At 45.8% G+C, this 288,358-nt stretch overlaps 1 protein-coding gene, 1 long non-coding RNA gene and 1 pseudogene across 3 annotated transcripts; 1 reads left to right on the forward strand and 2 right to left on the reverse strand.

Annotated features, from left to right (window-relative positions):
- The first annotated feature begins 11,565 nt into the window (after positions 1 to 11,565).
- On the forward strand, positions 11,566 to 73,195 carry LOC140214088 (uncharacterized). 2 transcript variants are annotated; one of them, XR_011891009.1, is made up of 3 exons: positions 11,566 to 12,087; positions 72,959 to 73,045; positions 73,150 to 73,195. It is a non-coding gene; the product is annotated as an uncharacterized lncRNA (long non-coding RNA). The 2 variants fall into 2 exon arrangements; XR_011891008.1 differs by lacking the exon at positions 73,150 to 73,195 and having other exon boundaries at positions 72,959 to 73,046.
- Positions 73,196 to 83,302: 10,107 nt separating this feature from the next.
- Positions 83,303 to 187,423, reverse strand: LOC126518048 (QRFP-like peptide receptor). The gene is made up of 6 exons (XM_050167904.3): positions 186,979 to 187,423; positions 97,997 to 98,501; positions 94,606 to 94,729; positions 90,886 to 91,088; positions 89,139 to 89,250; positions 83,303 to 87,648 (listed from the first exon to the last, which is right to left on the reverse strand). Exons 2-6 carry the CDS (start codon positions 98,404 to 98,406, stop codon positions 87,310 to 87,312), a joined length of 1,188 nt encoding a protein of 395 aa, XP_050023861.1. The 5' UTR covers positions 98,407 to 98,501; positions 186,979 to 187,423; the 3' UTR covers positions 83,303 to 87,309.
- On the reverse strand, positions 153,737 to 153,915 carry LOC126518437 (U2 spliceosomal RNA; annotated as a pseudogene).
- Positions 187,424 to 288,358: the final 100,935 nt, after the last annotated feature.

Below are 288,358 nucleotides of genomic sequence, written 5' to 3' on the forward strand. Positions count from 1 at the left end.
AGAAATGAATTAGTAAATGTTCAGGTAATTAGTTGAATGTTTATTTCACTTCCTCTTGCTAGTAACGTCCGCCTGTTCTATTAATAGAGATCAACGACAAGAATTATGCGATCTGCCGTAGGTATTTATTAAATATTCCGCAAAACTTAAAAAAATGTTCACTCCGTACATTGAGAGATGTTATAGGATATGCTAGAATACGAGTCGTAGTGCGGAGTGGCTCATATTTAGGTCGAAAAGACAGTCACGTGTCGTACCTGTAGCAGTGGAGTGATGCAGTGAAGAATTCCTTGCGTCTTTCGGAGAGGCCTGCTACACACAAATACTCCCCCTCTTTGAGCTCCAGCTCGCTTCAAAAGCTCTCTGTCTTTTAAAAAAGAATTGACGTGGCTCGCCAGGCAGGCCGTATCTTTGCAGGCAGAAAGCGACAATTTCCGAGGCTTCGACGCCGAAGTGGTTGAGGCCGGTCAAAATAATCTTTTCACCAACAAGGACCGTATCGGCTTGGACGAAACGCACCGATTTGACGCCGAAAACAAGCAACTTGAGCCGTCGTTACCCTGGATGTCGTAGCCATCTTTTTTTTTTTTTTTTGGACAGCGTTGCCAGCACAAGTAACGGATTAATAAAGGGCGGTTGCCGGCCGAAACGACGAAAGAAACTTCAATTCTTTTTCAACCACACACACACACACTCATGTACACACGCACACACACACACACACACACACACACACACACACACACACACACACACACACACATATATATATATATATATATATATATATATATATATATATATATATATATATATATATATATATATATATATACTTATGGATCATGGATTGCGCAATCACTAATAGCATGTATGTAGCAATGTGTATTGGATGCGTGCACGGCATGAAACTGTGCATCTAGGAATTATTTCTCAAGTTTCATCTTTTTTTGATAAAGGGGACTCTTTAAATGCAAACAAACAGAAATTCTGTTCAATCGCTCACTAACGCCACGTGGAACCCTGCATGTCTTCTTTTGTTGTAGCAGTGCGGTACCAACTAAAAAAAAGCGTGGCCGCTCAGAATTGGTAACTCGTTTCTATCTACTCCCTTATTTTCTGTACAGGTGCACGTTATATCGGGGTATGGCTGTACTTATAGGAATGCCAGCCCATGAACACGTGTGGAGGGGCACAAATAAACAATTTCAGCAACATAATATTGGAAAAGTCAGTTGCGGTGCCTGGTCTAGCATACGCACCATTGCGATTACATGAAAAACCAAGCATCTGAACACTTGGGCCTGCCAGTGCTCTGATTATTCAACAGTAATACAAACATTCGCGTATTTTTAGTTAATTTCGCGTTCGAATCACAGGCTACAGTAAACTATTTCGTCGCGTCCCAATGCTGGTGTTCCATTGCTCAGAAAATTTCTACAAATCCTTGGAAAGCGTGTATAGAAAAGACAAGGTTCAAATTCTCTGACAGCCATGTTAAATTTTCTTTTGGAGCGCAATTACGTTTTGTCGAGCATCTTAAATAACAATAAAGACCGGGAAGAGTTCGTTCCGTAATCTGCGACGTCGCTATAAACATTCGTGGCGTCTAACGTTGCAGCAGTGTCATTCAACTTCTTATGTGTCGTGGTCTGCTGCGACAGACCTCTCCTGTTACTGAAAGTGACGTCAGCTGTCACATCTATGTAATCTGTTATTCCGCCTCCACCTCCACTGTACGCTTCCTCTTATTGTAAATTGAGAATAATGATCAGGTCGTTAGATATTTCTCCCGCCGTTTCATTGCCGGTAATGTGACTTGTATACTCTACCGATCGCTTGCAGGAGGCTAGAAAGCGCAGAGGCCTACCATTCTGGTTCTTGCTTAGACTCCTAAATAAGCATGTGAAGTTATTGCTCGCCTTCTCTCTCTCTTTTTTTTGTAACACGGAGAACCACAACGTTGTGCGCAGAGAGACCACGCTGTGGCAAGTGTACGTTCTTTTGAGCCCTCAAATTATGCTAAAGATACTTCTTACAGCGCAGACTGTTTCGCAATAGGTTGTCATAATGTGTTTGCGAACAGCTTCGAAGAAGCTAAAGTCCGTACGCTTTCTAAATGTCATAGAGGGTGAGACAAAGAAGTTGATCACCCCATCATAAACGTGGGGATGTTGAACCAGTTATGTAGTACACAATCATCGCATATTCAACGGGGTTGATCGTAATGTTTCGACTTATCTACGTGTGCGTGCCTTTGTAGAAATAAGCATAGGACGATCAGGCTTGGACCCCCACCTCTAATGTGCAGCAATATGTTTCAGTGTATTAACTTTTTTGACGAGTTCTAGACATCTTGCGCCAATAGATGCGGATTTTTTCTTTCCCCGTAGATGACAGTTTAGACAACCTCGGCTATGCAATTTCCTGTCACGGCCCTGTAGAACAGTTATAGGGATGTATCCTAATTCACAACCTGCAACCCACGTTGCGTCAAAAGGGATTTTTTTTCCATTATATTCAAGTTCAGCAGCAAAACCGCTGTTGACAACGTTTATGATCTGTGGTTTCTTTCTTAAACGCGCAGTAAGGTGAAGGCATGCCAAATCTTGATTAGTGCTTCTGTAATCGTGCGAACAGGTTGACAGGTTATGTTTAAGTGTTTCTTTAAGCTCACTTCCCTTTGATGGATTCGCGATGGCGAGTGCTTTCTCGAGGGAAACATTTAGCCTACATTGGAAAGACCGATAAAACAATTGCTAAGAAAATGATGGGACTTTTGCACTTACAAAAAAAATAAAATAAAAAACAAAGAAAGAGCACAAGCCCCTGTTTCTGGCGTTGTATTGTTCCGAGTAAGAAGCATTTGCCTCGAATCACCAGATGTCCCTAGAACTGCATGCAACTCGTGAAATAGAACCCGATGTTGGCGTTGGCTAGCTCATTAGCGCGAGGAAAAACGCCCGCTCGCGGAACGCACAAAGGCGTGCTAACTCGCGTAACTGGTGTTCTAGCTACGATGGGCGGCGTTGCTGTTCGCCTTCGGGTAAGGCCTTCCGCGAGTGCTTCTAACCATCAGAAAGCTCCCGCCTTGTAAAGCTCCCGCCCTAGCACAGGTGCGAAACCAACGTCTATTGTGCATAACCCCGCACGCGTCATCACCATAGCCCGGCATGCAAATGGCGTGGTGTCCTCCTGACACTGTGGTTATTTCGAAATGTAAAGCTTCAGGGAGGCGCGAGATCATTAGCTCCCTTCAGCAGCTATCTCCCGCTGTTTCAGAGCGTCTTTGATTGTTTTTTTTTTTTTTGTTCTGATGAGAATTGCTTCCTTCTGACGCACTTGATCATTTACTCGGTACTTTATCAGCTCCTTGTCCTTAAGGTTTTGTGGGCGATGGCTTCCGAAGTTTCTAAAATAGTGCTGCGTAAGCCTCGGTAACGGAATTGATCTTGATTGCTTGTGGATGCAGCTCCTGCTTGCGTCTCACTCTATGAGCAAATCATTGAATCCTTTGAAACGGATGCCCAACGTATTGCATTTTGTTCAGAGTTCGTTCTTCATCCCTTTGTCGCTCCGCTCTGCCTTAGACTACGAACTTCAGCAACGCCAAATTTTGCTTGATGAGCACGTTCAGATGTAGAAAAGATGTTAAACATTTTTTTGCACATCTAGCTGTCTCCGTGCTGCTGGGCGTAGGAAGGAGAAAAGATAGAATAAAGGCCCTCAGAGAGATGGCACAAATAAATACTTGAGAAATAACACACGAAGAAAAAGAAAATTACTACTTCAGGTCTCTGAGAACATTTAGATGGGCGCAAAGAACACCGTCCGCTTACAGCGCACACTTAAAGCTCTGCAAGGAGTTACCGAATGCTATACTTGAGCTTGCGCTGGAACCTTCTAGGAAGATTGCTCAAGTTCGGAGAACTTTATACAAATACGGTAAAAATACTTCGAGAAGGTTGTCTGGCGTCTGTAACGGGGCATATCCCATTTATCAAGATTCATTTCAACGTCAAGCGTCATTTCGAGAACAGAAGATGCGCATCGCCGTACCACCTTCACACATTCTATGTAGGCGCAGAACACAGCTCGCTGTTTTTTTTTTTTTCGTACAGCTGGGCTGCGCGACCGTCTAAATCAATTGAGCGTGGTACTGTTTCTTTTCTTTTTATACACCGCGTGTGTAGCTCCTCACTAGTGGTTATACGCACAGTGGTGTCGTGGATTTTTTTTTTTTTTCATCTTCCTCTTTTACTCTTGCCCTACCAGAATGCACGGTAGCGGGCCGGCTAAATTCCTTTCCGGACCGTTTTTTCTACTTTTTCTCTCTCTCGCTCGCGTGGGAATTTAAAACTTTGGCGCACGCATTCTACGGGCCTCAGCGGTATGCAAATGAGATGCACTCGGGTGCTGCAATCTTTCGCCTCGACGTATACTGTGCCTGTGGCTCGATCGTTTGACTATCGCGTGCACGCTCCACGTCCACGAGCCGTGGATAAGCTCCTATCTGCCGACGCGCCCGCACGCACGCGCCAGCAAAAGAGTTTGAGCGTGGAGCGTGCATCTCAGCTTGCACCTAAATTGCTGCAATATTATTAACAGCCAAGGCTTGAGCTTTCAAGAAAGCCCTTCGCGCTGTACTGCTATCTACATAATATTTAGATTTACTTATAACACACTATGGGGTGTTACGTGCCAAAACCACTTTCTGATTATGTAGCACGCCGTAGTGGAGGACTCCGGAAATTTAGACCCCCTGGGGTTCTTTGACGTGCACCTAAATCTAAGCGCAGGGGTGTGTTCGCATTTCGCCCCCATCGAAATGCGGCCGCCGTGGCTGGGATTCGATTCCGCGACCTCGTGCTTGGATTTACTTAGGTATAATTTTTATTACTATATATTTGTAGAGGTATCTAGAGATACAACTTTGCTGAGTACACTTCCATTCCGCAACTGATCGGAATTTTCCGATCGAGCGCGTTTAAGAATCTTGCGGTCGAGGCTCTTGTAGGCCCCTCTTTTTTTTTAGCAACTAAACATTTTCGTGACGAACAAATGATCTCTCTGGCACTAACACGTTGTCACGGAGACGAAGATGACAAAAACGCTTTTGTGGCTTCCCACGATGAGCAAGTGGCACAAGTTGGCGGCGACTACGATACCGTCTTGGTTGATATCTTACCGCTATGGTCGCTTATGACTTGTGAGTAGCGGTACATAGACGTTTTTTTTTCGCAACGATATTCGAGTCAACGTGGTGCCCTCAAAAGAAGAAAACAAAGTGAAAACTACACCTCGGCTACTTTTAACAAGCATGAAAGAAAAAAGTGACCGTTCAACATGAGCCACTTCAAGACGATATAGCTTGCACCTTTGAAGCTGCGATTGCGACGTAGATATTTTCAGATTTACAGGGAAAGCCAGCACGTGATGTCGCATCTGTGCGTCTTAGACGAGTTTGACCATTCATCAAGGTGAGTATGCGAGAGAAAAAAAAAACGTCTTTGCTTTACTCACGCTCCATGCCTTCGAATTTCCTTGGCCGTGGAATTCTTCAACGAAGCCAACTATAGCTTTGTGAACGCCCCGTTTGCTTCGGCCAGCAGATCGAGTAGTGTGCACGTTAATCATATTTAATGTATTCACAAATATTCCTAAAAGCTCTTCCTCGCTATCATTCTGCTCCTTTCTTCTTTCTCCTTTTCTTACTTTATACGCTATTCTCAAAACGGATGAATTAACGTGGAGTAACTGAGCGCTTTCAGGGGACGAACAAAGCCACGGGACTCATTAAATCTCAAGATCTGGCTTCCTTTGTGCAGAATTAATGCCACAACACGTGAAGGAAAGTCGCAAGAACAACCTGTAGCCACTCTTCGCGCAAAGAAACTCGGCGGTATTATACAAAGTGGCTCACACTGTAGTGAAAATAATTACGCGCGTTGTCTTAATTCGTCGATGTTTCTGCGTCTCTCATTGCCCAACGCAGACTGCCTAAAAAGACGAGAGACAAAGGCCATCTTCCCGGAGTTTCCTGCAAAGGCATGAAACGTTCCTTGGGGGAAATATAGAAAGCAAAGACGATACAGTAGCGAAAACGAGCTTAGCGCTTTGTGAAGCCTGGCGCCTGTCTTTTAGGAGGAACGCAGTGATGCCGTTGAAAGACATTGTTTCTTTGTTGGCAAAACTAAGAGCACGAAAAATACTGAAAATGCAAAGCTGAGCAGCAAAGTGGTGTTCGTGTTTTTCACGCTCTTTTCTTGTAGCGATTCACTGTAGAAAAGGCCGCAGTGCCCGCGCTCATTTGCGTAGTTTCTTCATTTCATTTACTTAGCTCGCTGTTAGGCTGGATCGCAACTTCAGCATTCGTCGTCTGAAGCTTATTCACAGTTTGTGGTGACACAGATCACGTACTTTGCCACTGTCCTCGATGCAGCGCGCCCCGGCTGTCGCTAGCGGCCGCGTTGAACTGTCACGCAACAAAAGTCGGTCAAGGCTTTGTTTACCTTTCACCGTGGCAGCGGCCTATTAGAAACACGATAACGGACCCGTCCTTTTTTTCCCTTTCTTTTAGTCCCCGCTCTTCCTTCTGTCTCTACTTCCCCTTTCCCTTCTCCTAGTGCAAGGTAGCGAACCGGAAGTTTAACTCTGGTTAACCTCCCTGCCTTTCTCTCATTTGGATCTCTCTCTGTCACTGCAGCGAGGTGAGGATTACGACGAGCAACTTGGCGCATGTGCCAAACTATCATGTACACATTTATTCCGGAAGGAGGCTCAGCATTTGCACGACGCACTGCAAGTTTGTCAGCATGGCAACAAAGCCAACAGGTCGGCAGAACGTAGTTGCGGTAAGTTTTAGAGGAAATTGAAATAAGAAAAATAGATATCGAAAAAAGGACAACTGGAGGGGAAAAAGAGAAATAAATGAACGGCAGAGAGGTTAACCTAACTGAGCCCGATTGTTTACCCTGTACTCAGCATGTGTGAAAGGTGACCTAGCGATGGGAAAAAAAAGACAAAGAAAAAAGAAAATGCCTACCCAACAAAACCAGTGATATACACTACTAAGCTAAAAATTATGTCATGCTTTTGGAGAGTACTTGAGACTTGAGCGACACATTCTGGGCCTGGCTTTTGCATGTGATACGCTTGACTTATATTGCGTATCATTTGATCCGGAAATTGGGAACAAAATAGTTTCCCTCCGCCACGCTCAGATGGCAGAGAAAAATGAGAGTGTCTATAGCTACCGAAGTTTGTATTCAAGGTTAAAGTTCTTTTGACGTTACGAACGTTATATTTGTTAACCCAAGCCCTTCGTCCCAAGCCTTTCGATTTCATCCCTGTATCCGCTGCAGCCATTACAGGGTAGCAAACCGGATGGGCAACTAGTAACCTCCCTTTTTCAGCTATCTTCTGTTTCTCTCTCTCTCTCTCTCACTCTCTCTCTCGTTTTCCTACAAGCATTCCTCACTGGCTAGTTCGAAGGCAATATAGTGTGATTTGTCTGCGGTTATACGGTGTGCAATTCATGGCAGGATATTATTTAACTGTGTAATCGTGGAAATGACGTAATCGCTGACGAACTGGTGAGCAGCAGGACCCGCAGCAGGACCCTTTTCTGTTAACGAAGTGCGCGCCGTGCTACTCGGGGCACCGCACAGCATGACATTTTCGCACGGTGTGACCACACGGGACGAAGGAGTGCTATATTCAAGTATTCAATGAGTTACTAGTCCACATTACGGCCACGCTGAAGAAGATGTGCAAGACTTCCTGCTCAAGTGCGCACGACAGGACACCGCGAGGCGACGACTTCAGGTTGATTTTATCTGCATATACCACCGACCCTTACCAGTTAAAAAAAAAACATACTTGGCCTAGGGCCAACAATGCGGCTACAGAAAAAAACAACACTTATGACGTTACCAACCTTTTTGGGAAATGCAAAGCCTTTATGCTCACGCTAAATGTTCGTGCTTGAACCTAATAATACTATTCGTTATATACAACAGATAGTATATGTGTTGCGAACGTTTGAATTTCATATACGTAGTTATTTGTTACGTTAGATATATATGTGTATAGATAAGTCAAAGATCTCGCATGCAGAACTCAACATATGGTCGTGTTTTTTTGGACTCTTTAGTGTGTTTTAGCTGCCACTTGTTTATGGAACTGATTGTCTCTTAGTGCCATTTTACTCTCTTCTGTGCCATCCTTCACGCGTGCGCGGAACTTCCCAAATGTTCGTCATGTTTGGCTGTCGTGTGTTTGTTTCACTGATTTCCGCGGTTTTGCCTTTGCCCTGCAAAGAGAAGCAGCCGGCGTTACTGCACCATCTTGCTCTCCGGTCGGGCGCGAACAACCGCTCGAAGGAGCCTTGCTAATTGTCATTTCTTGTGCATGACAGTGAAGCAATATTCCTCATAATTATCACAAGTTGGTCGGCTCCCTTGAGAAGGCTTCGCAAACATCTCAACGCGATCTGCGAACAATCTCCCGAAAGACACGGATAATAAAGGAATTTAATGTTGCCATGCCTATGGCATTAATAAATTAACGCATATCTCCCGCACACTTAACGTCAGCAGTTGCCTTATCAAGATCAGTGTTGTCGGTATGCAGCAATATTATTGAAGGGCGAGCAGAGCAAAGAAAGTTGTGCCAAAAGGCCAAAGAAACGAACGACGACACGAGGGGGTAGGAAGGGGGAAGGCGGCAAGGTTGAGCAGAGGGAAAGAGTGTCAGTTTAATTAGGAAGCAGACGAAATGTTGCGACACAAAGTTGGGATCAAAGATGAACAGAGCTCTCACTTTCTTTATCTCGCTATACTCAGCTAGCGCGGCTATGCGAAAAATGCTTGCAGAGTTTTTTAAGCTCCGGCATCTCTTCCAAAAGCAGCTGCGTGCTTTGCCTTGTTGCTGCGTTTGAAGCTTACGCCGCATAACCGTGTTCCCGTGGAAGCCTCAAACCTCATTTATCGCGGCCCTCGAGCAGATGTGCGCCAGTTCTTGGGTGTGCAGTCGTCTGCAAGAACACCAAGCGTCGTTCAATAGGACGCGTCTTTTATGTATAGCAAGGAGAACAGCAGAAGGCAGGAAATTTTGCCTGCCCGTTCGTGGTACTCCATCATGAAGCATTCTCGCTTCGTGCAGGTAGAGGCGAGAAGAAAAAAAAAAGCTACAGCAGATATAGAGGGACGGAATTGAGAGGGCGGTGTTGCCCCTTCACTGCTACAACTCGCGACGTGGAGAAGTTCAACATGCCGAACGCGTCTTGCATTTCAAGTTCAGTGCTCGGTGTTTTCAAAGCGTTTCCCTCGCTCGGCAAACTCACTTTAATCCACTGAGTCGGCGCAACGATCGCGCCACAAGGATCGCCGCTTCAGTGTCAAAAAGTCGAAGCTAATCCTAAAGCAGGAAGACGCGAGGAGCTGGAGAGTGGAGGTCGGAATGCGAGAGGCACACTTTAACGCGGTATCCTTAAGGGCCCCGTGTCACGGAAAATTCGGTGTCGGCGTCGTAACCAGCGTAAGCGTACCGTGAGCAAAAAATTGCCGTATATATTTATATGCATATGCCACGCCTCGTATGACATGCGGTATATGCGGGTTATATTGCCACACCATTCTATCAATAAAGTTGCTAATACCTTGTCGTAGATTCTTGACAAAGTTATTCCTCGGAATTTTGACAACGACAGCGCGCAAACAAATGTCTTGAAACAAAATACCGACAGCGCATGCATTTTATGTTAAATCTTCTGAGGCTGAAATATTGAAATGCGAATCGAACACAGAAACCTGGAAATGAACTAAATTTTTTGAAGCGGCTGTGCAAGTTCAAGGTCATTTATTTACCACATTCATGGAGTTTCACATAAGTGGTTGGAACGAGGGAAAAAAAGCTGCATTAAAAACAGCTTGACTGGCCCCACGTCCCCAGTTCACTAAGGCAACTAATTAGATCCGGGAATACCTCCGGGCAAGAGGCCGCGTTTCTACCAGAAAGCTGGCCTTCGAGCATAGCGTTCGCCGCCAGCGTTTACCGGTAGACATCACGGTTACATAACCTGCAATTTCCGGGAAGCGTGAGAAGCAGTCAGGGATCTTTGAATGCTGTCTCGTTCCACCCTTAAAGGCCAAGCTTAAGCTTCTTCCAATTTTTTTTTTCCATGACGGCAGACTTTTAAACACAAACTAAAAACGTAGTCGGGGGAAAAGCACAAGCGCAAACTTTGTCAAATCTCCTGTCTACGTATCGAGCTTGCACACAATAGCCTGCTGTCACAGACTGCTTCCAACTCGCCCAAACCAGTATACCGAATACACTTTTCTTCGTTACGAAGAAGTGTAGCACTTGTAGTTTGGCTGTTTTCGGGTTCGTTGCACGAAGTGAACCAGATGGTCAGGGGTTATTGTGTTCGTGGCCAATGTCGTAAACCACATTAATTCGCTTTAGTTGGTCTAACAAATGCACTTCACTAACTGTGATATCTGTTTTTTGATACAGAGTTAAGCATTTGTAAACACCGTGCTTCAGTTCCTTTATATGTCTTTTTTGTATTGCCGATTTTCCACAGTATTTAAAAGTTTGAGGACCCAATTCAGGATTACGTAAGGTAGAATATAGGTGGCTCTCCTAAACGATACAACATTTTATTCGGGTTGGTCGAGCATTTTGATTACTTCCTACATTTCAGCGTTTTACGTGTATTTTCAATACAGTTAAACTCAGGTTTATTCAACATCTTCCAGATGTTTGGAGCATGGACAAAAAGCCTGAAAAGGCTTGACTTGGTCCGTGCATCATAGCATGGCATACAGTGGCATCAATTCCATACAAAAAAGACAGGAGAAAATCAATTGTAGCAAATACAAAAATTACAGAAAAAAAAAACAATATACAATGCAAGCAACAGGCAAATATGTGCGTAAAGAAAATCTATGAATATACAGAAACATCGTGTGAAATTCACTGGATCAGAAACGAAAAGAAAAAGAAGTACAGAAAATACAATTAGTGTTTCGACAAAAAATAGAACAATGGAGAGTTATACATATACGTTGCGTAGCTGATTCAAAGAGATCAATTCTATATCCGTGCCATTTTTGGCCAACTCATTTAACAAGGTCGGTAATGCGTACTTGAACATTCGCTTGCCGTAGGTCGTGCGGCACCTATCAACTTTCCATGTTTCGGGATAGCGTGTGTTTTATGCCGGGGAATTTTTTTCAACCTCGCCATTGATTTAAGAACGTAAATTTTCTTGTTTGTTTCCAGTTTATGTTGTCGAAGTAGTCTGAAATCGTACAGAGATTGTATGTTTACAAGCTTAAGCTTGTTAAACATATCCTGTGTGTGACTTAGGTAAGGAGCTTTAAAAACAAGGCGTATTGCACGCTTCTGAAGTGAAAGAAGTTTCTGTATATTTTCTTTAGTTGTTCCCCAAACTAGCGCACCATAGTTTAGCGTAAAAGCAAGCATTGTACAAAATATTGTTAATAGAAAGAGGGAACGTAAAGCAATGTCGACGCATGAGACCAATTACTTTGGACAGTTTTTTCGTCAAGTAATTAATGTGAGCATCCCAGGACAAATTATTGGAGAAAGTCACGCCAAGCGTTTTAAAAAGGGGATCAGAGTTGGCGCCGAACTAAAGCTTTCAAAGAAAAACCCAGGTCACCGTATCTTTCCAACTATAGTAATCTATTCGATGTACAGCGTCCTATTCATCCTGCCTGAATTTACCTTCGCTCTTCCATGATGTGTTATCGCCGCAAGTATCACAATGACGCAGCGTCTTCTGTCCGTACGAAAGATTCACGGCAGGCCACGTGCCGCAACCATGACGCGGCATGTTTTTTTTTTTTTTTTTTTCATGGATACGGAGTCGAGACGGGAGTGATAAAGGCAACAGTGGCCAGCAGGTTTTACCGCAGAAAGCATTCCACCTTTCCACGCTTTCTGGTGTGTCAGACATGTCGGGAGTGTTCAAGGTGTGCGCAACCGTCGACAGCGCTCCATCTACTATCTCGAATGGCGCCGCCGGGCAGAGCTACCGCATGACGAAGAAAGGTACGATATTTTCAGCGGTACTCTTGTTTCTAGGAACGCGAGTCCCCAACAGCGCTGATTCGTCTTTGCAGTAACAGTGAAAGTATGCAACTCACATAGCGAGGCGCAAGATAGACTAGTAACCTTCGTTTTTTTTTCAAAATGTTCTTATTAACGCCGCAGTTAACAAGCCAGCCACAGATGAAAATGTGCTCCGATATTTTCTCTCCCGTATAAATAATGCGCGTGGTTAGCTTGTTCGTGTGTTTGTGGTGTGCATAAACTGAAGTTGCCCCTAAGTATTCTTACTTGAACTTGCCTTACGGGCTTTAGTACGTACTACGTAGTCGGGGTTATATTAGGGTAACAAACTGCCACTTCGCGGACTCCGAGGCGCAGCCACCGCGCAAGGCCCAGCCTTTATGCGTAGGCGGCACAGTAATAATTGTTACTCTCTTGCATTCAATTAACCGGCGGCGTGCTTACGGCGAGTAACTCGAAGCAGAAGCCTTAGTCTTTATTTTGTCATTACGACGTAATTACAGTTATGAAATGCTTACGCCTACTGGTTTAGTGCACTCGTCTAGCTCGCTTTTAAGCAGCTGTCAAGAAAGCACTACCACGTGTACTTGTTTCTTACCCTGTGGCCGTCTTTCACCGGCAAACAAATGTTCAATGTTATCGCCCGGCTCAAGACGCACCTTTTTGGATCGAAATCTCTCGAATATTACCGCTGGCTCTATCAGTTTTATGTTGTCGCCGAGCCTTGTGCAAGAAGTTTGTGTGCGTGACGTGAATAGTGGTGTACCATCTTGATATTATTCAGCCCGAGGAAGTTCGACCATGTATCTCATTCCAAGCAGTGGTTAATCGCAGTCGGCAGCTATTTTCTAGTTGTGCCTGAAATATTCGGTCGAGCGTGAACTATACGTGTAGTGAAAGTGCTAGGCCACTTCCTCCACGCACCTTGTTTCCCTCTCTTTGTTAATTGCCGTAGATATATGACTGTGGGAAAAAATGTCAGCGAAAATAATACTTCATGGTATTTAGCCAATACACTGAAGCTGAGGAATGCGCCGTTTGATCTTGCAGCTGCGTAGTGTCACTCATGAGCTAGCTGTGACCCTCAGTGAAAGAATTACGATGAGCCCGCGGAAAATAAAGGTATAAGGGGTAATTAGCGATTAATTACTATTTATCGCCCGTCACCTCATGGTCACTGGCACTGACGGCATGTCTCCGAAGGAACCCTAATTTTATTTCAAAACGAATATTTTTAAATATCGCTTAAGATATTCGCAGAAACATCCGGTACAGTGCCGTCTAGATAAGTTTGGACACTTGTGTTTATTCGCCCTAGTGAAAAGCTTGCGTTCGGTGTTCCACGACAAAAGAAAAGTAGATACACTCAACCAACTCACTGAAGCAAATACGTATGCATTTTAGGCCGTAACACCGCTTTCAACGTTCGACAAAACAATGCAGCAGTTCCCGGTAGCGTCTTTTGGAACGCTGTAGTGAGGCAGTAGACAGAAAGATGAAGCAAAAACAAAATCGTTTTCTTTTTTTCTCGGCTGACGAAGATCGCGGACAGCATCATGATTTTGTTTTTAATTTGTTCTTTACCTATCTAAGAGTTGTTAGAAAGAACATTTTACCTACCTCTGTAGAGCTCATCCCTTCGCATTGCTTCAACCGGTGTAGCCCGTAACAGTTTATGGCGGTGGCCGGCTTTCTTCCTTCGGGAAGCAGAACGCCAGTAGCTGCGGCTCGTTGGGCTACTTCGTGCGGCCCCCTTGCACACGACAGTTAACGGGCACTGTACTCGCTTCCCTCACATTTAACGAAGCCAGTTGTAGCACTACCACACAGAGACCGCGACATCGAGTTCGCGCAACATGAGCACAGGTACAGCCCAGGCACGACCTGCCACGATAAAAAAGCGTGTTCGTTAAGCCGGCGGCTCATCGTCTCCTCTGGGCAGACGACACGAAAAATGATGCACGTGACGTCACGGGGAAAGCAAGCAAGCAAGCGGGCACTCAGTTGCATGCACTGCATGCGCCGCAGAAGGCATGTACCGCGGGATGATGGTGCAGATTTAGCGCGCCACCGGAGCACCGCAGGATGCCAAATTTCAAAGAAAAACGAATCGGACAGACGTCAATGTGCGTAATTTTGAGAGGCAGTCAGCATCCTCACTGCGAAGCTATTGCTGGCATGCCTTGCAAGACTAGGACCGCCGGCAGTCGACATCGTGCTCCTCCTCTCCCTTTTCTTTCTCGATATTGTAGCCGTATAAACGACATGCTGTAGTGGCCACTGGACTTATTGCAACAAGGCGCCTTCGGCCTACGGAGTGTTCATCCTGAATTTCCGCCAGTCATTTGCGGCTCAACGTGGGTTATGCTTGAATAGCTTTGCGCCGAACCTTCATGATGAAGGTGCATTCTCGGAAAAGAATGACGGAGCGAATTCGCAGCGAATGCTCGTTTCACGATGTCATGTGTGTGAACTTCGAACGCGCAGGGGTTCATGGCGTGAAGTCCAACCGTTTCTATACTTCTTTGTGTTCATGTCATCGGCTAAGAAAGTTTTCGTCTGCCCATATAATTGCGGCTATTTCAGATTCCCATTACATATTAATTTACAGCATAAGGACGTGTATTGGAGCATATGTGAAAAACAGTCTTCGTGAGACAGTGAGTATAGGCTTTAATGTACTTGTCTCGCAAACGCGAAAAAAGAATTTTTTTTTTGTGACTTCATTTATATCGCGAAGCAACGATATTTGGTTTACCCTTACCATAACGGAGTCACGTTGCTGGGGATTAAACTCGCGGTGTTGTTTTAACTTGGGATTCTATGTGCTCGCTCTACTGCCACGATTGTTGAAAAATATGAGAAACCTCTATCACAGGCGAGACACGTACGTACGACACCAGAGTCAACAAAACGCACCACTGCATTCAGCCACTTATAGTAGAAAAAACACCCGAGACAGAAATGTCCGCGAAAATGCTGCGCGTTATTTAACAGGCGCTCATGAATTATTCCAAGGTCTGTCTTTTTTTTCTTGATTGGTATCTTTTCTATGCCATCCTAATTTAAGTATGTCCAGGCGTTGTGCCCCTTTCTAGTGGCAGCAGGCACTTTTCGTCCTGCTTTCTCTCTATTTATATGTATTTTTAAACGTAATATTACCAGTAATAATCATAATTATCTGATGAAAGGTGGTTATAATGTCGCTACGTTACGTTTCGTCGGTGCTCATTTGAATCGGCATTCTATGCAGTTCAGATTCTGACCGGTCGCATCAAATGTCGAGAGGTCGTGGGAATCCATTGTTACTACATTGCGTGCCAAAACTGTGGCGCAAATCTCGGTATATTGTATCTGCTAAGACAAATTCGGTGAGGACACAGCCTTAAGCAGACGACGCAAGGCCGAACCAGACATGCAAATCATTGCACAAGGACATCGACAGCAGTTTGAAAGGACGCACCGAGTGTCTACCGTATAGAGAGACCGGGTCTTCGGTAACGAGAGAATTCGGGTGCCGGCAGGGGCAAGAGAGCGATTATTCGAGCTTCCAGGTTGATGCTTTTCTGTTCACATATTGAGTAACGAGGGATGCTCGGTAAGGTTAATGCTGGCAAAATATGCAAAACGAAAAAAACAAAAACAAGAGAGACAGAAAGAGAGAGGGAGGCCGCATTGGTTTTCGAGCAGGCGTATTCACGTGAGTAAGCGACAATGCCTTGTCTTTGTATTGAATCCAGCTGAGTTTTGCCATTTTGCTTGACTGCAATAAGTTCGATAGAGCAATTCCTTGACCACCGCTTACAAGTGTGGCTGTGTTTATCTTGTCGAGCAGCTTGGAGAGTGCAGCCTCTCGTGTTCGTCGGAAACGTGAGACTCGAGCAGCTGCGGGCAGTCTTGAGAAACAGCCCGCTCGCGCGGGAAACGTGTACCGTAGGAGCCCAGCAGGAAAGCCAACTCCACGCGCCTCCCCAGTGTCCTCGCTGCTATACACTAAGCGCTGGCGCGGGAAAAAGCTGCGATGTGCTATTCAAGTTTGTCGGGTAAGTAAACATTGCACCCTCGGAGGACGCAACCGATGTAGTGCATAATAAAGCTGCCCCAACATCAAGGTTGGTTGTGTTAACGGAAGGTTTCGTCTGTCGTCTTACGTCAGTCAAATTTGCCGTGACCTCGCGCTCGCTGATGGGCAAGGTTATATGGGAAATACAGGAAGCACTGTCGCAGATGATATCGTTTTCGGTGCTCATTAATCGGTCGTCACTTGTAAAATATGTTGGTGCGAAAGCGTCAGACGGCTCGTTGAGCCATCTGAAACGACGCCTAGATTTTCATTGGCTGCGACGCCTCGTCACGATCGCGCATCGACGAAGCAGAGTGGGCGAAAGGGAACACCTGCTGCTTCAGGAGCGCGCCAGGTGTTGCGTGAGGGGAGAGGGCACATAGTTTCTCACTATAACACCTAGAGGAAAATCTGGCGCCACCGTCTATGGGAGTTTCTTAAGGGGCGCCGTGCCGTCATGGCAATGACGGTATATGTGTCTGCGAGGCCTGCGTTGGCGGGTGTTGTAAGAGGCTTCGTCTAGAACGTGGATATGGCTACATAAATAACGCGTTCTTAAAGTAAACTATTCGTAAAATGTTTTCATTCACGCATATTACATCTTTACTCGCCTACAATGCCTGAGCAAGCGAAGAAAAGCAAGAACAGACGACAAACTGTTTCAAAGCGAGCGCGACTCTTGTCGTCTGCCGTCCAACTTTAGCGGCCCGCTGATACTTTTTACGTTTCATCGAACTGTGCATGCAATAATAAGTTCTCATAATTAAACAAAACATGTTTTTGTGCCATAATAAAACTAAAACAGCTGTTTACGTGCTGTTTTAGTAGAAAATGAATCATTGTGACAGACGGAACGGTGCTTGCCAGGCGCGTCTTCAAGGTGTCCTGGCTCTCCGGGAACGAGGCCAACCCGAAGTCACAATATACCGGCATTCCCATGCATACCACAGCGCAGCAGCGCCAGATTTCCCTCTAGGTAATATAGTGAGAAACTCTAAGAGAGGGCATCACCGCGAAGCGAAGCCACCCTCGATCTCGGAAGCCTGCTTCACCCGCACTTTGCTTGTCCTCGGAATCTCTCGCCTGCGCCCTAACTGCGCCTCGGTAAGGAAGGAAGGAAATCAACTTTATTCAAGGTCCTGCAGGCCACGAGAGCTTTGGGGGCTCTCATGGAGTGGGCGCCTCCCACGACGAAGCCGGGAGGTTGAGTTTCCTGGCGGCGTCGTGGACCTGCTGGAAGGCCCAGAGTTGGGGAGCGAGTGCTTCGGTAAACCCAAATCATAACGCGCCAAGTATCTCAACGCGCCCGCTTACCCGCGAGGAGATAACTTGGAAGACCTCTCAGCGGCGTTCAATTGGACATAATGCTTTCGCATTCACAACTCGTTAAGAAGTGCGCACGTGTCCACGGACATTCTCCCGTCGGCACATTTCCAAAGGCAGCGGCATGCGAGCGTAACGCAATGCTGCAGTTCACGTGATCGCTTTGTTTCCTCTCGCTCTCAAGCAGAGCTTTATAAAAAAACTGGATTTTCGTGCAGCACAGAAACAAGAAAAACCCTGTATGGCTCAGCCTCTACATATTTTGACGTCGGAGTCACTTGGCCTCGTTGCCAGGTGCATCATAGAAATTAGAACGAAGCTGAAGCTACTAGCCAAAGCCCTAAGCCGAAAACTAAAACTACGCTCCAGCTATCATTACCATATATTGGCTTGAGTGTAATATTACCAACTCTGCTAGCCCTGGCGTCAGATCTCTTCGTGCTGCTCGCTGTGTGGGGAGGCTATAAGCAGTATTATTGCGTGTATTTAGGTACACTAAGTTCGCTGGAGTGGCATTGCGATTCTTTGATGCCGGACTGTAATGCTTGGTGTTTAGGTGTGCGTCTGCTGGCTTTTTCAGATTTCATTTTGCCATAGTTGGATGTGACGAGCGGATCCGACGTCACATAGCGTGCGGGAAACGCTGTGTGATAATGGCGCCAGTGTGTCGACACGGTGAATTAGGTTTAAATAATGCAAACGAAAATTTCCATGGAGATTTGCCAACTACGGCTGGCAAGTAACCGAGCTGGAGGATCTGTACGATATCTAAAGGGGCAATGTCTTGTTATTAAGGATCTGAGCTGACTGCCTGAGGACAAAAACATACATTCGCAACGACATCAGGCATGTTCCGAAGGTGACTTGTCATGGTGTAATGTAGCGGAAAGGTATTCAACTTGCAAAAAAGACTCGTAGAAACGTCCACTTTCCCGAAGTGCTGGGATTCATAGCGGATGGAAGCACTCACTGGTGAGTGATTGAGATAAGCAAGCGACGTTTAGACTATTGGCGAAAAATACAACAACAGAGAGGAAATTGAGAGATTTTTTGTCTTTACATGCACAGATACATGTACAATATAGAATGAGAGGTTTTCCTGAATAGAGAAGAGATAAAGGAGAGATAGGGAAAATGATATACTGCATAGATGTATAGTCGGTAACAACCTAATTACAAACAAGCTTAACCCACATAAACGCTATGCACCTGTCCTTCACCTATGAAAGAGAGACGAGCAAGCCCGAGTCCATTCATAGCTTGGTGACTTCGCTCTTCTAATGTAAATGCTGGGATAATTAGCATATAAAAGCTATTTGCATCAAGCTAAAATAATAATTTTGGCTCATATCAGGATCACCCATAAAGTTTGCTCTTGACATTGAAATTTTATCCTAAAACCAGTGACACGACAGATCTGTACGAACAAAAACAGCTGTTTTTACGCAAGCAATATTACTTGATGTCAGGCAATTAAGAGGAAGCTTTAGCTCAGCGGCGCCTATCTAAATGCATGGGAAAGTAAAAATCGTTTTTCCAGGCAACCACTGCACCAACTTTGGTGAGGTTTGTTAAACAGAAAGAAGTTAACATCTACTGACTGTTGAAAATCAATAGTTCTTTTATCTAGGCTGTCTATTTTTAATACAAATTGTCAAATATATCAAGTTTACAGAAAGCGAAAATGTGAAGTTTACAACTCTGTAATATGAACCCGATGCCTATAGAGCCGCGGCCGCTCGCTACGCCACGGTCCCGCGCGCAGGGTTCTTTCGCGCGAACTGCGATTGAGAGCGCTGCGTTACGATAACGCATGACCGCAGTCACGTGGCTTTATTTCATATTTCGCAGGTTTTCTTTAAACGCCGGAAAAAAAATCGCCACGCAGCATGTACGTTGCCACAAAAAAAAATTGGATCGGTCGTTTCTGAATCCCCTCTACAACACAGCGGAACGCCCTTGTCCCTAAAGTATATATTAAAGATTTTGCATAATTCATCTTAGTTAATTAACTAATTAAGCGGAATATAAAGAAACACTCTAAAGAGCGCCACTTAATGGCAAACCATATGCCGTTGGTCTCATTTACCTGCCGCTAACCACGTCTTTTAAATCCTTGGTTCAAGTTACGCGAAACACCCTGTATATCGAATTTGTACGCTTTGGGTCATCTAATGGAGGCAGTTTAGAGAACGCCGATATCTGTTTTTCATGCAGAGGGACAAAGTTGTAAACCTAGGGTTTCAGTTTTTCAAACTAATGGTTTTTCAAAAATATTTTCGTAATAACTTTCAAGCTCTAAATAAAGATTTTGCTTCCTACAGTCAATAGAACTCAACTTTCTCCCTAAACTGCATTAAATTTCGTTAAAATTGGCCCAAGGGTTATATCAGAAAAGCGTTTCTGCAATTTACGTGTATTCGAATAGGCGGCATAGGTGTTTGGCCCGAGCTTAAGCTTCCTCCTAAGCGAATTGGTTGTGTGCAAGCACCTTTTTTTTTTTTTTTTAAATAAAGAGACACTTTAGTACCCATACGTGCACTGAATGGGAAAGCAGTATGAGTCTTCCATGCGATACTTTTCACTTGTTCATGGGCTTGCATTGATCAAAGTCAATTTTGAGAGTGGGCCACCCAAATTTTGGGGGCAGCGGGCGAAGTCAATTCTCGGAGAAGGCCATATCGGTTTTCAACGTTCAACTCTGTTTCGAAGGTGCAACTGAGTTTTCGAATTGGGCAAAGCCAACTCTGGGAGTGGGCCAACTCAATTTTGGCAGTGGGCCAGGTCAGTTTCGATGGTGGGCCAAACCCAATTTTCGAATTGGGCAGAGTCAATTTGCTCTAAAAATGTAACAACGTCTCAAGTGGATGCCTTGCGCGCCCGCCATGGTGCTTTAGTGGGCATGTACAAGAAACCGAGCGCGGGAAGCATCCTGAAAGAAATCTAATCTGTGGAGTTACCGTTGGTGTACGTGTTAGCCCTATAAATTAACTCGTCATGTAGGCAGCGCGGCGGCAGTAGTCGGATAGCAGCAATGAAGGCCACCAGCGTGGCCTCCGTGATCTAGGTGCCTCCGTGATCAGTGTTCATGCGTACGAGTTTGCTGTTTAGTTCTTTACTTAAAGAACAGGGCAAACCCGCGAAACTGACCCAATGAATAACAAAAGGGCGTCACAATCTTTTACTATGCTGTGCCGCTCCAGATATACCCGTTACAAAAAAGCACGACTTTGTTGTCATTTTTGTACGCGTGTGTTCAGGCTGGTTCAGGCTTCCTGTGATCGTTCGCGTGCGCAGTCAGCCTACAACATTTCGTAAAAGCTATGTAGAGCACCACGACGGTTACCCAGCGACGATGGCGGCCGATGTGGCTGAAGTTTTTGGCGGTGCGTCGGAGGACGATGTCTTCGATGGCTTTGAGTGAAGTGGAATGAATGTTGGTTTACTGCGCTAAGAGGAGTTTCCGTTGAATGTGTTTTTCTACTCGAATTTGTGGTTCATTATAATTTTGCCTATGAACATTTAGTGCACCCAGATCGGGAAGCTCGACATTTCGTGACGAGTCTCCGCGCGTGCATCGCTTCATTACGTCGACCGAAATAAAACAGCTGCGTAATATACGCTAGTGTGACTTGTATACGCTATTTTTCTTTGAAACTCGCGAACAGTGGCGGACGCGACTTCGGGTTGACAATAAAAACGACTGATTAATCGATTAAACGTATCCCGCAACATAATTAATCTTCATCGATGTGCCCCTTCCATTTAATCGACCTAATCGATTAGACCTGTTCGATTGATCGTTTTCGAGAGTTTCACAGGAGTGGCGCGAAAAGTTTGACATCGAACTGGAATGGCGGTGCACGAACAGTGACTGTGCGGCTGTGGTAGAGTGACTGTCGACTGTTCTTTTTTTTTCTAGTGAGGCCGAGCCGATCGCTTACCCTCTCCTCCTCCGCTCCGCACTCGCCACCACGCCGCCCGAAGCCGAGGTTCGATATGCCCTCGCAATTCATGGCACACTAAAAGCAACCCAGTCGTTGATCGTCGCGTTGCTCCTAGTCCACTGAAGGCGTGGCACAGCTTGCGCGCTGGTTTGGAGCACGCATCTGACGGGGGTTCCTTGCGCAACCGGGCAAAACGTGTGGTGGCGAACCTGTCTCGGAGGAATGCGTCATTCTAGGTCGTGGTCGTAATCAGCTCGCAAGAGAAATCATCGAAGCAAAGGCTATATCATTGGTCTGGGCCGTGCATGTGTAAGCTCACCTTCGTTATCATTATCAAGCAATGAATCGGCGTATCTCCGACTGCAGCCACAGGCTGTCTGAATATGTTGTCACTTGGTTACTATCGGTTTTGTTGCTTGGTTTCTTTGTAATCTATTGATGTCACATGGTTTGCCGAGTGTATAAGTAGTCGTGTCACGAAATAAACCATCAGTTGGAAGCTAGCGCTCACTCTGTTTTCCGTTCCCTTTGATTACCCTACCTCCTTCCTTTTTCGCTCTTTCTGAGCTGCGCTACAAGCCTAAAAATGTCATGACATACCAACTCGCCCAAACTGCTACGCTTTTGATCTGACGTAGCGTTCGAGTTTGCGTCGATTCCAGCGGATCTATAGTTTCCGAGCGTCTATTTTCTCGCATGCTCGTTGTGCACAGGCCATTCAAAGAAGGTGTCGACCCAAGCATCCCAGGTAATGGACATTATTTCGTTCTGTAGAAAAGAACCTGCGGCCTAAAATTCTGAAGCGGTAACTTTCCTCCTCTTCCACTGTGTATATTGCAATTTCTTGCATATTTTAGTTGGACTTCACCTTTCGCTTTCTTTTTCATTTTTCTTATTCTTCTTTAACTGCACTGGATCGGACAACCATGTCCGATCCATCGTTGGACGGCCAACATCGCTGGACGGCCAGCATGGCCGCCCAGCGAGCCCACGATGCGGCCAGGGAGTTAACACTCCCGGTCCCAACGTGGGAGCAGCCCGCTCTCTGGGGCCTTGCACCCCGTAGCTTGCAGGACCTTTCAGTAAAGTTATTCCATCCATCTATCCATGTGTCTTATTTAATTCTGAACTAAGTGTCATTTCATAACGTATATTGTTTATCTTTTCAAAAGTCACCAGCGCCAACTATATTTAGTCTTTACCAAAATTCATGATTATACTTTGTCACACGTCTATATGTTTCAAACTTGCTTCCAGCTCTCGAACATTAAAATAGGATTCTACAAAAGTAGATAACTTTGTTTCAACCTTCTTGATAGTGCCCGTCAAAAATTTCGAATTATCAATTAATCGATGAAAAACCCTGCGTCGCAAGCGATTGATCTATTAAAGGCTAAAATGATGAAAAATTAATCGTCCATATAGCAGGACTTATTATGAGGTGCGACATATAATCCGGAAAATACGGTAGTTTTCCAGAAGCAGTGTTTGGTACAATACCCAGTCGGAGAAAGAATGGATCCGTATTTATTCTTGTACTCTTGCTGAACTCTCCACATGGATATCTGTTCGGATTAGAACTATTGCTTGCTGCCGTAGGGCAGCCACATATCTTACTACAGACCTGAAAAGGAGCTTATGACAATATTGCTCTGCCGACCGACGACTTGCCTTCTGAAGCTTGTCCTCTTTTAAGCCCCTTCTAAAATCTCTATTCAACAACGAATGGCAAAAAAGTAGAGCAAGCTTGCTTGCATTCCTTCCATATGTAATCGCATACATAGCTTCAAAATTCTATTTACTCCCATAAAAAAGAGGCAAATTAAATATAACAAAGAATTAACAAGACGAGGAAGAGAAATAAAATGGCGTGAGTAAAATCAGTCGCGAGTCCGTGAACACGACGCTGTTATGTTTCACCCGGTGCCACTTTCCTAATGCACCGCACATTTGCAATATTGCTCCAGGCGGCAAAACATACCACGGTGAAGCTTATATTTCAGCTTCGAACGCGGTGTTTGTGTTATTGGGCCTACGTGCGGCATGTATTTTCATTTGTTGCATTTACAATTTTATTCATTTATGTGTTCCTTCCTTAGTGGCTCTATGGTGTTGGGCTGCTAAGCACGAGGTTGGGGGATTGAATCGCGGCCACGGCGGCCGCATTTCCATGGGGGTGAAATGTGAAAGCGCCCGTCTACTTAGATTTAGGTTCACGTTAAAGAACCCCAGGTTGTCCAAATTGACGGAGTCCGTCACTACGGCGTGCCTCATAATCAGGTCGTATTTTTGGCACGTAAAACACCAAATTTTAATTTTTGTTCGCTCCTTCAAGCGAAAAAGAAAAGGAGACGCTAATATCAGAACGATATGCTTTGCGGCAAAATAAATAGTTTTGCATGGGAAAGTAACGTTTTCCCTCAGGGTGCGTTTGTGCGTGCGTGCGCGTGTGTGTGTGTTTCTTCCTCAAGGCTTCGATTCCACCTCCACTCGTAAAGAAGCTTACTGCGACTCAATCGCCTGAAGCGTTACCCTTTCAGTATTCAGTCTCGGCCATCGTTCTTTATGCAGCTGTTCTTGTGCTAAAAGAAAACTGAAAACAAAAAGCACGTACGCCCTCTCCCCTTCTAACACTCCTGCCTTTCTTGCCACTTTTCAAGGCTCCACTCTGGGAACCAAAAGGAGCAGAAGTTGCTGGAAATTAAATGCAGTGACGGCGGCGAAAGCACAAAATGTGGCGCCATTCCTTTTTTTTTATGTAGCATCCTCGCACGCCATAGTTTGATGGCGCGATGAACACTATTCGTGCGCACCCGCACCCCTCATTCTTCATTTCGTTCTGTCCTTTCCTTTTTCCTTCTGTTCCCCCTCCTCCAGTGTAGGGTAACCAACCAGATGCAACCTGGTTAATCTCCCTGCCTTTCCGTTTCTTTTTTGTTCCCTCTCTCTCTCTCTCTCTCTCTCTCTCTCGTACGGTATCTGTCTTTCGGCGCGTGCCAATCATTTGTTTCCTTTGCTCATAAGAAAAGCCATGGTTATTAGGAAAGTTAGTTATGCGAGTAACTTCTCCTGTGCTGTCCCGCGGGCATCGGGTTTTCGTATCGGCGTCGTTATCGCGCCATCTTTTCGTTTATTTAAGGGTGTGTTCGTAACCCGTTCCTTGCCTGCATTTGCATGTACGTCTTTCTATTCGGCACACAGTTAGTTTGCTCTCGCGGACTTACCGCTGTTACTGTCATTATCACCGAAGCGAGGGAAAGAAAAGCGAGAAAGAAAGAAACAAAAGATCACCTCGAGAGGAACTTGGTAAGTAGAGGCACTGCTACTATGGTTTCCAGGTTTTTCGAAGGTCGAGAAAGGAAAATCATTCCCTACTTGCATTTCGGAGCATTGTGGTGGCACTGCGGTTTTCTTAGATTTAACAACGGCTCTGTATTTGAGTAGCTTGATCACCTGCAGCGCAGAAGCAACGTCGCACCACCAGAAATTTCGAGCTTGCTCAGAGGTTGTTCTCCCAAGCGCTGGTAGATCTCTGAAAGCCTGGAACACCATGCGACTTGATGAGTTGGCTCAGGAAAATGCTACAGGAGTCGGATTCGGGTGGAAGACTTGTTCTAACCCTAGCCGCGCTCGTAATCTTCTTCTTAGGTTCCGGTCAGAAGATGAAAAAAAAAATTCTCCCAAACATTCTGCAGTTACTTAAATGTTATACGACAAATAGTGCAATTGTTTTGAGCACCTTTTGTTATTCCTTGATTCGTGAGAAACAAGGAAAGTGTCTTGTTTGAATTCCAGTGTTGTTGTACGGCAGTTTCTTTGTTTTCTATATTTGTTTTCTTCTTTATCATTTTTTCCCTGTTTTTTCCATACTCATGCGTATTCTTACAATCCACATCCTGTTTGGGCCTGTGCAAAGGCCTATAGTATTGTTAAATAAAAAAAATAATAAAAAAATAAAATAAAAAACCATTACACATAAAATCACAAAGTAAACGGAACGGCGTTTAGTATGTTTCAACGCTTTACTGTATAAATTCGACAAACGATGAATATGTACAACAATGTTCCAGTGGTGTAGATACGGTTATCCGGAACAACACACTTGTATCTATTGTTCGGAATAGGATTCCACACACCTATAACTGGGACCACTGTTAGATATAGGTGAGGAGAGCGCTCCACATAATAAGTACCTGAGGTAAGTAAGATACGTAATACGTAAGGTATGTAACAGGTAAGAGGAAATTATGGTTTTAGCTGGTTCGTATACGGGTACACTCTTCCCGAACATACTGGGTTACGGTAAACGTGGACTGCAGCAACAGCAGTGGTAGGAACATATTGTGACGCTTTTGTGCAATGACGCGTGAACCGTTTTCGCGCTTCATGACTGTTCTCTTCGAAGCAATATAATATGAATGGAACTACATGCAGGATGCGTCTGCGCCGATTCTTTGCACCGATAGATAAGTGGAATGTGAATAGTTACTGCAATCACTTGTATATCATATTTGATTAAGCTCTTCGCTTCAAGACGGGGCGCAGCCAACCGACCGCTCACACTTACGTCACCAGTAACCCAGCATTCCAAGAACAGTAAGTAATTCTGTTGCGGAGAAGCTAAAACTAGAGACTTTTGGTATGTTCGCTATTCCGGCAAACCGGGGCGGTTTGGGCGGATTACCGGATGGTCGGGGGCGTAGACGTGAGCGGCCAGATTGGTGGCGCCAGCTGGTGGTGCAAAGCTCAACCACCTAAACACAGAGCCAATTACTATATTCTGCTTAGCTGGGGTGTAAGTTTTCGACAGCGGCGTAATTGTGAACACAATTTGCACCAGCAGCCAAGCAGAATAAAGTGGGTTACTGCAATTTTAGCTCTGTGTTTGTCTGATTGAGCTCTACAACACCAAGCGGCTGCACCGCTCCGGCCGCTCACGCCCCCGACCATCCGGTAATCCGCCCAAACCACCCCGGTTTGCCGGAATAGCGGACACGCTAAAAGTCTCTACTATCAAATTACGGTTTCTCCGGTAGCGCGAAACAGCGAAGGGATTAGCAGTGCGGGCGCGTGGTCCGAAAGCGTCATCTTCTGCAGAGATTAGATTAGGCTTTTGGGTTTCACGTCCCAAAATCCAAACATCAATATGAGGAACGCTGTGGCGGGGGACTCTAGATTAACGTTAACCACCTGGGATTCTTTAACGGGCACGCATGCTGCACACTGCTGCACGTGACACTATCTGAGATTTCATGACAACATTTGTCGGCCGAAATAAAAACATAAGTGTAACCTTATGCATGAAGTGCTACAAAGCGGCAGCACAGCTGCGCCATGCGCGTACTAACAACGAACATTGAAGTGTGGTGCGCTCTGAGTTCTTTTACACGTCAGTTGTAAGATCAAGCACATAAAAGAGCGAATTTCAGACACCAGAGAATGGAGATGAGATCTCCTCCACCCCACTTCCCAACCCCCTTCTTTCTTCAATATCACGTGCACCTAATGTGATAAATGTATTTATTTAGATTTGCCACGCTTCTATCGCAACCTCGTTTTCGCGCCGCGAAGAAAGGCAACTAAAACTGCCAAAAACTATCCACTAGCAGTGCTGTGAATAAAGTTGGTTAACTTTCGCTGCATAAATTACAAAACCACAGGAGAACGGCGGGATCTCCGCGCCTTATTTCCGCCCGTTTACCCGGAAGAGCTTTTCACGAGTTGCCCATCAAAGTCACTCTGCCAGTCCCCAGGAAAAGCCAGCCCCGAAACTATTCAAGAGTACGACACAACTATTTGAGCCACTCCCTCAGCTGAGCCAGTGTACCGGCGAAGCAAGTATTTCAGCGGATCTAACCGCCTCGAACAGTGGACCGATCAATCACTCCGCCCTCCTTTTGACCTTTAACGCATGCCGTCCACTCGACCAGAGGACGGCGAAAGATGCATACTAGATTAGAGTGCCTCAAAGCAACAAACACATGGGGCGAAGCACGCTTTGCCTCTGTCTCGCGTCATTTTGTTTTATTTGTTCATGGCTCGGCACTCCTATATTTTTACTTCCCGCGCGAAAGCACGCGTAAAAGGCACTGACGGTGGCATCAAGCGTTATCTTCCTCTGCGGTTGCTTTTGTTGGCGTATGCACCAACACAACGTACCGCCTAACGTTGTGAAGTGACGAGGCGTATAGGCATGCGGCGAAGATTCGACAGAAGCGGTAAGGCATTTCTTGCCCCGTCCAGAGATACAGCTGTGGCACGTTGCGAGGATTCACTACCTGCCCGAGCGATGTTCTGTACTTCAGTTACACGTAGCATGTCCACTTTAACGTAAATGCAGGTGTCATCAGCTGTTTTCCTTTATCCACAAGCCTGAATAAGGACGTTGAAGTACCTAATAGGCGCGTACCTTTTAGACTAATGTGGATGCTTGTAGAATTGAAATGTAGAAGCTTAATCTTGATGGTTGTGTAAGCAGGGTAGGGCCTGTTTTCGGATGGAGTGGGTAGCGCGGCGAGCCGCTGGCATGGCGGCTCTAACTCAATGCACCCTGGTGAACTGTTTCGCGGTAGAAAAGCCATCAGAACGTCGGCGCTACCCTGTGTTCCCTTATTTTTCTCTCCCGAAGACCGATACAAGCCAATAGCTTCTCTGGTTCGGTGGTGTGACGAGAACCGCTGTATTCACTTTAAGATGCATTACATTCTTGCAAGCGCTATTAGCTTGAGGTCTTCCAGCGAGATCTTTTTTTAATTTTTCATTCCGAGTGAATGCTGCTCCTTTCGGCATTTTTCATTCTAGTGAGCACGTTATTTTTGCAACATATTGGGCATGAAATAATGGGTTTTGTGCATCGTAAGTACAGCTCTGACAGAATAAACGATTCATGCCACAAACGTCAACGAAGAAAAGAAAAGCCCGGGAACTTCCAGGAATATTCAGCTGGTACATGCGAACTTTAGTAGGCGTAGACTAGAAGACAGCGTCAGTTGTTATACAGCCCGCTCCAAACATTGCGCAATCTACTTCAATCGCCCGTAGCCACGGCACTCTTAAGCAAACTCCAGTTACTCTATCAAAGATGACTTCTAAAAGCGACTGCGGCGCATTTTGTATACCTTAAGGAGGAGGAGGAGGAGGAGGAGGGGAGGGGAAGGAAAGGTAGCGAAGTCAACCAGACGCACGTCGGGTTTCCTATCAATACTGCAAAAATTTGCCAGAGGTTCCCGATGAGCTCCCGCCTAGTCGCTAAAATTCTGGACAAGTTTCCGCCAAATCTAATTGAAGCCTTCCCCAATGTAGGATAGCAAACTGGATATCTATCTTACATTTAACATTCACCTTTTCTCGTATGGTGATTTGTTGCAACGAACTGTGCCCACACCTGTCCTGTGTTGCCTCAGCCCTTGGTGTAAAAAAATAGTTATTTCTAAAGTATTACGTGCCAAATCTGCGGCGCGAAAAAAAGGGACGCCGTAGTTGGGGACTCTGAATCAATTTTGAAAACCAGGTTTTTATTTTTTTAACGTGTGCCCGATACGCTGTACACGAACGTTTTTGAAGCCCGCCTCCATCGTAATGCGGCTGTGACTGCCAGGTTTTTTTAACCCGCGACCTCGTGCTCAGCGGCACAACGCCACGATGACAGCACCACCACATTGGCAGCCACGGCGGATAACTATATAGCGCTATCTCGGCTAACTAGCGCTAACTACTGTCAAAAGTTCCTGCGACAACGATTACAAGCTCCGACGCAGGGTATGGCCTGTTCGTTCCCCCACACTACGTCGCTCTGCGGCTTGCGTCGTTGGGCGGTAATCTGTGAAATGACTAATTTCGGCGCCAGTGTGATCTGAACTCCTTTCTCATCGCGTAATGGCTAGCAGCCACTCTGCGACTACTGTTAAGTGCGGCGAAACAAGCGCACACTTTCCATGTGAGTGCCTTCGTTTCAAACAGGAGTGCACTCCCCCACGTTAGACGAGCTGGGTGAATCGCTCACTCACAGAAGGCACCGTTTCTTGGAAACGATCCCACGCGGACTACCACGTGAGTGGCTATAACGGCGCTGCGGCGCTATATCGAAGATGCAGTTACGCGCGACAAATTCTGACTCAGTGACACGGCGCACTATGGCATGTATGTTTGTGCATGTGACACTGAAACTGTGCACGATCATATTGCCGACTTGACGACAGACTGTGCGATGGTGCTCCCACCAAGTAGTCGTGTGTTCTTCATTCTTGCCTTTTTTCTTCCTGTTTTCTTTCTTTTTCACTCGTCTCTCGTAACACCCCGTTTCTCCTTCCCTTCGGTGAAAGGCTGCAAACCAGGGACATCCTGGGATTAACCTTCCAGCATTACCTTTGCAGTTAACTTTGTCTCTTTCTCCCTATACGCATACATTTACTGAAGCAGCGGGCGAGAGCTCAAAACAGGGCTTGATCCGTTCGTTTATTCTGGTTCCCAGGAGCAATCGTGGTAGTGTTGCCATGGTAGTGTTGCCATGGTAGTGTTGCCATGGTAGTGTTGCCGTGGTAGTGCAGCCGTTAGCGATCTTGTGGTCATCATCGAATTCGTGCCACCGTCATGGTCATTTCTCACGTGGTCATCATTGTATATGTACTTTCGGGCGCCAAATAATCCTGCACGCTGAAAATTTTATTTTTGCTCCATTTCTCGCATCTGCAAAATTGTGGAATGCGTACAGCTGCGGTAGAACGGATTAGGAGTTTTCAATTCTTCAGTGAGTTTTGTCAAGTTTTGCAGAATGTCGGCTGCGGCCATGGGAGAATTATATTCAGGAATACATCAAGTCACAGGCACGAGAACGCGAACTTTTCCGTGTCTAGCGAAATGGGAAAACAACCATGCAGCTACTCGAAAAGTATGCTGCTGCAAGACAGTGTGAAAAAACAATGAAACAAGTGAACGCGTTACATCATCACACCGCGGGAGCACGTACCACCACTGACACCGCGAGCAAACCCATAGTCTCCTACCTTCCACCTCGCTTATACTAAAGCAATTTGCAGATCTTTATCAATCTTGCAGCATACAGGTGCGATTGGAGGTGTTTGAAAGCGCATACGTGACACAAGGTTCGTTCCTCTTACGTTCACAAGGCTCAGAAAATCCCGATGTTCCTGTCTGGAAGCACACACCAAGCTGCGCAAGCCTGCAATGCCTTATGCGCAAATGATTGAACCGTCTTCGCCGCTTGCAAAGGCCAGGCGCGCTCCTGGCAAACACATGGTACACATCAGTACGGGCGCTTGATCGCGTATGCAGTGCACCCGTGCGCCAGCCATGAGCACACGCCCTACACAGACCAGACGCCACACGTCACCCAAGGAATACAACACAGCCATTGCGCTGCACACTTTGCCGCCCCACGCATCGCGTAGGTGTTCCGGGCCAGCGCACTCCCTCGATATAACAAATACCAAGGAATGCTGTGCGGCCCGGTGAATATGGCCGCGGCTTCTACGTGTCTCGCGGAAGGCGGAGTAAGTAATCGAAGCTCAACGATCGAGTTGTAAGCCCGTGTAGGTACGTAAAAGAAACGAAAGAGTGGGCGTTCGTGCATTTGTATGAAGTTTCAGTCGAAGTGGTGGCGCGGTTGCGGGCAATTTTCTTTTTCGCCCTGTGGCGCGATGATGAAGCTCGGGGCGATGCCGCGTCCTGAAGACGACGAAACAGTTTAAATGACGACAACGGCCGTTGTCAATGCAAGAAGCCGCCTCGAGGAGCCAGTACACAATAATAAATGGCGTTATAGCCCTGAAATCAAGTAAAATAAGTACAGAGTGCCATAGGGATCCGTTTCAGGACTTCCTTTATTTTTACTGTACATTATTAATGTTGTAAGCATTGAAGGCTGTTATAATATTATATTACTCGGGGATAATACTAACATTCTCGATTTACATACTGCTGCCTAGTTTGGCCGACGACTACACAATGTAGCTTAAGGTATCTTCAAACACTTCAAAATCGTGCACTGCGCGCAGTAGGAAACTTGGAATGTTCTGATTCTGCCTAAACCACGTTTTGAGCAAAACAAGAGCAAGGTGAAAGCCGGAGCCAACGTTTCGACAAGTGGACTTGTCTCTTTCAAGGCGACGTACGTCGCCCTGAAAAAGACAGGTCAACTTGTTGAGACGTTGGCTCCCGCTTTTACCTTGTTCTCGTTTTGCTCGTCGTCTTGAATTTCCCTCGCTCGCCTTCCCCGTGTTTTTCCTAAACCATACTGTACCAAATATAAAATAATTACAGTACCAAGACCTCACACTCATATATTATTCATAGAAGTCACGTGGCGATTTTGGGCATATACATCTTCCTTCCAAAATATTGGCAAAACTATTAACTACGACTTGAGAAAAAGTGTGATAGTTCACCCATGTTGCTGAACAAAGTGGTTTTGATACGGATATCAAAACTTGTCAGCACAACTTGCTGTGTCTTTGAATAAATACCCTATAGTACTGGTTCACTAGGTTTGAGGACTGGTCGAGTTGGTATTGCATTCTAGAACTGGTACAGCGCAACATACAAAGGAAGAAACAAGCCGAGGCGGCTAGATAAAGAGTTGGAAATCAGCGCTCTGTTCCTTTATCTGGCCGGCTCGGCGTGTTTCTCCCTTTGTATGGTGTGCTGTACCAGTTCTAGAAGTTGCTCAGTGGCTATGGTGTTTGGCTGCTGAGCATGACGTCGCGGGATCGAATCCCGGCCACGGCGGCCACATTTCGATGGGGGCGAAATGCGAAAACACCTGTGTACTTAGATTTAGGTGCACGTTAAAGAACCCCAGGAGGTCGAAATTTCCAGAATCCTGCACTACGGCGTGCCTCATAATCAGAAAGCGGTTTTGGCACGTAAAACCCCCTAATTTAATTTAACCAGTTCTAGAAGACGATAGTGTACTGGACCTCCTAAATTATGGAATTTCAAGACAAAAGTTTAAGACTAGCAGAATCGTTAACATCGGTAGGCTTATACAAATGTCAAGCTATAGGGGTATGAAAGTTTTACTGTGTTTTTGTTTTGTTTTTGTGTTTGGGTGCGTGTGTGTTACGAGACCTTATCAAGCTATGTAAGGCAAGATTATTTAGTGTTATTTTGTTTCGTAAACTATAAAATGAACTGTTTAGAAACCTGCATACTATGTCTCAAACTATGAAATGAACTGTTTAGAAGCCTGCATACTATGTCTGCATACTAGGATCTGTAGCGTGTCTTTCTGCCATTTTTCCATACGCCTGCTACTGCAGGGGTGGCACCGCTCAGTGTGGCAAATGTTTGCCTTCAGCTGTCCCCTAGGACAATTTGGAATATTTTGTGATGGAAAGAAAGAAAGAAAGCAAGGAAGAAAGAAAGAAAGAGAGTGAAAGAGAGAGAGAGAGTGATAGAAAGAGTGAAAGAAAGAGAGAGAGTGAAAGAAAGAAAGAGTGAAAGAGAGAGAGTGAAAGAGAGAGTGAAAGAAAGAAAGAGAGTGCAAGAGAGAGATTGAAAGAGAGAGAGTGAGAGATAGAGAGTCAAAGAAAGAGAGTGAAAGTAAGAAAGAGTGTGAAATAGGGACAGTGAAAGAGAGTGAAAGAAAGAGAGAGAGTGAAAGAAGAGAGTGATAGAGTGAAAGAGAGAGAGTTAAAGAGTGAAAGAGAGAACGAGAGTGAGAGAGAGAGAGTGAAAGAGTGAAAGAAAGGAAGAGAGAGTGAAAGAAAGAAAGAGAGTGAAAGAGAGAGAGAAAGAGTGAAAGAAAGAGAGAGGGAGTGAAAGAAAGAAAGAGAGTGAAAGAAAGAAAGAGAGTGAAAGAAAGAGTGAAAGAGAGTGAAAGAGAGAGTGAAAGAGGGACAGTGAAAGAGAGTGAAAGAAAGAGAGAGTGAAAGAAAGAGAGAGTGAAAGAAAGAGAGTGACAGAAACAGAGAGAGAAAGAGAGAGAGTGAAAGAGTGAAAGAAAGAAAGAGAGAGTGTGAAAGGAGAGAGTGAAAGAGTGAAAGAGAGAGAGTGATAGAAAGAAAGAGAGTGAAAGAGGGACAGTGAAAGAGAGTGAAAGAAAGATAGAGAGTGAAAGAAAGAGAGTGACAGAAAGAGACAGAGCAAGAGAGAGAGTGAAAGAGTGAAAGAGAGAGAAAGAGAGTGACAGAAAGAGACAGAGCAAGAGAGAGAGAGTGAAAGAGAGAGAAAGAGAGAGAGAGACAGTGAAAGAAAGAAAGAGAGAGAGTGAAAGAGTTCAACAAAGAGAGAGAGTGAAAGAGAGAGAGTGAAAGAAAGAGAATGAAAGAAAGAGAGAGAAAGAGAGAGAGTGAAAGAGTGAAAGAAAGAAAGAGAGAGAGTGAAAGAAGAGAGTGAAAGAGTGATAGAAAGAAAGAGAGAGAGTGAAAGAGAGAGAGGTAAAGAGTGAAAGAAAGAGAGAGAGTAAAAGAAAGAAAGAGAGTGAAAGAGTGAAAGAAAGAGAGTGAAAGAGAGAGAGAGAGAGTGAAAGAAAGAGAGGGAGTGAAAGAAAGAGGGATAGAGTGAAAGAAAGAGAGAGTGAAAGAAAGAGAGAGAGTGAAAGAGAGAGAGTGAAAGAAAGAGAGTGAAAGAAAGAGAGTGAAATAGAGAGAGTGAAAGAAAGACAGAGAGTGAAAGAAGAGAGTGAAAGAAGAGAGTGGGAGAGTAAAAGAGAGAGATTGAGAGAAAGAGAGTGAAAGAAGAGAGTGGGAGAGTAAAAGAGAGAGAGTGAAATATTGAAAGAGAGAGAGTGAAAGAGAGAGAGAGTGAAAGAGTGAAAGAAAGAAAGAGAGTGAAAGGGAGAGTGAAAGAAGGAAAGAGAGAGAGAGAGAGAGAGTGAAAGAGAGTGAAAGAGAGTGAAAGAAAGAAAGAGAGTGAACGAGGGAGAGTGAGAGGGAGAGTGAAAGAAAGAGTGAGACAGAGTGAAAGAGAGTGAAAGAGAGAAAGAGAGAGAGAAAGAGAGAGAGTGAAAGAGAGAGTGTGAAAGAGTGAAAGAAAGAAAGAGAGAGCGAAAGAGAGAGTGAAAGAACGAGAGTGAAAGAAAGAGAGAGAAAGAGAGAGTGAAAGAGTGAGAGTGAAAGAAGAGAGGGAAAGAGTGAAAGAGAGAGAGTGAAAGAGTGAAAGAAAGAGAGAGAGTGAAAGAGAGAGTGAAAGAAAGAAATAGAATGAAAGAGAGAGAGTGAAAGAGAGCGAAAGAGAGAGAGTGAAAGAGAGAGTGAAAGAAAGAAATAGAATGAAAGAGAGAGAGTGAAAGAGAGAGAGTGAAAGAGTGAAAGAGAGAAAGAGAGTGAAAGAGAGAGAGTGAAAGAAGAGAGTGAAAGAAAGAAAGAGAGAGTGAAAGAGTGAGACAGAGTGGAAGAGAGGGCAAGAGAGAAAGAGAGGGATAAAGAGAGAGTGAAAGAGTGAAAGAAAGAGTGAAAGAGAGAGAATGAGAGAGTGAAAGAAAGAGAGAGAGTGAAATAGAGAGAGTGAAAGAAAGAGAGTTAAAGAAAGAGAGTGATAGAAAGAGAGTGATAGAAAGAGAGAGAAAGAGAGAGAGTGAAAGAGTGAAAGAAAGAGAGAGTGGCAGAGAGTGAAAGACCGAAAGAGAGACAGTGAGAGAGTGAAAGAGAGAACGAGTGAAAGAGAGAGAGAGTGAAAGAGTGAAAGAAAGAAAGAGAGAGAGTGAAAGAAAGAAAGAAAGAGAGAAAAAGAGTGAAAGAGAGAGATAGTGAAAGAAAGAGAGAGGGAGTGATAGAAAGAAAGAGAATGAAAGAAAGAGTGAAAGAAAGAGTGAAAGAGAGAGTGAAAGAGAGTGACAGAAAGAGAAAGAGAAAGAGAGAGAGTGAGAGAGTGAAAGAAAGAACGAGAGAGAGTGAAAGGAGAGAGTGAAAGAGTGAAAGAAAGAGTGAAACAAAGAGAGTGAAAGAAATAAAGAGAGTGAAAGAGGGACAGTGAAAGAGAGTGAAAGAAAGAGAGAGAGCGAAAGAAAGAGAGTGACAGAAAGAGAGAGAGAAAGAGAGAGAGTGAAAGAGAGAGAGAGAAAGAGAGAGTGAAAGAAATAAAGAGAGAGTGTGAAAGAGAGTGATAGAGTGAAAGAAAGAAAGAGAGTGAAAGAGTGAGAGAAAGAAAGAGAGAGAGTGAAAGAGTTAGACAAAGAGAGAGAGAGAGAGAGTGAAAGAGAGAGAGTGAAAGAGAGAGAGTGAAAGAAAGCGAGTGAAAGAAAGAGAGTGAAAGATAGAGAGAGAGAGAGAGTGAAAGAGTGAAAGAAAGAGAGAGTGACAGAGAGTGAAAGAGTGAAAGAGAGAGAGTGAGAGAGTGAAAGAGAGAACGAGTGAAAGAGAGAGAGAGAGTGAAAGAGTGAAAGAAAGAAAGAAAGAGAGTGAAAGAGGGATAGTGAAAGAAAGAGAGAGGGAGTGATAGAAAGAAAGAGAATGAAAGAAAGAGTGAAAGAAAGAGTGAAAGAGAGAGTGAAAGAGAGTGACAGAAAGAGAAAGAGAAAGAGAGAGTGAAAGAGTGAGAGAAAGAAAGAGAGAGAGTGAAATGAGAGAGTGAAAGAGTGAAAGAGAGAGTGAAAGAAAGAGAGTGAAAGAGAGAGAGTGAAAGAAATAAAGAGAGTGAAAGAGGGACAGTGAAAGAGTGAAAGAAAGAGAGAGAGTGAAAGAGAGAGAGTGAAAGAAAGAGAGTGACAGAAAGAGACAGAGAAAGAGAGAGAGTGAAAGAGTGAAAGAGAGATAAAGAGAGAGTGAGAGAAAGAAAGAGAGAGTGAGAGAGAGAGAGTGATAGAGTGAAAGAAAGAAAGAGAGTGAAAGAGTGAGAGAAAGAGAGACAGTGAAAGAGAGGGAGAGTGAAAGAAAGAGAGAGTGAAAGAGAGAGAGTGAAAGAAAGAAAGAGAGTGAAAGAAAGAGTGAAAGAGAGAGAGTGAAAGAAAGAGAGTGAAAGAAAGAAAGAGAGAGAGTGAAAGAGTGAAAGAAAGAAAGACAGAGAGTGAAAGAAGAGAGTGAAAGAAGAGAGTGGGAGAGCAAAAGAGAGAGAGTGAAAGATTGAAAGAGAGAAAGAGAGTGAAAGAGAGAGAGTGAAAGAGTGAAAGAAAGAACGAGAGTGAAAGAGAGAGAGAGAGTGAAAGACTGAAAGAGAGAAAGAGAGTGAAAGAGAGAGAGTTAAAGAGTGAAAGAAAGAACGAGAGTGAAAGAGAGAGAGAGTGAAAGAGGGAGAGTGAAAGAAAGAGTGAAAGACAGAGTGAAAGAGAGTGAAAGAGAGAGAAAGAGAGAGAGAAAGAGAGAGAGTGAAAGAGTGAAGGAGAGAAAGAGAGTGAAAGAAGAGAGTGGAAGAAAGAAAGAGAGAGAGTGAAAGAGTGAAAGACAGAGTGAAAGAGAGTGAAAGAGAGAGAAAGAGAGGGATAAAGAGAGAGTGAAAGAGTGAAAGAAAGAGTGAAAGAGAGAGAGTGAAAGAGTGAAAGAAAGAAAGAGAGAGAGTGAAAGAGAGAGAGTGAAAGAAAGAGAGTGATAGAAAGAGAGAGAAAGAGAGAGAGTGAAAGAAAGAGAGAGAGTGACAGAGAGTGAAAGAGTGACAGAGAGAGAGAGTGAAAGAGTGAAAGAGAGAACGAGAGTGAAAGAGAGAGAGTGAAAGAGTGAAAGAAAGAGAGAGAGTGAAAGAAAGAAAGAAAGAGAGTGATAGAGAGAGATAGTGAAAGAAAGAGAGAGGGAGTGATAGAAAGAAAGAGAATGAAAGAAAGAGTGAAAGAAAGAGAGAGGGAGTGATAGAAAGAAAGAATGAAAGAAAGAGTGAAAGAGAGAGTGAAAGAGAGTGACAGAAAGAGAAAGAGAAAGAGAGAGAGTGAAAGAAAGAAAGAGAGAGAGTGAAAGGAGAGAGTGAAAGAGTGAAAGAGAGAGTGAAAGAAAGAAAGAGTGATAGAGAGAGAGTGAAAGAAATAAAGAGAGTGAAAGAGAGAGAGTGAAAGAGAGTGACAGAAAGAGACAGAGAAAGAGAGAGAGTGAAAGAGTGAAATAGAGAGAAAGAGAGAGAGTGAAAGAGAGAGAGTGATATAGTGAAAGAAAGAGAGTGAAAGAGTGAGAGAAAGAAAGAGAGAGAGTGAAAGAGTTAAACAATGAGAGAGAGAGAGTGAAAGAGAGAGAGAGTGAAAGAAAGAGAATGAAAGAAAGAGAAAGAAGAGAGGGAGAGAGTGAAAGAAAGAGAGAGAGTGAAAGAGAGAGAGTGAAAGAAAGAAAGAGAGAGTGAAAGAGTGAAAGAAAGAAAGACAGAGAGTGAAAGAAGAGAGTGAAAGAAGAGAGTGGGAGAGCAAAAGAGAGAGAGTGAAAGATTGAAAGAGAGAAAGAGAGTGAAAGAGAGAGTGAAAGAGTGAAAGAAAGAACGCGAGTGAAAGAGAGAGGGAGTGAAATAGTGAAAGAAAGAAAGAGAGTGAAAGAGAGAGTGAAAGAAGGAAAGAGAGTGAAAGAGAGTTGTTTACCACTTCATAGGGTGATTATTTATTTGCACAACACACCACAAACTTGTTATAGTTGGACTTGAAGCGCCTGGCCCTTAGCGTCTTGGTGCAACGTGTAGCGCATCGTCACATTATAGACGAGAAAAGTAAGGGAGTTCGAGGAGCTCAATGATTTGTTAGTTATAAACATGTGAAGAAAGAAGACAATGAAGCCAAGGAAAGCACAAAGAAAATTATTATATTTACATGATAAGTACGAATAATATTGAAAGTGGAAAATAAATTGGGCGATATGACAACTGATCGCAGATGGAAGTGGTAGCCACATCTTTCGCATTACGCGGGCGGTGCTCTATTCGCCACAGAATACCTCGACTGCCATTCTCCCGCCCACTTCCTTGGGTATTTTTGTACGCGTGCAATATTAGCTTTGCTAGTTTTACCCAGATCGTGTAAAAACACACTTCTGATCTCGTTTCACATAGGTTCGAATAAGTGGAATATTTCTGCAAAAATGTTTCACTTAATAACCGGAACCCCGTGTCGAACACACCTCCTCGAACGTCGGCTTTTGCTTCGTTGGAGCTTTAACCTTGCCGCTGTTAGTGCTACATCACTCTTAATATCGTTGCATACGAATTTTATTAAGTCGAACAGCTTATTTCGTGCCTATAGGTTCCATCAAATATGTGGAACACATTCGCCAAGTAGGGGTACCTGCGCAGTGAAACTTACCTGGAACGAGATTTTAGTGCATAAGCGGCGATAGGCCAACATTGATATACAGCTAAATTTAGCCAGAGTTTTAGTATACGCAAATGCCACACAGGTAGAGAAAACAAAGGTAACGTTGCTTGCCGTCGCTTGGAGATACCCAAACTATGTTTTTTTCATTCTGCTTAGTTTGATAATCAGTCCTAATGAATCATTCAGCTTCTCAAATATTACAATGGGATGAAAAGTGTGAAGGAGAAAATTGTAGAGCGACATGAAAAGCCTCCGATACAGCTTTGTGTTGCTCAATACGTGCTACATAAAAGTTTTACCGAGCGTTAAAGAAGCCCGCAAATGCGCGCAAAATCACCGCGGGACTGGCCGCTCGAGGCACTTTGAGCGTATTCGCGGGCTTCTTTCGCGCTCGGAAGTACACTTTTATGTAGCACGTATTGAGCAACGCCAAGCTGTATCGGGCGTTTTTCATGTCGCTCTACAATTTCCTCATCGACACTTTTCATCCGATTATAATATCTGAGAAGTTTATTAAAAAATTAAGACTAACGTAATTAGGCAGAATGAAAAAAATAATCGGAGTATCTCCAAGCGACGGCAAAAAACATTACCTTGGTACTTGTCCAGCTACTTAGCATTTGCATATTTATACACTCTGGCAAAAGCTAGTTGGGACACCCTGTATAGTTGCTTCCCACCTGCAGACACCTAGACAATATTTTAACACCTACAGGCAGGCTAGATGGTGTACAGCAGATAGACGGAAAATGAGCGCACAGGGAGACACTCACCAACCGCCGGGAAAGACAATGGACAGGGGCCTGTCCTACGTCTTTCTCGGCTGATCGTGAGAGTCATCTTGTGCGCTCGTTTTCCGTCGATGCAGACCATATTTGCGGCCCTCAAACGATGAGAGGGGCATGCTTCTTTATCTTTATAGCAATGCGTTATGCCCGACGTCATAGTCGGCGTTGCAGGACCAGCCTAACCAGTAGTTAACTATGCCAACATGGACACCAAAAGGGTACGTTCAGGGGCCAATAATAAAAAAAAAAAACATACTAACACAGGCATTAGGCCTCGGGCGAAGCGATGCGCCAGCGGGAGGGGCCAGGACGCGAGTGACAGGTCAGAAATATCAGAACAAGGTTTATTCGGATGTGCTGCCGGGGGCTCCGACGTCAGGCGCTAGACCAGGCACAAGTCCCAGTCAGGAGAATGTGCTTGCCGGAAAATGGAGGATGAAAAAGTTGCACCCGCTGATGCTCGAACTGTAGCAAAGAAAGTAATAAATAACAAACAAAAAATACAAGCGAAGGTGTACGCATACCAGAGCTAAATGCACGCGCAATAAACAGCGGTGAAAGATTTTTTGAAAGTTAAGAGAGCCCGCCGTGGCGGCGTACTGATTATCGCGTTGCACCGATAAGCCCGAGAGTGCGAGATCAGGGCTGCCTATAAACGTAAAGCTATTCCAAACTTTTCTATATCAATTCTGCAATGAACCCTCCACATTCATTCATTCATTCATTCATTCATTCATTCATTCATTCATTCATTCAGTCATACATTCAAATAACTTTATTCAGTGCCCTGCGATTTGGTGGGGTGGGCCTGGACCCCGCCTATGTTTCGGCCAAGGCTAGTTGGCCCTTGGCGGCTTCCTCGGCTAGGTTTAAGATTTTTTCGTGTCACCACCCACTGCGGCTCTGTCATACGGCGTCACGAAAACCGCAAAAACACCCCACCTGATACGATATGTGGAAACTGATTATGCATGTTTAGACCCAATGAAAGAAAAATAATAGTTTCTGATTTGGCGCCTTTATTAGCCATTAGCGAAAAAGGCGTCGTTTGACCAATTTCTATTGGTCAAACGTTTTTGGGCTCAGCCCGCTTTACCTGTCTGTCACGCGACGTCGCAAAACAACGAAAACTCACCACGTCAAAGTGACGTGTACGCGTTAAACACGCATTAATATGCCGAACAACGCTGAACGTTTTTCTATATAGCCGGGTGCTGCCCCGTTCCAAAAGGAATAGAAGACGGCAGCCGCCGATCGCTGTGGCACTCGCTACTCGGAGCTGCCGGGGAGCGTGTATTTATTTGCGTATAAGATTTTGCGTGGCAGCATAACGTTATCGAAGCCTTTCGGCACGTATACGACGTCGCTCTGCCACCTCTGCTGAGGATCCGTTTTAATGGCATTTTTAACCTTCCATTGCACGCCGCCAGGATTTTCGACCAACCCACACGAGCTAGGCAAGGAGAAGCGTACCAATCGCAAACGCCGGCTCCACCCTCCTCATCCGGCTATCGACTTTCACTGCGCTGTGACTCGGCTCCATCGAAACTCTCTCCATCTGAGCGGGCTCCTCGCTTCTCCTCAGCCAATTAGATAAGAAAAACTGCTCAATGTAGTCAATGCCATTTGCTTTCAAAGCAAAAGAAAGTGACATCCTATAAACGAAAAGCGCATTTAATTGGGCTTTTCAAGCTACGCTGCGTGTTACCGCCTGATGCTTGCGCCAGTGATTGCGTAAATTTAACGTCAGGTGATTGGAATAAAAACATACTGGAATAGTTTTACGTTATAGGGCCCCAGAACTCGCACACGTTCTGTTCTGGCAGGATCAAATGTCGCATCGTCGCACGCCGCAATGTTTTTCTTGTTTGGCTATTGGCATTCGTCTTGGCCGGCATTGACTTGCAACATACTTATAACAAAAAAATCTTTTCGTTTTTTGTTGACAATAAATATATTAAGTTTCTTTTTATTTATAATACAACGTAAAACAATCGCTTTTTAGAGGTTGTTTTCTTTTGAATGTACATCTTGAAAAACGCGCTCTTAGTCTGTTGTTTTGTTTTTTATTGCGAGTGTGGTCAATTTTTCCGTTTAGCACCGCGTGTTATGATTATATTGCTAAAAGCTGTTGAACAACTAAAATGAGCGTCTGTGTCTTTATGTATTACATTTCATCCAATTGAAACCGCTGGCGGCAAGGCTATGCACTCGGTCAGCAAAGTACGTTCCGCGAACGCGCTACGACCGGAGTGCACAGGTTTGGGAAAGTGCACTTTAACGGAGTGACACTCTCCACAAGTGTACGTAACTTGCCCGCTCGATGAGGGTATTACCCACAGTCACACACACCTTTGCCGCCCGTCACCCGAGGTCACTTAGCGAAACGTAACTGTAAATTTTGTCATTTCCTTGTTCATTGATAAATTGCGGCAACCCAGTAAGTAAGGGGGGGGGGCTAACGCCCGTAAACAAAGATAACAACGCACCGGGTCGCCAATGGAGCCAAATGTACTACGGACGGCTAACATGCTCTGTCTTGCAAAGCATCCGCGCTTGCTCTGGCTGTTCCGGCGAATTTTGTCCAAATATTTAATTACCATTAAGAGGAGCCATAAAATAAACGCTCCTCTTTAAGATTCTTCATACTTCCTTTAGATCCTTTAAACCATTATCACCAAAAGAAAGGCAAGTATATGCGTAAAGCTGTTCTCTTCAAGGGTTTGTTGTCAATCGATTCATAAAAAGTTGTAGCTATTTGATTTTTGAACAGCAGGAGCTGAGTTTCGTGAGCGACTCGGAACAATCGCAAGGAATGCACAGCTGTGGAATCACAATGGAAGTATTATTTCGCATATTCAGGGAGCGGTGGCCTTGTTTGTGTTTCTTACGCTCAAGCGTACATGCCCCGTATGTTCGTCGCCGAGAGGGAAGCGAGCGCCAGAGGAGGAAGGTGCCCGACGGTGGAAACGAGAATCGTGCGCCGAACCAAGCGTCTCACCTTCGAAATCAGTGTAGCCTTCGCGACCTAAAACTCCTTAAACTTCGTAAAGTAGCGACACTCTCCTCCTCCACCTTCCCTCCTCCTCGTTTCTTCTCTCTTTCACGCTCCCTCCTCGACTGTGGCGCCGCCTACGCTGCTCGAGCGTAGCAAGGGCGCCAACATGCGCTCCTCGCCACACCGTAGATGCTTCTCGAGCAAAAATGGCGCTGATGCACAGCGCAAGGGCCCACGTGATGCTATTAGGCCAATAGCGATGCGGCGTCGGCCTCGGCCAGAGCGCGCGAGGAGGAGGCGGCATTCTTCAAAGCGTGGTACTACCTTACGAAGTTTAAGGGGCTTTATCGCGACCGCGTTCGCACCCTCTCCTTTTGTGCTTCGACGCCGCGGTGCTCTCTATGCGTGTTCGCAGCGTCGTTGTGTTGCAATATGCGTTCGGCAACGCAACTCCACTTAGTGGAAAGGCTAGGTGGCGTTGAGTAAAACGGGGAAGGAGAAAGGGCAGGCGGAGGAGCAGGACAGCAGCACTAAGTAACCGTTATAGCTGGTATATATTCGTCTAGATCCCCCTTAAGCGTATTGGTATCTCCGGCTAACATCACCTGACCCGATTTCCAGAGCCTATCATTTATTTGTTTATTTAGCATCATTTTAGACGCAGTGAAGGTCCTGCATGGCAAAGCTAAATGACGAGAATAGTGGGCGCAACGTAAGCCCTGTCACCCGTACATTGCTCGGCAGTGAGTGGCATATATGCAATAAATATGAAAGGTAAAAATTGTCATCCACCCGATTGTAGCACGAAGCTACAAAGAAAACCCATAGGGTTTTTATGTAGATGCAGTTACGCGCGACAAATTCTGACTCAGTGACACGGCGCACTATGGCATTGTTGGAATCGCACCGCTGGCACGAGTTGTTGGGGTCTCGGTGCTGACGCCCGTTATTGCCAATGGGTCGCAAGCCCCAAGGGTAGCGTTGGCCTGGCGGCCTGGGGCACTGGAAGCATCCGAAGGTCCCGGCAAAGCAAGAGAAGACTGGTAACAGAACAACTTGTTTATTCTAACATAGCAAAAGAGCGGCCGGTCAGGTCGACCGAAGTGGAGAGACGGGAGTGCACGTAACTCAACAGTACAAATCGGAGCCTCTCTCCTGGCGTCCGGGGGCAGCTGCTCTTATACCCTCGGCGTCGCGGTCCAAAAGAGAAGGTCACGGGATGAAGGTCACGGGATGAAGGTCACGGGACGGCGGAGCATGACCCCACGACGGCGCGAACTGTCGGGCCGAGAGACCTGCTGAACCGAGTGTAGTGACGCATCGCCAACCCTCACCCACACGACGGCGCGAACAGTTGAGCCGAGAGACGTCCAGGCTCCTCATTCGGGGAACTCCGCTCCCCGGCTGCCGCGCTTTGACAAGCGAGGGCACACACACACACACGCACACACGAAGACACGTGGCACTGAAACACGCCTGGACACGCTTGGCGGGTAGGCGTTGCGGCGGCGTCGAACAGGCCAAAATGTCCGCCGTTTTGAACAAAGCCCCGGCGTCCGTTGCATCCGCGCCGGCATTACCGCGCGTTGTAGGCGAAACGTAACAGACCGCCCCGCCGGGGGAAGGAGATCCCGAAGGTCAGGGGACTGCATCCGCTGTCCGGAGGGATGTCGCTCGATGATGCTCATAACCGAAGTTGGGCGTCCTTGGGCGTTTCTTGAGCGCAGCGCACAGAGAAGGCCTCGTTCTCACGTTCAGGTGCACACAGGACACTGCAAAGTGACTTCGGGAGCGTTGACATTTTTGTTCTCGTTTCCGGCAAGCGTTAGAACCACGCCAAAAGTCAACCGCTCAGTCAGCAAGCACGGCACAACCCTCACTAAGCCCTGCCAGGCTCTTTCCCCTTTTATACTGCTGCCTAGTTCCTTACAGTAGTTTAGCAGCACTCAGAACGCGTCCACAAATCGGAAAAATTGCACTAGAAAGCACATCATCACTTTGAAACACTACACAAAAGCAATAAGTTAAAAAAAATCCTGCCTCAGGAAGAAAAACATCAGTAACAAGCAATTTTGAGGCTGATTCCCACGTTAGGGGCTTCGACTTAAGCCATCGGCGTTACCGTTGAGACTCCCCTTTTTGTAACGCACCTCAAAGGAATATTGTTGCAAAGCGAGGCTCCAGCGCAGGAGGCGGCCATTTTTGGGAGAGATGGTCTGCAGCCATTGGAGAGGGCAGTGATCCGTTTCAATGATAAACCTCGAGCCGGCTAGGTAACATGACAATTTCTGAACGGCCCACACGATACACGCACACTCTTTCTCGGTGGCGCTATACGCCTGCTCACGACTGGTCAGCTTACGACTAGCATACAGGACGGGGTGTTCTACTTCTCCATTTTCCCGTTGGCACAGTATAACGCCCATGCCTCGCTCACTAGCATCACACTGAACAACGAACCCTTTTGTGTAGTCGGGCGATCGTAGCACAGGCTGGCTTGTTAGGGCGCTCTTTAGGGCGCTAAAAGCTCTTTCCTTCGTCTCATCCCAGACGACTGTTTGCGGCTCTGTCTTTCTTAGAGCATCCGTCAAGGGAGCCGCGATATCAGAGTACCTGGGGATGTACCTCTGATAGTAGCCGGCGACACCTAAGAACGACCGAATATCGGTCTTCGTGCGCGGTTGCGGGAAGTCTCGCACAGCGGCCACCTTTATTTCAGAGGGGCGGCGTCGACCCCGACCAATCACGTGTCCGAGGTAGACAACCTCGGCCTGTGCTAACTGGCACTTGGGAGCCTTGACTGTCAAGCCCGCATCGCGCAGGCGGGTTAGCACTGCCCGCAAGTGCGCCATATGTTCCGGCCAGGATGCGGAGAATATCGCTACGTCGTCTAGATACGGTAAAGCGAATTCTTGCTGTCCCCGCAACACTTTATCCATGAGGCTTGAAAAGCAGTATGGCGCGTTCTTCAAACCAAAACTCAAAACTTTAGGACGGAATGTCCCCATTGGTGAAATGAACGCCGCATACCTACTAGCCTCTTCTGTAAGTGGAACCTGCCAATAACCCCTGACAAGATCTAGGGTGGAAATAAACTGAGCGCTACTCACTCTCTCAAGGCGCTCCTCGATGTTAGGGATCGGATAAATTTGATCCTTAGTGATGGAATTAAGCCTGCGGTAGTCGACGCAAGGACGAGGTTCCTTGCCCGGTACCTCAACTAAAATCAAAGGGGAGGTATAATCACTCTCACCCGCTTCAATAACACCGAGCTGTAGCATTTTCTTTACCTCAGCCTCCATAATATCGCTCTGGCGGGGTGACACCCGGTACGCCTTGGATCGTACTGGCTCTGGGGAGGTAAGTTCTATGTCATGAGTAAGGACAGAAGTCCTACCAGGCCTCTCAGAGAACAGACCTTGAAACTCTTGTAAGAGCTGGTGTAGTTCTGTTTTCTGCTCAGGCGACAGCGATGCTTTACTTATTAAGTCACTAATGACTTGATCGGTGTCTTTCCTGTTTGTCACTGAGCCTAGTCCCGGAAGCTCGACCGGAAGCTCTTCTAACTTTCCGGCATCGGGAATTTCCTCTCCAGTATCTGGTGCTTTTAACGCTACAGGCTCAATTTTATCCCGTTCGGGCGTGCCCTGAATACCAGCTTGCTGCGCCTCTGACCCTTTCTCATCGTTCAACAACGTCGGCCCCGCAACTACCGCCTTTGCAGCGAGCTCCCGAACCTTCGATCTGGTTAAGGCCTGAACGCTAGCCCCACCAAACAAAAGCCCCTTCTCGCGCAGGAGGTGATCGGACCTGTTTGAAAATAAGTACGGGTACTGGGGGGGCAGCATAGATGACACTGCGGCCTCCGTCTCAAGTGCTCCGAAAGGTCCTTCAATAAGCACTTTTGCTACCGGCAGACACACGCTATGAGCTTCCACTGCTTGCTTGATCCATGCGCACTCGCCCGTGAACATATCGGGTTCTACGTAAGAGGGGTGAACGACATCCATCGTAGCTGCGGTATCGCGAAGCACTCGGCACTCTTTCCCGTTCACGAGGAGGTCTCGCATGTAAGGCTCGAGAAGCTTCATGTTCTCGTCAGTGCTGCCTAATGAAAAAAACACGACTTTTGGTTTTGTTTCTGGGCACTGCGCCGAAAAGTGTCCCGGCTTCTGGCACGTATAACACAGGCGCGCTTGCCTCGCCTCGAACCGCTTTCTGCGTTCGGCTTCGGCTGCCGCCGTCTCCTTACGTTCGGTCGGACACTGCGCCGAAAAGTGACCCGGCTTCTGGCACGTATAACAAACGCGCGCTTGCCTCATCTCGAACCGCTTTCTGCGTTCGGCTTCGGTTGCCGCCGTCTCCGTACGTTCGGTCGGACTGCTTTCACTCGCAGCCGCACTACGTGTGTCCCCCTTTGCTCTCATGGGCGTGAACTTTGGCCTCTCAAACTTGGAGCCAAATTCACCCTTTTGACCGTCCTTAGCTCCACGAGCCCGACGCGTCACAAACTCCTCGGCTAACTCAGCGGCTCTAGCCACCGTACTAACGTCTGGCCTATCCAAGACCCAGTACCGCACGTTCTCAGGTAACCGACTATAAAACTGTTCTAGCCCGAAACACTGCAGAACTTTCTCGTGGTCACCAAACGCTTTCTCTTCTTTGAGCCACTCCTGCATGTTTGACATAAGCCTGTACGCAAACTCTGTATATGACTCACTTCTGCCTTTCTCATTTTCCCGAAACTTCCGACGGAACGCCTCCGCTGACAGCCGGTACTTTTTTAGCAGACTCGATTTCACTTTGTCGAAATCCTCTGCCTCTTCTCTCTCCAAGCGAGCGACTACGTCGGCCGCCTCGCCGGGTAGCAAAGTGAGCAAGCGCTGTGGCCACGTTTCCCGAGAGAACCCCTGCTTCTCGCACGTTCGCTCAAAGTTAACCAGGAACAAACCAATGTCCTCTCCAAGCTTAAACGGCCGCATCAGGTCAGTCATTTTGAACAATACTCGTTCTCCTGCACCGTGTGCCTGACTTCCATTACGAGCGCGTTCTATCTCTAACTCGAGACGCTTCATTTCCAAAGCGTGTTGACGGTCGCGCTCTTCTTTTTCTTTCTCTTTTTGTTCTTTAAGTTCGCGCTCATCTTTCTCTTTCTGTTCTTTTCGTTCACGCTCATCTTTCTCTTTCTGTTCTTTTCGTTCACGCTCATCTTTCTCTTTCTGTTCTTTAAGTTCACGCTCCTGTCTTTTTGCCGTCTCCCTCTCCTCAATGGTCTCAAGGCATTCCAACAGCTCGTCATCCTCAGCTTCTAACTCAAGAATAGCCCTTAGCAGTTCTGGTTTTCTGAGTTTGTCTGAGACATCCAGACCCAACTCTCTCGCAAGCTCCAGCAATTTCGGTTTGCGCAACGACTTCAAATCCATGGCTGCTCTGAATGCTGCTTTCTCTACTGCCTACTATTGTCTTGCCGCAAACTAACCCGGTAGCAACGACAACCACAATTACCAGCTCTGTTTCTAACACTAACAAAAGCCTGGCAAAACTCAGAAGAAGAAAGTCCCGCACTCACCAAACCTCGCAGCCAAGAATTCAGCGCAGTCGTTCCGCTGCAGGCAACCAGTCATCACACAGGGCTCGTTGCGCTGCTCCCGGATGGTCGTTGTGCTGCTCAGCATACAGTCAACCGCATCTCTTCGCTGCTGGCCTCCGTTGTCGCGATCTCACCGCTGGCAACCAGATGTTGGAATCGCACCGCTGGCACGAGTTGTTGGGGTCTCGGTGCTGACGCCCGTTATTGCCAATGGGTCGCAAGCCCCAAGGGTAGCGTTGGCCTGGCGGCCTGGGGCACTGGAAGCATCCGAAGGTCCCGGCAAAGCAAGAGAAGACTGGTAACAGAACAACTTGTTTATTCTAACATAGCAAAAGAGCGGCCGGTCAGGTCGACCGAAGTGGAGAGACGGGAGAGCACGTAACTCAACAGTACAAATCGGAGCCTCTCTCCTGGCGTCCGGGGGCAGCTGCTCTTATACCCTCGGCGTCGCGGTCCAAAAGAGAAGGTCACGGGATGAAGGTCACGGGATGAAGGTCACGGGACGGCGGAGCATGACCCCACGACGGCGCGAACTGTCGGGCCGAGAGACCTGCTGAACCGAGTGTAGTGACGCATCGCCAACCCTCACCCACACGACGGCGCGAACAGTTGAGCCGAGAGACGTCCAGGCTCCTCATTCGGGGAACTCCGCTCCCCGGCTGCCGCGCTTTGACAAGCGAGGGCACACACACACACACGCACACACGAAGACACGTGGCACTGAAACACGCCTGGACACGCTTGGCGGGTAGGCGTTGCGGCGGCGTCGAACAGGCCAAAATGTCCGCCGTTTTGAACAAAGCCCCGGCGTCCGTTGCATCCGCGCCGGCATTACCGCGCGTTGTAGGCGAAACGTAACAGCATGTATGTTTGTGCATGTGACACTGAAACTGTGCACGATCATATTGCCGACTTGACGACAGACTGTGCGATGGTGCTCCCACCAAGTAGTCGTGTGTTCTTCATTCTTGCCTTTTTTCTTTGTTTTCTTTCTTTTTCACTCGTCTTTCGTAACACCCCGTTTCCCCTTCCCTTCGGTGAAAGGCTGCAAGCCAGGGACGTCCTGGAATTAACCTTCCAGCATTACCTTTGCAGTTAACTTTGTCTCTTTCTCCCTATACGCATACATTTACTGAAACAGTGGGTGAGAGCTCAAAACAGGGACTGATCCGTTCGTTTATTCTGGTTCCCAGGAGCAGTCGTGGTAGTGTCGCCGTGGTAGTGCAGCCGTTGGCGATCTTGTGGTCATCATCGAATTCGTGCCGCCGTCGTGGTCATTTCTCACGTGGTCGTCATTGTATATGTACTTTCGGGCGCCAAATAATCTTGGACGCTGAAAGTTTTATTTTCGCTCCATTTCTCGCATCTACGAAATTGTGGAAAGCGTACAGCTGCAGCATAAAGGATTAGGAGTTTTCAATTCTTCAGTGAGTTTTGTCAAGTTTTGCGGAATGTCGGCTGCGGCCATGGGAGAATTATAGTCAGGAATATATCAAGTTACAGGTACGAGAACGCGAATTTTTCCGTGTCTAGCGAAATGGGAAAACAACCATGCATCTACTCGAAAAATATGCTGCTGCAAGACAGTGTGAAAAAACAATGAAACAAGGGCACGCGTTAAATGATCACACCGCGGGAGCACCACCACTGACACCGCGAGCAAACCCATAGTCTCCTACCTTCCAACTCGCTTTACTAAAACACTTTGCACATCTTTATCAATCTTGCAGTATACAGGTGCGATTGGAGGTGTTTGAAAGCGCATACGTGACACAAGGTTCGTTCCTCTTACGTTCACAAGGCTCAGAAAATCCCGATGTTCCTGTCTGGAAGCACACACCAAGCTGCGCAAGCCTGCAATGCCTTATGCGCAAATGATCGAACCGTCTTCGCCGCTTGCAAAGGCCAGGCGCGCTCCTGGCAAACACATGGTACACATCAGTACGGGCGCTTGATCGCGTATGCAGTGCACCCGTGCGCCAGCCATGAGCACACGCCCTACACAAACCAGACGCCACACGTCACCCAAGCAATACAACACAGCCATTGCGCTGCACACTTTGCCGCCCCACGCATCGCGTAGGTGTTCCGGGCCAGCGCACTCCCTCGATATAACAAATACGAAGGAATGCTGTGCGGCCCGGTGAATATGGCCGCGGCTTCTACGTGTCTCGCGGAAGGCGGAGTAAGTAATCGAAGCTCAACGATCGAGTTGTAAGCCCGTGTAGGTACGTAAAAGAAACGAAAGAGTGGGCGTTCCTGCATTTGTATGAAGTTTCAATCGAAGTGGTGGCGCGGTTGCGGGCAATTTTCTTTTTCGCCCTGTGGCGCGATGATGAAGCTCGGGGCGATGCCGCGTCCTGAAGACGACGAAACAGTTTAAATGACGACAACGGCCGTTGTCAATGCAAGAAGCCGCCTCGAGGAGCCAGTACACAATAATAAATGGCGTTATAGCCCTGAAATCAAGTAAAATAAATAGAGTGCTATAGGGATCCGTTTCAGAACTTCCTTTATTTTTACTGTACATTATTAATGCTGTAAGCATTGAAGGCTGTTATAATATTATATTACTCGGGGATAATACTAACATTCTCGATTTACATACTGCTGCCTAGTTTGGCCGACGACTACACAATGTAGCTTAAGGTATCTTCAAACACTTCAAAATCGTGCACTGCGCGCAGCAGGAAACTTGGAATGTACTGATTCTGCCTAAACCACGTTTTGAGCAAAACAAGAGCAAGGTGAAAGCCGGAGCCAACGTTTCGACAAGTGGACTTGTTTCTTTCAAGGCGACGTACGTCGCCCTGAAAAAGACAGGTCCACTTGTCAAGACGTTGGCTCCCGCTTTTACCTTGTTCTCGTTTTGCTCGTCGTCTTGAATTTCCCTCGCTCGCCTTCCCCGTGTTTTTCCTAAACCATACTGTACCAAATATAAAATAATTACAGTACCAAGACATCACACTCATATATTATTCATAGAAGTCACGTGGCGATTTTGGGCATATACATCTTCCTTCCAAAATATTGGCAAAACTATTAACTACGACTTGAGAAAAAGTGTGATAGTTCACCCATGTTGCAGAACAAAGTGGTTTTGATACGGATATCAAAACTTGTCAGCACAACTTGCTGTGTCTTTGAATAAATACCCTATAGTACTGGTTCACTAGGTTTGAGGACTGGTCGAGTTGGTATTGCATTCTAGAACTGGTACAGCGCAACATACAAAGGAAGAAACAAGCCGAGGCGGCTAGATAAAGAGTTGGAAATCAGCGCTCTGTTCCTTTATCTGGCCGGCTCGGCTTGTTTCTCACTTTGTATGGTGTGCTGTACCAGTTCTAGAAGTTGCTCAGTGGCTATGGTGTTTGGCTGCTGAGCATGACGTCGCGGGATCGAATCCCGGCCACGGCGGCCACATTTCGATGGGGGCGAAATGCGAAAACACCTGTGTACTTAGATTTAGGTGCACGTTAAAGAACCCCAGGAGGTCGAAATTTCCGGAATCCTGCACTACGGCGTGCCTCATAACCAGAAAGCGGTTTTGGCACGTAAAACCCCCTACTCTCTTTCACTCTCTTTCACTCTCTTTCTTTCTTTAACTCTCTTTCTTTCTGTCACTCTCTCTCTTTCACTCTCTCCCTCTCTTTCTTTCACTCTCTCTCTCTTTCTCGCACTCTCTCTCTCTTTCACTCTCTCTCTTTCGCTCTCTCTTTCGTTCTTTCACTCTCTCTCATTCTTTCTTTCACTATTTCACTCTCTCTCTTTCTTTCTCTCACTCTTTCTTTCTTTCCCTCTTTCAATCTCTCTCTTTCACTCTCTCTCTTTCTCTCACTCTGTCACTCTCTCTCTTTCACTCTCTCTCTTTCTTTCACTCTGCCACTCTCTCTTTCACTCCCTCTCTTTCTTTCACTCCCTTTCTTTCACTCTCTCTCTCCTTAACTCTCTTTCTTTCTTTCACTCTCTCTCTTTCTCTCACTCCCTTTCTTTCACTCTCTTTCTTTCACTCTCTCCCTTTCTTTCACTCTCTCTCTTTCACGCTCTCTTTCTTTCATTCACTCTCTCTTTCAGTCTCTTTCTTTCTTTCTTTCAGTCTCTATCTTTCTTTCTTTCAGTCTCTTTCTTTCACTCTCTTTCTTTCTCTCTTTCTTTCACTCTCTCTCTCTTTCTTTCTTTCACTATCTCTTTCACTCTCACTCTCTCTCTCTTTCACTCTCTCTTTCACTTTCACTCTCTCTCCCTATCCTTCACTCTCTCACTCTCTCTCTTTCACTCTCCCTCACTCTCACTCTCTCTCTCTCTTTCACTCTCCTTTCTTTCGTTCGTTCTTTCACTTTTTCACTCTCTCTTTCTTTCACTCTCTCTTTCACTCTCTCTCTCTCTTTCACTCTGTTTCTTTCTTTCTCTCACTCTCTCTCTCTCTTTCGTTCTTTCACTCTCTCTCTCTTTCTTTCGTTTTTCTTTCTTTCACTCTTTCACTCTCTCTCCTTCTTTCTTTCATTCTCTCTCTTTCTCTCTCTCTCTTTCTTTCACTCTCTCTCTCTTTCTTTCACTCTCTCTCTCTCTCTTTCACTCTCTCTTTCACTCTCTCTCTTTCACTCTCCTTTCCTCACTCTTTTTCCTTTCTCTCACTCTCTTTCATTCTTTCACTCTTTCACTCTATCTCCTTCACTCTCTCTCTCACTCTCTCTTTCACACTCTCTCTCTCTTTCACTCTCTCTCTTTCGCTCTCTTTCTTCCTCTCACTCTCTTTCTTTCACTCTCTCCTTCGCTCTCTCCCTCTCTTTCACTCTCTATCTTTCTTTCACTCTCTCTCTCACTCTCTGTCTTTCTTTCTTTCTTTCACTCTCTGTTTCTTTCGTTCTTTCGTTCTTTCACTCTCTGTTTCTTTCGTTCTTTCACTCTTTCACTCTCTCTCTTTCTTTCTTTCACTCTTTCACTCTCTCTTTCACTCTTTCACTCTCTCTTTCTTTCTTTCACTCTTTCACTCTTTCTTTCACTCTCTCCTTCACTCTCTCTCTTTCTCTCCCTTTCACTCTCTCTTTCACTCTCCTTCATTCATTCTTTCACTCTCTTTCTTTCTTTCACTCTATCACCCTCTCTCTTTCACTCTCTTTCCTTCTTTCACTGTCTCTCTTTCATTCACTCTCTCTTTCTTTCACTCTCTCTCTCTATCCTTCACTCTCTCTTTCTTTCTTTCTTTCACTCTGTTTCTTTCGTTCTTTCGTTCTTTCACTCTCTCTCTTTCTTTCGTTCTTTCGTTCTTTCACTCTCTCTCTTTCTGTCGTTCTTTCACTCTCTCTCTTTCTTTCGTTCTTTCGTTCTTTCACTCTCTCTCTTTCTTTCGTTCTTTCACTCTTTCACTCCCTCTCATTCTTTCTTTCACTCTTTCATTCTCTCTTTCTTTCTTTCACTCTTTCACTATCTCTCTCTTTCACTCTCTCTTTCTCTCTCTCCCTTTCACTCTCTCTTTCACTCTCTATCACTCTCTCCTTCTCACTCTCTTTCTTTCTTTCACTCTCTATCTTTCTCTCGCTCTCTTTCACTCTCTCTCACGCTCTCTCTCTTTCTTTCACTCTCTCTCTCTCTTTCTCTCACTCTCTCTCTCTTTCTCTCACTCTCTCTCTCTTTCACTCTCTCCCTCTCTTTCTTTCACTCTCTCCGTCTTATTTCACTTTCTCTCTTTTCTTTCACTCTCTCTCTCTTTCTTTTACTCTCTTTCTTTCTTTCTTTCTTTCTTCCTTTCTTTCTTTCTTTCCCTCACAAAATATTCGAAATTGTCCTAGGGGACAGCTGAAGGCAAACATTTGCCACACTGAGCGGTGCCACCCCTGCAGTAACAGGCGTATGGAAAAATGGCAGAAAGACACGCTACAGATCCTAGTATGCAGACATAGTATGTTCATTTCATAGTTTGAGACATAGTATGCAGGTTTCTAAACAGTTCATTTCATAGTTTACGAAACAAAATAACACTAAATAATCTTGCCTTACATAGCTTGATAAGGTCTGGTAACACACACGCACCCAAACACAAAAACAAAACAAAAACACAGTAAAACTTTCATACCCCTATAGCTTGACATTTGTATAAGCCTACCGATGTTAACGATTCTGCTAGTCTTCTTAAACTTTTGTCTTGAAATTCCATAATTTAGGAGGTCCAGTACACTATCGTCTTCTAGAACTGGTGAGTGAGAGAAAGAAAGAGAGTGAAAGAGAGAGAGTGAAAGAGTGAAAGAACGAAAGAAAGAGAGAGAGTGAAAGAACGAAAGAAAGAGAGAGAGTGAAAGAACGAAAGAACGAAAGAAACAGAGAGTGAAAGAACGAAAGAGAGAGAGGGTGAAAGAAAGAGAGGGTGAGAGTGAAAGAAAGAGAGAGAGTGACAGAAAGAGTGGGAGAGAGAGAAAGAAAGAGAGTGAAAGAGAGAGTGAAAGAGAGTGAGAGAGAGAGAGTGAAAGAGAGAGGGAGCGAAAGAGAGAGAGTGAAAGAGGGAGAGTGAAAGAGTGAAAGAAAGAAAATAAGAGAGTGAAAGAGTGAAAGAAAGAAAATAAGAGAGTGAAAGAAGGAAGGAAAGAGAGTGATAGAGAGAGAGTGATATAGAGAGAGTGAAAGAGAGAGTGTGAAAGAGAGAGAGAGTGAAAGAGGCAGAGTGAAAGAAAGAGAGAGAGTGAAAGATAGAGAGTGAAAGAGTGAAAGAAAGAAAATAAGAGAGTGAAAGAGAGAGAGTGAAAGAGAGAGAGTGATAGATAGAGAGTGATAGAAAGAAAGAGAGAGAGTGAAAGAGTGAGAGAAAGAGAGAGAGAGAGAGTGAGAGAAAGAGAGAGTGAAAGAGAGAGAGCGAAAGAAAGAGAGAGAGTGAAAGAAAGAGTGAAAGAGAGAGTGAAAGAAAGAAGGAGAGTGAAAGAAAGAGTGAGTGAAAGAACGAACGAAAGCAAGAAAGGAAGAGAGTGAAAGAGAGAGAGTGAGAGTGAAAGAGAGAGTGAAAGAGAGAGAGTGAGAGTGAAAAAGAGAGTGATAGAGAGAGAGAGAGAGATAGAGAGAGAGTGAAAGAAAGAGAGAGGGAGTGAGAGTGAAAGAGAGAGTGAAAGAAAGAGAGAGAGTGAGAGTGAAACAGAGAGTGAAAGAAAGAGAGAGAGTGAGAGAGAAAGAGAGAGAGTGAGAGAGAAAGAGAGGGAGTGAGAGAGAAAGAGAGAGAGAAAGAGAGAGAGTGAAAGAAAGAAAGAGAAAGTGAAAGAGAGAGTGAAAGAAAGAAAGAGAGAGAGAGTGAAAGAAACAAAGAAAGAAAGAAAGAGACTGAAAGAAAGAAAGAAAGAGACTGAAAGAGGGAGTGAGAGAGTGAAAGAAAGAAAGAGAGAGAGTGAAAGAGTGAAAGAGTGAAAGAACGAAAGAAAGAGAGAGAGTGAAAGAACGAAAGAAAGAGAGAGAGTGAAAGAACGAAAGAAAGAGAGAGAGTGAAAGAACGAAAGAACGAAAGAAAGAGAGAGAGTGAAAGAACGAAAGAACGATAGAAAGAGAGAGAGTGAAAGAACGAAAGAACGAAAGAAAGAGAGACAGTGAAAGAACGAAAGAAAGAAAGCCCCGTTCATTTCTGCCGTAAAGAGAACATTCAAAATTGGTTACCAGCATGAACGAAACAGCGTGCACAGTGGCACTTGTTTACCACTTCATAGGGTTATTATTTATTTGCACAACACACCACAAACTTGTTATAGTTGGACTTGAAGCGCCTGGCCGTTAGCGTCTTGGTGCAACGTGTAGCGCATCGTCACATTATAGACGAGAAAAGTAAGGGAGTTCGAGGAGCTCAATGATTTGTTAGTTATAAACATGTGAAGAAAGAAGACAATGAAGCCAAGGAAAGCACAAAGAAAACTATTATATTTACATAATATTGAAATAATATTGAAAGTGGAAATTAAATTGGGCGATATGACAACTGATCGCAGATGGAAGTCGTCACATCTTTCGCATTACGCGGGCGGGGCTCTATTCGCCAAAGAATACCTCGACTGCCATTCTCCCGTCCACTTCCTTGGGTATTCTTGTATGCGTGCAATGTTAGCTTTGCCAGTTTTACCCAGATCGTGTAGTAACACACTTCTGATCTCGTTTCACATAGGTTCGAATAAGTGGAATATTTTTGCAAAAATGTTTCACTTAATAACTGGAACCCCGTGTCGAACAAATCTCCTCGAACGTCGGCTTTTGCTTCGTTGGAACTTTAGCGTTGTCACTGTTAGTGCTACATCACTCTTAATATCGTTGCACACAAGTTTTATTAAGTCGAACAACTTATTTTGTGCCCAAAGGTTCCATCAGATATGTGGAACACATTTGCCAAGTAGGGGTACCTGCGCAGTGAATCTTATTTGGAACGAGATTTTAGTGCATATGCGGCGATAGGCCAACATTGATATACAGCTAAATTTAACCAGAGCTTTAATATATGCAAATGCCTCGCAGATAGAGAAAACAAAGGTAACGTTGCTTGCCGTCGCTTGGAGATACCGAAACTATTCTTTTTCATTCCGCTTAGTTTGATAATCAGTCTTAATGAATTATTCAGCTTCTGAAATATTATAATGCGATGAAAAGCGTGAAGGAGAAAATTGTAGAGCGACATGAAAAGCCTCCGATACAGCTTTGTGTTGCTCAATACGTGCTACATAGAAGTTTTACCGAGCGTTAAAGAAGCCCGCAAATGCGCGCAAAATCGCCGTGGGACTGGCCGCTCGAGGCACTTTGAGCGTATTCGCGGGCTTCATTCGCGCTCGGAAGTACACTTTTATGTATCACGTATTGAGCAACGCAAAGCTGTATCGGGCGTTACTCATGTCGCTCTACAATTTCCTCATCGACACTTTTCATCCGATTATAATATCTGAGAAGTTGATTAAAAAATTAAGACTAACGTAATTAGGTAGAATGAAAAAATAATCTGAGTATCTCCAAGCGACGGCAAAAAACATTACCTTGGTACTTGTCCTCCAGCTACTTGGCATTTGCATATTTATACACTCTGGCTAATGCTAGCTGGGACACCCTGTATAGTTGCTTCCCACCTGCAGACGCCTAGACAACATTTTAACACCTGCAGGCGGGCTAGATGGTGTACAGCAGATAGACGGAAAATGAGCGCACAAGAAGACACTCACCAACCGCCGGGAAAAACAATGGACAGGGCCCTGTCCTACGTCTTTCTCGGCTGATCGTGAGAGTCATCTTGTGCGCTCGTTTTCCGTCGATGCAGACTATATTTGCGGCCCTCAAACGATGAGAGGGGCATGCTTCTTTATCTTTATAGCAATGCGTTATGCCCGACGTCATAGTCGGCGTTGCGGGACCAGCCTAACCAGTGGTTAACGGTGCCAACATGGACACCAAAAGAGTAGGTTCAGGGGCCAATAAAAAAAAAAAAAACATACTAACACAGGCATTAGGCCTCGGGCGAAGCGCTGCGCCAGCGGGAGGGGCCAGGACGCGAGTGACAGGTCAGAAATATCAGAACAAGGTTTATTCTGATGTTCTGTCAGCGGCTCCGACGTCGGGCGCTAGACCAGGCACAAGTCCCAGTCAGGAGAATGTGCTTGCCGGAAAATGGAGGATGAAAAAGTTGCACCCACTGATGCTCGAACTGTAGCAAAGAAAATAATAAATAACAAAAAAAAAAATACAAGCGAAGGTGTACGCATACCAGAGCTAAATGCACGCGCAATAAACAGCGGTGAAAGATTTTTTGAAAGTTAAGAGAGCCCGCCGTGGCGGCGTACTGATTATCGCGTTGCGCCGATAAGCCCGAGAGTGCGAGATCAGGGATGCCTATAAACGTAAAGCTATTCCAAACTTTTCTACATCAATTCTGCAATGAACCCTCCACATTCATTCATTCATTCATTCATTCATACATTCAAATAACTTTATTCAGTGCCCTGCGATTTGGTGGGGTCGGCCTGGACCCCGCCTATGTTTCGGCCAAGGCTAGTTGGCCCTTGGCGGCTTCCTGGGCTAGGTTTAAACTTTTTTCGTGCCACCACCCACTGCGGCTCTCTGTCACACGGCGTCACGAAAGCCGCAAAAACACCCCACCTGATACGATATGTGCACACTGATTATGCATGTTCAGACCCAATGAAAGGAAAATAATAGTTTCTGATTTGGCGCCGTTATTCGCCATTAGCGAAAAAGGCGTCGTTTGACCAATTTCTATTGGTCAAACGTTTTTGGGCTCAGCCCGCTTTACCTGTCTGTCACGCGACGTCGCAAAACAACGAAAACTCACCACGTCAAAGTGACGCGTACGCGTTAAAGACGCATTGATATGCCGAACAACACTGAACGTTTTTCTATATAGCCGGGTACTGCTACGTTCCAAAAGGAATAGAAGACGGCAGCCGCCGATCGCTGTGGCACTGGCTACTCGGAGCTGCCGGGGAGCGTGTATTTATTTGCGTATCAGATTTTGCGTGGCAGCATAACGTTATCGAAGCCTTTCGGCACGTATACGACGTCGCTCTGCCAACTCTGCTGAAGATCCGTTTTAATGGCATTTTTAACCTTCCATTGCACGCCGCCAGGATTTTCGACCAGCCCACACGAGCTAGGCAAGGGGAAGCGTACCAATCGCAGACGCCGGCTCCACCCTCCTCATCCGGCTATCGACTTTCACTGCGCTGTGGCTCGGCTCCATCGAAACTCTCTCAATCTGAGCGGGCTCCTCGCTTCTCCTCAGACAATTAGATAAGAAAAACTGCTCAATGTAGTCAATGCCATTTGCTTTCAAAGCAAAAGAAAGTGACATCCTATAAACGAAAAGCGCATTTAATTGGGCTTTTCAAGCTACGCTGCGTGTTACCGCCTGATGCGTGCGCCAGTGATTGCGTAAATTTAACGTCAGGAGGTTGGAATAAAAACGTACTGGAATAGTTTTACGTTATAGGGCCCCAGAACTCGCTCACATTCTGTTCTGGCAGGATCAAATGTCGCATCGTCGCACGCCGAAATGTTTTTCTTGTTTGGCTATTGGCATTCGTCTTGACCGGCGTTGACTTGCAACATACTTATAACAAAAAAATCTTTTCGTTTTTTGTTGACAATAAATATATTAAGTTTCTTTTTATTTATAATACAACGTAAAACAATCGCTTTTTAGAGGTTGTTTTCTTTTGAATGTACATCTTGAAAAACGCGCTCTTAGTCTGTTGTTTTGTTTTTTATTGCGAGTGTGGTCAATTTTTCCGTTCAGCACCGCGTGTTATGATTATATTGCTAAAAGCTGTTGAACAACTAAAATGAGCGTCTGTGTCTTTATGTATTACATTTCACCTAATTGAAACCGCTGGCGGCAAGGCTATGCACTCGGTCAGCAAAGTACGTTCCGCGAACGCGCTACGACCGGAGTGCACAGGTTTGGGAAAGTGCACTTTAACGGAGTGTCCGTGACACTCTCCACAAGTGTACGTAACTTGCCAGCTCGATGAGGGTATTACCCACAGTCACACACACCTTTGCCGCCCGTAACCCGTGTTCACTTAGCGAAACGTCACTGTAAATTTTGTCATTTACTTGTTCATGGATAAATTGCGGTAACCCAGTAAAGGGGGGGGGCTAACGCCCGTAAACCAAACGAACAGCCTTACACGCCGCCAATAGAGCCAAATGTACTACGGACGGCTAACATGCTCTGTCTTGCAAAGCATCCGCGCTTGCTCTGGCTGTTCGGGCGAATTTTGTCCAAATATTTAATTACCATTAGGAGGAGCCGTAAAATAAATGCGCCTCTTTAAGATTCTTCATACTTCCTTTAGATCCTTTAAACCATTATCACCAAAAGAAAGGCAAGTATATGCGTGAAGCTGTTCTCTTCAAGTGTTTGTTGTCAATCGATTCATAAAAAGTTGTAGCTATTTGATTTTTGAACAGTAGAAGCTGAGTTTCGTGAGCGACTCGGGACAATCGCAAGGACCGCACAGCTGTGGAATCACAATCTAAGTATCATTTCGCATATTCAGGGAGCGGTGGCCTTGTTTGTGTTTCTTACGCTCAAGCGTACATGCCCCGCATGTTCGTCGCCGAGAGGGAAGCGAGCGCCAGAGGAGGAAGGTGCCCGACGGTGGAAACGAGAATCGCGCGCCGAACCAAGCGTCTCACCTTCGAAATCAGTGTAGCCTTCGCGACCTAAAACCCCTTAGGGCACATTCACGCCGGCGACTTGAGGAGGTCGCGCGACCATTTGCGACTCGCAATCAAAAAGCGACCGAAGGCGACTGATGCTCACACCGGCAAGCCCGGCTGAGCGCGACCCGCAAGTCGCAATCCCGGAGATTATCGTTCTCAGCGAGAACTCTCGGAATCTACGCGGAATTTGAACGCGACGCCGGAGGAGGCCGGATGTAGACACACGAAAGATCACTTCCGGTGCGCCGCTGATTGGTTTATCAGTTTTGCGACCACGGTCGCGCGACTGAAAAATCGCGCAGAGAGCGACTGGCCCAAAATGGTCGCTTTTCAAGAAAGGCGACCGTTTGCGACCATTTGCGACTGGTCGCTTTGCGACCAACTTGGTCGCGCGACCACTGTCAGTCGCCGGTGTGAATGAGCCCTTAAACTTCGTAAAGTAGCGACACTCTCCTCCTCCACCTTCCCTCCTCCTCGTTTCTCCTCTTTCACTCTCCCTCTTCGACTGTGACGCCGCCTACGCTGCTCGAGCGTAGCAACGGCGCCAACATGCGCTCCTCGCCACTCAGTAGATGCTTCTCGAGCAAAAATGGCGCTGATGCACGGCGCAAGGGCCCACGTGATGCTATTAGGCCAATAGCGACGCGGCGTCGGCCTCGGCCAGAGCGCGCGAGGAGGAGGCGGCATTCTTCAAAGCGTGGTACTACTTTGTGAAGCTTAAGGGGCTTTATCGCGACCGCCTTCCACCCTTCCCTTTTGTGCTTCGACGCCGCGGTGCTCTCTATGCGTGTTCGCCGCGTCGTTGTCTCGCAATATGCGTTCGGCAACGCAACGCCACTTAGTGCAAAGGCTAGGTGGCGTTGAGCGAAACGGGGAAGGAGAAAGGGCAGACGGAGGAGCAGGACAGCAGCACTAAATAAACGTTATAGCTGGTATATATTCGTCTAGAGAGAGAGAGAGAAGTTTAATGATACGAAATGCTGAGAGGTCGGCCTGAGGTATATTCCTCTAGCCAGCTACTCGGCATTGGGGGTAGGGGAAGAGGGAAAGAAAGAGGGAAGAGGTGCATGATGGGTCTAGGTCCCCCTTGAGCTTATTGGTATCTCTGGCTAATATCACCTGACCCGATTTCCAGAGCCTACCATTTATTTGTTTATTTAGCATCATTTTAGACGCAGTGAAGGTCTTGCATGGCAAAGCTATATGACGAGAATAGTGGGCGTAACGTAAGCCCTGTCACCCGTACATTCGTCGGCAGTGAGTGGCATATATGCAATAAATATGAAAGGTAAAAATTGTCATCCATCCGATTGTAGGACGAAGTTACAAAGAAAACCCATAGGGGTTTCTTAGACATAACGTTTCGCAGGTCAGTAAAAATTTGTCCTAATGCGGGATTCGAACCCGAGACGAACGCCTTTCCGGGGCGGTCACTCTACCATCTGAGCTAACCACGAGGCTAGCAGATCGCAGCGCGATGGTCAATTAATCGACAATTCAAAGCACAGGGACACAGAGTACGGCAAATCAGTTCTGAACAATCGGGCAAGGAGGAGGAGGAAGTGTTATGAAAGGGAAAAAATCGGCATCCACAGCTCTGGAAAGATGTTGGTCTCGGGTTGGAATCACAGAACAGGACGAATTTTTCTTCAACTGCGAAGCATTTTTTCTGAAAACCCCGTATGTGCTACCTTTCTAGCTTCGTGCTACATTTGGGCGGAAGACCAACTTTTCTCTTTCATGATACTGCCTCCACCTTGCGGGATTCCGCGGAACTGAATCTCGCGGTGCATTAAATATGTGCGTCGTTATACATTTCTACAGCCAGAACAAGACAGTAAGTCCAAAATCGTAACTTATGAAAGGAATATCCTATCACAACTTCAATGCAGTAAATTATTTCTTTATTTTGATCTGGCTATCACTACCTTCTTATAGGTCAACTACTTCCAGCTGTCTTTTTCTTTTTTCACTCCCATTCGCCACTAATTCATAGCTGCTCCATATATGTCTATATTATAGTTTGCGACTTCGTTCGTCTCCTCGTAAGCATGCGTACGCCTTCGCCTTTACTTGACGCCAGTCATCACGTTGCACTCTTCCCACGCTGTTATCTATAACAGGTGGCATGGGGGGCCATGTTATGGTGAGGCATGGACATGGATGGGCTTTAAGCCTGCCAATGTTAAAAAAAAAAACACGTCATGTGAACAAACTTGTACGTAACAAAATCCATGTAATTGGTTACTTGTAATGAGTTATATATTTTGTGGTAGTTTGGAACATATTGGAATATGTTTGGAAAACATATTGGAATAGGTTTACGTTATAGGGCCCCAGAACTCGCTCATATTCTGTTCTGGCAGGATCAAATGCGGCCTCGTCGCATCCCGCAATGTTGTTCTGGTTTGGCTATTGGCATTCGTCTTGGCCGGCATAATCTTGCAGCACTCTTATAATAAAAGGTCTTTTCGTTTGTTGTTGACAATAAATATGTTGGTTCTTTTGATTTATAGTACAACGTAAAACAATCACTTTTTAGAAGTTCTTTTCTTTTGAATCTACATCTTCAAAAACGCGCTCTGATTCTGTTGCTTTGTTTTTTTATTGCGAGTGCGATCTGTTTTTCCGTTTAGCGCCGCGTGTTCTGATTATGTTGTTCAAAGCTGTTGAACAACTAAAATGAGCTTCCGTGTCCTTTCTTTACCGTTTGCGCCAAGGCTATGCACTCGGTCAGCAAAGTACGTTCCGGGAACGCACTCCGACCAGAGTGCACTCTGCTTGCGACGTTTGGGAACGGGCACTTAAACCGAGTGACACTCTCCGTAAGTGCACGTAACTTGCACGCTCGACGAGGGTATCACACACACACACACACACACACACACACGTTTGCCGGCCGTAACCCGTGTTTACGTAGCGAAGCGTCACTGTGAATTCTTTTGCTTCTTGATTAGTTAATTGCGGTCACTGCTATGGGGGGGGCGAACGACCATAGGCCAGCAGAGCCTATGTTACAATGCACACAGAGCCGAATGTAGTGTGCACGGCTAACGTGCTCTATCTTGCAAAGCATCCACGCTTGCTCTGGCGATTCTGCGAATTTTACGCACACATTTAATTATGATTCGAAGGAACCTTAAAATAAAGGTGTCTTTTTTGAGATTCTTCATACTTTTCTTTGATCTTTTAAGCTAATATCACCGAAGGAGAGCTAAGTATATGCGTGAAGCTGTTCTATCGAAGTGTTTGTTGCCAATGATTCATAAAAAGTTGTAGCTATTTGATTTCGGAACAGCAGAAGCTTAGTTTCGTGAGCGACTCAGGAAAATCGCAAGCACCGCGTGGAGCGCAGCTGTCGCATCACAATCAAAGCATAATTTCGCATGTGTACACCGTTTTGTCATGGGCGCCACCATATTGCTGCGCAGTGGCGCCATCTGTGGGCAGTCGGCATGCTGGCTTGGGCGAGCGCTCCGTTTTGCATGGCAGGTTTTCACGCTCGTGCGGTATATTTAGCATGACGGGCGTCTTTTACGTGGAAAACGGTTCTGTGAGACGTACTGAAGTGGTTACCTGCCGCGGTTGCTCAGTGCATATATGGTGTTGGGCTGCTGAGCACGAGGTCGAGGGATCGAATCCCGGCCACGGCGGCCGCATTTCGATGGGGGCGAAATGCGAGAACACCCGTGTACTTAGATTTAGGTGCACGTTAAAGAACCCCAGGTGGTCAAAGTTTCCGGAGTCCTCCACTACGGCGTGCCTCATAATCAGAAAGTGGTTTTGGCACGTAAAACCCCATAATAAATAAAGGAAAAAAATGGACATCCACCCGTTCGTAGCAATTGCTACAAAGGAAACCCATACGGGTTCCTCCAAAGAAAAGCCTCAAAAAGAAAAGTCCGTTTTTCCCTTTATTCATTACTTCTCTCCACCTTGCGTGTTTCCGCAGAAGTACTACGTAAAACCCCCATAATTATTATTTTTTTTTACTGAAGTGGTTTAAGTCGGCATGGCCGGACTTTCTGCAGGCATCGAGGCGGACGGAGCATGGAGCGCTATGTGTGCGCGCATGTTCGAACCTACAATCAGCCTCGGATATCAATTGTGTACTTGTGAAAACTCAGTTCATTAGTGTTACCGTATATCAGTATTCTTTAGTTCTAACTGCAGTTTAGGAGCAATGAAACATACAGGCCGATCGTAACAGCGTGGGTACCGTTCTGCTATGGTAGAAGTTGAGCTGTTATACTTTGACTAGCGTTCGAACTGTTAACTGTAGATTATATTGAGTGACTACTTGGTACGGTGGATGAGGTTACCACCACTGAATGCAATTGTTTTGGTTAGTAATAACAGCATACCTTACAGTGTGAATTAAGCTTGTCCAGCAAAGCGACCGTTTACGAACTGTTCGAGCGTCCGCTGTGTGGTAGATGCTGGATTACCGATATCTATTCTATATAGCGCATGGTCCGAGCATTTGACATCAACGTTTATAGATCTATAAACGTTGTGCGGCGTGAGTATGCGAGGTCGTATTGCGGCATTAGCCCGTTTTCTCTTTCTTTTTCGAGAAAGAAGATGATAACCAAATGTTTGTTTTGGTTGTGTTAATTCCGTTCTCTTGGACGCAGTCACACGTATTACGGAAATGTTGTCCTGTAAAATAGCTATCGCATTCCTTTTATGCGATCTCTCTCATATTACGGCTTTACAGGGCAAAAAGGCAATGCCGAAGCACGTAGATTATATAGATGTATCATGCTGGCTCGCCAACCGAAGTGATCGCTGTGTTGAGCAGCGCCATCGACCTCATGCAGGAAGGCTAGCGTAGACATATAGTGATTTCAAGTATACGAGACATGAAATGCGTCAGAACGATGCTGGTGTATCACAAATAATTGATAGCACCTGCCGCTTATATGTTTCGTGGTTGCCTTAGGTTTGCCGTACACGAGCATGCGCTCATATGTTTTATGTTTTTAGTCCCTATACGCCAAGCGATCAGATAGTGTGCAGATCTCGCATTTCATGCTGGTAATACAGAGACACTGGTTCTCTTCATTGCATTAAAACCGATATACGCAAAATAGTTAACAACACATACACACACCGCGGCTGGCGATGCGCGTCACATGTTGGCGCCTCCAAGAGAATAATAGTTCGGAGGAAAGTAGCGCAGAAGTAATCGATTCCTGTCGAGCATTTCCCTCACTAACTTTGGCGGGGCAGTGATCGCTAAGTGTAGCGATTACTTTTTCAAGGATGCAATTGTAATGAGTTAGTATGTTTCTTTCAACGTCAACAAGATGGGATCTCAAAATCGGCGACAAGGCATCCCTTATACTTGGTCCGCAGTTTCAGATGGGGCTACGTGATGGCTGATTTTTACCACTAATACGTTCCTGTCAGGTCCCAAAGCAGGAAACGAGGGTGAATGCGTGTGGAAGTGGGAGGTCTGGGCGCTGTCACACTGTTACACAATTGGAGTAACCAGCTGCGGCAGTCTGCGCTCTAAGACGCCTACGCGCACTGTGCCTAACCTATCACAGTCACGTGTCCCGCCGATATCATTTATTCATTCAGATCATGCCCGCTAATGTCAAGCTTCTGATATGACACTCTGAGAGTGCCGCTGTATTCCGCGAGTAATCTATTTAATCGTTGTGTAGCTTAACCTGCACGTCACACATTTGGCGCGGCACACACATCGTTGGCATTGCGATGAAGACGATGAAATAGAATAGATAATTCGCACCGCCCCTCCCCCGTCCTTTTTTTCTTTCTTTCACCTGCTTAACCTCACTTACCTTTTTTTTTCGGAGCTTCAAGGACGCGCGTTGAACTTGATAAAATAATTAACCACCGCTCTCCTTCTAAACATGGCAAAATAGGTATACCCCATAAAAAACGTCGCAGAAAGGCTCCATCATTGGCCGTTTCAAAATCTCTCTCGTAATATTTTTATTTCCCTTTCTTTCTTTCTTTCTTTCTTTCTTTCTTTCTTTCTTTCTTTCTTTCTTTCTTTCTTCTCTTTTCTTTTCCTTTTTTTTGCGTGTGTGAATCTCTGCGAGCACGTAAAGGGATCCCGGCAGCGAGAGGTGGGCACTTGCTTAGAATAACAATTCCCGGTTAACAAAGTAAATGAGATCGGCGCCTGACGCCATATCACTTTGTGCTGCTCTCACCGGCACTGTTGGGATGTAAGCGAGCACAAAAATACAAAGGGTAGCGGTAGTATTTAAACGAAAAAAAAACGAAAAGGACATGTGAGCAGAAAATAACAGCGATCATGTCTCATTGTACTGGCTATCACGTTGAGACTGTAAAGCAGTAAATCGTAGTTCTTTTCCTTCTGAAAAAAGCATGTGATTGTTTTTATCCAATTACAGTTACTAATGCCTGTTATTCAAAGTTCACGCTATCTACTCACGCGCTGCGCCATAATTAATGGGTCGCGCAACGAAAGAGTTTCGTAATTACCTTTTACCTAAGCACCGGCCTGTCGAGATGTTACTCGAGTAATTATAAAAATACGCCTTGAGTAAGTAAAAAAAAAAGCAGGCTCCTCGATTGCCGGTTCGGCCACGCTTTCGTCATTTAACGAAGAGCAACAAAATGCGATGCAAAACGAAAACCGTGGAGACAGCTCGCAGTTTCTCCAAAAGGCGTGGTGATTTGACATGATTACCTACCGTAATGTGAAGTTCAGTGTAACTACCGGAACTCGCATTAAGAGTGAGTGGCTCACGCGTTCCTGTGTGAGTTGGCTTTATTAATGAATGTGTTTAACCTATTTGTGCGAGTTGATCTCAAGTTAGAGCGCGTTTACTATGGTGAATCTTCCATTGGTAGCTGCTGCACTTATTCGTTCCACGTATATATACGTGAAGAACAGTAGTTGGTGCAAATTGAAAGGACCAGCATCTCCCGAACATGATATTGTGGCAGACGACGAGATGCAGACGAAAGCTGCATTTGCATATTTAGAGAGAAAGGCAAGACAACTCGCCTCAAGGGCTACATGTGCCGACGTCTCACAGAGTTGCCGTCGTCATCGATCTGCCGAGCACCTTGTTCAGCTTTGCACGCAATATCTTCGCAACAATACTTATTTTTTAATTTAAATTCTCGCATTACCCACCTCCCGTTTAATGTCGACGTTATCTCTATTTAGGAATGAAGCAATTCAACGACACACCGTATTGCCACCGCTGAATCCATTCACGTATATATGAGCCGCGTACTGCAGCAGGAATCATCCACTCTCAGGCTTCGACGATGATGATGATGATGATGATGATGATGATGATGATGATGTCATGCGTCATGCTGTGGCGCATATGGACAGCGCCTCCTAGATAGCACGTCTGCGCCCTCTGCTTTGACGTCATGCTACTTGGACCGAAATTTCCATTGCCAAGCGCGGCGTGACGAAAACGGTGACGTCGAAATCCCCGCGGCTTACTCGGGAGAGCGTCCCCATTAGATTCTTTGTCAGTCGAGCAAGGCAGCATGACGTCACGTATCGAAGAGCACCGGCCTTGTGCTATCTAGGAGGCGTTGATATACGCCTTTCTTCTTGGGCGAGGAGGAAACGGCGTGCAGCGAGCCTTTCCTCCTATCTGGCGTGTGCGATCCGGCGCGGCGCCTCTTGAATGTGTTGCTGTCGCCTGCTGAGGAACGATTTGGAGATGGCTTAGCTTGAGCTGATTCTTCGTGGGAATTAATGTGATGTCCCTTCCTACAATGTCGTCAGGGAACCCCTCTGTAGACTTTCTGTGCAGCGTTGACTGCGGTATGCGGAAATTTCTCTTGGCTGCACAAACAGGCGAACGTACACCCGTGGGCAAAATATACGGAACATGGATTGCGCGATAAAACTAGTTTCTTTTGCTGTCTATGAATGTAACTTGAAATGAAAGATTACGATCCAAATTTGGCACTGCGAATTTTCTAGTGCAAACGTCAGTTTCCGTTTATGCGAGTTAATTACGAAGAAATCCAGTTTTTCTTGGCGACCCTGTGGTCTGGATACTTTTGCTCACGGGTGTACATGATCACTCGCGGCGTGTTTACGTATTGTGAGCAATTTCGGCTGCATCGATTTTTCACCTGACGAAGAGAACCGCGGTCTGTGAATTGCCAGCGTGAATTGGAAAACATGCCACCCCGACACATCAAAGCACCAATCGTTATAATATGTTTAGGTCAGCAAATGGCGCAGTTTTCTCGCATTTCAAATCTGGTAGACTAGCAATCATTACTCTATGTTACGCTAGCTTCTTGTATGAGGCCGATAGCGGTACTCAACAAAGCGTTCATTGCGACTGGTAACACAGCATGGCACATATAAGCTTTGTGAACTGTTTCAGACCTTAGGACGTATGGCCATTTAGCGGAAAGGGAGAACACAAAGGACGAGGGTACAAGGCGAGTGCTATAATGTTGAAACTCTTCAGTATGAACCGACTAGCACAGCAATACGTACTACTCACACAAGCTTCGCGTTCTGGCATTGCCTTATTGTTCTGTAGATCACTGATATCCGAAGGGGATCGCATAAAAAGAATCCTCCAGCTATTCGTCAGGGCATAATTCGCGTAATACGGACGAGAGCGTCGTACAGAACGGGACAAACGAAAGCGTGTTAGGGCTATGAACACTCGTGTTGGTGCCTTTGGCGGCGGGAAGCCCGTCTTCGCACCTTCAGGCATACGCCGCGAGCAAACCAGACACGCTTTTTTTTTTTCTGGTTAACATGCCTGCCTTTTCCCCGCTTATCTTATCTCTCTTCTGACTTGAGTCTCGGCCACGTGTTAGGGGGACTTTGTCGACCTCATCAGTGACCATTTTAGCTCTGCTACTTTCGATAAGCGGAAGGTACTGTGGAAGGGCGCTATTTTGCTCCAAGTATACTTGAACTGAGGTACCGAACGCGCGGTCAAGCTCTCAGGAAACTGACCAGTACCTCGACCTTGCTGTCTAACGCAGGCACCACTCAGCTGGGATGCGAGCTTTCGTTCCCAACACTCAGCAGCGTATCGCTCCCTGTCGTGTACACTTCTCCCGCGCCATCAAAGCACTCTATGGAGCATAACATGCAGTTCCATTTGCATATGCAAATAACTTCGCGCACCCGAAAGCCTACCTGTCCTTCCTTGCGTCACTTCACTGACGGTGGAACAGCTTGGCTTCCTTCCATCAATTGCGAGTGGTCAGCGCATGGCTCTGGGGTTCACTTTTGCCAACTCAGTTTTTTTTGGTATAATAAACCGAAGCGGTGTCGCAGCTAATGAAGATAGAAGACTTCAAGTGAATGTTGGCTTGACGGCGTTACGAAAAAAGTCACCGACCTTCGCCTATCCCGTGCTGCAACGACATCGGCGCGCTTGACTATGTAGCCGCTACTTTTAATGCTCAAAGAGAGCCTAACTTGGTAATTCGGCGAGGAGTCTTTTCCAGTGCCATTACGCTCCATATTTTTTAGGAATTTAAAACGTCTTTTACTGACGTAAACGCGTTTTCTAATTTATTATGTCAGTTGCGAGTCGAAATCTATATATTCAGAATTTACCATTTCTTCTAGTACTAACTTTGTTGTGCATGAACGTACAGGCATATTATTTTGCAGTATCTTGTTTTGAAATTTTCGTGTCTATTTGTGGCCTGTCGTCCTGATGTTTTCGGGCTCTTCGTTTCCTTTCTCCCTTTCTTCAACTCCCTTTTCTATCCCCTCCTTCATAAAGAATAGGAAGGCGTTGTGCCCCTATCGGTGGCAGTTGCCACTCTGCTCCTTCCCTATTTCTTTCTCTGTCCATTGTATACGTGTGTTTTCTTATTGGATAGTAAGAATAGGAATCGAATGCTTCAAAGATTGTTAAATGCAAGCGCTTTCTCTTTTGCGGATTAGAGATAACCTTTTTCGTCACTGTTTCGTCAAACAGCAACTCCTGTTTTGGCATGTGTGCTCACAGTATAAAACAAAATAACTTTAAATGAAAGATATTGCTCCGTGGTCGCAACCACATAAGCGTAAATGTTGAATGAACAAGGAAAGTCGTCGCTGTTAACGACTCTACGGGCAGGCAAGCAACTTCGCCAAAGTACGGATTTGACAGGCTCGTCAACAAAAGCTCGTTGGGGCGCATCCATTTGGGCTACATCCGAGTCGAAGGATGCATTGATACAGTGCCAACCTGTGGGAAATTCTTGGTCCATGGAGAAACAATGCTTCAGCATTGCGTCCATGCTTTTAATCTCCTTTTTTAAATTAAGTGCTTTTAATATCTTTTTAAACACAAGCCTTAATGAGCGTTTATGAACTTGATCAGTGTTTGCCCATGTCTGTGACAGTATGGACTGTTTGTTCGTTTTTATGTGGTCACATTGCATATCGTATTTTTCATCCAACACATGATGTGGCACGTTAGGTCATCAGCCAGGCAAACGTATCCAGTTTTTCAATAAGAGACAGTATCTCTCTTTATTTATGTATATACTTTGCCGCAATAATCCATATATACAACAACAAAATCTGAATAAAGTAACACATGCAAATCGGGGCGAACACAGCTTTTACATGTGCCAGAAGTCCCGCTAAGTAAACGAACTTCTAGAATTCACACACTAAGTAATGAATTACAGGTTTCCACTAATAGGTAGCGTTATTCTTAAGATTGCCACATCGTAAAGACCATATCATAATTCCCCATGCCACATCTACAGTACCGTGCCATGTCTAATATATGAAAGGTATCATTTTTTAAGAGCATGATATGACTTAGCACAGACAAAGAAAAGGACTAAAAAAGACAGACATATACAGGACTTCCGACGAAGCTTTAGAGTGCCAAGTCACGTGATGCGGCCGTATTGGCTCACCCAGCGTTTTATTGAGCCTCAACCTTCATTCTTGGTCCTCTCCCACTCATACTATGCGCTGATACTACACACAAGGCATACGCGAAGGCTGTCGCTCTAAAGAGCTGCGCATTACGCGCAAATTACGTGGATCATTACCACGACTGCTCTGGCTTGTACATCTGCCATTATGTGTGTTGTCGTATGGGCCTAGAAATTTCGAGGCATCCTTCGTGTATACTGTGCGCTTTATGAATGTATTGAACTAAGACCGGCGCGTAGGGAGACAGTGCAACGTGTAACATTGTCGCCATGCACTTAGCAAACAGTTAATTTTGTCGTCGTAATATCTCTACACAGCTGGGTAATTGCTTTTCCACTTTTTATGCATGTTTTGTCAATGATTATTGCGGTAGCTTTACGCTGAGCGGTAACTACAAGCACCGCGCGCCGTGTTCATTGGCCATGCTTGGTAGAAGATGCCTGGGTCGTGGTTGTGGCCACTTATGCAGAAAAGATCACGACAATGCTGCTAAAGAAACCAATCCAGACTTAGTATACACGGTAATGTGACACGTATACAGAGCTCTGTTTACATGCAACAAATATTGTATTAAAAATTCCTATCAATCTTGATTTACACCTGCAGCATGCAAAGCACGACATCTCTGTCATGCAGCGAACGCGCAAGAAAGGAAAAGCGTTGTGGGTATTAGTGTGGCGAATGGCCGTAGTAGCTCTCGGTATACGCTGCATTAATCCAAGGTAGGATCACTGCGCATCGACACAATGATTAGCGGCACAATGTTCATCGATACTAGGATCATCATACAATGCATCGCACCAATGTTCCCTAGCTTCCTGCCAGCATAGGTGAAGCCTGCCACTTCCCCTACTTCACCTCTGAAATACAGGCTTGTGTAGTGGTGTGCGCTGACAGATAAAGTGTTTTGGCCCGTTCTATGTAAATGTAAGGCTCACTGAAAAAATAAAAGCTATAGGTTCCTGACGAAAGTCTTATCTTCGGCTGAGTAGTGAAGACGTTATCTCCAATAAGATTTGCCAAGACGTTTATTCTTTGTCCTAAAACCAGTAATACCAGTAACGTCGACCAGCATCTCCACTGCAAAATAATCCAGGTTGAACTAATAGAGAGTGTAGGGAAAGTGTTTTTCTTTTACCCTTCACTATATGTTCATGTTTTATCGTGCCCCTCCTAAGATGTCCGCAGTCCAGTTTCACTTCCGGGACATCGTTTTCACTCCAGCGATTTTTCCAAAACCGTCTTGCATGGTGCTATATTGCTTGAGAAAAAGGAGGCCCGAGAAACAGACGCCTGTGTGTTTGTGCGTGCGTCGCAAACGTTCTCGCACAGTGGGCGTAGCAATTCTAGCTTCCTTTTCTTTGGTGTTCCTGGACGACTACGTCTCAGGTGGACTATGTTTACCGAGTGTCTCGTTTCTGAGTGCCGGCGTGTAGCCTGTTTGGCCTGTCAGACGTCCTTAGGCAGTGGACACTCGACATTCGGGTGAAAACGTTATTACCAGAGCGCGAAAGCCCCCCCTGGCATCAACACTGGCGAACGTGAGACGCCAATTTCTCGAGAGCACGAAGACAAACTAATCCTTGCATACGCGTAGAATCCAAGAGCGTTTGCCATCGCTAACCTTCCCTTTGCGGCGGTTGCTAAGCCTCGAGCAATAGTGCTTTCATTTTCGTTCAAGGTGCTTGTGCGGGAATCTCGTTTGTAAATTTTTTTTTTATCCTCACTTTCGTTTCTCGGTGCTTTCCTACGCCTTGCTTCGTTGGGTGGCCAGTATCTACTTTTCTTTTTGCTCGAAGCCTTTAAGCTCGCTCCGGCTCGAGTGAAGGTGTGTCTACGTGAAGGTACGTTTAAGTTTCTCTCTTGTTGTTTTGTTTTCTTTTAGAATGATGACAACAGGACAAGGCTACTGCGAGGACCACAAGAAACTTGCTCCCAATCCTAAACTGTCACCCGGAAGCAGTCTTGCAAAGTGAGTTTCTCAGCGCCAACGACTTTAGTCTGTGAGTTCTAGCTAGCTTGGTTACTTTCTTTTTTTTTTCTTGCATGAAATCCTACCGCGGCGTGCACAAAAAGGAAAGAAAGAGAGAGAGAGAAACAGAGAGAGAGAGAGAGAGTGAGATAGAGAGAGAGAGAGAGAAACAGAAAGAGAGATAGTGAGATAGAGAGAGAGAGAGAGAGAGAGAGAGAGAGAGAGAGAGAGAGAGAGACTGCGGTTAGTAAACAAAGACGCTTGCGACTGTCTGCGGATCCGAGTTTAAATATCACACGCCAGCTCTATCCACGGTGTGCCTTCTAGACCAGTGTGTCCATGCTCACGTGTTTTGTGCGTGTGGGATGTGCGCGTGCTTGCGCATGCGCGCGCGCCCTTTTTTCTTTAGTACTTGTATCTCCTTAATCTCAATGAAAAATTTTGCGCGTACTTCCATCTTTTATTATTGTTACGTGCTACGTCATTCGTGGATCAGTCTACCTGACGTGTTCCCAAGTGACGAAGTATCCCGACGGAGCATATGTACTTCATACTGCTCGGTGACAACGTGCTGATTGCATTTGGCTTTGCCCCGCGAGATACTTACTCTCAAGGACGTTGGGAGCCAAGAATGGCTAGTTGTAATGGATATTACCACGCACCAACGCCAGTTCTTTTGAAGGATGCCGTGTTGAAATCCTCAGAGTGATGTTGACTAGCTCGGGTTATGTGATATCCGCAAATTATCAGCAACGCGGTGCCTTATGTTTTGTTAACTCCTGCATTTCCATGCCCCAGTAGCAGCCCTACATAATCTCATTATGCCCGAAATAATATTTTTTTTAAATAATGCTACATCCGTGGCCCGAAGTAACGTAGGGCCTAAGTGTACAACAATCGGGCAATATATAGAGAAGAATATTGTGTTACTGGGGCTCCACGTAGTATGTTACAGTATACCCGCCGTGGTTGCTCCGTGGCTATGGTGTTGGGCTGCTGAGCACGAGGTCGCGGGATAGAATCCCGGCCATGGCGGCCGCATTTCGATGGGGGCGAAATGCGAAAACACCCGTGCACTTAGATTTTGGTGCACGTTAAAGAACCCCAGGTGGTCGAAATTTCCGGAGTCCTCCACTACGGCGTGCCTCATAATCAGAAAGTGGTTTTGGCACGTAAAACCCCATAATTTAGTATGTTACAGTATGTCTAACGCTACTTGTAGGGCCGGTTAAAGTGTATATTAACTCTGCAACTTGATATTATGTCGATGCTACATTCTACTTGTAATAGAAACAGCAAACGAAGGAACGATTATATGCGATTGCTTAATAAATCATTTACATGTAAAAAGTCAACATTTTCACAGAATCAAAGGTATATAATATTTAAATTCGTAACTTTCATATATTGGAAATACTTAAGAAAGTTCTGAACGTACGTTCTCCAGTGTTGCAATTTATCGGATGGTTATGTCCTGGAGAGTGGATTTCACGCAATGACACTGGACTCCTTTCGAACAGGTATCACTGCGGAAAGCTCCTAGTACAGTAATTTTCACAGCACTGTCCTATCTCTACAGCCTCTTCACAAGAGCAGGCAAAGCTGTTAGTTTGTCGTATGTTTATGAGAAACATTTTGTATATAGCATGTGCCAATGCGAAGTCTGTAAATTATTGCTTCAGTTGAGTCACTGGCTTCGGGGCGCCCTCGCGAGGGCTGCCTTTGAAGTGCGACACGAACGAAGGCCGTCATTTTTATTTCCAGAAAACATTTCCATTTGTTTATCTGCTGAGGAACGCTTGCAGTTTTTTGTGTGTTTGTGCGTGCGCGCGTGTGTGTTGTCAATTCACAGTGAAAAAGTGGCCGTGGTGCAGCCTAGAGGCACCTTGAACACAGAATCGAAAAAAAAAAATCTGCATATGATTAGGGCTCTGGGAGACGGTGCAGCCTATTATTCATAAATGGAGATCACGGCTACGTGACGTAAAATGAGCACACAAGAGCACGGCGCTAACGTTATACGTTTAGATGAACCGGTAGACGCGGACAGCCAAACAGGTGCACGCTGGCCTCTCTGGGCAACTTAACGCAGGCCCTCGCTGGATGGTACGCGTGAGACTACTGGAGAGATGATCACTGACAAGGCGATCAGTGGGGCAAGAATGATTACGTAGTGTACTTAAGTGACTTTTTGCCGAAATGTGGTAACAAAGTAATTATGACATTTCAATGGAACTTGCCCTGTGGAGTAGAAATCTCCTAAGTAATATTAATAGGATTATTAACGCGTAACTTCGCCTTGGTGCAGCCTATGGAAAGCCATAAGAATGCAAATGGTGACCGGCTCGCGACAACAATGCGACATATGGAGAGCGGTGATGAAACGAAACTAACTTACCGGCGAACATAACTGCGTGTCAGTAGAGTTAGCGCTGACCCCTAAAGCACCGCTGCATATTCATGCCGTCACTGAATTGTCTGCGAAGGTGTCAGCCAATCAAAGAACATACGCTTCGTCTGCTCCGTACAGTGACCAGTCCCATCGGCACTTCTCCGAAAGTCCCTTCGGCGAATTCACTTTCTCTAAATTTAATGGTTGCTTTCCGAGCTGTGACGTTCGGCCCGTTTGCCTCACGTATATACTACTAGATGACACTAAATATCGGTCCTAACGTGCGCCTTCTTTGTAAGTCTTGAAATGGTGGCTATTTTCTTTTTACCTGCGTTTATAGATACCGAAATAAACTTTAGCGCGTAGCGCAAGAATACGCTAAAGTGTACTTACGGTTTCTTAGGTGTCGCCTAGGGAATAGCTGCGCCAACAACCTAGTCATTTGTCAGGAGGAAGACGAAGCACAGAGGAGGGCGAAAGCTCAGGGACCTAAGGAATAACGTCGCTCAATAAATAAAAAAAATGTAGTATAAGCTAGAGTATGGAGCAGTTTATTTACCTGCTTAGGATAAAGTACGTTCAGCCATTTTCTGAAGCTTTAGCTGTCCGTTTAACAAAAATAAATTCTCATGATTTGGCGACGTCATGCCTTTTAGTACGTCTCACTGAAGTCGCATAATGCCGCACCTGGTATAGAATGCGTGTTTTTGTTATCTTTCGTATCTCCTTGGCATTTATCTAGAGACGTGCATGCCATACCTGGCAGCAGAGTTTGGGAGGGGGGAGGGGGGCATGTGGAATGCGGTTGAGGGGTTGGGGTGTTGTACACAGTGTTAGTCCATGAACACTGTAAGAAAGCGAGTGGAACCAACATCATCAGCAGCCGGAGTGCACGTTAAGAACGTACCGACTGGGAGCTCTTAGTGCCAGATTGGGCAAGCGATGTTTGCTTGGACGAGTTAAGATTCTGACGCTGCAATAGGGCGTCGTGCTTTTAGAGCATGCATTTCGGCTGCACGTGCTCCTTTCGGCTCGTCGTTCACGCGGTCCGCGAAGCCCGGCATGAAAACGTTGATTGCACTAAGTGCATATACCTTGCTTGCATTCGCCCGTAACAGCCATCTCCGGAACATATCTTGCACTGAGAGACAAACAAACATCCATCTGATGCCACCAGGTAGTAGCCAGGAACGTCCCGGACGCTAGGCTCATGGGATTCAGAGCACTCGCGTTCAACCCACGTCTTTCTGCGTGTCATTCCAGGAATTACGTACACTATATGCATTAGAGCGAAAGGAACCACGTGCCCGATCGCTGGTTAAGCCTAAGGCAAATATGGGCATGCGTGTGGGAGCGCGTGTAGACTCTAATGTCCTGCGAATAAGGGTGGATATAAATTTTGCAGATCCCACGCAGTACTGGAATCGGTGTTATACGAAGCATTCTGCAGGTAGTTAGTTGGCTCTACGGAATCGTTCGAGGTTCTGCGGAGCGCTACTACATGGCTTAACGTGTTTGTGTAAGGCGAGAAATAACGCGTGTGTCGTGGAAAGTTCGTGCGATGACAGCAGTAACATGATGATGACGGCAGCGCACGGAGACGCCTTCTGACTTGCTAGACAAGCAGAACAGAGAGAGATAAAGAGAGGGAGAGAAAAAAGCAAAGGAAAGACAGGGAGGTTAACCAGAGATTATCTCCGGGGTGGCTAACCTGTACTGGGGGAGGGGCAAAGGGTGCTGGCGTGGACACTTCGGCCTGAAGATTGTAATGTTTAAGGCGACGTGTTCCCGTCGCACTTTCCCAGAACCGTTTCCCCTCGTAACACCAGTACAATACGCCTAGTTTGGGATGTCGATCTTTGGCCTCTCCGAAGTATTGGGCAATGTGTCTACGCGTTTTTCCGGAAGCGCTGGATCCCCCGTCCCGCGCGTTAATTGTTATAACTGCCAAAGGGGAGCGCTAGAATTTCCCCGAAGTGCTACAAAGGGCCCTATAGTGGCGGAGTCTGCTATAAGTTCTTAAAGCACCAGCGGGGTCAGTGTTTCTGCTTGCGACTCCTCGCGTCCTGTGAAGCACAGTGCAAGATAACATAACGAAAACTTAGTGCGGGCCAATGCGCAATATGTGCACTGGCTGTCTTCTCCTCGTTCTCGGTCGAAGCTTTATCGTCCTATACATTCTCAAGTATTCATGTCCTTGCAGGCAGGCAGCAAGCAGGCAGCAAGGTGAGAATCTCAGGACTTGTGAGGTCTCGATCCGTCACGTGTGTAGTTTCACTATACAAACTGCGAAGTTTCCAGCTCTGCGCTGTCCAGGGTGCTTTCAGCTGATATTATTGTTGTTGTTATTATTATTATTATTATTAATTATTATTTGTTTTGAACACATATCTACAATTAACAGGAAAGGAAGAGCAACAGGACAAATCTAAAGAATAAAGTAGAACTCAGTACAGATCACACACAGTATAGGGCCAGTCACTGAACGTCATGCTACTGAAAATGTTGAATAAAATAGTTTCGACGCTACAAACGTGAACCTAAGTTAGTTAGCTCTACAAAAGAGAGTAGAGCGATGAGCCTGATCACGTTTAGACGCACAACCACCGGGGTCCAAACATTCGTCGAGTGTCGTACACCGCAGGCGTTTGACACACACACACACACACACCCACACGTACACGCACATACACACGCACTTACACACGCACATACACATACACACGCACTTACACACGCACATACACATACACACGCACATACACACGCACATACACACGCACATACACGCGCACATACACGCGCACATACACGCGCACATACACGCGCACATACACGCGCACATACACGCGCACATACACGCGCACATACACGCGCACATACACACGCACATACACGCGCACATACACGCGCACATACACGCGCACATACACACGCACACACACACGCACATACACACGCACACACACACATACACGCACACACACACGCACACATACACACATGCACACATACACATACACATACACATACACGCACACATACACATACACACACGCACACATACACATACACATACACGCACACATACACATACACACATATACAGACGCATACATATATATATATGTCTGTCTATATATATATATATATATATAAAGCATTCGCGCGTAAACCATCCCGCCTACCACCTACTTTATTACCCTCCCAATTTCTTTTTTTGTTTTTTTGTCGCTGGTTACGCTGAACTCGGCAGCTAACCGAAGATAGAACATCAAGGTATGATCACCCCCACCGCAGTATGAAGACGCATAAAAGTTGTTCCGCACTGATCAGCTGCGGGTATGCGTTTAAGGCACAACAGTTAACTAACTCTTGTGCCGATGCATACATTTCGCGAGCTCAGAACAATGGCTGGAACATTTTCCTTACGTAGCGTGCAGAGGGACGATGTCCCACGGCAATGAATAGGCGTAGTGTGCCGCCCATTGAGTATAGTTTGTGCTGGCGTAGGCAATCCACGAAACCGGAGATTGAATTTAGGCGCGCTGGGCCGATAAATGGAGGCGCTCCGTAGGGGTAGATAGGACTGCGTACTTACGAGGTGCGTGGGGTGGTTTTGGAACGCTGATCGAGATGTAACGGCATGGATATGAAAGGGGTAGTTGATGAATCGCATTCTGTATAGACGAGTGCTAATAAATTCAGCCTGTTGAGGGGCAGTCAGGCTTCAACGTAATTCCGCACAGGCTGCTGCTGCTGCTTCGGCGTGCGGTGAAATTGTAAAATCCGTCTCAACGTCTTCACCACATCTGCGCATTCAACTTATCTTATTTTGTTATAGCGCAAGCTTCACACGGACATCTGACACACACAGATCTTGACACGGATCTGACACACACAGCGCTGTGTGTCAGATGTGCCTTCTGAAACGATAAGTGCCTTCGAAACGATAAGTCGATGAGGATATTCCTCATCGACTTATCGTTTCAAAGCATTCTGGTAATGCTGAAACTCGCGTAAAGACCGCTTTCAAGCTGTACTGTCAGATTCGGTGGTTGTAATAATGCTAATTTGGCTTCATAATCGCTCGTCAGAGTAAAGCTTAATTGTTATCTTACGTTGCCATCTTTAGCTATTAGAGCGCTCGAGCGAGCAGTCAAGTATGCCCATAATGTTTACGTCAACGAATTACTATACGTTGACTATTTGGTTAGGATCAACGATGCACGCATCGGTTCCGCGCAGTATTATTTCGTTCGAGCAAAACGAATTAAAGAGAGTCGTACGTTCCTTCCGTATACGCGTAGACCGGAGCCTCCATTTGTGACTCGACGGTGGCAGTTAAGTTAGGTTCTAGCTTTTAACGCGCGTCACCGCGGTTGCGGTGCTACTCGTAATGCTGGAACCATGCATGAAGCGCCTTCTTTATAACCTCTGCCCGAGGATAATAAAGGCACCCAAGGGGGCTCCATTGTGTGTTAGTCACAACCATACGATGTAGGCAACTAAAAGCAGACCGGTAATAATTTGTGTTATTCAATATGTAGAAATAATAAGGTAACTAGTAATGAAAGTGGACGAAAAGATAACTTGCCGCAGGTGAAAGCTGAACGCTCATTGTGCGCGTTAGGCGTGCAACGCTTTACCAGTTCTGCTACCACGGCGCGGCCACCCTACCGTCCTGTCTTTAATACATTTGCGCAACTGTGTACCTGATTAGCCCTATGCGTGTGAGCCGGCGCCGCTCGCTACCGAGGTGACGGAGGAGGACCTTTCTTTCAACCACAGGTGTCATATGGTTCGGGAGCTTTAGGGAACAGGCAGCTTGCTCCCAAAACTCTTGATTGCTGTGCCGTGGCACCGATACTGCCACATTCCAGGTCCTCGCCATGGTACGAGTGAGAAGAACAAGGTTTAGGATGGTAGACAGTTGGGGTAGTTGGTGTTGGGTAGTTGGTGTGCACCCTGTCTGCTTCTGCCTCGAAGTCTCGACAAAAGAATGGGAATTTCTCAACAGCTCTTCTCAGTTCTTCATTGAAACCAGAGCCTGAGAATTCTTATAGCTGAATATGAATAGCTTGGGGGAGTCTTCAGAGGACTAGGATTCACGGTTCTTAATATACTTGATGCGATTTAGGCGTCCAGCCGGAAGTCACCGAGGAAAGAACGGTTGGATCGAAACTAATGTCGACGTTATTGGTGTTGCTTCTATAGCCACTCCTGCATTATTGTGTGGCTTGAGAAAAAAATAAACTAGCAGGTGTCCCGGGATTTCCACTAGGCTGTCTCCCATAGAGCGTTGTGCATATGTGGCGCATTTACTCAATATTCGAGGTTTTATTTTTTTTAAATTAAAAACAGATATTAGTGCCAGCATTTCCTTCTATAATTACCCGCGAATTACACTTCCATAATTACCCGTACATACATTACATTTGTATTCGAACATTACATCTTCGGGGGTAGTGACAGGTAGTGACGACCAATCCGGATCATGAGAGTGAAATAATCAGAAGAACAAGAATGGGCTGGGGTGCGTTCGGCAGGCATTCTCAGATCATGAACAGCAGGTTGCCATTATACCTCAAGAGAAAAATGTATAACAGATGTGTCTGACCAGTACTCACCTACGGGGCAGAAACCTGGAGGCTTACGAAAAGGGTTCTACTTAAATTGAGGACGACGCAACGAGCTACAGAAAGAAGAATGGTGGGTGTAACGTTAAGGGATACGAATAGAGCAGATTGGATGAGGGAACAAACGCGAGTTAATGACTTCTTATATTTGAAATCAAGAAAAAGGAATGGGCATGGGCAGGGCATGTAATGAGGAGGGAAGATAATCGGTGGTCATTGAGGGTTACGGACTGGATTCCAAGAGAAGGTAAATGTAGCAGGGGGCGGGAGAAAGTTAGGTGGACGGATGAGATCAAGAAGTTTGCAGGGACAACATGGCCACAATTAGCACATGACCGGGGTAGTTGGAGAAGTATATATATATACCCAAATACCCAAGAAACTGGATGGGGAAACAGCGCCGCGGTAGCTCAATTCGTGGAGCATCGCACGCGAAATGCGAAGGTTGTGGGTTCGGTTCCCACCTGCGGCAAGTTGTTTTTTATCCACTTTAATTTCCATTCATCTATCGTTTCTTTATTTCATTTATTAAGCACAAGTAATTTCCCCTATGTTGTCCTTGGTGTCATTGGCTTCTTATGAAGTTCCATATTTGTGACACTAACAGTGTCTGAATAAGAGGGCTCATCCTCGCCTGGTTGGACTAGCGAAGTAGTGTCTGTGGAATGTCCTGCAACTGTGGAAGGCGTCTCTACCTCGTTGCTAGGCATTCGAGGTGTGGCGTTATGTACTGGGGACTGCATTGGTGGCTTAATGGTCTGTATTATTTGCATCATATGACTCGAAATGATTTGCGCTAAGCAATCAGAGACTGGATATCAATTTATCCATAGCTTTAGCCATTACTTTTTCAACAGCAGAGTCAATTGCTTCTGAGAGATTAAGATCCATGCTTGGAGTGTTGCGCACTGTAACACCAGAGTATCCGAAGGCCCTGTCTTTGATAACTGAAATTGCATCTCTTCGGCAGCAGCGACGGTGGTCGATTATTTCAAGATATTGTGTTTCTTGAGCGCGAGCTGAGCACTTCGAATAGTCTGCTGGGTGTGCTCCCCCACAGAGACAGCACTTTCGAGATTGAGTAGAGCATTCACTTGAAGAATGACCATCCCCACAGGTGCGGCAACGCAAGCTAGACTTACATCCTCCTGCGCTGTGCCCGAATCTCCAACAATTCCAACAAGCCTCTTGCAGTGAAACACGTTGTGGGGCTAGTTGGTGCATAGCTTTCAATAGGTGAACCGTCAGTAGTGACGACACACAAGAAGGAATACAGACAGGACAAGAACTCTTTTGTTAAGTGTGAAGAAGGGGTCGTATACCACATACCGCTGAAGTGTGGAAAAGAGTATATCGGCCAAACTGGGCGATGTATTAATGAATACCTGCGGGAACATAAGCTTTCATTTAAAAATGGATATGGTTCGAACTTGCCGCTTCATTGCAAGGCCTGCGGGAATGAGAATAAGCAAGTATGTCAAGCAAGGCTACATGACACAACAATCGTGTTTAAAAGTAAATATTATGTGGCGCGGGAATTGTTGGAGGCCAACGAGATTAAGAAAAGAGGGGACAACTGTGTCAGCACCCCGTCTCTGAATATATACACGAGTGAAAGCATGTTTTTAGACAAGTTTTAGATTTAGATTAAGCGTGATTCCCTTCATATATATCTTCAGTGTTCTCGCACGTGCGCATTCACATATTCATTGTCCCTCTTTATTCGTTCCCCTCTCCTCATGGCTATATAATCAGCCACCTGTGACTTCAATAAACAGTTGCAAGTAGCGCCTTGTCCTGCCTGTATTCCTTCACTATTGGCGCTTCACCTATTGAAACCAACAAGCCTCCTTCGAACTTCGTCGTCGTCGTTCCAAGTGGATACGCCTTGTGTTCTCACCGGCTACAATTCCTAAATTGCAATATTTGCGGTGAAGTGAACAGCGAAGGCTTAGTTATTGGAATTCTGCTGACTGGGTACCTGTTCTATTTAATTGTTTGCACATGTAATGTCCAGCTGTTCGAGTAATTTAGCTCGAGGACCAGAATAGTGTTTGTGGCCGCAGAAGATCTTAAGAACGTCTGTACGATAAAAAATATCCCCGGTGTATTCTAATGCCTGTCAAAGTGGTATTGCTGACACGAATGAATGAATGAATGAATTATTTTACAACACAGCAAAAGCAAACATTTTGATCAGTACGCCAGTTTCAATAATATAGAGAGTTGGACCCTGTGAAAGGTTTTATTCTGCGACTCACGCCGCCGATTCCGCGCGCGTTGTTTCTTTGCCAGTCAGCGTCATTTCCGGGTGGCCAGTGAACATATCGGGTAAACACAAACAACGGAGGTGTCTTTGGGATTGTGGTCAGACACGGTGTTCTGAGACAGTTGAAACAGTTTGTTTTTTCTTTTTTCGAGTAGATTCAAACACGCGATATGACACAAACACATATATCAAGGGTGACAGACACTTTCTTATACCTGTGGTGCTCACAAGAAATACACAAACTTTGTTAGTTTACACATTGGAAAAGCTTCTCCACGAAGCCTGACAGCCTCAACAGGTTTCGTCAGGTTTCTCGCTTTAGGACTCTCCATACGGCTGCACAATGAAGCCATCCAAGGCTGCATATCACGTCGTAGCGGGCGTCACATGAGGACCAATTTGCTCTGCTTACAGAGATATATCAAACGAAATGAAGGCATGGTAGCTGAAATTTCGGGGTAATGTCGATGGAAGGCAGCGGTACGAATGGAAGTACTTCGTTTTGGTGTTGGGGCGTTGGAGAATATGTTACAGTAAAGTCTAAAACATTAGTCTAATGATACACATCAGCCATGCCCTTTATGACAAAGCACACGTTTCGCGTGGCACTTCCTTTTCTTTCGTCGCTGGCTTCATTGTTTCAGCCCCCTTGATACGCACATACTGTTCTTACAGCCTACCGCGCAAACAGTTCCATATTTACCTACATGTTGAGCATGTTTAAAACTCACGCACACATCCCCGCACATCTAATACTGTAGAGGTAGGTGATGCATGCAAACAAGGCGCATTATTTTCAGTAGAGATGAGAACTATCAATCTATTATCATATCATGACATTTCTTTATGATGGATCGGTATTGTGAGAAATATAATGAATAAGCACTAGCACGAAGACATGCGGTACCTTTACGCTTTACACTTGATTTACAAGTGTAATCAAGTACACTTGATCTACAAGTGCACTTGATTACCTTACACTTGATTTTTGAAATGAACTAGCTCGCCGTAAAACTTTATTTGGCTCGATGCTTGAGCAAATATTCCCGAGTGTCTTTGGAGCTTCGTTATGCAGAGATATACGTACAGATGGAATAACAGGATGCACTGTTGTTTCTAGTTCAGAAAAGGCGATGTTAAATGACATATTTCTCGGTGAAAAACATGTTTTCACATGTTATCAATTTGACTAAAAGGGCTATTTCAAGTACCACGCGTATATACGCATAGGATTATAGTTGCAAATAATGCCGTAAAGTATGAGAGGCAATCTTTGCGACAACCGACCGTTCTTGAGTGTAGTCGTCCTGATCTTCTCTGTGATACACTTTATTCATGTAACAGACACGCAGCTTAAAGAATCGGCTTCATATTTAATTCGTTAGTAGGCCTGCTATACAGCTTCCGATTCGTGGCCCGCTAAAAGGATGGTTTAATAGGCGTACTATAAGTTATCGCCGCTTTCAATATAATCTTTTCCAAACCCCCCGCTAAATTTTCTGCACAATAGTCGAATTTGAAGGCACCTTGCGGCGCCCTTTCCAGCGCAATTGATAGTTTATTTTGTTGTCCACTTCTTGTTTTTGTCACCCAGTACTCCCACGATAAAAGCCTGTTGAACTACCTGGCCTTCCGCCCTATCAAGTTCATTCAGAATATCAATAGTTTGAAAACGGTCAGTGCCGTAACTTGTAGTAAACCTTCGTTTCTTTATGACTAGCTGGCTTCAATTTTTCAATTTCAACATCTGGGGCAAAAGAACGCTTCCTTCTGTGAATATTGCTAATAAGCTGCTAATCTGTGCGCATGACGCATTATGTCCACCACAAGATAATACTGCACTGCCACATAAATTGTCCTTTTATCTCTTTCGGTCTCCAACAAAAGGTTATCACGACTAATACGCGTGACCTAAAGAGAAGTTGAATGTGAAAAACCTTTCAGCGAATATCTTTAACTGCATTCAAGCAATGTTTGTCATTGAACATATACCGTTATTCGAGGTGTATGCGCTTGACCATCAACGCGCCAGCAACAACGGGACGGAGTACAGTTCGCGAGGACGTGTAGACGCTCCGGTGGGAGAGTTCACCACGAACCATCATGACTGAGAGCGACAACCAACACAACTCGACATAATACTTTAAGACAGATCTGCGCGCGCCGATTCACATGTTTCCTCTCTGTTCAGTGATGCACAGCCTGCACCACTGTGTGTGTTGTCACGGCCACAGTCTTGTAGGGGCGATGAGAGTAGGGAGGAGGGGGGCACGTTGACTCACGTCAAGTTCATACATACACACTTTACTACAGCTGCGCCGGTCGACACTCGTCAGTTGAGCAACTAATCCTACGTGAAGGACAAGTCTGTTTGAGCACAGAGACATACAGAAGTGAACGAATCGCGCTTGACGGTCGCTTGGTGCCTCAGGCTTCACAAAATAAAAGCCTCGGATGTACCAGTTCACACATGTCCTTCCTGCCCACGCAGAAGTCACACAAGCCCAGCATTTGTAACTTCAGTCAGTCATGCAGCCGCGTCTTTTCTAGGCAACGTCCCATGAGTAGTAGGGCTGGCAACAGTAGACTCACAGGGACACGGGTGGTGTCTTTGGTCGAAAGATAAGATGACGATAAAAACAGGACTCTCTAATCAATGGAGTCGTGTCGATAAGAATAAAAAAAACACCATAAGTAACACCTTATATACACCGATGAGGCTTGTTTCCAGTACGTGCAGGAATGCAGTCTTCCACTCGATGTATATCACTTTCTGACGAACACTGCAACGTTTCCAGAAGCGTGCGAAGTCTTGCAAACCGTGTTTTGCGGATCTTGCTCTACCGAGATTCCAATCTCCATGGCGACAAAGCGCGGAGACTCACACCGGGCCATTTAGTGTAGTCCAGGCAAACTAAACGGGAAAAAAGGGGGAGAGGGGGAGTGGTGGCGGACGGTGGTCGGTGCACCGATGTCACTGTGAAGTTTTCTCTTAAGGTGATGTGAATACACACAGCTATTTCGAAACCTTGCTGCGCAGAAACCGAAGAACAAAACTGGGTTCTGCGACAAACGCTAAACAGGTGTCCTTTGGATGTCGTTCTTGCGTGTCGGATGTTAGCCAATGTGAAAAATTCCGTCGATGCTATTTTTTAGCACTACGAAAAGTTTATTTCACACATCAGTGTTCTTTCTTTCGCGCTTTCCTTACCAGTAGCAAAAAAAAAATAAAATAAAGCACAAATTTGCTCCCGGTCCTCACTACCAGCTAGAGTGGTAAGCTTCTCACACGGTGTGAAGTAGCTTCCTGTATTTTTCCATAAGAAGTCGCTTAATTCAAGGTGAAGGTGTGATTCTTTCTGTAGACGCATTTGTCCAGATTATACAGAAGATCGGGTGCCAACGCCATAAAGACTTGCACAACTCCATGCTCGGAAAGCTCACAACGTCGATTGTCTTTGACGCGAGGGAGCCACAAGTATCCGTTTGTTTTGTTTTTCTCCTCTGATGTGACTGATGCTTCAAAAGGAGTGACTCGAGGCAATTGTGCGCCTCCTCTATGTTCCGAGGCGCTGCCGTTTCTGTCGTTTTGTCTGTGAGTGATCTTGGTAACAGAGACACGACAATGAGTTAATTCGGCAGAATGCTTTCGCGGTCGCTTGAAGGGCGTCTCTTTAGTCGATTCGTGCCCTACGTCGCGGACACGAGCTGGGTTAGTTCATGTGGCACTGTCGAGAAACTAACAGCGCTTTCTCCGCTCTGTTCGTGCTGTTACGTTTCAAGGCACATCGCTCCTCGTGCCTTTCGTTTCCGGTTTGCGCGGAGCGTCGACGGCACTCCTCGATTTCTTCTTTTTCCCCACCGCTCGTTATCCATTCGTGGCGGACAGGGCGATGGTTCCGGGCGCGGCACCGCAGTTGCTCGTCCAGCGGATGCACCGGATGCCCGGCTGCGGGGGCTGGCGTCACGTGACGTAAGTCGCCGAGCGTCCCATGCTCAGGCTGGTGGTCCTCGTTCGGCTCAGGCGCAACGTGGTGCCCCGCTGCGGCGCGCCGCCCTGGCGCAGGCAGCCCAGCAGGGCGTCCCGGAAGGAGACCCGGAAGGAGCGCGACATGAAGCCGTACACGAGCGGGTTCACGCAGCTGTTGAGGTACGACAGCAGGTGGAAGCAGGTGCGCAGCGGCTTCAGGTAGGAGTAGTTGAGCGCCGAGACGCTGCCGAACGCCGTCAGCACGTTCAGGATCAAGATGGGGGCCCAGCAGAGGACGAACAGGGACACCACCAGGATCAGCATCTTGATCACCTGCGGAGGAGGAGCGGCGCGGACACATTGGGTCGCGATGGCTGGTCTTATGGGCGATGAACGAAAGAAAAAGAAAATGACATTCATGAATGTGTCAAGCAATCATACATCGACGCAAGCACAATGACACGGTGTGCGAGAGTTTCTGCCGGAGTAGCGTCACAAAGCGGATGTGTAGAACTATGCCTTGACCGGGTTTTTTTCTCCTTGTTGTCTGCCACCCGGCTTTCTTGCAAGTATAACTGGAGGAAGCGATTGCTCGCTGCTCGTGCTTTGTTGCACTCACAGTGGCAGCAAATGAAGTGCCGAAATCTTTCCTTCGTGCGTGCTATGAATAATAATCGAGTAACTTCTGCGGAGATCCGCAGGGCACATGACATTTTTTTCTTTTTTCGTTCGCTTATTATTTCATGATTAGTCGTGCGCGCAGCTCACGCGCTGCTGCATTCATATGCACGTGGCTTGAACACCGAAACCTCGGTAACGAGGACAATTGGTCGCTATATTTCGATGGACTTACTCAAGGCTACACGTAATATTACCCCCATGCATGCTGCTTTTTAGGATAAGTCTAGCAGGCAGCATCGACACGTTGCATTTTTTTTATTGTATGACCTGTTCTATTTCGTATAAATAACGTTTTTTATGACTATTACACGCTTACTGCTGTAGGCCTCGCGTTTTCTCATTATTTCCTTCGAAGCTATGCATAGTGGCCATAACCTTGTAGGCACTTGTGAACAACCACTGTTAGCCTTCTGTTATGGCGGCCGTTTGACATATCGTGAGGCAGTCGCAAATTCAGGCTTAATATTATGTTTAATCTGCACGAAATTCATCGCTTTGCATGTAGACAGCACGTATATCCTCATGCCTCCCCCTCCCCTCCTCTTCCCTCCCCGTCTTCTCTCTCTTTATTGCTAGCTATATACTCTGAAATTATTACTTTTTTGTCTACACTTCCGTTTCTTGCTTCCATTCGGCCCCAAGTAACAGACGTTTATCTCCATGTTTGTAGAAGGCATTGCCTTTATCTGGTCCGGAGAGATAATAGACATTGTATAAATAATTCGTGAGCCGCTATGCAAAGGAACAAATAAGTCGGTCGCAGGAGCCAGTTGTCCTTCAGAGCTGTAGCAAGACCCCGGTGGCTCTCTATTGATGGTGGTCGAATCCATAGCCCCCCATAACTTGCCGCTTGTGCGTCCCAGTTGTGGCTGGGAGTCACCTTAACAAACGCCTTCACTCGGCATCGGAATGATGTACAGTGCCTTGTGCAACTTTTGTGAATACGACGGGACCATAGTAAATATGTATCCTCAGCTTTTGAGGGCGAGGGGGAGACATTGCTTGCTGCTTCACTGCCGGACGATGGAGCGCTCTCTCAAAAAAATTTCTGCATAAAGAATAAAGTCTAAATGCCCACAGAACCACATCACTACATTCTGGCGAGCCAAATTATAAAGCCTTCACCAGCTTGCGTGCTCTACCTGTTTGACGGTGTCTTCGTCAGCTCTCGACGGCTTGCCCAGAAACCTCTTGTCACCGTTGACGCTGAAGCCCTGCTTGCCCGGAGCCTTCTCCAGCATCTCTGTACAAGCACTGCGGAATGATACAGCAACACACACACTATATGCTAAGAGGCTGCAACCACTGACCGCGTAACGAAGCCACTCGCGAGGCAGGTATACGGCTCAGGCTTTTATATTGCATTAATCGATGATCGCTGAGAGCATTGAATAACCCGAATGTTGCGTGAATATGAGAGCGTGATAGACATGATTCCGCAGAGTAAATAGCTCGCTCGATCGCACTCAGATTTCACCAACACGGAAAGGTTTTGCTGCGCATTCGGTTTAATGCCACGTTTTCGTGCACGGGATGAGAATTTGCCGAAAATAAATCGGAATGGGTGTCGTGGGTAGCGGCGGTAGACAAAACAAGAGACATATCCGCAGGAACGTAAAATGATGGCACCATTTCTCAGGGTAACCTCGGAAGAAGGCATGCGCCTTGTTTCGGTCTATTGGCGATAAGCGGCAAGACCATTCCTGCTGCTGCGAATTCATTTCTTTCTGAATTACTGCCCACGAGACGTAGGTACGACTTACTTCGATGGAACTGGGAAGGTAATGCAGCCGAACCTTCTATTGGACTGGGCACACCGAGAAATGCCACCTATTCGCGAAATTTTAACGCTATGAGGTAAGCGATCTAGCGGAAGAGAACTGTGAGCACGGGCGCTTTCATTTACGGAACCTTCAACAAGTGCTTCCGGAAGTAAGATCTCCTTATCTAATGTGGTATTTTTGGGTATGACACAATTAGTGATTTCCTCTACGATATATAAGGAATAGAAATTCAGCACCGTAGGGTCGCAGTAATGGAATAATTTCGAATTGCCCCTGTCAAGCTCTAGAATATTAGTTTGCTGTTTTAATATGATATGGTGTCTGGTATCCTACACCACACTACACACTACATTACACTGTAGGTGTCCTTACCCTAGTATCATTACACTGGTATCCTTACACGGTAGCTGCAGTAGAAAAGTATTGAGCACCCATTTTTGCCAAGACAGTTTAGTTTGCGAGTAAGTGGACAGCTTTTTTTTCCCTCGATGATCAACTCCCATTAGCTTTGTCTTTATGAACCAGGTACGTCTGTTGCTCTATCTCCTTCAAGGCAGCGCTTGAATGAAAATGTAAATTTGGATTTCCTGAGGTGGATGAAAACAAGGGTGCTGAGACAAGTTTAGAAAAGTAATTTCTGTCTCCTATTTCCGTCCATTTCATAAAAAAAACTCGCTAAAGGTTTCCGTACCATATAAAGGCTATCATTACGATCGCACTGAAACAGTTAAAGTAACCGCGGATAGTGAAGAGCACAGCGCATAGACGCGTAGCATAGAGAGCGCTAAAAGACAATATGACACCTACAGAGAAGCAAAAAAAACGCGCTTTCTTTTCCCTGAACCGGTCCGTTTTGTATCCCCGCCTTTGTTACGACACCCAGCAAAATAGCCGGCCAGTCAGTTCCGGAAACAGATAACGCACCTAGAACATAAAGTGCTCCGCCTCAGACGCTCTATGCGTAGTGTACCTCCTTGAAATCGTGACCTCAAGACACCATTTGCACTTACATCTGAGTACTTTTTTCCACCAAAGCCGAACCTTTACTTCGGTAATCACGAGTTGCACAGCCGTAGTGCTTCTTTTGCAGGCACTGTATACTTACGAGCCAGAGGTGAGATGCGCTCTCTCGCGCACCACCATCCACAGCTGGGCGCAGATCTTGGCGTACGCGTATCCCATGACCAGGGTCGGTATGCAGAGCACCAGGATGAGCATGTAGATCTCGAAGGAACGCCACGCACCGGGGCTGGCCTCGTCCCGCATGCACCAGTAGGCTCGCCGCCGCAGGCCCATCTCCACGTGAACCTATAGGAGGCGGACAAGTCGCAGAGGGCGCCATTAAGAGGCCCTTGCACAGTGACTTTCACGGAGGAACATTTCTTCTTTCCATAGTAAAACATCCAGAAGACTGAGTCTTCTGGATGGAGTGAGACACCTGGGCTGCTCAAGCATTGACGTCGTCAACAGAATGACCAGGTGGAAATCGAACTTCCAATTTATACACCCCCCCTAGCTCTACTTCGCATCGTACCCTGCTTCAGTAATACAATGGTTGCGAGCTGCAGGGGGACCTATAGCTTTGCAACAGCTAGATCCACCTGTCAAATAGCGCCTCTCTGTTAAGTATAGCAGAGACTGAAGCCCGTGAAGAATGCCCGTGAAATCCGCCCTGCGTCAGAAAACGCACGATGCGACAAGAGCTGGGCGCTGAAGGACTTGCAAGAGAGGCCGCCAGAGATGTACCGTGGAAAAGATTTGATCGTGCCTGGAGATTCAAGGTGTTATTTTCTAAGATCTCCTGACTGGCGTAATATTTTCTTTCATTCTTAAAATCGCTTGTTTTGCATAGAGGTGCTCTCCGCTTTCATCTCTGCCAAAGCCTAATGAAACATGTCATAGTCTCCAGTGGGACTGTTTTATATTTCTTTTATTTTGTTCAATACGTGCCAAACATACTACGCTGTGCCCGTCAAGCGTAAAAAACAAACAAACAGAAAACCAATACGGTATTTCGCGTTGGATGACACCCGAGCATTTCCTGTCATTATTGATGCGTTGAAAATTTGAGGAATCGGATCGGCAGGATGAACAGCAAACAGTGGTGTTTGCAGAGTCAATCTAAAAAGCATGCTTCACGAGCACTTCAAGCGACCATAGAGACCATAGGCTATTGAAGCCAGTAGCCATTAAAAGCCGACCCAGAATCTCGGCTGGCTCCACCATGAGCCCATTCAATGCAGGTAATGAAACTTTGAGATAACAAACTCCGTCAGCATGCGACAAAAATTCAAACGCAACAGCTGTATAAGGCACTGTAGAACTTCGTCTTGCAAAAACAAAAAGAAAGCACATTACGAGTTATACGGAAGTTCTAATTAACGCATTTTTTTTCTTTTCCGCAGCACTAGTGCTAGCGACTTGAGCGGGTGTCTTACATCACGGCTTCATACGATTCGCTCATCCATTCGATCGATGCGCGCCGCCTCGTATATTTCTTGTATATTTATTTGTTTCTACCCGCGATTACGCCGCACATTTCGGCGTGGCGTTTCCCCACGTGATTTCACTGCCAGCACCATTACTTGGTAAAAATCTCCGATCAATAGGCACAGCGCTTGCATCACAAAGGCACTGGCGACGTGCTGTGGCGAGATGTCTGAGCGCTCCAAAGGGAAAAGAATCATCGCTTTTGCACGAATTTTCAAGCTTACAGTGATGGCAATAGAGGATTCGCTAAGTCCTACATGACTGCGACATATATCCTTCGCAACGCGTGCATGCACTAAGACATGTTCAGACTGATCATAAGGTGTAGGTTCCTATACTGCGTTTACATTTGTCTTGTTGATTAACCTTCTAGCCGTTCGCATCTCATATGTGTGATCCTTCTCGATATTTTTTCGGTCTGAGTACTGTGTCTTAAAGCAAAAATGTAACAAACGCAACTACGGAAGATGCGCAGAACGTCTCTGTTGAAGCACGCTCCACTCCATTGTTAGGACACGTGCTCACAGGCAGTTTCCACTTTTTTTTTTCGTTTCCAGTGTCGAAAAGACTTGTGAAATTCCTAATATCTTTTTGTTCTTAGTACTAAATAGGAACATTATGAAGAGCACATGACAACGACTAGCAAAGTGCTGAATAGAACAGACTTGGATTTCATCGAGCGAAAGAAGACGATTCTCATTGACAAAATTATCATTAGCTCTAGATTGTTGTCATGAAACTAGGTAAAATAATATGAGTGAGCTGACATGTTAGATAGGGATTAGGCATCTGTTCTTGCTTTCGGAAATCCAGGTATGTTTGGGGGATATGCGAAGAGGGCGAACTCAATCTGTTCCTACGTAACGCAAGTCAATGTTATCCGACTAAACTAACACTCTCCCTCACAAAAAATAAAGATGAAATGCCAGAAGGAGAAATCATTGCCGTATGTCGCCTTCTCAAGGAATTTTTTATAAATTTTCAAAACCAGAACCACATCGGGACGTCAAACAACAAGGGTGTTCTAGAGTATGTGCCTGCCTTATTGAGTTAGAGCTATTGGCAATGCCCTGAAATACACAGATCCTTCCTAGAACGCGACGGATCGCTCCAGTAGCTTTCGTAGGCTCGTTTTAAGCCTAGGCTTGAAACGTTCAAATAAAGAATCCAAGCAGTTTCTTTTGATAACGGCCGTTTACTGAGGCGTTAGCTAGCAAACATACAACGCCGCAACACGAAAGTTCTGTGGTGGAATTTTTCAATTAGGCGTACGCTCTCCTAAGCCCTTTCCGATTATTTAAACATCGCCGAAAGGAATACTTTCTTTTGCACATGTGAATTGTGTGTATGAAAAAGGAACATTAAGGAACTTCGAAACGAACATTTGGGCGTTCCGTTAGCACTACACTGTAAAAGGTAACGAACATGAAAAATGTGAACAAAGATAGACGCCAGAATTGTGATAAGTGCTACTATTGATTACACAGACCTGTAAAGAATAGAGGAAAAAATGAAACATACATGATTAGAAATGTCTCTTGGTCTGGTGAGTGGCAGAGCAGTTTTCATTACTTTTGAAATGAGTATATCCACGAACGGGAATGCGATGTGGCAAGGGTTGGAGTTTGTTGAGAGCTTTCAGTATCGATGTTCTGAGCCGTACGTTTTGCAATCACAGGGAAGCGATGTTTATTGGTACAAAACTATTTCAACACAGACAGGTTACATAAATGATAACATTATTTCATGCTCGTTTCCTCGAATAATTTCCTTGACAGGCTGGTATTCCAAGAAGGTCCTTTACATGATTCGTAAAAATAATAACCTATAGTTACCTCTCAGGCAGAGTGATAATTCGTCAGTAAAGAATACACTTCCCCTCTGCCCCGGAAGTACTGCAGATAAAATAGCTTGAAATTGCGTTGTTCGCAGTTTTGGGCTAATGTCTTTGATGCGACAATCGTCGATGCTCCTCGCATGTTATCAGAATTTCATTTCCATATACGGGATGCCTGACTTACAGTCACCAAGTTTCAAAGCATGGAGAAATCTTGAGTTGAAATCGGACTTATTGTACGCTGCTTGCAGCCAATCGAATAAACCTGCGAAGCTTTGTCTCCTATCGTTAACTAACATTACTGGAGATCCCCTAACATTTAGCAAACGAAAGTCTACAGGAGGTTAGGACAACATATTTGAATGCGTACAATTCATTAGTTTACGGAGCGCGATTTTCAGTGCACAGGAAATGAAGCCACCTAAAGTGCCACCTAAAGTCACATAAAGCCACATAAAATGAAAACCTGCTTAATTTCTTCAATTCTTCAACGCTTACCTGCACGAAGATGATAGGCAGAGCGGTGAGGAACGCCGCCAACCAGATGAAGATGATCACTCGCCTGGCTTGGCTGAAGGTGCAAAGGTAGCGAGAGCGTACAGGGTGGATCACCGCGTAGTACCTGCGTTGACGTTTTCAATTCGCTTAATTCATTTCTGCGGCAGCAATTATGCGGACACTCCGAGCGAAATTTCGTCGTCGGCGTCGCCGTGGGGCCCCGCATATATTTGAGTATATTCATGGCGTCTGCTTATGCAAGCCGTATATGCGGGTTACGTTGCTACGTCATTCAATCACTAAATTTGCTCATACCAGGTCTTAACGGTTTTCACAAAATTATTCCTCAGAATTTTGACGATGGCAGCCCATAAACGATTTCACGAAACATAAAACTCACAGCGCGTGCCTTTCACCTTAAATCTTCTCAGGCTGTTAAATATTAAGCGTGGGAGACAATATCAGTGCTCAAACATGAAAGCGCTTTAATAATACTGGCGCGGCTTATTACGGGCAGCGCAATGGCGCCTGTGCGATGTCATTACAGGTGCTACACGGCGTATTAAAGCGTTTAACGCTGCAAAAAAAAATGTGCATTCGTGTCGGTCGCGTCCGCATTGGTCGGGCACGCGTATGGTTAGAACACCGTCCTAGAACTTCAATCGCTACGCTAAACCCTGCTCTCGCAGTTAGTGCTTCGAACTTCGGGCGAAACTGCCTGTTTTTTTCCATCTTGACTCATCCAATGCCATTAAATTATGGGGTTTTACGTGCCAAAACCACTTTCTGATTATGAGGCACGCCGTGGTGGAGGGCTCCGGAAATTTCGAGCACCTGGGGTTCTTTAACGTGCACCTAAATCTAAGTACCACGGGTGTTTTCGCATTTCGCCTCCATCGAAATGCTGCCGCCGTGGCCGGGATTCGATCCCGCGAACTCGTGCTCAGCAGCCCAACACCATAGCCACTGAGCAACCACGGCGGGTATCCAATGCTATTGCATAACATGCTGGGTGAAGTGAAAGTTGAGGCAATTGCTCACTTGGGATGCTGACAGGCATATATATATATATATAAACTAATATTGGGTACAACTTCATTGACATAGTGCGACAAATAAATTGCTTAGATCACTTCTACTGACGTTGCGTAAAGGAAAACTGAGAAACTTGAACTGATCCTCGGGCTTTAACTTTCTATGACTTGTCGGTATACTTGCTCTATTACTTTAATTGGATTCTTTTGTTGTGTGTGTTTTCAAGTGATGTATCAATCAATGTTATTGAACCGGTCCTGCGATAGTCAATTTGCTGGCCTTTTTTCGGGCGCCTTGTCACGATGTTGCTTTGAACACCTCATGGTTGAAGTAGCCAGTGTCGTCTTCGGCAGCTGTAGAATACCGGTTTGCGCTTCAGCAGCAGTAGCAACTTCTCTGTTTATCTGAAATGTGTATTTCAGTGCGAAGCGTGTTTTAGTAGAATGTTCCAAATAAGAGAATCGCACACTAGATTCGTTTTACCGCGACATAATTTCCCTATTCCCTGCCGCCATATTAACGTTTCCGTATTTCTATCTTTTTGCCATAGTCACACACGTTCGGCTCTGTGAATTTTCACAGAATGCTCAAGGGCTGCCCTCGGCACATCTTGCGCGCAGCGTGATGAACATAACGTTCGGTTTCATCGATTCGGGCAGAAGAACGAATGAACTTTTTCGAAACTTTCAAACAATTACCATCGGCGAAGAATAATTAAACCCTAATGACCAGACTATTCTCGTTAAACGAAATAGTCTAACGACAATAGTCGCTAAGATATTTCCTCAAGCGTATAGTCGTTAAACAATAGTCGTTCAAGCACCTTCCGCAACGTTGTTAGCTGAGCCTGAAACCAACGTGCCTGTCAGCTGCCTTGAGGACAGTCGCTCACTTCGCAGTGGTGCTGAGGTTCGGGGCATCTGCGCCGCTCTTAATACTGCGCGGAGAAGACGACAAGCATCGGATACGTGCGAGTGAAAGGACAAGAGAGTGAGAAGCTGCGCACGTCGTACATGACAGAGGGATCGTGGGTCTCCGCGCACGATCTGTTGTGCAAACAATGGTTGGTAGCGTGCCTGCACTTATACTTGCGTGCCGCCGACGACTGCGAGCCTGTGTTGACAGGCATCCTGTTTACGACAGCGGCTGCAGGAGGCATCGGCTGCGCTCCGTCTGTGAAATTTCTAGCCTGGGCGTAGTACCGTGCAAGACTGCAGTTTGTGCGAATCTGTACGAGCAGTGTCTTTAGGCGTAGTATCACGTATACTTTGACACTAAAACTGGCTCTGCTAATTTTCTCTTACGACGCCAGACATGCTGAATTCCGAGCAGACCGAGAACGCCGGAAGACGAGAAAAAAAAAATAGCGGGGCAAACGAGACAGGAAAGAGGGGCCGCGTAACCTAAAACTATTCCAATATGTTTTTATTCCAATCTGCTGACGTCAATTTTGCGTAACCGCCGACGCAAGCATCGGGCGGTCACCCGCAGGGTTGTCTGAACCGCCCAATCAAATGCTCCCCTCGTTCATAGGAGGTCACTTTTGTTTGCTTGAAAAACGAATAACATTGCCTGCACTGAGCGGCTTGTCTTATCTAATCGGCTCACAAGAGGCGAGGAGCATGCTCAAGGGGAGAGGGATTCGATGGGGCCGCGCCACTGCTCTGAATATCGATAACCGGATGAAGAGGGTGGTGCCGGCGTCTGCGATTGGTCCGCTTTCTTTTACTTAGCTTGCGGTGGCTCATCGACAATCACGGCGGCATGCAACGGAAGCTTAAGAATGACGCTAAAACGGATCCTCAGCAAAAAATAGTTGGCAGAACGAGGTTGTAAACATGCCGAAAGTGCTCGAAAACGTTACGCAGCCAAGCAACAAGCCTTATTCTTGATAGATACTCAACAGTCGACACATTGTCACGAGGAAGTGAGTATTATATCGGGTGAAGAGCTTGTACAAGAAACGAGGCGCGAATACTGACGGATGTGCAGACGCCCTGGCGAAAAATTTACGCAAGTATACTGCATCTATTGCTTCCAGGTGTCTACAGGATCGAATGCTCAACATGGCTCTCCCAATTCTCGCAAACTTCGACGGGTTAGAATGTCAGCCGAAAGTACGCGACCTGCGTTATGCCGGCGAGAGAGAAGGACTGCGCACGAGAACGCAAGCGCGCAGTCTTTCGCTGGCGTTACTTCAAGCGTATTGTGATGGTGCTTATCTATTATATCAGGTAGGATTCGAACCACCGACGAAACCTCGTACCTACAATAGAGCGCAGCGCCACTGTCGATTCGCACACCCGTCCGAGGTAACGCGGAACGAAAAGGGTGACCGACTCAACCTTTTCCTTACCTCTCGATGCTGAGGAAAGTGAGGTTGAGCACAGAGCAGATCATGGACACGTGCTGCACGTACAGGAGCAGCTTGCACCCCAGCTCGCCCAGCGTCCAGGTGTACGAGAACAGCTGGCCGAACTTCACGGGCACGCACAGCAGCACGATCAGCAGGTCCGCCGACGCGAGCGACGCGAGAAACAGGTTCGAAATGGAGCGCATGCGCGGGAACCGCGCCACCGTGTACACTATGAGCAGGTTGCCCACTAGGCCTAACAGGAGCGTGGCGCCGTACACGACGGCCGTCGGGATCAGGTCGGCGAGGTCGAAGCGCCACGCCGACTCCTCGTAGTCGTAGTCCTCGGGGAGGTCGTCTTCGTCGATGATCTGCGGGAGGCCTGCCGACGCGTTGCTTCCATCGGGAGACATTAGAGAAGCGGGCGTCGTTTTCCGCGACGTCGTCTTCCGCACGTCCTTGCTCTGCTACGCGAGAGCGGTGGCTGTCACGGACATGGCGAGGAGACCTGCGCAGAAGACAGTTATGGAACTACGTGTTATGGGACCTTCACGCGTAATTCTCAAGAGAGAGAGAGAGAGAGAGAGAGAGAGAGAGAGAGCAGGGAGAGGAAAGGCAGGGAGGTCAACCAGACGAGCGCCCGGTTCGCTACCCTAAACTGGTGGTAAGGAAAAGGGGGTATAGAAAGAGGGAAACAGGGACAAAGTGAGCACTGAGGGCACGTGGGATGATGCACAGAGACACTATAAGTGGACTCTTAAACCATTGCACTTTTTCAAATTGCAAGATGTGCTCTATAGAGTGATTACGCTTAGAGTTCATTGGCCTTTTTCATCGCCTGGGATGATTGCCCCGTGGCATAAGGTGGGAATAAAGTTACATGCCCGTTTAATGCCGATATATCCATAGCCACTTATGAAATTTATTGTGCACTAGCAATCATTCATTGCTTTCCGGTTGTTGAGTTCGTAACTTGAGATCACATTCGTGGACTGTCTTCGTCCCTGTGCACGTGCCAAGTTGACGGACGGCGTGAGCTGCACACGCTACACACGCTACACACGCCCTAGAAAGATTGTGTTAAAGGGAGCAGACACAACCCTATATAACGAACCGCTCGGGGCTTCCAACAACCTTTCACAGGTCTCTTGTTGCAAAGACTGTTCATCGCATTGCTTTCACTACAGTAGCTCAAGTAGGCTAAGCAAAAGAAAAGCAGTTATCAAACGTTAATTCGAGAGATACTTAAGGCAAGAAGCCGGTAATTGTTTTTTTCGGCACACTTCGTTCGATGGAATGTGCGGCCACAAATGACTTGATGGCGTGTATGTTTATGGCATGCTTAGTGGCAACGCTTTAGATTCGCTAATTATTTAGTTAGGCATTTGGACTTATCGTACATTGAAATTATTGCCCGACTCTTCTAGTTTCTTGCTTGAAATGGCACAACGTAGTGCATTAAAGCCCGCAATGTGGCCACGCTTTTTCGCGCAGAAGTGAGCTGACACGGCCTGCTCCAGGCTTAACTATATCATGCCATTACTTTTAACTAAAGGCCGCCATAACGACGAATTATTCTCAGGGAGAGGGAAGAAAAGTAGCATAAGTTATGAGCAACTTGGTTCACTTGAGAAGTGGAATCCTTGCGCCGGTTTCGTAGAGCCACGATTTTTCGCGGCCGTCTCTTAACGTTCCTTTGAAAATGGAAAGTGCGCGGCTGCAGATGCGAGCAGAAGCGAGAAGAAACGGCGAAGCGACGATGCCATTGTGGGAAGGAGGCACCAAAGGATTGTTGCCTGAAATAACTGTAAGAGCAACAAAGGTCCTTCAAGATAACGAGGCACCCTCCGACTCGTTATCTCGGAGGCGGCCTTTGTGTCTTAGCTGCGTTCGTAGTGTTTCGTACGAGGCCTAGCCTGGCTTCTTCAGCTCTTGTTGAGACGTCCGACAGTCGAGCTCGTCTGAACGGCAAAAACTTTGAAAACTTTGGCGGCCTGTATGCGACAGATGTCGCTGTGCGGTCTTTCGCAGAGCGCACACACCCGAGTGTGCCAGCTCGTAATCGAGTAGAAATGGCTCTAACTGTTTTTTTTTTTTTTTTTTTTTTTTTTGCAATTCCTTTCCCCATGGTTCTCACGTCTGTGGTGCGTCATCCACTTCGCCTTTCTCTTACTCTCATTTGCATAGTCGGGTGAGCACAATGGGTGGCGACTGATGCATGTTCTTTTGAGGACAAACGATAAGAAAAGTAATGTGCTCGTAGACGTCAACTTTGTGCGCGGTTTAAGAAGTTCCTGCTGCCTTCTCGTTTCACGCACGCACGCACATCTATGAAAAGAAAACACGTTGTCGGAGCACGCGAACGCGAATGGAATTACTTTGTGGAAGTGTGCTTTAATGTGCCCAGATTTCAACTTTTGTAGTCTAAATTTTGCTGCCGCGCGTAGGCGGGAAAGCTTTGAAAAAACAATCCGAAATCTTGTATTCGACTTTGTGCTCCGAGATTTGGAATAACCTGCCCCAGAATAACCTGCGTTCTTTTTTTTTTACTTGATTCCAGCGATTTTCTTTTTCGCTTTCTGTCGAACACAGTACATAATCGGCTTCGATCTGTGAAAAGAAGCCTATTGAGTCGGATCATTTGCACTTGAGAGGCGTTGAGGTGAGACGGAAATAATGGAGCTGTTCGAACGCCACGTGGAGGTCAATATTGGCGTACTTGAAGGAAATCATTCTTTTTCTTCCGACGGCATTGTGAATACTCGACACACATTTATTATGGGACGTTATACTTTCGCAACTTCAACACAAGCATTGAACTGAAAAAAAAAAGAAAAACACCGAGAACTTCCTCTCTGCTGATGACGCTACGTACTCAGTGTTGCCATTTCACTCCTCAGGCCTTTTCGAATATCGGTGGCCGATCACTCGTTGGCTGAAAGGTTTTTTTGAGGAAATATATGACCTTCTGCATCGGGTTGGCATTTAAAATAACATACATTCATCCCACATTGGAATGGATGACAAGACTATATTCGACACCTGCGGTACTGAATAAAAAAAAAAAATTGAACACCTTATGTATCTTGCTTCCCGACACGACATACGGCGCAGCCATTTCCTCTCACCTTCTTTCTCTGGTTTCGTCCATTTATTCTTCTTACACCAGTGCCGTATAGCAAACCTGAGTGGGTTTGGTTTAGTTCCCCGCATTTTTCTTACTTGTGACTCTCTCATTCTCCCTTTCTTTCGGTGGTTTTGGTTTCCTTGGCGATGGAATTTTGATTTACTGCTATACAGCGGGACGATTTGCTCGCTGACGATAAGAGACATCAATCTTCAACGACGTTAGTGCGCTTGAAAGATAAGGAAGACACATCGTGAGGAGTTCCTGTCGAATATCTCCGCAAACGGCGTGATACGCTGTTTGGTTCCCTGACGTAAATTACTTCGCAGTCTCTCCTTTCCTGGCCTAAAGTGTGTAGTAACCTTGAAAAAAAAATGTAACTCATACGTGATCACGTGTTTCGTAGCGTCCGCCTGTACAGAAAGGATAACTCTGAAAACAAAGGTTCTTTCGACTACATTTATTCGGGGGATCGCATGGAGAGGTTGAAACCACGTGTACAGAATGTCTCACACTCGATTTCACATCCAGATAAGCTAAGGTGGTGGGTGATGAAAGTTACTGGAAAAAAAAGAAAATGCTGATGAAGAAAGAAAGAAAAGGAAGCAGAGGATGAAGATCCGCCTTTTCTGATCAGAGAGGGAAAAAAAGATATATGGTATGTTATGTGAACGTCAAGATGCAATACGCGAAAATACGCTCAAACGCCAGCGTGACAAAAATGAAAACAAAACGCTACCTCTTCGTACATTGCAGTCACTCGATGGTGGTATACATATTTTTGTTCGATCACCGTAAGGGTTACTTATTACAGCGTGTACGCTCTATTATCGCAGATTATAAAAAAAAATCTCACATAGAGCCCGCAACGGAAGCAGCAAAGTGTTTATGAAATTTATTGTCAACAAAGCCTTATCATTGTGCTAATTTTGTATGAACTTCATAAAGAAACAATCAAAAGTGAATATTGCACCCAAGCACAGTCAGCTGGGAAAGATGCGATTCGAAATAAAAGACTTCACACTGCAATAACAAGAGTAGATATCACAGGATTCGCAAGCCTCCTTGTAGTCTTGATACTTTCATAGAAAGCAAGCTTGGCGTGTCTAAAAAAAAAAAGAAAAGAGAGAGAGAGAGAAAGAGAGAGAGAAATTGCACGATTTTTATCGATAGTGTCGCATCGAGTGTGAACGTGCCTCTTTCGGAGTGCGCAAAAAAAAAAAAGTAGGCAGGTCGGAAAACAAAAGAGAGCACGCAAGTTCAGATAAGGATGGAATTAGGAGATGAGGCTGCGGTTAAGAGCGCTTTCCGGCATTCGACGCTCCTTAAGCTGCTTCGCTCCCTTGAAGATCACAGGCTCAAGCCGCGGATTACGGACCACGCACATAGCGTGCGCAGATTTTCGCAACCACTTATGTTCCCCATTACAACACCATCCGTTACGCGTCAGCTTAGCGGAGGCCTGCAGGGCAGCAGCGCAAACGGCACAGAATCTCATTTCTTTTCTTTTTTCCGGATAGAGAACCGCTTAGCGTACAGTCAGGGATCCAAAGGTAGAAAGCTGATTTCCGTGTCCTGCTACGTGGTGGTTAGAGGGCCCGCAATGCGGTGCACGAGAACATTAGGATTTTTGCATCAATATTAGATGTAGCGGAAAATTAAAAGGAAAGGAATCGATTGGAGGCTACGTTTTACGATGCTCTCTTTAATACAGAGCAGGCAATGCTACGGAGGCTATAGAGAAACAATTATCCTGCAGCTCGCATTCGCCACCAAGGAACCCCGCGCCAGGTGTGGAAGAAAGATAAATACACGTGTCATGTGAATTGCTGTGACATTAAGCCTTCTTATTTATGTGTCACAAGAATATAACACAATTATAAAGGGGAAGCCGTCGCGTATCTGAATCTGCTTATCGACCAATCAGCAGGCTGGCGCATTTCTGCGAACAGCGACCGGAGCGGACGGCTTGCTCTCGCGACCAATTCACAGTATGCAGTACGTGGTAAGCTGGTAGCACAAAGGCGCACAAGTTTATATACTTCTATACACCCTTATTATAGGGCGTATAGAAGATTAAAAGGAAAGGAATCGATTGGAGGCTACGTCTTGCGAATGAACACAATGAGCTAGAACGATAGCTAATGACGTCAATATGCTAACCTCAGATTTTCCGGCCATTTTCAACACATCCGGTAACAGCAGCAACATTTGCAGCGTACTACGAGAAGATAGCTGCAAGAAGAAGATGGATAGAAGTTGTATAGAAAATAAGCCTTCTGCCTTTGGATCCCTCACTGTACGTTAAGCGGCCCTATATCCGGGAAAAAAATGATTCTGTGCCGTTTGCGCTGGTGATCTGAGCAAGCGTCGCTTCTTGCCGTGCTGCGATAGTTTTGTCATAGTGGAGGCTTAATTGTGCCTCTTGGACGAGAAGCCGTCCGAGGCGAGGACAGGCGGCACGCCATCACTTGCATCGAGCATGCCTCTTCGCACTGCCTCTCGCAGGAATATATTGTAAGGCTTGCAACGTAGACATGGAGATGTCCGGTTCCTGTTTCTCCGACAGTGAGCCAATGGACTCTGACAACGACTACACCGTCGTGGAGGGCAGGCGACTGAAGAGAAAATGCCGCAAGACAACCAAAGATGTGAGTGAGCGGGGCCCCAACAAAGACTACTCCGACTTACAGGATTGCTTTTGTGCCTCTCGACGCCTCTAAGAGTTTAAATTCTGCACACAGACAGATTCTTAACGCCCACCTCGGTAATGTGGCTCCGAAAAGAATTAACGAAGTGCACTTCAGCACCAAGAAAAACGTAGTCACAGTGGAAGTCGCGACGCAGGCCACCCTAGAAAAGTTGAAAACCGTGCGCATACTAGGACACATAGAAGTCCGGTCGTTTGTCATCCACAGTGGCCGCACTAGGGAGGTGTTATTTCCGATGTCGTGATTGACATCGGTGACGAAAAGCTAGAAAGGCTTCTGTCTTCAACAGTGAAGGTCATCAATTTTCACCGCTTCGGTCGCTCGACGAGCGTTAAGCTTCTTTTCGAGGGAGACACGCTACCTGATCATGTCAAGTTGGGCTACGTGAGACACCCGGTGCGTCCTTATGTGCCCCGACCGCCGCAATGTCACAACTGCCTAAAGCTAGGCCATGTCAGCGTTGTCTGCACCGGCTAGACGGCATGCCTCCGCTGTGCCGGTAACCATAACGTATCTTCATGCACAGTATAAAAGAAATGAAATGCTCGAATTGCAATGGACTCCACGAGGCCAATTCGAAGGATTGTCTGAAACATAAAAAGGAGAAAAAAAAACTGAACCAAATGAGCAAGACAACTATGTCCCACAAGGAGGCGGTAGTGTCAGTGCAACACCGGAGGAGACGAACGCGTCGTCGGCGTGGACAAGCTGTAGGTCCAGACGAGAGCTCCCTGGCTCCAATTCCGCAGGCCCAGCAGAAGGTAGTTGGATCGGCATCGATAGATCTATCCAAGCCATTGCTTCAAGCCAGCCGCGCAAGCCCAGAATCGAATGTATGGCCACGCTTACCGCCACGCACACGGGCCTTAGGATGTCAGCGCGAGCAAGGACAGTGCGCTCAGATATCACCATCGGACTCTGTCACTAAAGCCATGCTGCGACAAATAATCGACGACCTGCGGCTGCTACTGTCCGGTTTAAATACGCCAGTGGCGCTAACAGCGGCAAAAATTATGAACGCACTAGACAGTCTTCTAGCTACACTGCACTAACTTCTGCCTCTGCCCGGTAAGGTGACTGTACAGTGCTGTGAAGCGTACACGTACGCATTGCATAGAATCAGTAAGCTGCGCAGCCTTCGTCATATTCACCATACCACCACCCTCCTTCCTCGTCCTATCCTATCTCTCTTATTCCCCAAACCCCTTACCTAGCATGGGTAAGCTACACAACTCCCGATACAGCTTTCTGTTAGTCAATGCGTGCTACATAAAAGTCTTCTTTCGAGCATGAAAGAAGCACGAAAAGTGACTGGAGCGGCAGGTCGCGCGGCAATTTTGCGTACACATGCGGGATTCTTTCGCGCTCGGAAACAGACTTTTATGTAGCACGTATTGAGCAACAGAAAGCTGTATCGGGAGTTTTTCGTGTCGCTCTACAATTTTCTCATTGACACTCTTCATCTGATTACAATATTTGAGAAGTCGATTAACTAATTGAGACTAATAATCTAATTAGGCGGAAGGAAAAAAAAAATCATTCGAGTATCTCCAAGCGGCGGCAAACATTGCCTTGGTTCTGGCCAGCTACGTGGCATTAGCATATTTTCAAAGTTTGGCTCAAGTTAGCTGGTACACCTTGTACAGCTATCGAAGCTTGTACAGCTTGTGCAGTTATCCGTGTGGGCCGCGTCGGTTCTTTACCGAAGAAGTGCGACGATCAAACACGGCCCCTCTTGCGTATCTAACGAACATTATTGCGGAACTCCACGCAATGCGCTTTAAGATGCTAAATCGCCCTATAGATAACAAAAAAGCCTTGGGGCACCGCATTTTTTTTTTTTTTTTGCGGGAAGACGGTCATTTGATGGCCGTGTTCGGAGTGACGAAAGCGCGAACGCGATAAACTGGTTGTTACATTGTCACCGCAATGTGCACGTGCCGTCTCTCCGCTCGTCTAAAGTCGGTGCTCGGGGCGTACGAACTGCTTGCGTTACCTTGATGGCGTGTGGGCCGCATCCGCGCAACGTCTCCTATAGATAGTGCGTGGCATCTGGCCCCCTGAACGGCGTCGCCATTATCGTCTGAGGGCCACGCAAGGAATAAGAGAGAAAAGAGAGCGTTTGGCCCAGCGAAGGTAGAGGGTTTAGCAAGTTTAAATATATGGCGCGGCATCCTTGACAGGGGTTGGCGCTCGTCTGCTAGTGCGAAGAGATATTTGCCAACACGCATGATGTCAGTCGACTAAGCTACCCTGATGTCTTGCTATGCGATTCAAAGTGCGTGATAAGGTAAGAGAAAACAGCTCCGATAAAAAAAAAAGAAAAAAAAGAAACACCAGCCTGTGTTAAAGACTATGCAAGGATTTGTGCAGCCTTATACAAGCGTTAGAGAAAAAGGTAAACGGAAAGGAAGTGGCAGGGAGGTTAACCAGAGACATGCCCGGTTGGCCACCCTACACTTCCGGAGGGGGAAAGGGGAGGAATATATAAGAAGAATAGAGAAGAAAAAAGTGTCAATCATTCACAGAGTCAGTGGCAGAGGAATGTTCACTGTCACAAGCCCTCGTACAGTCCAGCAGCCTTCAAAAAGTGCAGAAGGGCTTTTGTAATCAAGGATAACAGGAGGGATATGTCAATATCTTGGGAAATATCTACAATAATTCCGCAGCTACCGTGGTTCTCCACAAGAAATGTAGAACGTTACCTATCAAGAAATGGGTAAGGCAGGGAGACACAATCTCTCCAGTGCTATATTCACTGCATGCATGAAGGAGTATTCAATCTATTAAACTGGGAAAGCTTAGGAGTGAGTATCAACGGCGAACATCTCAGCAACTTTCGGTTTGCAGATGACATTGTCCTGTTAGGAAACACTGGGGACGAATTACAACAAATTATGGAGGAGCTTAACGGAGAGAGTGTTAGAGTGGGGCTGAATATTAACATGCAGAAGACAAAGATAATGATCAATAGCCTAGCAAGGGAACGAGAGCTTAGGATCACCAGTAAGCCTCTAGAAACTTTAAAGGAGTACGCTTATCTAGCAATTACTCACAGGTGACCCTGATCGGGAGAAGGAAATTTATAGAAGAATAAACATGGGTTGTAGTGCATACGGCAGGCATGGCCATGTCCTGGCTGGCACCTTACAACTATCATTGAAGAGAAATGTGTACAATCAATGCATTCTACCGGTGCTACCATATGTGGCAGAAACTTAGAGGTTGACAAAGGATCACGAGAGCAAGTTAAGAACTGCGCAAAGAGCGATGGAACGAAGAATGTTAGGCGTAGCGTTAAGAGACAGGAAGTGAGCGGTGTGGATCAGAGAGCAAATGGAGATAGCCGCTATTCTAATTGATATTAAGAAAATGGGGCTTGCAAGGCCATGTAATGCATAGGATGGATAGGATAACCGGTTGACCGATAGAGTTGCAGAATAGGAGCCAAAAGAAGGGAAGCGCAGGAAGAGGAGCAACGCAACGTGGCCTGTGACAAGTACTTCAAGGCCAACTTCATACGACGCAGGAACAACGGGAGATTCAAATCGAAGGAGGAGCAGGTTCCCAGCCTCCGGAGAAGAAATGCAAGTTGTCTGATTCCGAAGAAAACATTGCGCTGAACGCAGCAAAAGACGACTGTAATACCGTGATTGTATGGAATCGCATTGTTCTAAAGAACGTTTTCATATAGTCTAAGCAAGATAGACGTAAGCAACAAAAATGCTACAAAAATTCTGAGAATCGTCTTCCGATGCGTAAGCATTCTTTCGCTCCGTAAAAGCGATGGGCGTACATGCACAAGCTAGCTGAACAAGAAAGCAAGAGCGAAATAGCAGCCGAGCCGAAGAATGCTTACGTATCAGTGGACAATCCTCAAGATTTCTTTGGCATTTTTTTTTCCAAATATTTCGACCTCAATTGCAGTGGCATGCGCCGCTTGAAAAGCACGTTCTGGGCGAGGAGGTTCGCTCCCTAAACGGCCGCCACGGCATTTTTTTTGGGGGGGGAGAGGGGAGGGGAGAAAAATTCCTTGCACGTGAAGCAGGCTTGAGGTTACCCCCGCTTTTCTTCTTTATTGCCGGTTTTTGACGAGACAAATAAAATAGTTACGAGTCAGCTTATATTTGCCGACACAAATAGATTGTAATGTTTCCCCTACAACCAAGTGATCGAACACTGCTATCCATTCGAGTGGTCCAGGCGACGCACTGTACACGTGTCGGTTACTGCACAAAACTTTTCTACGAAATTCTCACGTACTGAGCGTACAATGTCAGCAGCATGCCTAACACACCTACACGTTTTTTTACGAACTGTGCAGGCTAAGTAGCATAATTTCAACACGACGCATTTCCGTAGTATCGCCTCGAGTGCCAACTACTTTTTCATAGTCCTCTGTAGGATGTCCCGGTGAAAGACTGAGTCCCAGAATTTTATGCCTTGGGTGTGATACTCATTATTTAGAATTTACCTTGCAAATGCATGTGTGCTAGTTTGTTTTGTTGATTGCACATACATGTTTCAGGATGTCTTTTATGACGTTTATGTATAAATAAAAACCACTCAACTTCCTATCATTCAAACCAGTTGAAAGTTTTCGCTTGTGTCTGTCGTTCCCCAAACCTTGTTTCAAGCGGTGCGCAAATTACATTGGTCATGAATTCCAAAAACAAGAAAGGGGCTGACAGATGGAATAGCACACTGTGGTATAAAGTTTGTAAACAGGGATGAAGTGCCACAGACAGGCTGGCATGAATTGTAACCAACTAGCCCGAACCAGTGCCATTCCAGAGAACCATGCTCATCTGTCCACCCTGAAAAAAAAAAATCTGAGACTATTGGGCAACGATCGCATGCATGCTTCTCTCGTATGTTAGGCAATCTACACGTTTCTTCCTCTAGAGAAAAGTTCATAAGGGTACCTGTGTTTATGAACGAGATAAGTTGTTGCCAGAACGTGTTACTTCTACAAAAAAAAAAAAAAAAGAAAACACAAAATATGCGGTAAAAGAAAAAACGTATACACGGGAGAAAATTATAACCGTTAGACTTATAAAACTATCTATTTGCTTAAAATTTCGAGAACAATTTTCACTGGAATAATTCTACCGCCGGTTAAACAAACTGAAAACTGGTAACAGCTCATACGTTAGACGATGTCACCGGACACACATTCATTCCATACGTGCTACTCGCGTCGTTCTGCAATCTCTCTCTCTACCCCCCCCCCCCTCCCCCTTCCACCTACTTCCCTGTTTGTCACGGATCCTTACCGTACACAAAAAGTAAAAAAAAAAACGCATGCAGTTTTTGACGCGCAGTTTGTAGTACAGGATAGTACAGCGTGAACCGTGAAGAAAGTTAATCGCTGCTCGTTAATCATCCAGTTCCCACAGTATCGTTTGCTCGCATCCCAGTCGCACTTGGTTGCAGAACGATTGCCACGCCTGCGATTTGTTTCTCGCTTTTGAGTGGCTCGACGCGCACGTCTCGGCGATAAGAGGAGCGCTTGGTGCTGAGTTTGTTTGGCCGCTAATGAATGTTCCAATATTCCATGGCCACACACAAAATTAACACATCGCGGCTTGCTCGCCGCTTCACTCCTGGACGCTGTTGTGAGAGAACACGATGGCGGATTTCCACAAGCGCGAATAAACTTAAAGAAGGTGCGAAGAACCAAGTACGTTAACGGACTGCAATAATGATGTATAAGGCTGCCCATGGATATGTCCGAAGACTAGCAGGACTATCGTCCAGGAACACTGATCCACTTATCAGATTTTTGCAGCGTTGACCTGTTTGAAGCAGGCAAGTGTAGAGTACTTCTACTGCGTAGCTTATTACTGTTCGCCGAGCGTAGACAGAAGACTCTCCTCTGAATTTTGCGAGGCGCCGCGCGGCTGACTAAGGAATTGCTTGCTCCCGCACGCAGCAAGACTATCTATTGTTGTAAGCTACGTGGAAAACATTCATGCCCACCACAATATAACGAAGTTCTCGAACAGCGGTGGTTGATTGATTGCCTTCTCAATATCTGTGGGTAGCCGGGAGAGAAGATACGGGATTAAAAGCAGAGAAAAATACGTTTATGAAATATTGCGATTGCAATTTCTATTTTCATGCCCCCAAGAAGTCCGCAAAAGATTCGAATTGCCAGCGATGGGTTTTGTGAGTGCAATATCTCGTCTTCTCTAAGTTAGCGAAAAACAAAAAAAAGGACGATAGAAAGCACGCAACGCTACTTTTATTCTCGACTTCCGGCAATTCCGCGTCGAAGGCATAAGACGTCTTTAAGCACCACAATACACGTCGAAGCTATAGTGCCCGCGAAATGGTGGTAAGACTTTGCAAATAAGTAAATAGACTATCCTTCATATTAACGGATCTCCGATAACAAAATTCAGGAGTTCTTTCCAAGGAGTAATAAGAAAGAAAAATAGAAACGTATGGTGCATCACGACTCAACTTTTTCCATAGTATATCGACTTCGTAAACCCGTAAGTCCTCTTCGTTTCAGGAAGCTGTTCCTTCTAACTTGCCTATTCTCCATTTTTTAATGGGATGTCCCCATTTCCGAAGCGATAAGTTACACAGTGAAATCCGACAAAGGCGGATGATTTGTCGGTGGCTTGCCCCTATTTATCAAATCCTGAACAATCATCAGGAAGCGAGAGAAATCTGGAAAGCGACAATCGCAGTAAGGCGAAAATTACTTTGAAGCATTATTCAAACTATCGCAGCATTTCCTGAAAACTCTCTTTGCTGTCACCGCCACCCTTTGAGCTTCAATTGCTTCTCCAGTAGCCTTCACTAGTTCCATGCACTACGGTAGAAGCTGAAGGTGGTTGGAGGATATTTCGGGCAGGCAAATTGCTAATTGCACCGAACATCCTGTTTAGCTGACAACGTCCATGAGTCGGCTCGTGCTCACTTAAAATCGGAGTCGTATGCAAATGAGCTCCTTCGGTAATGCTTCTCCAAGTCGGAAATGAGATTAGCGGAGAGGTGGTGAAAAAAGCAGGCTGACCAGCGTAGTCGGGCAACACAGTGTTTGCGATCTTTATTCCTAGCAAAGATTGTTCCAGGCGTATAGCCATCGGCTTCTGCATTATTTCACCCTCACGGAAAATGGAACGCGTCAAGTCACTAACGAAAAAGAAAACGAATCTTTATTGTAACGAGCAGTGTAGTCGATTTTAACTTTGGTAGTTGACTTCAGCACTTTCTTTAAAGGTCATTCTAGACGGTTGCAAATATGTTCGTGGTGGCTAACTTTTGCTTAAAGTTGGCGCCCAAAATTGTTCTTTTCTTCGTTTGGGGGTTTCGTTCTTAGAGGGTGAGGGAGGCTTTGATAAAGTGAGTCATGTTGAGACGGTTTGAAAGATCACCTGAAATCATGGATAGAGAGAGAGAGAGAGAGCTCAGGCAGGGAGGGAGGTTAACAGTGGTCACTCCCGGTCGGCTACCCTACACATGGAGGCGAGGTAAAGAAAGATAAGGTGAGAAGGAGAGTCAGTGTGCACGCAACCACAGGTGAATGCTCACGTACGCACAGTCACAAGTGTTAGTTTATCCCAGCTGTTTTTAAGAAGAGCATGAGCGCTTTGTGTGGTGCCATTGCGGACACTAGAGCTGTGCAGCCAAGGTTTCCAGGATCTTTCCTTCTGAGGACTGTCTGTCGTGTAATAGGCTGACGCAGCACGCACATCATATTGTTGCGTTGATGGTTGGACGGGCGCAGATAGTACAGACCTTTAGCCTGTCCGGTATTCCGGCAAGCGCGGGCGGTTTGCCAGTTTAGCGGGGGCGTAAACATGAGCGGCCAGATTGGTGGCGCCAGCTGGTGGCGCAAAGCTCAACCACACAAACACAAAGCTAATTACTATATTCTGCTTAGCTGCTGGTGTAAATTTTCGACAGTGGCGTAATCGTGTTCACAATTACGCCGCTGCCGAAAATTTGCACCTGTAGCGAAGCAGGATATAGTGGGTTACTGCGCTACCAGGCGGCTGCACCGCTCTGGCCGCTCACGTTTACGCCCCCGCAAATCCGGCAATCCGCCCAAACCAGTCCCGTTTACCGGAATAGCGGAGAGGCTAAATGTGTCTAATGTGTCGCTATAGTTTCGTCACACCCGCAAGACGTGGTGCGACACTGATGGCTCCTCCGATAAGGAATTAATAAGCGTTCGTGAATGGGACGTCCGGCCCCATGCCACACACTGCAGTCGTTTGCCGACGGTTTCGGTATCAAGAACGTCTACTACTAATAGGTTGCACGGCAAAACCTAGCTCCAGATATCTCTACACACTCTGAAACTAGCTTTCTTTTTATGCTACACAAAAGATCGTTGCAATTAGTCTTGAAATCAGAATTTTAAGGTACTACACTTAGGTCGGTAAATTAGATGCGTTTGGTTGTTCAACATTTAGCTACACAGAAGTGCAGTCAGTGGAGTAAGCGTTTGGGAATCGCAGCACTCTGATAGAGAAAATCTACTTTGAAACTCGCAAGCAGCATTAAAGTGTGCACGTGCTGCATTTTCTGGTCATATGACACATGAGTCCTGCCAGGCACCGATATTTCCCAACCTGAACTCGAGTTTAGCTAAATAACACTGATGAAACCTTTATAAGAGCTCTTTCTGAGGTTATGCTTGTACGGCTGTAAGGCTTAATTCATCGTAAAATTTTTTTTCTTTATAGCACACTCCCCTCCCCCCGAAAAATATAAGTAAGTTGTGCCTCCACGAAGCACCAACGTCACTTTTTAAACATATCATAAAAAGTGTAATGAAACGATTCATCGTAGCTGAGAAAAATTTTAAAAGGAAATGTGAGAGATTAACCAGACAAAAAAGTCAACGCGCAGGGAAAATGGAAAGGGGGAGAGGATGAAGTTCTGTTGAGAAGATTGTCAGAGTGGGTGGGAAGAAGTGGCCAGTGCGTGTGCTGGACATCAAGCGGGGGCGTCCAAACTCTTGAGTCATTCTTTTTTGCTGTGGAAATGCTCCAGATTTATGTGCTTAGAGAGTGAAAAAAAAACTGCTTTCTGCTTCTCTTGTTTGTCTACCTTTTATGCTATACACATTGAAAAGAGAATATAAATATTAGGCCCGGTAGACGAGACAGCCATGCTTCTTTAATTATTTTGCTTTCTTTAACTACCCCTACTGTAATGAAGAACTGCATTCGGGATCCAGTTTTCGGACTCCTCTTTTAAAATGAACGCGAAATTTCACTTTATGTAGCAATAGAAGGCCTCATTTTTTCAATCGCGTATCCAGTGTCCTCAAAGTCGGCAAGCGGATGGCACCAAAGATGTGCTAAGAAGGCACTTACTACGATACATGCCGTTCAACTAAGGTTTAGACCGTTTCAACGATGACCGTGAAGCTCTGCTAAATATAGCTCTACCGCGTACAAAAAAAAAGAAACTTCAGTAAATAGAGTTCAGTAAAGTGCGGAACCACTTAGCGAAAGAGTAGGAATCGAACGAGACACTTTTCCACTGAGATTGCCTCTGCTGCTGAAATACGTCCGCAGGGGGAGCCGACTGAAAATCTGCTCCGTACAGAAGCACGTACTCAGCTCCCTCTTCCACTCTACCGTAATCAAAGATTACTCCGCAGAAACTCGCGGTATTAAACAACTGTTTTCTATATTGCGTGTGCGTTTAAGGTACACGTGTGCTGCTCAACTTCTGTGTCATTACAATACGCCCACAACCTTCGCCAAATTTATTCACTGCGTCCGTAACGAACATTTTCCCGCGTTCCTCTATCTATTTTTTTTTTTTTTTTTTGTAGTGCAATCACGGAGGCAGAGCAACTTACAATAGAGCAACTTACAGCAGCAAGTGACGACAGCCAGTAATCATGACCCTAAAAGGCATTTTTTTTTTCTCTGGCTGTATTGCGGCAAACGGAACGGAACGGTAAGGCTTTAGTGGGAGGTAGTTCGAGTGAAAACCTATGGACCAGCAGAGTCTGTTTACACGGTGAGCAGAAAGAGGCTTCTAGCGAGAGTTCAATTTAACCGAAGTGCCCGGCTGCTGCGGGTGACAAGGGAAGCGTGGCTCGATGGCTTTCAGACGTCCTGGAACGTAAATCATGAACACGCACAGGCACACTAGTATTTCAATGCGCATTGACGTTTTCACCTACACGTGTACGTGGTTAGTACTGGTCATAAGCAATGAGATTATTTAGATGTAGTCCAAATTGTTTCGTAGTCCCAGTTGGCACGAGAAGAAAAAAAAAACGTTGTTGCCTTTCACCAGCCCTTTGACCTACAACTAACTGGAGGAGAGAAACTGTACTAAAATTAGAGGCTGTGCTTTCGCGACGCGAAAGCCGCAAGCCGCAAGAAGACGCGAAACAAGACTGTAGATGTGTGTGAGTAAATAATGCTGTGTTCCAATACTCGCCGTAGACGGCAAAGTAGACGTCAAGCGGACATCGGCCATCTTAAATCTCATTCCAATTCTCGCGAAGACGTCAAAGTAACAGCTTCGCGAAGACAGCATCGAAGTCAAAAACGATGCAGGCTACTCTCTTGTCCGTATAAGATAGCGGCTGAGCAGGGCGCTTTAAAAGCCGTCAGGAAGGTTGTCTGCGCGCAAGAAAACGTGGACACGCCATCCTACTCCCTTAATTTAAGTTACGTCGTGTTTTTCATAGGTTTGCAGGCACAAGGATTTAAAATGCAGAAATGTTTGCTTTTCTGAACATTTTATTGCCGCCGCGATGTGGCGTCACGTCGCAGAAGTGTCTACCGTACATATTCAAGAGGGCTAGAAACTTCGAAGTTGTCTCGGCTGTCTCTTTAGCTGTCTGCGTAGACTGTCTCCGATGTTGGCCAGAATTGGAACGCACCCTAAAGCGCTGCCTTCAGTACTAGGTGAGAACATTGTCCAACGTAGCACTGCTCACTACGTAAAGCGAACGCTCAAGTAATGTCGACGCAATCATTGTGAGAAAGAAATCTGTAGGGAAGAAAAATAGAAAGCGTGTGCTGCGAAGTGCCGTTTCGTGTGTCACGTCCGTGAACGTATTTATTTGATTTTATTTATACTTTTGTGGCAGTACACCTCTTCGCACGCTCTATTGGACATGCAGGCTACACCTAGATGCGCCTCTAACTGCGTAATGTTAACGTAGACACAAGTGTTAGGTGATGGGACTCGCATCTCAAGACTGCACTCGTTTGCTACTCACGCTCTCATGTTCTTGGGCTTTCTTGGCGCTGCCGACGCGGTCAGCGTAGGAAACGAAGGAGCGAGAAATCCACGCGGCAAAATACTGTCTGTACAGCTGAGGTTACATTCTTACAACCGAGTTGGCCCAGAATAATTGCGTGCCCAGAACCGAGCTAAGTAGGGGGGTATTCCGAGGCAGCAGCGAACGCACCACATGGTGTGTACCACTTCCATATAGTTTCAGTGACGTGTGGTGGGTGTGCTATCATTAGTGCGCGAAAACCGGTCGGTACGTCGTGATAATATGTGTAAATAGCTCATTAGAAGTAGCGGCAGCAGCGGTGAGAAAGTGGCGGCAGTTGTTGCGTCGGCATTTCTTGGCGTCAATGTGATGTTGGAGCGACAATCTTGAGTACGTTTGGCCGTAAAGCGCCTACCCGTCCTAACTTATTCAGGTTGGCGATACTGCAGAGCGGGGCGTGTATTCATGTAATAGTTGCGTTTAATTCTTATGATGCTTCTGCTTACATTTAACAGCGAGCCTGAAAGCTCTCTTCAAGGCATAGCATACAACGGAAAATAACATCACAAGACGTATTCCGCGAGAAATTGAAATAGATAAAGGGCCCATGTCTGCGTGTTCAAGTGCAAGCGCTGGCCAATGTCTGTCCGTATTTTTGATTAGCCGCCGGAAAGATCTTTGGATCACTCAACAGGCTTCAGCGGTTCCTCCGTCACTAAACTAATTTACTACGACATACAGCAAGCTCCGCCAGAAGATGGGCCATCTTTTTTTTGCGATGAGTATAACTTGGTGTTTGTCCGCTGGTGCGTAGCCTGCCGTGACCTTCGAGACGCGTATAAAGTCGCCACCACCTTTGGAGTCTGCATGCCACACGAAACACGGCACAAGGTTCCCAGCGCCAAAAGCTGCGCATACAGCTTTTTTTATGTTGGCGTACAATGAGTACAATGAGTAAAATGAGCATACAATGAATAAAAATGGTGTTTGTATAGGAATTGTGTACAGTATTGCGATAACCAGATGGTCATATTCCATAACAAGAAAGTGAGCCTACATATGATTCGAAAAACTAAGATCATACAACGCATCCTTTCAACGCACTAGGAAGGAGGAAGGAAGGAAAAAGTGGAGAAGGAAAGGCAGGGAGGTTAACCAGTTTAGCTTAACCGGTTTGCTACCCTACACATGGGAGAGGGATGGGGGAGATTAAAGATGGGGAAGGGGGAGAGGGAGAGAGAGCACATAGCACAGCACACACACATCGTCTGTTGGAGTCCATCAATCTGGCATGGTACGTGACATCACTCTCACAGCCGCTTGTCCAATCCAGTCTCTTTCAAAAACCGAAGTAGTCCCTTTGTCGCCTTCACCTGCAATGTCTTCTGTCGGCGGCATGTGAAAATCGTGTCGAGGGACAATGGTCTAGTGTCAAGGTGCGCGAGAACGGATGCCAGGGACTGTCGCTGAACATTATATTCAGGACAGTCGCACAGAATGTGTTGCAGCGTCTCCTCGCAAAGACAGGCATTGCAGAGAGCGTTGTCGGCCATTCCAATGCGGAATGAGTAAGATTTCGTGAAAGCCACCCCTAACCATAAGCGATAAAGCAGAGTCGCCTCGCTTCGGCGGAGTCCAGTTGGCATATAGAGATGCATCAAAGAGGGCAGGTGGTATTGACGGTTGCTCTGGTTGGTCTGGCTGTTTGGTGTGCACCATAAAGAGAGCGTGATCTCCTGTGCAAGCACTCGAAGTCTGCTAGCTGCGTCGGATCGTGAAAGCGGTATGGCCTCTTCTTGTGCGTCTTCAAGAGCTGCCCGAGCGGCATTATCGGCATTATTTCAACGCACTAAATACCTATAAAAGGTGTAAAGGCAAACATTTAATCAAAAGTTGATGAAAATGCATGGTAATTAGGAGAGCTTGCATAGAAAAGCAGGGATATTAACCGGAGGTAGTTCCCGTTGGCTATCCTACACGGGGGAAAGTAGCAGGAGGATAAAAAGAGAAAGAGAGTGGAAGGGAGAGATCGACAGAGACGAGCACGAGCAAACCGCGTACACTACCGAAAGATACAGGATGGCGTTCTTAAAGTCTATCCTGAAGGCCCGTAGACCAAAGTAATCTTAGTAGCTCGAGTAAGGCCTTGTGCGCGGGGGGTTTTTTGGGAGCACTGGCCTAGAGCTTTTAGTTCTCATAGAGGACGATTGCTCAACTGATCCACCACTTAACACATCCTTTGCCACTTCAGTGCCATAGATATCTTATCTGCCTGTTATCGGTGCGATACATACAGATACTCTGTGCGAGCGTCTCATCACAGCTGCATGTGTCGCTCGTGGGGCTGTTGGTCATGCCACTAAGGAAGGTATAAGAGTTTGCTAGTGCAAATAGACAACCAAGACAATCATTCTGATTCATGCGCTTAAGTATTCTGCAACCAAGGTGGGTGAGCGGACATATGCGATATGGTATTTGTATCATAAGAAGCCAACAAACACTGACACCAAGGTATAGGGGAAATGAAGCGAAGGTTGTGGGTTCGGCTCCCACCTGCGGCAAGTTGTTTTTTCATCCACTTTAATTTCCATTAATTTATCGTTTCTTTATTTCATTTATTAAGCACAAGTAATTTCCCCTATACCTTGGTGTCAGTGTTTGTTGGCTTCTTATGATATGACTAATGAAAATCGGGACTCTCGGTTAACCACCTCTCTTCATGGTATTTGTATAGTAATATACCCCTCGCTTAACTAGGATGACGTCAGCAAGGGCACGGAAGTCATATGCTCTTTGTACAACAAACGTTCCCGTCAAAGGTATGGGCTCTTTCATGCTTTCAAATATTTAAAAGATCAGAAAGCTTAGCTTCTTTCTTGTTTCTAGAGCTTCCTCTTAAGAGGAAGCTATAGCTCGGGTGCTCCTATCTAAATAAATGTAAAAGGAGAACTTATTTTTCTCGGCGACCACTGCACTAAGTTTGACGAGGGTTCTTACATTTAAAAGAAAAACTTAAAATCTAGTAACTGTTGGTTTCCAGTTTCTGATTTAGATCGTCAATTTTTTTTATTAGTAATTGGCAGAAATCGAAAATCTTCAGAAAAGAAAACTATGAAGTTTACAACTCTCTAACTCAGCAAAGAAAAATGATATCCCAATTTTGTAAATTGCATCTGATAGTACATCTAAGGGGGACAAAATTGATATGTTACACATGAACCTAAAAAAATCTAGTAATATGGAAATATAGCTTTTGCAGAACACTTGTACACAACGTAACAAATTTACGGAAGATATAAATTGACATATTGAATTTGTCTGCTTTGAATGATGTAATGGATGCCGTTTACAGAACCGCGATATCTGTTTTTGATGCGTAGCTATTAATTTATAAACCTTGTGCGTCTATATTTTCGAACTTTCTCATTTTTTGAAATTTTTTTTCGTAAAATTCAGGCCCTAAATCGAAATTCCGCTTTCCAGAGCCACTAGACTTTAACTCAAATGCAATAAATTTCATTAATATTGGTCCAGGGGTTACATCAGAAAAGTGTTTTTGCGTTTTACACGAATTTGAATAAGCTGCGTCGGAGTTGGGCCCGAGCTAAAGCTTCCCCTTAAGACCAGATGGCAATCTAACCACGGCACGCCACCAGAACATAGCAGGCGCATTTAGTACGATCAGCCAACTGACCCCCCCCCCCCCCTTCCTATTCTTTTTCTTTTATTTTGGTTTCCCCATAGTCTTGGATAAACGTTGCAGTGGCGGTCGTTGTTATTGAAGCGTGGCGGGTTGCGTTGACAAAGAGATCCGTTCCCGATTTGGGCGTGTTCATGGCGTACGGCAAAAAGGTCATTAAAGAAAATAAATGAACAAGAGAACAACGAGTGGGGTGGATCCGGCTGCCTGCACCATGTTTCCTGCAGAGCGAGTGAATGATCATCCACGCTCGCAGCACTTGTAGTGCTATACTGCGGGGGCCATGTTGCAGTGTGTTTCCGCGAACGAGGTCGCGGATTTGTTAGCATGTCACCGTGACCGCGTTTCGGGCTGCAGCGATACGCAGAATCGTTCCGGAAACGAAGGCTTTGTTGATGTCTGCGAAGCCCAGACAAAAACGCTGTATTTTACCCTAATGAGCGTGGTACGCCATTGCTCAAGAGCCAAAAGCTTCCTCCGCTGTTGTAGTTCACCGTTTTTGTCGAGAATTTATTTTCGCACGCCCTTCGCTTTCTATTTGGTCTCGTAATTGGGCGCTATTAAGCATAACATGCTTTTAGCTCCCATTGTCGGCGACCTTCAAGTGACCTTGAGCCAAAAGCCCGAGCCGTTATCCGAGAACTCAAACGAGAACATCCGGGCAAGTTGCGAGAACAAAATGAGACCATCCGGGCAACCTGGGAAGACCACATTACATACGCTTCTTACTTCCCAAAAAAGTTACAAAAATATTGCTTCCGTGTTCTTCTAAATATTTGTTCACAGTATCACTCAAGCTATAACTTCTAGTACGCGGAAGTTTTATTTGTCATTTCCAATAAGGGGGGGGAGGGGGTCGACGTTCAAAAGGCAGGTACAGGCAGGCAGGCAGGCAGGTACTGTGAACTTGATTGCCATCTTCTTGCGCTGAGACAGAGTTGGCTGTGCTCTTTTCAACGCCAGTGGTCCGTGACGTCTTCGTCGCGTCCGGCACGCCGGCAGCGTCCGGCCTGTCGAGGTCGCGGTGTGGTGCAATAATATGCACCACACCACACGCCACACCGCACCACGCCCTATAGGAAGTGGTGCGTTGTGGTGTGCCGTTGCGAACATGGACTATACCCATTTTTAAGACTGTGGCTAGTATCATCTACAACCAATCTGCTTTGCCGGAAGCCATTTCATGCTTAAATCTACACTCGATTACGGGAGAGCCACTATTCTTGTTTCTTTCGTTGGCACCTACGCCTTTTGAAGCAAAGTGCATCACGCAAGGGCCCTGTAGAATCTTTTTATGTTTACAAACACAGCTCCCAATCTACTTGCGCTTAAGCGCTGTGGAACAAATAGAACTCTCCAAGTTGCACCTGTTTTGCTGCATAGCAATGTTCTTCACAAAGGTTTGTGCTGCAAAGTACAACGAGTAAGCTGTATATAATTACTTACAATGTCAAAAATGCTGGACCGGAAGTTTTCTGGGGTCGTGAAAACAGTGCTACCACAAGATGGATAAAAGAGCCCATTCCTTTGCCTTACACAGCCCGTTCCGACCTCAACATATTTGCGACCTTTCGTGTGTTCGGCCTGGGCATGCAAACGAAGTGATGCGTGTAGTACACTGCTTTAACGCTGTACAACCAGTGAGATCAAGACGCACACCTTTGCTCTCGCTTTTGCCATTGAAGTTTCAAAGTAAAAATGTGATCTACGCTGAGCGGTGGTGCAGAGGATTCGGCAATTTGCCGCCAAACTTACTGTATTTGCAGAAATATCATGTGTTCTTTCTTTGCTCTATCTCCCTCTCTCTCTTTTAGTTAGTGGCCGCGGAACATGCCTCGAGTTATATTTGTGCTTGTGACACGAATACAATGTTTTGTTTAATGCTTATTTTCATTTTCGCCTGCTCGCCGGGCTCACCGTGCTACTTCGCCTCGCGCAATATAGCGGCCATAGCTGAGGCTTGTCACTGCGCTGTTCGCGCAACCTTTCTTCTCATGATTTTGAACACTGTTAGTGCCGCATCTATGTGGTTACGAGTATTAGTCGCAACCTTGGGCAAGACGGTCAGCGCTGCTGTGCCGGCGCGAACAGCGAGCGGTCTTCGAAGTCGCACGATGCGTCCCGTCGCTGTCCTTTAAACGCTTTGTAAGGTTCCCTTGTGTGACGGGCCTTTCCGAAGTGCTGCCCGTCCAATAAATTTGGCCGCTGTCACCCGGAGGACGACATCGTTCTCGCCGACAAAGACAAAGTCATGAGCACTCGGCCCATTTCACTTCATTCTTGCGAAGGCAGTTCGCAGTAACGAGGAATAAAGCAATGCGGGCATCCGCTTTTATGCATTTCTTTTCAATGTTTCTTTGCGGCATCACTTCGCGTTATAATCGTAATACGTATCGCTTATTTATTGTTTATTTTTGAGAGACCAAAATGGCGCAATCGCGTTATATTCGCGGTTGCGCTAGTTAAGTGCGAATACGGTATTTGGTCAATCACTATGCCAACGTCTCGAGTTTCACCCACCATGGTGGCTCGCCGAGCTAAGGCGTTTTGATCGATTCCCAACCAACGCGGCTACATGTCTACGGGTGTCGAGTTCTGAAAATCTTGTGTACAGTGCTTCAATAACGCATTAAATAACTCGAGACGGTGCAAACAATTTCGGCTCCCTCAATGCCTCGAAACCTATATCAATCTATTAGCGCCTTGAGTTGTTGACAGATCCGGTGAGGATAGCTATAGGGGCTTGTTGGTACGGCATATCGTATTTTGTTGTAGCGCAAGCTGATCGAGTTCTGAAAATCTTGCGTACAGTGCATCAATAAAGCATTAAATAACTCGAGACGGTAAAAACAATTTCGGCTCCCTCAATGCCTCGAAACCTATATCAATCTATTAGCGCCTTGAGTTGTTGACAGATCCGGTGAGGATAGCTACAGGGGCTTGTTGGTACAACATATTTTATTATGTTGTAGCGCAAGCTGAACAAAGACAACAGAAAAGCATATCTGACACACACAGCGCTAACTTTCAACAACAGATTTATTTCCCGTTCTCGTCGCTATATATACATCCTCGATACGTCATACAGCGCGTGTAAATTTCTTTTTTCTGTAACAATGAAAGAAAATGTAAACTGGGAACCACACATAGGCAGTTTTTGATGCATATTCACAGACATGAACACGTTCAGCGTGAACAAAGATAATTGAGTTCGAGCGTTCTTGAAGGTAATGAAATGGAAGGTTTACTGACGCATGCGTCGCCGAATGTTGACATGTGTCTAGCTTCTATTATCAAGCGCGTCATCTTACACCTGCTTCTACTCATGATGACTGTTTCTTTATATCTAGGTTTGCATTTGCATCTCTGGCAATGGATGGCAAGAAAGCCGTCGGTAGCCAAGTTGTTTACCTTGTTATTGTGTTCTCGTAGCCTGTCATTTATGCATCTGCCTGTTTGACCAATGTGGGGTCGTCCACACCCGAGAGGAATGCGGTATACCACACCCGCGATGCAATCAATGAATTCGTTTTTATGTTCTTTTTTCGCATGCGGTACGTGCGATTCTTTCTGGCCTTGTGTTCCTACACAGGCTGACCAATTTATTAGGCGCCTACAGCGACTACAGGCGCCTAGCGACTATAGAAAAAGAAATTTACACGTGTTGTATGACGTTTCGAGGGTGTATATATAGAGATGGGAACGTGAAATAAATCTGTTGTTGAAAGTTAGCGCTGTCTGTGTCAGATGTGCCTATCTGTTGTCCTTGTTCAGCTTGCGCTAAAGCAAAATAAGACAGATCCGGCTTCGTGCTCGAGCGAGACTGCTCCAGTAAAGTGGTACCTGCCGTTTCATCAGTGGCTTCTTCTTGGCCCAACTTTGGGTTCTTTGAATCGGGAAGAATTTTTTTCTGAGCAATGCTACGCCGTTTTAAATTTCAGTCGCACATTAGGGTGAACTCGAGCTTTCCATTTCACAAATATACGACCACCCGGTGATTTTCTGTGACATTTTTTTTTTCTTATCTATTAATGATCTTCTATTTTATTTTAGTTACCCCCCTTAGTATGTCAAACCATTTACTAGCGCAAGTTTGAGTGCGAACGCAGCATGACCAGTTACTCTTTCGTTACCTGTAAAACGGCATGGTGTCGAAGCCCATGGATTCAGGTTACATAGCCAAGCCTTTTAACTGAAGCACATAAAAACGCCACCCAACGACCCCGCGTACCCCTTGACAATGCAATGCGATACAATACGACACGTCTGAAACGTAGAAACCCTGTCACGCTGCAACTGCTCTGTCACATTTGTTGAAACTAGCGACTAAAGTAAAAGTGGTACCGACTTCAGCGTCCTACATACCATGCGGCAATTAAAAACTGCACATGATGTAAGCGCATCGTTCAAGTCCAGGTTTTGGGGGGTTCGGAGAAACGAAAGTTAGCGAATGCTGTGCTAAGAGATATATAAGGGTGTCGAGCTGAAACCTCGGATTGCACGAAGCCATTTCCTGTGCCGAGGAGCCACTCAAGCTTTTCGAAACATGCGTTTGTTGTCGGCGGCCATTATCCGTTTGTGTCACTAATTAAGGCTACTCTACTACGTAGAAATATATGCCCCGTATACTACTGTCGCCTCTTGCAATCCCTGCCGGCTGAACACCAAGTTGAGTGAGACGGGCTTGAGGCAATTAAACTTATAGCAATCTCTGGTGCATAGAAGAAAGGAAGGAAAGAGAAAAGCAGAAGGCGGGGAAGTTAACCAGAAACACGTCCGGTTGGCAACCCCACACCAGGGGAAAGGGAAAGGGGAAAAGAAATATGACAAGGAGGTAGAGGAAGGAAGTAAGAAAGGAAATTAGCGGTGAGTTCCCTGACGCGTGTGATCTAATAGTAATTGCACTTATAGTCCCAGACATTCACACAAGCCCGTCGTCCTCAAGAAGTACAAAAGTGCCTTCACCGCTTTATGGGCCGACGAGCGATGGTGTTCCAGCAGCACCTGCACGGAAAGCGGCCGATTGTGCAGTTTATTGAAAGCGTTAGCGAGTTCTTGTCTTTCTGCTCTGGTGCGTGAATGATAAAAAAACCTGCGGGCCAGCGCCCCGCAATTAGGTGGGCATACTGACTGTGCTTGGGCAACGAGCCGAGTGTGCAGAGCACAATCTCGAATACGCAGAAAGCGTTTTGCAAGGACAGAACAAACAGCTTGCAAATGGATTCACAACACCGTTTTTGTATTGGCGAAATCGGAGAACATTGCTAAGCGGTCAGAGGAAACCCACAGATCTGTACACTACTTCCCGCTGCCGTATATCTTTATATTTTGATAAATTCTGCAACAAGTGGGGCTCACCTTTATCCCTGAATCAAGCAAAAGAAACAAAGAAAGAAAATAAGGAAAAACAAGAACGAAGGAAAAAGGAAGGAGAGGAGGTATACAGACGGTAGTACTGGAATAAACAAACAATACCGTGTATATAAGCAACGACTGCTCGCCAGACAGGCAGATTCGTGGTATGTTGACACACCTTGTTACTGCGGGCGTGCGCCTGAACATGTGACCCCCTAGGCCGCACGCAACGGACCACTCCGCCGCTACCAGTGCTGTTTCCTCGGTCAACAAGTCCGCTTGTGTTTACCCAAGCGTCCCTTCCGCCGCCGTTGCTGCCCAGTGTAGACAAGTTCCACGCCTGGAGCCAATTACAAGGCTGCTGCGAGTTTCTGTCTTGCCGCTAGGACGGATGCCATAACTTGGGACACGATGCCGCGACCCTGGCACCGTCTCTCCGTTCTGCCCTGCGACATTTACGCATTTGCGAAGGCAGAAAGCTTTATCGGCTGCGCCTCGCGTCCGCAGAGGCGGATGAGAACCATGGATGCAAAACGTTGACTCCAAGAAGCGCGCAACGCATGTGCAGGCGCGCCGTTGTTTTCTCAGTTGTGACTAGAATGGGACAGTAGCGCTTGTCTAATTAGTCGAACGCCCTCCCTCCTCCTCCACCCCCTCTTTCCCTTCATAGGCAATTAGTGGGAACATCTTTGTGCCTACTGCTCTGGAGAGCGACATGAAACAAGGCGGCGTAAACTGCGAATATTTTGTGTAGATTTCTCCTGATTGATCGATTTGTTGATTGATTGAGAATGTAATAATGGGTATAATAAATCAATTATCCATGGGTTTGTTTGTTTGTTCAGGAATATGTAGATAGTGTAAATAAATTTATTCATTTATTTTTAAATACTCATCCCATCTTGGGCTGTAGCAGGAGCGGCGATAACATCTGCGTCAATTGTAGACAAAAGATCGGTCAGGGGTAAACAACGGACATTTCTAGGCAATGCATTCCAGCGTGCAATTGTTGAGGGGGAGGGGGAAACTATGTTTGTAAATGTCATTTCTAGATTTCAGTGGCAAAATAATTAGGTTGTCAGAGCTGCGTATGCGGGAAGGTTCAGTAAACTTAAGGTATACAGTTATCTAAGCGGGTACATTGTGGAGCGTTAAGGTGTGCAGGAACTTTTTGCTATTGTTGTGGCGATGTGTTTCCGGAGCGTTCAAGCTGAGATTAGAGAGGTTATAGAAGAAGGTGAAAAATTGCTATCGTAGTGGCGGTACATGAAACAAACAGCTTTTTTTGTACGGACTCAATCTTGTTGATATCGTTATCATAAGAAAAGGTTCCAAATCATAGATGCATATTCAAGGATTGGGCAGATTAGTGTTTTGTATGTTAGCAGTTTAGTTTCTTGAGGAGTAACACGAAGGGCCACCATTACATTACGCCACCATTCTCATACTTTCCTCTACCGTTTCTTTAATGATTTACTACATATTACTTCAATAGGCTTGCTCCAAAATAAATTATAGCTGAGCAAGAGTCCGATGTACTTACATTAGGGTACTTTTAGTAGAAAGAAGCTATTGAACAAGTACTAGAAAACGGAAGGTGTCAAACGCCTAGGGAATTTCATTGAGACGGTTTTGGTGAAGTTTATACTCATCTTCCAGGTGTTACACCATGAGCAGAATTGTGAGAATGGTTCGTTAAGAAAAGTGTGATCTTCAGGGGAGTTAACATTGTGGTAGATGACGCAATCATCCGCGTAGAGACGTATGCTATAGTGGTGATATTTTCTGGCAAGTCATTAATGTAAAGTGGAAACAGCTAGAAGTAGGCCGAGGACTGTACTCTGCGGCACGCGAGAGGAAATATTAGCAGTAAGAGAGTCAGAAGCCTAAAGCACATATTGGGAACGGTCGGACAGAAAACTGGCAATTCAGTCCACGAGTTTAGGATTATTTAGGATTAGGCTGAGTTTAACTAGTAGTTTATGGTGAACCACAGTGTCAAACAAGTTGCATCAACCTGTGTACCAAGGTCTAGTACTTTAGCAATGTCATGCGTGAATCCAACCAGCTGAGCTACTGTGCTAACACCACGACGAAAACCATGCTGGCAATGACTTAGTATATCATTGCGTTCTGTGTAATCCATGGTATGATTGTTCGAGTAGTTTGCAAAAGTTGGAGGTTAGGGAAATGGGTCGGCAGTTAGCTAACAACCGCTTATTATCAGATTTGTGCAAAGGTAAAATTTTAGCACGTCGCCACGAAGAAGGAACAAACGCAGTTGCTAATCATTTGTTAAAAAAAAAAAACTTTTGAGATAACGACTAGTACAAAGGGAGTAACGAACAAGGAAAGCATTGCAAATGCGCCAGGACCACATGACATCTTACTATGGAGTTTTAACGCTAAATTAGGAACACCGTCAAGTGATAAATAGAGGTCACTAATTGTTGAAGCTATTCCTTATTGAAAAGGACTGACTTTGAGATTTTCTTCAGTAAAAACTGATTTAAGATATGCGTTGAAGGCACATGCGATTTTATCTGGAGTTACTAGTAGAGGTAGACTCCTCACAATCACAAAAGTGGTATTATCAGTCCCACAGGGTAAGAATCAACGGACCCGCCGTGGTTGCTCAGTGGCTATGGTGCTGGGCTGCCGAGCACGAGGTCGCGGGATCGAATCCCGGCCACGGCGGCCGCATTTCGATGGGGGCGAAATGCGAAAACACCCGTGTACTTAAATTTAGGTGCACGTTAAAGAACCCCAGGTGGTCGAAATTTCCGGAGTCCTCCACTACGGCGTGCCTCATAACCAGAAAGTGGTTCTGGCACGTAAAACCCCACAATTTAATAAAGAATCAACGGATAATTATTGTTAAACAATGATAGATAGATAGATAGATAGATAGATAGATAGATAGATAGATAGATAGATAGATAGATTCGTTCGTTCGTTCGATGTGACACAGGGAGCGAGCATATCGTCGTGGTTCAGTAGATAAATGGCTTACGTATGGTTGTAAACGAGTAAATGAGATCGTATGATCTCATTTACTCGTTTAAGTTACTCATGAGTTAAAAATGCAGCTACAATTTTCCGCATGGTCCCTTGGATAGTCCGCGCAAGCACAACGAGGGTACAAGTACATCACGTGAGAAGCAAAGTTGTCCCACGCCTTTCACTGAAGTTTCTAAATTGAGGGAATTACTTATTTTACGCAGAGTGACAGATTCTCGTGACATTGAAATTGACGTTCAGGAGAAGCAACTACCGGCAAGCACAGACGGCCTGTAGGAACACCTCCACAAAAGTAATTAGATATTCAATATACCTGAAAATAGCGCGTTTGCAACCTTCGTACTTTAAATATATTCTGCGATTCAAAGACGGCACTGCAGTCTCTACTGTCACCTTTACGACGCAGACCACACGAACAGATAATATTTCACATCAGAGAGACGTTGCACCATATAAGTGATGCAGGCCATAAAATAACTTTCCAATGGCTTCCAAGTCACTACGGGATGAACGGGCCGATCAAGCGGCCCGTTCAGTCCATACTGAGGAGCACCACGTACCAATTCCACTTTCCAGAACTGACGCAGCACGGAAGATCCGCCTGCTTGCTCGGCAGTGCACCACGTCGCAATGGAATGAGCCACAGTTCAGGAATTCCCGACTATACTCTCTTGAGCCCCCATTAAGCCTTTGAGTCCCATCAAAACTTCGTTGTGGAGACGCCACGCTTTTGTACCGACTGTGGTTGGGCGTTCGCTTTAACGAAGCCTATGCGTTCCGCATAGGGATGACCGACACCACAACATGTGACCACTGCGGCCATGAAGAGTAGATGGCCATATTTTGTGCGCCTGCCCGCAGTATAGTCCACAGAGGGAATGCGTTCGCCACGAACTTGATCAGTTGGATGACCAATCACTATCGGAAAAAAAGAATTCCACACCATCGAAAGGACCTAACGTCAGAGAAGAAGGCCGTGCAAGTGCTATTGCGCTTTTTGCGATCTACCGGTCTTTGCGAACGTCTCTAACTGGAATGCGTTTTTTGTGTGTGTCTGCGTGCGTGTTTTTTTTTTTGTTTTGTTTTTTAACGCTTTCCTCTCTGTCCTCTTTCTAACCCCTATCATCTATCCCCAGTGTAGGGTAGCAAACCGGAGACTGATATCTGGTTAACCTCCCTGCCTTTGCTCTTCATCTCTCTCTCCTTGGAATGGTACCTAGAACGATTCAACATCTATCCGGACGCCATGACAGGTTTTCGTCGAGGTCGCACGTCCATCGACAACGTCATCGACATCGTAACATGGGTCCAAAATCAAAAAAGCCTCAAGCGCCTATCTGCGGCACTTTTTCTGGATATAAAAGGAGCATACGACAACGTCGCCCACGAGGCCATACTAAACTCACTTGAGGCTGTTGGAGTTGGTGGCCGGATGTATCAATGGATTCGGGACTATTTGACTGAGAGGCGTTTTTTCTTACAGACCGAAGACGGCCCAACTTCAGACCATTCCATCTGCCGTGGTGTGCCGCAGGGTGGAGTGTTGAGCCCTATTTTGTTCAACCTCGTCCTGGTAGGACTAGCGGATTACCTACCTCAGACAGTACATGTCTCAATATACGCCGACGACATTTGCATCTGGGCCTCTGCGGTGACTCGCCCTCAGCTAAGAGCCAGGCTTCAGCGGGCGGCAACCATGACGGCTTCTTATCTCCGAGAGCAAGGCCTCAGTGTGTCTACTGAAAAGTGCGCCTTACTTGGTTTTACGCGGAAACAAATGTCATCGTATCCTGTTACGATCAATGGTCAAGCTGTACTCTATGTTAAGACGCATCGCTTTCTGGGCGTCATCATTGACCGCAACCTCTCGTGGAGCCCTCACTGCGTCTATCTGAAGAAGAAGCTAGTCGCCATTGCTCAGGTCTTCCGATTTCTATGCGGGAAAAACTGGGGTACACCAGTCCATTCTATGTTGCAGCTGTACAGGGCTTTGTTTCTCGGACTCCTTCGTTACAGCCTACCAGTATTGTCAAATGCATGCAAGACGAACTTAGGCAGCCCTACGCACGTGTTTAGGGCTGCCTAGGTGCACCTCAACAGCAGCGACAATCGCCATCGCAGGAGACCATACAATCCAGACACATGTAGCTGTCGACTCTCTCAGAGCGCACATTCGCCATCTGTCAAGGATCCCCGACCATCATTTGGCCTCCCTACCAGCCGAGAGACCTCAAGCGACCTTTTCACGAGATATTAGCGCTCATCATCAGTACATACCGGCATCATTTACACCGGCGGCGAAGCCTTCCTCTCCCCTGTGGTGCCTGCGACAGCCTCAAGTGAATTTTGCTATTCCTGGAATCACAAAAAAGTCCAATCATCCATCGCCGGCTCTGAAGCAACTTACGCTCACATTACTGCACGAGACGTATCATGACCGCATGCATATATATACCGATGGTTCCACCTCACCTACCAGCTCAACTGCCGCATTCGTCGTTCCAGCCAAGAACGTTACAGTTAAATTCAAATTGTCGCACACGACTACATCTACATCGGCAGAACTTGCAGCTCTCCATGCCGCTATGATGTACACCCGGCCACAAAAGTTTACGGGCCACGGGATCGCACAAAACGTAAAATTTCCAAGCAGCCTGTAGCAGTATCCAGTAGAAAAGTATACGATAATGTTCTTAACATATTCTAGCCGATGCCCGAAATGCAAATACCAGGCTGCGTTGTGAGGTTACGGAGATATTCAGCTTTTTCTCAAATTTCATGGTCCGTAATATTTTGTGGCCGGGTGTACATCACCGAAGAGCCTACAGAGAAATGGGTCGTACTTTGTGACTCAAAGGCAGCCCTTCACAGCATCAAGTCCGCATTACGTCACAGAACCTACGAGCAAATGACATCTGAAATCAGGGAACTGCACCACCATGCTCTGGAAAGTGGACACCACATTATATTTCAGTGGATTCCTGCTCACTGTGGCATCGTCGGCAACAACCTAGCTGACAAGGCTGCCCGGTGTGCCCACGAAGATACCAAGACGCGTCCAACACCTTTGGCGAGGTCGGACGCTGCCAGAGAACTTCGCCAACTTGCGCGTAAGAAATCCCAAGATCTCTGGATTTCAAGTGGCCTAAATTGCAGATTACGTAAACTGGACCCCACGCTACGGCTACAACTGCCATCTAGCCTTCCCCGCGGCGAAGCAACCTTGTTGTGTCGCTTGTGGCTGGGAGTGGCGTTCACGAACGCATACTCCTACCGTATGGGAATGGCCGAGAGCCCGATGTGCGACTCCTGTGGGTGCGAGGAGACCATCGAGCACCTATTGTGTACCTGCCCTCGCTACGATGTCCAACGCCTCTCTCTGCGGGCAACTTTACGCAGACTGGACTCGAGATGTTTCACCGAGTCAAAGATACTCGGACCGTGGCCACACCCGTCACTGGCTCGAAAAGCGATTCGTGCACTAGTGCGGTACTTGAAGTGCACGGGCTTAACAGACCGTTTATAGTGTCCTTGTGTATGGTGTCGCTCCCACACGTACTCAGTGCTTCCTCTCTCCCTTTCTTCCTCTTTCTATTCCCCTTTCCCCCACCCCCAGTGTAGGGTAGCAAACCGGATGCTGTTCTGGTTGACCTCCCTGCCTTTCCTACCCTTGTTTTCTCTCTCTCTCTCTCTCTCTCTCCTTCTCTAAAATCAAGCTTCGTTATATCTATACTGTAGAACACAACAAAAATTAGAACTGATAACCTGACTAGTAACAGTTCAATATGGGGCAAATTACACGGAACTGCTTGCACTAATAAATATAATGAAAGAACACATGCAATTATAAGACCGTTGCGTAAGAGCATAAACGAAGCGGGTAACAAGGGAAGCACACTTTCCTATTTATTAAAAATAGCCCAAAAGTAAACTTGTAAGAGTCCTTCCGCGAGCTTCGCTTTAAGATGAAAATAGTTGCTATAGTACTCGCCCTCTAAAGCTAAGTACGAGCTCACGATAAACATTACCACAGTTTTCTAGATTGAGAATGCCGTTGTGCGGATAGTTGTGTTGAAAGTTGGGTGCAAGAATATATCAAATGTTGGCGGAAAGTTTGCGTATACTGTATTTTGCAGTAATGCTCAGTATTTCACCATTCTATTAAGCGTAAAGGAGAGTGCGTAGGGATACTGAATCGTACTGGTATTACTACCCAGCCGACGCATACGGCAACGTCTGATCACTCTTGCGGCGTACGCTGCTGGTCTCTGCATGGAAGCTTTGTGACGTAAATAATATTGTGTGGATAACATACAAATCTTACTAAAATAACTAATGTGGTGATAAAATAGTTTGCTGTCTTAAGACTGGAACAAGTGGCAGGAAAACCTCTGTCGTGCTTTGTTGAGATTGCAAAAAATGTGCTTGATTGATTTATTATATCCAGATTCTTGATTGATTGATTGATTGATTGATTGATTGATTGATTGATTGATTGATTGATTGATTGATTGATTGATTGATTGATTGATTGATTGATTGATTGGGTGATTGAACTAGTTATATTCGTTTTCGTCCTTTAGAAAAGTTTCTTGCAAAAGTGGTTATTACATAGTTACCTGCTTCCGCTTTGCTTCTTTTACAGTATTTATGACTCTCGTCTGTTCAGCATCAATTATGGAGCTTTTTTTTTGGGCACCTTCGTATTTTGCACCTCGTGCCCACTAATGAAACAGCCTTCTAGGGCTGTAGTATGTATGAATAAATAAATAAATAAATAAATAAATAAATAAATAAATAAATAAATAAATAAATTTAAGATTCGTGGTGTCTAGTGTCCCAAATCTATGCTGGGGCTGTGAAAGGTGATGTAATGCAGCGCTGCAGGCTATTTTTAACCACTTGGGTTTGTTAAACGTGTTGCTGAATCTACTTACACCAGTAATATTACACTTCGCCTCCATCTAGGTGCGGTCGTCGTGGCCGTGAATCGCACCCATGACCTCGAGCTCAGCGGCAGAATACCACAGCGACTTCGACATTTTCGAGTGATATTTAGCTTCTGGGAGTTGGTTGTTTTTTCTTTTAGCATAAGCTTTCATCATGCTACCTATACTAAGTGTTTGGAAGAGTATAACTTTGATAACCTAAATATCAGGCACTTGATCGGTTGGAACAGCAAAGTTATTTCTTTTTTTGAAGACACACAGGACGACTTTTTGAGGCAGTCCTGGTCCAGAAAGAGACAGCTTGTGATAGAGAGAACGCGATGAGAGGACAGGCAGGGAGGCTCAATCAGACGAGCGTCCCGTTTGTTACCCTCCACTGGGTAGTAAGGGGGAATGGAAAGAGGGGAAAAGAAGAAGAGAGTGAGCCCCGAGGGTACGTGGGAGGATGCACAGGAGCATTTAAGCGGTCTCTTAGGTCGGTGCATGCACTCCCAAAATGACACCAGAACACGGATGGCCTTTTGCGGCAGCGACGGATGTGGTCACGCTCCCACTATAAGAAAAAAAATAGTCTAGAGTACAACCAGTGTAAAGTTGATAAGGTACAATATATCCTGACATTCTCGCGAAGAGCTTGCGTTTCAACATAGGCTTGTAGAAAATGTGAGTGAACAATGGTTCGCATCGTAAAGAGAGACGGTCTTGTTAAGAGCATTAGTGAACCATGGGGTTCTTTTTAGACTTCACTATGTCAGGCATGGAGGAATAAAAAACATAGGAGAGGGGCATTACGTCACGCAGCAAGCCTTGGAAAGCGAATGCTCCGTGCAGCCATGGTGGTGCCCCAACACGGGATTTCTGGCACCGAGATCACGTAGAAAGAATCAAGATTTGCTGAGACGTTTGGTTCCCAGTAGAGCTACGGTAGTAATTAATATTCGGTGTGCGCTTGTTCAGCTGCCCTGCTGTGGCTCTGCCTGCAGAGCGGTAACACTAAAATACATCGCGCCCTTTAACGTGCGGTCGCGTGTTGGGCCACCAGGTTTGGCTTCAATCGCGTTGCTGTATGCTCGCTTCTATCTTCTCCCTTCCTTCATGGCCTCAGGCATCAGCCCATATTTTTCTTTTGGTGAGGAAAGGCACGTTTCCGGTGCCGCTTTGAGGCAGGCCCAGTTTCAACGAGCATTCCTTGGTTTAATGTCTGCCTTTTCGCGCAAATTAGGCCTTATCACGGCTTCGTATATAGCTGTACGCTAACTTGATCGTCCTTATCGCTCGAAGCTTCAATTTGAGCATTTTTTCTTTGTACTTTGTGCACTAGAAGACCTCGAATCTACTGAAATTGACGAAAGGGGTCCCAAAGTGAAAGCAGATACCTAGATCCCATGAACCCCAAATCGATCTGGGGTGCGATCTTGTACGCGTTCCAAAATAGAACGGAGGCGGTCTGCTCCACCCAGCCGCACACGATTGGTACATTTGAACCATGACGAACACCATGACGTCAATTGTGACGTGATATCTTCTGTCAATCATTCCGTTTTGTCTGCTATTGGACGAACGCAACGGAACGGACCGCCTATTTCGTGACGTAAAGAACGGACCGCCTCCGTTCGATTTTGGAACTCGTACAAGATCGCACCCCTGATGCCTCAAAAAAGAAAAAAAAAACTGCATTCGAAAAAAAGAAAAAGAAGCTACGGAATGTTATCCTGCTGACGCATCATCAACCGAGCTCGACCGCGTATCCTCAGGCGGCGAGGGCACGCCACTGACAGTTTGGACCATTCATCTCCGTCAGACCTCTCAGGAGGCCACGACTGCAGTACCTACTATCGACGTGCTGTGGCGATTACCGCCGGCTTTGCTAGAGGCAAAAGTGAGGCCTCAGATGCCTGTCTTCAACATATATGCAAGAAGGACGCTGTTTGCATCTACTTTATGGCATGGAGAAATTTTTCGGCGCAGTCTTATCGACCTAAAACCGCGCATCCTGCTTTTTATTTAACGCGCGGGCTCTCCAGACTGTCACGTAGGGGATACTTCACGGAAGCTATAGGCGCACTGTTTTCCACGCGTGTCTCCCACATGCTTGCCATGGGTAGGCGTCGGGTGTTTCATTCACGAGAGCTGACAATGCATCGGTGCTGACAATGCTGACAAAAACAAAGAAAGCTGATAACGCTAACCTTTGCCAGACCAAAGACAACATTGAAGAGACGACCGTGCATCATCGTGCATAACCTGACGGCTCTGACGGTCTGTCGCGTGCTTCTGCTTACTACGAGAAGTAAGATTGAGAGCACCACCGATTCGCCTGGTAATGTCATCTATGTAGCCGGTGCTCTGCCTCTCCAGGCTTTCCTGAGCAACAGACATGTGGCGTTCCAATTAACATTACCCTTAGTGTCATAGCCGCACTCAAGCAATACAAACGTCTGGGTGTATACATAAACAAAGGAAAGGCCTACTCAAACATCCACCAAGATAACCTGAAAATAAAGGGGAAGTGGAATGCAGCAATAATGCAACAAAGGGCACTTTCGAGCTACAATAAATCTGAGGCGTTGCGAGATAATTGGAAAGAAGCAATGATGCCAGCGATAATGCTCACAAATCCCAAAAATCACTTAAAATTAGGCTTTCTTAAGGGTTGGAAGTTACCCAAAGATCGGTAGGCCGGTTGGCTTTGGGGCCCTACGGTAAAACTACAAGTGTGGCAATGGAGGGAGAATATCTGAAGGATTTTTTGAAGAAAGAGCCGTAGTGGAAAATAAATGAATGGTTAAAGTCCATTTGTTTATCTACCACAGAAGCGTGAACACAGAACGGAGAAAGAGGTCGAGAAAGTAGGCCGCCAAGTAAAAGGTGATTGAAAGTTTAAGGAGCGAACTAGGAGTCATCGAAAAAAGAAGGGGGGGGGGGGGGAATAGATACGATAAGTTAGATGCAAAAGATAGAAACAGAACAGGCCAAGAATACTTACAAGAACGAAAAAAAAAAGAAATTGAAATGAAAAATTTGCACGGTAATACAAAGGACAGTGGCTCCGGACCGATCCTCGGCTCAGAGGGCAGTGAAGGCACTTTTATGCTTTCTCAAAACTTCTGGTTTGCGCGAGCGTCTTTTTCTAAATATTTGCGTTCTTCTAAAGCAGCCTCAAGTGCTGTCCGTACACGTATCTACACCTTCTCTCTCCCTTCTCTCGCTTCCCCTTCTCCCTTCCCCCAGCGTAGGGTAGCCAACCAGACTATTGACTGGTTAACATCCCTGCCTTCCTATATTACTCTCTTTCTCTTTCTCTACTACTTGAGGCCCGAGCTAGTTGCCTAAGGACAAAAAACAAACAGTAGCAAACATTTTCGACAGGATGAGGCAGGTTGAAAATCCGGTGACAACTCAGGACGTTGTAATCGAATGCAAAGGTATTTCACCCAGGCTAGACTCGTAGGTAGCGCCCAGGTTACAGAAGCGCTGGAATTCAAAGCGTATGGAAGGAGTAACCGGTCAGATATCAAGATAAGCAAATGACGTTTAGGGTCTTGGTGGAAAAAAAATGTAGAGAAGAGGTTCATACGCCCGGGTCCGTTACAGGCACAGGTAACTGTACAAGGTAGATATTTAGCTTTTGAGGCAAAAGGAAAAGATTAAGGAGATGTAAGCAAATTGGTAAACTCTTAAGCAAGTATATATTATCTGAATAGGTCAAGTAAACTAAGTAGTTATTTGGCACCGCTCTGTTTCGAAGGACATGCCGATAAATCCTTATCGTGAACCCTGTGCTTTTCGTTACGCCAACAATGCCACGAACAACAATCGAACGCACTTCGATGACGCGCATTTCACGCACTTGCAGTCGGGCTCACGACTTTGTTGTTCTTGCGGGCCACTAGTCCTAAGAAAACTTTGTAAATATTTCTATAGTGTATGTGTGTGTGTGTGTGTGTGTGTGTGTGCGTGTGAGTGTGTGTTTGTGTGCGAGCGTTTGTGCTGTGTTATGTATACGGTAAGTGGTTATTCCTGTATACGTCATAATCACCACACGGTACCTGAAGTAGCCTGTCGGTTGAACAGCCATGTTAACATCTCCAGCGTATCATTAAAGCTTGCGTGCCTCTCTCTTGCTCAAGGACTTCGTTCCTGGGTTCGCATTCTCGCCCTTCTGCCTTAGCGCCAGCGGTATCGTTAAACTTGGCAAAATGCCGATAAAAGATATAATAAAAAAAATATCGCAGTGCATATCGCACCGCGTAAACACGTTTATGCCGGTGGCTGATCGTTTGCAGCGCATATAGCGAGGAAGTGCGGTATCTTGGAGGGATAGCTCGGTCCAGCGGCGACGAGGCGGGAGTTGTGCATTGAAACGTTATGCCGCTGCGATAAGAAGCGCTTTACGCGAGGTCGTTTTGCTGCGTGTCTTTGGGGCCGCGTGTACCGAAACGAAGAAAAGGAGTGATTTGAGCATTATGTAGCAGTGCGTCTTGCATAATATATCAAGCAGGTCTCTCATCATACGTTTCCTTTCAGCGCCTTCTGGAACGAGCGTGGAAAAACCGATATCTTTGTCAAGGCCGCCGAGTCTCGGTGAGTCGGCCAGATCACACGGAGCGACTCAAATGGTAAAGATTATGGAAATTTCAAGAATACAGTAGAGTTTGGACAAATGTCCGATACGCGTGTTCATCAGGAGTGTTACATGTAAAAAATTGTAAAAATGTTACATGTAAATGTTATGCGGTTTTACGTGCTAAAACCACTTTCTGATTATGAGGCACGCGGTAGTGGAGGACTCCGGAAATTTAAACCATCTGGGGTTCTTTAATGTGCACCTAAATCTGGACTGTTGCAGTCGCACTGATGTGAACGGTCAATATCATTTAAAATACTTCGTTTATACATTCTACTCGCGTTGGTATGCTCAATGGTCTGTGGCATTCCATTAAACTGCTCGAACTCCCGATGTCAAATCGATTCGACGCGCCGTATTTCCGCGTCCAACGTGCCGACAGGACCTAAACGCGCCGTATTTCCACGTCCTAGAGGCAAAGTATCGGAAGCGTGCGCCTAGGACACTGGAGGCACGCAAACTTTCGCTCAGTGTGTGTGTGTGCGGAGGGGGGGGGGAGTGGGGGGGTAGTTAGACGGCGCATCTGCACAGATGTAGCGACGTCACGGCACCAGATGCAACTTACGCGCACAAGGCGGGAGGAGCAGCTTACGTATACGCTCAAACGCTGGACATTTTTACTTCTAGAGTTGGGCCTCGGCCACGGCCGCGTTACGCAAGCTGACAGACAATAGACAGTTGTATATTAACGTACGGGGCTTCAGCGCAAGCAGTTTGCGCAACGCTACGATGTGCACGACTCGACTGGCGCTGCGAAGCGCCAGAAGCTTTACCGTTCAGCTCATCAAGTGCGCCTTGCCACCACGTTTTTTGGTCAAGGCGCTGTGCCATAACACTTTCACGAGTGTCAGCGACTTATCAACCCACAACTATTTTTTTACTGAGAAGCTTTACTGGTCTCCCTTCTTTTCCTGTCTTTGCTCTCTATCTCTCTTTACTGGTCTCGTATATAATTATTTGGATCGTTTTATGTTAATAAACATAACTATACGATGCTATACGATGGGATGGGATGGATGTGGATGGATGGACGGATGGATATGGATGGATGGGTAGACGCAAAGTTGCTTAAGTAGGCTAGAACGCTAGTATATATATTGTTAACACTGCTATGACCTCCATGCTTCGCCTCTGTACATGCTGATCGTCACTCATTCTCGCCGGCTGCTTGGCTAGGCGCCGCTCACGCTGGCGGAGCTAAGAGCGCCGGTTGAACAATGCCCTCACAATATATCTGTTCTTTTTTTCTATCCGACATAATTTACGAGCAAGAGCTGCACGTTGTTCTTGATAAGATGCGCACTATAAATTAGGCTTCACATAAAATGTCAATTCAAAGCAGCGTCCCAAAGCGTTAACGAGAGTATAAAATGAAAAAAAGTTGTAAATCTTTTGCCATTGAGTGTACTGAATATTCAAGAAAAGAGAAGTAAACCTGAAAGTAAAAATCGCTGATGCGAAAGAATCTATTCCGAGGAGCGCGACGCACCACAGTATCTCACTGCCCCTGAAAGTTTCCCTGTCTAGCGCCTCTCCTTTAGTACGAATTCTGAAGGAGCAAAGAAAAAAGAAACTTGTCTCGCCGGGTGAGTCCTGTCATGACGTAAATTTAGGGCTCTTTCATAAGTTAGAGCAAGGAAAACAGAAAGGAAGAGAAAAAAAAATTCGAACAAATTTGCAGACTGAAGGCGTTAAGGGAATCCAAACATTGCGAAACTAAAGAAAAACGCGCCGCCGTGCGCTAAAAACGCCAGCATGGCTATAATGTTTCTGACGACATTACGCCTCCCGGCCTTGTCATGCTGTCGCCAATCTGACACCATGTGGCAACAAAGGACATCCACGTGTCAGCGAGTCAAAGATTGTTTTCTTCGATTCCGCGCCTCCCGGTGGTGCTGATGGTTTTTACCAGTGCATGCACTCACTGATTAATTTTCCCTATTTCTTTCTTTCATTTCTTTATTTTCTTCATTTATTCTTTGCTTCCTTACCTGCTTCCTTGCTTCCTTTATTCCCTGCTTCCTTACTTCTTTCCTCCTTTCTTTCCTTAATTTTTCTTTTTCTGTTTCATTCGATGTTTTTGCGGTCGTCTTTGGTCGGTTGGCTTGTTGATCCGTGCACCAGAGGGGAAGAGGCAGGGTAGGGGGGGGGTTGAAAGGTGAGCGAATCAGAAGGTTATAAGAAGATGGCTTTTGTAACGAGCGCATATAAGGCCTTTATTTGTTGCCAGAATGCCTTTACGTAAGGTAGATATCGCCGCACTAAATTCGGCACCAGCTTGCAGTGCCGTCGGCCGTTACGTCCTAATCCAAAAGCCTCGGGATTTTTTTCGATCACTTCGTGGCTATATGGAGCTCGTTTTTCGTGGTATAACACGAGGATAATATACGCCACGAGAGAACGCTCCAGCGAAAAAAAAAAATAAGAAAAAAGGAAAGAAAACAGAGAACGCTGTAATTGCCTCTTCCCTCCCGGGTGTAGGGTGCAGGCAATTTGTCGACACGCGCCGAAGTTTCTTCGCGACAATCTTCTGCTCCCGCCCCCCTCCGACGGAACAATCATCGTAGTTGTGGAGAGGCTGGTTTTCGAGCGAACCCGACCTCGATCTTGCATTTGTGCATTTACAAGCGATCTTCCATTGTTTCGCCGACGTTTATCGACTTTGGGTCTCAGATGTGCTTGATCACCAACCAGAGGCGCAGCACTGGTTCCGCGCGGACTAAACAGGAGAACTCCGTTCGCAGACTTCGGAAAGGGCAAGGATAAGGCGCAGTTCAGCGAGAGCGTGAAACGTGACTGCGCTGGGAATGCTTCCTGGTCTAAAATACATGATTAAACGGCCTTGGTTGCTTAGTGGCTTTAGTGTTGCGCTGCTAGCACGAGGTGGTGGGATCTCATTCCGGCCTCGGCGCGCGCATTTCGGCGGGGACGAAATGAAAGAACGGCCATTTTACTGTGAATTGCGTGCCTGGTAATGTACCCGCAGTGTTGAAAAGACAGATAAAGCCTAATAAACAAAGCCACAATAAGATCTTAATCCACAAGTACAAAGATCAGACAAATTCTCATGGTGGCTGAACGATCGTAGCGCCAGAGTTCCCTCTCTTAATTGTTCTACGAAACTCTATGATGAAAAAAGCGGCGAGAGCGAAGTGGATTGAGGAGGAAAGCGGAGAGGAGGGTGCAGCGGAACCATGAGGTGGAAAGCGGAGGAGAGTATTGCGAAAGGGTGTTGAGGAATGCGGAGTGCCGGTGGCATAGAGGACGGAAAAAAACAAAAGAAGCCCTACCCCTTCCGCACACTAGGAGAAAAGTGTGAAGGAAGTGACGTTGTATTTACTCCTTTTTCCTCTTTTTTTCTCTTTCTTTGGATGTAGCGGCCATGTTCTCGGGTCGCAGTGGCGCTTTTGTTATGGTTGTGTGCGCTCACACGTGTTGCTCCGGGGGTACAGTACCGTGGCAAAGGCGTCGTGTGCGCAGGATTGTGCTAGTCTCCGTATTTTGTTCCGCTGTGTTATCTAGATTGTGCTCTCCCAGCTGTTGTTGTGGCCTGGAGGGACTGGAAGAAGTAGAAAGCGGGATACGAGCGCGGCATGCAACGCCGTACACCATGCCACGGATGAAAGACGACGTGGGGATATTTTCTCCGTCTTCGTTGGATTCATGCTAACGTGTCATCACAGACTGAAATCAGTGTGCTTCAGATTACGTACGATAAACACCTTGCATGTCAGTGACAGCTGGGCAGTTTTCCTGCTTTTGACAGTGGACGGTGCATTTTTGGCACGTAAAAGAGCCATGAGGGAGGAAGAAAAAGTAGTGGCTGCTGTGAGTAATAGAGGGACGAACCCCCTTTACTGCAGTAATCTGCGTTCTCTAGAGGCGCAGGAAGTGAAGGTTGGCGGATCTGGTGCAAGAGTGAACAAGGCTCGACAGAAGAACGCACGCCTGCGCGTATACGTAGGCCCGGTGAATGCGCTAGCCGCACGCGTCAGCGCTTACTGTTCGGCACCGCAGAACTTTGTTTCCGTGAACCGCGAGAACGATATGTCTCAGGCTGCGGTCGGTGTTTTAAACGCGTAACGACGCTCTCCTCTGCCGGACTGTTCGTCGGCGCTCTGTGGCTCATCACACCTCCACTGTGAGTGGCTGCCAGAAACGTGTTGAATGAAGCAAAACGATTCCAACGAAGTCACGACCAGCATGCGCGTTTGCTCTCATAAACTGCCGGTGGGCTTGCCATAGGTTGTATCGCGATGGAATACACCGCGATTGGATCGTTGGTCAGATCGCTACGGCGCGCAGCCCGGCGTGATTGCGCCTGTGGTAGCGCGCCGAAGGTGAGAAATGCAAACAAGTGAGGAGAATCTGGCTGGACACGATGGCGGTGTAAAGCCGACTTCAGGCGTCAGTTTAGCTTCGCAAAGAGTGACGTCAGGGCTCCTCCTCAGGTTTTCCTTCCTCCATGTCCGGCGGCGACCAGGCATGCGGCCAGCGCGAAAACAAAGCGCTAGTCTGGGCTTCGGCCCCTACTGCTCATGCGCTACTTCGCCTGCGGCGCCGCTGCCGCTAGAGAATGCGCTCCGCGCTAGCCCCGTGTTCCCGTGTTCACGCTTTGTTTTCTGAACGATGAGCGACGCAACCGGTCGGAATGCTTCGTCTGCCATGGTAGCTGAACGAGCGGCCCGAGTAGAGGATCAGCGCCACCGCCGAGATCACCGTGTTGTTCAGAATCAAAATCTTTGCAAACATCATATCGCAAATTCATAACACCTAAACAGCTGCGCTCAAAATTCGCGTTAGGGAGTATCGTAATCGTCGGTGAAATTTCTTTCTTTTAAACAGAGTAGAGGACCATATCCTTAATTGATTCAGGCATTGCCTATTATGCAATATGCATATTCCTAAATATACCGAATTAATTATTCCGGCTGTAAACATTCCTACTGTCTATGTTTGGCTATTTGATATTCGCTTCGATATTCGATGCTTATACTATTCATATTTCATTCGTTTTCGAAGAAGTTGATATTCGCCCGCCTCTAAAATTTCAGTTCTCGGAACCCCCATATCAAATGTTTAACCTTTCTCACGTGGAGGCCAGACACTTGAGATGACGTCCCTAACAGATAGAAGGAAACCGCACTCGGCAAGTCGTTCCATAAAAAACGACAAATATTCAGATAATATATTGGCTCGTCCTTGAGGTTAAGAGCAGGCGAGTCGAAAAGCCTTTATTAAACTTTACCGAATCACACCATCGTTTTTCCTTCAGTCCTCACAAGATAATCCAATATGAATTCCATCATGCACGTTTAGTATGATCTCTGATCCGTTTTACTGCTCACGGTAAAACGAGAAGAAATGAAGAAGGAGCACTCAAAAAGAAAAAAAAAAAAGAAACTACGTGGGAATAAGTACCTCTTAATCCTGACTCTAACGCCAGAAAGCATGTAGTATTGCTTCCCGTGAGCCCAGGACTCACCTTTATAAAGGGTTTGAAGTTGCGGTCTGTACCGGGGGCGCAGCAAGAAGATGGACGTCCATTTTAGTTCAGCCGTAGAACGCGAGGCCTTCAAGAACTTCGTCAAGCCGGATTTTTTAAAAATCTGTACGTGAGGTCAGGTTTAATATTTATCTTAATAGTATATGCGCGATATTCCATAAACGGGATTTCGCACAGGTCTAACTATGCCCTTACCAAGATGGCTGCGCTTCCGCTTGTAGCACAGTTAAAGGTGAGACACGCTTTTTGAAAGTCTGCCTGTTGCGGCGATGCAAGGTTGTAGGAATTATGTCAAGGCTCGGCGCGTTGGCTCCTTGTTTACTATTCTAGCCCTTCGTGCGCCGTCTTGGTAAGCTCAGACAACCTGTGTGGGGAAAGGCTCTTACACAATTTGTACACACGAGCTCGAAAGATTGCAAGCGTGAGCACGCGTTTGAGAGAGAAAGAGAGAGAGAAAGGAGAGGCAGAAAAGTTGCCTGCGTTGCACCTGATATGCTATCTTACATTTGGGGTAGGCGGTAGGAAAAGAAAAAAAATTAGGAGCCATTCCACTCCCCGAAGGTGGTTGGCCATCGAAGCTGTTTAACACACGACACCGAGGTGACACATAATTTTGAACAAAGGTACGACCTCATTTATTGTCTTAATCGGTGGCCCTTATTTCACTCGCAACAGCAGTAACATTCTTTGGTAATGTCAAATCGATGCAAGTACGCCGCTGGGTAATCGGTTGGGCCTGATCAGTGTGGCACCGGAAAGGATATGTCTGCAACACGGAACGCGCCAACCGCTGCCTTTTCGGTACCGACACACCCACATCGAAATCACCGACAACGACAACAGCGGTAGCGTAATCGCAGCTAATTCAAGCAAAGTGAATAGCCCTGAAACTTACGGGAATATGAATGATGACATTTTCGCTTGCTTACGGGGGTATGAACCATTGCTCACAGGGGTATGAGCCATTGATGATGATAGTTTTCGAAATGCTTTTCTGTATGTTGTATGCGTGATTAGAAAGAATATAAGCACTGTTCGCTTCACTTTGCCGAGTGCTTGTAGCGTCTGCTTTACAGGGCTATCAGCCATTGTATTTTTTGCTTGCTTGCGGGGAGCATGAAAGCTTACGGGGGTATGAGTCATTGATGATGATGGTTTTTTGTTCGCGGAGAACGAAAATGCACGGAATCCTAGCCATGTACAGCTTCGCTGTGAAAAGGCAGTTTTTTTTTTCTGTAGGGCGAAACAGTGACAGCGACAGCAAGGTTCGGCGTCGCGCTTTAGCTTCTCGGACGTTCTTTCAAATACACGCGGGTCCGACCAACGCGGACGCGATATAGGCGGATGCACCAAAATTTCTGGCACCTTCAAAAGAGTTAGCAAGCTTTGTAGAGCCTTTAATCATATCGCACAGGCTCTGCTACGCTTCCTGTAAGGAGCCACGCCACTATAGATACATCACGTTCAGGTTCGAGTTCTCACATTGTTTTGCACTTTTAATATTCAGTAGTCTCAAAAGATTTAAGATAAACTGATTGCGCTGTGAGTGTTACGCTTCATTGCATTTGTGTGGGTGCCATTCTCAAAGTTCTGAGGAATAATTCAGTCAAGAAGGTAAGACTTGGTATGAGCAACTTTATTGATGGAATAGTCCAGCAATATAACCCCCATATACAGCATGACATAAAGTATATGCCAGAATGAAGAAGGCATTCCATTTCGCATGATGATGCTTCTGGGCCTACATAGCATGTGGTTGTCAAGAAGGGCCGATTGTCATGCAGGTCTGGACGTAAGGTCAATGAGGAGTTAATTTCGCCAATCTGCAAGCGGAATGTTTCAATTGTATGAATTGCAATGGACCGGAACGAGACTGGTTTCCTATGCTAGAAGGGCGGATGTACATGCCAGAGTTCTGAGTGTTTCTCTCCTCTGCCCTAGCTTCCCTGGTATGATTGTAGCGTGTATTTCTTTGTGAATCGAGTAAAGGCAATAAAGAAAGAAAAAGAAAGGCATGGAATACAGCATACATATACGTAAATATATGCGGATCCTCACGGCAGTGCCGATGCCGAAGGCTACAACAACGGCAAATATTCGCTTGAAGTGTCCATATTACTGCTATCGCAATAAACAAGCAAAATAATATAAAATTATTCGGGTGTACACAAGCAACAGTACTCATCGCACCTTCAATGGCGGTCGCAGAACCTGGTGGTGTCGGGCTCTCATGGTCTTCTACGTGGTGGACAGTTGAGTCCGCTGTCTCAATATTGTTTTTCCCCTCCCTGAGTGGTTTCTTGTCCAGTTTTCCCAAAGCAGCTCTAAAAATATGACTTCAGTCATCAAAAAATAAAGAAATAAAGACAGTAGGCCTTTGATAGAGCAAATAGCGTAGGAGTTGCTTTGTCTAGTGTTATTCTGGGGCTTGGCAAATATGGCTGGTATTCGCGCTGTGTATTGTCCCTTTCGACCAGCATAGGTATAAACTTTCTTCCTGCGTAGGTAGCCACTTGAAATGGGTGCGGCGATAGCGTGACATTTGCGTCATTCATTCCCAGGATTCTACCGCTTGTGATATGGCGAGCGACGGATAATTGAAAGAAAACACTCACCAAAACGATCTTATGCAGAGAGGTTAAGATTTATACAAAAGTATGTCGATACATTGCTATGGGCTGCAGGAAGTAAAATGTCACGCATTTTTGTCTGCGCGGAAGGCTTTGCGCTTTTTTCTGACCATTTGTTTTTTGTTGCTTTGCTTTCTTTTCGACAGCTGCGCCACGAACATCATTTCGGTGTAAAGGCTTGATGCTCACTGTAGACGTGTAGAGCTTTTCAGCTAAGTATGTCAACTTCTTAAGGGAAGTTCTTGTTATTTTACATCAGTATTCTCGATGCGTGTTGACTCATCGGAATATGCTCGGAGTACACCAAGTCGCCCGTTATCTCTTAGGAAAACATTTTAGAACTTCCAATTCTAGATGCTTTTCTCAAACGTGTGCACATAACTCTGAGAGGCCCACTTGTTGGTGCCTATACATATACCAGAGAAATGGATTGCTTGAAATAGATTCAGGCATTCGTAGGTCGGAAAAAAATTACGTCGTGGTTTTTTACCCAGCTGAAAGCCGTCTAAAACCTTCTTCAATCTAAAGTGAGAGTAATCGCCATTGACAACGTGTGACAGGCTTGAAAATTTTATTACACCAGGGACGGCAGGTCACAATTCTTTGTGACTTTCTGTTGGACAGTGAGATTGTGTGGTCGCTTTGAAGGCGAATAATTGTGAATGATTGCGCCTCTATGTGAACTTTCAACAATATATTGGGGGCTTAATTCCTTGATGTCTGCAAGGTTGCACACCAAGTAGATGTTGTTCTGCTAATGCACGCTATTATTGGCCATTCACATGTTGCTGACAGAGCGTGCTATGAGTATTAATATTGCGTTGCATGGTTACATGTCTTAATTACGGGGTACTTTATTTTTCAGATATTTTTTCCACAATTTTTCTTTCCTCATTTTATTTTGTTGATAATATACAATCCTTAGTCGCCGAAGTTCATTTTGGATCATCGCCACAGCCGGCTTTTTGGTGGGTTGTTATCCTGTGGCTCATGATTTCTCAAACGCCAAACTTTTCATATAATTCTCAAGAGCTGAACCACTGTCGAATGACTGCCACAAATAAAACAAGGTTTGAAATATCGATGATCAAAACGAAATAAAAAATGAATGGGGAACCCACGTTGCATATTCAGCGTGAAAACGTTTTTCTTTGCGATTTTGTTTTCTTCGTTTTCTTTTTCTTCTTGTTCCCTAGCTATTCACCAGTGCAGCCGGCATGACAAGCTTGGATTTAAATGCTATAGGTAAAGTCTGCTATTTCAAGACTTTCTAATTGTTTCTATATTAATTAAGCCATTTTCATCACAGTGCTGAATGAAAGTCCACAGTGTGCAAGCGCGTGATAGTAATTCTCTTCGTAAGTGTAAATACATTGTTCGCTTCGCTTGCTCAGATTGAGAGACTCAGTCAAAAAGAAGAACTGAAGGTCTGACCTGATGAGGTATGAAACTACCACGAACAAATTGATGTGATTACCAAATAGTCTTGATACAAGTGAGACAACTATAATGGAAATCATGGAGATGTTGTCATGGAGGCAGAACTACTCGCAAATATACTTTCTAGTCTTATTGGCTGCCGTGACCGGAAATTGCCGAGAGATTTTCCTGTCGGTGCGTGATTAGGCGTGACGCCATAGAAGACAAGACTGAAGTGTATTTGCACATTGACCCAGACAATAATGATAAAGATACGAAACGAAAAGTGTTCAACGAGGTATCTCTCGCTAGCCTTTTACTTGGCTGGTAGGAAATAATGAGAAAATCATTTTCACACAAGCAAATGCCCAGTCGAACGATGTGAGCTCTGCTAGACACAAATGGCCGCAAGCTCGCCATTAATTTTTGTTGGTGCCATTATTTGCGATAGGTTTTCAATAAGCAGATGGCAAGTGCAAACATCATCTGTAGTTTATTGGGTAGTAGCGCTCTTATCGGTAAGCAAACGTGTTCGTGAAGACAAATATTCTCGCTTGATTAAATGGTTAATGCCACTGCAGGAGCAATTTATGCTGAAAATATGTACTTTTTTAAATAATACAGTGTGGCATGAGTAATGCACTCGAATTTATCAGAAAGTTTAATAATGCAGAATTTGGCATTAAGCTGCTTGAACGAAGAGATATAATAATAGAGTTTCTTGTAGGGGTGGACAATCCCCCGAATAATATTTATTTATTTATATATTTATTTTAATATTTACATATTTTATTCATCCTACATTGCAAAAGCGGCAATACGGCAATGAGGGGCGGGTGAGAGGCTTGTGTAATTACGAGCCATATATACTAAAATCATAGCTGGGCAAAGGAGGCGCGTAAAAACCAAAATGCGAAATATAATATTTAATGACTTAATACGACATCAAAGTTCACATACAATGTAGCGTCATAAGTCACGGCAGTGAAAAAACAAAGGGCGCGCCCTTATAGGTTATATTCACTGCCTTCTCCGGACGTTGATTCAAGTCACTAATCACAATATTTATAAAGTTGGCATACAACAGTTGGCAAAGCTATTGAAAACTGAACAATCTACATATCTTTTATTAAGTGGTTCTTGCCTGCCAATGCAGCTACGTTTCTGTGTTTCGTGTGATCTTTACTCGACTCAAACGGTTGCTACGCCGTTCTGTTTAAAGTGACTTTGCGAATCTAGCAACCAACAAGCTATAGAGCCTACAGGCCCTCCAACTGTTCCGCACTAGGTTCTTTTTCTTTGTGGAAAGAGAAGCTATTTCTGCACTCCCTTGTGATGTGATATAGTGCTGGGATGGCCCCACACAATGGGCATGTGTCCCTGTATTGACTGGGAAACATTTTATGTAGGATCTGTAGATTGGATAATGTTCCTGTCTGCAGCCTTCGCCAGCCGACTGCTTCGTGTTGTGTTAAAGATGGGTGGGGTGGTAGATGTATTGTCCTTGGAAATAAGGGGCACATGTACGCGACGCTTCTGCTTTTCAACGATTAAGACGAAAATAAGAACAAGAGCTTGGTGGCGCGACCCACCACGCCGTTACAAAGGGACGCATATACCGTCCAACCGACCGACTGTGTTCACACTGAGAGTACCTTCTTCCCTTCCTCTCCTTTCTTTCTTTTCATCCCTCAAAGTCCTTCTTCCCTGTAGGATAGCAAACCGCGTAGCAGACCGACCGACCGTACAATTGCTCACAAGCCGGTTCAGTTCTTTTACATTCCGAGTGACTCGAGTACCGTTTATACATATGCGAATAAGTATCTGAGCCGTTGTTTACATGTTTGGGGCGATCGTAGAACGTTCTTTCGAGAGTTTATTGCAATGGCGAGAGCGGTGGCAAGCGCCGGCAATTGCCGGCGGAGGACTCCCAAGAGGCAAATGAACCATCGGTGTGGGTGTCTGAACGTCATGAGGACTTTCGCATTTACGCATGCATTCCTTAACGGTGAAGCACAGTGTTTCACATCGTACGCGTACTTTAGTTCTTGCCGAACAGCGAACGGTTAGGGCAAACATAGGGTGACGTCCTGCATTAACGGCCTAGTCCGATCGAAGTGCGCGCGCCCCAAGCAGATGCGGTCGTTGTCACTTGTGCAGCGATTTGTTTGATAAGTGTGACCTGGCATCCACTTTATTTTGAAATTTCAAAGGGGGCTAAGACTGTAAAGTATCGGAACTGAGTTGCATATTCCGTAGGAAAACAGCTGCGTCGGCTACGCAGAATTTTGGCCGTCATGTGTAAGCCCTTCGGTTGGCCGTTGTCAAGGGTGGATTCGCGCAGAAGACATCGTAACTATTGCTTATAGTGTTTTAGTCAACTTGTTTCACTCGTTGTAATTCTACTACCATGCCTATTTGTCTTACTTTTGCTTTAGAATTTCCAACATCTTGTCTTTCTTTTTTTTCTTCTTCCCTTGTTTTCTTGTTCTTTCTGTTCGAATTTGAAATATTTTATGTATGTTTCTTCAAGACACATCGTCAATACATAGTGGCCAGAAAATATATGCTTGCCTTCTTGTGTATTTGTAAGACGCGTGATTCGCAAAAACCTTTCGTAGACAGGCTTTAGAGCTGTTTAAATGCTATAAAAATTATTTTCAGCACCCTCTCTGTGCCTGCGCAGAAATTTCTCGTCTACGGTGTAGTGTCGGGCTTATTCTCCAGAAGTTTCGAGCCCATTTTATCAACGGTTGGTTCGTACCGCTACAAGGGGTGATGATGCCGAAGAACGTGACCACAAAACAATGTTAGAATAGCATTTCTTTCTTTGGTGTCTTTCCAACCGAATGTCTTCCGTGTGTCGCATTTCCCTCATTGTTCAAGCTATAGTTGTAAAACGTATGTGCAAGCATATAGGCATCACAGCATATGTACGGGCAATCAATTTTCATTTGCTCGAACTGCTAGCCCTATTGTTTCAGTTTAAGAGAACGCTAACCTGCTGTTCTTGCAACTGAATGGCTTGTTTCTCCGCAGACCCTGTGCTGTGCAGGGTGCTGTACTCCCGGGACGCACAAATGTTCTTTTTCTCCTCATTTACCTTGCACAGCTCGTCCATCATCACAGATTTACAAACACGTTTCTTTATGCCACTATAAGTGAGCTATTCCAGCCCCACAAGAAGGACGTTCAGGTCTTGCCCACTTCTCGTCCCATATCTACTGAGTACCAGCCCGATGCCGTTCCGAGCAAATGTATGGTTGCACAGAAAGCGAAAGATTTCGTAAATTCTTCTCCGACAGAGGGCCTTGCGGAAATGTGCGAGCAGCGAAAACTGGCTCCCGGCGGAGCGACGTGCTACATTTCTCCGCAAACTGAGTTTTGTACACCTTTATTGTTCCCGCTCTCGTGCGCTCTCTCGACAGGAAGCTCGCTCGAAGAGCGTCCCGTTAACTCCGTGTGTGTGTGTTCAAGTAACATGCCACCACTCAAGTTGCCATGACGTACGCGTGGAGTTCAGACCACTCGCACATACATACATGCATACGCGCAAGCACGCACACGTACACCTGCACGCACACGAACACGCACACACACACAGCCATGGGCGTCTCGTCAGTCGCGCGTGGTTGGGTCGACGTTGATTGGATCGATGGCTGTTTTTCCTGGCACGTAGGTTCGGTGAAGCACGACCCTCACCGCCCGAGCCGCTAGGTTTCCTGGCACGCGTCATCCGCCCCCGGTTGTCGCAGGCACTCGCTTAGTCTGGCGAAACGCCGCGTTCCTACCTGCCGCGGCCGGAGTTATTGAACGACGGTGCATCTGTCTGACAAGGCTCGTACCAGAGTTCCGACGTCGTCTGCTGCGAGCGAGATTTATAACTATATGCTGTTACAGTTGGACGTCTGGAGGCATCCAGAACACTTAGGCGGCGTTAGCCTCTGTGGGCTCTTTATGGCGCTAAATATGACGAGCGTACTACGATTTTCACCTCCTTGAACACGTTCCCCGAAGTAAGTGGAACATGTTTTCAAAACTCTGCCACTCATAATCGGAGTATAAGTGGATCAAAATGTCCTTGACCACAAGATTTTATTGCGATCGAACTCTCGAACTGCTACTGTAGCTCATTCCTAATATCGTACCACATCTCTTGCACGAACCAAGTGGGACATATTCGCAAAAAAAAAAAAAAATGTTCAATTTACTAAGCGGTACTTATGTGTAACGAGATTAGCAGTGTGATTGGCGTTGACTTTCGCAGTGCACGACGGGAAATGCGAGCCCGAAAAAGAGATGGGGAGGAATAAAGTAAACAAGAACACCGCTCTGTCAAGCTTTTCAATGCGATAGTGATAAACTGAATCTCGTAGCTCCGTGTTTGTTCCTAGATTATATTGATATGGTGTATAAGTTCCTCCTTAGTTCGTGATGCTCTTGTAGGAATATGGATTCGCTGAACGCTCACCACTGGTAGGAGTGGAAAGTGAATTTCGCTTGATTCTGACACATGCAGAAATACAGAACTTTACGAATGCGTTCCGCGGAAATCCACAAGGTGGTGTAAATTCAATTGAAATGGAAGAATTTGTTTTATCCAGCCGATAGTCAGGACGAAGCCACACCATTTTCTTTCTGTCTTTTTTTTTAAGAGCTTGTAGTTGTCGATTAGCTCGCCATCGCCCTGCCATCGATTAGCCCCATGGTTAGCTTGGTGGCAGAGAGAGCACTCCCGAAAGCCGTTGGTCATGCGTTCGATACCCAGACCAGGACATTTTTCTTTTTTTTTTTTCGAATGCGAAGCTTCCTTTCCGGGAAACCTACACTTGCGTCATCTGCAGTTTCGTCCGACTTTCCAGATGGGCTAAAATATTCTCCCTCTTTTTTTTTTCAGGGAATAAAGCACTGAACCAAGAGTGGCGGTAGTGGTCTATCGTTTCTTTTTTGTCTACTGCCGCGTTTTATTCTCTTTACTGATTTTAGAGTAAAGACTCAGCTATGATCTTGTTTCTCCTTTCCTTCAGTTGTTCCATTATGTCTTCATTACGGATGTTTCAGTCCCCTCATTTCAAGAAAGCAGGCAAATTGCCATACATATACATATACTAACGCTCATCAATATGACGATATTGCGTATTATCAATTGCTAATTTGAGAAATTAAGTTCTACGTTCTCACGCAGTGCCTACGATTGCATATTTCTGTTAACTCGGGGAATTGACTCTTGCGTTCTTAACATTTACGTAAACAGACATCCCACAAAGAAAAACAGACGCAACACTAAAATCTCGGCACAGGTTGCCGTTCCCTTCATTTCCCTTCACCAGAAACGCGGCCACCGTAGCTGGCAATCAAACTGTCGACTTCGTGATCAGTCAGCGTAGCTCAACAGCCGCTAGGCCGTCACCTGCTGATCATTTTGTGTCTTATAACGCCAGTCGCGCGTCTAGCGGTACCGGATTTCTCGGGTATACCACTTCATACGAAGCCTTATATATGGCGGGCGACTTCCCCGATCGACACAAGCACCTTGACTGGACAGAAGCCGTCGTCATTCTGGGGATAAGACAGAATATGTCCACACGAAGGAATCCCGACGCTTCAGGACTGACTGTCGCGATATCTTTTTCCCCTCTCATTTTAGTATAAGACAGAGTATCTGGATACCAGACACTCCGGGGCGGAAGAGCACCTTCTCGCAGAAATTGCTGCTAGATTAAACTCTTTTTCTTTTTTTTTGCCAGCATTGCTTACAGCCCTGCCGCCCGACCCCGCGCATTTCGTCTGCGTTATTCGCCTCCTATATCTGAGAGCGAGGTAAGCAAGGATCTCATCATATCAGCCGTTCCTATATAGCGTCGACGCTTGGCGCGTTGTCGCCCCATGGACATTGGCTGGGGAGAAACGACAAGGCAACAACAATCTGGTCGCAAAGGCCGCTAGTGTCATTCGCGACTGACCTTTCGCGATCGAATGACCTGCCGTCGACTTCGGAACGGCGCCTTGCAATGCAGAGAGGCGGTGTGCCGTGGCAGAGCACCTCGGCTTCCCTTCGGCGCGGTGTTTGTTTTCATCGGTTTGCATCAAAGCCTCCGTGTTGCAGTATACAGCTCGTATTCGAGCGACTGGTCACGTGTTTAGCTGTCCGAGGAAACGACATTGGAGGACACATAGTCAAAGTGAACGTTTTAGGAAGAGCTGCTGGATTGGTCGCGCTGCCGTTCGGTGACAATCCTTTTTTTTTCTTTCTGAGTCACCAGTTTCTTCATAACATCGCGTCGCTAGTCGTGTTTGAGCAGGAAGTTGATGTGCCTCCGATTCTATTGTAAACACGGATCCGAAAATTCTCTCGTAGTGGCAGGGCGCAACCTTTCTTGCTTGGTCATTTTTCTTTCACAAGCGTTTTTTCTTTTGTTTCGTTTGTTCTGCACAAACAGTTTCCGTCTCGAACATCGTTATCTACCGTATATATCTACCCGATGTTGCTTCTGGAGCTGTGTACAGATATTTGCAGGGTATTATAGTTTGTTATGTCTCATATACTTCTGAACTTCACCAATCGATAAAGAATCCGTTTGCTTTGACGCGTGATACTCGAACGCTTCGGGACTGTGATGAGAACTCATCGCTATCGCCTCGGGGCATTTTTGTTCTCCTTCCGGTTCTATGCGAGGTAGCCTTTGTAATAGCCGTACGAAAAGCTGATGCTCGTGAGATTAAGTGCGACGTAAACGAAGGAAATTACATACTATATATATATATATATATATATATATATGTATGTATATATCTATATGTATGTATATATGTATGTATATATCTATATGTATGTATATATAGGTTGAAGCGCTGAGATGCCAATAAAACATTCCACGTGGTGTCATTGTTTGTTAGGTTATCCTGATTCGGCTAATAAAAACCGATGACCGCGGTTTCCCTCCTTCTAGTATATATATATATATATATATATATATATATATATATATATATATATATATATGTATATAGGAAACTGAACGCCAATATTGGCACGAACCATGAACTTCATGAAAATGGAGTTCTTAGAGCGACGCTCGTCCTGAATTTGAAAGCCTGCGACTCAGACCCTCGTTTTGTTTTTGCAGCCGTTCAGCTTTCGAACCCAGCAGGAACTTTTTAATCAACATGTTTTATCTCTCTCTCTGTCTATGGCTAGGATCTGCAAAAGGTGTGTCCGACATGTCGACAAAATCAAATCACCATGTGGGCCGATCCTGGTGTAAGTACAGAAAGGGTCCAAGCTCAATGGCACGTACCCCTGTGGTCTCGGGGACCTGTGATGCACCCTTGAACTACTCTTGTCACACGTGGGACCCAAAGAGGTCCCAGGCGCAAGGGTAAGAACAGATGTTACAGCGAAGTTGTGTATAGCTACGTTCTCATGAAAATTGTGTCCGTGGGCAGGAGGTGTGTACAGCGAGAATTTCTCCCCGCACGTCGGCCGATACCGAAGATAGTGCAATAGCTGGCCCACCCGCGGTGGAGCTGAAGCAGGTTTTAAGCACTCCGCTAACTTGCAAAAATGAGTTTAAGATCTCAGGTGCAAATACAACCCATATCAGATATTAAGCTGATAAGAACCGATACTACACTTTTATCCCCGTCGGCCATGCCTACTTTCGCACCGTCGTCTCGTTGTCAGCGCGCGCGCGCGTGTGCGCGCGTGTGCGTGTGTGTGTGTGTGTGTGTGTGTGTGTGTGTGTGTGTGTGTGTGTGTGTGTGTGTGTGTGTGTGTGTGTGTGTGTGTGTGTGTGTGTGTGTGTGTGCGTGTGTGTGTGTGTGCGTGTGTGTTGTATGTGTGTGTGTGTGTTTACACCACTAGAACACAGTGCCCTTAGATGCGTGTTCAGCCAACGATGACCGCATGTTACCTGACAAGAAGGCAGAGCTATGTATTCGACAGTAATTGATTTACGGTGATCAGCCACTGGGTGTCTGTCTTTACGTCATGACGACATCCATTCTATGAATAGTAAATCAATCTTTGGTTGCAGTGCCCTCTTTCTTTTGGTGGGAATGTATTTAGTAAACACCACTGAGTAGAAATAAAATGCTATCATTGTTCCTGGGCGATGTTCCAACTCATCTCTATATATACGTGAGTCATCTACACTATATACTGACCCTCGGCAGGTTTATTTTCTATTTTATGTTTGTGCGTGCTTTCTTTATTGCCAGCTTTAACATGCGTTTCATACAAAACAGAGAACTGACTAGACTTGTGACCACATATGCTCAGGTACACCTTCCTCGTGATTGTGCTCAACATGCCTGCTCAGCTTCATTACTCGTCGCTTCAGGTGTAGTTAATTGACCAACTTGCAGAACAATGCGCGGACACTACTCTCGTTCGGAGAAGAGAGTGCTTGTTCGACACGGTATTGGGCCACCATCTAGAATGCGCTAATATATTGACGTCTATTGCCTCCGAAATTGCTGTGCGTATTTTTAAGTCCCTACTTCATTTCTTCCCATGTTTACACAGTGACGCTAAAAAGGTTTCGAATGTTATCAATCACATGAGAGGTACGTTAGGCACACAAGAGGTTTTAGCACCGTAAGCATATGGTGCTAAATCATCTTTTCATGGCGTTTCTCAAACATACTTCCACTTCTATGTAGCTACATAGAAATATGAAAGAGTAACGTTTAGCGAAGGCGTCGTAATGATTTCAGGCTTCTTGTTTCACTTGATTGGGCTACTTCAGAGTATTTCAGTGAAGTTGGAGCAGCGTTTACGCTTTTGAACCTGCCACTTTTATGTGAATATTTGGCTACAGTATCCGCAGAATAGTTTGAATAAGGGTGGGGCTGATGTTACACTCACTGCACCACGTCAGTTCTGTCGACAGGATGGAATAGTAGCAGCCCGTTGCAGAGCTCGAAGCACCTGTCCTGCAGACAATTACTAGTACTCAGCAAGAATCGCAAGCGCTGCAACACCGTGTGGTGCGAACGAAAACGCCGACGAGACGAAACGCAGTCATTTTCACACTCGTGGCTGGCGCAGGGATTTCAGCAACTCACGTTTGCGAAGACAAATGGCACCACGTGACCCCTACACTAATGGTTTGGAATCGTGCCTGGCGATCGGGTTGCGTGGAGGGCTTTTGTGCGCCTGCGTATGCGGCAGCGTTGCGGGAGCCCTGAGGCATGCCCACGTGGCTCGCAGTTTGAAACATATGGAGTGAGAGCAAGAACGTGATTTATCTCGGACGGTGGTTGTCTTTCGCAGCCTTTTTTCCTTTTTCTGGATTTCCCGCGACAACAGATCGGATTTATTTCGAGGCATTTCGCGGAAGTGAAAAGACGAATGACAAGCAAGATGTAGTACTGTGACCGACGAAATCAGCCAGTGGGTAGTACGCTTTAAATTGGCCTCATGGCAGGCGTCCGCCTAACTTCACATGCGCGCATTCTCATCGCCGGCACTGATTCAGCGCTTTCTGCGCATTTGTCTGGGATGAACGCTCGATGTGTAAAATGTTAAGACAAACACGTTCATTAACAAGTGCAATCACAAACTAATATCACGCGTGCTTGATTGCTGCGGTAAAAATCTCGGCACTTTACGTCAACGTTCACTGGTATCGCCTAGAAATAACTAAGCAATCCTGAGGCGCTCCGCGAAAGACGCCTCAAGTCTTGTTTATTGTTACTTTTCAAGGTAAAAACGGATCGACAGTTTCGATAATTACTTCGAGCTGACTTCATCAATGTTCTCTGGGCTCCGGAAGACTTCAATGGAAGCTTTAGCTCGGATCCAACTCCAATGCCGCCTATTCAAAGACATGTAAAACACAGCAACGCTTTTCTGAGATAACCACTAGGCCGATTTTAATTATATGTGCTGAATTTGGGAGAGAAAGGTAAATTCTAGTGACTGCTGGAAGCGAAATTTCGATTTTGGGCCTGGATTGTTTAGAATAAGTTTTCTCAAATCGGCATGTTTAAAAAAATAAAGCATATACAGGTAGTGTTTATGGGTCGGGTTGTTCTCAAGGTGAGAGGGGGTGCCGTACCGACGAAAAGATATGTCACCTTGGAAGAGACAAATCTACTTGTGGAAACATTGGCTGCCGCTTTTACGTTGTTCTCGTTTTGCTCGTCGTCTTGAATTTCCGTCTCCCACCTTCTCCGTGTTTTGCCTACACTTACGTTTCATGAGACAATCGCACCAAGATTGCGTCGCTTTACGTTGATGTCATTTAGAGTTTAGCCTGCCTGATGCTTTTTTTATTTCACATCGTCAGCTTTCAACCATTCGCACAACGTCTTTGAGCGGTAGGCCAGAGTATTCCTAACAGTTACCCCCGTATTGAGAAACGCATCCTATCTTGAAGCCCACGCTTGATTTGATTTAAATGACGCCTGTCGTGAACGCACCGAAAGAAACGCAATGAGCGTAGATGCGTTAGCTCAAGGCGTCAATTATATCAAGTCAAGCATCAGCTTCGAGTCAAGATGCATTTCTAGAATGAAGTATTGCGTTGTTTCACAGGGTGTCGAGACGGCATTCCGCGCACCCTTTAAGGAGTGACACTCTTGAATTACGACACGCCATGTGTATACGGCTCCAATCTCAACTGTCCAACTCGGCATTTAAGAACCCTCTTTACACCTGCTTGCCAGTACAGCACATTCGACTAGTTTTCGAACGTTTAACATTTCTTTTAGTTTGCTTTGTGTGTTTCCTACTACGAGAATGTCATTATAGCTTATAGCTTCTTTTTATTTGTGCGCCCCTTCACGAGCTTTCGCGTAAGCTATTTTTCTCAACTAAGCCGGAGCCGCATTGGAAGAAATCCATTTATTCTTGCTTTTCTCTCGTTGAGCGTTCCTTTGAAATAGAGAAATGGAATGAACATTGAAAGGGATGACTCAGTGGCCAAAGCAGGGTGAAGGTCAGTGGTGGGGCTTATAAAATAAACAAATATATATACACAGAAAAATATTCAGTACACAGAAAATACACAGAATATTCCCAGTTCCACCACAAAGGCGAAGCATCGACTGCGATTGGAAATTAGTAGATAGCTGTCCGAAATGAGGATAGCAGTCTTATCGGCCGTATAAACTTTTAAACATTCGCTTACTAACTAAATTAAGAATGATAGAATGTGTAAGCGTGACCCAAGGAGGACGTAGAAAGAAACAGACACAGGGAGACAGCGCTGTCTTTGTGTGTCTGCTTCTTTCTACGTCCTTGTTCGGTCGCGCTTACACAGTCTTATCATGGATTCAAACCAACTACCTCGTCAACGTGTTTTAACTAAATTAACCAGCACGGTGTCACGCGCGCACAGGTAAACATGAACACATCTCGCTCGATGAGAGCGGTAACTGTCTGGGAAAACGCTGGAGTTGGGAATCGCGGCAGTAGCCTCGAGCCAATTGACCTCCGTGCATCTGCCGCTTCAGCGCTAACGAAACGTCCAAAGCACAGCACCTACAAAGCTACCGGCAGTACGCGCACTGTGCAAACATCGCAGATAGCTTTGAAGATGAGGCCCGCGCGGGCGCCCGCTTTGACCACGTCGCAGACCGCTTTCAAAACACACGAGCGCCGGCAACGCGTCCCTACGGCGTCCGCCAAAGGCGTCTACTACGGCGTCCGCCGACTCCCAGCCCAGCCAATCATAACTTCAGCAGCAGACAAAATTGACGTGTTCCCTAGGTGGACATTTACACAATACCTCCCCAGGACTGTCAGGACGGGTAACCGAAGAAGGCCATGGAGTACCTGCTGAGCAGCAGCATACAAGCCAAACCACGGTGACTACCCTGGCCTGAGTGAAACGGAAGGGAAACGTTACGATTAAATGCACCTGATACTTCCTTGTGGCACTTACGAAAGCAGCCAGTTTCCCTTCGGTCTCATCTCGTGCGCCATCGAACATTGCTGCTTGCGACACCACTGGCCTCGCTGCTCACCACGACAACGTTCTGAGGCGCCTTCAGCCCAGCGCTGCCACCTTGCTATCGCTTTCAACGCTTCGCCCTTCGGGCGAAACTTGCCACTTTTCTTTTCTAGTTCTCTAGCCACTCTACATGCATGACATTCTTTGCAGCCACCTCCTCGGGAATTATTCTTCCTTATCCGGCGTAGCGTATTTCGGGACGCATTTCTCTCTCATCTCGAGCTCTGCACCTCGTCTCGCCTCGAGGAAATAGTGCTCGAAATTCCCACCGCGACATTGCTAGCGAGTGAAACATAGCGCGCCCGCTCCTGCTCGTAAGGCCGTAAGTTTTGGCCCGAATATTGGAAGCAGGCCCGAGGCATCCCTCGTTGGTTCGCTCGATGCAAGGGAAACGATGGAGGTTAGCTTGAGAAGCCTAGTTTATTGCGGTTGACTCACCGCGTACTCTTAACCTTATATTTTGTCGCGTCTGCGCGTTTTCGTTTTCACTTCGCGAATTTTGTTTTCGCCCTTTTGGTGTCGCTTAATTTCTTTTTCGCTTGACGATAGCGTCGCATTATACTAAAGGAAGTCGCAGTTTCACCCGAAAGGCGAAGCACCCATTGGGATAGCTAATTAGTAGGCAACCATATGAAGTAAAGACAGTAGTTTTATTGGCCATGCAAACTTACAAGCATTCGCTTGGAAACACGGTGTCAGCGCGCGCAGGCAAACATGAACACACCACGCTCGATGACCGCGGACGCTCTCTGTCAAAACGCTGGCGTGAGGAAGTGTGGCAGCAGCTGCGAGAGAAGTGACCTTCGTGCTATCTATCGCTTCAACGCAAACTGAGCCGCGAAAACACAGCACACGCAAAGCTACGAGCCATCGACCCACCTAGACTGTGCCCTCAAAGCAGATCGCTTTCAAAATAAAGCTCGCACGACCACGCACGGCTGCGCCATATACGCGGTTGCTGCCGAACTACAATGCCCCCACACCCTCTCCTCTCCCCGATGCCGTGCGCGCGACGGAAGACGGCGCGCTTTCTCTCTGCTTTCCTCCCTTGCGAGTGTAAAGTTGAGCCTCGATCGTCCCCTCACCCACGCACGCTTTCACTCGCGCGTACAGAATACGGCGCGCGGCGATCGTGTTATCGCCCTTGGACTTTATATGGAACATCACGGCGACGCCGACCGTTACAGCGACGCCGACCTCAAAAATTCACCAGGAGTGTCCACATAATTGCTGTCGCAACAATAACGGAAGAGGAAACACGACATTTTGTTTTTAGCATCTCTTTTCTTACGCTATATTGTGCCTCCCTGTCTGCGCTGAATGATGGCATTTCAAATATAACGTGTCCGGGCCTGGGAGTTTGCCGGAACGTGATGAATCCTGTACAACGATTGCAAGTCTACAATTACGTGGGTCGTACTTTTGTTGTAGTGAAAGCGAAGAGGGGGTGTGGTGGCGACCTGTACCTCGCTGTCACAAATGTTTTGCGGTAAATGACTGATGTCATAGACTTCTTGTTGGCTTCTTATGATGTCATAGACATGTATTTTTAAAATGTCGATTGCATTTTCGTACGGTGTGCTTTATTTTATATAAATGTAGAAACATGGGAATGCGTGTGTATGTGTGTGTGTGTGTGTGTGTGTGTGTGTGTGTGTGTGTGTGTGTGTGTGTGTGTGTGTTGTGTGTGTGCGTGTGTGTGTGTGTGTGTGTGTGTGCGTGTGTGTATGTGGTGCATTCTTTATTTCGATTCAGAAACGGTAGAAACATGAAAATGTGTTTGTGTGAGTGCGCTTGTGTGTGTCTGATCGTGTTGTGTGTCTATCCATGTTTGTTTATTTCCTTGTGTAAGTCTGTTCGTGTGCGTGTTTGTGTTTCTTCGTGTTTGTACGTCTGCGCACACACCTACCTTCGTGCATTTTCACCCTGCAGGGGGCCTGTGGGATTAGCCTCAGCGATTGCGGAAGTACTTAACTGATGCTAGGGCCACCAGCATCGCCTTGCTTTTTCTCCCAGCACACCATCTATCCAGTAGGCTCTGCTCTGCTTTTTTTATTTTATTCTTCGCGCACGCCATTCGATAATGCGACAAACGCCACTCGAGGGGCGCGACCTTCTACGTCGATCGCTGCTAAGCCATCACACAGCCCGTGTCTCGTCGACGATAAGGACGAAACTTGGAGAAAATATTTTAGCCTTTGTTTGATTTTTCCGTGCTGCACGACAAACATATGCGAATTCATACAACGGGGCACCAGTTTCGACGGCGTATGGTTTTATAAAAATAGGAAGAGATAAAAAAAAAAGCTGCTCTTTCTTAACTTTGCGCGATATGAATGGTTTCCGCGTAAGCATCTCGCTTGTATGCATCGTCGGCTTTCCCCGGGGGAAAATTCTCGTTTTTCTAGTGAAATGGCCTTGCGGGCCCCTATGGCTGCGAAGGAAGCCTTGCTGCTCACACATAAGAGTTAAATCAAAGTGAAGGAGTTGCCACATTTTTACGCCACGATGCCGCTTTAAGCGGCATCGTGGCGTAAGAGTGTGGCAAGGGACACTGGGCAAAAGAGCGACATATAGCATACACACATACACACGGCGCTTTCAACAAGGCCTTTATTTTCGGTGTCGGAGTGAATATACTATACGCACATGTTTTTCTTTTTTTTACTTTTATGCGCGACAAAACACGTACTCGGAGCATGCTGACAACACCACATCGCGACATACGTAAGACTCTTACTCTCATTACCATTCACAACATGCACGAAGATTCTAACCTATTTTTTATTTTGTTTATAATTGCAAAGCATCCATCTCATTGCGAACAAAGAAGTTTGGAATGCTTGCGCAGGCCATGGTTGTTAACCACAGAATAGGTCCAAGGCACGTCGCGATACGGCGATGTCAGCATGCCCCGAGTACGTGTTCTAATACGCACCTAGTGAAGACTAGATGTATGCTCCCATCACGGAAATAAACCCGTTGTAGAAAAGTTAGCGCTGTGTGCGAGTTCTGTGTGGCTATTTTGCCTCATATCCGCTGCGCTACGCCCAAGGCCTTTAGTATAGAGAGAGAAAGAGAGAGAACTAGAAGACAGGAAAAAAGCCTTAAAGGCCTTTGCTATGACGTACCAATAAACCCCGACATGCAACCTTAGTACATTTTCTTGTCTTTTAAATGAAGGGGAAGTGTTCGTATAGTGACTTTTGTTATCTGCTTGGGAGTGGATAACCGCTAATATCTTTGCTGCCAATAATCATACATATAAAAAAAGAATGTATTCAGTCGCTTGCAGGCTTTTATAGTTTTCAATATTTTCCTAGTTGTAATTATCGTTTGTTTTTCGCCTGCACATTCTGCGCATACTTACGGAGCCTGAGTACAGTATATGAATGGGCGAGTTGATTTATGTACGCCGCGCATTAATATTTCTCGATTTACACTTCAAGATTCTATTTCTTCGTCGTCATCTCTTCGAGACCGCTTTTTTCTTCTTTTTTTATTACTGTGCTGGTGTGAGCCAACTGCTTTCTTTGGTTAGTATTGTTAGTTCCTGCAAGATGGTCGAAAGGCTGGGATGTTTAGGAAAGAAAGTTTCAGGCTGATGACAAATTTGCTTTCGCTACTTAGATACTTTAAGAAAAAAAAAAGAATGCAGTCTTGAGGCCGTTTAATAAATGAAGCGTACTAAATGAAACGTCTTGCATAGCAAAAGAAGAACGGCACTTTTACTGAGGAAATGCGGTATGATTCTCGTCGAAGTGTTCAAAATAACAATAATTATCAACGTAAATTGTGAAGTTCAAGTAAACGCAGCACAAGAGCATTTCCTGAATTATAAATATGTGCGAGCACCTCGCTTTAAATGCTTCAATAGTCGGTCACCGGCGCCTAATTTTGCCCCGCGATTTGAAGAACTTTTGTTCGATATCGAATAAGCAGTTTTCATAGTAAGCTCACTTCTGCGTTTCTATATGGACATGGTCAGAAGCTCGCTCTCCCTGTCAAGTTTCACGCCATGTATCATGCTTTAGGTGACACAGAACATGCAAGCACTGTTTTCGGGTAGCACCATCGTTCGCACTGCTTCAGCCACAGTGAAGCACGCTCACAATAACGCAGGGAATGCGGACGACGTGACGGTTCCTGAAGTTAGATACGGGGTTGCCTTTTACAGGAGCGGAAAGTACTTGGTGCGACTTTATTGACATTGTTCTCAGAAGCAGTAAGGCAGTTTGCCAGCCGCACGTCCTCTTTAAAACACACACGGAGTTGTCGGAAGCAGCGTATACACGCTAGCCATGGACATCATAAAACAACATGCCATATATTAAGATTTGTCGATTTCACCCGAATAGCATGGTCTAGCGTTGCTTTCGCACTCCCTGGACGGTGTCCTAACCGTACGCCGGTGCGACGTTTTTGTAACGATGCAGCGTGCGCGGTAACTAACTGCTAGGTCAAAAGTGTCAGCACCCTGGCAACTAACTACCAAGGCGTCTCAAAGCGCTCGCGTGACGAAGAACGCTGGCGTTGGAGTCGTCGTACCTCCGATGACGTGCGAGCCGAGAGTGAAGGGAAACCGCCGGCGTAAGTTAGCACTACCCAACGCAACATTGCATGACAGCTTGACGCCGGCTGCCCGTTCTGCTCAGACCGGTACACACACACAACGACTCGGCAGGAACACTTGTGTGCTTATCGACATGACGTCTGCGTGACCTGGAACGCTCTGTCGAGCGGATTGAGCCGAGCGTTGACGCTCGTCGTTTTTAGCTACGTCGTTCTTTTTTTCTTCTTTCTTTTTTTTTGCGACCAGACGTCCTGCGCGTCTGTGGAGATCCTCTACTTCTCGGCGCTGGCCCGCATGCGTCGTCGGTAGCGAGCGGGCACGAAAACGACGACGCGGACGCTTCCGGCGCGTTCGCAATTTGTGCCGCCGCAATAATTGCCGCAAGGTGGCTCTGCGTGTGCGCAGAGCGCAGAAGAAATGTAGCGGGGACGTACTTCGCTACTCGTGTAACTGCGACTTCTGTAAGTTACATGCTCATAATTCCCGATGTACACCGCAGTATAACTTTCTACGGCATGTTTCTAAGGCAACACCGCATTCACTAGAGGTGCTTTTGTACTGCTTCGAACCGTCGCACTCGTCGCTGAGTGGTAGCGTCTCTGTATCACACTTCGGAGACCCTGGTTCGATTCCCACCCAGCCCATCTTCCAAGTTGTTTTTTACTTATGAAGTGACTCCTGGGATTTATCGCTTACGGCCGCCGACGTCGACGACACCGGCTTTTCTGCGACGCGAGCTCCTTAACGCTATCGCGTTAGAACATGTGCATGTAAGGACTGGCGCGGCCTCAGCCGTCTTTCTTCGTAAAAAAGCACGCAGACTATCGCAAGACGAAGGTTGTCCCAAGGAGTCCGTCGCTTCCGTAAATGTGACATTTATAACTTGCATCCTTTGACTTTTTCTAGAAGGGCAAACATCCCGTCATCGAGCTTCGTAACCGACTACGTTGGCACGCAGGGTTGCTCCGCTTCTGTCCGACCAGTCGGCGAAAACATTCTGTTCTCCCTTTTTACGAACTAGACAGAGTTGCAACCGATACCGCGTAGCTTACTACCGGCGTCTTACTTCTAGCCTCGATCGAATGACAGAGTGAACGGGCTGTCAAGAATCCTAAGAGTTGTGATTGACAAGGCCGGCAAGCAGATCGGCGCAGTCATACTTCCACGATGCGTTTAGCTCTCGCCGACGTGGCGCAGACAAAGGGAAACTGAAACCGCGGAGCAACAAGCGTAAAGAGACGGACGAGACCTGCTTGCCTGATTCGCATTCGGTCACTCCATCAACTTCACTTCAGCCTTCCATTCCACAAAAGAAATAAAAAATGTGTTTTGCAAAAGGCACGGTTGGCCACCTTTCGATTTTGCGGGCCTGCAGTACGCTCGACTCATCTCACGCTCGACGCCAATCTTGGCTATTCCCAAGACAGTGTACGCGGAGCGTCCTATAGCGCGCGGCCTGCCGCTGCCTGATTGATGGTGCTGACATATCTTGACCGGCGAACAACAAGCGCGCGTCAATCAAAATTCTTGCGCGACGACACTTCCGGTGCAGAATCGAAGCGAGCGGGGGAGATGGGGGGGACTTGAGGGTGCAGAGGAAGAGAAAGTAGGTCATTCTAAGGGGATTGGTAAGGCCGTTAAAATAAGACATCTGCGTGTCCAAAACGAGGAGGCTGCGTTTGAAGGGACGACGAGCACGACGACGAAAGTTGAAAGCGTAGAAAAGCGGGAGCCTGTCTGCTGTTGACACTGGCGCAACGGTGCGATATACTTGGCGAAATGATTGACACCGGTGGGGCCGTTGCTGAGAGATGCATCCGGACTTATAGCTCGTTGCTGGGGTGCTCACGGCCGTCCGTTGAAGTGTGGCGTGTATATAGAATCCCGAGTGCAAATATTTTTTGGATGCTTGGGAGGACGCGGAAACACTCAGCTTTGTATACCAGCATCAATGCTTGACCTTCCGCATATTTCAGTTCTATGGAAGTTGTGTGCATTGGTTGCGCTAGGCATGGTTGAAAAGATTTGCGTCGTGGTCGAGAACAGATTGGTGGCGCTGTGCATGGTTTTTAGTGGGGCAGGCTTTGTCATCTTTGTGTTGCAAGACCATAGTTATGGCTGTTACGACCCTCTGTGACCTGCAAACTGGAGAAGTAAGTGGCTGAAAAAAAGAGAGCATGCGTGAACAAATAATAGGCGATCAATTAAAATGTAATTAGCTCGGGAAAGGAGTAAACCAACGATTTAGAAATGGCAAACGCATACCGTCTGGGCACTATACACTCTTAAGCAAAATTACGCCCTTTTGCCACACAGCAATAATCGTCATCTGTCACCGCCCTTTCTTTAACGTGGCGAGCCAGGTACTTTCCAGTAACGAACGGCATGCGCGCTATCAGCAGACATAGCATTCCCGACGGGAAAGTAGCGGGCGCGGCGTTTTCAAGAAAGGAAATGAAAGCAAGGCAGATGACGATTATCGTTGTGTGGCAGAGATACATACCAAAGGGTGTAACTTTGGCTAAGAGTGTATGAGAAACTGGCCGAGAAAATGTAAGCACTTATTGCTATAAGACACTCGAACAAGACAGAAGCCACTGCATGAACTGAAGAAGAGTATGCGTGCCTTGCTTTATTTGGGCTGGCTTCCATGTTCGCCAGTGCTTGCTGTACTTGTAAATATACTGTGCAAATAGTTTCCTGTCCTCTTTACTACCACGTGACAATACTTCATTTCTATCCCTTTTCTTGCTTCGTCAGTTGCCCGGGCTGTAGTCCACCTACATTTCTCTTCGCTATCAGCAGCCGTGAGCGGCAAGACTTACATTATACCAGCTCAATGTTGGCAAAAAAGAAATGCGTCGAATGCATTGCACATGAACCGAAACAAAACCATTTTGTACAGAAAGCAGACGGTGACCGTTCTAATTATGGGCGCGCTTCTTGTAAATCTCTCGTTGCAGTCACCGACAGTGTTACTCACGCTGCGGCGAAAATTAGCCGCATTTGTGTGTTTATACGCTGCACAGCAATACGTATAGATGGCTTGCACTGACGTCATCGTAGCCGTCACGCTGGTGCGCCGGCACGGTGATAAGCTGTGTCCGTGACGTCACGTGAAAGTTATCAGTACAGTGAAGGCAAGACTTGATACATTTCAGGCGCTGCTCACTTCGCATCTGCCCTATAGTGCAGTAGCCTAAAATACCGCTATGAAAACAAATACATTTTAATGAAATTGTTATTTCCAAAAGCCAATAAATCGGTGTGTTGCAAATGGCGTACGCGTGGAACAAGAGGTGTATTGGGAATTTCGACAGTGGTAACTGCTTTTGCATTTATTCTAATTATTTTTTTTCAGAATGTCTCAGATATAATGGTTACCCTACTTTAAGAATATGTTACCGTGGTAAAAAGGAACCTTCAGCGTCTTTGTCATCAATATTGCAATTACAGTGAACAAAACGGCAGTCCGCGGCTGAAACTCAGAAACTTAGTCTATTCCTGATTTCTTCGAATGCGATAGTCTGCGATATGTGCGATAGATATATAGCGTACTGCGAGTACGCTATTATTCTTCATCAATCTTAATGGTCACAGCGTTACTCCGCCTACGTTATCACAGAGATTGGTCGACGAGAAGATTGGAATGAAATAAAGCGATAAGAATTCTTACTTTTGCAGAAGCCCTCCACCAGGTATGTAAATGTAAGAAGTGACGTATACTTGCCATAAACAACAGTTAAAGTGCACAAAAACGACGTAGGTGCGAGCAAAATGTGAGAGCGCTTAAGAAAAAAAAACAAAGAAAACACAATACGTGTTTTATTTTCAAGACTCGAGGCATGATTTCATTTCTTACATTTCCCGCAGCTGGTACCAGCGAGCTATGACAAGAACAAAATGAGCAAAGAACCGTTGCCCACGCACACTTGACACGCAAGAGTTAATAAATGCACCTTTAAATCTGCTCAGGAGCTGCGTTACAGCGCACACGGATTCGTGTTACATAATACCGGCGAAACTCTTGAACCGACTTGGATTGTCGTTTGCCCATTACTGATAAGACGGCGATTCTCGAAGAAAATTTTTTGCGTAAGCATTCATTATCTCGGATTATGTTAGCGCAAGGGAACTGTTATCGCGTGGCCTCAACCGCCGTTGCATCCAATTACCGTATTCCACTTACGGTTGGTTTCACCTGTGCCGAACGTAGTTCAATTATATATATATATATATATATATATATATATATATATATATATATATATATATATATATACAAAGCACAAGGATTTACGAAGTTAACATCAGTGCGCAAGCAGCACTCGTCTGCTTGTGCTTGCCTTCGGTTCTTGTCCGCGCCTTCTTCGCGTTGCTTCAAGTTATACTCAAGATGGAGCAACTCGCCCCAATCAAGTTGCAGCAAAGATGTATTGCGCAACTATAGCGCACCGATAAGAGTATAGTTAGTCATTCTTCCGTAATCCGCGATTATGACGCAATGTGTGTTGCAACGTTCGCAGGTAGGTAACTCACTTCCTCCATCGTCGAGCGAGCAGTAAGCCTGAAATCAGTACTGAAGACGGTTTAATCAGCCCTAGCCATCTGACTCCTCGATAAGGCCACTTCAATTGGTGGACAACCTTGCTTCAACAACTGGCGACACTCCTTTGCCTTCTCAATATCTCTTCAGCTTTGGCTTTCTTACTTCATCACGCAGACTAACGGGTTTAAATGTCTTTTCTTCTTGTGTTACCTTATTCCTTATGGTAATTTCGAAGTTACGCACATCCATGCCCCCTTTATTTGTTCTCCGCTTTTGCAGTCGAACCTGACCAGTTCCGAAAGATTGGATTTTCTAGCTTTTTCTCAGTTGTCTAGCTTAATCAGAAGGTAGCGGCGGAGGCAATAATAGGTGTAACCTTACTTTTCGACCTGCTGCTGCCCTAAGTTATTGGCTCCACAGAGCTCCAATCAATGTGAGAGAAACGAGAACATACAGTCCGACTCTTTCAAAGGGAAGCTTTCTTTGCCTCTTCTCTCGACTTTCCGGACGCTGCTGCTGCTGTGATGGTCTTTCGGAACACCACCAGATGACGCTCGCCTCCTAGTTTGGAAGTTGACAATAGGGGGGTCAGAAAATTTTGTTACAGAAATTCATCGTGTTTTTTTTTTTTCCTCTTCTTTTTTAACCCAGGTGGGACACTAGGCAGCATAATAGCAAGAGCTTGGTGGCACAACCCACCACCTCGTTCCAAAAGGGACGCTCATAACATCCATCCATCCATTCATCCAACCATTCATCCATTCATCCACCCGCCGTCGTTGCTCAGTGGCTATGGTGCTCGGCTGCTCGGCTGCAGAGCAGGAGGTTGCGAGATCGAATCCCGGCCACGGTGGCCGCATTTCGATGGGGGCGAAATGCGAAAACACCCGTGTACTTAGATTTAGGTGCGCGTTAAAGAACCCCAGGTGGCCGAAATTTCTGGAGCCCTCCACTAAGACGTGCCTCATAATCAGAAAATGGTTTTGGCAGGTAAACCCCTATAATTTTTTATCCATCCATCCATCCGTCCATCCAGGCCGGCGCCGCCGCGGCAGCGTTTCACAGTTTGTGCGTATGGCACCTGCTGTGCTTGCTTTCCTATGCGATAGAAATGCCGGTGCTGGGCTGTGGAGGTCGCGTGCTGGGCTGTGATAGTGTAAACGTTACAATGGCCTGTAGCCTGAAGAGAGCGCTTGGAGCTGGCGTCTCAACAGCGTGCTCATCACGTATGCAGAAGGAGCACGCGAACACGCGCCAGCGAAATGGCTCCAATGTGTGCACTCAGCGTCGAGGACACCCAGGCCCGCAAGAAGCGTCGCGCGGGAAAGGGGCGTTTTCTCTACGCGGAGAAACGTGGTACAGACCGGGAGTGTATATCTGTACGATGTACACATGCAGCTTTATAACGATGAATTGAATTACGTAGAGCTCCATAATTCAATCAAAATTTTACGATTCTGCCGCGATGCGATGTGCCGCGTGAGACAATAAAAATGCTCGAGCCTCTCAGAGATTTGAAACAGCGACGCACAACAACGCCTCTAGCAAACACGTCTCCCTGTGTGTTCTGTGGACTAAGCAAACACACAGCAGTGATGCATGCAAGGCAACGTTCAAGACCAACTCACCACTCGGAAGAAACGCTAAGGAAATTACACGTTCGCCGCCAACGTCGCAGCTAATTATCGTCAGCCAAAGCAAAACGCGTATACAAAGCTTCGCTTACATCGATTCCCACGGTGCGTGGGATCTGGATATTGTTTTTTTTTTCTTGTGACTCCTATTCGCTCTCTCATATTGGCCGAAATTGTTTTTCGGCGTTGATTACTTTATAACGACCGATAGAAAGTTCGCACCAGAAAACTTTTTTTTCTTTCTGTCGTGGCAAAAAAAATGAGAATCGGTAGTGCGAGCTATCTGTCTGGCGAGAATGGAAGGCACGGCTGGGCCCTTAAGGAGTCCAGAAAAGACTGATACTCAATCTATGTTGCCGACAGATTGGCCTCCTGTTATAGCGATTCACATTGCGCCTTAAAACGTCGCTTATGTTTCAGTGTAGGGGGCGTGTCCTGCTCATCAAGTGTAGTGGCAACTTCATCTACGTCACAGGATGTAGTTAAGCTACAACCCTAGTCTCCTTATAACCGTTTTATACCCGTGGGCTTCTGAAGCGTTCCTTCAAAGCTGACTCATAATGTTGGATTGCGAAATTTTATTCTCTCCTTTTCATCTTTTTTTATCCTACTTCTACCTTTTCGCCGCATCGTGTTAGCGATTATCGCGTGTTCTAGCCTCGTTAACCTCTCTGCCATGACGTCATCGCTGTCCTTTACCTCTCTCTCTCTCTCTCTCTCCCTACACAGCGAGTGCGACCATTTTGGAACGTGCCTCAAACATGCTATCTACACCGTTCGATGCCAAACCGTTCGACGCGTCATGAGCATGTTCATGTATTTCTCGTTGTCGTATTCAGCAGTCAACGGCAAACTGTCGCCCGCCTTAATTGGTTCACTGTTCCGAGCTCTACAGTTGACGCTGGATTTCGCACGCGACGACGCATTTATCTCCGTATTTCGCAAACAATAGAGGAAGGTAATTAGGAGTTTCATTGATTTCAGCGTGCTCGTTGGGCGGAACAACTCGGCCATAGACACCCGGCTTTCTGGCGCATACGTTTAATCCTATTGGCGTTATTTGAACACAGTTTGAGGTATATATGTCTGTTTATACCTAACCTCTTTCTCGCCAACCGTCTTTGGTCAAATGGGCAGAGCATCGGGCTGCTGTGCTGAGAAAGCCAGGTTAAAAAAAAAAAAACGACCGTTGTGTCCGCTTGGGTCACTGGGTACGTAAATACTGGGCACTTAGGGCTCTTCAGTAAACCTGCTTGACGCCAACTTGGGTAATTGTGTGCAGGCCGCTGTTCATGGTTCCGCCCTTCAATGGACATCTTTAACACCAACCTGGGCCACAGGGTATTTGCCACTTGCTATGGGCCGCAGCTCAGTAAGCCTTTTTGATGCCGACTGTCGTCACTGGTCATGCGTCACCGGAAATGTGCCGCCTTTCAGAATATATTATATAAAACATATAAGCAACAAGTACTCACTAACCGTCGCATCGACCGCTAATAGCTTTGAAGTCGCCAACGATCTCTGATTTTTTTATATTCATACCCGCCCGGGATGCCACGCGGCCCGCTGTGGGAATGAAATTACATGTAAGCATGCGGAGGCCTGTTCCACGCAGAGGCTGCAAGAGAGACTTATGAAATGCATTAGCGCAGACACCTAAGTCAATAAACCACCCGCTGACCATTTGCTACTTGCGAGAATTGCCGATGCAACAGTTGCCATGACAACAAAGCTTGCGTTCGTTCAACGCTTCAATATACACGTCGATTTTGACAAGCGTCCATCCATTAATTTGGTCCTCCCGTATCCATTGCTGTCCTGTGCGCATGTAATTTAATACACGCGAAGAATTATTTGCTATGGGAAATGTTCTCATTAACAGCTCTAGTGTTGGAACGTTGCTGCGAATAATGTTATAAAGACTTCTGGTAACGTCTGGTGTGATCGCGAGTATGCGCAGAAGGAAACAAGGAGATGCTAAATGAGCAACGCACGAGGTTGACGGCTGATAGTGGATCGCAACTAGGAATCTTTATTTTGGAAGCTTAGCTTATTGGCTAAAGGCGGCTGCAAACTTGAGCAGAACACTGGTTGAAAGGTCCTACAGGACACGCTATGCGTATAGCACATATTTCATACCGTGTAAGTTTTCTTAGACGGTGTTATTGAATACTTGTCTTTATAAAGTGTTCTCGATCTCATTCGTTTATGTTCACTATGCTGATGAGGTGGTGTTGCTGCTGTGTGTCGGATGCTATCACTCTTTGTAAGGAGACAGGCACGGCCATGAACTCTGCCTTTTTGTCTCCTCGTATAAATTATAGCTTTAACGTTACACTTTAATAGACTTCACTCCTCTGTGCTTGGAGAACATTAAGCCCAAGCTGACAAAGGTCACGAGCGATGCGTAGACAACACGCTAACGTCAGCAGTTTACTTTGCAGAAGATCACACCTATATCTTGCAAAGATGCACCGAATAAAGTACACTTCACGCACAAATTGACAGACTTTTTGCCAGAGGCGTTTGCTTAAACACGTGGTCTATAAGCGCGCAAAGTTGCAAGAACCAACTGTTGAAGTCTGCGACCCGTAGTATCGGCGTGCCTCACTTTTGTCTTTTCCTACTTGCGCTATGATGCTTTCCCAGTACGTTTACAACATGCCCAACGTACAACTGTTGCACTGCAGTTATTTTCAATGTTGCCGCACATGAGCTTGAGCTATCGCCTTGTAAAAACGACACTATGGTCTGATCAGGAATTTGCTTGCAAAAAAAAAAAAAAGAAATACATATTTTCACATTGCAACTCTTTATGCACGCCTAACAACATTGAAGAGACACCATCTGCATGCAGTAACCCAGCGACTATGGAGTTGTGCTGCTAAGCTTGGCTGAGGCGACCGCAATTTGATGGGGGCGGAATGCAAGCTCGCTCGTGTACCGCGCATTAGGGACACGTTAAAGAACCCCAGGAGGTCCAAATTAATCTGGACCCCCCCCCCCCCCACCTTATGGGGTGCCTTATGATGAGATCGTGGTTTTGACATATAAAGTTCGAGAATTTAATTCTTATTGAACGTCGACGGGGGGGAATAAAATAACGTCTCTGGTGCATTGATACTTCTTTAAGTAGCGACAGGTGTGACAGCGTTCTGTCTAAACCTTTCAATAGCAGGGGCCGCATATTGAGCCGCCATATCAAGAATCGCGGGCAGTTGCAAACCTTGGCGCGATATATTTTGACGGAGGGCGAGCGAACCTTCAATAATTGGAATAACTTCTTCAGTTGCAAATTTTTGTATTCAGTTGTGGAATTCGATATCAAATTTCTTCCAATATCATTGCGGCCGCGTATGCGGGGTTAACTGCGACGAGTAGAGCCAGTCCGTCATAGAAAAGCATTCACTCATGCGGCCTTCCGGTTGATTCAAGTTCCCGTTATAAGGAAACCGGGGAATGAAGTGTCCTTTCATATATTTCTCACATGCAGGCGGCTCAGACAGCCTTAAAGAAGGCATTGCACGTACATAAGAAAAATAAATCAGGTTTCTTATTGCCACTTATTATTTGTCTCTTGGTGGTTGACATCATGCTGCACTAACTCCAACAGTTCGTTCTCCGCAAATTTCCGTGTTTATAAACCGCGGGTTTATGCGAATTACCGCGGCAAGAAATGTGCCAATTTGTGTGTGAAGTGTGTGTCAGTATTGTATGCTCGATATGGGTGTGAATTTTCGGGAAGTAAATTGTTGACCTTAGCGTGCTGTCTTGTGTCTTGTTCTTGTTTTCTATAAGCTTGTGCTAAATGCTTTTCAAGCACATGAAAGCGAAGTGATGTTAATTTAAAGTGTAACATTACAGATGCAATTTATAGGAGGAGGCCAAAAAGGCTGAGTGCCTGACGGGGTTCATGCAATTACAAATAGACACAGTATTTCACACACAGCACCAACACAACTTCACAACAAAGTGAACATAAAATAATAAATAAGATCCAGAACACATTATAGAGACACAAGTTAAGCAATACCATGTAACACCACTTACGCGCAATGAAAGATGTGCTATTCGCATAGCGTGACCTGTAAGACCCTTAAATCAGAGCTCGTCTCAAATTTGCATACGTCTTTAGTAAGTGAGTTAAGCTTCGAAATCAAACAGTGCATGTTGAAATCGACTATCAGCCATCAAACCCACGGGTCCGACTGTCCTATTCTTGAAAATTCGTATTCGATTCTGAGTATTCGGTTTTCGAAGATCCGTGCAAAATAAGGAAGAAGCAGGTGGCATGTGGAGCACAATTTTCAGTGCATCTTTAGCATTTCTGTCTTAAACGCCAGTGAGTAAGCAGCGTTATGTACGACAATGAGGGAAGCAGGTGATAGATAGATAGATAGATAGATAGATAGATAGATAGATAGATAGATAGATAGATAGATAGATAGATAGATAGATAGATAGATAGATAGATAGATAGATAGATAGATAGATAGATAGATAGATAGATAGATAGATAGATAGATAGATAGATAGATAGATAGATAGATAGATAGATAGATAGATAGATAGATAGATAGATAGATAGATAGATAGATAGATAGATAGATAGATAGATAGATAGATAGATAGATAGATAGATAGATAGATAGATAGATAGATAGATAGATAGATAGATAGATAGATAGATAGATAGATAGATAGATAGATAGATAGATAGATAGATAGATAGATAGATAGATAGATAGATAGATAGATAGATAGATAGATAGATAGATAGATAGATAGATAGATAGATAGATAGATAGATAGATAGATAGATAGATAGATAGATAGATAGATAGATAGATAGATAGATAGATAGATAGATACTGTAGGAATCGCGCTCGAATCGGCAAACCGTCGAAATGCGTCGATGTTCCGCAGCGTCCTCAGCGACGACGTCGCAGGCACTGTCACAAACTGCGTGCTCTTCAAACGATGACAAGACGGCAACAAAAGGTGAAGTGCTTGGGCGACAGCACGCCCGACTGTCAGCGGCAGGACGTGCACGCATCTGTTGAGTAGAGCGCGTGAACAGTCGCGTACGCGTTCGTAACGTCGGAGAGTTTGGGTTCGCCGGAGCCATTTACTGGGGGACTTCGACGGCGTTTACTGAGACGAACCTTGACGGTATTTCTCATAACGTTTCGCCGTACAGCCGTGCTCTTTCGTAGTGCCGTATGTAAATAGCTCATCTAATGCAACTGCGTCAGCGCCGTTTGCTTTCGAAGAAAGAATGCGTAGCATTTTTTTTTGTTTCTGGATGTCTGTTTGTTTGTCTATTTGTTTGTGTAAAATTATCTGGTTCCAGAAGTATGACGACTATCGGCCATGACGATGCTATCACTCCCTTTTGCGGGGCCGGTTGGTTCGGAGTTATTATCGTGCAAAAGACACAAAACCATATGGAGACACGACCGGGCAGAAAAGGGCATCCTATCCTCCTTTACTTTTTGGTTGTTTCTTCATATAAGGTTTGGCATTTTTCCACGACAATAAATTGCGGTTCTTATGCTTCTTGCTATGTCGTTCACATCTACTCCACTGCGATGCCAGAACCAAAACTGATGCCCTTTGCCCTATATTACATAACATCTGTGAGGCTACATCGTATTTAATGAAAATACTTGGAGTACGACACAGCATGTTCTCTTGGAGCTATTTGAAAGTGCGACGACGACGACGACGACGACGACGACTACGACGACGACGACGATGATAATGATGATGATGATGATTGTGTTTCGTGTACAGGCGGGCCTGGCCTTCCAAAGGCCTGCCTGAAATAGCTCCGCCCGAGCAAATCCTTTTGACGTTGCAAATGTGGATAAACAATGCAACTAGACAAAGCAAAAGCAGGATGTCCACACTTCTTCACCCCCCCCCCCCCTTTCTCGATACCACTTGGAACAGTCGAGTCCTACTACATTAAGCCATCGGTGACGAATAGCCGTATGCGAAACGTTTAAGCTCAAGCCATTTTTATCTTTCAAGGTCATTTTGTACTTTCATGATAATACACCACTGTTCACCAGCACCAGACACAAATGTAGGTTTTGTCGTGCACGTAATACGCGAGTATTGGTAGAGAGCCGTCACTAACACGATGTATCACACTTTCCAATACGGGGACATTGCAACACGAAAACTAAGCAAGGATCTTTCCTATGCTTCTTTCTGTGTTCTCTACTGTAGTAAGATATCGGTAAACCAACCACTCGCTCCTGCATGGACGCAGCCGAAACACCAACAAGGCAAAGTTTATCTAATACTGGATGCTTCGCTGTAATGGTTCGGATGTCGTTTCTTACTTTCATTTATTTGTGGGCACAGAGGTGTCCCGATATTCAGTAAGAAGCGATGAGGTGCAGTTCACAAAATGCTGAAATGCGAATGCCGTCCCTCATTAGGGGCAACAGTTTTTATTTTGCGTATTTATGTTGAGTGTGTGCATGTCTGTGTGTGTGTGCGTGTGTGTGTGTGCGCGCGCGCACGAACTCTAGAAATGCTGCGATTGTCGAGACGTCAGTATAGTTAGCTGGCTGCACTCTTCGGTTGCATGAAGTGCGAGGTGTAGCCGGCGCCGTCTAACAGGCACCACCAACATTTCCTCAAACGGAGATAACAAGAAAAAAAAAAAGTTATAGCGTCAGCCTTGGCAGCCAACTACACTGTGCCGAAATCGATTCGTCGAGGTGCTAATGGAATGAGGGAAAGCTGTCCGACGCAGCCGTCGACCACAAACTTTCCTACGATAATTACTAGAGAGCACTCTGGCGCTGCGATCGCTCAGCCACCATCGAAATGACGGATAGTGCATCGTATCGTCTGGTCTTCATGCTTGTGGATTCCGACGTTCTTGTGGTTTTGTTTATTACGCTTTATCTGCCTTCGTTGTCCTAAAGTCCAGAGCAATCTATACTCTTCCAAGTGCAGAGGACTCTGCGAACACGCATAATCGCTACTAATTGCAGCGTTTCAGCTTGTCGAGGCAGCCAAAACGAAACGCACCAAGCGCCTCAACGCTCTGGCTTGCTCGCGAGAAATTCATAAGGGCATTCTGCAGCTCTTGTCGATGCACGCGTCCGTGCCCTAATGGTTTCAATATCGGGCTTCTGTGCTAGAGGTCTTGCGTTGGAATCCTGCCCGTCGGACAGTTTAATAATGTTTGTTTCACTATTTATTACGTGGTACATTGTTGAAATTGACGAGTTTTGAAGTCACTAAGCCGTTTGAAGCAATAAGGATGAAGTTTAGGCAAATGCGCGTACTTTCCACGATTTCCGTGCGGGCTGAACTGCCCCGCTTGCAGCTCCCGTAAGCACCAGCGCCACAGTTCTCTTTCGTAATTATTGTACTATACTCCATGCCGCCGACCGCACTGCTTATCCTCCTTAAGTCACACAATTCAGACAACCGATTCGTCGCTTTTGAAACAATCCGGTACGAGCCGTTGATTCTGATCTCGCTGTGACCTGGACTTGCATGCCCGAGCGTGGTAACGGTCTCAATGTTGGGGTACGCGCACCAACTTTCTTGTTAATGCGAAAGTATTATATATGCCCCGTGAAGCGAAAAATCCGGCGAGTGTCCGGCGTTACCGTCCCATGGTACCAAAACCCACGTGACCAAGTGAGGACGCCACGTTCCCGGCGCTGGAACGTGGCGGACGCCGTAGCCCACACCCAAATAATTTACTTTGCCCAATTCGAAGATTGAGTTGACCTCCTTTGAAAACACATCTGGCCCAATCCCAAAATTGACTTGGCCCACATGCAAGGTTTGGGTGGCGCACGCCCAAGGAATCGACTGTGTACAATTCGAAAATTGAGTTGACCCACGTTCGAAACCGACCTGACCCACTGCCGAAATTGTCTTTGCCCAATTCTAGCACATGACCAAGTGAAAAGCATTGCTCGGAAGAATCGGAACGCTATCGTATTCAACGTACGTAAGGAGACCTAAGTGCCTCTGTAACTGTTTCGCTCCTTCGCCTTCGCACCACTGGATGCAACAGAGAATTATGGAAAATATTTCGCTACGGTATAAGAAAGATTTAACATAAGTTTACGAAAATAAATACTTTGTAATGTTTACATTGCATATTTACAACACATTGCAGAATTTTAAGTACGTCAGGTGAAAACAAAAACAAAAGTACAGGCGCCGACAAAAGTGGTATACTCCACGCAGTCCACGCAGTGGGAGCCGGAGCAACGGCAAACTGCATCGCAACGCCATCTACAGGCAGCATCTGGGATCATGTCTGCCGACAATAAAGGGCACCCATTGGCTGTCGCGATCCCAGATGCCGCCTGTAGATGGCGTTGCGATGCAGTTGGCCGTTGCTCCGGCTCCCGCTGCGTGGACTGCGTGGAGTATACCACTTTTGTCGGCGAATGTACATATTTCGGAGCCGATACCTGCAGATGGGGAAAGTCAGCTAGCAACAGATTGTTACGCAGAGGCCGCGCACTTGGTGAGTGACGTAATCAGTCCACAGGTTACCATTGTGACAATATTTGTTTTGTGGCAGTATAAATGTCTTTCGTGTTAGCTAGGGACTCCAGCGATACTGTTTTTTGGAGGTACGCATTGATGATATATATTTAGGGTTTCAGTCAATACTAACGGAAGGTCCCTCGCACAGTCTGTTGACTCTAGGACCTCCCTCTGTATGTACGCACATTCCGCATTTGTAACGTTATTATTTGCAATAAACCTAAGCTGAAGTCCGAATATCACTTGAAATTTTGAAGCCGAATATATGTACTCCTAACATGCATTTTATCCGATTTGAACGCTTTCATAATTGTAGTTGAACAATCTTTGAAGTCACAACATTGAACATTATCGCAAACAATAATGTGTGAATTTGAAGAGATTGCAAAGTTCAATTTAGCCTGATGTTCCAGCCAGCATAAGCACAAATTAGCCGCGCCAGGAAGCTTGAGTGGTGCAAGTTTTATGCACCAATTATGCGGGAAGGGACGAAGCATTAATAAGGGGATGCTACGAATTCTGTTTTCTATGCGTTTATTTCTTAACTGTAGTTTGCGCACCTTGATGAAAAACTGATCGATCAGTATCGTCGTATCAACATAAAAGGGCGCGATCGAATGTGTAGTCAGCTCAGCAGATAGAGAAGAAGACGAAAGACGCAAGAGAGGAAACCGCGTAGAAGCTTTCTTAAAGTACTCAATCCACTAAACATCTGATTAGAAGAGTGCTAGCCACGACTACTGACTATTGAACTGGTAGCGTTCGTGTGGAACAAACTAATTAGACTATGCCCCACTTGCGGTTTTTCAAATTACAATACCTCATCGAGAAAACATTTGTCACTTGATTTTCAACGATGCACTCATTACGCTGTCTAATGCGCGGTGCTTACTTCTTGGACATGTATTTATAAAATATTTCTTCGTCCAACTGCCTCCTTAAAGTCCAATCCTAAAGACAATTATCACAGCCGAAATATATCACCTTCCAATGGAGACATTTAAGGACTAGATTTCTAACTTTTCACCGATGTTAAACAAAGATCTCTTCCCTTCATTCTCCATCCCACCACGAAAAAAAATAATAAAAGCATTGAGCTACCTATAAAGAACAGAGTAGAAAGGTCTGCAAAGACATGCAGCAATCCTGCATTCATTACACTCCTAATCTCGTGCCCCTTAGGCTTCAGGTGTAACTGGAAAGTATTTGAAAGTATCGTTCGCGCCATTACCGGAAATGACCGGCGTTTCACATAAAATTAGCATTTTATATCAAACGGTGTTCCACAATTCGCGATTTCTTATTCTTTAAATACATATATTAATGATTCAGAGCTGTGTTTCTGTGATGAAGGACAATCGCCCGTATACTAAAACATGGTTCCAAGTAGATGTTTGAGAAAGTTTTCTGGGTAACAGGTACAGGTATGTCGAACGCTGCTCCGTATAACAGTGGTTTTACCCAGCTGAAACAAGACTTCTGGTATTTTTATGTGCATTCAAAAAGTAAAAACATTAAAATGTCTGAAACGCCACTCTGTACAGGTAGGTGGGAATATTTGCCAAGACTTTCCACCTATAGCTGGAAGCTATGTGAAGCGGGATGAAGAATTTGCTTCAAGAGGAAGCTTTAGTTCGTGTCCAACTCCGACGCGGCCTATTCAAATGCATGCAAAACGCAAAAACGGACGGACGGACGGACGGACGGACGGACGGACGGAAAAAACTTTAATGGGAAAAGGACCTGCGAGGTTGCCAGCCCGGGCTCCGGCCACCCGGGCATTATGTGCGGTGAGGCATAGCCTTTCCGCCGCTGCCCGGGCCCGCTGGATAGCCCATAATTGGTCGTGTAGTTCCGAGCCAGTCAGAGCGCTTAGCCATCGCTCCTCGAGAAGGTCCGGTTCTATCTTGTCCTCTACATATACTGATCTGATCTGTGTGCACTTCCATAAGATGTGTGCCATGTCGGCGTGTTCGTGTTTGCAGAGCTTGCAGCTCGCGTCTGGGTATTGTGTTGAATTTATTCTGTACAAGTATACTGGGTTTCGGAACGTTCTGGTTTGCAACCTTCTCCTATCTGTTTCTTGAGACCTGTCGAGTTGTTTGTGGGGTTGTGGGTATGCTTCTCTTTGTTTCGTGTAGTGTGTCAGTATGTCGTGGTACGTGACCAGTCTATCCCTGTCGTCTTTTATCGCTTCTTCGTCATCGTCGCCTCCTCCGTCTTCTCCAACGCCTCCGCCGCAGTCCTTCCCCCTTCCCTGAGGGTTGCGGGGTGTTGGGCCGTCACTGTCCGTGCCGCGGATTTTAATGAAATTTGTTGAATTGGAGAGAGAAAGTTCAATTCTAGCGACTGTTGGAAGCGGAATTTTGACTTAGGGCTTGAATTTTGTTTAAAATATTTTCAAATATGCGACCGTCTGAAAAAAAAAATACAAGCACGAAGTTTACAAATTCATAGCTCTGCATCAAAAACAGATATCGCGGTTCTGTAAACGGTATCCATTAGATCATTCAAATTACACAAATTCCATATGTCATTTCACATCTTACATCAATTTGTTAGGTTGGTTACGAGGGTTCTGCAAAAGCTGTATTTCCATATTACTAAATTTCTTTATATTCATGTGTAACATATCAATTTTGTCTGCTTTTGATGTACTATTAGTGAAATTCACAGAATTGTATTATCATTTGTCATTGTTGAGTTACAGAGCTGTAAACTTGATAGTTTCATATTTTGAAAATGTTCGATTTTTTCTAATTTTTAATAAAATATTGAAAACATAGCTCAAAAATTCGAAACCAGCAGTCGCTAGATATTAAGTTTTTCTTTTAAATGCAACAAACCTCGTCAAATTTGGTGCAGTGGTTGCCGGGGAAAACGAATTCTCCTTTTACATGTGTTTAGATAGGAGCCCCCAAGCTAAAGCTTCTTCTTAAGCGATTAACGTTCCGCGTTGCACATTTAATCTCCCTCACTTTAGAAAATCTTTTTTTCACTTCATCGCTTAGAGTTGTATGTTGTGTCACTACCGCCGTAATACAAACACAAGCGTGGCTGAAAAAAAAAGTGAGTGGTAACTGACAGTAAATCGCGTAACTTTTTTCTGAATTTGTGAAGGCACATGTCATAAAAGACGGTGTTAAATGACGCGGTGAAAAGCCAGCGAGAACGGGCCATCAGGGTGCGGTCACAATCGGTAGCAAAAGAGCTAACGCGCCGAAACTCGCCTCATGATACTCCAGCGATGGGATTATCGCGCATTTTGCTGCTGCGGCTGTCACGTGAAAACGTCAATATTACAATGCTCCTTCCAGAGCGATTGGTGAAGATCACCTTGGTGAAGACCAACACCTAGGATCTAACTCAAGGGGCTTGTCGGCTATATGATTGCGATGACATCATGAAAGGCCGACGACGCCTTTGTAAATCCTACGTGAAAAAAAAATTCGCTACAGTATCCGAGAATGGGCGAGTTGGCACCACGGTGTCGTTGGCACATATTCATTATAACGGCAGTGCAAATGAGACGGCACCACCGAGAAGGGGAAACACGCAGGAGAAGAGCTGAAGTAACAACTGCAGTTGTTAGTTCGGTGCTTGTCCTGTGTCTTTATCATCTCGGTGTTCCTTTCTCATTTGCGCTGCCGTTATAGTGAATGTAACGGTAGAGGGCCCGCGACGTAAAATAAGAGTGCGAAAACGTGCTCTAGCCGGGGCACGGAGACATTGACTGTGCCGACGAGAATGGCGACGGTCATGTCCGACTATTCGGTGATGATGGCGTCAGCGGCGAGAGCGTAGTGAAGGTTCGATCACGGTGTGGGATCACGACAGACGAAGGAATCAGGTCGACGACCACCCAGTGACGCTGATGGCACGTTGAGAACAGTAGACAAAGCTTGTCGTTGATGTTGTTGCCTCAGTACATCTGGGTAGGGCAAATTATCTTCCTCCTCCACTTTTGGCATCATCAACAGCAGCAGCATCGTGATCATCATTCATTATCATCATTATGCTTCTAGCATAACCCCAATGTTACGCCGACTGCAGAACGAGCTCAGCCCAGCAAGAAGGCAGATGAAATTGGGCTTTCTTTTCTGTTGATCGCTGTCAAGCAAACGTGATCATACATAGTGATGATTGCACCTGCGATAGGTCAGCGAAATAAATGCAAGTTCCCCTTGTGGTATCACTTGTGAAAACGTCGTTGCACCAGGCTTCGCGCCCGCCTCGCCGTGAACAACGTAGGTTGGCAGCCAACGTTGAGTAGCATAGGAGCAAGCAAGAACACCCTTTCGGTGTCGTCTGGAAAGATTCGCGCATATTCTAGACGGAGCCCGTTGACCGCATCGCACAGGGCTGAACGCGCCGCTTTGAACAGGTGCGCTGGGTTCTGGAGCTGTTGGGCTTTGAGGAAGAAATGCGACGTCCTGATCCGTTGGCTCAGCTATAAAAAACGAAAAGCAACCTTGCTATAATTTTGCGATTTCGGGGAGGGAGCTTTAGTGCTACTGTAGTCACGCTTTCGCGCTAGTTCGCTAAAGTTGATGGTGCGGAAAGCCGGCGTACCTGTGGTGTCGAGCAGCTTTCGTACACCACCTCATTATATCAGGATAAGTCGTAGCTCGGCGTAGCTTTCTTTTTAGTTGTTGTTTTATTCTTAAATTAGGGTTTGCGCTAGAACACACCTGCGGAAAAGAAAGTGCCACGCAAGGAGCAATACCTCGTTAACGTTACCGGAACAAAAAGAAAACACTGTTCGGATTTCATAGAAGTGAAGCTAGGGAATACAACAAACCTATACTGTGTTCTGAACGTTTCAGTGAAGCACGTGGATACTGGATGCGCGGAGCAAGCAAAACCGGAAGCATTTAAAGGGAAACTCAGAAGGCTTATTTTCTTTTTGCTTTTTGATGTTATTTCTTGCAATAGCTTCCTTTCTCTTTTCTCTCTTTTTTTCTTCTCGTACTTCTTAGCGCTGCAACGCACTGGTACCTGTTGGCGGAAGCAACAATTGCGACAGTGATCGCACTGGGAAGCTGAAAAATAATTTCTCGTGTTGTTAGCTGACAGTGGCTTAATGCGTACCTTATTATTTAATGAAACGGAGAGGTAAGGTGGAGATTCTTGAGGGGTGCTCCAACCGTGCACTGACACTTTTTGAAAGTGTAATTGAAATGTTCGGTAATATCTATCCAAGTTGCGGAACCATTACTGTCTTTTGCATTTAATGAGAAGCTGCTAAAATGAACATGATTGCGTTGGTTGTATTTCTGCACTTTTTTGTGCGTTCTTTTCAAGGCGATGCGATTTTTTATATGTCGCACTTGTCCCTGTATATAGAACGACTTGACAGCAGAAATGAGCATGGCTTTTCATTCATGGCGTCCTACATTTCCGGCAAGAAAATAATAAGCAGTGCCAGAAGCACAGATTTCTTTATATCTATTAGATATCACTGGCGAGAAAGTATAGTGGGTAGAAAAATGTTAAATAGTAAAAACTAGGCGAAATACATTTCATTTATTAGTTAAAGCTGTCATACTCTGCAAGAACAATTAACTGAATTTCTTATTATTTTTAGCCACGCGGCCACGAAATCATACCACATTTGATAGAATGTAGATAATCACGAGATTTAACACGTTACTAGGCCTAGTCAAGCAACCAAAAACATTGCATGAAAATCTCACATGAAAGTCTGTGTGAGGCAACACCGTTTCATTTCGTTTCGTCTTGTTTTGCTTTCTCTACCTGATGACACGGAGCCACCGCTAGGAATTATTGACCAATATTCGGATGTTATTAGAAAAAAAAGTAATTTATTACTAAAACCAACAAAAAAGTTTCGAGAAGAAATTAATTAAAAATAATACTGCCTGAAACAACTAAAAAGTTCCTCCGCGGCTAAGAAAACTTAGGCACCTGTATTGCAACGGTCAAGAGAAACGCTCACAGAGAAAGAATATCCCAAATGTAAAAATGCATACCAAAATTTCTGAGCCGTGATTCTAGCATATCTTTTCCTCAAAGAAGAACAAAACGGTGACGGAATAAGAAAACGCGATCGATTGTCTCATCTTCTCCGCATATCGGGCAGACGGGGGGAAGGGGGGGGGAAGGGTGACGATAAAAAGTTGAAGGCTGATGTCCGACAGCGTAATCGTATGAAAAGTACTTAAGTTTTACTGGCGTGAAATGAACGTTTCCCTCTAGGGAGCAGGAGCTGTCGACACAGTGAAATTCTCTATAGCTGTGTTCAAAAAGTCTCGAATAACTTCAGGTCTCCTGACTCTAACAGCAGTTTCGTAAGTTGACGCAGGGTGTAATGACAGAACAGGGCGACTGAGGACAGCTCTCGCCGTACTTTCAGCCATATCGTTCAGAAATAAGCACTTACGGGAAAGCACCCAAACTACTACTATAAAATTCACGTGAGCAGGCACAAGAAAACGAAATGGCCGTAAGAGGTGAGTACCACTATTTGCGGCGGGCGATAAACATAGGGTAAACATTTCGTTATCTTGACAACTGTAGATATAGATTAATTAAACTCGCGTCAGGCTTCAGGCGATCGCCAGAACTTCAGGAAGAAACAGGGATAAGGAGTCCCGAAGCTTAATTGAGACTGACCCGTTTTCAGCGGTGGAGAAAATGCCAATACCAGATACTTCTTCCACTGCGAGCAGTCTGTCGCAATGGCAGTCGTTATTGCGAAATTTTCTAAATGACCTGGTAACATTTCATTTCAGCTACCAAAGCTACCAAAGCTTTCAGCTACCAAAGGGAAGTTGTATGTTGTTTGAGTGACATATCACTTGGCGTAATATTAATTTCTTCGCTCATTCCTGCATCTCACGCCATTTTTTTTTCTCGTGGGTACAAGTACACCGGCTTTCCAGCTAAGCGTTACGTTGCTTGCGCATCAGATGCTTCTAACCATAGTTAAGCTCGCTTATCTCAAAACAACAATAAACAGACAAACAAGGGTTCCTGCAGGGTAAATGCAAAGAGGTAAGGAAGCAAACCGAACACTTTAGCTGATACAAATGTGAAAGCGCGACATTGTTTTATATAAAGTTTAGAGTGAGCTCGGTACAGTTGTAGAGGGCTTAGCATAAGCAGTAGACGGAGCATCGAAGTGGAAAATCTAGTAGACCGTAACACAAGAGCAAAACATTGAATTAAACACACCAGAAAAAAATACAGGGTTTGTTAGCGTTCTCTTGCTGTGAGAGAGTGTAGTTGGGCCCTGGAATCCAGGTGACAGGCCTTCTCTGAAACGTTACCGCTTCGTTAGCGACTCGACCTGATAACTTGCACTGGTTGTCTCATTACCACTTCCTATATTGTTCGCATATAACTTCTATTATCACTTGACTTTCAACATTCATTTTGCCTTCATAAGCGAAATGCTTGGCTGATCTACCTCCGCTTCAGCTTTGGGAACTTTTTCGGTAGCCGTTCCCTTTTAAATTTTTTGACTAAGTTATCAGGTGGCGACCAGCAACACTCTATTTCCAGCGAAAATTAGTCAAGTGGTAATAGTGCTGATGAATACTTGATCGGAATGTTTCTTTTTTATGTTTTCATTCTTCCTAAACATCTTCCTTACTATTTTTTTAAAATATAGCTTTCTAAAGCTACAGCATTGCCGAGTTAACAACCTGAACACAAGAAGAGTATCATATATCCAGATTGTGCCCTGGCTTAGAACAGCTGCCTCTTCGGTGCGCCTTTAGAAATAGCAACAAATGTAGGCGCAAATTTTTTGGGATAAAATGAGGAAGAGGTATTTACTTCACCCTAAAGTTTCTGGAGACATCTTACCATGGCAGTTTACTCGCTGTTTAGGTCACTAAAATCCACCAAGGTCGCCAAGGCTCCAAGCAGGAAAAGTTGCAGTTAGGTTGACTAAAAACTCCCAAAATTTAGCGAGCTTCTCACTATTTTAGCAACACCGCTCCACTCTGTGTAGCCCACGAGCCACAAGATTAGGATGGAGCTGCAGCCCTGTTTAGCGGAAAGATGTCTCTGAAAGCTGACCTGTGGAAAGAAAAGTTTAAAAAAATTGTTTGCTCCATAACTTGTCAACGTCACGTACTGATGGCGAATTCTTTGGCAAAGTTAGGATGAACCGAGATTGTGAGACCCAAGAGGAAGTCTTTCCGCACAACAAATATGTCTTGCCTCTCTGTTCCTCAATAAGGTAAAAAAAAATTTTCTTATATATAGCCAGTAGAAAAAATGCACAAGAACCAAATACCTTCAAAGAGTGAAACATTCGCAACTCACGTAAGAATGGCGCAACGTTGAAGCGACATGAGTGTCTGTTTCCTCCCAAATAATTTTATTAAAATATTTATTTAAAATCGCGGGAGATCACCTTAGCAGCATCCAAAAAGGAGTTATTGTATTCCTATGAAAAAATAAGTTATTTGTTTCGTCATTTGAACAAACTAAATAAATCATCATCAATCTTGTCAAGTAATATAGGCTCAGTATGCGAGGTAAAAAAGAATCGCTAATCCCCTCCAGCGCCTCTTGGATATAGGTGATAAGCAGTCCAGGTTCAAGCTAAATAAGTTATGAAACTGCGAACATTTCCTTTTGGTATATTCAATTTGCACGGAGAAAGACATCGAGCAGAGAAAAACAAAGTCAGTCTTCATGAATTGAGCTTCAGTTATACGATTATAAACAATGTCATGCCTCCTGCCGCTGCCTACATCATGCGAAGAGCTCGTAACAGGCGACTCTAATGAATCAAACGGATGAGCATCAATGTCTTTTGCAGGACATTACGCTTTCTTTAATTTTGGTTTGATGCCTGCATTTCTTATTCATATGTGCTGCCTGGTTTTGCTATAACTTCTGAAAATGTTTTATTTTTCGGTTATATATACATAAAAAGCCAACTATCATAATTTATTGTGTGAATTTATCAGTAAAGCAACACCTGGCTTAACTTGTACAATTTGAACGTGCTATTACATATTCCCATGATTTTTCTTTATTTGATATACTTTTTCTCCTTTATCCCCTACATTGTTTCTATAGTTCTCACAAACACCGCGAACGTATGCACTTGCGCTAAATGATGCCGCTGTGAATAGTCACTATTGTCAGGTCGGAATAGCCTGTTGATCTATGCGTATCGTTTCCTCCCGACGCGACTTTTTCCCTAGTCCGTTCTCTCGAACGGCAATAACGCTCAAATAGTAATGGGAAAAGGAATCGTCGTAAGAAGAGGTGACAAGGTAATATCAAAGAGGGTACAGACACTAAATAGTCGACGACAAAGTGTATGCCTACAGGGCGAAGCGAAAGCAAGTCATCGAAATCAGCGACCCAGCACAAGAAAAAAAAACACTTTGATATAGCGCAGTAATCGAGAAGAAGCAGAAAGAGAAAAGCGAGGTAAAATTTAGGACACCGTGCGACACTCACAGGAGCTGGCAGTCCCGTTTCCGGGGCAAGGGTCCCGCGAAAAACGTCCCGGCGCCGGCTATCGGCCCGTCCACGAGAAGGCACGCCTCCCTCCCAAAAGGAAATTCGCACTTCACTCGGGAATCCGCGCTCGCGCGCGCTCGCAGGACCCGTCGTTGAGCGAGTGGCCGCTCCGACAAACCGAGCGTCCCGAAGCGCGCCTGCCGGAGCGAGACGCCGCGCCGCTCCGCGGCTACCGTCCGCACCGCCGGGCCCGAAACGCGCGGCGGCATTCTTCGCTCCGGGCCGCCACGGCCGAGTAGGTGGCGGGCCGTTGACACCGCAGCCTGCGTCGGGATGCCTCGGAGCGAGGCGGTTGGCCCTCTTTTTCCGTTATTGCGTTCTTTCGCGCGGTATAGCTCGGCCCCGCGGAATGTTTGTCAAATAGTGAGCATCGAGCGACTTTTCTTTTTGTTTTTATACTCAATTCGTCGCCTGCCAGGGCCCAGCGGCTATTTCTCCTGATACTGGTCGCGTGTTGGCTGGGTTTCTCTTGTCAGACCGCGGAGGTTTCATACCAAGTGGAAGCTGTGCATGAAAACGCCAGGAGGAGGAGACAGAGAGGAAAGACAGGGAGGTTAGCCAGTGTAAGTACCGGCTGGCTACCCTGTGGTGGGGAAAGGGGTAAAGGGAATGAAAGGAGAAAGAAGAAGAAGAGGAAAAAAATGGAAACCAGAAAATTCACACAGTAACGCGAAACTACGCGCTACAACATTCAAAGGTGGTCGCACAATTCGCATGTTCATAAAAACTTCAGCAAAGCCCTTAAGGCCTTGAGTGCCGAAGCCCGTCTGGACCAATGTCCTAGAGCTTTTTCCTCTGTAAAGGGGCGATTGTCCAGTTTTTCGACAGCGGTCACGGGCACTTTTCTTGGCACTTTGTAACGGGGACAGTCACAAAGGAGGTGCTCAATCGTCTCCTCGCAGCCGCAGGTGTCACAAGCAGGGCTGTCGGCCATTCCATTGCGGAATGAACAGGAGTTCGTGAATGCCACGCCGAGCCACAGGCGGCACAGAAGTGTTGCTTCCACTCGTGGCAACCCTGGTGGTAAGCGGAGTTGCAGACGTGGATGCAATCTGTGGAGACGTGCGTTCGTGAATTCACTGGTGTTCCACAGATTCTGTGTAAGCGCGCGGGCGAGGGAGCGAAGTCTTGTGGCTGCATCTGTTCTTGACAGTGGTATGGGTATAATCTGGGCACCCTCATGAGCCGACCGGGCAGCGTCATCCGCACTGTCATTTCCTGAAATTCCGCAGTGACTCGGTATCCACTGGTAGATGATGTTGTGTCCCTTGTTGATTGCGTGATGGTGGAGTAGTCGGATGTCTGCGACTAATTGCACATTTGGTCCATGGTTGAAAGGGGAGATCAGACCCTCAAGAGCTGCCTTTGAGTCACATAAGATGGACCACGAATCTGATTATTTGTGAACAATAAACTCCAGAGCAGCGCGGATACCTGCGAGTTCTGCACCCGTCGATGATGTAATGAAAACGCCAGGGTGGCGAAACACTCTATGGAAAACCAGATGGTCAAGCTTAATACGAAAGTTTCTCCTACATTTATGTAGTAAGGTAACGCTTGCTTCACCTAGTTGGTCCCAAACTAACAATGGGACATTTAATAACAGAAAGCAACGCACGTATTACGGAAACGACGAAGTGATTGGTCAGTATGTTTTTACGGGGAAGCTGTTATCCTCTCGGTGTTCGGCATTCTGGAGCTAAAGCTCCACTTCCCGAGAAACAACTCCCAAGGTCAATCTCGGTGCGCGTTTCACCTTCAGCCGGCGCCGTGCAAGTGTGAAGGCGTGACGTCACGTTACGTGATCCGCTACAGAAAGGCGTCGCAGCTGCGCGTGCTCGAGCTTCGCCGCTTTGTACCACGTGACTAGGCGAAGGTTTAACAGCTGCTTCGCCGGCGCTCGGTCGCTCATTCTCGCCGTGAATGAAGCACGCGCCGGTGCGAGCGCGTCAACTCTTCGCCGCAGGCGCCAGACTGAGTATGAACACCCTGCCGGGGTACAGCTCGCCGGGAGGAAGCACTGAAGAACCGTGTGTAACCATGCCTAACAGAGCTTTCGCTCGTATAACTAGTTTCAAGCCACGTTGAACCCCAGCCACTTTTTTTGGTTTCCGTCTGTGAACAAAAATTATCATCAGTAATGGTTCATACGCCCCTGAGCAAGCAAAAATGCAATGGCTCATCACCATCCTAACGTGGAGGCTACAAGCGCTTAGCGAAGTGAAGCGAACAGTGCATACATTCATTGAAATCATCCAAGCAACACACAGACCAGCACACGTTTCAATAAAGAACGAGCTCAAAACAAGCATCCGAACCATCAATAAGGCATCCCATACCCTCCTCAGTAGTTGTAGGGATGGTTATTTGCAACAGCGTCGCTCGACATCCACTTTCGCGGAGCCGGGATGACGAGTCCCTTTTTTTCATCACTGTTTCTATCTTTAGGGATATAAGCAAACATTTTTTGGGCGTAAGCAAAATATTCCCCATTTGAGCACATTCGTGACAATTGTTGGCCTTGGAATATTCACGGGACCCTACTGGTACTCCTTTTCTGCGAAGGAAAGCAGTATGAAGTGCGAGAGGTTGTGCGCTGCGAATCTTCTGCTAGCCTTTCTGTCAGATGCTGGTTTCAGCGAGATGCTTCAATTTAGTATGTTGTATGATGATGTGCGCTTTGTGTACGTTACTGGTATGCTGTGTGCGTTGCATGTATTATTTTATTTGTCGTGGTTTTCATCTGGAATAGAGTGTAAGGCTTAGTGCCTGGCAAATATCTGCAGTTTTCATTAAATACAGCCTCTCCCTATCTCGGTGCTAGACAGCGATAACTGAATGCTCATTTAACTGATGTAAACGAAACGCGGCCTTCTTTTTCGGTGTAATGAGCTCTTTCATTCTCCACAAGCCATTATTAGTGTACCAGCAGGATTGACATCAAACTCTCCTTAATGAATGGCAATCTATGCAGTGATCGTGAGAAGCGCCGCAGAGACGACTGTGTAGACAACGCGAACCATGTTCTCTTCTATATTTTTTTCACGTAAGGTTGACAACGTATTAACTCCAACGTAGGCTTAAATTTTCAAATGAATGAATATTAGATATGTATAAGCCTTTTCACCTACAGTTCTTTTTTCTAATTGCTGCAGGGTGGGAACGGCAAGGTCGACGACGTCATAATGGCACTCATTCAACTTAAAGCTGAAATATGTATAATTGTGGATATGGCTGTTAAGATATTGAATTAGAATGGAGCAGAGCTTGCGTTGTAGTACTCTTTCTTTTTGTGTGTAGCAAGTATGAGTCGAGAGCAGACATTCTGGGACGTTACATTCTGGGACTTTAATACGTGCCAGAACCAAGATTACGATGAACATGCGGTGTTATGGGAGACTCTGGATTAACTTTGACCACGCGGGGTTCCGTAATGTGTACCGTTAACTAAGTACACATGGCGTTCCAATATGGCGCCGCTAAGACCGGGATCGAACGCGCGACCTCGACCTCTGCAGCACAACGCCATTACCACTGGGCCACCGCGGCAGGTGCGAATCGATAGTGTGCTAGTTTGACTAAGGCAATTCCGGTCCTGAATGCCAGTTGTGTACCGTCCCCTCTCGAACACAGGTTATAAATAAGCTTTACCAGGCCACTATGCAAACTATTAGTAGGCGTCAGTTGGTATGCCTACCGTTTTCGTATCGGCAAAATGAACAGTGCCTCATAACTCTTGAGATTGCGAAGGTACCACGCTACGCTCCTTCAGCTACTGGCCTTCTTTTGGTGATGTAAGAGAAGCTTCGCGTGCCCATTTAAGCCGACTGAACGACTGAGCGTTCCCACAGTCAAACATATTGGGACCGTGGATTCGACCGCATCAAGGGCACAGCAAGCCAACAGGGCTTTGTTGCGCATTTTAAAGACGAGTGAGCTTTGCGACCACCTTCGAATGCGCGGTAAACGCGGTTGCATAAATATTTGCGCCTGATTCACGTCTTGTTGATATCTTTCATCGTTTACAATTTTCTTTCCCTTCCTGCTTTCTATTTTTCTTTCCCTTCTACCGCGCCTTTGAAAGCGCGGTAAAAGCGGTTATGCATATATGCGCAAGAATCATGTGCTATACCTTTCCTTCCGCCCTTTCCACTTTCCCTTCCGGCTTCGACTTCGCCCATTGTGGGCTAGTGAATACCTTTCGACCTGCTTTGCTACCTCACACCCAGAATACCTACCCTAGCTACCTTATACAACCCGATTCACCCCTTTCTTTCTTTTCACTGGCTTGCAGAATAAAGTTCGGTGACTTCTTCAACTGGAATGTCACTGGAGGATATGTTTATCTGAGCGTGCACACACTAGTCTAAATGTTTCCTCGTAAATTTCATAATTAATTAGCTGCTCCGGCATATGACACCTAGCACACTTTACTGGACGCACCACTATCTATACCGACGCGTAAACATGCCCTACCCACAAGTGGCGTGATTGAGACCCGCTACCCGTATTTGTTCACCTAGAAATCGACACGGCACGTGGTAAAGACCGGACGAACGAATAATGGAGGACGGAAGCGGCGAAGCGTAAGTAAGCGCTTAACAGCCAACCCTGCAAAATTAATGATGTAGCGCTTCCGCCTCACCTCCAGGTTTTCCTTAGATAACTGAGGAAAATGTAACGCACTGGAAACGGTTCAGTATGATGGATTCTAATGCGATGCACAGTTTGACATGCGGTCCACGCAAATACGGAAAGCTGAAAATTGAGGCAATTTGTTTTGACTAATTAATGACATCAGAAAAACGACGTTTCAAGATCGCTCGCAAGAAAAGAAGTCTTCTGAATGAGCGGAATGAATGAATGAGCGGTGGAGAGCATTTCCAGACTTTAGGTCAGCAGTGTGCAAGGGGAATGATATCCAATGAAGGGATGAAGGAACGAGCACCTCAGCACAGATGCAGTTGGGATGTCTGCACAATCACGTGAGAAGGAGCACTCCACACATTTCCATGCTGCATCTTAAGTATGTAATTCCAGCAGACATGGAACGAAAGCTTGCGCGTACCGACGCCAACTCATAAGTGTCGTCTTCTCCAGGCATGACAGAAGAGCTCACAATTTGCACTGGGCTAATTCCAACTATCGCCAAGATTACTTTTCGCGCTAGACACAGACTTGAGATTCAGTATTCCACCCAATGCAAAGCGAAGTCATTAAAGTTTCATAAAGAGAGTCAGGCTCGGGCTGACGTTTACGGGAGATTATCTTCACAACACAAGAGTAACCGTGAAACTGACCGCAGCTGTGGAGCACGTCACACTCCAGAGACGATGTTGCGCATCTTTGTGTGACTGCCCCAATCACAGGACACAGCGTCAAGTACCTTATATCATATTGCGTGGTTTTGACGAAAGACCCCTTGCGAGTTTGGGGGAGGGCACTTGGAACAACGGGAACGCCCTTGACATTTTAAACAAAGAACGACCTTGACGTAATAGTTCTGCGGAAATGCGCAAGGTGGAGAGAAGTAAATAATAAAGAGAAGATGAGACATCCGCCTAAACTTAGCTAAGTGCTACAGAGGAAACCGATGCGGGTTCCTCAAAAGAAAAGCCTCGCAGTTTAAAGTTGCTAACCGCCTGGTTAGCTCAGATGGTATAGAGGCTGCCCCGGAAAGGCGGTGGTCCGGGGTTCGAGTTCCGGGCCCCATGACAAGTTTTCTTTCAACTGCGAGGCTTTTCTTTCGGGGTACCCGTACGGGTTTCCTTTGTAGCACTTAGCTACATTTAGGTGGATGTCTGATTTTCACTCTATTAAGAACGACCTTACCTTCAGGCTGTAGAACTGAATGAGAGGCGCGTGCGTATTGCAAGGTGCTGTGCGGAGGACACGTTTGCACGTTTCACGCGAACCCAGTTCGCTGTGCGGTATCACCGCCACCCGCGCTCTCTTACTCTTTTTCTTGCCGCGGATGTGCACCGAACGACTACTTTCTGTGGCAGCACAGCCAAAGCTACGCACACGCACTCGCACGTACGGAGCTTCTGCTCTTGTGTCACTACTCCACGTAGTGCCGACGTATTGCTGGCGGTTTACAGCCCCAGGAAAACCAGACACGAGCGCCAGAAAGCCAGAAAACTGACAACGACAGAAACGGAAATCATTTTCCAAAGCAAGCATTTTATTTGGTTTAAGCTAGATCTTGAAAAAAAAATTATATTGTACGGTTTGTTCTACGCTACGCAGGTTCCATTTGCTTACATTCGCAAACTACGTGCAGATAGTCTACAAAGAAAAAAAAAGTGCGCTTCGACTCCGGGTGCTTTGGCTACGCTGCCACAGAAGGTTGTCGGCGCGTATATAAAGCGTACACATCGCAAGTTAGATTGTCGCGTAGCAAGATTCACCACTAGTACTCCGAGTCAACGGGGACATCGAACAGTCCTATTGAGCAGAACGTTGCGTATAGAAATTGACTGACTCCAGTACTGACTCCAGTCTCTAGGAATGAAATGACCGGCCAGTAGACGCGACACCTGGAGTAATGTGGCACCCGCGCCGGCTACTGACGGAGGCTACGTAACCTACCACGAATGGCAACTCAGTGGCCACTCGCGGGGACTGGTGTTTAAGACGGCTTGCACGATCCTGCCTGTCGCCACATCGAAGTGTCTCGCAAACGCTGCCGCTCACGTCTGCGTTCACCTTCGAGAAAAAAAAAAAAACTGAGATAAAGGAAACTCCGTAGCTGGCGGAACCATTGCCACGTAAAATAACCGCGAATGAATTCCGACGTCTAATTGCTTCATTGCCGATTGTTTCAAGAGAACTGCGATTGCTGTCGCAAAGCTGACTGAGACACTGAGCGCGACTTCTTAAAATTGGTCACTCATCGTAGAAGGAGACAGAGTGCAACCATCGGTTTGCGACGAACTTGCTCACGTGATCTCTGCGACTCCTTGTTGTGAATGCCGCCTTACACTCATCAGGCACCAGTTCCAGAAAACGAATGCGATGGCCACAGAAGGTTCTCGGACGCGTATCGTTCTTCACTTGTATATAATTTTTCAGATTTTCCAATCTACCGGCACCTTTCGACGAGGCGAGCGAGTTAATGCTGGCCCTCAAAGCTCTTCGCACTTAATTAACAGTACCCCTTGGTATTCGTAATTATGTGAAGTTTTCTTGAGGTCCGGACTCGCTTTGGAGCCCAGGTGCTATACCTGCGCGTAGCAGCAGTTAATCAAATTAGATTTCCGCTGTCCACCTGTGTTCCGTGAGAAGTGTCCCTCATTCCGTGAAAGAAAGAAATACGTAAAAAAATACAGGAAAGGAAACGACGAGAACATACTTAAAATACGGATTTAAGAGTGATGAGTCTAGGGGGCCTCACCTACTTCTCGGATCTCCCTTTTTTTATCGAACTTGTCGAGCACGTCGAATACTTACCTTCGTTTCAGTGTTGCTGCTGCTTTCCTTTTCTTTCGTAATCTGTTTGTCACTAAGTGCGCTTGAAAAATAACCAAAGAAATGTTCTCTTACTTAAGTTTGTGCGTGATTCATTCCAGCTGAGAGACATTTTCCCTTTTTTTGTGCGTGAATCTCAACTTACACTCTAGCCCTCCCCCTCCCTCTCTAATTAGCACCAGAACGTGTGGTCCTAATTGGAATACGGTTTGCTCGTTTTCACTTCCAGAAGACATTGTCTCAGAATTGAATGAGCGCCGCGTTTAAATTAAAAATATATTATCCTAAGCAACGTTATTCTTCACTCTACCTCTTTCTGTTTTCTGATTGAATCCTGTTCTTTTAGTTTTGTTTTCTTGTAGCCTATTCTCCCCAAAAGAGGTAATCTTCCTGCTTTGAGGCACAACAGCAGTTCGAAGTTTGAATTTAATTAGTGATAGGTGCATAGAAGTACACTAATAAGCTTTTAAGATGTTGAACAAATTGCGGTCACTGAGCAAGTGAAGGGGAAAATATCACAAAGAGGCGTTTTCAGGACCCAACAATATAGTTACATGAGTTATATATAAGTATTTAAGGTCTATTGAATGTAAACGAAAATTTAACGTCTAGTGACTGTTGGAAGTAATTTTGTTATTTACGCCATCGATTTTTTTTACATATATTGTTTAAATCGAAAACATTGAGAAAATCCATCCAGCTTACAACTCTGTAGCTCAGCAGTGAGATGCGATATCACAACTTCCTAGCATGCCTTTAATAGTACTATGAAGGCGGTCAAAATTTATGCAGCTTAAGTGGCTCTTAAATGCACTACTAATATGTAAGTAAAGCTTTTGCGAAACCTTTGTGAACATTGTGACAAATTCCCACAGGATAAGAATGAATATAATAAGTTTGCCTTCGTTTGATGTTCTAACGGATGCAATTTACAGAACGGCTGTATCTGTCTTTGTTGCAGAATTATAGATTTGTAAACGTTGTTCTGTTGTTTTCAAACATATCAATTTGCGGCAATCTTTATAAAAATTAAGGCCCTAAATAACAATTTTGCTATAAACAGTCACTATAATCTAACTTTTCTTTTTCTCAAATCCAACAAATTTTATTAAGATCTGGTCTGGGGCTATCTCAGGAAAGCATTTCTGCGTATTACATGTATTTGAACAGGCGGCATCGGAGTTTAGCTAAAGCCTCCTCTTAAGTGTTATCGTTCCATCTCTCCCTCATCTCATTGTGGAAAGTTGGAAGAACGCTTGGTAAGTGAACGTCTCACTGATATACGTCGCAGGAATTATTTCGTTCCATAAATTATGGGTGATTGTTTACCGAAATTATTACGCATCACACTCTATTGGGTATACTTTGCGGCATCGGTGTAGTCGGCAAGTTACAATTGCCTTCTCGCGTAAATCCTCTTTCTGAACATCCAGGAAACCTCTGACTCCTTTCCACATGTGACTGTGCTCGAAGCCCTCAGATGGGATGGATTTGGAGATCGCACACCTGCGTATGTTGCCGACTACTAAGCAGACAGAACGATGAAGGTATGCACTGGGGCCTTGTGACAAGGAAACCTCGCCCTGTCAATTGCAGAGTTTCAAGGGCCGTGTTTTATCGTAGCTCTTTTTAAACTATGAGCTTACAGGCATGTCTCACGGTTTACCTGACCCGGGTAAATATACGATAAGCATCGCAATCTACTCGGATGATATCACCTTATGGACTGCTCGCCCCTTCAAGTGCAACGTTACTAGTTGCATTGGATGTAACTGCGGATTATGTCGATGAAATCGGTCTTCTAATTTCTCTGTCTAAGTTGGAAGTTATTGTGCACTAACCTCCGATCATCAATACCTTTGTATGGATGGATGGATGGATGGATGGATGGATGTTATGAGTGTTTCCTTTGGAACGGGGCGGTTGGTTGCGCCACCAAGCTCTTGCTATTAATAATACTGCCTAATGTCCTAATGTCCTAATGTCCTACCTACTGCCTAATGTCCTACCTATATATGTCGACGAGTGCGCCATCTGGAAGCCTGTTTTTAAAAATGTGCCTAGATCATTTCGCCCTAACTGAGAAGACGTGATAGCACTGGCAGTTCGCAGCAATAACTGCGATCAACCAAACTGCTCTGTGAATTTATCAAGGGAGGGCGCGATGGTTAGTGTTCCCGGCTTTGTCTTCGGTCAATATTCCATGTGGAATATCTCAGATGGAGAAAAGTCAAATTGCTCTTTGAGCAATACTAGGCCTGCGACGATCCACCCAATAAACAGCTTTACTCCAAACAATGCATTGAAGTATTTCCGGAATTGTTAGCGTTTGAATTTATGGAGGCTCCAAAGCAGACTACAAAGTTATTTGTAAAGCTCCTAATAAGCAAAAAACGTTAATATTTCGAGACAAATTGCACAAAATATGACCCCTATTTGTACTAAATATAAAGTTTGTGTAAAGTAGAGTTCCCTCTGGACACTGGGAAACTGAGATAATGTCGGCAGCGTGACACTTGTGAGCACTTGTTTATTAAATTTTCCGCAAAAACCTCTTTTTTAATCCAGGCGAAATTAACTTCGCCCATAGCTTTGCCCTGAAAATCAGACCATTTTTGCTAAGTTTGATGTTCGGCTGTCTAGTTATGTTACGCCTGCGGGTTAAATTTTGCACTGCCAGTAAAACACTCATGATGCCTCGGAACACTTGCATACACTATTTGTTACGAATGCGAGAATCAACCAACGTATTTCGAACTTTCTGCACACACATAAAAATAAAGGGGAAGAAAGAAACGTGAGTTCAGTAGTGCTTTGTAACCCTTTTATTTAAACCAGAAATATGAAAGTCACACCGCCCATTTGACCTTATATTTCCACTGTTTTCGGCAAATTTCCAGTTGGTTTCTTGTGAAGAGTTTTTGGGGCTTTTAGAAATATTGCGAATAAGGGCCGTATCATATTCTGGAACGCTTTAATGCGTAACATTCTACAAAAGCTGTAGTTGAGATACAATGATGAGACAACAATTTGTCATACACAACGTGCTCCCTATTTCCACGGCGTTCAAAGAGAGTGCGTCACATAATTCATCATAGAAACCGGTAAACAACAACATGCTGTTTGTAACTTTTAAACATTGAGAGTAGACAAGTGCGCAGTAATTGTTTGTAATCCATCAAGTAAATCGGGACGCTTCAAAATTTCGGTGCATGTAGCACAAATTGTGGCCTTTATCTCATTTAAACATAAAATATTTACCTTTAAAGGTGCTTCCACGAAAGAGGGAAAAACGTTTTAACCCTGTAGTATTACATTTCTCAACGGTCTAAAAACGCGGCTATAACAATTTTCATTTCACCCCTACTTGAAAAAGATATTTGAAAATCCGCCAGCCTAGTTCTGCTATCATTCCCCACATTTCTTTCAGGTGATTTAGTTTTTTCAATAAAACCGCAAGAACTGGTATATAACGTTGTGAGCGCTTGTAGTCACATTAACAGTTCGCTGTGAAACTGCGTTATACCTGTGTCATGAACCCTAATATAGCGAATAACAAGCTACAGCACAAAAGACGGCGACAAAATAGGAATACTTTTATGGTCTTCTTCCCGCCTTTTGCACTGTGCGCATGTTACGATGAAGTATCAACGCGACACAAGCCTCTCAATGTCCGACTATAACGCGAGGGACTTTCTCAGGCCAGATACATTGAAAGAAACAGGCGTTCCACTAGTGCAGTTATGGTACGTATTCTTGATATGCAAGGCCATGGTTTTTGCAATGAGTGATATAAAAGAGACAATGTGCCTAACAATTGGTGGTTTTTAGAAAACGTTGTGAAGGGCATCGTGTCACGCGTTACAGAGAGACGGACGGAACGACAGATTTCAGAGGGAAGTAGCCCTGGAATGTTTACGCATAAAAAGTTTATTCCGACACAAGTTGTTGCGAACTTTTGCGAGAACGCTAACACATACACAGAGAGCAGCCAAAGAGAGCAGACAAGCTCGAAGTGGGGAGTATTGGCACAAGGAAAGTGGGTTTCACTGTGACTGGAGCCGATCTTTAGATGCATTCTAATGTACGACTCGTTCGTTTCATCAACAATAGTGACACGGCGTTCCTTCGAAAGTTTTCTTTATCCGAACCGTCTAACGTGCACATATATCTGCAATTTGAAAACCCATATCCGAACATTTCTAAAATTTCACCGAACTATATTTCCGAAAATTGTAAACAGCTGAGCACTGTCCTTGTTTATAGATTATTATTACTCCTAAATACGTAAGCTTTTCTTGAATGGCGGGATATTTGCGTGATGATGATTTTCTTACCTACTGCCCTCAGCAAAAGTATATGGACCAGGGAATTCGCGATGAAGCCGATATTCTTCTCCGGCTGTGAATGTAAATTGAAATTGATGGCGGCAATGCAAACATGGCGTTGCGAACTTTATAGTCTACTTGTCAATGTCACTTTCTCAGTCTGAATTCCTAATCAAGTAAGTTTTCTTGCTTTTTTTATTTTCGCGACCTTGTGGTCCGTATAGGGTTGTTCACGGGTGTGCGCACATGGGACAGGTGTCCGCTGTAGCTTGGTAGAGAACACTTTTGCATTAAAAACACCACTGTGCGTTAAATTTAACCTATTGTGTAGCTTTTCTCTTCCGCGGCTGAAAAATGCAAAGCCGTCGCATTGGTAGCTACGCTGATTCAATGTCTGCTCAAGGAACCAAAAAATGATTTCAAACGCTGGCGGACTACTTTGCGGAGTAACATACGTGCAGAAGCTCCGCCTTTGCAGCTTTCGCTTCGCTGCCACAGAAAGTAGCCTGCGAATGTATCTGATGACATGGGAACCGATAAATATTTTTTTTTCTCGGCAAGCGCGACACATTGAGTTTTGCAACGTTCTTTGTTTTTTTGCACATAAAATGAAATATTAAAATTTATTGACTGTAGCAAGCGAACTTTCATTTGGGTCATCAATATCTTTTAGTAAAGATTGTTAGAAATTGCCAAATTGAAGAAAATACCACTCTACTACCCCCTTCTCGTCTTCATGTTTTTCTCACACAGCAACAGACTCGAGTGGCCGCCCTACCACATCACTACCATCATAACTTTATCTTCCTTCATGGACGAAACAAGGAGTGTTTTGCAAATATTATGGGGGACAACCTTTATTTCAAATTCTTGTATACCTACACCTTATGTCATACCCCACAACGGTTCTTTTAAGGAAATGAAACGAACAATAAATGCTGTGGCGTGGGTATGTACAGCGAATGCAGACGTGTCGCCGAAACACAAACTTGACCTTTCCGCCGTTGAACATGGAGGCAAACTTTTAATTGCATTCTCGCTCACTTTATCCAAGACTTTGAACAAAAGGCTGAATCCGCGTGGGCTGTGAGAAAAATCATTGTCGCACTGCAGTCAAGTCGTCTCTCACAGAGTCATTCATGTCACTCTTGGGGAAGGAACTGCTTCTTGTGCAGAGGCGACATCCTACGTCAATCAACTCGGTTTTTTGAGCGGCGACTGCAATCTCAGTCGACAGCCTTTGACGTGCTACTGTTGACAATGCCACCGTTTGTGACGTCATGACAGAAAATGTGGCAGAAACACGAAATCTTACGCGTCATTGACTCTCTCTCTCTCTCTCTCTCTCTCTATATATATATATATATATATATATATATATATATATACTCCCAGGGTTCTACTAGGACACATAAGGGGAAACAGCGCCGCGGTAGCTCAATTGGTAGAGCATCGCACGCGAAATGCGAAGGTTGTGGGTTCGGTTCCCACCTGCGGAAAGTTGTTTTTTCATCCACATTATTTTCCATTAATTTATCGTTTCTTTATTTAATTTATTAAGACAAGTTTTTTCCCCTATGTTGTCCTTGTTGTCAGTGTTTGTTGGCTTCCTATGATATGACTATATATATATATATATATATATATATATATATATATATATATTCTTCGTCGAGGGTGTCACCTCTTAGTACGAAGCCTTCCTTCAGAATGCGAAACCATTGCACCAACCCACAGTTTGAGCGGCGGAGATCACTGCCCTATGAGGGTTCACTCCCCTCCCTCTAAAACGAAGTCGTTGCTAAGGAAACGTGTGTCGGCTACCTTCGAGCCAGCTTGAGTACTGGAAAATGGTGCTCAGAGCCTTCAGCCTGCGCAGAATTCCGCGCACGGCTCGGGGCTTTGAGGCGGCCGCTAGGTAGACGTACTCGAGGTCGTCCGCACTCTAGCAAGCGGCATGTCATATCTAATTACCTTTTCTTAAAACACCACACCTTTCACAAATGCGTAGCTTCAGCTGTTGACGTTCAGCTGCTTAGCTGCCGTTGACATTGGAGAAAACTACATTTCTTTTTATTCTACGTTGGCGTAGACGACCTCAAAGAGTACTCTAAGCTAATTGCATGAACTGGCCGTTGTGCAGCGGATAGAAATCTTATTTCACTTTCGTTGCGAGTTACCCTTACGGAAGGTAAAAAAGATAGGACCAGAGAGGTGGACCATAAACTAATTTGTTTTAATTTTGTAATAGTGGCTCTTCGTGTTGCCTTTTTGGAGATGCCTTGTCGGCGTAAATTGTTTATAACGTGACAACCAAGGAACTAATAAACAAACTACAAAGCATGAAAGAGAGAGAGAGAGAAAATGATAAATGAAAGGTAGGGAGGTTAACCAGGACTGAGCCTGGTTGGCTACCCTACACTGGGGAAAGGGAAGGGGGACGGAAAGATTAAAATACTGACTGATATCTCCACTGGAGATATCAGTCGGTCACTCAGTCCGGATCACAGACGCTGACTCAATCCAGTCGCTTTCAAATATCGCAGCAGCGCTTTTGTGGCCTTTTGTAGCTGTGATATGCGAGGCCATGATCCCAAGATCTTGTTCAAGGTGAACGGCTTTCCATCTAGCTGATTGAGAGCTGTGCAGAGGTCTTGCCTTTCATTTTCATAAGATGGGCAGTAGCACAGTAGGTGTTCTATGGTTTCCTTGACACCGCAGGCATTGCACTCGGCGCTATCAGCCATTCGAATCAGAAATGCATAAGCATTTGTGAATGCGACGCCCAAACGTAAGCGGCACAGCACTATTTCCTCATTTCGCGGAAGACCTGGTAACAGCCGCAGTTTCATAGAGGGATCGAGGGAATGCAAGCGATGGTGAGTGAATTCAGGTGTGTGCCACTTCTCCAATGTCAAAGAGTGCGCTAGCTTGCCTAAGTGTTGGGCTGCGTCGGTCCGCGATAAAGCTATTGAAACAAGGGTTGCTCCTTCGTGTGCTTTTCTAGCAGCTTCGTCAGCGGGGTCGTTGCCGGAGATACCGCAATGACCAGGCAGCCACTGAAACACGACGTCGTGTCCTTTCGCGATCATGTGATGGTGCATTTCTCGTATCTCCGACACGAGTTGTTCACATCACCAGAAGACATTGTAAGGCCGCCTTCGAATCGCAGAATATAGCCCACCGATTAGCCGGTTGGTTATTAATATAATCAACGGCACCTCGGAGGGCAACAAGCTCCGAACTAGTCGATGTTGTCAAGTGAGAAATCTTGTATTGGATGCTTAGTGAACGGGATGGTATAACCACTGCGCTGGTGGAGCTAGTCTGAGTGGAAGAGCCATCCGTATATATGTGTACTCGGTCAAAGTAGAAAGTGTGCAAACAATCCAGAGCTGCTTGCTTCAAGGCCAAGGTAAACAGATCGGTCTTCTTTTTTATCCCTGGAATCGTAAGACGCACTTGAGGTTGTTTTAAACACCACAAAGCTGACGTTGAACGTGCAGAGGGTGTGAAACCCGATGGTAAGGAGGCACGATGGATGCTGACCTTGTTGGAGAAGAACGCCTGTGGTCGTCGTTCAGGCAGGCACGCAAGAGAGCTTGACTGCATCCGTGAAACATGACGAACATGGGCTCTAAGCGTTTCGGTGCTAATGTAAGGCGTGATCGGATGGTCTTGAGCCATTATAATGGTTCCAGCTGTTGAGGCGCTCCGCGGAAGGCCTAGGCAAACACGTAGTGCCTGCGCCTGCACGCTCTGAAGTTCTCGAAGATTTGACTTGCATGTTTTAGCAAGCACGGGGGAGCTATAGCGTAGGAATCCGATGAACAGTGCTCGATATAACTGTAGCATGGAGCCCACTGACGATCCCCATGTTTTGCCGGCGATGAACTTGAAGACGTGAACAATACATGTGAGCTTCTTCTTTAAGTGGGCAACATGAGGGCTCCAAGTGAGGTCCCGGTCTACAATGACGCCCAAGAACCGGTGATTTCTCTTGTAGGAGATAGGCTGACCATTGATGCATACTGGATAAGGAGTCATCGTTTTTCGTGTAAAAGCGACTAACGCACATTTTTCTGTTGAGATGGTAAGGCCTTGTGTGTGAAGGTAGTCAGATGCCTGTGTTGCTGCTTTCTGTAGCCGTGCGCGAACCTGCAGGCGAGTGACCGCTGATGTCCAGATGCAGATGTCGTCGGCGTAGATTGAAACACTCACTGTTTCCGGTAGGGATTCAGCCAGCCCAAGAAGCGCGAGGTTGAAAAGAACAGGGCTTAGAACAAACACCGCCTTGGGGAACGCCTCGGCATGTGTAGTGGTCGGTAGTCGGACCATCTTCCGTTCGTACGAACAAAGACCTTTGTGCCAATCAGTTGCTGACCCATCGATATACTCGCCCTCCTAGTTCAATTGTCAAAAGTGCGTCTAGAATGGTTTGATGGGAAACGTTGTCGTAAGCGCCTTTCACGTCAAGAAAGAGCGCTACTGATAATCGCTTCCGAGATTTTTGTTGTTCCACAGATGATATTAGATCGATGACACTGTCAATCGATGAACGACCGCGTCGAAATCCCGCCATAGAGTCAGGGTAAATTTTGTGGTGTTCAAGGTACCATTCAAGACGTATGAGGATCATACGTTCCATGAACTTCCCGACGCAGCTGGCAAGAGCTATAGGCCGATAGGATGCCAGTTCGAGCGGTGACTTTCCTGCTTTTAGAAGCGGTACCAGGCGGCTGCGTTTCCATTCCTGTGGGACGACACCGTCTTGCCATGAACTATTAAAAAGGCTGAGGAGTTCTCTTCGTGCTTCTCTGCCTAGGTGGCGCAAAGCAGTATATGTTATGCCATCGGGTCCTAGTGAAGAGGAACACCTGCATAGCGCCATAGCAGCTTCTAACTCTTCCATAGAGAATGGAGCGTCCATACTTGCATCTCGTGGGCCGGGGATGTTGCCTAGAGCCATGTCAGGGAATAAAACTGTGCCGCCGGCGACGCTGCAAAGCATGAAAGTGTCTAACTCAGTAGATCAGATAGAATTCGTAGTACTGTCAAAGCTGATAATTAAGAAACAAAAGCGATATTTGAAATTATAACGTCGGAATGATTGAGGAAGCAGTAAAAAATTTCCGCCGCTTGAAATCAGTGAGAAGAAAACTTGGCATAAGACAGGGCAAGGTGTATGCAGTTAAGGATAAGCAGAGTAATGTCATCAGCAATTTTTATGTTAACTTAAAAGCAGCAGGATAATTCTGTACTGACTTGTACACTGCTCAACGCAGCCACGCAACTTTCATTGGAAGTAGTGAAAAACCAGATATAAAGGCTCCTATAACTAGCGGGGACGTTAAAAGGGCCTTGCAAGACATATCTCGAAAAAAGCGGCGGAAGAAGATGGAATAAGAGTCGTTTTAATGAAATATGGAGCAGTTAGTACGCTTAAAATACTAGCAGCCCTTTATACACAATGCTTTATGACTTCGAGTATACTAGCGAGCTAGAAGAATGACAAAATTATACTAATCCATAAGAAGGAAAACCTCAAAGAATTGAGAAATTATAAGCCCATCAGCTTGAGTTCAGTGCTACCCGCCGTGGTCGCGGGATTGAATCCCAGCCATGGCGGCCGCATTTCGGTGGGGGCGAAATGCGAAAACACCCGTGTACTTAGATTTAGGTGCACGTTAAAGAACCTCAGGTGGTCAAAATTTCCGGAGTCCTCCACTACGGCGTGCCTCATAATCAGAAAGTGGTTTTGGCACGTAAAAACCGATAATTTTTTTTTGAGTTCAGTGCTGTATGAAATATTCAGCAAAATAATTTCAAATGGAATCAGGGCAACACTTCAGTCAACCAAGAAAACAGATTGGCTTCTGGAAGGGATATTCAACAATACATCACGTTCATGTCTTCAATGAGGTAATTGAGGAACATGTGCAGTATAATCAAACTCTTTATATGGCTTTCATAGATTATGAAAAGGCCTTTGATTTAATGTGGATACCAGGAGCCTTGGAGGTATTGCATAATGAAGAAGTACAAGAGGCATACGTGAATACCCTAGTAAATATTTTCTAAGAGTTTGCAGCTACTTCGCGTCCACAAGAACGGTACAAAATTACCTATCATGAAAGGAGTCGGGCAAAGAGACACAGTCTCTCTTGCCATTCACTGCATGCTTTGAAGTATTCTAGCTATTAGATTGGGAAATATAGGAGTGAGGATCAACCGTTAATGACTTACCAGCTTTCGGTTTGCTGATGGCATTGTCCTGTACACCAACTGCAGGCAAAACAGCAGTGCCAAAAAAAAAAGCATACACAAAAGAAAGGAACACTGACAGACACGGACAATCGCTGTGTTCTTTTCTGCTCGCTGCGTTCCTGCGTTCCTTTCTGTGTTCCTTTCTTTGTGTATGTTTCTTTGGCGCTTCTGTTATGCCCGCAATAAGTGACCAACTCGCCCAAGAACTTGTTTCACTGTTCACCAACACTGGTGGTGGATTGCATCGAATGATTTAGGACCGTAACTGAAAAAGTATAAGGTTGAAGATTATTATGGGCAGATAATGAAAGTAATGTTCAATATCCTGGCAAGCGGAGAAAAATTCATGATCGCCAGTCAGGCTCTAGAGTCTGTGTTGGAGTGCGTTTATCTAGCTCACTCAGTCACACAGGACCTTGATCACGAGAAGCAAATTTACAGAATAAGAATGTGTTGGAGCGCAGGTACCGCCACTGCCATTGAAAAGAAGTGTACAATCATTTCATCCTACAGGTGGAAACATATGGGGCCGTAGCGTAGAGTTTAACAAAAGAGCTCGCGAAAATGTTATGGGCCTCGCAAAGAGCGATAACACGAAAACTGTTATGCGTCTCTCGAACAGAGGGTACCGTTAAAGATACGGTTTTGTGTACGTTTGCACATATATTTCTCGGGAAAAAAGGCACAGTAACAGTTAGTGCACATCCAAAGACGTTATCATATATCCTTCGAAACAACACAGCGGAAAAAAATAATTCTCGGAGGAGCCATGCGATCAACGGTAATATCATCTATCACGCACGGCGACAGTAGGAACAAAGCATATTTTTATAAGCAAAACGTATTTTTTTAGAAGCCTTAATAACGGCCAACAATGCCGCTCTGTTCAGTAATTATTTTTAGGCTTTCAAAAACGCACGTTTGTATCTTGAATCTCTGCAGTATGGTACTATATATTACTCGGCTTTCAAAGCTTTTTGGTAATAAATAGGCGAGCGTTATTGGGATTCCTCCATAGCGCACCTCGATTGGTTCATCACGTTGGAGAAACCGAACTCGTTGTGGGAAGCAACATGCTTCGCAGAATCGCAGACACAGCAATAATGGTTTCTGGAAGGATAAAAAAAAGATGCAACAAAATATTCCCAGCCCGCGCACAATTGTAGCGCGTGTGCGCATTGGTTATCTTTTATGCATAAATGCTACAAACGTCACGCAAAGACGTGACGCCAACGAATTTTTACGACACATTGGTAAGGCTGCCCGAAATACAAGGGGCTCTTCTTTTTTTTGCGTAGTTTTCTATGTCATCACTAAGGAAAGGGCGAAAGACAGCAGCTTGCTGATTCATCATAATATAAATAAAAAGAAAACGGATTGACGAGCCTTTGTCGGCGATGATAATCTGTACTTTACATTTGAGCTGTTGACTGTATGAGCGTGTTCGTTTATGCATTCCTCGATAGGGCTTCTGTTTTTCGGGTGTCGCAGAACCAAGACAGAAAAGACACTTTCAGGAATGCGGCTTCACGTGTCTCTTCATGCGTCGTTTGAGTGCATTTTGAGTGCCCCAGGCCCTCGCGACGCACACAGAGGAATAAAGGAATTGTTGGGTGCAGCTGGGGGCCCGGTCATTTCTGAAGAAGCCGTTGATGTTGCCATGAGTGATAGTAAACCCCGGACACTCGTCTTGGTTTCTTTGCGTGTTTCCGTCACTAGGGCGTTTATGGTGACCTTTGTGACTTTGTTTCTTGTATGGTGACCTTTATGGTGACCTTTATGGTGACCTAAGCTTATTATGACAGATAAGCTTAGTTGCCCTACAACGATCTTCTGTAACTTAGTATGGGTGGGAAGTGTACAATAGGAAGAGAAATAGTTAGATATTGCAACACGTGATCTTGTCATTGTGCTTGCTGCTAACGTCATTTGAGTGCTGCTGGTTTTTTTCTAGACACAAGTACCCCAAATAACAACTTTTTTTTTTTTACCTTACGACATTGCTAGTATCATATTTTTCACCGCCAATGCAACGTGACAATATTTGTGGGCGTTTCAAACTGTACAATCTTTAGCATTCACATAACAATAGTAAAGAGAAAAAAAAGTTTGTTGCATTCTAAGGGATCTGCGGGGATCTCTTCAACTCACCAAGAAGTTGAAAATACCACTAAGTTTGAAATGCAGAACCATAGAAGCCGTGGTATACACACATCGAAGAAAGGTATGAAAAGCTCAGTTTCCCGCTTTAGTTTATTTTTCTTGACTCAATCTTGTGGAAATTTCCTTTTATATGGCACAACAGGGCCGTTTCTTCTGGGCATCCGGTTGTATATTTCGCTCGTAAGGCGAGTCAGGGGCTGGTTTTCGCAATGACAGCAGGCATCGTTGAAAACCAAATTTTATTGCCGTATATTTATGACGACGTGTCAACGTCCTGTCGGAAGAAATCCCCACCAAGAACATATTTTCTTCCCTAAATTTTCTTTTCGACGCATTTCACTGGGTGAATGGCCCCTTTCCTTACTTTTTTTTGACAGTGGTGACACAAGAGGCTAACGGTCTGTACGATGCGCGATGCAAAAATGATACATTCATTTTACATTTTCATTTTTAGTCACTGTCTTCAAATTTCAAGGCTTTCTTCGGGCAGGCTCACTTTCTCGCCTTATTATTTGGGCTCCTATATTCTGGCGCGTTCACTCTTCACGCCCTGTTGAAGACGAGCCTGTCTTATGACAGCACCCAATGTTCTTGCTTTGCACACAAGAAGTCTAACACTAATAGAGGTGTGGAGAAAGCATAGACGCAATTGAGCGCGCTTAATTGAATGCACTTAATAGGCAGGATGTGTTACCGGCTGACTGACAGTGGCCGGATTAGTAACTCACTCTATCGGTCGGTCGGCCTACTTTTAGTCTAGCTACCTTTCTCTTTCGTTTATAGGCTCTTTGGCAGATCGGCTGGTTGAAAGAACTTCAGGAAGCTTGAAAAATATTCACGTACACTTTATATCATGAAATTCACCGCGCAGATAATCTACTTTTGGTAGCATGTTCTAGATCAATGTGATATTTGCTAAAGTTTGTGCTCCGTAACTCCTTCGAATATCCTTTTTTTTTTTTCTTTCGCTAAACCTAAGAACCTGCCGTAAGCAAACTTCAGCCGAGTCATAGAGAAGGTGAGAATTCCTCCTTCTTTCCTCTCTCTTGTAACATCCTATTACAAAAAAGTCCTATTATTAAAACATCCTTTCTCTCCTTGAACCCTCCTGAGAAGGACAGTGATAGGAACTGTGCAGAAAAAGGTGGTGTCGAGCGAAAAGATTTATCGCTAGGAACGCGCAGTGTGTCTCAATATGCAGCTTGTTTGGCATCGATGCGTTACAGCCACGCTTGAATTATCTGAGTAACAGCCGTGACGTCCTACTTCGGAAGCGGGACGTAACTTCCCGTGCTTGGAGTGGCACGCAGGTTTGCGAGTGGGGAGAGTGTCGAAGCTAGTCGCCATGGTAAGCGATGCTAAGAACTGCTGAAGACGTGGCTGCAATTTGTTCTCCGTGCGGCCACAGAAGGGCGCACCGCGCTTCATTATGTTTTCGTTTCCGTCAGTCACGAAAAACTTTCTCTCACTCCGGTCTCCTGGTGAATACGAAGCCCCGTAGTTAATGTTACAAGGTGTTCTTGAAAGCGCGACAGATTCTGTGTTTGTCTCCAAGCCACTAGACCTAAAGAAGAATCTATTTCTTTAGAGCTGTTCATTTCGCTCCTGTTTAAAAAAATACGTAGGGAGCGGTTCTGTTTATCAAACAGAAGTATTTCCAAGTTCGGTGGGATATTGTCGGGGACAGTTACCACATCAGTTCTTTGACTACAATTATTTATGTGCGTGTTTTTCCCGTACCGCACTGTTGATTGAACCATGCTTGTGTTGTCCTTGCACTGTTCGTACTTTTTTCGTCTGCCTCTCTTTTTTCTTCGCGGTCCGTAGGCTTGCTTGCGTAACACTTCGGCCAACCTATACATAAACTTGATTCGGCTGTTGAAAACCGCGCTATAGGACTTGCAGGCATGAGAAGCGTTACGTAAGAAAAGTAAGCAGAAAATGGTGTACGCTGTGGCAACATTTCCTACCCACCACGCCAGGCGCTTCAGTGTTTTGAGTTCACCTAAACTTTAACCATGAACCTGCATATTACAAAGCGATGGCAAAAATATTTATTCGTTCTTTTTTTCTTTCCTTTGATTGTTTCCAGGACACCTCCTAACAACCAGGCAGGTAGACATCGCAGACAAATTACGACCATCGTAGAGGTAAGTGAAATTCCGCAAAACGACTTAATCCCTGTTCATTTGTTTGTAAACGCCTTTATTTCGGTTTTAATAAGGCCACTTCCGTTCTGCATTATTCGTGCTCTGTCAGAAGGATGCGAAGTAGGGTGTCAGGGTGGGGTACATACAGGTGGCGGCATTTGGATGCAGATGCTTGCCCTCTCTGCGGTTTTCCTCATGGTGTCAGGCATTGAGTGGAAGCTGCATGGTAATAACTTCCCACGACACCGGCCTATAGCTGGTTAAACTGACGTCAAAAGCACGCGAATCTCAACTCGGACAGCGCGGTAGATTGTGCGAAATGACGCTTCAGGTGACGATTCTCACGGCAAGTATTTTGCTTCTCCCGCACTCCACGCCAGTCCTCTCCGTTTTCTTCGCGCACGTCGAAAGCAGCCGCACCTCGCGGTGTAAGCACTTCGCCCTGCTTACTCGAGGTAAAGGGGAAGTTTAGTAGAGTGCCATAGTGTGTTGGTGTAGCAGGCAGTCATGAACCAGCAACGAGGTGTAAGAATTTAATCGGTACAGTGTCCGTTTTTCTATAGGCAAGGAAATGGAGTCCGTTCTAGTTGTCAAGGTGAATCCGGCTCAGGTCTACATATACTCTGGCAACACGCTGAATGTGTCTGCCTGGTCGTACGCCAGAGATGCAAACTCAAAATTTCGGCGTCGTGCACGCGATCCGTCTTTTCACAAGCTTTCAGTGACCCGAGGTAAAAAAAAAGGGGGGGGGGGGGGAACGGAGGCTTCTCGGACCAAGGTTTGTACGGGCAATACACATGCCACTCCGCGAACTTCGAGCTTAAAGAAGTCTCAGCTGCGTTTTGTCTCGGGTCACCAATAACTAGAGAAAAGAGGCATTACGCGCTCGACGCTGAAGAACTCTCTTTTCCGGCCTCGTTCACTGCAAGGTAGATGAAGAGGCATTAGAGAAAGCTGTTCGACCTTAGAGCGTCGCGTTCCCGTCAGACGTTGTCACGTCCATCGTAGAACGCTTGTTTAGACACGAAGGCGCCTTGTTAAAAAAAAAGACAGATTTTTTTCCCATAAGGGCGAAGCAATAAATGCGATGTTAGAATAATGCACGAAGTGTAAGACTCGGAGGTGTAGTGGCAGTATGAATTGGAGAAACGTAAGCGTACTAAGTAAGAAAATTGGGGACGCTTTAGCTTCGCCTTTAAGCGTGGAAGCAAGCGCTGTTCTAAAACAGCGCTTGCATGTAGGCTCCCTAAGGATGCCTGCAGGCGAGCGCCATCTGGACGGTGTTGTTGCGAGGAACCGGGCGGGTCGCACCGCTCTATGAATGGTAGAAACGCTGGTAAATGGGTTTGTGTTTGAATGTTTGATGCTTGACTCAAGTGATGATCAGTTGGCTGACTGCTCAGTGTCTACGTTGGTCTGTTTCAATATCGCTTGCGTCGTCTTTTTTGCTGTTTGCATGAAACGAAATCTCAAGAGTCTGAGGCTTGCCGTGCGAAATCGCATCACGCAGCAATCGCGCAAATGTGAAAACAACAGCCGTCTGAGCGCGCGGCTTGTTATAACGAAATGAAAGGTTGAGCACGGGACTGCATGTAATGTCTGCTGAGCATATCTGCGTGGTGACATCTGTCGTTTCCCAGAGTTCATGAGCACGAAAGTCACCGTGTTGGGGAGCCAAACGCAGACGTGGCTAGCACGCGCGACTTCTGCCAGAGTTCGAAACTGCGGGCGAAACGGGATTGTATCTACGCTGCTATGACGTGGCCGGCCGGGGTCTTGGCATGCAAGCAAAAGGGTGAATCGACACGCAGTAAGAGGAATGGCATAAAGTTTATTTATAATATACCCAGAAAGAATTCAGACTTTCTATCTAAAACGATAGATCTTATGATATAGGAAGAAACAGTAGCAGAAACGTAAAAGGAGAGCTGGCTTGATGACAACTTCCAGCACACCTTTTCAAAGTGGCTGCTCATAAGATGCCACTAATTTGAACAAATAAGCGCCACTTGCACCCAATAATTCCGTACGCTGCTTTGTTCCCGACCAACTATAAGCGTTTTGCAGTATTGGCGCACCAAGCAGGTGACTATCTCACAGCTTAATTTAGTGCATTTGAGTAGGTAATATATGCAGATAGCAGAGTCTGCTTATTTGCTCTGTAACATAGTAACAGGTGGCATCATGCATGATTGACGTACTTCTATCGAAGAGCTCACTGAGGGGATAGACGGTGACTCACAGTAGTATACTGCCTCGAAAGACAGAACTTGTGACAGGTGCGTAAATATGGATGACTTCAAACGACGACCAACAGTGGAGTCTTACTCGCGTGCGCCGAGATTCCGACGAGCTCAAATAAATCCACTTTTGCTCATATTCTCGCAGATGAAAAGCCAGTTTCGTCTAGGTTAGTAACGTAGCAGGATTTCTTCGAAGCAGCACTATTGCCCTGAGCAATTGGATCCAGTCTGCGCAGCTCACAAGCGAAAAAAAATCGCACATCACCGAAAAAAAAAAGAAGTAACAAGACAAAAGGCAGTTGAGCGCAGGTTCATCTATGCCTGCGCCCACCAAAATCGTTTTACCATTTTCTCTTTTTATTTTTCTCACTGTATCTAATACGCATGCGCGAACGTACCTATTCCAGAAACAACCAATAGTGTATGTGCACCTACCTATACTGACACAGGAGCGAAGCGTTGCGTGTCCTTGGGAATCCTTGTTAACAGGGATCTAGTGGCGTATTTCAGGTCACGGGGGGGGGGTGGGGGTGGCAAGACAGTGGGTGGAAGAGATGGGCTACTCGTGGGCTCTTGTAGAGTGATTTGGTTAATGGGGTAGTTTGTGCAACGAGCCGCTGACTTAGCTAGGCGCGTCCAGCTTGCCCCCCCCCCCCCCTTTTGTTTGAGTGAGATAGAGCAACTCTCTTGGTGAAGTAGCCCGGAACCAGCTTCCCTGTTTCTTGTATTTTCGTAAATTTGAATGGAAAAGACGACAAGAAATTGTGGGATATTGCTGGCCGATCATACAGAGTGTTCATCCTTCTTCTTTTTTCCTTTTATTTTTTGCTGTACGAAATTTGTGAAGATAGCCTGTGGCATGTGGCAGATACAGCAATTCCAATTCTTGATCTAAATTGCTCAATGAGGTGGTTATTACTTACACAATAATAACAATGCTTAATTGAATAATATACGCAAATATGCCGATTAATTTATAATTAATTATTTTACGGCACATATTTTAATCTACGAACTGCAGCTAGTAAGTGAATCTTCTGGACTGCGCCAGTTTCGTGATATTTATTTGCGAAGTGTCTGAGGAAATGCATTGGTGTTCCAGTTACTGTTGTGCTTTGATGCACAAAACAGCGTTTTCATTTAATAAAGGTAACTGGAACGCCAGTGCATTTCGTCGGACACCTTGAAAATTAATCCCGAAACTGGCGCTGTCCTGAAGGTTCGTATCAAGCGGATGCGACTTGCGAACTCAGTAGGCCGAATTCGTAGATTAAAATGTGCGCCGTAAAAAAAATTTACGAAAAAGGTTAATTAACGTAAGTACTTTAATGATTCGATTGCGCATTTTGATTTGTCGTAGAAGTAATGACCGCCTTATCGGAGTAATTTAATCCAAGGGTTGGAATTATGCCATCTGCCATAGGCCATTTTTAGGTTTGGTGCAACTATGGAAGCACCATCTATGATTGAAGGATTATGGTGGGTGAAGCGCATCTTTTCAGCTATTAACAGTTTTTTACTGAAGGTGGAGTATGCTCACATGCAAGCAAAAAAAAAAAGAAGGAAAAGAAAAAAAATTCCCCGACGATCACGATACTCGCTAATGTGAAATTTGAGTGTAGCTCTATAACGTGTTTTCATTTCGCGTCTGAAGGAAGAGGAGGAAAAATATACGGAAAGACAGGAACGTTAGCCAGTTCTCAGACTGGCTCGCTACCGTGTGCTGGGAAAAAAAGGATAAGGGGAAAGATGATAATAGAAAAGGATTGTTACAAAAAAATAAAGAAATAAGGAATGAAGAACAAAAATAAAAGAGAAAAAAGAATAGTATGCGGCACTGTTTAAAGTCGGTTTCTAAGACAAGTCATCCGCGAGAAGCACAACAACGCTTTCAAAGCCTTCTTTGCTGAGGATGGTCTCAGCCAGTGCCCCGGTACCTTTTCCTTCGACAAAGGACGTTTTCCAAGACTATCTACCAGTTTAAAAGTTCTTTCCTGGGCGCACTGGAGCTGGGGCACTCACAGAGAAGGTGCACGGTTGCTTCCTAGCAGCTACGGTTATCGCACGTAGGTCTGTTGGCCATTCCGATTAGAAATAAGTACACATTCGTGAAGGCCACACCAAACCACAAGCGACACAGAAGCGTCTCCTCAGCTCTAGGTAGTCCTGACGGAAGGCGGAGCCGTAGATTCGGATCCAAGATGTGGAGACAAGCGTTGGCAAATTCCGTCGAGTTCCGCTGTGCAAGTGTAAGTTCACGTGCGAGCAAACGAAACCCTGACGCTGTGTCTTCTCTGCATAGCGGTATAGTTACACAGTGGGGAGAGTCATGAGCAGATCGGGCGGCCTCATCTGCACGGTCATTTCCGCAGATACCGCAATGGGCCGGTATCCATTGATATGCTATGTTGTGTTTTTTCTATGTTGCGCGGTCGTGAAGAAGCCTTATGTCAGTGACTGATTGCTCATTTGGCCCATGACGAAATGGAGAGATAACGCACTGGAGAGCGGCCTCGGAATCGGAGAAGAGTGACCATGCCTGTAACGGTTCTTCAATTACGAATCCTAGAGCAGGCCGGAGGGCGGCGAGTTCTCCAGCTGTCGAGGATGTAAAATGTGATGTCCTGAATTTTACTGTGTAAATATTTTGTATTATGATTATATAGCTACACGGTTTAGATTAGGAAGAGAACGCCGTCTCATGCGGCACATTGCAAACGGAGCCAATTGTAGCGGGACTGCCTCGCTAATCAGGAGATCGCGAGGGGCAGCGCGTGGGTGACGTGTGGGCGCGATTTAGAGCAGCCGCCGCAGACAGAACTCCGCTCATGCAGCGCTTTGTTTCCATACAGACGACGCGCGCTACTCTGGCGCCATATAATGTAGCCATCATCGCCGCATAGCGTGTCTTGCGTGGCACTACGATTTGCTTCTCACGCTTTCGTTCCACCAACGACGAGAGCAGCGACAACACCGATGAGGGCGTCACATCAAGCCCTACTCGTAGCCGCTCGCCATCGCACCCCTTGCAAGAGCAGTCATCGCCATCATACGCGCTGGTACTACGGACTGACCTATGCAGCTGATGCCGCAGACGAGCGTAGCCTAGAGCTCGTCTTCCTATTCACAATCACACACGCACTAGCTCTTTCTTTACCTGACATCACCCTGCCCCCCTCCGCCCCCCCACCTCGGAAGCGCCGATGAGATTGGTCACGTGGCTACGAATGCCGACCTTGCGAATGGCGTGGTCGCCGTTCTCAGCTCAAGCGCACGCGCAGGCCGTTTCCCCTCCGTTCCTCCTCCACTTTCCTCCTCGCGCTCTTTTCTTTCATCTCCCGCTGCTCTCTCCCGCTAAGTATCTCTGCCATTAGAAAGGACCATCTTGCTGTAGAAAATTTTGAGAGAAAAAAAAAGAAATAGAGAGACTCGGCCACTAATGCGCAAACCAAAGAAAAAGAAATAAGTGAAGTTTAACGAATAAACGACGCGGCACGTTTTTTTTTTTTTTTTTGTCTAAGTGCGGCAAAGGCGCGTGAATGCTCCCTGCGTTGGAAGGGCACAAAAAATTAGCGGAAATCATTTCTTCGTTTGAAACTGTATAACTTTCTTTTCTCGTGAAAACTCTCCTAGTAAAGCCATAACTTAGTTTAGTGCAATGTTAACGGCATCGCCACACTCTGGAGCATACACGCGTGCGAAGTTTCTTTCTTTTATATTTTTTTTCTATTATTTTTTCCTTGCATCATAAAAGCCCGTGCGAAGAGATAACGTCCGTAAGAGCAACAAAGAAACGTTTGGCAGCGCACGCTTTTATCATTTGTCGTCTTTCCGCTCGTGTGCAACCTCGGAGCCTCAGTTTAAAAATTTAATTTGGTTATTTAGACATCGCGATGGGCGCCGTATCTCCCGCTTAGCATGTTAGCCACCACAGCGATAACGAAATGAGCAGCAACAGCGGTAGCCCTTAGTATCGTTATGGTCATGGGCCGCTGATACAAAACAGCGTCAATTTTACCGGTGTCTTCTCGCCCAACACTTCTCCGCTAAAAGGAACGATTAAAAAAAAAGAAAGACAGATGCCATCGCATTCGCTTTTGTTTTTCCTGATTAGAAAGAGTTGCCGAACTCATAATAGTAAATTATTTCTGGCCGGCCATAGCAACCACTCGTGCCGTGTACGAGTATGGACGCCTAGAGTAATCGTCGAGGGAGATAAATTTAGAGGTAGAAGGAAAAAACAGAAAGTTGTGGCAAAAATAATAATAAAAGAGCCAAACGAGTATTACTACGGCAATGAAAGCGTGATTGTGAGTGGCGAAAAATTTTTCAGCGGATGTTAGAAAGGAGCAGTAAATGGATCCATCCGCGCGGATGGATGGATGGATGGATGGATGGACGGACGGACGGACGGACGGATGGATGGATGGATGGATGGGCAGGCTTAGCTTGGTTAAGCCAAGAATGCGTTGCATATTTGGGTGTTGGGAGGAGCGGGAGTCAGGTGGTGGCTGCAGCCGCGCGCGACCGCGCGAGTTGGGGCCCAGCTTTTCCTCCGTGACGTCACGCGCCGGCGCAGCGCCCCTAGCGGGGGGAGCGGGAGTCAGGTGGCGGCTGCGGCCGCGCGCGACCGCGCGAGTTGGGGCCCAGCTTTTCCTCCGGCTGTCGTGACGTCACGTCACGTGGTTGCGCTAAAGGTCAATGGTGGTTGCCCGGCCGCGCCCAAGGGCTGAACTGAGTGATTGAGATATGCAACGCATAAAACTTTATTGAGAGTCCTTCGATACGCGATTATCAATGACAGCGTGATTAAAAGCGGCGAAAATTTTTTTAGTGGGTGTTAGGCAGCAGCAGTAAATGCCCACGAAGAATGCTTTCAATTAAGGCGTTTGCGCAGTAGCACTGTCCTTGAACAAGAATGTCTAGTTTATTATTAAGAAACGTGTCGAAGGCAGACATCTTGCCAAGCGCTAGGTGAATGTATTCAGAATGCGCTTTTGTGTACGTTCTTGTCGAGGTGCCTTAATCTTTTCATACCTCTTTGGTGTGATGTGCTCTCAGTGTCTTACACGCAGTACATGTAGTGAAGTTACTTATTCTGTGCTGGGCACATTTTCTTTCTCTTTTTTGTATTAAGAATATATGTTTCTGCGATGTTCGTTGTGACCGCATGTTCGCGTGTTACCAACAAATTGCTCTGTGAATATCCACACAGTATGGCAGGCTGTGTCTGTATTGCGTCATGTCTTATTCATAGGATAACTTTTTTTTTCTCCCTATGTTTATAACTGGTGTTTTGTAGTTTCCTTAGCCTTTGCTGCAAGGAGAAGTTATAACCCATGGAGTAAAGATTTCATATTCATTGAATCACATCCACTGAATTAAAAAAACGATGAGCGTGAGTTATTACTTGTCACCTATGTACATAATGAGTGCCTGCTTGAACTGCATATTTACCTGCTGTGCAGACACGTGGTAACGAAAAAAAGAGTGAGCTGTGTAAAAATTGAAATCAGCCTTTGTTGTTTCTTCTTAGATGTCCCTAGAAGGGTCAGGAAGAAAACGGACGCTTACTCTTTTACGCGAGCCGCAGGCCACCTGTTGACCCTACAAGGACACTGTCCTCACTCGGGCAGCGTTGTCGCAAGCAGCAGTGTTACATTATTTATGATGTCGAGAGTACGCAAAGTGCACGGGAAGGAACCGGCATAAATAAAATTTTCTAGCAGCGTATTCACAGTTATGACACGCGGTGTGCCCGGAAATGAGAATGTTTCAGTATCTGTGCACTTCAAGGGAAAAAAATACCATAGCATGCAGGCTGCCTCGCGGAGCACATCAACGTAACTTGCTCGAAGATGCGATCGACTCTGGTTTTCGAAATAGCACAACCAACAGGGCCGATTATCAGTCGAACAGTGGGGAAAGGGCCCTTCGACAAAAGCACACATACGAAAGCCTGTCAATGCTCACACGACTTAAAATGTGCTCTGAGAGCGTCCCATCTGTTACGATAAATTATCACCGTGTTATGAGAGAAGGCACCGGATCCGGGACCGGTGCTGTTTCTTTTGCAAATTAAAGCCAGGGCGCGCAACGCCTGAAATCAAGGGAATAGGACAACTGACAAGAATATAGTACGCGTCGCCCAAGAGAGTGACAGCCAAACCTATAACAACGACGTAGAAACAGGCATGGACTTAAGAATGCGAAAGACATTGAACGCTTTACAATCAGTAAAAAAAGAAAAGCCCAATTCGGCTATTGTAATAATTAGACCATGAATGTTTATTACGCTCACACAGGACATTAAAGAGACATATTTTTTAAAGCCAGTCGCAGCGCCGATCTGCCGACTCCGGACCATGAAACACAACGTTCTAGAAGATTCCACCGGACAGCCAACAACCACCAAATCAGCCGAGTCCCTGGCCCCCTCTATCATTTTGGGGCATCGACCGGAAGAAACCTCCGTGCACTGCATCCTGGAACCACCACCGTTCCCCGAATTCTGGAAGCTCTACCGTCTGGCTTTTAAAACTGTAGACGTGTTTCCACCTCCATAGCAGGACGTCGCATCAGAACAAGTGCCAGATAACGGTAGATGCGCTTCCGCCTCTTCTGCGCCGTGATGGGCCACCTCCAGGGCCGCAGGCTTACCACGTACTGCTAACCTTCGTGTTGGCCCTACCAGAACCGACAGTGTCGAGCTGCCGTCAAGCCACAACTCCAGGTACTTTCATCCACCCCAGCGCCAGCTACGTCGAGTACTACCCAAATGGCAGCCACTCCTCGCGGTCCGTCACTTCTACCGCGTTTCACACTAGCCTATAGTCCTCCCCCCGATTTTTGTAGACCTCCTAGTCTCCCCCGACACCGCATTCCAAAAACGCAAGTCAGGCAAGACTGCGCCCACGTCCCGTCCTTACTCACCCCGCACCTCCCGAGTCTCCCGAGCTGCCTCAGTCGACCACGTTTCACCAGGCTTACGTGCCTCACTCTCAGCCCATCACCATTACAGCTCATTACAGCAGATTTTCAAGGCGTTCCGCTTCAGCGCCGAAGACTTGCGGTACCAAAAGCGAAGCCCTTTCAAGGTTCGGGCCCTACCACCCGTGGCTTCAACACCGCTGCGACTCACTCTCTGCACCCTGACATGAGCGGCATGGCAGAAGTCGCCACCCGCAATTCACTGTGCCTGTCTTGTCACTTGGTCGACTCACCGTCAAACCACGACCTCCTCTCTGACGACACTCGTAAAGATAACAACCAACAGACCAGAACCAATGACCACAAAGCGGCTGGGCTGACCATGATAATTAGAGACCCAAGGATCGCCGGTTACGAGAATCAGCCACATCTCGCAACTATTGCATCCTTTTCAAGTGTCCAGTTAAGTGCTCAATCATGACAAGCCGAGTTTTCCAGACCACCTCAATAACTACATGACGCCTGGGGCTGTTATACTGAACGCATCACGGTGACCACACACGCAAAGTCAGCTCCTGCATAGCCGAGTACGCCTCGAGCGGTCTCCGGCCTGCACCCTCATTATCCCTCTACGGTCGCCTCCATCCACCAGGCGAGCTTTACCCAAAACCACTCGTGAAAGTCCGGTGCCAACAGGGCGTCACTCTCAGCCAAGACCACCAGAGAACTTTGTCCGACCCCGCCATCGCCTTGGCATGGACTTAGTGTGGGCTGTCTAACGGACGCGTGGAACTTCCAAACATAACCTCTAAATAGTAACGGTGCTTAGCTACTCACTAGTCACTAACTATGCACATAGGAGCTCGTGAGGATAGCATTCCTCGCGCCACCACATTTACTGGTCTCCTCATCAAGGCTCCGCCTGTACGGCGGGGGGCCCTGTCGCAGCGCCGATGAGTCGACGCACTGATGACGACGAAATCCGCGAAGCCGCGAGCGATTAGAGCGCGTGATAAAGGAAAAATAAAGAAGTTGCTTCTTTCATTGCAACGCAGCAGCATCTTTCATAGCGCAAGCTGTTATGCGCTCATTCCAATAGCGGTTTCGGTTGGCGATGGTGTCCGCCGCCGCCGGTGTCCGGCGTCCGTAGCACCTATCGCCGGGAAGGAGAAAAAAAGAATATCCAGTTGCCGCCGGGATTGAGCCCGGGTCCTCTGGGTGGGAGTCAGCTACTCCACCACTGGGACACGCCAGCTTTTATTTTTTATTTATTCTGCGACTTCCTTTTTTAAACATAGCAGGTACCATGCACTGAAGCGTTGTTCCTTTACAGCTTTTCTAACGCACACACACACATACACACACAATCGCACATCTATAAGCCAGCACTTGCTAGCATTCCGCGGAAAAATGCCCCATAAACGCGTCCTAGCGCGCGAGGAGAGACTCCATGTCCCGTGCGCGTCGCGTCAGTGCGTGGTGCCAAAAATGGAGCCCCTATATAGAAAGCCACTCCTCCAGCTCACGCTGTTAGGGTGCTGCGTGTACCGTGCAGGCCTGTGACTTTTTTTCCTGGTCCGTCATTCTAGTAACCCATTGCCAGCGCTGCAAGCAATGCGGTAGTTCAGAAAAACCGTTGATATATCCGCAACCTTTATAGCTACTCAAATTATAGCCCAATATTGTGAGAACGCACCTGCAATTCATCTAATATAACAATACGAAATAATACAAACAATAAAAATAATGAAAAAGAAAGCAGGAAATAAAAGAATAACTCCAACGAGATTTCACAACTTCTCTTAGTATATAGGGAAAATGACCAGGGTACGAGTAATCTTGTAATCGATAGGAGCCCGTCTAAGACATCAAGACGACCACGAAGTGTTTCAAGATGGTAACACACACCTTATTTTACAACGACTTACTTTGCCGTAGTGGCACGCTTATCTGTATACAGAGATCGTTGAAGCCTAGTGCAGACGCCGCAGATATATCATACGACGAAGGTACCTTGAACAGGCATTGCTCTCGTCTATTTAGAGCAATGGTTCGCTGCCACGTGTCCGCTGCTTAAACGCCTTCGGCAGTCCGCTTTCCCCGCCGCTTTATGCTCTCTTTTTCATCAAACCTTACTTAGCGACACTTCAGGACGACACCGATCGTCCCCCTCCGTCTTTCATTCGAACCAACCCTAGGGGATCGAGGGGAGTTAGGCACACGAGCAAAACACTCGTTAGCATATGCTAATAGCTGCGCGAGAACACAGGCCTGCGCCGCCTGCGGTTGTAGCCCGTCAACAGGGTTTACAGTTTGGCGGCCACTAGTTTCGAGAGTGGCTCTCATGGTCGAGTCAACGTAGGCGTCTCCTCGTTAACACGACTGCGGTGCAGTAGCGGAGCTCGTGAGGCAAGCCAGTTTCGGCTGGCAGTCTCGTTAGGTTGAGTCCCATCGGAGTGCCTGTTGTGAAGCAACAGCATCGCCACGTGCGCAGCAGTCGCACGTGTTGTCAAAGTTGAAAACAGCAAAGACATTCAGGAGACGTGTGTGTGTGTGTGTGTGTGTGTGTGTGTGTGCGTGTGCGTGTGCGTGTGCGTGTGCGTGTGCGTGTGCGTGTGTGTGTGTGTGTGTGTGTGTGTGTGTGTGTGTGTGTGTGTGTGTGTGTTGCGCGTGCGTTTCTGCGCTTAGAAATGGGAAAGGAGGGGGGCGGTCAATAACTTTCGCGTGAAGAATGACCGCGTGTAAAGGTGTTCAAGTTTTTCAGAATACCTCGGTCTGTGTAGGCATTATGAACTGACATGACATGACAAGAGCTTTATTTGAGTCCTGAAGGACTGAGATCTTGGGGAGCTAAAACCGAAGGCTCTCGAAGATCAAGTGGGTGGCGCCGCCCACGATGGGACCGGGAGATGAAGTTCCGCCGCAATGTCGTGGGCCCTCTGGACAGCCTGGAGTTGAATGTGGAGATTGCTGCTCTTAAAAGATTCCTGCCATTGTTCTTTCGTGATGGGTGGAGAGGCGTTAAGGGCTGGGCACAGCCAGAGCACGTGTTCAAAAGAGCATGAGTCATGACCACATTTGGGGCACGACTGTGAGTGGGCAGGATCTATCTTGTTAAGAGACCGGGGAGTAGGATACGAACGGGTTTGCAGAAGTCTGAGTGGGCTGAACTGACCTAGAAATCTAAGAAATAGAGCAGAAGTCGGCCGCAGGTGGTGTCCTCTAGCCTGCCGCTGCGCACCGGGGCAGAGAAACAGGGTTACAACTGGTGACCATGATAACAGGAAAGCGATAATACGGATGTACGGTCTTTGCCAAGATGATACGGGCTCTGCTTCCTGCAACCGAAAGGTTGACTAGAGGCTGTTTAAAGGAGTTCCTGCGCTATGCCATAAGCTCCAATGCCCAGGGGAATGAAACGGACTTCCGTGCCCCCTATCGAGAGGTGCTGGATGTTACGAAAGCCATGGAAAGTTCACCACACAGCCGAACGACATGGGTATTGTAGAGGTGCAGAGTAGTCCGTATACTTTTCGCAAAGGCTGTACTTCAAATGCAGGTTTGAGGCAACTTGGAAGGGATGAGGATCGGGCTAAATACGTTTTCTATACTGGTAAGTGGCACAGCGTGACACAAGACGGAAGGACGAGAGAAAGACGCGGACAAGCGCTCGGCGGCGTCTATTTCTCGCCCCTCCGTCTTACTACTATACGCTTAACGAGTAAAACACCTTGTTGGGCTAGTTAGCGCAATCTATACAGAAACCCCCCTCCCCCCTCCCCTCCCCCCAAAAAGAATAACAAAACGAAAACAAAGAAGACGCACACAGAAAACAGACCAGAAGCCTCTTTCGTGTCTTGTATGTTTTCTGTGAGCGTCTTCTTCTTTTTAGTTGGTTTTTCTTACTTCAAGTTTAGTGAGATCTGCGAATATTTCTTATGCCTTGAGCACATAGCCTGGTACTCATATCTGCAGCTAGCGTTGGCATGCACCGTCAAAATAGTGTTCGTCAGGTTTTACGGGCATCACGCAACAATTCTCTCCGCCTTTTCAGCTTTTCGCGGAGCTTATACCTATAAATTTTATCGCGCATGTAGCTGTAAATCTAGCGGTCAGGCGGTGGTTTAAAGCAAGATTGCTTTGCAGATAGTGAATGCCTGCCGGAAAAGGAAGGAAATGGGAGGAAAGAGATGTTTTTCGGGGATTATTCTTTTCCTGTTGTAGCCAGTGCGCAAGTTTATGGGGGGCTCGCTGTCGCCAGCCCTATACGTGCACGTGTTATCACTTCCTGCTTCCGAATAGGACTTATAGGGGCATCAGGTCCTGTTGACAACCTCTTCTTTACAACCTAGTCGCGCAATGTTGCATCAATAATCTACCCGAAGTGGATTGTATGAAAGAGCTGTCACGCGTGTGTCAAACCATCCGTGATGAAGGGCGGTCTTCGGCCGACACCTCGAAATAAATATGTTCTGTTTTTCAACGTGCACTTACCCAAACATTGTTGACGCTGGCTACTCTTTCTGGCAGGGTAAGCAAAAAAGAAAGCGCAAGAAAAGAATGATATGCAGTGGTGACGGTCAAATAGCACTAACATTTGCAAAGTTAAATAATGTAGCTTTACTTGCAAAACCCACGAGCTGATTATGAGGCACGGGGACTCCGGAAATTTCGACCACCTGCCAGGTACGATCGGAGATCGTTGTTAGGCGCATTCGTTCGGTTACCGGCGTACGCGATTGGTCTACTCCGTGCCGACGTCGCCAGCCACGAGGTGCGGCCACGTTTTTGGTGAGATCAAAATGACGACACGCTCCTGTCAATCATCGGGCGACCGAGCACGTCGTCTGCTAGGCGCCGAACCAGATGGGAGTTGGGAAATTTGGAGCGATCATACGCTCGTTACAAAACCGGCTTCGCATGGCGCGTCTGCTAGATTAGATTGGATCCAACCGGCGGCTACGGCTGCGGAATGGCACGTTCGGATCCAATGCTTAGTTTAATTCGAGAAAATGGCGCTTTCGTTGGGAACTTACGTTGTTGCGCTGGCGTTGCTCGAGGAGGAAGGAGAGCGGGGCGCGGTGCAAAACGCGTTTGAAGAAATGGCAGAAAGCGAATTCCGGTGTCGCTGTCGTTTCTCGAAACAAATAGTGCGTTGATGGTCCAGGGAAATCGACCCCGTCATCGGTGCCAGCGAGCCACTGGAATGTTGTTGCTGCCTTTTAGAAAGTGCGCCACTGTTCGCGTCGTTTCTTTTTTCTTTTGGTTGTGCGCAACACCACCTAGGGACGACGCATAAAACTAATAGTTATAAATTGTAGTAGTCACACGTACTACTATTTCAAAACTTGTTCAAGCTTGAGAAGAAAAAAATACGTTCTGTTAGATAAATATTTCATTCATTGGAAGACGATAAACGTTTCGTTTTGTAGTATACTGTCTGCGAGCAGACGACAAACGAGAGAATAAAACTTCCGGGGAGTTCACCACTTGCCGATTGGCTGCTCTCTTCGCCCCGTTCTCACAAATTTTGCATACTGCCACTTTGTGACGTCGCAGCAACCGAACAGAACGCGTATCGAACAAAGATCTCCGATCGCGCCACTGGGGTTCTGTAACGTGCACCTAAATCTAAGTACACGTATGTTTTCGCATTTCGCCCCCATCGAAATGCTGCCGCCAAGGCCGGGATTCGATCTCGTGACCTCGTGCTTAGCAGCCCAACACCATATCCACTAAGCAACCACGGCGGGTATTTGTAAAGGTAAACCCACAGAAGAAATTAGAAGGGACACTAAGATACATACACAGTTCAGTAAACGAATGGAAGTGCACAAAGGAGTCTGGAAACTCACAAACGACGTCAATTCATACCTGCACAGCAAGAGCTAAAAACAATAACTATGCCAGATGTGAGCGCACACATACAACATGCTATACAACCCCTGGTGTACGAAGAAAATGTAATAGTGGAGTAAACCACGACGGATCTAGTAATAACCTGATGTATATGTTTTTCCATGAAGTTTACAAAAGCCAAAAGTGTTGTTCTTTTTCCTGTCGTTCCATTTTTGGCCACGGCCCTAGTATTTTTTGGAGTGAGAGCTCTGTGGTCTAACAGCATCAAATCGACCTGTTTTGTTCACCTCGCCGTATCGTGTCACGACTATTCCCCAAGAACGTATTGTCAGGAAGTCCAGAAGAAGGTCTTCGTCAGCATGGTCACAATGGCACTGACGACTAGTAATGCGTTGAATCATTTGTAAACAGTGACGCGCGAATGGCTGTGCTATGTCACAAAGGGTGCAATGAGGTTACAAAGTTTCTGGCTTCGCTCAACTTTGGCGGCAGACGATTTATTGCTACGATCTATAAAGAATAGCTCTGGGCACTTTGATTTTTTTATCAACCAATGTTTTTCTGCTTAGTCGATAGGATACCCACCGTGGTTGCTCAGTAGCTATAGTGTTGGGCTACTGAGCACGAGGTCGCGGGATCGAATCCCGGCCAAGGCGGCCGCATTTCGATGGAGGCGAAATGCAAGAACACCCGTGTACTTAGATTTAGGCGCACGTTAAAGAACCCCAGGTGGTCGAAATTTCCATAGCCCTCCACTGCGGCGTGCCTCATAATCAGAAAATGGTTTTGGCATGTAAAACCCCATAATCTAATCTCTAATCTAGTCGATAGGATAGCTGTCTCAGCAACAGGCAGATCGCAGTACGTGTAAAGGAGGGATTTACCGTATTTCCATTTTCTTGCGCCTGTTTTTGCAGCAGCTTCGGCTGCAGTGTTTCCCGGAATAATGATGTTTCCTGGAATCCACTGATACGCTATAATATGACTTCGTGCACTGGCTTTTGCCTGTTCGTCTGTGGTTTCATGTACCAAATGTGTGCTTAACGCTCTTCAGTCTCTGCTATTTATCGGCGTGGGGGCGGTGCGGCAATCACTAAAGCTAACTAATTTCTGTGCGATCTCCACTGACACTATGAAGCGCAGGGCAGACAGGATTGCAAATAGTTCAGTGATTGTAGACGACGTAACTCGTGACAAGCTTAGCTTGTGTTTAAACTTAAATTCCGGTATGGTGAATGCAGATACGGACGAAATATTTTGGCGCGATGCAACCGTATGCACATGAATATACTGTGGAGATGAGAAGCAAACTTCTAATAATGCAAGTTCTTTCGCAGCTATCGGGAACATGTCTCTCTTGGGTCTGATACCCTCGACTAATAATTCTATCTGGGCGATGACAGCATCCAAAGGGGATAACCGCGATCCATTCTGCATATTTCAAACTCGGTGATAAAGTTTGATGATGCCGAATAACCTTATTAATTTCACTTTTTTTTCCTTAAGACTTATTTAGCAGTTATCATTAGTGTTGCGTTGGCATGCCCGTAGATGTGTCTACAAGTTTCAACTGCTCGCATAATTGAACAAGGTGGATGACGAGCCTCAGCGTTAACGAGAGGACTCGTGGTTGCTTGGGGGATGCCAAGACGCAATCTGAGCCCTCTTGCCAATGAGCGTCGCAGTCTCTCTTCCGAAGTTCGCGAGAGACATTGGAGAATGGGCGCCGAATAAGCTTTCCCTTTTTTTTCTTTTTTATCAGTGCACTGTGAAATTGCAGCTCTGAAGAAGCTGATCCTCCCCATGTTTTTCAGGGTAGTTGGCGAAGCTCGTTTACAATAAATTGACTACTCTCAAACACATGGCGAATGAAAATTCCGCCCATAATGCACCATTCTCGCCAAATAAATCCAATGCAAAATTTATTCCTGGTGGCTGCTTCATTCACGCTCATGTAAAAAGTTGGCCTTGCGCGGCAAATTCATAGCTTGCGCTGCGATATTTTTTTATGACGTGGCTTTGGCAGTCTGATAACCCGCTGTCACAAAAAAAAGTGTGTGCTCAGGCACCAGGCTCATCGCTAGCAGTAATCTGGCAGCCATAACAAAAATTAGGAGGACGCCCAAGGTTCGCCTTTAATAGTGGAACGTGATATCATCAAGAATCCCTGATTGCTTCTCACGCTTCCCGCAAACTGTAGCTTATGTAACCGTAGTGTTTTCCTGGAAACACTGGCGGCGAACGCTTTGCACGAAGGCGAGCTTTCTGGTTCTCTTTTTCTTCATCCCTTCGCCGCTTCGACGTGCCCGAATAGCGCGTCAAACCGGGCGAATCTCGGGAGTCAGCATTGCATGCGCATTGTACGGATATGTGTCATCATATATGTTACAACTACGGCGGATTTGTCACTCACGTGTGCACAGGGGTTCGTAGATTCGTAGCACCAGTGCGAGATAAAGAGACTCAAAAAGTAACGCTGGGAGCAGTGGGAGTGTGATGGCGTATAGGCGACTACAGCGCTCAGCGCCGTATTCGATGTCGCTGACGCGTGCTTCAACTTACCCACTGGCACGTGTGTCACTTCAGCTGGACGGGTGGCAGGCTTCGTTTGGTGCAGTGCTAGTAATGCTTCAGCACAGTAAAGAAATCCATTATATGATTGATTTAAAGAATAGGAAAGGACAGCAACACATCGACATTGCAGGCCGGACAAAGTGCAGGTCCTGCACTGTAGTGCGTGTCTGCGCAGCGACATTCCTTATTAGTGTGAATTTGTGCACCAACGACACGCTAACTATCTCTAGAAGAAATTCTAGCGAAGGCTTCGTTTCTACCTGCGATAAGCAGAGTCCGAAGAAATAACGCAAAAAACCCGCGTGTACGAAGCAGTTTTCATCGCGAGGTTTTCTCGCTTTCGTGGTGTTGAGAGCCACTCCTTAGGTTGGCTTCACTCAAACGCTCCGGCATTTCCATTAGCAAGACGCATACTTCTTTTAACCCTATATAACTGGCCCATTATCATTCTACTCGGAATTAGGCACATCACATCACAAAGAGTGGTGCGACTCCCAAGTGATTTGCGGCCTTACGCTCCTTTCTGCCTCGGAATTTACATTCAGACGACGTTTAAAACGAGAATATTGGAGATGCCTCTGTACTGCAGAATACTTCAGGCCATCTACGTACAATGATTTTTGTTCGCCGTTTGTTTATTACCGATTATCCTCGTGCTTGGGAAATTTTTCAAGGTATCTACTTCCACATCACGCTCTTTCAAGGCATGGGAGCTACAATTACTCCCGCGGAGGAAACAACGAGAGTAAGTGCAAAGTGCAAAGAAAACAACAAAGTTTTCGCTCACACGCATTCGTTACGACTCGGTTTGCAGAAGGCGGGCGATGTTTTAGGAAAGAATGAGAAGCGGTCTTCTCCGGCATTTGAATTGCAAACGCCTTTTGCTGAGCCAACAGAACAGTCGCTTGCAGATTGTGTTGCCACTTATTCAGGTTAGAAGTTGAAACACTTAGGTCTCTTACTTAACGAGATTAGAGTGGAAACTTGTCGAAAGCGCAAACTGACTTGCTGACTCTCCGACTTACTAGATCGTTGGATTGATTGATTGATTGATTGATTGATTGATTGATTGATTGATTGATTTATCTTTATTGATTGATTTTTATTGTGCTTAAATTGTAGAGGACCACGCAAAGCAAACGCGAAACATTCCAGCACCGGCTGGCAAATGACGATGGTGACCGAACGATTACTCAAACAACGGATTCCTGATTGAATGCCAGAGAGAGGCAAATAATTTTCTTAAGATTTTTTTTTAGCCAAAAAAAAAAAACGATGATAGTGCTGGCAAAATATTATGATGCCTCTTATGGGTATCAAGTTATTTTACTAAAATGCGCTAAACTACTATGGATATACAAACGGAGCGACATGGAAAAAGAATTGATAAAGACGTTGGCCGCGGGCGCCTTGATATCCCCGTTGTTAAGGGGTAGCTTAGCTAATGCATGGTCAGCGTCGGAATAAAACAGTCAAGTCGCAAGGAAAGAATTCAAGGGAAATATGAAAGAGAGCCGCGTATAAGAGAAATACGTTGCAATTGGAAAAGAAGCTTGATATTTCATCGTTGGGAAACTAGAGTGCTGTGACACCGCAGCGAGAAGCTTGGCACATACGAGTAAAAAAGGACGAAAACACGATGTGGCGGGGCTGCGTTTCTGTGCTGCCTTTGTTTTTATAGCCTGCTGGTTTTGTGCGGCATGACCTACTGCCTTGAAACTGCAAATACAGTGCGCAACCACGCGAACAAGAGAGGAACCTCGCTCAGTTCTGTTCGCAGAACAATGTAACCGCCAGAGGCCACAGAAGAACGCCGGGCTGTAGTCGCCGGAACTGTGGTCCAAAAGATACTCGTTTCCAGCTCATTGCGCTATCTCGCCTTCAACGACGGCAAAAGGAAGTTCCAGAAGCGAGCAGGGAGGAAGCCAAAGAAACAAAGATCGGCGACCTATCTCTGGATTGATGGGAAACTGCGCGGTCACTGCGGTCCCACTAATGCCGCCGTGTATGGCTTACCACCGGAGAACAATGGTGAAAGTTGAACGATCTCCGTTGGGCTCGAGCCATAGCAGCGGTTGCAGCGATTGAATGCCAGCGGTACGCGTACAATGAGCGCCTGTCACATTTAGTCGCTTCGGGATGTGCAGTTAGAACTGATGGGATTGTGAAGGGAAAATTAGGTCTCCCATGGTTCGGCACATTGTGGAAAATCAACAAACGATGTTATACATAATAAGTGTTAGTATCTTCTGCTCTTGCAGCAGGATCACTGCAAAAAAATGGATGACCTTGAGCATCCTGTTGAGAGGGTTTATCAAATGCCCCTAGGGACTAGAGTTCATGAGTAAAAAGTGCTTTGTATATGGATTTTGGAATGTGAGCGCGGTCTACCTCACTCACTCGCTCGCTCACTCACTCGCTCACTAACTCACTCACTCGCTCACTCACTCACTCACTCACTCACTCACTCACTCACTCACTCACTCACTCACTCACTCACTCACTCACAGACACACACACACACACACACACACAAAGAGAGAGAGAGAGAGAGCTTTAAAGATTGCAGTGTTGTTCTGAGTGCTGATGGTATGAGTTAGGATGCAGTAGTCCAAAAGCTGATTCGCCTATGTGCGGATGTTTTTTTATAGTATTTATTTATTTGTTACCTGGAAGGGTCCTTAGCTGAAGGGTATGAATTGAGCGGTTGGCTATATTTACAGAAAAACTCTTTCGATACAATTCTTGTATCGAAACATAGTGCGATAGAAATGCCAAACATAATCGCCATAACATCAGCTTCCCGACATACGACACCTATGTTTTGATGCTTAAAAATTAGAGCGCCTGACGAAAGCGCCGCAATCAATGTCACCCGACCAAGGAGAAGATCAAAGTCGAGAAAGCCTCTGGAATGTCAGTGACAGAAGAAAAGAGACGTCTTGCAATCCACGCAAGATTAAAGCGGTGAAAAAGAGGCGCTTACCGGGGGTCACGTATGCGGAAGGACCAGGCGTTCTTGCCTGGCCGAACGTGACACGGAAACCAAACAGTAATCTGAGGTTGAGTAAAAAGAAGGCTGGAAAAACAAGAGCGCTAGGTGATCAAAGGTCGCCAAGGTGGAAGAGGACGTGGAAGCTGTGCTATTCTGTTCTAGGAGATGGATAAATGAAAAGGGAAAAGGTGTAGGCTAGTCAATGAAATGACGGGGAGTCCAACGTCTACCGGAGTTGGCGAGTAAATGGATTGATGCAGAAACAAAAATTGTGTGCGCTTCTACGTAGGGAGATGCTCAGGAAACTGTTGGTTATACAACATGTGCGCAATTTGTTTTGTAAGAACGCCTCAAAAAAATGCGTCTACTGATTCGATTGTTTAGCGCCACAGTTTCTGTTTACTGCAGGCTGTGCCACTTAAACATCCCCAGTAGGGCCCGCGATTAAGAAAATAAACCGGGCGCTCTTTTCCGTCTGCCATTCTTCTCGGGCATACAGGGTGCCCTACGTAACTTTAGCCAACCTTAAAAATATGCAAATGCCTACGTATAGCTGGAGTGAACCAAGGTAATGTTGGTTGCCGTCGTTTGCAGATACTCAGATTTCACCCTTTTGGGACGGCGTGTCTTTGGCCCACAACAATGACAGTCATGTGTTTTTCTCGCGTTTCTTTCTCGAAAATTGTGCTTGCTATTTTCCTCTCGAGAATTCCATGTCACGCTGATAAGCATGCCGTTCTCGGCCTGGAAACACTGGGTGCTCTGCGTTAAAGCAAGGAAAGGCACGCAGGGTAGATAACGAGTATTGTTGTGGAAGAAGGATACGCCCCAAAGTACCATGTTTTAGAGTGCATACGGTACAAATAAATTTTATTGTGCACGACAGCGAGCGCGAAACTACAACTGCGATGACAGAGGCCCTAGCTGAAACCTGTGTAACATTTTCCACCATCCGGTGCACACCGAAATATCTCACACGATGCTTTGATAGCGATGTATATAATGAAGCTTATTTCATGCAGTTTTTGTGTCGTCTTTCGCAGCTATCATCGCGTTTGCTTGCCACAAGAAGTGGCGAGAAAAGAAAACTTTATTTTTGCCCTCTAACAATTCCATCTTACCCGTTATGAATAAGGGTGTTATACATGGGAAAGACGAAGCACCCTTTGCACTGGTGGATATGGACAAACTCACCAAGCAAACAACGTTACTGAACACATTTTATACATCCATAAGCATGTGATCTCCCTTCTTCTTTTTCTTTTGTTCTTCTGCACTCACGCCCATGACAGTGGATGTAGAACACTCTATCTACCGCAGGCGTGACTTAGTACGAGAAATTTTGTGAGGAATTCAACTGGTCAATAAGCCCACATGCTACCTGAAAGCGTCAAAGCTCCCAGATTCGAGATCTTCGCTATGTAATTAACGAGACACAAAGAAACCAAGGGGCACGATTTTTAGTAGTCAAATTATAAGCCAACAAACAATATGACACGATGGACAGCATAGGGGAAATTACTTGTATTTCTTAATTGAATTATGGAATGATAAACATGTGGAAATGAAATTGGAGTTGTTTTCTTTTATTTCACTTTCATTTCAATTTATTTATTGTTCCTTTTTTCAATGAAGAACTACAAGTAAATCAAATAATTATCCCTATGATACCCTTCGTGTCATTTTTTATTGGCACTTTAGGATTTCACTAATATATAGGTATGTACCTCTACAACGTGACCAGTTTGCTACAATTCACACACATAGATAGATAGAATAAACTTTATTGTCCTCCAGATAAGGTGATCTTCCCACCCCCCCGACACGGAGGTCAGGGGACGGGTGCCGCCTCCTCAGATGCAGGCTAGGAGGTCTTGGGTCCCAGCAGCCTCTTCAACCAGTTGGGCGAGCCGGAGCTGGAGCTCAGGGTCTGAGCTGCGCTGCAGGATCTCCCAGGTGTCTATACTACCTATATTGTGCGTCCCCCCGGGAGTGTACGGGCATTCCCATATTATGTGGTCGAGGGTCCCTCTCGCCCCACAGAGATTACACCTATCGCTTCTGGCCTCGGGGAACATGTGGTTTAGCCATAACCGGGTGCGGACACGTGTAAATTTGCAGTCGTCTCCATGCGACTGCTTGCCTGTTGTTTAATTTCGGGTCTGGCGGGGATACCAGTCTAGGATCGAATCTATAATGCTGCGTCATCTCCCCATATTTTAGCATGCACTCTCCGCTCCCTCGGTCATCGAGAGGCCCCGTAGCGGCTCGGCGGTAGAGATCTCTAGCCAGTTCGTGGGCCTCCTCGTTGCCGGGGACGGCTTCGTGCGCCGGAGTCTGAATTATTTGAATTTTTCTATCTAACTTTCTCTGGCCTAGGATTATGGCCACCAAGGGCGAGATCCTTCCTTTGCTAAAATTTTGTATGGCAGTTTTGCTGTCGCTGATCCCAAATTTCGCATCCGTTCCAGCGCAAGCTAACGCGATCGAAATTTCCTCGGCAACTTCTATGCTCTGCCCGCGCAGAGTGGCAGCTGCCGCAGGATCGTCCCAGCCGTGGACGGTTGTTGCCACCGTAAAACAGCCACCACCTCCCGCCGCGTCTACATAGGCCGCCTCACGTTCCGAAATTTCGCCGAATCTAATTTGAAATGCTTCGGCTCGTTTTTGCCTCCTGTCTTTGGTATGTTCTGGCTGCATGTTTTTTGGCAGAGGGGGGGGGGGGGGGATAATCAGAATTTTTCTGACTTCCCTATCTACCTCCACCTTCTGGGCGGGGCCTCTATCCGTATTTATTCCAACTTTAGTCAATATGGCGCTTCCTGTCCTCATGCTGCTAAGTCTCTCAATTTGAGATGTTCGCACCGCTTCCGCCAGTTCTTCCCATTTGTTGTGCGCCCCTAGAGCCATCTTTCTTTCTGTGGATGTGCACATGTGCAGTCTCAGCACTCTTTTTACGCATTTTCTCATTAGAGGATCAATATTTTTTCTTTCCACCGCTTTTAAATCGAGATATGGTGTGGCGTAGCTAACCCGGCTGAAGATGTACGCCTGTATTAGTTTAATCAAACTTTTCTCCTTTAACTCTCGGCCTTTGCTAGCCACTCGCCTAATTAGGCTCAGGGTTTGCATCGCGTGATTCTGCAGCTTTTTGACGGTCTCGCCATTGTGGCCGTGTGACTGGAGAATCAGGCCCAAGATTCTGATTTGCTCGACTATTGGTACCTCCTTACCCGCCACTTTAATTATGACCTCCAACAGTGCCTTGCACCTTAAGTGCTTTGGATTGTATATGAACAATTCTGATTTCTGCGGCGAGCACGCTATGCCTCTCTCGCCCACGTAATCGACTATGATGTCGGTGGCGGCCTGGAGCAGGCTTTCGACTGCCGAATCACTTCCCCGGTTGACCCAGAGGGTGATATCATCCGCACATATCCTAAATTTTAATCGCGAACAATCCACAGACATACATTTTTTCTCACTATGACCCTCCTGAGGCTAAGAAATAATAAAACAATAACGAACACAACGCAGAAGAAGTGAACATGAAATCTTCCGAATAGCAAGAAGACGTGGACACGCACACACACACACGCACACACACACAATGCATCTTCCACACCATTACATCAAATCCGTCATGCATCTTCCACACCATTACATCAAATCCGTCACATCTTCCAAAGAAAAACATGTCATTCACCCGACTGTAGCACGAAGCTCGCAACTGCTAAAGAAACCCGATATGGATTTACCTTTCTGGGAAGCGCTCATCTGGTTTCACTGAAAGAGAAAACCGTATTGGGCTTCCTTTGTAGATTCGTGTTAACGTCGGGTGAAAGACATTTCTTCCCTTCAATGCACCTTACTCCACCTCCAGGGCTTCTCAGAACTCATTTGTCCATATTCACTTTCAAGAACGAACTATAATATGAATTGTTTCTAGCAGTAGTGCTAGCAGAGCCTATAGAATCATGTTCTCTTCTCCATAATCGCTATTCAAGATGTCAAAGTGTTAAAGCCTCCAATTTCTCATTACCCCCACTAAAATAATTAGCTGCTAATCCTTTCCTGACTCGCATACATTTCTGTTCTTTCTGCGACACATTCGTAACTCTTGAGCGGTCTTAAAAGCGAAAAAATGAAATAAAGTCATAACCACAAGTGACAACAGCGACGAATAAAAGGTAATCTAAAAAGTTACCATTGCAAAGTCCACGTGCATGGGTCAATAGATGCACCGTTGGTACGCTTCGGTAAGTATCTGTTACGTTTATTAAGTTTTAAGCTTAAGTATGACGTTGAAGAGAAAGTGATACATGAGATGAGGTAGGCGAGGAACTTAATCGGAGAAGCGTCCGGTTTTTCTCGACAACGCTGGCTGAAATTGTAAGTAGTTAGCTTTCTCAGGGACAGGGGGTGGTGTAGGCGACCGATAAACAGCAACCCACCGGCTTCTTTTCGAGTGACGTTAGTCGCTTCTCATCACCATGGGTTAACGTTTCATGATAGTAAACGCAGGAAGCGCACTCCTGGATACACTGTGGGAATAAGAGCAGTATAAAGTAGAAGTCTCGAGGCGGTTAGGGGGGGTATAAGCAGTTTATGCCATCCACCAAGTGCATCCATCATCGCTCTCCGTAAGCTCCCAGGCTTGGAAATAAAGAAGCACAAACGCTGGCTTTCAAAAAACCGCGCTCACACCTCGCAGACGGATATAGCTCGGCGATGTGCAGTAATCTACGGCTGGCAGTCGAAACTTTGAGGTCCAAATGGGCCGTCGGTTCTTCTTCATTTTGGTTAAGGAAAGAAAAAGAAGGCGTGGCCCGCCCTTGCGGACAGCGATCATCCTTCCAGCTTACGGTGCACGACGTCCTGCTGCTCTAATACCGTGCATCGCAACTTTCGATGGGCTCGAGCGAAGCACCAGGCTGATGTCAATGCCACGTGCGGTCCTAAGTCCACCATGTGACGTTTGCATGAGATGAGGTTTTAAGCGTGTTCGATAATTTCGGAATCTAGAAATATAGACAATCCTTATTTAGAAATAGGGTGTGTGAAAACAAATAGACATAACTAAAAAAGAACGCTTTGTGTAACTAAAAGACGCTAGCAAGACTGACGCCCAGAGTGTACAACCTGACGATGCGACCGAGTCTTCTCCTTACTGAGCATGTGCTTGTTATATATTCTACGCCACAACTCCGTATGCTGCACAAAATAATCTAGAACGACAATATAGGGGGCCTTGAATTCACACACACGCACAAAAACAAACGTCGAGAACGAGAGAGCGAGATAATGTTAAGTTGTTAAGGTTAGAACGGATTCGGTAGTCTCCAGCTATACATTACGAGATGCGTCGTAGAAAAAATATCATGCGCATAGCCCGATATATCGCGGTACCGCTCATATCCGCACACTTCAGTCGGCTTTCTTCTTCCGAGTGTTTCTTTCCCAATATAGCGAAATGTACGAGTGATCCCGATGTGGTGGCTGGCTATATATTCGGGCAAAATTTACGCCTACGCTATAGACGGAGCCGGCGAATAAAGTTTCACTTCCGAACGACGTCGCGGTGGTTGCGGCTATCAATTTTTTCTTCCCCGTTGAAGGAACGGGCTTCCGTAAGGCAGCGAGGTCTGTCGTGAGCCGTGAAATAGTGGGGCCGCGCTGAATGGAAGAATATGCTGTCGAAATTAGGAAGCAGAAATAGAAATGAGTTGCAGGCAGAGGAAGGGGGGGGGGGGGGGAATGAAAAGGTGCCGCAGTTCGGTCGCATTTTCTTTTTTTTTTGCGATATTTGCAAGTTCTAACCCCCCCCTCTCTTTCTCTCTGTCAAAAAAAAAGTTAAAATAAAAAAAAAACACAAAAACTGAAACAGTGGTTAAAGGTGAACGCGGGGGAGAACTCTGAGATACTTAATCATGAGATAATGTGTCAAATCTATGAAGATGGATCCTCATCAAACAGGACTTGTGTAGCAAAATGCGTCCTAGGTGTGTAGTGTTATAAGCGTTGAGTATAACAGGCGTTTCAGCTGTGTGCGTTTTCAGTTTTTGAAAAATCGTAAATTGACAACACCGTTGTAAACTTTTCTCGCTAATATAATCGAATTGGTGGATCACGCAAATTGCGCTGTTGTCAACAATGGGAACAATAATTAACTCAATTTATTTCGTTGCTTTTATTGTGTAATTATTTCAAAACACATGCGAATTGCTTCGTTTAACCTGGTCATCGCCTAAACCAGAAAAAATATAGACTACGGCCAGCTTGCAGGAGATTGTTGCGAACATCGCCCACGGAATATGCTATTATACATAGCTATGTCGCACAGTGCGTACTGAATGATTTGAACCCCTTTGACCTTATGACAAATGGTACGATGCAGCTGTACAAATGCCTAATTAGGCCGTATTATGAGGTAGATAGGCGCAATGTCGAAAGCGCCGTTTTTTTGGAAATATTAGCAGGTATTGTCGCCACTCTAGCTGATGACTTGTTTTCATGTCAACCATGCGTAACTTAGAAGGGAAAATACACATTATAGAAAAGGATATTGAAGCGTAATAAATATCAAAAGTCGGCTGTAATTGCGTCAGCGTTTTCTTTTGATCCATGTGAAGCCGGAACATCCATTCTTTATAGCTGTATAATTTGTACGTGAGGGCTGTCACTTTGTTCCTCTTTTTTCTATATAAATTTTTATTAGCAGATAGAAACTTGTACTCGGAAGGGTCAATTATGTCTTGTTAGGTAAGCGCTGTCCAGCACGCCATTTTGTTGTGCACGTTTTGAGAACTGCGATAGATACGCGATATACTGATGCTTAACCTATGATATACTATGGTTTGATTGAAAAGACGGAGAGACGTAAAATCTGTCTTCTTCGAAATTGATAATATTAGCAGCAATTCGAAAAAGCATTGTTCACTCAAAATCTTACGATAAAGTAAGCGGCACAGAGGCGGAAGTAGCATCTTGTTACTCTATTAGGCTGGTGCGGTTTTTTTGTGGGAGAGAAGCAAACTTTATCCATCGGGCTGAGCACCAGGAAGCGAAGTAACGCAAAAGAGTAGCAAGCTCATTAAGCGCCACTTTATATTCATCCAGAAGCAGTATGTGGTCGGTACTTGAAGCAGTCGGTGATGATGGGCGCATAAATATTCGGAACCTTTTTTTATATATACATAAACGCTTTTAAAGAGAGTGAGTAAGAGAAGGTAAACTATCAAATGCGAGTAGACGAGTGAAGACGCTGTTTTTCTGGACTTGGAGAGTCCCTACACGTTTATGTTTACCCAAGCAGTTGAATCTCAATACGCCTTCATCTTCAAACACTTTAGCATATTAGGGCTTGGGCGAGGTGGTCATGGTTCACAACGGCGGTGTCCATAACGGCGGTATCTCTATACTTGTCTCTGTCCTTCCTTTCCTACTTTTGTGCACTGCACAAACACCGCCGTTCTTCAAACACCACGGGTGACGCAGCTTTATCAAGAAATTGGTAACAGAAAAAAATTAAAAAAGAACAAGAAATTAGAGGTAACAAAATGGACGAGATTTGCCTGCTCAACGGCTTGGTGTCCTCGCCATCTTGCCGATTTTCTTCGATTGTTTTCGTTTCTGTTGTGCCTCTTCTTTTTTTGCTTTCTTGGAGGGAGTGGAGGAGTGATGTTGTTACATCATCGCTTTCGATTCCTCTTAGAGTAATGACCATCATGGGCTCATCGACACACGGCTTACAAAAGAAAGTATTACGTTGATGCCGATGCGTCGCGAGTGAGAGGAAGAGGTGCCGGGCTACATGTATAGCGCGTCCACTCGCAAGGTCCTTCTTAACTGGACGGCAGGTCATTCGCACCAGAAACATTCACTGGCGTACGTCGGGCGAGCTCTTTCACGACCATACGGCCGACACGTTATCCTGTTCCTCTTTCCGACCCGATCTCCATCAAGGAGCAAGGCTCAGAGGAGACGAGAGAACCAGCGGAAGATGATTGCGGTCAGATCCCGTTCCTCGCCCCGCTTCCACTGCGCTAGGGAAGGAATGCCGACGACAATGGGCCTGCCGGGAGGCGATAGGGGTGGCCACGGCGCGTTCATCTTGCGATGGTTTTCACGAGGTGGTTGCTCGTCTCCCCGCGAGAGTATCCGCGCCCTCTGTCAAGTGCGACGCCATGCGACGGCCAGTCTTAAAAGCGATTGCAGGCGCGATTCGCGCGAACACATTCCGGTCGCGTCAAGTGCGGTGAAGAGGTGTTCTTTTTCTTTTCCCCTCTTTCTCTATATACGCCAGCCGGGGTGCTCGACCCGACCCACCGTTTGCCGCATTAAAAGTTATAGGCTCTCTATTGCACGAAGGAGTGGATTCCCACTGATTCCTGCTCTAAATAAGCATCCTCAAGAATGGGTGGCAGTGTTAACATCAGTAGACAGACGTCATCGACGCATGAAGCTAGCATCTCCCGCGCTTCGTACTCCGTGATGTCGAGAATATCTTGCAAAGCCACAAAATAAAATCATAACTGCTTCCTTTTTTACTTTGGCTACCACCCGAGGCCCTTGAAATAGAAAGTCTCAGCTTGGCCGTCGACCTTTCCATTCCCTTCAAGGATGATTACACGCGATCGCTCTTTCAATAGAAAGGAGAAAGTGCCTTGGGAGATTGGCTTTCAATAGGGCTGACGCCAAAACAAAAAAATCATTTGGGGACAGATAAGAGTGCTGCAGTGATCGAAGTATGAAGACAGAAAAAGAAGCAGGAACGTTTGCTGGCTCGGTAAGATTTATGAAACAGTGGAAACGCTTTTCCAATAACTATGGAGCAGGCCAAAATCAACCACGTGCGTTGCCTGCTGCTTACGAGTGTGGGACACTTAAAAAAAACATGAAATTTGGCTAAGTGGCACTTGAAGAAAGCCTCGAAGAAGGCCTCGAAGAAGGCTGCGAAGAAGGCAGCCGCATGGCTAAAGTCTACATTTTCACGACTGTAGTGCTCGTTTCGTGAAGACACTTTCTTTAGCATGCGTCACATAAAATATGCTCCTCAATAAAGTAAATTTTGAACTCCTTGAAAGAGAACTGCAGTAATCTGAAAGAGAAGCTCGTTGCCACGTGTCATTGCTGCCGTCCAAAAGCTTTCATGGAAATTAGTGGAGCATCGTTCACAATTGCCTATACAGTAAAGTGTTGTTCTGTTTATGGCAAACGAAAGTTTGGTAGTTAACAGGGGATTGCCCAACCATTCTGCAGCAACTTCAAGCTGACTAGCAGGTTTCGCAACAAGGCTTCACGAAGGCGGTGCCAGATCACGAGGGCCCGTTTGGCGCTCCTTTGATTTGCGAAAGTTTGACGAGTTCACCGCATTGAGAACGTAGCTACGTAAGTCTTTTTTTTTTTGCGCAAGAGCGGTCCTGGGGGACTTTTTTGTCGAAGCGGCAACTTCTTTACGCATTTGGGCATTGCAAACTCTTATTTTGCACGCATGGAATATAGAAAGGCAAGTTGAATAACTGTCATCTGCCACGCGTGCTTGCAATAAACACAAATGCGAAATGCCGTGCACCACACCTTTTTTTATGTTTCTTCTTTATGTTTCGCCTTCCATTGTGCTGCAAATTTGACAGCAAAGCACCACCGCGTTTTATTTTTCTATTATACCGCTCTATCATGGTCGCTTCGTGATAATAACTCACGTAATGATCAAATATATAGCACACAATGAAACTAATATTTCATTCTATGTTGTGTTCCACCCACCTTTCCACCGTCAGTCTTCCAACAGCGTGCCACTAGCATGGCTAGTCAGGAACGATACATTCCCTAGTGGCGTTCTTGTCGTTCGTTCTTGTCACGCAAGCAAGCGCAAGCTCCGAGACTTCTAATCCGAACTCTCGCAGTAGCATCTCTTCTCAAAGTACCCCACGTGACTGAGAAAAAGGTGCGCACCATGCCAGATGGGACACATATTACCACTCGGAAGTTCCGTAGGAGCGCACAGCGTCCTGCTACTCTGCCCAATTCCTGCGCGAGGGTGACAGGATGACGGGTCCGCGGGAGCGAGACGTGTCCGGCAGGAGGAGACGCATCAGCGAACCTTGCGTGCCGTAATGATGGAGCCGTTGATCCAAACAGGGCAGGGCCAATCACGCTCGACTCGCGAGGCGTGGCCGCATGGCTGCGTCCACGCGCACTACGAGGATTTGACGTGGCAGCGCTCGAGCGAAATCCGTGCCGGCGGAAGTTATGATGGTGATGATGATGATGATGATGATGATGATGATGATGATGAAGCCTCAATTAATGGCACAAACCCACTATGGGGGATAGGCCATAAAATCGGGCGGTAATATGGTTGAAATGTGAGGGAGAAGGCAAAACAAATGGGCCAATTTCTTCCGCATCGAGAGTGGTAACACAGGTTTTTTTTTTCTGCCAGCCAGTTGGTTCTGTTTTTCATATACGCGCGCTTTCTGGTACCTCATCCTTGGATGCGGGTGCTGAAACCATTTGGATCACCGGTACGCGCGCTTTCTGGTACCTCATCCTTGGATGCGGGTGCTGAAAGCATCTGGATCACTGGATGCTCCTACGAGAAAGAGAACGTATTAATTTGCGTTGACGCATTGTCCGCATCACCACTTCTATGTACAACCGAATGTTCGTGAAGATGTCGGTGGTGAGGTACGTGGTGTGTATCCCTGAATATAGAGGACGAGGGATACTGTATGTTTGGACAGAGCGCCGGCTGAGATTCCCGTGGGTGCTCGTCCAGTTCTCCCGAGTAACTGTTTAGGAGGCGCAACAGAAAGGCTACGTACGCACTCGGGGGCAACTACAGTACGAGTGGAGGGCGTCGGAAGGACCCCAACGCACATGGTACGATGGACGGCTGCGACGCTTATTGATGCTGCGTTGGATGAGAGAAGATGCATGCTAAATAGAGCACGACACAAAAATCATAGAAACGTTATTTCTTAAAGTGGTTGAGTATTTGATTGATTGAATTCGCTTGTAGGGAGAGTGATTGAGCAAGTTAGCGAGCTTGTTTACAGGTGTTGTGCTTTGAGAGGCGTCGGCCCAGCATTGCTTCAGTCTTAAGAGGAAACCTTAGATCAGTGGCTCCCATCTATCTAGACGGGAATGGAGAAATCATTTTTCTCGGCAACGATTGCACCGATGATGACAGTCTGTTCTATTTACAAAAACAAGTTAAAGTGTAGTGGCTGTAGGAAGCAACGTTTCTTTGATTAAGCCGTCACATATTCGGGAAAATTCTTAAGAATTTGAAAAAAATCTCGACCATCAATTTGACAACTCTGTCGCTCAGCAAATCAAACAATATTCCGTTGTTCTTTTTTAACTGCATCTATCTAAAGTGGTTCGAATCGCTATATCACACACCACTCTCAAATATAGCACTAAATGTGAGTAGACTGTGACTGTCCCAAAACCTTCGTAGACATTGTAATAATTCCACGTAAGCTTTACGTTTATCTATAAAATTTGGCTGCTTCAGATGCCCTAAACAGGCCCACTTTATAGAACTGCGATATCTCTTTTTGATGTATAGTTACGAATTTGTAAACTTAGCGCTTCAACTTTCCTAAATTGACCAATGTTAGAAGACTTACCACATTCTAAGTCCTGTTTCCTACTTCCGCTATAATTTCACTTTCTCTCTCAAATGCAACAAATTTCATTCAAATTGATCCAGCGATTTTCATCTTAAAGTTATTAGACGGGAAACTTGGGCTCATCATCATCATCATCAGCCTAGTTACGCCCACTGCAGGGCAAAGGCCTCTCCCATACTTCTCCAACTACCCCGGTCATGTACTAATTGTGGCCATGTTGTCCCTGCAAACGTCTTAATGTCATCTGCCCACCTAACTCTCTGCCGCCCCCTGCTACGCTTCCCTTCTCTTGGAATCCAGTCCGTAGCTCTTAGTGACCATCGGTTATCTTCCCTCCTCATTACATGTCCGGCCCATGCCCATTTCTTTTTCTTGATTTCAACTAAGATGTCGTTTACCCGCGTTTGTTGCCTCACCCAATCTGCTCTTTTCTTATCCCTTAACGTTACACCCATCATTCTTCTTTCCATAGCTCGTTGCGTCGTTCTCAATTTCAGCAGAACCCTTTTCGTAAGCCTCCAGGTTTCTGCCCCATATGTGAGTACTGGTAACACACAGCTGTTGTACACTTTCCTTTTGAGGGATAGTGGCAACCTACTGTTCATTATATTTATCGTTTCTTTATTTCATTTATTAAGCACAAGTAATTGCCCCTATGTTGTCCTTGGTGTCAGTGTTTGTTGGCGTCAATTCTGGTGGCAATTCATGTTTCCAAAAGTAGCAGCACTAAGCGGACAAGGACTGAGGCAAATAAGAACACGACGCTGGCGCTGACTCATAACTGAAATTTATTTGGCGGAGCATCACATTTATAAGCATTTATAAACATAAATGACTCGGAATAACACTTCGCTTGTGAATTCTGTGGTTCGATTTCTCGAGAGAAACCATCTCAGAATGTATTAAACGAGAAGAAAGGGGGTTAACCGAGGGGCACGATCTTTATTAGTCATATCAAAAGACGCCAACAAACACTGACACCAAGGACAACATAGGGGCAATTACTTGTGCTTAATAAATGAAATAAAGAAACGATAAATATAATGGAAATGAAATTGGATGAAAAAAAAAAGAACAACTTGCCGCAGGTGGGGAACGATCCCACAACCTTCGCATACATCTCAGAATGTGTGTTTCGAATAAGGAAGGAATGTTTGTGGTGATGCCGGAAGGCGTCTTTGTGAATAGAGAGAGAAAGACAGAAAGAAGCCATAAGGGAAAGGTATGGAGATTAACCAGGCTGAGCCCGGTAGGCTACACCGCAGTGGGGAAGTGGGAAAGGGTATTGAAAGAGGAGAAGGGAGACAAAAGGTCACACTTTCCAGTGTTACGCACTCAAGCGCGCACCACTGAGGCAGTCACAGGCGGTCATATAGGCTGTTGCATTTCAAGAAACTCACCAGTGCTTTGGTAGCCTTGCGTGTATCAGACACATGAGGCCACGGGCCCAAAATTTTCTCCTCTGTGAAAGGGCGGTCGTCTATGTGCCCCAGATCTGTACGAAGGGCACTCCTCTCATCTTCGTATGTAGGGCAGTCACACAGGATATGTTTGGCCGTTTCTTCGACGCCACATCTGCTGCAATTGGGACTGTCCCTGATTACAATTAGGAACGGTTAGGCGTTTGTGACGCAAACTCCTACTCGCAAGTGGCACAGTAGCGTTTCTTCCCGTCGATTATAATCAGGTAAAACACGCAATGTCACATGCGGGTCCGTGACATATAGGCGCCGGTTGGTGAACTCAGGTGTGTTTCATTTTCTTATAGTTTTGAAGAATCCTTACACGATGGATGTATAAACATCAAAACATCAAAAGTAGGCCCTTGCGATGCTACAGAACCGAAACCTGGAATGCCGGACGACTCGAGTCAAGAAGGTTAAATGTTAAAAACTGCAGGCATTTTCTTTTTCAGTTAGAACCCATAAGCTTGTGTTCCCCGTGTAGCGCCATAATTTGGGAAAGGGGGACTTGGTAATGCGTACTTTAGGGTACGTGCAGAATTAACTTGATGCTTTTAGCATTGTGGACGTTTTTTTATGTTAGTAGCTCAGATACCGTGGTTAAGTTTCTTAAGACACAGAATCATGGCTCATGCTAGGCTTTTACATGTAGCATTGACGTTGAAGGTATGTTTTAATCGCTACCGTATAATGAAATTACAAAGAGTGTCAGGTCTTGTGTGGCTGATGATAATGACGAAGGCAAGTTAGTAACTGCGGAACATCTGTGGAAAGTCTTTTTTAGAATTGTCGTTTTATTTGCGCTCTATGTCCGTTGAAACGAATAGGAGCACGTTCTCACAGAGGTCGGGAATTCGTATAGGGTCGAGGGTGGCCCCAGCCTTAAGCCATAATTTTCTTAGTCTTGTTGATAATTGTTCTGCTAGAAATTTAGAAAGTTCGACCCTTAAGGTCCCTAGGCACGTTGACGATTTCTCGATCATCACGGAAAGTGATAATCTAAATAGTAAGGTAGCTTATGTTTTAATGATTTTCAAGGAATGCTGTGAAGGTTTAAAATTTACCTTTGAGTTGCCTGCCAAAGAGGAGCTTCAATTCCTGGATATTAGACTGAGGTTTCGGGAGGACCGTTTGTGTTGGTTATATAAGCGTCGTTCTGCAAAAGCATTCTTAAAATTTTCCTCGGGACGCTCTAAAACAGTAAAAACAGGTGATATGTGCGCTGTGCCGTGTGCGGTGCTATAGGAGACATGACTCATACGTCGAAGGAGCGTTTTCTTGCCCAGATTAAGAGAAAATACAGAAAGAGAGTTAACGTGAAATCTTGAGGGCCTGTCATAATTTGATTAAGTGGGTAAAGGGTACTGATAAGGTAAAGAATAAATCAAAAGATCCCGCGCGCAAGAAAAAAAGAGACCTGTGGTGGAACCGTAATTGCAGAAGTTTCTTCGCATTGCTTGAACAACGTGGCAAGTAGGCAGAGCGTGCGTATGGTCATGTCCGCTTCCAACAACCTTGCCACGATCTGTTCGTGTTTACATAAACTATTGTTGGGCCACGGCAACGAATGCATTGTCCGTTCCGAGAAGTTACAAAATAGATACGTTCGATGTAAATCTTCGGCTGTGCGCATATTGCCATGGTCATGCGGGCCGGTTTATGTGGGCCAGACCGGCCGGTTTTTGAGCATTAAATAAAAGGAGCATTTATCGTCAGCAAAAGGTACGGGAGGGTTTGCACTTGCATTTCCAATCTAGAGAGTGTGGGTGACGACAAAAAGCGGAAAAAAGAACTTGATTATTTATTCCGGCATAAGGATCAAACCAGAAGGGAGCTTATTGAAGCCTCTCATATTGACAGGGAAGGGGAAATATGTGTTGGTAAGCCGTCTGTCGCTCTTAGTAAAAACGACTTCAGATATTTGCAAGAAAGTGTGTCACGGTGATTGTTGTTAATAAATTTAAGGAAAGTCTTCCATTTGATTTATTTGTTTGTTCTTTTCTTATGAGGCACTGGTTTATTCCACGTGTGGTTCGATATGTCACCAGAATGGATCCCACTGTCCATATACAGTCGCGGACGGAATATTACGGACCATGAAATCTAAGAAAAAGCTGAATATCTCCGCAACCTCACAACGCAATCTGGTATTTGCATTTTGGACCTCGACTAGAATATGCTAACAACGTTGTCGTGGGCAGTTTTACTGGTTACTGCTACAGGCTGCTGGGGAATTGAACGTTTTCGGAGATCCCGTGGTCCATTTTATTCTCTCCGCGACTGTACAGTCGCTTAGCTGCTGCTATGTCAGCCCGTGTTTATAGAGGTGTTCGTGCGCGTTACATATGTTTGAATAGTAGGCATTGGAGTTGGCCCCGAGCTAACGCTTGCTCCTAGGCGTTACAGAGCACGCCTTTCGAACACGGTTAAAATGCAGTGGTGACAAATTTGTCTTCGCCAGTAACTGTTACTACTGGTCCTGCGGTTACTGCATCTGCAGTCTCTCGCTAGGCCACGTGTCATCCATGGGGCCGCTGTTTTCAGGTGCGCAAGGCGCCTGTTGCGAAAATAGAGTGATGCTACTGCGCATCGTCATTGCTGTAGAGCATTCCACTACTTCGGGTGCTGTACATCAGTCACAAGGCCGCATGGTGGTTCACTTTAAGACCTCGTATTTGTGGTTTGTGCGGAAGGAATCGGGGGAAACTTCTTTGCTGCGATATCTATGGGACTGCTAGATGTACTTGCGGGGAGAAAGAATATTACGAGCCCACAGTAGGCATGTAAGGAGTACAATATAAGATTCCTGCATTTTGTCAAGAGAGACGCTTTAACGATTTATGTTCACCAGTAGTGCTGTCAAAGCTAGTGGCAGCCACTCACCTTAAGAAGCATGGGAAGAACAGCGAAGAAAGAAATGTATCTTCTGAGGTTCGCAGGAACGTGATCGCAACGTCGTATATTATGCTTACTTTTCCTAACTGTGTCTGCGTTCGCGAGTAAAATTACGAAAAGAGCAAGCAGGCGGAATGTCATCAGTAAAGAAAGCTTGCACCATTCGGGCCTTGTAGTGGCCCTAAACAACAGTCGTCATCTGTCTTGCATGCGTTTGCTTTATTTAGCGCTGCACCCCTGGTGGTCACGTTATGTTGTCACGTTATGGTCACGGCATGCTTGTTATCAGCGTGACATAGCATTCTTGACAGGAAAGGGGCGAGCGCAGAGTTTCCAAGAAAGGAAACGAAAGTCTGACAGATGATGATTATTGTTCGGGGACCGAGTACGCCCCAGAGGGCGTAAAACATTTTTCAGGTTGATCTCATGGTGAACGCCTTTTCATGAACAAAAATAACGTGACAACGGCGGGAAAACTCGTGATTGATGCTTCGCTGATTTGGGTGTAACGTGCTGTAAGGCACTTTTTACCCAGCCACAAAACACTGCATTGCTGCAGTTGTGTTCCTACACTTTCTATTTTATTCGCCGATGTGCCCATGGGGCCTAGTTTGCGAATAAGCGTGTAGTTCTATTACATACTTATAATTGCAACGGCTTCACTGTCTTTCCAGAGCAGCTGGTATCAGTAGCGCATTTACCACGAATGTCAGCGCAAGAAAGAAAAAAAGAAATTTCCACATACCTTGAAAGGAAAGCGAATGACGGTACCAGAATCAACAACGTGTACATTGACGCATGACCTCCACAACCAAACTGTGCTTTTCGGAGCGCACACCGAGTGTGCGGGGAGGGTCAGCTTTCTACCGTCTCGCTCCATGGCGATGTATTTTCGCATGTGCCCAGCTGCGATCACGCCAACTAGGATCGAGGAATCGACACGACAGCCCAGGACAGTGTGGTCTTTGATAACAGCAAAAGAGAAGGCTTTCTGTATTCCACTCTGCTGGCGGGCCAAACATAATCTCTGGGCACCTTCGCTGTTTCCGGAAGCATGAACATTAGTGCATGATACCACCTCTTGAAAGTTGTAATGGTAACCACGAGCACATGCACTTGCTGTCATGTAATGGGATGCGACACAAAACTCGCAACTAAGTACACTCAGAGTGGACACATTCACTTTTTAGACAGATGGTGGCAGCTTGCGCAAACCTATTTATGCATTGCGATCAGACCAAAAAGATACAATTTCAAGAATGCGTACTTATTCTAACGTATGCCCAAAAGATTGATTTTCAGTAATGCCCAGAACAGCATACGTACAGTTGACATAAATGCCGTGCCGTTGCAATGTGATATGCTACCCGGGGATCTTTGCTTCTGCATAGCATGCGGATGTTAGAAAGACTTCGCCGACGCACGCAGAAACTACAGTGCACAGGCAAATGCGTACTTACTCTAACGTATGACCAAAAGGCTGATTTTCAGTAATGCACACGGCCACAGACGTATCGCTGACGCAAATGTCGTGCTGTTGTAATATGCTATCGTTAACTGGCGTGCCCAGGCATCTTTGCTTCTGCCTAGTATGCGGATATTAGGAAGACTTCGCTCACGCGCGCAGGAATCACAGTGCACAGAAAATGTGCAGCAGTACTGTACTTGGCAGAAAGCTGGTTCTCTAGTGTCCTTTAATTAACGCAGCGGTTGGTTTGAACAATACATCATCATCATCATCATCATCATCATCATCTATTTATGTGAACTGCAGAATGAAGGCCTTTCCTAGTAATCTCCAATAACCCCTGTTTGCGCTAGTTGATTCTAAGTTACGGCGGCAGATTTTCTCAGTTCATCACCCCATGTAATTTTCTGCACTCCTCGACTGCACTTCCTTTCCCTTGGCACCCATTCTGTAACTCTAATGGTCCACCGCTGATCTGCCCTAGCCATTGCATGGTCTGCCCAGCTCCATTCTTTTTGTTAATGTCAACTAGAATATCGGCAATCCCAAACGCATGCTGTCTTATCCACGCAACTCTCTTCATGGCTCTTAACATCACGCGCAGTGCTTAATTTCCTTGTTAACCTTCCTTGTTAGTCTCCAAGCCTCATACGTTTGTACCTGTAGAAATGCAAGCACTGCGTACATTTTTTTTCGAGGATTGCAGTAGCCTGCCGGTCATTATTTGGCCAAGACATACCCGACCCCCAAGTGAGCGGGATTTCGTACACCACGTCAACTGTGCACAACTAGGGCACGTATTTTGCGATGATCAATTTCGGCGACATTATTGCCGTCAGGTGCGCGCTGATTGGCTCGTTGAGCAAAATAGGATGAGCTGGTTGGCTGGTTGATCACTACACTACGCGAAGGCGGTAGTATTAGTGAAATGATCATCGCAGAATCCGTCCCTAGTATACGATCTAGCCTGTTTCTTCGTACACTGCAACAGCTCCTTGCGGTATTCAATTGCGTGGCCGCAAGCCAGGCAGCTTTCCTGGTGCCAAAAAACGATAGCTACCATACACTAGTTGGCTACTTCCTTCAATTCACTTTGTGAGACACATAAGGGACAGTTGTGCACGTAAGAGACTAACTAATTGAGGCCTTTTTGTCGTCTAGCGGCTTGGATTTCGGCTATTCCTTCGTTTCTTGAAGCCGGGTTTCCAGCTAAAGCAATTGTGACAGAGCAAAGATACCTGGCTGAATGAACAATCGACCTGCTCACGCCGGTGCCTTCCGTATAAATAAGAACCTTTATGCTCTAGAGTAATTTCTTTGCGAGTGACGCTGTTTCCTGCCCTGCTCGTATTTCAGATTGTTGCTCGTCGTATTACACCACAAGTGTGAACCAGATAGCCGAGCACTGAGTAGCACTTCATTTGCTTCTGCGACCTGACGGGTGGCGGTGAAGATTTTATACGTAAGGCAACTTGTTAGGCAAGCTGATTGGGTTCATAAAACATTCTAGCGCGCTGCGCTAAGGGCCCGGTGTCGCAGATTATCTGGTGTCTGTGTCGGCGCTGGTGTCGGCTCTGGCGGCAATGTCCAAACGAGAAACAGCATTTACAACCACGCATCCCTATCCACGCAGGCCCTCCGCCTGGCGCAGAGGCATTGCTGAACTCATTGAATTTCTCAAAACTCGTCAGAAAATTTGTAAAGTATGACTTACACACAACCTACAGACATGATAACGTTGAATTGCCATTTAAATGAACGAGAAACCTAATTCTGTTACGCGGAAACAAACAAAACCCCCTTTTCTAGTTGCTGTTTGAGGTCTGTCTTAGTAGTAGCGGCGCGCCCTGCTGGGTTCCATGCAACGTCATCCAGATGGTGTCGCACTGTTGTTACAAGGAAAATAGAAGAACCCGAAAAGTCGCCTTTGTTCATTGCGTTCGCAGCCAGTGTTTCCAGGAAGACATTACGGTTACATAAGCAGATGTTACCGAGAAGCGTAAGAAGCAATCAGGGATCTTTGAAATCTATTGGTGTTCCCCTCTTGAAGGCGAAACTGAAGCGTCCTCCAATGTTCTTTAAGCTCTATAGATGAGGCATACGAAATCAAGGCCACACGCACACAAATCGGCAACTGTGTACCGACTAGTCGAGTGGATAATGCAAAAGACAGAGCATAGCCAAATTTTCGCGCCCAGGCAACACAATGTTCAATTCAAAATGGCCCGTTGTCTTATATTCTAAAGAGATGCACCTGTTTGAGATAAAGCTTCAGCAATATAGGCCACCACTGCCGCGTTTTCCGTCTTGGTGTGCGGGTTCACGTACATTGCGCTATATGCTCTGGCTTTTACATAATTAAATCAGTTTGTAGTTGGCGCTTTGGTGCTCACGTATCCTTTCCTTTGTATGTCTCATCTATAGGACACAGAAACAATGTCCGCTGCGAGTGTCACCTACTAAGGCTGCATACAGCCTGGATGCTGTGTCTCATGCGCTCCTGGAGCCCATGCCGAGCGCTGGAAATAGCGTGCTGCTATTTTGCGAGATCATACTACGTTCCATACATTAGTAGTCAACGCTGTGGAAGCTACGCAAGAAGTTCGGCCAAGAAAAGTTGCATCACTGCGCGCGTTCCGTCCATGCTTCGGTGCGCGCCAACAGCGTTCGCTCGCGCGAGAATCCACGTGAGGCTCCTCGCGACGGGTGGCAAATAAAAAGCCCGAAAAGAACAGAAATAAAAAAAAACGATCTAAAGCAACGCATTAGCTGCCGCATACCACAGTGTGTTTGTTTCTAAGGATGAAAACTTGTTTCATTCGATAGTGAGCCTGTATAAAAACCGTTGCGCACAATTGCGGTCAAAAAACATCGAACTATATCCAAGAGCGAACGAAGCCACTGCAAGCAGTCTCCCTAGCCTCCACAGCGTTGACTGCTATGCACGGAACGAGTATAGAGCTCAACGCCAAGAAGTGCATGCAAGCGTGACATGTACACTATAGGCTGTGTATATTGTTATTGTTTTTTATTTTTTTTGCAGCACAGTATTCTCAAAAAAAAAAAAAAAATCACCTGTGACAGATAGCACAATTCTAGTCCTTGAACTAAATAGTCGATGGGGTGACCATTACTAACACGAGCAGTCAAGCTCAGAATTAATTAAAAAAGCTTCTATAATTAATTTTCTCACTAATTAGTTTACAGCGCGTACTGCAGTCTAGTAATTGTAGCTAGCGAGATTGCAAGGCATATCGACTTGTAACGAATGCTGAGCATGGTAGCAGTTTCGAGATATGCGCCGTCAAAGTTGAGGTAAAACAGGCACTTTTCCGGTTGTTCTATTAGGAAAACACTGTTTTATGCATTGAAGTACAAGTGCATCTGAAAGACCAAGTATTTCGTCAGAAACGTCAAAATTTCATATTTTGAAACTGGTGTAGTATTGAGGATTCGTTTCGGGTGGATACGATTTGCGAACTCACCAGATGCACCACAATTTGTAAATTGCAATATGTGCCGTAAAGCAATTAATTCAAGAAGGTATTTTCCACAGTTCTGTTAATAAATCAAATAAACATTATTATTTCGCGTAAAGGTAATGTCCACCTCATCGAGTAGTTTGTCTCAAGAGGTAAGATTGTGCTTTCTGCCGAAGCTGATTATTTTTTTATTAATTTTTTTAACTTGGTGCCGAAAAAAGGTTCACGGGATATAAGTGCGCTTAATACATGGCCTACGTGCGTAGACTTCCTGTTTGTACGTAACGCAAATATCGCGGCATTTCTTCATCCCTTGTCTACAGTGTTACTCTGGAGGCCTTAAATCATGTAATGCCCCACATGAAAAGGTTGTGTCTTTGCATGTAAACTTCAAAGGTGCCTGGACGTGCATGTTATTCCGATTTCTGTTTAGTGGCACAAATCTTCTCCATAGAGAAACGTAAACGTAAGCAAGCTTTAGTACTCGGGACCCAAACGCCTTGGGTACGTGAAAAATAGGTGCCAGTGCGCATGCGCGGAATACCGGGGGATGTTTTGGTTTCGGAGTTGCGCAGGCCTAAAACCCCCCAAAAAATGAAGAAATAGCGTGGATACTCAGGCCACTTTTGGGAGCTATCGCACGCATACGACGGTTTCGTCAGAGCCACTTGGTTCATCTTTACTGGCCAGGGAAAACGCCACATCGATTCCAATCTCTTTTTATTCCCTATCCGCATTTAGCCGTCCCTGGTCGCTTAGAATGGCTCAGGCCCAGTCCATATGGCGCACGCCACACCTCCATATCTGCAGCCATATGGAGTGGGCCTGTCCCATTCTGACCGATCACGGACGGCTGAAGGTGAATCGGGGAATAAAAACAGATCTGAGGAAGTCGACACGGACACATGGCTGGTCTCATAGAGAACGAGAATTGGCGTGATAGGCAAGTGCGATCGGACTGCGATAACCACCATTTAGCGGGTGTTGGCGTGTCCAATCTTACACCTAGCACACAGGTGAACGAGCGTTTGATCTCGTCGTAGTCGTCATCGCCGTCATCGTCGTTGTTCTGAATGTCTGTTCGTTATTATTGGCCGAATAGAGCTCTGTGGATTTCGGCGTGGCCGGCGCTCTGGAAACGCCGTTATATCCTCCCACTTTTCTGCAATAAAAAAAATCGCTCGGTTCAAGCAACGTTGATCACGCTTGCGAAGACCTTTGGCTTTTCGTACGCGCAAAATATACGAACACTTCACATCCGCGTGCATTGCATATGACGAAGTGATGTCGTGGACACTCTAGTATTCAGTCAGGTTCTCGAATTACGCCGCGTTCGCGTTCTGAGCCGATAAGAGAGGCCGTAGAAAAACCCGGTGAGCCAGAAAGATGGCAAATTTCACAATGGGGCAAGATTTGAAGGAGTGGAAAGTAGCAAGTATGATCAAGTTAAACATGCTTGGCTTGAAATCAGAAACACAAGTAATGAAATTTTTAACATTCCCGCTATAAATTAAACTCCGCTTTTTTGTTCCAAATGCATTATTCTGTATCTCAATCCGTATAAGTACGTATAGCGTTCGGTGTTTTAAGGCGGAGCACTCAGGCGCGCATTCCTCCGGCGAGCGTCAGCGTCGTACCTCGTAACCGAGTGAACGATCGCAGCGAAGAGTGAAAGCGAGCGCGGAGCGCAGTGGGATGTGAAAGAAGGCGACAGCGAAGAGACGAAGAGAGCGCGAGGAGGAAACGCGGAGGAGGAAGGCGCAAGATAACCTCGAAGCAGAAAGCGGATGAGGAGGGTATGGCGAAAGCTTGAGGAGAAAAGCGCAGTATCGCGCAAGACGGGCTGTGTGGCGACGATGGCTACGAGATGGCGCCACAGTAGCGCGCGTCTTCATATATGGAAACAAAGCACTGCATGAGCGGACACGTGATCACGTGAGCGGACACAGACGTGAGCAGACGGACAAACAATTTGTCCATCTCGGCGGCTGCTTTTGAATCGCGCCAGCGCGTCACCCACGCGCTGGCTCTCGCAATCTTCCAATTAGCGACGCATTTATGCCACACTTCTCTCCGTTTGCAACATGCCGCACGAGACAGATTGTCCGCGCCATCCAGTATATCCCGAAGTGCAAACACCTATAGAGCTGCGCTCAAATTTCGCATGAGAGAGTACCATAATCGTCGATGAATCAGTTTCTTTTTAAAATTCTGTTTGTTTTTTTACCATGGCCTGACTCGACACGCCCAGCCCAACGCTGCCTGCGCTCGCCCCAATTTTAATGCTCTCTTTGTCCTCCGTATCCAAGAACATATGACGAAACTATCAGAAGGTTGAAGTAGCATTACTGTGCTTTTTATGTTTAACGAATCACCATGAACGCTTATAAGAAATCCTGTCTGTCGTTCGTTTCACTTTATCCATCTCTCTCTCTACCTTTCTATGTGCGCAATGCATCAAAATCCTGCAATCTCAAGTTTAAGCGTTCGTAACCACAAACTTTACAACATAAAATGAAAGCGAGCCCTTCAATTAATTCTCATTCGTCGCGTAAGGTAGATACGGATAGAACACTAAGCGTACGTAGAGTCAAATGACTCAAGTCGAAAGAGATGTACAGAGAAGCAAGGAAACGCAGGGAGTTAGATTTCACAGTCGTAAGGTAATAAGCTTATTCCCTACGTGACTGCGAAGCTCTCGATAATTCAAGCCCGAGTGCAGCGACGGCTGGTTTTGGATGAATGGAAGGACGGTTAACTCGCAATTAGGTTTTGAGCGCAGATATGCTCGTAATTCTCAGCGTATCTCCCACAGATATGGTTCTTGACACTTTGAATATTAGCGAACGAGCGGTCGTCGTCGTAATTATCATCGCCGTGCTGCTGTGAGCACTAAACGACCTAAGGATGCCAGAAGTGCCTAGTTCTGCGTTCTTTATTTGCTTACTGTAAGTGTGCTGTTCGTTTCTTTCTCCTCCGTGTATCGTTATAAACTGAAATCTCTCACACAGTCAAGCTTCCTACCTATCCTCTTGCTGTCTTTCACTCTCTTAGCACGCTTCATGTTTGCATGTACGAATTTAAGGCCCTTACTCATGCCTTTTATACAAGGTAGTGTATAAATTATGGCCACGGTGACGCGTTTCTGGCTCCGCGATTACTTCCGCGCATGTAGTTGGCGAGAGCATCGCGTTCGAGATTAGCTTCGTTTACCCTGAGGGAGCCATCGCTGCGGCGTGGATTTGCACACCACCCATACCATGGGCAGAAGTTGTCGGGGGAATATATTATGCTGCACTGAAAACCTTCTGGCCCGGCTCGACAGATTGTTTGGAAAAAGCGCGTCGTCTTATGCAGAAGCGTAGAATGCTCGCGTCTGGGGGCCTTGTATAATGCTTCTGTTACAACATGGCAGCAACGTTCATTTATTAACGCGCTTTCCTCCGAAAACAAACAAAAGATCAGCTCCAACAGTTTATATGGTTTAGAAGCAAGCGTACAGCATTTTCAGGAACTTTACACACATAATATACCATCTTACTTTGCATTATTTTATTCCATGACCCTATGTTTAGTGCCAGCAGAGTTTTGCCTCGTCAATGTCCATTTTTTTTTATGTATAATACAACCCAAGCCACCATGCTGCCTCACAAACGTGAGGGGCCTGAGGTATTGAATGCCTCGAGGTCTCGCACCTGATCACATGGTAAAAGTACTTTGCCGACGGCTTCGAGGCATAATTTATGGCTTTTAATCACTGAAAGCTACAAATAATCTGTACAACACATGCATAGCATACAACATATAGCAGGTGATCGCTCGTAGTTACCGAAATCTCTAACCCACACGCAGTTGAAATATCTGATATAACATAAACAGCATTGTTAGCTAGACCTTTTATATCTTTGTCAGTAGGAAATATTTGCCCCTGTATATAGCACACTTCAGCATCACTGGCACGAAAAGCGAATCGTGCATTAGTGCAATACTTGAAGTGCACCGGCTTACGAGACCGTTTATAGTGTCCCTGTGCATAGTGTCCCGCCCACACGCACTCAGTGTTCACTTTCTACCCTTTTCCTCTTTTGTATTCCCCTTTCCCCCACCCCCAGTGTAGGGTAGCAAACCGGGTGCTCTTCTGGTTGACCTCCCTGCCTTTCCTATCCTTGCTTTTCTCTCTCTCAGCATGCTTACCATTCTGGTCGGATGCTTCTATTTATATTATAAATCGTTGAATATATCCGTAGCCTTGGCGCTCTTTGGCCAAAGATGCCCTTGTGCCGTTAAAACGCATCAATTATTGGATGCTATTGCTTGATCAAACACAGCATAATACTGCATAATCAAAGATTCTATGTTCTGGGAACGGTCAACGCCCGCAAGGCGTGTCTTAAGGCACGACGAGACGAAGAAGCCTCAAACTATTCATTAGTGCTCATCTTAGTTGAATAATTATTGCTTTGTTTGAACTCTGTACAAAATGTCAGCGCTTTCCTTTCCGTTGTAACGTTTTTCTTCTCAAACATTTGCATTTGCCCGATTTCCGCTTCGCTACAAGTACATTTGCGCAATCAGGTAACAGCCCTCGGGTGCCTGTCTAGTGTATTATGCAATGTTGCTTATATGAAGAAGAACAATCGGCTGATTAAGAACGGCTCCAAGAATTTGTAAAAGGTCTTAGTCAGGGCAAAACGTGAGAATTTGGTTGCTGCATGGACTTCGCGCCTAATGCACACATTAACGATCTGTCAACTTAAGAGACGGTTCACGAAGATCTGCATCAATTGGCAGCCAGTGATGTTATTTTCCTTTGACTGCCGTTGAATGCGAGATAAACAGTTAATTAATTATTCGAGCGGTTGAATAACAAGTCAAGAAAGCAGTGTCTTGGCAAGAACAGCCCGCAGGCATGCTTTTATGATGATTGCAGCACCCGCCTAAAGGTTAGCAAACCTAAACGCGCTATATCGATTGGAGCTTCCTTGCTTTATTTTCATTTGTTTCGTTATTTCCACGCATCATGTATTACGACAATAACGACAATGATGATGATGACGAGGCTTCGGAATTATTGCCTTGATTTTCTTAGCTCTGGTTATATCTTTGTATATGCTACAAAATATTTCTCACCTTTTTCATCTCGCCACCTTCAACTCCGTTTTCACGAAGCTTCAGGATAGCGTTAACTAGTTTCAGCCTACCTTCCTACCCCCTGCGGGCTTCCGCGGAACTGATTTGCTACATTGAGTCTATGTGCTTGGAGTTGTGGAATAATTCAGACTAGTCCCCGCGATGTGCTAGTCTTCCAGTTAGCTCAGATGCTAGAACTACCGCCCAGGAAGGCGAATAATTTATGGTTGAATATCCGCACCCAGTACGAATTTTTCTTCAACTGCGAAGCTTTCTGTGTGGGAAACATGTATGGGGTTTCCTTTGTAACTTGATGCTATAGTCGGATCGATGACAGTATCTTTTTTTTTTTCATTGCTTGAGAAAATATTTCAGAACGCTAGCATGAATGCAGAATCCAACCTTCGGCAAGACATCCATCTCTGAAATTATTCATTGCGTCAGCACTTACTCCGCTATGCCCAAAGCTTTATTCGAAATTCCTGCACTCAACGTTGTACGCTTTTGTTGTACCGTTTGCAGTCCAACATATTATTTACCAACAACGATGCCGTCCTCATAGGAATGGGCGGGAGCCACTCATGCGACCCATGCGTGAGGAGGAACGAGGCAGCGAAAACTATGTCGAAAAAAAAAAGAAGCCAGTCATACATTATCTGGTACGCGTGCAAAGTCTCAATTTAGATAACCTATGATATATATTCCTTTCAATGTTGGTTGCAAAGGTCTCAAAACATTTCTTTTTTCTTGCTCAATAAAAGGACGCGTTTGGGTTTGTTTCGTGTCTATCTTTTATTCACGCCGCCAGAATAAATGGAACAATATACGGGCTTTTTTATATGCGATCCTAATAGTTTTAAATAGCATTATTGACTATGGGCATGCGAGCTCTTATTTTTTTCCGACAAGGACCCATGTATTCTCTCGCCCCGTGCAGATCATTCAACCATAAGTACCTCTGGTTAACCTCCCTGGTATTTATACAACCATTCTCCCTACCCTAAAAACCTCTGCAAAACCGCCCGACTTCAATAAAACGCGAACACGACGACAGCACAAAGACGACGCGATGACAACGATGACGATGGCGGCGAAGCGATTACCATTCTTCGCCCCCTGACATCCAAGACAGCGAGGACAGCATCATACCTATAGAGAAACGCTAAGAACGACGGCTATACGCTCAAAGTCGGGCCGTGAACGACTATTTCATCCCGCACGCCTTGTGTTGTGTGAATCTGTACTGCCTGCTGTTGTCTCGGAAATGCGGGATCACACGGCACCACTCCCAGTGGGCTTCGCGCGCGCGCCAGAAACCCCAAGCAAACGCAACGCCAATTGGCATGAGTTCAAGCCAAGTGGCGGTCGCGAGCGAATCTTCAAAGCGAAGATAAACTAGCCTATTCCCCCGTCCCCGGCGTCAAGAAATCAAACGTACACGTAATGCAGTACATCGCACGTTTTTAATTCGATACAATTTAACGGAAGCGTTGAATGACAGTGGCACAGCGGGGGCTCGATCATTCAATCGCACAGCAATTGAGCATTATCACAGATAGTCACGAGTTCACGTCTGGTAATCGTAAATATGGCTATCGAACGCGAATAATAGCAGCGAAAAATTCCCCGTTTCGCCTGTGAGAGCGTAGAGAACGTCGATCGCTGATCGGCATCCAGGCGCTCTATTTGATCTGCAACGACAGTCACCATTCGCTGTAGTAGAATGACTGGACGATCGTTTACGGTTTGTGCAGACGCTACTTAAACGCCATTCCCACCGATCGTTGGTCCACAAGGCAGCGATGGCACCACTGTGCTGTTTTGAGGACAACTGGCCTTAGCCAACGGCGCTGTCCGCGGGCCTGCATGCCTTCACTGTTGCGTTCTCATCACAGTTCTCATATTTCAGTTAGCCGGTACCCTTCCTTTAGCGTGTAGAATAACAGACCAGATGCTTTTCAGGGTTTACATTCCAGCTATGTCTCTTTCCATTCTTCTATTTCTCTTCATGTCCCCCGATTAGTCTTGAAAGGTCAGTTTCTCATTAGGGCTACAGATTATGGACAAATGCCAAATTACCAGGAAGTTGTTCCAACAAACTTTCTTTAGTGCTTTGATAAGGCGCCGTCGTGAAACACTCCATCGGAAAACTCGCGTCAGGATAGTTCTAGTACATCTCTTACTGGGATAAAATTGGCATGTCAATCAATCAATCAATCAATCAATCAATCAATCAATCAATCAATCAATCAATCAATCAATCAATCAATCAATCAATCGATCGATCGATCGATCAATCAATCAATCAATCAATCAATCAATCAATCAATCAATCAATCAATCAATCAATCAATCAATCAATCAATCAATCAATCAATATGCAAGCAAATTACTCAGCCACAGCGCTAGGCGATGTTTCTCTCAGTGATACTCCGACACATCGTTATTTGTGGTCCGTGCAACCTACTTGGATTAAAGGGGACCCTTTGCCTATGCCTTCTTTGTGCATGCGACTTCCGCATGCACACAGTTGCTCTGTGAATACGCCTCTTAAAAGCATTCTCCCATCGACAAGCATCACACGTCGCACTCGTCTTCGCGACACAGCTTCGTCGACGTTTCACGGTCTTCGTCCGCCTGATTTGGGATTTGCATCTAGGCATACTTTGTGAACGGTGTAGTTCATGAACATCAATATTGGACGGGAGAGAGAGAGAGAGAGAGAGAAAGGCAAAGGCGATAGGTGAGAAAGAGAAGGATTTAAGAAAGTAAAAAAAAAAAGAAAAAGGCTACCCAGACGCACGTACACACAAACTGTTTCTGTGGGCACTGCCAAGCAGCCCGCAAAGGTGTTCCTATAGTGTTATGCAGTGTCACCGTACAATCCTGCGTCACACAGTGTTAACCTTGGAACCTGTGTGGTCCGTAAAGATGAACATTTCGTAATATCGCACGTTAAAATAAGAAAAGGAACAATTTTAGGCTTGACATATATATTTCTACAGTATTAATTTAACCGCTGAACTGAAGCTTCGCTTCACAAATACTCCAGTGTCTATACGTTCAGCCATGGATTGTTAAATTTAATTAAGCGAGAAACTGCGGGCCACGTTTTGCTTTTACTAACAAAGCGAGTCCGTTAACGAGCTTTGAAAGGTGAGAAACCTCACACGGCCCTCGTCGGCGACGTGACAGAGTGTCGCAAGCACAGGTCTTGCAGCCATTCCTGTCCGCGTGGCCATGACAGCCAATTTCTCAGCGGCCCGAAGCCACCGCGAAAACAAGGGGCTCTAACAGGCTCGCTGGCAATCGGCCTTTCATCCTCAGTTCACGCCGCTCTATTGCTTCAAAACGAAGGCCTTGCAATTAGAACAGCAGAGGAGCCCTCTATAGTTTCTCGTATTTCAAGAGACCTGACGCTCGAAGCACCAGAATTCTGCGTGGGTGAAAGCTGAAGTAATTAAAGCGCTGTATGAAGCAGTGGGGTCAGTATAAAGTGTTCATCACAGTACGCTATAAGTGTCATGGCAATACAGCAAGCTGCTGGTTATTAGCTAAAGAAGTTTGTGCAGCCGCCTTAATTTCTGGGAAATATTCAAGCGAGGAATTAAGCGACATTACCTGCGGAATAGGAGCACTCATTTCGTTGGAGCATATCATTCTGTTGGAGCATATCATTTAACGTCAAGACCGTGTACTTCAGTATATTTGCTGTTGGCGTGCAATTCGCCAGAGCTCATTGCGAAGGAAAGGGGTGGGGGAGGGGGCAGCGTGCTACATTACATTTTTTTGTTGTTGTTATCGTATTCTAGGATTGCCTGAACAACTGTCTTTTAGAGTGTTGGCCTGCTGAAGTCAAATGCCCAATACTTCGAAGAATTAAAGTCTGCTACGCGCACCTAAACGTATGACCACTTTATGGCTGAGCGCTTTTTCTACTTCAGAAATATACTGCTTTGATGAGTAGTGTCCAGGTACATGCATCGTGACGCAACTCACCTGATCAACCTGAAGCTACCAAAACCTGACTCCCAACTTTTGCAAGCTATTTACCTGCTCACGGTACTATCCCTGTTAATGCGATGCCAAGTACCTATTGAACTTGCCGTAAGAGAAATACGTATCGTGTTGTGGATAAATATTGGCAGTGTGTTATAGCCCCTGATGTGCTCAAGGAACTGCAGCCTCACCGTCTGCTACGCTAACTGTATGAACAATTAAGGTCCGAACAACAATGTAGTTTTGTAGCTGTGTGTGCACCATGTACACATCGGCATGTACACATTGTCAGCTCATTGTTCCAATGGCATCACGCAAATATTTAAATAGGTAATTGCTACTCGACGTGCTAGGAGCTTTTGCAGAGATCGTTCGCGTAAGCGCAGGGTTGGAACATTGTTTACGCAATATGGTCTGACTGTTCGCCTGTACATTTCAGCATCTACGGAGAGTTAATGTTTGCTGTAGTTTTTACACAGACATCACGTTGGCTAAAAGTATTAAAATACGAATATCATCGGTGACAGCCCTCAGCCACATAAAACTCATTGCCCTGACTGATGCCCGTCTCATGTTTGTTCGAGATAATGAGGAATTTACTGCATATAAGCATTTCAAAACTCAATGAACAAAGGCATTTCCCGATGAAAGACAGCATACAACGCTTCCCTGCAGTTTTGAAAGAAAAAAATAATATCTATTCGTCCCCCCCCCCCCCACACACACACGCGCGCGAACAAGCTTAGTTTAGTAGAAACGGATTGAACTGCTGCAGTTTTTATTATACATTACAGATTATAAATGTTTCACAAAGTTCTTGCTCGGCCGCCGATGCCGTGGTTCAGTAATCTTATCCCAAGCACAAAAGAATGTTTGCGGGTCAGCTGTGTCAAAAACCCCGCAGCGTGTACAAGTCTAGAGCAAATGTCCAGAATTTCAACGGTGCACAACAAGGCAGACCTTTGAGGTACACTAAGCTTTGTAGTGGCGTTGCATTGACCTCGCGTCTCAAGAGCGCCATAAATGTTTCTTCTGAAGCACTCGTCGTTTGCCAGATCATACACAGCAACGTACCGCATTTGATTGAAGTGCTTGCGCTAGCAAAGCTTTAGACTTCTCAAACGTTCAATTTCCTGCAATCTGCTTGAGGTTACCACCGAAAGTTCACTACGTCGCGTCTGTGGTGAGAAGTTCAGTGCGCTGCCAGGTAGTGAGGATAATCCTAGGGAAGGCACCTCTGGAGCTGTTTATTCTGCCAAGGACGGATCAGACCTCACGATGTTTTCAACATTTGTATCCTTACCGCTAAACATGCGACTAAATACAATGTAGAGTACATAAATCAAGACACATATTGAAATCTGACCCCATAAGCGCACAGAGAACAATGCGCTTGTCGACGTGAAATCCACCCAAACGGAGAATATTAAAGTGTGGCGGCACAAATAACAAGTTTCGAGATCTACACATGCACAAGTCTGCAGCTGGCGCGAAGAAATAAGCGTGTGTGGTGACGTATATATATGATGAAATGACAAGGAAAAAGGGAGAAAGTAATGCTTCTAAGAGTTAACGGCAGTTATCTGCAGACATGACTCTTGCGTTGGGAGTAAGCGTTCTCTCTATTTTGTCTCTGTATTCTTTGACTGACTTCACAAGTTGTGCACGCGGTGAGCCCTGTTATTAAACGAGGCCAGGTGCGCTTTGGCGTGGTCTTTCTCCTGGCGACGGAGCCCTCGCGAAAAGCACCGGTGCAATTAGCAGAAACTTGAATACGAGTTTCTGAACGTGGACCCTTCTCGAGCTTACGCTCATCAATCAGGGCCCGCCACTCAATTCTGCTTCCTTTATTCCTAGTAAGGCGCTTGTTTACAAGCCTTACGACGCGGGATCGATACCTTGTCTAGTGTGAAATTATTTTAGCTGCGTTTTTCACAGCTAGTGACTTGTTCAAAGACTATGGTAAAATCTTTTCACTGCCTTTACTATGCATGTACCGAAAGTGGGCCATTTGTCTATGTAGTTTACTGTATACTGTGTCGAATTTTAGTGCTATTTGTTTATTTTCCTTTAGTTTTTTTTGCAGTCCTAACGTCGCAGGCTGTCACCCGTGCTCCTGTTAAATCTGTCTGGGTGAATGAATATATTGTTGCTTGCACTGCATCTAGCCACGGTGTGCCGTTAATGCGGTCTTAAATCTCGCACACGTATGGTTTCGGTAAATAAGTGGAGCACACAAATGTTGCGCTCACTATGTAGAACATGCACGTGCAACTAACGCCCTTGAGTGGCGGCTCATTCTTCGGTGGAGCTTCTTGTCTCTGCTACTAAACACATGTAGCGCTCTTAATTCTGTTCCGTATAGATTCTGCCAAGACCAGCATATACAGCCAAGCGTCATTATGGTCAAACAGGATATAAGGAAATAATGGGTATAACGAAGTAATGGGTCCTATGCAGTAATTGCGGCTCCCCCTTCAACTTCGTAATAAGAAGGTTTTACTGTATGCAAAAGAAAATAAAATGTTCCGTTTTAGGGGAAGCCATATAGAACTAAATTAGCAGCGTATATAAAAAACGTCTGGTGTGGGACAGCTGACGCAGGCACAGATCAGGTGGGATTTGAGAACGGCTTACGATCATGCACACTAAACAAATAAGCACGCTGGATCACTGCAGAGCTTGAAGCGCGATATATGAATAGTTCTGACGCATCTTTTTACCGTCGCTATAGTCTTCGTCGTTTTTGAGGTCATTCGCTTGCCGCCGCGAGAGGTCGCGTAGAGCACATGTGAGGAAGGCGGAGAAGGCGAGACAAATGTTGCCTAGTTTGCTCATATACTCAGTTTGTTAGATTTGTCCGAGCACAAAGAACAGCATTACAAAAGATACCAAGCAACAGCTGCGCGAGCGTCGTGACTTGCACGGATTTGCAAGCCCTTTAATTCGGAGCGGCAGCCGCTACAGAGTAAACAGAGCCGACTCTTGTCGACCGAAGAAAAAGCAGCGTTGGAAAAAAGGGGTTTGTTGATCGGTTGGATGGTTAGTACGTCATGGATCCTACCGGATCACCGATTTAGCTGCTGCGCACAACGAAGCCGTGTGTCAACACACGTCGAACCTTCGCTGTATACCGGCAAGCTTTCGTTATTTCTCCGCTGTCTGGCTCTTGTTTTGAGTTTCCTCTACTGCTTGGCCAGAAGGGCCGACCACTACTTGTTGTGGAGGTTGCCGAAGGAAAATAATATAAGGCTGCTGTTTTCAGTTTTTTTCTTCTTTCTTTCTTTCTTTCTTTCTCTCTTTCTTTCTTTCTTTCTTTCTTTCTTTCTTTCTTTCTTTCTTTCGTCGGCGGTACATTTCTGGCATCGCACAAACGCTACGCAATGCTTTGCACGTCGGTGTACTTACCGGAGACGGCGTCCACGTACATATACTTGCGAGCTGTCGGCGCCGTCATTCCTCGCTGCTCTGTTTTTCGTATTGGGCTGCGTTTTCTTTACCCGTCAACTGCGGCGCGGGATAGGTATTTGACATATACTGCGACGCTATATGGGTGATGCTGCTTCACCATCTTAGTCCGCAAATATTGCCGGGTTTTCTTACTGTCCCCGTATTGTAGTCGCAGTTTGGCTGCACCGGATTGTCATGGCATCCGGTAAGCGTGATAATGCATCTCTGCGCGCTAAGACGTTCTTATTGTACTTGTGCAAACGGCCAATGCTAAATGCCGATTATGCGGGCTTCGAGAAGCTAGCTAGCTTGCTTGCTTCTTTGTGGAACATTGTGCACACTCCGATGTCTTCTAGTCTATTGACCTCGCGGTATTTCGCAACTTGTTTTGCTAAATCCCGCTTGTCGGCGGCTTCTTGAAAGGGAGAAATTTCAGGATTTCGCCATGCGCCATTTTCCACACTGTGACACGGAGCCTTTGTGTTTTGTGTGTCTGCGTCTTCTCCAGAAAAAAAAAATAATCTGTAAAAAAATAAAATCGTTCTGGGTTTTCTTCGCGATACTCCGCCACTGTACCTGTTCACGGAGTGGGGAGTTCCTATGCAAAGAGGAAAGTAGGCAGACTGTTATTTCTCTATTGATATCTGTGGAATTCCGGACGTGCTGTTTTCCGAAAGTATATAGCAGAGGCACGTGAATATTTGACATTTCGTATCCGAAATGCAGTAGCATTTACTACTCGGTTCGTATTTGGTTCCATAACCCATTATTTGCAAGTGCCGAATAGTCGTGCCTGTATGAATATATAACGTAATAACGCTATTGCCGTATCGAACAAGAGAGGCCAGTGCAAAGGACGGCCATTCTCAATGATTCTGCTACAGGAGAGCCGCGGCCGTTGCTTAGACACCAACTTTCGGATGAATTCGCGGGGACTAGTAACACCTGGTCAATAACTTCCAGACGTTCACTAAAAGATGTCTCGTTTTATCGCAGCTTGCATGCGAATTCGTTGGCCATATTTAGTCAAAGCAATTTATCATTTCGCCAGTCTCGCCATCCTAGCGACCCTGTGTAACAGTATGCGGTGCTGTGGTGTGTCGTACGTCTTTTCTTCAACGAGAAGAAAGGGGGTTAACAGAGGGGCCCGATTTTTATTAGTCATATCATAAGAAGTCAACAAACACTGACACCAAGGACAACACAGGGGAAATTACTTGTGCTTAATAAATGAAATAATGGAACGATAAATTAATGAAAATCGAAGTGGATAAAAAAACAACTTGCCGCAGGTGGGAACCGAACCCACAACCTTCGCATTTCGCATGCGATGCTCTACCAATTGAGTTACCGCGGCGCTGTTTCCCCATCCACTTCGCACGCGAAATGCGAAGGTTGTGGGCTCGGTTCCCACCTGCGGCAAGTTGTTTTTTCATCCACTTTAATTTCCATTAATTTATCATTCCCCTATGTTGTCCTTGGTGTCAGTGCTTGTTGGCTTCTTATGATATGTCTTTTCTTGAAGAACCACAGCACTCTGCATGCATCTGGTCTTCGGTCCTTTCGTTACAATGAGTGTTCTTTCGCACTAGATAGCTGCTTGCAGTTTTTTCTTTCTTTTTCACAGCATCCTGTGTTTAATGCATTTCAACTTGCGAGCTGCTTTAGAAGCAACGTATCCAATAATGTCGATAAGCAGCTTTTGTTTTTGCCAAACGGTGTCTGGAATTGGTGTATCCGCTTTACATGTCTATTCGTTTAGAATTGAGAAAGTATTCGATATTTGTTTCACTATCCTGAAATGAATTTTAACCGCCTCGGTAGCGCAGTGGTTATGGCCTTGAATCGATGAGCACGAGGTAGACCGCGGTTTCAGTCCTGGCCGCAGCGGCCGCATTTCGATGACGGGGCAAATGCGAGAACTCTCGTGTGTCGTGCGCATTGGGTACACAGTAAAGAACCCCAGGGGGCTGGGGAGAAGAGGGAGGCGGGACAAATTAATTCGGAGTTCTCCCCTCACGGATCCCTATAGTAACCCGCTTTGCAGTGTCAGGACGTTAAACCCCACATCGTATTGAAATAAACAAATATTTTTGTTAATGGTCTGGTTTTATTCTATTCGGAAATTTAACTATTAGAACAGCCCTAGTCTCGAGACGTTATTCGACAAGAAAGTGCAGCGTTCCGAGTCCCCACAGCGAAACGTTCATAGATTTTCTTTAGATGACCTAGAATGTTGTTTTTATTCACTTAATTTTAAAGGAGAAGTCTGTGCGTCTACGTGTCACTGGTTACAAATCGCCGCATGGCAAAATGAAACAAAATCGCAAACGTGTGTGAAAGAAGCAGTAAAATCATAAAGAACTTCTGCAATTGACCGCAGGGTAACAGAGAAAACAAACTCTTACGGTTGCATACAGTTGTACAGTACGGACGCAAAGAAAAGCTCACCGTTTTGCAGACTAGAGGACGAAGGGAAGAACACAATGTTACCTATTACTAAAATATTTGTTTACGAAGATATTACGTTAGTACAAAGAAGGACGGAACTTCAGTTTCGAACGTTTAACTGCTATCTTAGAAATAGGGTTTATTCTTGAACCTCGTATCTAACTCTATTGCATAACAGTTAAAATTGTATTTGATCTTCAACTTTGTTGTACCCTACTTGTGCGTACGTTTTAATTATGGTTCCATACGGCGTTTACCAATGGTTTGCCGAATCACAGGCACTTTCTCACAGCTCATACTCCAGTGTCGGTGTTCCAAGTGCTTATGTTCAAGCATATGTATCTGTTGAAAAAGTCAATATTCTTTTTATTTCTTACCGAGCTTATGATACTCGGCATACGTTATCTGATCTGTCCTCCCGTCGTCGGCCCGTTATCGTCCTTGTGCTGTCGCACCCTTGTATGTTGTTATTTATTAAAGGACAACCTGAAAAAATTTCAAAAAATTAGATACCGAAGAACGGGCTATTGAAAACATCGAAAATATAGCACAACAGCTAAGATTCACAAAAAGAAAACGCAGAAATAAAAGAAGTGTTGCAGGGGTAAAGAAAACTTCGTGTAACTCAGACATCGCCTGCTATACCACATCGTGCGTCATCATACTCTCGACAACATTGTCGTCGTAACCATCATGGTCGTTGTTGCATCCGTCCGGCCTACAATAGTTCATTTCGGTAACAAACGTATACACTGAAGCGCAACGAAAGATTAGGTTAGTTTGGTACAAATTTGCTTTCCAAGAAAAATATCAAACATTTATGTCGCCGTGAACGGTTGGTTATTAAAAGAGAAACCGAAGCCCGATATTCCTGCGCTTGAGCGTACCCTTAGCGCATCATTTTCGAAGGCCGTCTGCACTTTTTATTTGGTGGTTGAGAACGAAACCCTCATTGTAAATACTTAAGGTAACGGCCTGGCTTCTGCGAAGTGGAATCATTGTTCACGCAGAAGATTAAAGGCGGCGTTCGGGTAACGAAACGAATCTCGTTCGCGAAGTGGGTTCACGAAGTCTTTTGTGCATCAAGGACACGTTACGTCATTGATTCCCTTTACCGGCGGATAAAAGAAACATCACTTCGGACTAATAGTTGAATTAAGCGTCAATTTGAAACGCGAGAAGCAAACTCGCCAGGATGATTTTGCCGACTTGGTGCTCGTTGCAGTAATGTCAGCCTCTTAACGAATTCGAGACCCCGCACTCAGCGGCACACCGAAGCTGCAGGGTAAGTCGATGCAGGTACGTCATTAATTCGTTCAGCCGAAAACTCAACCTCAACAGCAGCAGCGGATGCGACTCCATTTCCTTTCTTTCTTTCTTTCTTTCTTTCTTTCTTTCTTTCTTTCTTTCTTTCTTTCTTTCTTTCTTTCTTTCTTTCTTCCTTTCTTTCTTTCTTTGTAACCTCGTGGAGACATCCGTGTGCGCCAAGGAGCTGTGGAAACTCAGAGTGCAAGGCGTCGTAGACTAAGCTTTCCGCGCTTCCGTAATAACGCCGTCGCCTGCGTTTCCAATACACGGCGGGTAAATCACAAGACGTTAAGAGAAGAGAAATGTGTGGTTCCCACTTGCTTAGAAATGGCTACAGGGAAGTCAATGGGGACATTTTCTTTTTTGGCTCTTGCTGCAGTAAACATGGAACGAGAGTCGCGGCGACCATTGCCCGAAATAGGTCGGAAGTTGTTTATGGAAGCATAAATGCCAGGCATTAGGCTAGATACGTTTACTTATAAACGTCCGGAACTGTATCTACTGTTGACGTATTATGACAACCTAGTTACTTTCCTGTTCAAGTCCTGACAAAATCAGTCTGAGTTGTCGCGAAAAAGGCATGATACGCATAATGGAAATAGGCTATACCGCTGTGTCCTTTACTTTTACCCGGAAGTATACACTCAGCTAAGAGTTTGATTTCTCTCCGCCCGAGGGAAGAGACCTGATGATTGTCGAAGTCCGGGTTATCAACTTATCTCTAATGGTCGATACAGGTCGGCAAACTTACCGAAAGTCGACTCACACGTACTCAGACCTACCCGTGAGTTTGTGTGAGCTCCGCTTAGTAGAATTTTGGCCAGACTGAGCCTGAGTGAGCCCTAAGCGAAGAAAAGAAACATATATTTTGGGTGAGTCCGACTGAGTTACGCTTAGTTCGTGAATATATTATAGTAGATGCATCTTTACATACGCAGCTCATCCGCACTGAAAGCAGCAGCTAAGTTTCCATTACGCTATCGCCAACCGCAATCTACTGCTCTTTGATTTTTCATCAAATTCAGCTCTGCTTTCTTAGTGTCATCTCATTCTTCTAACGCCTCTATCTGGCTGTTGCTTTGTTAGGCATAGTACACTGGCAACATGATTTATTTTTCGACAACGCGGACCTCATCTCGAAAGTGCGACGGGTGAGATTGTGTATCCGATGGAAAGGTCGTAATCAAGAGGAAATTTGCGAAAGAGGGAAGCACAGATTTGTTGCCGAAAAAATAAAAACGTTGTGTAGCTTTTGTGCTCGAACTCATATGCATTAAAAAAAAAAGAAAGAAACAGCGCCTGCTGTTCAAAGTAAAAGGCTAAAAGTGCACTCGAATTTTTGAAATGCAATCTTTGGTTGATGGCGTTGACATTACACGGCTCGTTGAAGCTTGCAGAGGTTAACGTGAGGAAAGTTGGAAACTTTTAGAACAGGTTGTGCATGCTCTCACATGACTGCCAGATGCTCTGCCAAAGTTCAATGGAAACTGGAAAATTTCCAACTTTTACATTTTATCAGATACTCCTTAAGATACTCAGCACAATACTTGGTCTATATTAACAAGGCGTAAAGTTTCACTTCGATTGACACCATTCATCTACCTTTGAGGGTGCTCTTCAAATACAATCGCGAATGTAACCTTCTTTGATGCTTGAAGTGGGGCGTCTCCAAAGTTATCTTCACTCGAGTGAACAGGAAGGAAGCGGAGGCGAGACAAGAATGGTTGAACTCCGAACGTTTGCTAATGCACAAAAAGAAAGGAGAGAAAGAAATAAAATATTTCGTGCTGCAGTTGATAACAAGCACACTGAAAACAATCGATCTGAATCACTGCTTCTCTCCTTTCACGCTGTCTGGACCAGATTCTTAGGCTTAGACATTCACTACGCGTAACTAATTCTTTCCAGCAACGTATACCCAACTCTTTAGTCTGAAGATTGGGAGTTCCCTCACAAACCAGTACTAACATTTCATGGCCGCCATAAGAGTATCGAGGCCGGGGCTAAGGCTAATATGCCCAAACGCAGTCCTCATCGAAGAAAATTAGAACATTCTGTTTATCTTTATTTCTTACCCTCAAGAGTACTTTTGTATCAAAAAAAGTTAACGTTATTGGAGTTAGAACCTAATTAGTACAGTAATTAATTTATTGTTAATTATTTTGCTGAAACATCCCCAACATGGGGGGCGCGGCTGGGGAATCGCTTTATCGTATCAAACGCACTACTATACATTATGTGCTGTGTTTCCCGTGCCTAAATCATCCTAAGGTACCAAAAACCAGTATAGCATATCGCCCTATGATACACTGGGCATTATGGGGTGAGTCGTTTGCTTTCCGCATTGCATGGGAAGGTGCTGCTGCGTGTGACCACTGCGGCGACAAATAAACTGTCGGACACGTTCTTTGTCGTTGTCCCCGATGCAGCGTACACAGGCAGTCGCTCGCAACCGCGCTGGCGCGTCTTGACCACCGGCCGTATTCGGAGTAGGCAGCCCTGGAACACCGACCCGTGCAGTCGTCACACCACAGGACAGTGAAGGCACTCTTGAAATTTTCACGTTCGAGTGGCCTATTGGATAGACTATAGTCCTCAGGGACGTTCACGACTTCCTCTACCCTTGTTTTCTCTCCTTTTTTTCTGTTTATTTGCTTATTCTCTCCTCTGTTCCTTCCGTCTTTTATTACCCCTAACCCTTCACCCAGTGCAGGATAGCAAACCGGGCTCTTATCCGGTTAAGCTCTCTGCCTTTCAAATCCCGTTTATCTCTCTCTCTTTCTCTATAAGTTCAAGACAGCTATCGCGCAGTAAGTCGGAAGACAATCCAAACGTTACCATTACTGTGCAAAACAATATAAAAAGGGCTTAAATCTGACTAAACTAGCACGTTGTCTTCTTTGTGTTGTTATTAAACGTTTACGCATACCTACGTATCCCTTACGCTAGTATACCTTTTACTTTATCTGTTGAAAGTTGTAGTTTAGTAAATAACGGCACTTGTAACTTAAATAGAAAAAGGCAACACGAGTCGCTTGCTATTGCCTAAGGATCACGAAGAGCGACCACGTTTACCTGATGCGAAAATGCGTGTAGACGTATTAAGCAAAGCAGCAACCATTTTTCGCCCTTTCTACGAGGGTGTTTCTCCCATAGACTTCGGGGCCATCACGGAGCGATCGGCTGAAATGGACGTGAAAGGGAAGGGTGATTAACAGTGGCCTAACTAGGAAGGTCGCCAGAGCCAACGTATTGACAGGGTGGGGGAGGAGGATAGTAACGGGACTTTATGGAAATACAATAATAAAACACAGGCAGGGCATTGGCTTTCTTGGCATCGACGACAAATCGCACCGGCGTGCCGTGAGACGACGATAATTTGATGAAACGGCGCCCCACTTCACACGGATCCGATTTGTCTCCTTCAGTGTGAGCCCAGCGGAGTGCTCGGTCCAGTCCAGAACATGCGCAGCTTTTCCAACCTTTTGGGCGATCCACACCAGTGGCCCGAGTTGTGTTCGTCGGATCGCGCAGGCACTCTTTTCTCTGGCCGCGCTGTTAAGAGGAAGCTTTATTTACCTCGGACCGAACTACGATGCGTGGCCTATTCAAATACGTGTAAAACGAAAAAAAAAGCTTTTCTGAGATAACCGCTGGACCGATTTAAATGTAATTTGTTGCACTTGAGAGATGAAAGTTAGATGCTAGTGACTGTTGGAAGCGGAATTTCGATTTAGGGCCTGAGTTTTGTCAAAAGACTTTTAAGGAATTACCATGTTCAAAAAAACAATATATACGCACGAAGTTTATAAATAAATAGCTCTGCATCAAGAACAGATATCGCGCTTCTGTAAACGGCATCCTAAACAGCTAAAGCTTCTTCTTTAGAGGAAGCTTCAGCTCGGGAGCTCCTATCCAAATACATGTAAAAAGAGAATTCGTTTTCCATGGCAAGCACTGCACCAAATTCGGCGAGCTTTGTTGTATTGAAAATAGAAACTTAAAATCGAGTGGCTGTTGGTATTAAATATTTATTAGGTCGTCAATCTTTTATTAAAAGCTGGAAAAAATCGCAAAACTTCAGAAGACGAAACAATCAAGTTTAGAACTCTGTAACTCAGCAACGAAAAACGATATCTCAGTTTTATGAGTTGCATATAATAGTACACCTAAAGAGGACAAAATTGATATGCTACATATGAAGCTAGAAAATTTTAGTAATATGAAAATACAGCTTTTGCAGAACCCTCGTACACAACGTAACACATTTACGTAAGATATAACAAGACACATTTAATTTGTCCGCTTTCAATGATCCACGGGTGCCGTTTACAGAACCGCGATATCTGCTCTTGACGCAGAGCTAATAATTTGAGAACTTCGTGCTTCTTGTTGAAACTTTTGAATTTTCGAGAATCTTTTAAACAATACTCAGGCCCTAAATCGAAATTACGCTTCCAGAAATCAATAAAATTAAACTTTCTCTCTCAAACGCAACAAATTTAATAAAATTTGGTCCAGGGGTTATCTCAGATAAACGGAATATCTCAGAAATTGTGGAATATGAAGCCTCCTGTGGCCATAATATCGAGCTAGTAGCGCAGGTATGCATTCGGATCGCTGGTACTTCAGACGAACTAGTAAAGGAATCACGTTTTCTCACTTGTGAATCCCGATGAGTTCGCGATACGATACTTTCTCTTAGGGGCCGAACTGTAATGTAGAGATGAAACTCAGTCTAAGCGTGGCCTGAACAGTGGCGTCTACGATATCTGCAAACATCTAAGGCCTAAGGAGCGACAGGTCAACAGAGAAAATAACTGGAACGTGTTCTATCACGTTATTGACAGTTTAATAACCTGTATATAAACAGATCGTAAGCAAATCCTATTCATTTTTTGTCTTGCTTTTTGCCGTAAATCTCTCCATTATATTGCGATCTTTGTTCAAAGCAATAGCTGATGCCGCCAGAGCTTCTATATATTTATTTATTTATTTATTTATTTATTTATTTACGTTGTTTAGAGAGAGAAAAGGGAGGAAGGAAAGGCATAGAGGTTAACAAGACGGAGTCCAGTTTGCTGCCCTATACACGTGGGGAAAGGGATGGGGGAGTGAAAGGAAAATAGGGAGACGATATGATCTGTTTCACACTTTCACATGCATTAAGGTAGGTGCAGCATGTCTGCAGTCCGGCACTCAAATCTGTTGCCTTCAGGTAATCAAGGAGCACTCGAATGGGGCCTGTGATGACTGGCTCCCAAGACGTTCGCTTCTGTGAATGGCCTGTCCCAAGGCAACAATGGAGCTATAAGAGACGCATACTTGAGGGCTCCCAACAAATTTTGACCACCCGAGTTTCAGTCATCATCATCACCAGCCTATCTTTATGTCCACTGCAGCACGAAGCCCTCTCCATGCGATCTCCAGTTACCAACGTCTTGCGCTAGCTGATTCCAATTTGCGCCTACAAATTTACTCATTTCATCACACCACCCAATGTACTGCCATCCTCGACTGCGCTTGCTTTCCCTTGACACCCATTCTGTAACTCCAATGGTCCATCGGTTGTCTACCCTACGTATTACATGGCCTGCCCGGCTCCATTTCTTTCTCTTAATCCCAACTAGAGCATCAGCTATCCCCGTTTTCTTTGTGATCCTCAACGCTCTCTTGCAGTCTCCTAAGCTTACGCCTAATATTTTTTTCCTTCCATCGCTGTTTGCGCGGTCCTTAACTTCTCGTGCTTCTTTGTTAACCTCCAAGTTTCTGCCCCGTAGAATGCAATGATTGTACATTTTTTATTTTCACCGATGTGGTAAGCTCCCAGTCAGGATTTGGTTATACCTGCCGTATGTACTTCAATATTTTTTATTATTCTTCTGTAGCTTTCCTTCTCACGATAAAGGTCCCCTGTGAGTAATTGACCTAGGTAAACGTACTCCTGTACATACTCTGGAGGCTAACTGCCGATCCTGAGTCTTATTCCCTTGCGAGACTATTGGAGATTACCTTTTTCTTCTGCACATTAATTTTCAACCCCGCTATTAGACTTTCTTGGTGAAAGTCATCAATGATTTCTTGTAATTTTTCCCCATTGTTGCTGAACAGGACAATGTCATCTGCGTAGCAAAGGTTGCTGAGATTTTGGCCGTTGATCCTCGTTCCTAAGTCTTCCCAGTCTGATAGCTTGAATACTTAATCTAGGCAAGCAGTGAATAGCATAGGAGAGATTGTGTCTCCTTGACTGATCGCTTTCTTTATAGGTATCTTTCCACTTGTGAAGAACCATGGTAGCGGTATAATAGTTGTAGATAGTTCCGGAGATATTACCGCGTGCCTCCTGTACTCCCTGATTACGTAATGTCTTTGTGACAGCCGGCATGTCAACTGAATCAAATTCCTTTTCATAATGTATGAAAGCCATATAGACAACGTCGCCTAAATTTCAGTACGCGAGCGTTTGTTCGTTTTGCCCGCACCGAAATACGGCCGCCGCGACGAGAGATCGAACCGGCGACCTCGTGTGCAGCAGCCATACGCTATAGCCACTGCGCCACGCCGTAGGGAGGCTCCGCGAGCATCACCCCAATTCGTGTGTGTAAAAGAAACAACGAAAATTGGACACGAAAAAAAAAAGGACGACTGAACGAGCGGCAGTTCACGAACAATATATGCGCGGCAGAAATACGTAATACCAGTGCCTAAGTACAAAATTTAATCAACGCTAATGACATCCTACGCCAGAGGCGATTTATTTAACAACCGCGCGAGGCCAAAATGCCTCTCCACTCCGCAGAAACTGCACGACTACGCGTGGAGACCATATGAAAATAAATGGACCACGCTGGCCGTGCACTGGGAAGTCGGCTACTACCTGCGCTTAGCTACTGCAGGTAATAATGCTTACACGCGAATTACTGGAATGAACTCCCGTGAACAAAAAACGGACGCAGCATGAATGTGGGTACAAGGCGCCCGTATCTCCTGAGCGACCGGCCTACGTGTGGATATAGTTCGCGCTATTGAATGTGTGGGGACTGCGTGTTCTCTTGCGCGTGCGTAGGCGTGGAGTGGCTGTGGGATGCGTGTGCCGCGAAATAAAGCCAGGGTTAGGTTTTATTCCTAACATATTGTGAATCGTTAAAACGCTGCCTTCGTTAGACGTTTAACTGCGTGCCTGCGACTGCACCCTTGACGTAGATGGCACACACGATAGCTCTTTTTTTCTTTCCTTTTTTTTCCCTTAAGCAAACAGCTGTCTTTGGACATATAGCCACTTCTCGTGGTTGGTGGTTCGACCTGCAAAGGGCACCGTCACGGGCTCAAGTTACCGCACTACGGGCAACGTTTTTTGCCGAACGCCAATCATAGTATGTCTCTTTGAGGCGCACTTGCGTCGAAATGTACAACCGCGTCAAATGGGCTGGCTAACAGCTCTGTTCTCTGCGGAATGACGCAATGAAACACCAAACGCTAGTTAAATAAACATCCTCACTACAACAAATATGCGCCTACAGGCGCATCATTCCCATATAAAAACTCAGTGCGCTTCCACTCTGTGAAGAAGGATGACCAGCGAAGCTGTGTATTTGGGGCCCTTAATGGCGAACAGCACCTCCGCCGCGGGTCGGCCCCGCATTGCCCAAATCTTCGGGATCGGCCCCCGTATGGGGAGTGCTTCACGCCTGCTTTACTTCCGCCGCGAGTCGGCCCGGTTTTGTACTATATTCGCGATCGGCCCACGTATTTAGAGTGAGCTTAACGCCTGCGTCACCTCCGCCGAGAGGTGACGCAGGCGTTGATCGTGAAACGGCATTGCACAATCTTCTGGGTATTTTCTACACGTGGACACGATAGTGGGGAAAGTAGCCCTTAACAGCTTCGCTGTAAAAACTGCGCTGTAAACTAACTGCGTTTGAATGTCTCAAACTATTACAACCAGCCATAAACCACGGCACGTTGGTCGCCCTCGAGCCTAGTAAGGCGACGCCTCTAGAAAGCGCGTGTGTATATAAAATTTGGCTTGTGTTCCACCAGTCCTGAATGCCACAGGCGTATGCTATCATTCCCAATTGAAGCCAGGCTCGCGGGCAAACTTGTTGCGATGGCTTCCCTCCACTCGCCACGCAAACCAGCTGTCAGCCACCAAAGACACATCGTCTTGAAGTACGTTCCACGGAAGTTTTGCACTTCCATTTTGTTGCGTGATGTACCTCTCCAGAAACCCCGTAGCGCCACAATTGCACGCATGCGCCCTTACCTAATTGCGTGCCTTACCTGTTCATTTTTTTCGCGCTAGTGAACGTCGATGGAAGAACTAGAACTCTCTCCACGATGGAGCGGTGCCCGAAACCCATTTTGTGTTGCTTCAACAAGCAGTATGGTCTATTGCTTTTCTACGCCGTTCATAGTTGGAGCTGCGCGCATATTGGTGGTGTTGTTTATCAGTTCACACCCCTTGCGACAGAGCACACCATGGCTGTGCAACCACGGTAATCAAATAAGAAGAAGAAGAAGAATTATGGGGTTTTACGTGCCAAAACCACTTTCTTATTATGAGGCACGCCGTAGTGGAGGACTCCGGAAATTTCGACCACCTGGGGTTCTTTAACGTGCGCCTAAATCTAAGTACACGGGTGTTTTCGCATTTCGCCCCCATCGAAATGCGGCCGCCGTGGCCGGGATTCGGTCCCGCGACCTCGTGCTCAGCAGCCTAACACCATAGCCACTGAGCAACCACGGCGGGTAATCAAATAAGCGTTTGCAAGCCCTCATTCTACGCAAACTGAAGGGACGGCTTGCGGAACGCATTGCTTTTGACCGAACAAAATTGTTTGTTCGCATTCCGCTGGCTCTATATCGCGCCGACTAACTAGACTGCACGCATGTTTCAAAATGGAGGTGATGCCAGAGATAGAAACGCGTGACTGAGCATGCAAAATAAAGCGCACAAATTAGGGTGTGCAAGACTAAATTTTCATTCGTATGAACGGTTCTTTCTTTCTTTCTTTTTTTTGCGCTGCTGTTTTCTTTTTTTTACCCCACTCGCCCCTTTGCAAGAACAATAAGGCGCCCCGGTTACTGTGTATTCTAAGTGACTGTAACCTCCCTGCCTTCCTCTTATTTGCATCTCTCTCTCTATAAGTGGCTGACCTGTGCTGTGATTTTCTTTAAATTACTACTTCCGTGAACGCTGCACGTGGGAACGTAATTTCGACTCATTCGTTTTCATTTTTGCTTGCGCGTTTATTTTGGTCCCCAGTTTTTTATTTGCTTGCTTATTTAGGAACAGGCACGTATAAAGAATGTTCGTGCGAGTAGATACGCAGTCGTGTAGGGAGTAAATAAAGTGAGAAGACTGAGGCACTGCGAGGTACTACGATAAATACAGAAAAAGACTTTGTGTAAATAGACAGTGAAAGTCGACTGTTGAAGTGGCGATGCGCATGTCAAACACAGAACTATAAAAAAAAATCATTCAAGTCGTTGAGCTCAAGAAAAGTAAACGGCCTCTTTGATTGTAAATTGAATAAACCGAGCAAACAGAGCGCGGCTCCTGTGCCTACGAAGCTGCCGTATAACCAAACCAAGGCGTGTTCTGGAGTTCCCCGAAACGGCAGCCAATATACTGGAAGGTATTCGGTTAGGCTGCTACGGCGTTGCGAGGTACTTCCAATTTAACTACCCCCCTCCCCCGCGCCCTTCCTCAATATTTGCTGAAGTTCTATGCTCCACTTTCTTGTAAAGGCGAACGCAAATACTGCAGCTGTGTTGAATCAATGGAGCTATAAGAAGCCTGAAGTGTGTAAAAGGAACAGGATAGTCCGTCGCAGTGAGCAATCTATGAAGAGCGTTTCCTTGGTAACGCCTGCTTTGCCTTGCACTGACGTCATTGTAAGGCGCGGCGTGCTGAAGTAAAAGAGGCCGTCTAATGAGACCTGTCCGCTTACTACATATATAAGATGGAATTTAGGCTCCTTTGGAAGGAACGCGACGGTCCATACGATATAAAAGTACTGATTATGGCATATCGGTTCTCTGGGGAAGCCCGCAATAGGAAGTGGGGCGGGGGGGGGAGTTCGCGAATGAGAAAATCGGGATCCCCCCGATTGTATGGCACGAAGCTACATAGTAGGCTGGCTACGAGAGCATTGGCGAACTAGTATAGATGCCTTCGACATTTCGGCAGAAATAACGTGTGGCTGATAATGGATTGTTCTCGCAATACGTCTTCTTCTCAAACGTTGATGTGATCTGACTAAGGCAGAGTAATTACTGTGTCATTGGTTTGTAATGCCCACCGAGACCTGAACGTCGGCGCTCTCAGTGGGCGTTACACGCTTTTTCATGGATGTTATGTGGAATTGACTATAGAAGGCGAAAGCATGAAAACAGAATAGTTGGGCTATTTTTTTTCTTCCTAGTAGTACCAGTGCAAATAAAATAGTTGTGACAAATGTCTTCGAGGAAAGATCCACCGCAATCAGCTTGGTCAGAAACCCTTCAGAAGAGAGCCTTCAGGGGTTGGGGTCTACTTTTCTGCTAGCGGGAAAGCAATTTATACCTTAGAAAAATGAAGTCAGGTCCCTGAAGGGCCCCATCCCCCGAGAAACTGAGCCCCTCCGCAAATGACTGTCGTTTTTCTATTTATTTAACGTGTAATCGCGGAAGCTTTAGGTGCGTCTGGGGCAGTCAAGTAAAAGGAACGACGAATATAGGTACCGCTGCATTCGGCTTCCTTGTTTTGCCTGCGCCTGTGACGTCCTGCCTCTTTGTGATATTTCCATTCCTATAAAGTATCACTAAATAATGTCATCTGTAACTGTGTCCACATTCAAGGCGGAGCGAGCCGATGAAGACACCGCGGTAAGCGAGAGAGACTAGTTTTACCAGGGAGACGTTCTCTTGGCGGAATCCCTTGACGGTTTTTCCCAGCAACAAACCGCCGAAATGGAGTGGGGAAAGACTTGGTGCTCTAGATACACTGCCCCAGCTAGGAACAGTCTGAAGAATACATGCGCTTTATGGTCATCACCACCTTCCATGTCCATCTGCAGCATGAGCTCCATTGTTTGTGTTGGTTGCCTCGTTAATCGCGTTCTATATTCAAACAGGGGTCAGCGCGTCTTCATACTGCATTCACGCTCTGGCACCGCAACTGCGCTAAGCTTGATGTGCCGTGAGACAGGGGAAAAAAAGAGTAAAGGCGGGGATGTTAACCAGATGCAATTTTCCGGTTTGCTATACCCATACACCAGTGTAAAGGAACATAAATTGGCAAGTTCGCCTGGAGGGGGCGGGGCGTTGAATGCGATGACAAGGCCAGGCTTTGCACTGAATGCATTCTCCGAATGCATTCGCGATGAGGTGCGCCACCAGCGACGTAGCAGGCGTCGCACCTCGACAGTGCTCGAGATGAGAACGAAAGAAAACCATCGACGGGCGCTGCTTGTCAACGTCCACACGAACAACTTGAAAGGTTTAGCTCGACGCTCACTGCACCTATCGTTCGCTCCAGTATATGCAAAGCAGTGTGATTTGCACACAGCTGCTCAGCAGGGACGCTAATATGTGTGCGAGTAGCGGGAGCCAGAACGCTGTCTTGGGTCCGGCCGAGTCGATTGTACGGGTGGTGTCCGCTTGGTTTTGTTCGGAGAAGTTTTCGTCGCTTTTTCTATAGCCAGACACACGGCGCATCTCTGAAGACTTTCTCACTCTCCGTGCGCGCACAGCTACCGTCACACCATAACGACGGCAGCGCCACTAGCGCCGGTGCGGAAGCACCTCGAGCGTTCGCATGAAAACTCGAGCGCTCGCGATGAAAACTGGATAAGTCGTTGGGTAGTGTACTGACAGAAAGAAACAGGAGCAGCTTGACAGGTCACTCGTAGTTCATGTCTATTGAGAGAATGAGTGAATGACCTCAAGTAGACGTGCTACAGTGGCGTAGCCAGAAATTTCGTTCGGGGGGGGGGGGGCTCACAATGCAGCTCGGCCTCCTCCTAAGAGGAAACATTAGGTCGGATGCTACTATCTAAATACATGTAGAAGGAGAGTTCGTTTTTCACCAAATTTGATGAAGTTTGTTGCTTTTAAAAGAAAAACATAAATTCTAGTGATTGTTTGTTTCGAATTTTCTATTTAGGTTGTCAATATTTTATTGATGAGTGGCAAAAATCGAAAATTTTCAGTAAACGTAATAATGAAGTTTACAACTCTCTAAATCAGCAATGAAAATTGATATCACAATTCTCTGAATTGCACATAATAGTACATCTACAGCGGACAAAATTGATGTTACACATTAGTCTAAAAAAATTAAGTATTATGGAAATAGGGCTTTTGCAGAACCCTTGTACATAACATAACCAAATTATACAAATAGACATATCGAATTTGTCCGCTTTGAATGGTGTAATGGAGGATGCCGTTTACAGAACCGTGATATGTGTTCTTGATGCAGAGCTATTAATTTGTAAAGTTCCTGCTTCTATTTTTTTCGAAGTTTCGAATTTTCAAAACATTTTAAACAATGTCCGGACCCTAAATCGAAATTCCGCTTCCAACAGACAGTAGAATTTATCTTACTCTCTCAAATGCAACGACTTTCATTGAAAGCGACTCAGGAGTTATTTAAGAAAAGCGTTTCTGCGTTTTACATGTGTCTGAATAGGCCGCGTCTGAGTTGGGCCCGAGCTAAAGCTTCCTCTTAAACAATTTGCCTAGGGATCAAATACATGAATAATAACTGCATCGCCATTGCGAAAGATGCTGCAAACGAATTCTTGAACGCTACGCACTGTCAATACAAGTATAATATGTATTTTTTAATAAAATATTATACTTGTATGTGCCAAAAATTGTGCCCAACATAACTTATGTCAATGCTTCCATGTTTTTTTGTCTATTTAGTAAGTAAAAAAAATATCACAGGAACTTTAGAACTACATCAGTTCGAAACCAGCAAAGCAGTGCATGCGGCTTATATGAAACATGTAAAGGCCATGAAATGAACAAGTTGAGGACAAATGTGTTAATGAAACTTTATCATTCAAGAACCGTGTTTACATTCATGTACGTATGCAACGGCCAGTGAAAAATCTCAAGGACGCTGTCATTTGTTCCAATGTATTACGCAGGAGCAGCTGTCACCGGTCGTCTATCTTGAGTAATTGCACCGAAATTATAGTCGCAACAGAGAGCACGTATAAAAAGCAGGAGTTCTGCAGAATATACGAGGGCGAGTGAAATGAAAGTGAGCGAATGCGAATATACGACAAATGGGGTAAAAGTAGCCTCCATGAGCATTTAGACATTTGTCCCATTGACTAACGAGTCGCGTAATTCCCGTCTTACAAAGCTCCTTGGGTTGTTGCTTCAAAACATCTGCAATTGACTTTCACGTCATCGTCCGAGACAAATCTGGTTCCCTTGAGATGTTTTTTCGGATGCCCCGAAATGTGGAAGTCGCAAGGCGACAGGTCTGAGCTCTATGGCGGATGCTGCAGCTTTCCCGCTTGAACTTTGCCAGTTTTGTATTAACCACATCAGCGACGTGGGGACGGGCATTGTCGTGGAACAAGATGACCCCATTCGTCAATTTTTCACGTAGTTTGTTCTTGATTGCGACACGCAGCCGATCCGGCGTTTACAATATCGGAAACAATTGACAGTCTCTCAAGATTTAGCAAATTTTATTGGTAATGGCCCCTGACGATTTAAAAATAAAAGTCAACAACACCTTTCCGGCGGAAATGACGGCCTTTGCTTTTTTTGGGGGGTGGTGAATTTGAATGTTTCCATTGAAAGCTTTGCCGTCGTGTTTCAGGCTCGTAGTAGTGGCATGATGGTTCGTCTCCGATCACAATTGCAGACATGAAATCGTCACCCTTATTGTGATACCGGATCAGATGAGTAAAGGCAGCGCGGAACTTCGTATTCTAGCGGTGGTTCAAAATCTTGGGCATCCATTGCGCACACAAGAGCCGATAACCGAGATGTTCATGAATTATGGCATGAACGGTGACGGTGAACCGAACCGTGACTGATGTTCACACGCTGTGCAAGTTCATCGATGCTTATCCTCCGTTCTTGTGTCATCAGCTCATCAACCTTTGCAATATTGTTAGGGGTGATTGCACGATGGCTTTGGTCCCGTCTGAGATCGTCTTTGCAACTTTCACGTCCTCTTTGAACCGTTTGTTCTAACGCTTCACAGTGGCCAATGAAATGCAATGTTCAATGTACACGCCAGCCATACGGTGCCTAATTTCTTTTTGGGAAACACCTTCAGCTGTCAAAACCCTCACAGCACCACGCTGCTCAACTTCTGGAGCGTCCATTATGTCACGCAACCATGTTCAACCCAATGTATGAGCGCATTAAAAAACATTTATGCTCACACCTGCGCGTCACTTTTGTAAATGAGAGATGCGTGTGTGCTACGCGCAGGCCTTGCAGATAATGAACAGAACCATAATTGCGCAGGGTGGGTAGGCTCACTTTCATTTGACTCGCCCTCGTACATTAGAAATGCGAAGGTACAATGGAATACACAAATGCGAAGATACAGCTTAATAAAGGGCAAAAAAGTGCCACTGGAAACAAAGTTCACTGCACGTATGCACAAAACCTCGCAACAAGATATTCAAGTATACGTAGAAGTCTCCAATAAATCTACGTATCTAAGAAAAAGTCACGGTATATAATGGGTCAAACAAGGTAAATAAACATGTTGCGCAATCACAGATTCACAGAATCCTACATCCCTCCCCCATTCCATCCACTCCCTCCGATGTATCGCGCGCGACGGAAGGCGGCGCGCTTGCTCTTCACTTTTCTCCCTTGCGCACACAAGACTGAGCAACCATCGTCGGCTCACCCATTCACCCCACCACCCACACGCTTTCACTCGCACATACAACATACGGCGCGCGGTCACGATGTTATCGCCCTTGGACTTTATGCGACATGAGGGCGATGGCGACGGCAGGAACGCGCCTAGAGTGTCCATATAACTGCTATCGCAATAATATAAGAGTATCCGGCAGCTGAAGCGTCCCCATGGCCCATTACTTTCCTCAAAAGAAGTAACAAAATAGAACTTTCACCATGCGACAATTCGCGGCGCCGCAACAACGTTTTTTTTTTTTTTGCTTTTGTGGGGCGGGGGCACCGTAATGAAAAAAAAAAGAAAACGCAAAGAAAAGTATGTTGGTCACAACCGAATGCCTACTTTGGACAACTAATGTGGCTATTAAAGGAATATCGAAGAAAACACGAGACGCTTGGCCCACCAAGAACCATGCGCATACTGCTCGGTATCCTACACTGGCGAGACAAGACTTTCTGGAGAGGTTGCGCTCAAGCGAACGCGGTGCAATCCGTCGAGTCCCCACAGTGATGGCGGCGAGCGACCATTGTTTCGTTTTCTCGTCTGCTAGCCAGAAAGCGTCTGAAACTGCCAGGCGAAAATGCACTCGTCCAGAGAAAATCGAACGCGCAGCGAAGTGCGCCGCGCGGTGGTCGGGGCGACACGAGAAAAACGCATGCGCTATGGCTGGCTATGGCAGCCCGCGGGTAGGGGAGCGAGAATAAAAAAATTGAAGAGGCTCAATGAGTCTTCGCGATTAAAAGTCAAAGTAGAAAAAATAAATAAGAACGTAGTTACCTTGGCTGGCTTTAGAGTCTTTATTTTTTTTTATTTCACAATAACCCTAAAGGCCCTCTAGCGAGGGTAGATAGGGTAATACCCTATGTGGATGCTTGGATGCTTTGGCGCAGGTGAAAAGAAATGTTTATATTTTTTATATGACATGACGGCAAGAATGAACCACCACAACGCTTCGTCTTGTCGGGCCTCACTGCTGGCTTTGTCAACTTGTCTGATAGTGTGTTGATTTGGCTTGTCTCGTTGTATGGCCCGATGTACGACTTTGGAAAAGTTAATTAACCTTTGGTGTCAAATATTTACGGGAACATTAAACTTACAAAGTTCCGCAATTGAAAATCTAAAGCACACGTTTGGAAATGTCAATGCACCTTTCACATGAAAAGTTTGAGAACTTTATACCCATAAAGTTTCTGAATTGACATCCACGCGCTCCGTAGATTTCATGATAGAGTGTAGATTCCGCGGCCTCCGCGACATACCTCGGCGAGCCCGTTCGCCATCAAAACGTCCTTGAAACTTTGTGCTCGGATGGGGCTGCTTGCGTTATGTGACTCCCGGTGCATGGGCGTGGCCGCGAAATTCAGCCCGAGTTCGCAATTTTTGCCGTGAAGTGGCTTTTCGAGCGTGAAAAAGACGTTCTAGACAAAATCCGCAATGATTTCCGGCGCCGGGGGTTATTTTGGTCGGCGGTGCATGGACAGCACGAAAAAATTTCGGGGGGGGGGGGGGGGGCTGAAGCCCCATAAGCCCCCCCCCCCCCCCCCCCCCCTGGCTACGCCCCTGACGTGCTATGTTGGTCACTGGTTGGGAGGCACGGATTTTGAACGCCTCAAATGACTATGGACACCCAACGATCTTTATAGGAATGTAATATTTCCACTTGCACGTCGTCGCGATGACCTCGTAGGCATGAAAACAAAGAAAACGCAAGGTTAGGGGAGGGGTTTTTTAGGCACACAAAAAAAAAAGACAGCAATTCACAAGGTGTGCATCTCTATAAGAGCAAGGCTGCAATTGAGTTCTTTGTCTCCAAACTTCAAAGTACTATCAACGCCCCGAGAACTTTACTTGCGCCTCGCTTAATAATAGTAGTAGTAGTAGTAGTAGTAGTAGAAAAGCTTTATTATATACAGAAACCGGACGAGCTCCTACCCGAGTTCCCCACAGGAAATAGTTGGGTGAAAAACGGAGTTCGTCCTCCAGGGTGGTTTCCCTATTCCAAGACCCCACTGGCACGGGCCATCCGCTCAGTTCGTTGGATCAGTCGTAGCTGATCTTCCAGGGCCGAGCTAGAGAGGAGCGCCTCCCAGTCGTTCCATGTGCCATTTGTTTCGTGTTCTTCTCCGTGTTCCGCACACTCCCACGTGATGAAGCGCTTTTTCGGCGAGCGTCATCCGCGTTTCTTTTTGTCTATGGTCAGGTGCTGCCGTCCACTCCCCGCGACTATGACTTTTTTCATAAAAACAAGGCAAATGAAAGCGATCGAGACAAAGCCAGAAGGCAAGCGTTCAGGCATTAATGTTTTCCCGAGGTAAATTAGCTATTGTCGTTGTGGATGTTGTAAAGCTTGTCGCGATCTGGCTCTTTCTACAGCGAAAACTGTATATGACCAACCTTTCGCAGTTTTTTTTTTTTTTTTGGCGTCCGGCAACGGAAACGGACTTAGCGATTTCTAACAGACCCATATGGGTGCAGTGCGGCGGCGCAGGTGTCAAAATGCGGAACAGATTAGAACGCTCGCCGTAAACAATAGCGCGACATCAAGATTATCGCAGTATATAAGCAGGAGAGGTATCGGTGTTAAAAACAGCTGCTTTATCGATGGGGTAGACACGTATAGTTCGCACACCCGAACAACAACATGCGTAAGAGGAGCACCGGAGGGAACAGCAACGAGAATGTAAATGGCGCCGGCGGAAAACTACCACCGACGAAGAACGTTCCCGCGATGCTGAACGAAAACGACAATCGCGGGCCCGGGCACCTCCGAACGAGCAACGACGCCAGACTCGCGACGCAAAAAATGACAAGCATTTCAGTCTGTGAAGATGGAACGGCAGCGACAGCGCTTTGGTCTTCGTTCGAGAGCTCTTTGACTTTCGTCACCTTTCGCTGCCATTTCATCTTCACAGAGTAGAATGGTTGTCGTTTTTTCGTATGTTGTGTTAGCTAGAGATTCGCCTTTATGTTGGCTGGGTAACCCTAACAGCGCTAACTTACTTTTCTTTTTAGAATGCCGCCGCATTTCATATTGTCAGCGCAGCCGGAGATTTAGTTCAGGACATGTCAGGCAATGATTCTTTAAATCCATACGCTGTGTCCTCATAACCCGCGTTCCCAATTCATTGTGGCGCTGTAGAACCGTAGTGGAAAGTGCATTGGGGGGGGGGGGGGGTCGACGTTGCGCTCTGTAGATAATAGAGGCTAATCACATGTTGCGGTACACATGGATCGAAAGTAACCACTAGCTTAAAGGGGAGGAAAAAATTTTATTTTTCGCTGAAGTAAAGGTTCGGGTTTTAGTCCGGCTGTCTCTGTTCCCCAAGAGAGTCAATATTTCTGAGTTGGAAAAGACATTTCAAAAGCGCATGAAAAGAAGTAAAGTAGCGAAATTCAGTGCGTACATTCCCATCTCAGATAATCATGCGTGGACATGTCCAACGAACTTAACTAGCGCTCATGCCCTTACGCACACTTGAAATCTCTCGCGAATTGCGAATGTTGCTGCACGGTTGCTCCAAAGAGGCACGAGGCTAATATCAGCTCTAGGGAATAACTTTCTTCATCCTTTCCCCATGCACTCGCTGCCATCAGAAACGACTCACCGCGGAGATATTTGTAAGCAAAGTAAAAATGGGGCCAACGTCAGGGACTTACCTAGATGACAAGGCAGAAAATAACAACAACAAAAAAAAGAAAGCATTCGAAGAATGACTGAGTCTTATCTTGGCTTAATTTGAAGGCGATTCACTCGGCATACCTCGGAGCGCGGGGAAAGGCATCTGAGGACATGCTGAGCTGTAAGTGGGAGTGAAACGTTGACGACGCAGTCAAGCTTGATTCTGAGTAACTAGAAGAGAGCCAAATGAAGGAGCTTAGTTCAAAGACAGTATCGTCAGAGCAGCTTGCGCACAAAGGACTTCCATGATAACGATGTCCAAAGTGGTTTGGTAATTTGGTGTCTTCTTTTGGTTGCTGTTTCCTTTGTTTTGATGAATAACGCTTCGGCTTCTTCTGTAGTGCATGGTTGAGTGCAATTACCTTAAAGAGGTCGCCTTTGAGGTCGCTCGCATTCGTCTCGTAAGAAAAATGTAAGGAGCCACAGATGGCGACCGTCGTTCGGAGACAAAGAGTGGAAAGCTATTCTTTCCTTTAAAGAAGAAAAACAAAGTGGATCTTCTTTCGACATCTTAACCGCTACCTTTATTAATCTAGAAGGATCGTTCGCTGTCGCGTAATATCAGTAAAGTAATCTAGATTAAAGGTCGGCTATGCCTACCTAATTTTTCATAGAAACTGCAATCGATGCGATCATCCCTGTGCAGTGTTTGCAATGTGCGCGAAGGCTTGCCTCACCGCGTTCTGTGCTTCTGCACTCGCTTTGCGCCTACACGAGGGGTCCTGAAATCTGCTTTGAATTCACGTGGCCGCTCTTTGTCGCTGTATCATATCCTTGCACCTTGTAGCAACACTTCTATGGCTCTACGAGCAGCAAACGTGCCTTTGATACATGCCTCCGGGACACTTGCTTGAACCGGGTCATCTACACATGCTTGTTACCGTCTGTGCTAGTGTCAGTAGAGACTTTTATCCTGTCCGCTATTCCGGTAAACGGGGGCGGATTGCCGGATTTGCGGGGGCGTAAACGTGAGCGGCCAGAGCGGTGCTGCCGCCTGGTAGCGTAGAGTTCAACCAGACAAACACAGAGCTAAAACTGCAGTAACCCACTATATCCTGCTTCGCTACTGGTGCAAATTTTTGGCAGCCGCGTAATTGTGAACACGATTACGCCACTGTCAAAAATTTACACCAGCAGCTAAGCAGAATATAGTAATTAGCTTTGTGTTTGTGTGGTTGAGCTTTGCGCCACCAGCTGGCGCCACCAATCTGGCCGCTCACATTTACGCCCCCGCTAAACCGGCAAACCGCCCGCGCTTGCCGGAATACCGGACACGCTAAAAGTCTCTACTTGCTCATGCTGTGCGTATGTGTGTGATGTGTATTGGTGGGCAATCTCATGCACTACCAAACAATCTCATGTGGAGTAGCACGCCGGGCGCATGCCCAGGCAATCGTCTCCAGCACTCACTAACGCCTTTGATGCCCAGCGTTGCCCTGAAGCACCAAAAGCTCAACAAATATTACTTTTTCTTACAGCGAATCTAGTAGCCCCTCGTTGGTCGGAATTTCCCGCGTCGATGTCCGTGGGCGAGAAATGGGGCCCAATCCCGAAGGCAGTCAGTCAGTCAGGCATGCTGTCAGAATTAACATTACTCTCATTACTCTGCATGACCATTACTACCATTACGCTAGAGCAATAAAGCATGCCATAGCCCCCTCCCCAACAATTGTAGCGGCAGTTTTCAACAGCTTCGCTGTACATTCACTTTCGCAGGGTGTGTAGTTTTTCGCCTCGTCAGCTACTCCGAACTGATACAATTAAAGCCATTCGACCATACGCCTGTATATTCTCAACATTGCAAAAAGAAACAGGCAGTGAAACTTCCTACTCTTTATCCAGGGAGAACAAAAGAGGCATAGAGCTTTCGTTCCGCTACCCCACGTGTGAACACTGGGAAAGAAAATTTGTGCTGTCAAAACAGAAGGAGCACGTCTTTCCTTAATGAATTTTAAGTTTTGTCTGCGGCAGGCAGCACCAGGCGGTGCTACGTGGAGTATAGTAACGTACAGTCGCGGACAGAATAAAATGGACCACGGGATCTCCGAAAACGTTCAATTCCCGAGCAGCCTGTAGCAGTAACCAGTAAAACTGCACATGACAACGTTGTTAGCATATTCTAGTCGAGGTCCAAAATGCAAATACCAGATTGCGTTGTGAGTTTGCGCAGATATTCAGCTTTTTCTTAGATTTCATGGTCCATAATATTCTGTCCGCGACTGCACATTCATAATGTCTTGTCTTTGTGCGTTGAAGCCGCAAAAGAAATAAGGGTGTTGCTGTGGGGTAACACTGGGCACATGAGGTTATGTGCATAGTGTTACGAGCGCAGACGATTTGAATGATACCTGAGCAATATATAGATACTCTTGTGCACCTTGATATTCGGGTCGACGTGTATCGTGGTGCGCGGGTGTTTTGTGACAGGTGTGCAGTCGTCCATCACGATTTTCGCAGCTTTTTCGCCTATGG

Source organism: Dermacentor andersoni, chromosome 11 (assembly GCF_023375885.2).
Source record: "Dermacentor andersoni chromosome 11, qqDerAnde1_hic_scaffold, whole genome shotgun sequence".
In the NCBI taxonomy this organism is placed as follows: domain Eukaryota; kingdom Metazoa; phylum Arthropoda; class Arachnida; order Ixodida; family Ixodidae; genus Dermacentor; species Dermacentor andersoni.

Coding starts and splice junctions, on each gene's coding strand:
- LOC126518048 (XM_050167904.3), bottom strand. CDS start 98,406: ATGTCTCCCGATGGAAGCAACGCGTCGGCAGGCCTCCCGCAGATCATC. Junction 89,251..90,885: donor GCGCATCTCACCTCTGGCTC/GTAAGTATACAG, acceptor ATCATTCCGCAG/TGCTTGTACAGAGATGCTGG. Junction 87,649..89,138: donor ACGAAGACACCGTCAAACAG/GTAGAGCACGCA, acceptor CCTCCTCCGCAG/GTGATCAAGATGCTGATCCT.